General features: G+C 44.8%; 1 protein-coding gene and 1 long non-coding RNA gene across 2 annotated transcripts; both read left to right on the top strand.

Moving 5' to 3' along the window:
* Positions 1-65,470: 65,470 nt before the first annotated feature.
* ca10a (carbonic anhydrase Xa) lies at positions 65,471-274,049 on the top strand. The gene is made up of 9 exons (XM_030097378.1): positions 65,471-66,115; positions 97,501-97,575; positions 156,874-157,016; positions 252,013-252,198; positions 263,364-263,459; positions 266,942-267,014; positions 270,415-270,569; positions 270,813-270,987; positions 273,858-274,049. Exons 1-9 carry the CDS (start codon positions 66,055-66,057, stop codon positions 273,878-273,880), a joined length of 987 nt encoding a protein of 328 aa, XP_029953238.1. The 5' UTR covers positions 65,471-66,054; the 3' UTR covers positions 273,881-274,049.
* Positions 163,905-171,404, top strand: LOC115392788 (uncharacterized). The gene is made up of 3 exons (XR_003931900.1): positions 163,905-163,917; positions 170,682-170,687; positions 171,265-171,404. It is a non-coding gene; the product is annotated as an uncharacterized LOC115392788 (long non-coding RNA).
* Positions 274,050-288,358: the final 14,309 nt, after the last annotated feature.

Genomic DNA, 288,358 nt, shown 5'->3' with positions numbered 1-288,358 from the left:
CAGCGAGTTGGAATCATACTGTACTCCACCTGGCTCGCTGCCTGCTAATGAGAATCCAATACGGCCGTCGATACAGTGATAATTGTTCTCCCCGGGCCTTTGCTTTGGGAAGAGGTGAGAGGTGTCCGGTACACAGTTTGGCTCTTAAACAATTACAAAGCCGCAATATAAAGTGTGTAAGTGTGTGTGTGTGTGTGTGCAGGGTAAATGAAGAAAGAATACCTCATTTTGAAAGTGAACCTGATGAGTATGCTTCTGGTTTTAATCAGTTCCATTTGCAGCAGGATGCTGGAGACACTCCCAGCTGACTCCGAGTGAAGACACACTCCAGACGGTCCATCGGAGGGAAAACACACACCATCAAACACACTCCCACTCACCCCAAGTGTTGTCAGAGACCGGTAAACCACAGAGATTGATCAGACACAGCCAGGAAAGGTTGCGCTGATCCGCCAGACCTGTCCGCTCAGCTGTGTGTGACGTCTGGAGGAGATCGCTGTCAGGGCCCAGATGTTTGGAAAAGTGCATCGTTTGGTATTTTGCTTTGGTTTCGCCGTATGGCTCTACAATCGTTAAGATAAAGAAGAAAGTGCAGAATAATGAGCACACAGTGTTTTGCTAGTAAAAATGGATCTGATTGTTCTTGGAACTCCAAGACTTTTCATGACTTTTCATCAGATTTATTGGTCCAGTGTGAAACGGAGAAATGTATTTTATTCACTAAACTGTTCTCGATTCTGTCTGCAGGATCACCAACTTCTAGCAATTGAAAAACTAATCTTGTTCCCCTGTCCGGCGGGTCAGTTACCCGGCTATCAGAGGCTGGTTTGATGCTAATATTTCTATATCGTCCATATGGATGCAGAGGAAGACTGCGGCAGTGTGGCAGGCTGAGTGATGAACCAGGAAGGAGTGGAGGTGTAAGCAACGTTTCCTTTCATTAAAACAAGGTGTCAGAAGAGCATTGGCACCAGAAAGTAGGTCTGCAGCGCACCGTCGCTCAGCGCACTATCACATCTGATGAGTCAGGAGCAGACGCTCAGCCAGTGCATGCTGATGCATGGAATCCTCACTTTTTTGAGCTTCTTCTAGCAAGTGAAGCTGCATATTTTCACATTGGAATGTGAATTAGGTGGAGTGCAGTCAGCACCAGAAATGGTTTATAGTGCTGTACCTTTTTAATCTATATTCCTGTGTTTTCATTTTTTTTTTCTTTTATCACTTAATTGTTACGCTCTACTGGTCCTCAGAAACAAATTTCATTTACATCTGAAAGCATGAAAATTGCAGCGAAGACCTTGAACCTTGAACCCCTGGAGGGTAGTTTCATCCATCTTGCGATCAGAACACCTTGTCTGAGGTCCAGCGTTATATTTCATGATATGAGTGAAGCTCTTCAGGAGTGTAAGGGCACCTGGCTATCTGTCGGTGCTTCCTGTTGCTGAGTGGTTTCCTGAAATCGTCTCACCTGGAGGCATCGTCCTTCCATCAGTCTCAAGCAGCTCTGCGGGTCAAAATGAGCTCATTTTAACTCTGACCTGTTCATTTACATGAGCGCCTCTTGGGAATAATCCTGTCCCGGGGCTGAAAGGTTCAGTTTGCTTCAAAAGGTATAGTGAGCAGTGCGGTGGATCCAGAGACAGCAAAAAGGCTGCTGGGATTACAAACATTAATGGTAACTGTAGAGCTTCAACAGGTTTATGTTGTTTTTTGTTTTAATCTATTAATTTATTCCAGACGTGTTCACATATAAAATTATTGATGAAAGCTCTCAGGGCCGTCTCCCTGCTACTGGTCCTGCTTTCTGCGCCTGCTGAGCGAATCTCCACCCAACCAGCACTTCTCTCCTCACATGCAGGGTTTAGTGGTTTTGTTTATCTATTTGCCCACCAGCTATTTGCAATTACAGCCTGAGTTAGTCTGTTTATAGCCCATGGTACACCCCCAGGATGTTTTAAAAAAATTATTTAGGTTAATTAGATCCTTGGTAAGGACTGCGCTACACTATGCTTCAAATATTCTGCACAGGGATGGGAAATGTGCACCTTTATCTTCAGCATGTTCCCACAAAAACCTTGAAAAGAACTGCATTAGGAGGTCAAACACACCCACGGGCACTTTTTGTCGAAATGCATAATAAATGCATTTGTCATGAACGTGGATCAGCTGTGGTCGACTGAACACTTTGTGATCTGAAGTTCCGGCGGTGTTTCACAGAGAACGACCTGCAGAATGTTACATCCAGTTAATCACAAAATTGTATGCTTGAAAACTGCATGAACGCATGTGGTGGAGTCATTTCACGCTACCTCCTCTCAGTCTAAATGAAGACAAGACTTCCTGTTACTTGAACAACAACACCAGAGCTCGATACCCAGAGGCAGGATGAAGACAGAGCCGAGTGTACCGACCATTCTACTGTCAGAATACCTTAAAAAGTTCAATTAACTGTTATTGCTCGCATGCAGAGACATGTTGAAAAGGGAGCTTGGGGCTGAAATTTCTCAGATTATTCAGAAAGGCCCTCTGGACGTCTGTAGGTTTCCCTGTTTTCAATAAGATGCTGCATGTTAGCAGAAAGTCTTCGGGGCTGGTTTGCATGGATTCTGTGTAAAGTGTGCTCGTGTGCATGCTCACCCAGATCGATTTCATGGCTGATCGACTGAGAACAACACAGACAGAGAAATCGCCAGCTGTTTACACGACGACAAGCTAATGAAATCTATCATTTGCAATTTCATTTGATTGCCTCTGCCATGCAGTGATTGGATGGAGTTCTGAGCCCTGCACTAAATGAGGTGTGATACCATGAAGCTGGACTTGATGGCTCATCAGTGATGCAGCAGAATCACAGATAACGGAAAAATGCAACAGACGAGCTGCAGAAAGGAAAGAAAAAAAAATCTGAGCTAAGAAGTTTGAAAGTGTACAAATAAAAGTTGTGGGGGAGCAGTTGGTTGAGTGCTTCTCCTTTAAAAATGATTTGTAAAAAGATGCAGTTATAAAGAAACTTTTTCCGATGTTGTAAATCATACCTGGAAGACACACTCAGTTTTATATGTATTTTATATTTCAAGTGAAAACGCAGCATTTTCGCAGAAACACTGAAAATAGTGTAGCTAGTGTGGCAGGTCTGTAGTAGGTGTTGTTTGGTTGTTTTTGTAATGAAACCACACACACACACACACACACACACACACACACACACACACACCAGTACAGAGCAAAATACACTCTAAAGATCAACAATGTGAGAACACAGACACTTGCATGGACACACAATTTTATTACGGTATACTGCCAACTGTGAAACTACAACATGGACTGGGAGTCATGACACGTGGAGGCAGCCATGTTTCTTATTGTCCATCTACTCGTGCATGTGAAGAATACCTATTTACCACGGCCATGGCGGTGGAGCACAGCAGCAGCGTTTCCACCATCTAATCAGTGTCTCCAAGCATCATTTTCGTGTAAACAGACACAAAAAAATGCAGCAAAAGTTTTGTGTTTTCACCTGAATTTTAAAACGCCGCCTCCATGCCGCCCGTCGGTATTTCAGCAGCGTTACTGTGAATAAAATGCGCAGCGATGTTTTCATCTGTATTCAGAGCGAGGCCGTGCATCAGCTCCCCTGGATGTGTCCATATTGTTCTGGAGCGTGTAATACTGGGTATTGGGTGACCTCTTGCATGTCCGCCATGTGAATGTGACGGATTTTATACGAACTTTCACGACAGCTGAGGCAGAAAAATAATTCCAAGGGATCCGTTTTTATTACTTGTGCATGTAAAGCCAGACGTGTTGTACGGGCATGATGGACGGTGTGGACATGCTCATGCTTTCTGCTTCCTGGTGTTACATATTTCTTTGCAGCATGGATTGTAAAAGTACATGCAAAGAAGCAAAGAAAGGATGGAGATGACTGTTCGACCACAGAGGTGCAGGCTGTAAAATGCAGTAAGCACAGATTCCGTTTTTGAGAGCTGACAGAATCAGATCTTTCTCTGCTTTTCCTTCTGGTTAAGATGGTAGATGTTGCTGTAAAAGGGTGCAGTAAAAGGCTAAAAAGGGTGCATGATTGTGTTCTAGACAGCTGCGAATTTCTAAAGGAACATGACAGGCCGGGCATTCAGGCACCACGGTTAGCATTCCCTTTCATCTCCGCAGCTTCTCTCCTGAGCGTAAGAAAAGGCCCTTTGCCAGTAACTTATGCCATCATGACCGTTATAAGTGAGGCACAAAGAGAGTCCGGCGATCGCCGCAATGCGTTTGGGAGAGCGGCATAAACAGACATCAGGGAAAGCAGCCGGGGAAAAGTGGCACAGGGAAATTACCTCGTTCAGTCTGCTGATATCAAAGGACTGCTGTAGTTTCAAATGACAACACTGGAGGGGGGAAAAAATGACACCGGAGGAAAGAAAAAAAGGGAATTTACAACATTCTTCATGTCGGTGGAGTGAGCTTTATAAAAGTAAACAGCCGATCCTTTTCGAAGTGATTTGAGCCAATTTCATTCTCCCAGCTGAATATTAGTGTAGGGTTTTCTTTCTCCACTGCCTGTGTCTAATTTCCAAAGCGTAATCATGGCATATCCCCTCACTGCGCTAATGAGCCATGATCAAAGCGCTGTAATTACGGGCCGCGGCGCCGGGGCGGGCGGGACAACCAGCAGGATTAATATGTGCCAACAGTCCAGCCCTGTGTTCAGCCGCGACGCCACTGAACACAACGAGGGTCACGTAATGGGATTACCGGGGCCGCGCTGTCATCCCCTCCTCGTGGCTCTGTGCCATGTGCAATTTGGGAGCCTGTTCCGAACAGTACAGAAGAACACACTGTCATCCATTAAGAAACGTTTATTTGTGTTTTTTATTTTGAACAAGTGTGAACATTTAAATTGGAATGGCTGACTGGTAAAGTCAAGGAGGTTGTTTGTTTCTTTACCACTTTATGAAGCACTGATAGAAAGATGATGATGATGATGATGATGATGATGATGATGATGATAACAAAACACAAGCGTCCATTCAAGGCTGAGCTGCTTAATGGAAGTCATATTTCTTGCAAGTCAGTCACACACTGAATCCTCATGTCAGGTCTCGGGATGGTCTCCAGTAAATGACAGTAACACGCGTGATAACCTCAGTGAAAAGACCCACAATGCCTGCGGCGCTCTGGATCACACTTAATCCACATTTCTTCTCAGCTGAGCCCCTGATTTGACGGCCACACTTCACATCCCCCTCCCACTGGGATTCTGACACACCTGCAGAACAATATGCAGGAGAAATGCCATTAATCACCGGCAGAGCACGGCGGAAGATTCCTGACACCTTTTAGGGCAAAGTTTGCATAATGAGAGTTGGCTTACCTTAACAGGCCTCTCAGATGAAGTGCCGGGAAAGACTGATTAATGTGCATGACACCATGGAAGCAGCAGATTCTCTTCTGGACGGAGTTCTGCGGCAACACTGCGCCTTCCGCTGACGTTCATTAATGGCGTGTTGGCACAAACAGAGTCGTGTCGACAGTTCGTCAAGGTTTCATTGGTGTTTTTGTTGCATTTGTCATCTTGTATTTTGCCTGCATGGCCTGAACGAGAGCACAACACACAACTCCTCTCCGCCGAACGCGACCTTTACTCGCATTCCAACTTTCTCTCAATTACAGCTAAGTGGTCCAATCAGCACTTGGCTGTCAGTTAATTGGAAGCATTTCCAAACTGAGCGTCGGTTGAAAACTATTTACTGGTCTTTTAAGGCCAATTAGCTGCTCGGAGCTGCAGAGGAACCCTGCAAAAACCGGAGTAAATGGTTTGAGGAGCGAGAGAGAACATGCTGTTTTTAGCCTCAGTGGGGTGTGTGTGTGTGTATGTGTGTGTGTGTGCTGAATGGCCTGATAACCTCTCAGAGAAGTTAAGAGCTTGCATAATAATCGCTGAAACAGAACTCAGGGTGTGATGTTAGCAGGCAGGTCAAGCAGTCCACCAATCACAAGCTTCTGTATTGACTTTATTCAGAACTGAACTGATTCTCAGTTTTAGTTCTGAGGTACTTTGGTCTGATCAGCAAAATCACAAGTTTGAATGGGTGTTCGTGTGACTGTGTCTCTGTTTGCTGTGCGATTGGCTGACGACTTTAAACTGAAAGCTGTCTTCACACTGGGACCAGGTCCATCAACAAGCAGCAAGACCCTACAAAAACTGAGAATGTAAAAATATGAACACATAAGATCCATCCTCCAAAAGCTCCACTGGCTCCCCATCTCATCATGGAAATGCCTCCTCCTACCTGAACAGCTGCTCACACACGCTGCATACACACTTCACACCCTTCACACCTACACACCCTTCTCCGCCCCCTTCAGGACTAAATCACCGGGAGTGAACGGGCTTTGCAAAGGCCTCCCTGCACACCTGAGAGATCCTCAAACCCTGCAGAGCTTTAAGAAAGAGCTGCAAACTTTTCAATTTGCAGAGACCTTTAACTCTTTTCCTCCTTTTAATGGTTTTAGCCAACCTTGCTGATGCCTGCTTTTAGCTTCCATTTTTATTAGTATATTTTGACGCTTCTATTTCCTAATCCTCTTTTTTCAAATGTAAAGTGCTTTACAAATAAAATGCATTATAATTATTATTACAAATCCAAGTACAAAAAAATGACAACCTTGAGAGCCACAGAAGATTCATCTTCTTCTCTTCTCTCTCTCTCTCTCTCTTTAACTTTCGGTGCTGATGTGAGTGGGGTTCTCTTCACCACCTCCATCCAAGTTACAGTTGTGTTTTTTTTTAGGAATTTCCCTTGGGATTAATAAAGTATCTATCTATCTATCTATCTATCTATCTATCTATCTATCTATCTATGACAGTGTGTGAGAGGCTTTAAACTATTTCATACTTAATCATTTAACACTCTGGACTCCTAATTGCTTGTTAAATGTATTTCTTTGTGAAGCTTTGATGTATTTCTTTTGTGAAGCTTGATTGCACTTCTTTTATGCCTTTGTAAGACACTGTGAATTGCCTCGTGTCTGAATGGCGCCCTATAAATAAATTTGCATTGCCTTGGCTTGCCTTCAAAAGGCATTACTCCACACCTGCAAGTATTTCAAAGATGGAAGCAGCTTTTGATTATAAAGGTATGAAAATCAAAAGAATGGAATTATTTGAGAAAGCTGCTGAATGTTTCACAAGTGGACAGCTTATATTTCTGCATTTTAAATGAGACAGTGTGTTACTTTTTACCAAAGACTGCTGTAACCTTTGATTGTGGCAGATTTCATGGAAAAACCTGAATACATGTAACTGTGTGCTCACTTGTTGAGTCAGCCGCACCATTTCGAAGTTCATCTAGCAACTCCTAATGTCTGAAGTATCTTTTAGAGATCTCATTTGTACTATCTCACTCAAGTGCTGGCAGCTATTACCCTGCTGAAGACTCTATCGGGCACTCAGACTCTATTTACCATGAATATGATAGTAAGAGAAAGGTAATCAGAAATCAGGGTATGACTGCTGGTGCGGACTGAGGCTGAGCAGAAAGTCAATTTGACTTGAACAGATAAGATTCTGACTTACTTTAGAGAGGGGTTGTGGCGTTAATCTGGCGCAGCTCTTTATCACTTTGCACTCGGAGGAGACGTTCTCACGTCATTACCCCCTCCGCTTTTTGTCCCGTGTTTCTCAAAAAGCTGAGAGCATCACTTGTCTTTGAGTCCTTTTAATTTGCCATCTCTGCATAAAAGAAGTGAGAACAGTTGGGGCTGAGGCACCATCGCATCAGCCCGAATCACAGAATGGAGCTTTTTCTAAACTGGGCATGCAGCGAGATTGATTTTGTCAGTGTAGTGTGCGGTAATTATTTTTCACTCCTTTGAGACTTTCTTGCTGGGTATTACTATGTAAATGAAGGAATAAACATAAGTTTCAGCATTCTTCTGCTCCAGTAATGAGAACATACAGATATTTCATTTAAAATTCAAACCATCTCTGGCACCGCTGCTGCTGAAGAAATCGATATGAGGTGAAGACCCCATTAATTGAATTGGTTACAGAATTCTCTCAAGGGACACTGACAACTGTAAATGAAGGGATGAAAAAAGTGAGTGATGTGTGTGTGGCTTCCTCTGGCTGGGATCCACACAGAGAAACAAAGCAGCACTTTTACATCATTTTAACTTGAAATATCTGCAAAGTATTAAGATAGAGTTTCTAACATATTACTTGTGTGGTTTGCACTAAATTTTCATTTTCATTCTTCAGTGTTAGACTTCCAGTAGACTTCCTTCATCTCATAGAGTCTTCCTGTTGCTGCACCTCCTCAGGAGAAGAGTTTGTCTTGTTTGATCAAAATTTCCACTTGGATTTGACCCACCCAACCATCTATCCATCCATCTCAGTGTTATTTTTATTATAAGTATGATGGCTGATATCAGGGCAGTAACATTGTGGAGGACAGTACTTGAGGTAGTGATGTTCTTTGAGGATGTTATTTTATTCATGTTCATGTACAGAACATGGGTAAAATAATGTCAAGTTGCTTTGTTTGTATCCATTCTCACTTGGAAACAGATGTAATCAAGCAGTGTGTTGGTTCTTCAAGGCCATATCTATTCCGAAACTTCTCCCATAAAGCTGCACTCTGTATCGTACCTGTGTAAGAAACAGCATCTCCATTTATGCAGATGATGGTGTAGAAAACGGCTGTGAACGTACACTGTGTTGGAAATCATTCCATGAACCAAAACGTGAACAGCAGCTTCAGGAATCCTTCATTGTTACTGTCATAAAAGTTTACACTACTCAAGATTCATCTGTGTCTCATCTCTTAGCGTCTATCCCGTGTGGCAGCATCATGGACCGAACTCCTCAGACTGAAAGGAGCTGATTGCCGTTGTGTTTCCACTGAGAGGCGCTGCCATGTGGGACTTCAGGAGGGGATTGTTGCTGCAGAGCCTCAACTTGCCAAAGTGCCTCCCACTCACAGCACATCAGAGGTTGGTTTGGATAATGTGGGAGTTTCCATGAATTAGCTTCCACCGCAGTGATCCCATTTAGCTTCTCTTACCGTTTAATGAGATTAAAGGGGGTTTAATCACCTTTTAATCTGCTCCTGTTATTTTTCTCTTCCTCGGCTGCTGGGTGGCACTCACAGTCTTCGTGTGATTCCAGTCCATTACAGGTTTTACCTCAATTCCAAGGGAAATTACCTGCAGTGTGTTTATCCGCCGGGTTTCATTCATTACAGAGGGTTTTGGCACATGTGTAATTAGTCTTTGCTGTGCTGCTGGCTAAAAAGAAACATGCTCATATTCAGATCTTGCGCAGTTGGCGTGCAGAGTTGAAACGAATGCGGTGAGAGTGGAGGAGATGAAAGGAGTGGCTCAGCCATCACACTAATGGTCCTGTGTTTGTTGTGTCTGAATAACAGCAGACATTAATAAAGCTGCGTGGGCGGCCCGCCTGAAGGGCTTCATCCTTTGGGCAAGGCATCGTTGCCCCATGGCAAGGATTGAATAGCACAACCGCATTTAGCCAAGAGAGGAGTCAGAAAATGAAACGCCGTGTCTAACAACTTGTGACAGATAAGAATAAATTTAGGTTTTTCCCACATTAAAGTGATTAAAGGATGGTCATTCTTTTTTCAGCCTGAAGAGGTTTTGCCACTGGAACTACTGGGCTCATGAAGCATTAATAGCATTTATCTCTGAATATCCAGGGTAATCTGAAGATCAAGCGGTCTGAATCGCAGCTTTCACACGTGCATTTTTTTGCAGTGCTTCAAACGCATAACAGTTGTCATGCTGATCATTTCCCCTTGATAACATAATCACAGGCACCAGCACTTGTTTTTTTTATCTGGACTACCAAATTGCTGAGAAATGTTGTTGTCTAGCTGACAAATTGGATTCAGTTGAACCATCAAACACTTCATGCAAAATGAAAACTCCGTTGATTTCAGGATCAGTGAAGTTTGTTTCAGGTGAAGTACAGACTCTTTTTGTGTCAGATGGAGAACTATTGAACCACGAGCAGTAATTGGAATTCATCATTCAGTTGCCAGCTTGCCTGCTCTCGTCTGCGTCGTCTCTTGTCTAAATAAACAAAAATGAGTTACAGATTTGGCTGAAATTTAAAAAAAAAAAGCGCACGTGCACAGGAACCACTGAAATTCTACTGTGACTGAAAGTGGTCCCATGTTGATTCAACCAAGCACCGTTCCCATTTATCCAAAAGCCTTGAATATTACGTTCCAATTTGAATCAAATTGTTCTTCAGCGTCTGTTGGTTTCTGTCTTTTATAGTCCATCTCATTTCAGGAGAAGAGTGACTATAAAAAGACTGAAAGTGTTTGAAAAGTCTTGAGTCGAGAATAGGATTCTGAAATTTCTCCAAATAACCTGAAATTGAATTGAATAGTTTTGTTTAGAGTGCTGAAGGGCCAAATCACACACCAACCATTTCAACTGCAAACACAAAGCGCTGAGAGTTCTGAATCCGTTGACACGACGACGGCGCTTGGAGCCACTGAAAACACACATTGTGAGATTGACTCCAATGAACTTTTCAAAAACACTCGGGCTTTGTCGTCATGTAGACAGATGAAAAAGACACTTTTTGATCACACTTTGGCTCCGTCCTGAGCAGATGGTGAAAACGCTGCGTGTGAAACATGGCCGTAGTGAAAAGTGCCTGTGCATACAGAGCAGATGGACGATAGCAACAACAGTGACTCTCAGTCCAGATTCTCCTGGTCCTGGTCCCGGTCCATATTCTCCTGGATTTGGTAGTTTTAGAGTTCACTGCAAAAACAATGCATCTTGGTTTCAGTCCATTGTTCTCTGCATGCATGTGTTTGCGGTTTTATAGCAATAATAACCAAAAAGCACCAACGACTGACTCGGCACGCTGGCCACATTGTTTTCAGTGTCTTCCGTTGCTGTGTCGACAGACTTCATTTCCATCCGTTAACATGTAAACCTTTTTTAAAAACAAAAAGACAGAAATCGTGTTTTCACTGTGCGTTGTGCTGGCAGGGTCTAAAACTGGATTTTTTAATCTACAGAAAGCTGCTTCAACAGTTGTTTTGTTGGGTCCGCCAGCAGAGGGAGGCGACACTGAGTCAATGTACAGACGCTCAAAAGAAACATCAGACCAGCTATTAAATAAGAGACTGGATGACCAGCTCAGGCTTTACTGTTAGAAAGTTCCTGGGATTCTTTCACTGTGTGGACAGGAGCAGTCTGAACATATTACAGTTATACATCATGTGGCGGGGATCCGCTTCCCAGAAGCCCTTTGTGAGCCTGAGGCAGACTTTTCAAAGGGATTTTAAGGTCACAACTCACGGAGCAGAATAACAAAATGGATAAACGACGCTCCGAGAAACCAAACAGCAAAAGTTTGAAGTCCAGTGAAATGCAGACCTACGACTCTTTTATGGAGGTTAAGGTTTCTTGCGTGCGGTGGTTTCACTTTCCATTCAGTTCCAGTCAGTGAGCATGGCGGTCTGTACCTGCCGGTCAAGAACTCTCCAGTTGTGGCTGGTCGTTTCAACCTCACATGCTGATTTGAACTCGTTTTCACATCTGTTGCTTTTAGCCTGTTTTTCACACTCAGAGTGAATAAGGTGCATCAAACAGCGTCGCTCATGAAAAGGAACCAACGATCACTTTGACCTAATCATCCAATTAGAGACGCTTTTTCAAGCTCCTCAGGATGACTCATTTACTCCTAATTAACCACGAGCATAAGGGAACCGTCCTCAGCCTCTTCAATAGACCCGCCTGGGTTACATCCTCTGCACACATTGTGCTCATTGGCCTCTTTACGTTCTATTTATATACTCCTCCTCTCTGTCCTCAGGCTCACACTAGTGTTTTTCATTGTTTCTTTGGTAAATAAATGATAGTTGTTCAGTCTGCTTTCATGTTTTTTGGGCATTTCGTCCTCTGACGTTTCTGTTTCGATTTATTTTTTTAAAGATTAATGCTCACTGATTACATCAAATCAAAAAGCTTTAAGACAAGTGCAAACTAATGATTATAATCAAGAGGAAATATTGCCAGAGAAATGTGGCAATTATGAATGAAGCGAGAACATAAGGCTGAAATGAAACAGGAGTGGCTTATTTAGGGACTATTTTAGATACGCTGAGCTCTTCAGATTGTTTTTATTTTCTATTTTTAAATCTTGCTGTCTCCCCATTCTGCCGTTGGTCTATTAGCTAACATGACCTTAGTCCAGTATACCCATGTGGTAAAGACTGTAAAGTTAAATTAGGTTCTGAAAGGTTTTCTAACTTCAGCAGGACGTGGAGTGACGAAGCGGATGTCTGAGCGGCTCTGCTGAACAGAGTTTTAAACTGCTGTGAAGCAGACGGTAGCAGGATCCTGAAGGTGAAATACAAGGCAAATACAAAACAGAAGTTGTAGCGGCACTTAAAAGTTGGAGCGAATAAATAATAAAGGAGGGACGAAAACACGTTGCATCCGGTCCCGGTGCGGCAATCGCATCGTGAGGAAGGAGGCTGTGAAGAAGAATGCGAAGCAGATTTTTCAGACACATGCTCCTCTTCATTTGAGGATCTCCCTGAAAGGTCGGCCGCTTTAATTAAATAAACTTGTCTTCCGTCGTCCTCAGAGGGAAATCCATCATGTTGGGAGAAGTTCACCTTTCAAAAACACTTGTTCTCTGAAATGTATGATGACGAGCGGACATATCGACCGTCTTGAAGTCTGCTGGACAGAGATAGTCAAACCCTCTGTGGATCTGGGTTTGACAGCACCATGGAAAAAGACTTGAACCAGTCGGTGAGCAGTGCGGAACAACAATCCCAAAGTTGAGCTTATATATTTAGAAAATAGTCTTACAGTCACTGGCTGCAGTTTAATGCACACAGATTTATTTTCCTCGTGTCATAATAATCTTTTGGGATTCATATTTTCATAACAGCGTCTCTCAGGGGCTCTGAGATTACTTGAAAAGATAAGGCCTGTCTCCATGAAGAAGGAAAAGCCTCTCAACACTTTTTATATCAGTTTTTACTATCTCAGCGTTCTGGTTGAACATTTCAAAGTATTTTGACAAATCCTTAAAATTTCAAACTATTAATTAACTCTATTAATGCCAGACTTCACAAAGTCATCCATCGTCTCCACTTTTCTCAGACCAAACTGAACAGCATACTCAAAATAAGAGTATTGGTATGTTTCTTTATCTCTATTGATTGATTGACTGATGTTTGATAGGATTGTGACTTCTTTGGCCGAATGAATCTGTTGGTAGAGAAGAATTCTGACTGGTTGTCAAAGTGAAAAGAAAATTCAAGCTCGTCTGCTGGATTCTCGTATTTGTAAATCCGACAGTGAAAAAGTCAGAGGCTCACAGAACGTCACTGATCTACAGTGACAGGAGCGATGTGAAGAGTCTGGGATGAGCAGACATCAGAGGAGGAGAGAGCTTCAGCTGCCACAGTGTGTCGTTTGCAAAGAAATGCCAGTTACATAATTTCATGGAAGCTAAAGGAGCTGCAGTCAAAAAAACGATCGTTCAGACTCAGGATGCAATGATACCGACACCAATACCGGGTTTGATACTGCACAGAGCACTCAGAGAAGGATTCCCCATACAACACAGTGAGCACTACTGACATATTCATACTATTTTCAACTAATTTAGGGAAAGATTCTTTTGTTTTCTATTTTTCTCCAACATAGACCCATCCCAGGATGTGAAGGTGCAGCCACATTGGGGAGCTCTGGCAACCTGGAGGCTGCTGGAGTTGACAGACAGACACATCAACACACATGGACACAGTATGGAGTCGGTTTGCCTCGACGCTTCGCCTCAGGATACTGCTTCCTATGGAGTATGGATTAGGCTTAAAGGCATTTAATGTATACTTGCATTGCTACTCGGTATTTGCAGGTAGCCCAAGGTTAATACTCTTGCTTGTACTCGTCCTTTAATAAAAATAAAATCTGTGCATCCCTGATACAAAGAAAATCTAATGGCAAGTATTGATGAAGTGAAAAAAAGGGGGAAGGGACTTGTCCTACACTTTGAGGGCCATGAATATTAATGTTCACGTCATTTCTCTCTGCTGCTTTAGATCTGAGGGATTTATATTTCCAACGCTCTCTTTTTTTAGTTGTGCCAATTATGTTTGTTCTTTTGACTTGTGTAGCGTGGAAACTCTGAAATCATCCAATATGGGGTTATTACTCAACAAAGCTAATTAAACCGGCTGCCTCTTTGCTGCTTGGTGACCTTGTTCCTCCTAATTTGAATAAGTATAAAGCGCCCCACTCAACAGACAACATCCGAGGAGTAAAGAGACAGAGAAACTGTCTCTTTTTGTCGGAAACATGATCACACATTATCTGTTCTGCGCTTTCTTTCCCTGCCAGGTTGGACAGGAGTGAAGCTAACGTTGAATTCTTAATGAGGAAGGAGCGAAACCTCCATAAAACAGACCCGTCCCTTCCGTTTGACAGCCGGGGGACCTCGGCACCTCTCTTTTATGGTGGCAGGAAGTGGTTTGGCCCTGCAGGTCTGCAGGTAACAAAGCCACTCTGTGTCAGTGTCAGATGGAGAGGTCACCGTTTATGGAGCGTCGGCCGGCCGGGCCGGCTCTGACAGGAACAAGGCTCGCGGTTTGGGGCTCCATAATTCAGGCGGATCTGCCCTACAACACACCTGCACTCCAGTCACACTCAGACGAGCCACTGTCGAGGCCCCGGGTGCCTCTCCCGCACGCTTTCCACCAGCGTGATTACAAGGAGTATGCATCCTATGAAATTGCAGTTTAGCATTGCAAGTACGAGCGAGACGGCACGGGCCAAGTGTCTGTGCTCAGAGTCGCAGCCGCCAGGCAATCTGTTTTCATCAGCATGAAGTGGGGGGTCAATTTACAGAGGCAAGAAATCACAAGCAAGCCCTGAAACAATTGCTTCACTCTTTGTTGGCAGTCTGACTCTGCATGAGGCAAATATCCGGTGGCTTCTGTTTTCTGACAATCTTTTCATTTTTTTTTTTTATTAGTATTAGTATTGCACATGATATTGATCAAATTCTATGCAAAGCAGCATTAGACGTGTTTCTGAATTGACTTTGTCAGAGTAAATTGAAATGAAAAACACAGATATTTGCTGATGATTAAAAAAATAATAATATTTCGAGTGAGTTCAAAACAGGAAGTAAATGTATGTTTTGCTGAAACTTGTGCATCCAGTCCAGAAGCATGTCTCTGAGGTTCACTGGTGGTGATCCTAGTTTCTCTACTCGTGTCTGAGGGATGACGGTGTTGAAGGCTGAGGTAGGGGGGTGGTGGGGATCAACAGAGACCAGCCTTCGTGACTTTCAGGTTGGGGACTACCGGCCGAAAGTCTTTCAGGCCAGTCCCTCTGGAGCTCCTGGGGACGGGACGATGGCGGCAGACTTGAGGCAGGTTGGAAGAGTTGCTTGTGAGAGGGAGGTGTTGTAGATATCTGTCAACACCTCAGACAGCCGGTGAGCGCAGTCCTTCAGCACCTACCCAGGGATGTTATGAGGGCCTGCAGGTCCTCTGGAGAGTCCTCCTCCCTTCTGCTGGGGTCACGCTGAGAGGCATCTCCTCTGATCTGCAACCACTGAGGCTGCTGAACCAACACTACCCCTCATTGATCGGGGTTGGATGTGGATGCCAGGTATTCGGGACAGACCCCCCCCCCCCCCCTCTGGGGGGGCTGGCTCCAGTGCCTGCTATCTTCACGGAGTTTGGCTGCCTGGGGTGTCTCTGTGACCCCGGACTGACCAGCTCCATGATGGCAGCACCCACCATGTGTATGCTTCACTGGGCTTGACCGGGACAGGCGTCCCAGGAACAGATGAATCAGACCAGAGGAAAGTACATCCATCAACCCAAGTCTTTGGTTTGAGAATTGCACACATCAGAGGACTCAGTCCACACCTGCGAGGTGTTTAGTTTGAATTTTTTTTTAATCAAGTACACTCTGTTCTGCCAACCTGTAATGACATTTCCTTTGTCCTTCTGTTGCACTATTCACCACACGTTTGTCATATTTGTATTAAAAAAGAAGGACAGGACAGAGGATCACTTATGAAACTAAAACACCATATAGCAGCGTGCCACTCAGTGAATAAACTGTAAAGGCAGGACTGCCACGCGATTATTGGATATATCTGGATGATAGATAAGGCTTTCTCAAACTAGTCAAGGAAATTGATGAAAAAACAAAAATAAACACAGAATGTCAACATACCAAGAACTGAAATCCTCCCACAGGGTTTATCTTTCCAGAGCTGTATTAGTCTTTCAAGCAACACTTTTTTGGTAGAAATGCTTAAATTATTTGAACAGGAAGTCTTGCGGTGATGGTGTCCAGGTTCATTCATGGAGGTTAGTTCTCGCACGGAAGTGTAAAACTTGGCGAGCCAGCCGAGGCCTCGAAGGTAATGGAGCTGTTCTCAGGCACCTTTTCTTCCATGGTTTGTTTTTCTTTTTATAATGTGCAAATTGTGAGGACACTGTTCAATTCTTGGCATGTAGGAGGATTTGGTTGTTGCTTTGGTGAAAATCAACAGTGAAACCATGAAGAAACTAACAGCAGGGTGGAAGATAGAAAACTTTTTATCGGTTTGGTGCAGAATTTGTCTTACATAACTGACACTAGTGAGAAGTGTGTTTATTGTGGCTCTCTGCAGGCAGAGGCTTCTTCTTTTGCTTGGTTTCCTCCGTCAGTGCGTGGCTCGGAGGCCTGTCAATCCGCTCTATGATAAAGCTCAGGTTGCTTTGATAGCGGCCTTCAGCTCTTCGTGATTGTGGCGTCTTGACAAGAGCTCACATATTCAGGTCAGATTCAGTCACCCGGCCAATCATAGCTCAGTAAAACCTCTGAGCCTTTCAAAGCATGCCTTCTTTCTCCAACAGAAAAGCATCAAGAGATTCATCATGAAGGTAAAGCAGGAGGGAAAATGGTCGTTACAAGTACAAAAGTTTCTATTAAATCACTTTTTTAACAGACTGAATGTCAGTTCAGTCTAATTAAGACCGTGTGAAATGATAAAATGAGTCACTGTTACAGTCAAGTCAGCTTCTTTTTCTACTGTAGCCTGTTCTGTTCTGTTTATTTGCTTCTGATTGTTGAATATTCAGAAACCAAAAGAGAAAAATACAGAAAATTATATTAATATTAAAATATAATGGCATCATTTTCAAAGTGTTCCTGTGTAAATGCCAAACTGTTCTCAAATAAAAGCACAAAAACAACGCGTTTTCACTCGAGACGTGAAATTTGCTAAAAATTAGAAAACTGAGTTTGAAAACACCTGTGGCTGGAAATGTTTAATTTTCATGTACTTAAATGAGTGGTGTGTAAAGTCTGGAATGCAAAAATATCACTGTACAGTGTAATAATTTCGAAAATCCAATTATTTGTGCTGATTTATAAGATGTTAGGATACAGTATAAAACTAATTTAATCTTATCTCCCTATAAGTCTGAGAAGATATCAGTGTAGACACTTAATATGTTTGCATGGCAACTAGGGGTGTAACGATATACAAAAATCTGGGTTCGATACGTACCTCGGTTCTGAGGTCACGGTTCGGTTCGGTTTCGATACAGTAGGGAACAAAATACAAAACCTAAATGTTCTTGTTGTTGTCCATGCTTCCCATGTCCACCTGTCTGTCGGCTTTGCAGCACATCACCGATGCCAGCGCTCTTCTCTCCTGCTACATTTGGGCTCAGCTGTGTACGTTCCATGCAGGCGCACTGATCCACGCATCCTCCAGAAGCTTTTCCGGCTCTCTAGACTGTTTATCTGCTCCTTTATTTCAGATTATTTATAGGAAATGAGGCTCAGACATTGTCAGGACGTTATCATTTAGTATCAGAGTTTATTTAGCCTTTTTTTTCTGTTTCTGAATCTCGGGGCGGCGCCCGAGCGATTAGATACTTTCATTCAGGGTGCGAACTATGGGGGGCCAGGGGGGTCTCAGCCCCCCTTGATGAGACATGAACCCCCCTGAAAACATGATTTGTGAAATTTTTGGGGGTGGGGGGCTAAATATCGGGAAAAATGCTGTTTCCCCCATGTATTTCCTTTATTTATTATTATTGATTTTGTATGATCATAATCATGGATTATATGCAGAATTAGGCCAATTTTAATGGATGATTTGCGCATCACTATTTCACTGTAATAAAAATGCCGACCTGCATGCAGTACTTGTCCTCACCATTGAAGCGTGGGGGCGCTATGCCTTAAAGCAGACATGTTCCCTCCGAGGTACGCGCATCCCCCCCCAATAAGTGAGCCCCCCGACAGCCGCGGTATAGTTCGCACACTGCTTCACTTCTGTGACAGACCTTCTCCTCCTCCTGACAGAATCTGCTCTCTCCGTCCTCCAGCTTTTCTCTGAGTTTCTTCAGACGGAGTTGCAGCCTGTTCGCTTCACAGACTCACTTTTCAAAGTTAGCGTCTGTCATGGTTTGTTTGCTGTAGCGCTCTGGCGCATGCGTGTATCGGCGTGACGTGCGCATACCCGCAACGCGGTCACAAAATCTGTCCTGTGCGCGGACGTCCGTGGACAGAAATTCATGACATGACGTCCCAGGGACCAATGCGCCACGCGGACATGTGAAGCATGGACGAAGCTGCTAGCAGTAGCAACAATCATGGCTGCAGGTGTAGCTGCACATGCTAGCGGCAGAACGTAAACACACACACCATCCGGCCCGTGAGCCGGGGGAAAAAAACCAAACTTTGGCCCGTGAACTCACCCGTGCACAGTCCTGTACCGAACCGAACGGCCCGTACCGAAACGGTTCAATACAAATACATGTATTGTTACACCCCTAATGGCAACAGTGTCAAGTGAAAACGTTTGGTTTGGAGGCACTGAAAACCAGAGGTGTGGACTCGAGTCACATGACTTGGAGTCGAGTCTGACTGGACTCATGAATTTGATGACTTTTTAAAGACTTGCTCTCTCCCTCTAAATATCCCAAGATGGCGGCCTGTGGCAAGCCTTTGACTCGTCAGGAGACAATTGATTTAATGGGAGCCTCAGTAGAAAAATATGAAAAAAGAGCGGATGGATTGAAGCATATCTATGCAGACATTTTTAAAGCTGTAGCATCAAAGTTAAGGATCTGTTTACTTTCAGTAGATGTAAATACGTCACATCCGCCCACCGTCCAATCAGAACGCTTCAACCCCCAGCATGCAAGTGGATTTAATCCTTTGTCTTTCATATGTAAACATCAAGCTAATAAATGTAATATGGAATTAATTTGGAATGAACTAATTGCAAATTAAAAACCCCAGGTAACCATGTTCACTCACACAGGTTGTGCTCTATGCTGCGGTGCAGTTCATTGTTTTTCCCCTTGTGGGCGCTGTATGCTGGAGGACAACATAGAGTGAACCTGCCTATACAGCTGGACCTGGTTGAAAAGTTTCATTAAACTTAGTATTTACGTTAAATAACAGAAAATACACAACCCTGTTCATGTAGTTATGTTTCACTCTCTCAAACACACACACACACACACACACACACACACACACACACACACACACACACACACACACACACACACACACACACACACACACACAATGAGCTTGTTTTAATGAATATAGATTTGCAAACTGTGTAAATTCAATCTGTCATTACTTTGTTGTTAAAACAACTTGAAAAGACTCGAAACTGAAAGTGTAGGACTTGAGACTTGACTCAAGACTTGAGGGAAAAGACTTGAGACTTAGTTGGGACTTGCGAATGTGACTTGGTCCCACCTCTGCTGAAACCACAACGTCTTGAAAACGGTTTCCAAGGTTGAACTTTTGGGGCCTTCAGTACAGATATACTATCGCACAAACAGGGAAAAAGTCTCAGCCTTTAACTCGTGTTCGACTCACAAAAACACCCCGGCTTGTCGATCGGAGTGGAAGCGGGGTTTGACTGCTGTCATTCATGCTCTCCTCCGCTGATCATCACCTCCAGGGTGGGATCTGTTTCCTGCTGTGGCACCACCGCCAGGGAATGGTCCAGCCTTCCTCACTGACGCTGCTGTTTAGTGGCACTTTAGCCGCTACACCTCCACCTTTAAATCCAGGGGACGTGAATGTGGTTCTGCCTGTTTTCAGGTGTCTGCGCGTAATAAAAAAGCTTTTATGCAAACAGCCAAACTCAGGAACACTAATTCACAGCAAGTACAATCCGCCTCAGCATCGAAGTCTATTACCGCTCTCAGTTTACTGCACAGAGGTGTTGGAAGTGATGATGTGTTCAAGGTCTTATTGAAAAACCTCAGCTGACATTCAGTCGGGCTGTAATTCACCCACTTAGGCCTGAAAGCTTTCCAGCATTATCCTAATTATTTTGGTCCAGATTCTTCTGGATAGCCTGATAATATCTTTGAGGCGCATGTTTTCTGGGGGAAACAAATAAGCGCCACTCTATGGCGTGACGATAAAAGCAGTTTCAGTGATAGCTGATTGTTGCCCCGACTTTGTTCAATATGCATAATGTATTTACAACCGAGACCCTGTGAGGCGAGCGAGGCGAGGCACCGATGTAGAGCTGTAATGAGATGTATGTTTGATCAGCGGACAGCATGGAGGACCTCTGGGACGAAGCTTCCCTCTGCTCAGCCAACGACTCCTTTTTGCTTCTTTTTTAATCTGTTTGTTCCGTATCAGAGTGGGTGGACAAACATGCGGTCTCTTAATGCTCACTACACCATGTACCACAGACGGTGTGTTTGGTGAATTAGCTTCGGTCAGCAGTCAGAGGTTCACGGGCGCGTGGGCTGGTTCTCCCAAGCTAAACACAAATGAGCCGAGCAGGTAAACTCAAAGAGGATCCCGGCTCCAGCTCCGGCTCCGGCTTCACTCAGAGTTCAGGGGTTGACAGTGAAGCTTCGGGAAACACACACTTTGCGCCCGTGGCGTGCTTTTAGACATGTTCGCTCATGGTGTGCAGCCCACTGGGAATTAATTACAAAGAATGGTTTGAGATGTTCTCCACTCTCTCCGCCATTATTCCGACGCTCTCCATGATAGGAGCCTTGACAACACAACGAGTATCTGTCAGTCAGCTGCTGGCAGCGCACTCCCACACACAAGCAGGGCTGAGATTCACTGAGAGACCGTCAAAGACCCTGAACTTTCACCCTCTTCCAATCTTCCAACCACCTAAAACCCGACGCCATGACGAACAACTGGAAGTAAAACTGCTCAGCGTTGAAAGCAGCCGCGGTGTTCTCGATGGCGGAGCAGGAAGATTTAGAGAGAGAGGAGTCGAGCAGAGGAGACTGAAGGAGCTCATACATTTTTACGATGTTCCTCCATCATCAGCAGACTGCTGGAGCTTCAGGAAGCCAGTGAGCAGCTCCTGATCGCCGGAACGTTCCAGTGCACAGACTGTGAGAGCGACGACTGAACACTGTTTAAGATGAGTGACAGAAACAAGAGAGTCATCAGCAAAAGAAAAACTCCCATTCTCATTTCTGCCGCTCATGGCACAAATTCATTTTCCCTTTGAATGTGGCAGAATTTACAAAGAAACACGAACAGGCGTCCCAATACGACGAGGTTTATTGCAGAGAAGCATTTCTCCAACAAATAAATAATTCACCAACAAACATTTCCTCACTTTTTACTTTAAGAAAAGGAAGAAACTTCTTTTTGAAACAACTTCACTACATTTTACAGAGGTAACAGGAACATGTTTGCTTATTTACAGCAGGAAATGAAATCTAGGTGTTTCCATGTCTCACCTGATGTGTCGGAGGAGCTGGTTCAAAGCCCAACATGCGTCTCAGTGACTGAAACTCCATGAGTCTGTTTTTGTCTAATTATAACATAATTTCCTGTTTCTAACAGATAAGTTGGAAATGAATATTTTCTTGCCTGAAGCCAAACAAAGCTTATTTTCAGTAACATTAGATGAATGCTCTCAGTTTCAGGTATGAAGCTCATTTTCACATTTGTATAGACATGTCAAGCTTCTCAGGAGAGTAAATAAAAGTATGTTGAGTGTTTGTATTCATGCACATCGTTGGGCTGTTTCCCACCTGTCAGCTGGAGAAACAACTTGACGACAGCAATGAATCAATAAGAATACATGAAAGGAGACGAGTCCATAATGCATCATTATGGATGGAGAGAGGAGAAGGTAGATGTGCCATGTTTTCTAACAAGTTTCACAATGCGTAGTAGTAACGGCAGGCGCCGCGTTTGTGTTGACAAAGACGCTTCCTGCTCTTAATTCATCATCTCCTCCTGATGCTAAAAATCCCATTAGTTTTCCTGATGCAAATGTCAACTCAATCTCTCAGAGCGTGACTTCCTTTAATAAAAATCCATGTTTTTACTCACTCGTGAACACTAACATCATTTCTAACTGGCTGACTGCTTAAACACACACACACACACACACACACAAAATAAATACATTTTCAGCTTTAAACTAAAGTCACAGAGTATCACTTTTCATTTAAACCGTTTTTTTCCAGTTTGTTGGCTTTTTATTTGTCATTTTGAAAGTTGATCTGAATTTTAACTCGGCCTCCCAGCCTTCTGTGTCAATCGGTGAAAAATGAGGGCTTTCGGCATATTCCGACACGCAGGTCAAGGGCCTTTTTAATTCCAACTTTATGAATAAATAACGAGCAGAGCTGGAAGAAACACTCCATGTGATATTCTACACATATACTGTAGGCTCTGAGGGAGGAAAGATGGGTAATAATAGAAGAAAAGAAAAGCAGGTTCTGAGGTTTCTAGCAGAAATACACTTTGAGCACAACAACCATTCATATGATGGGGACATTAACACTAAATACAATGCAATGAAAATAAAAGTAATTGAACTGTTGACACCCTAAGTTGAACCAGGGAACACTTACTTGTTTTTTTTTTAAGAGTTAAGACCTTGACACTGAACTCCAAGACGCTCCCGGTGGAAGGTTGAGTGCTTCAGATGGCAGCCATCACCATCGGTGTGTAAATATGTGCTTGAATGTTTGACAGTGACTAAATATAAAACGCTCTGGGAAATCCATTTACCAATTCAAAATCATACAAATATCTCCACAGTGGATGTGAAGGTGGAACGTGAAGCCCTGATCTCTGATTGACTGTATGTATGAAGAAGAAGAAGAAGCAGGAACTTAAAGTATTTCAACTGTCTCAAGTGCTGAAGGGGTGTGTAGTGGTTTCTTTCTCTCCAGGTATTCCTGTCTGTGTTTCCAGCAAGAACAATGGCAGGAAGAATTGTCACCTCTGTCTTTATGATTGGAAAAGAAGCTTTATATGTAGCTACCAGACTCGAGTCGTGACTGCATTAACAGTGTGTTTTTACCCTTTATCCTGCAGAACAGGGCACCAGAGGGCCTCTATTCTCTGACCGGAAGACCAGTTCAGCACCCACTCCTGCTTCCAAGAGAAGATCCAGTTACTAAATGTCGTTGCAAAGCATGTCAGTCTCAACATCAGTGTCAGGAAGTATTATGGCACCAACCGGTCCAGTCCAGGCTGAGAATGGACAGGTATACAGAGAGGTTCACCTACAGAGGTGGCAGCATCATCAGCAGTGAGCGACGTGCAGACCTGGACATCCAGAGCTGTTAAACAAGGCCAGAAACTCTCAACCTGGTGAGCAAGATAAAAACTCTACTGTCCTCACAACTCCCTCCACCTTCACAGTTAAATAAAAAAATCTTGTGTCCTTGTGTTTTTCACACAGCCGCTCGTGCAGCTCTCTGGGTTGTCATGCAGAACCAATCAACCAAACACAAGTTAATCAGTGTGGGGGTGAAAATAATGCTAATGTTACAGTACCTGTAGTGTTCTCCGGAGCGCTGCGACTTGGCCCCATCTGATTACAGTAAGCCCCAGCAGCTAATTTTAGCCTGTCGGTTCAGGTAAGATCAAAACAGCCTGTAGCGGAGCAGCAATGCCAGCGCACACGCGATCAAAGCGTTCAGCCATGTGGATCAAAACGTGTAATCAAGCTGTGTTTCCTTCATAAACTGAGCACAGACCTTTTACTTTTCCAATCGCCCTGCTTTTGTTTGGGCCTTGTGCCTTTTTGACAGCCTGTAACTTAACACACCCTGACATAACATGTTGTCAGACGTGCGTGAAAAGTTGAACAGGACTCCTGAATGTTGTTTTCTTTATTTATGTTGTTTACTAGGCAGTTTTCTACCACAGCGCCATGGAAACAAGATTATGTCTTAAGCCTGAGCAGCGACATTCAAGGACGAGGCTGCTTGTTGTTTGGAAAGCCTGTAGTTGTACTTGTCTTGAATAAAAAACATCTTATAATCAGTAGAGATGCAGGGAACAAATAGATCCGGGTAAAGATTTGTCATTTAGAAGTTTTTCTGGATGGAGGATCAACTCCAAAAGTCATGTTTTTACCAAAAACTTCATATGACCATGTGCATGTGCAAAGTTATTGGAAAGGTTTTCAAAACAGCCACGAAAAGAGCTTTTTCTGCCGTTTACAGGAACTCTCGTCATCAGTGGAGTGATTCCACAAACTGGCCTTTAAGTCTTTAATCTACAAGTTTGCTGAAAGGTAAAAACAGGGAAAAAGGCAAAACGCTCTCCGTGGCTCTGATTGATTTGTAATTACGCAGCGTGGTGCTTAATCTTTACTGACAGAAAGTCTTTGTTTACCCAAGTTTCGGCCCACCAATGCATCATGTGGCGAATGATTGGTAACTCAGTCTAAGTGGCTTTAGCGTCTGTACACTCCTTTGTTTTGAAGGAATACAATGCCTCATCCATTTCTATTTTACCCTTTGTTGACTTGTAATTGAAATACTTGCCTGGTCAATACATCCACTTGAAGCCTGGCTCCCTTCGGCATTTATATTTTAGAAGGAGGCTTTAGTGGATTCAATTAACATGATTACTCATTAATTTGAGCTTTAAAACCTGTCTGTCCTCTCAGCCTCATTTTGGGATTAACAGTCAGTTCAACTATAAATGTGACAATAACATGCAAAACGGCTTCAAATGAAATAATGTGAAAAGACAGTGATGCAGTGGACTGTGCTGAAGGGCCATGCTTTTCAGAGGCGTGACTGAGTCCATGTAAAGGTTCCTGCCACAAAGCCACGTGTTGCCTTGGGCCTAAAGATCCGACCGCTCAATATTGTCTTTTGTCTCTGTGCTTTTGTGATTCCTGTGAATATGTTAAGTTCACCTGGAAAGGTCTATTTATTCACATCCATTGATTAGACATACTCAAGCAATCAGGTTCCAGTATTGCCAAGGTCGTGTCATCCTTTTCTTTTCCGTTTTTTCATCCAATGATCTTTGTTGCTTTTAAGAGTTTGTGCCATGCAGCCCCCCTTCTTCTCATCATCGCCATCATCTCTGACTATGGTGAAAAACTGGATCCAGTATTTAGCACCTGTCACCTCTCTGATGTTAAGGGGGGGCATGTTGTATTCGAGGCAGCCTTGTCTGGATCAACATGATATGAATGATTTTCTGTGTCGAACCTCTTCTCAATCTTTTCTGAATGTCAGATCCTCTCATCACGTTTCATTTTGTGCTTGTGGGAGCCCAACATTCTCTCCTGTCACTCCACTGGGAATACATGCAAATGAACATGAAAACAACCCCATCAGTGTCACTCATAGAATGATTCTTCTGTTTGTGTGGGTGAACAGTGTCGCACACTTCATGCAGGATCTCAGTTAATCAGAAATCGCTCATAAACCTTGATGTTGATTCATCAGGAATGGGTTTCTTTCTTTCCTGCAACTCTACATCAATCCATCCAAACTCAGAAAACAATATTTCTAATGTCATATTTCTAGGCCCGGCTTTCATTTGTGGGAATAGCAGGATCATTTTTATTGAGTTGACCTGATTTTTATGGCATTATCGCAAATATACAGCATCTCACCTGTAGATGAGACATTTCTCAGAGTATCTTGGGTAATCCTGTCAAGTTGGACGTTAGAGGAGGAAGATGCTCTATAATCTGAAAGTTGAAGGAGGAAGATGCTCTTTACCAGTGCTACCAAACCTCTCATGGACCACAGTCCAGTCCTGGATGCTGCAACTGGGGGGCATAACGGGATCTGGACCCCCCCCCGACCAACACACTCCTCCCAGACGAAGCACTGGAGACGATTAGCGGCTGATTAAATACGCAACAAAGATTTTTATGCTGCTTTTGTCTCACAGCTAAAACACCACTCAGCGTTTTTAAATTCACAGTGAAGGATGAAGTTAATGCTGTCCTAAAATACAAACCATGTTAATTCCGGCGGAAAAATACAAGAACAAATTAGCCATCATGTGTCAGCTCCCCGGGAAAGTTTTTAAGGTTTTAATTACTGCCGCTGCATCAGGAGTAACCAGAGGAACGTCTTCTGAAAAGGGCTTTTAATAACACAGTCAGTCTCACTGATGTGCTGCGTCCATCAGGAGTCTGCAGTGTTACCTGTTCTCCACACTGACCCGTACATGCGCTCCTCACCCACTCAGTCCCACAGCAGCGTCCAGCCACGCCAACGGCTGCATTCCTTCACATTTCGGCACAAACTGCAGATGCTCTGACGATGATAACTGCAGAAAACAGGATTATTTCTGGTTGATGCGTGAGACGCGGTTCTGATAGTGATGACAGAAAGTTTTGACCCTTTCCCAAGGAAAACACGCTGCGTCTGTCCCTCACAGCCGAGCGTTTCCACCGTGATGTTTTCACCTGTCAACCTGACAACGGAGCCGCAGTGTTTCAGAAAGTGTCATTTCGTTCCTTTTACATGGCGATGGAGCCCGAGTGCTCTCAAAAAGTTGCATTTTCAGTGGTTTGTAACCACTGAGTCAGTTTCACTTTACGTTTTAAGACAAATAAAATGCGTAAAGGTGGGTTTAATCATGAAACCTGTTCATGGGTGGAATATATCAGACAAGTTTTGAGATTATTAAGACTCCCTCCTCCCCAGAATATTTCAGTTTGAGAGTAAATCATGGTTCAGGCCTCAGTGTGGCACAAATGTAACCAGGAGGTATTAATGTTATGGCTGAGAATGCAGTACAGTAGAAGTATATTCTGGGTGTGTGTTCATGCTCCTCAGTATTCCCTGGAGAAGATCTCGTGTCCCCCTGTCCAGCGCTGTCTTCGCCCTGCCGGATGTCTTGTGGGTGGCGTTCCGTCACCACGCTGCTCCTGTTCTCCGGCAGAACGGTGGCATCATTACCCCCAACAGCCCGCCTCCCACGGGGCTGTTAAACCTGTTAAATTGTCTAAAGCTTGTCATGGAGCTCCGAACGGTTTCGCTATAAATGCCGTGTTAATGCTGGTGATTATTAACAGTCCAATAAAAGTCTCATGGAAAGACGGCACAGTTAATAATCATTTTATGAATCAGTGCCACTTCGGATGAATCAGACAGATTTTGTCTCACTAATGCACAGCTTTGGTCCAAATTAAAATTATTATGTTCCATAAATGAAAAATTAAGCGGGTTTTCGTTCTATGCGGAGCAGAGAACTCAAGCTGTTCCTGATAATCTGCTTCACATAAATAAGAGACGTTAAAGGACGATTTAAACTCATTAACCAGCATCAGTTTCCTGTTTAATGGGGCGTAAATACAAAGTACCGAGTCAAAGAGCCGCTCTCGGTTTTTTTCCTCCCCTCTCTTGTCTCCTCCAGCGGCGCCGTCTTTCCGTGCACATGGCGGCTGAGGGACCCCGCTGAGAGCTCCGCCACCGAGGGTTACAACAGGCAGCGGGGAGGGCTGGCACGGCGCTCCCAGCCCGGGATGACGTGGGGGGGCTCCGTGCGTCACAAGACGGATGAGAGAGCGAGTAAAGCGCTCGGCTTGCTGCCGTCTCCCGCCTCTGGTTGGACATGGTTCCGCCTCTGATCAGGCGGAGACGGGTGACAGGCTGCGAGCGAGTTAACCGCACCGCCACGCCAACAGCCCAGGACGTACCCTCCTGCACAGGAAATGCTGCATCCATCACGTAATTACCTTCCAGAGTGACTGATCCAGGGCTGTCCAGCGTGGGGACACAGGCTGTAGCTACAATCACACATCCGCTGCACACGGTGGAAGGATTTTCCTCTAATATGGGTGAAAACCTTCAAGGAGTATGAACCAAAATCTGGTTAATTTCTTGACTTTACTGTGTCCTTGATGGGAATAAACAGAATACAAATTAACGTGATTACAGTACGGTGAACAGAGTGAATTTGATGAAAAGGACTGATGGTGAAACCTGGAGAAGTTAAAGGTGCTGTAGGCAGGATTTTGCTAGTCAATGCTAATTTTTCTGTGTTTTCTTTGGATTAAATGTTAGAGTATCCATTGATAATCCTTTAGGAGTGTAGCATAACTGCACTACCGAGAGGGCGCAGCGTTTCCATCTGTCTCTGTTCTGAGCTGAAAAGGAATCTCAACCGCTCCAGGTATCTTTGACCAATCAGAAGAGCCCCTGAGGCCCTATCCTGATTGGTCGAGGGGGCGCCGCTTTAAAGCTTTGTTTCTCGTGAACGCACACGAGGAAGTCCAGACCCGCATATTTACCTGCTTCATCGGACATAACATCATCAAAACTCCCCGGAGGACACTGTCGGTTTCTACTGTCGTTCTTTAAAAAAGGCTTTGACCCCAGGCTCGCCGTGAAAAGGTCACAGGTGAATCAACCCGCCGGCGCAGGCGGCCGTGACACTGCCGGCCCCGACTCCGGGTTTCAAATCGCCATCTTGGATGGGTCAAATCGCCATCTTGCAAAGGTAATCCTCCCTACGGCACAAATTCTTTAAAAAAAGGCTTTGACCCCGGGCCCGCCGTGAAAAGGTCACAGGTGAATCAACCCGCCGGCACAGGCGGCAGGGACACGAGCGGGCCCCGCTCGGCACCCCAAGGTGGGCACGACTCCGGGTTTCAAATCGCCATCTTGGATGGGTCAAATCACCATCTTGCAAAGGTAATCCTGCCTACAGCACCTTTAAGAAGCATTTTGTCTAATTTACACCAAAACTTCCACCCCATTAGAACATCCCACTTTTTGCTTTTCACTCATCCTGAATACTGTGGCTCGAAAGATCAGCATATTTACATACAAACAGCTTTGCAGTGCCTGTTTCCAAATTATTTGAGCTTATTTTGAAATTAGAATGTGGCTGAAGATTTAGTCTGATGAGAGCACTTCTGCAAAGGCATTCATTCAGCATATGGTAACATTAGAAATGATGTATTGAAACAAATATTCACAATTCATTACTGAACATTTTATTGATCCAGGAGGAAACTTTACTTTTCAGATGAAAATCAAAGAGACAAAAACCCGTAATAATGGACAAAACACACAAACATACAGAGAAGTTAGACTGATAAGATCCAAGAATCCGTGTGTTGACGGCTTTACCATAAGTTCAGGAGACGTGTGTAAGTGTGTGTGTGTGTGAGCTGCTGACTCTAAAAGTCAGCTTTAACACTCTGTGTGAGATTTATGAGCAGCATGCAGACACACAGCTCTCTGGAAGCTAAGCTTGAGTTGAGGCTGCTGTCTCATCACTGCGCTAATCAGACTGTTAATTACAGTGTGTGACTTCCATGTTACTGTCAGGAGGATTGAGTTCGCTCAGAATAAATGAGGAGCCCTTCATAGGCGACAACAGATGATTCTAAGCTAAATGTTAGCTCAGGGAGAAAACTCTCAAGCAGTTTCATTATCAGGAAACACAACAAGACTTTAATGAGTATATCTATGAAATCATATTATACAGACGACTTCATATTGTGACACGTCGTTCTTAAAACTGTTTGACTGTGTGATCAATTGTTGTGATCAACAAATGTGCTTTTGATTTTGTAATTTTTTGTATCGCCTGGTTTTAAAAAGGTTCCTTAATGTTTGATGTTTGATCTTCAGTTGGAAGAAAACCATGAAAGTTATTAAAATTCAAATGCTGAGAATCCAGAATCAGAGAAACAAACTCATGTCCTGTTGGTTCAAAACAGCGATGGTGGACTAAACGAGGGTCTCGAAGTTCTTCTTAGTAGCTAAATCTGTTTGGAGTCTTTATACTGTGGCGACAGAAGTCATCCAGGACACAAGAAGTCAAAGGTAAAGTTAAACTAAAGAGTAGAAAACCAACCTTGATCTGGACCGATCTGGTGATCCTGACCTGGTGGGGACTTTTTATCTGACATCAAACAAGAAAAAGAATTTATTTTCTTCCTGAGACTTGAACTGTACTGCAGAGAGTAAAGAAACGGACAAGGTAATCAAGCTGATGGATCCTCCGGTAAATTGTGACTAGTAACCATAATCATGATGCTTCAACATGAAAGTATTTTTTCTCATCCCCCTGCTGCACATTAGAGAGATGTCAGAAAACAATTTCCCTTTGACAAAGCCTGGATTAACTCATTTTTCATCCGTGAATTGAAATGATGAATTGTTTGCTTTAGTTTTACTCGCTGAAAGCTCTGAAATCCCGTCGGCAGCAGGATTTCTCTCCAGGCTAATGTTAAAAAAAGCCTGTTGCTTCTGAGGGCACATCCTTTCTTCAGCCTTTATCATGCATGTTTTTAGAAACACATTCACAGTCAGACTTATTCTGCCAGCAGGAAGAGAACCGACTTTTACCTGTATGTGTTGTTGCTTTCCCACCTCAGGACTCAACCTTTTAAGTTGAAAACATTGTTTCTTCATTTTTGTTTTGGAAAACCTGTGTTTTCTCGACAGTGTTATGAAAACTATGTCTGTTCACACAGCAGCAACAGAAACACTGAAAATGATGAAGTTAGCGCTCAGTCTTTGGCATTCTAATGCTGCGGATTTAGACTTTCTTATTTTAGACTACAGAAAGCCCATTTTGTATTCTTGGTTGTGTAATACTGTGTCAAAGTTAACTCATAAACATAATTCAAAAGGAATAATATGTCGAAAGAGGTTTGACTTTTGAAAAACAACTGAACCATTATGGGAGTCGATTTGTCAGAAGGTCTGAAAGCATCTTTGAAAATCCGACACTTCAGCGGCCCGTTACATAACCCGAGTGTCTCTGCTCTGTATTTGCTGCACGTTGTGTTTCTCAGTGTTCTCTGTGACGGATTTCTTCGGCTCGCGCCGTACTGTACTTGCACTGCGCCCAAACCCCAGCGCAGCCACAGTGAGAACGAGCGCTCTGGGGCGAGGCGGCAGGGTCGCGAGGCTGTAATTTCATTCCAGCCACTGAGGACCATTGCCTCAGCTAATCCCGGAGTACAGGAAGATCATTAGTATTTGGAAGAAAGACGTTGAGAAGCATGACTGAAAGTCTGCACAGTAATGGTGAGGAGAAAGAGGGGAAGCCGGGAAGGAATGGGGACAGACTGTTAATGAGCCCGGCTGGAAACAAGAGCGCCGGCTGATGTAACTTCTGGAATCCACAGTTTGGGGGCTCGGGGTTTTAAGGTAGCGAGCTACAAAGCCTGGGCGCTTCCACTCCGGCATTAGCATTAGGGTGTCCTCCAGCTCACTCCGTTCCTTGAGGAGACATTTAACAATGAGGGGACCGGAAAGGCAGCTGAAGGCAGTGTTTTTCAGAGCTGTTGAATTAAGAATCCCAGCGGTGAAGCAGGAGGATGTACAGCTGTATCTGTGGATATAAGTTAATTGGAATGAGTGCAGGTTTGAACTGTTGGTAATGAAAAACTTTCCTCCTGTTTTACTCAGAGTCTGTTCACAATACTTGAATCATAGCGAAGCATCCATTCCCTCGAAGTATTTTCTCTTTTATAGCTTTAAATCAAATCACAGTGAAAACTGAGGATGTACTGGTATCAGTGTTTGACATCTTTTATTAAACATACACAATACCTCACTCTCATGTTTATTCCATCTAGAGCATGATGTGTTAAAACCTTTTAAGATGCACCAATATTAGTTCATTTTAATAAAGGCGTTTTCTGAGCAGTTTACTTGCTTGAATTCAAGTTCAAGATGAAAATCTGTTTCTTTGGACTGTATACATTTTCCAATGGCAATAAAGTTTAATCTAATCTCATCTGATACATTATAAGGAGTGTTTTGATCTTTTTATTTTACCTCATAACACCACAAGTACGGGCAAATAATTTCCATAAGAGTTTGCTAATAACAGTTAAAAAAAAAAAAAAAAGAGAGATAAAAACACAACTTATCAAGAATAAAATACATTTTTGTGTGAAAGGTAGATGTTGAAACTGTTACTTTAAACTCTGTGTAAAACTCTTTAATGTTAGTAAGTAGCATCACATTTTCTGGCAAATCATAATTTGACTCAGTCTAATGAATTGCATGTTTCCCCTGCTGTAAAGCACATCACCGCTCTGGCTACTGGCTGGAAGCCATACGATACACACTAATAAACATTAAGAAGTTCTAACAAATTCACATTTTATTACATTTTTTTCTCCATAATGTGGTCAACAGCGATTCACCGTATGACAACAACAGACGAGAACAGAAACACTTTCACAGCAGTAAATCACTGACATTTTAAGCGCTGTCCTTGGTGCTGAAAATGCAGAAAAACAGTCAGGTTTTGTCCTCTGAGGAGACGGGTTGTGCTAAGCTTCTAGCTGACATGACTTCGGTTTCAGCTGCCACAATGTAGTTATTTTTATCTTTGTCATCTTCGGGAACATTCGATTTTGATTTTTTGGGAATATTGCCTGTGAAAATATCCAATATTCTCCTCTGCTTGCTGTCTGCCATCGTTGTTGTTTGATTGCGAAGAAGCTGCTTCCAGGTGAGGGAGGAGTCTCCTCATCAAACAATTTGAATTATTAAATTTAATTTCTTGTAAAATAGATTTTTCTACATATCCGGTGCCGATGCAGAGGTGAGTACGAATCAGGCTTAATGTCATTTAATGAGTACTCCTATCTGTACTCAGAATCTGGAAGTAGCTGGACGTTAGCACTCGTCCTCATGTTATTGATGCATCCCTACTGAAAACAAAATTGAATTTTTGCAAGAATTGACCCTAAAAATCAAAAGAGATTAGTTGTGTTAATAATTAAAAGAATTCAATCTGAAAAGCTGAGCCCGGCCTTGACTTGTTCCACGAGTGTTCTTCAGTCTCGATAATGAGACTCACATGTCAAGTAGAGCCGTCTTCCTTTCTGCTCATCCACATGAGGTGATCTCAGGGTTTAGATACTGGAAGACCAACAAAAGACAGCAGGAAGATAAAAGGAAACTCCGAGCTACTCTGTAAATAGGTGACTCACAAGAGCCAGTCAACAGATTGATTCAAAGGAAGCTCCAAATCCCTGAATGTCCCTGAAGTTCAATTTAATCTTTCATTAGGAAATTGAAGAACTGTGGTCAATAAGAGGAATGTGCCCGGAGCAGGCTGTCCTCATAAAGTGAGTTACAGAGATGAGCGAGCGAGGCCACTCTGACTCCTCTGAACAGGTTTAAGGCTTCTGCAGCTCCCGTCGCAGACGTTAGGGTTATTCACCACTCAGAGACTTATGGGAAAAAGCCAGCGAATTGGCCACTTCTGAAGAAAGCTCTGCTTAAATTTGGAATCGACTGATAGTTAAAGAATATGGAGAGATTTTAAGACAGGGTCTGAAACCTTTAAAAAGCCTTTTTTTTTGTCCACTTTCTACAAAATAAATTGGTATGAAGCTGCAAAAGACATTTAACGTTTAAAATAAAGATGGTGAAGCTTCTAAACCTGCATTGTTGTTACCACTTTATTTTACTTTATTTTTTTCCTCCATTTGAACTGTTTTCAAATTCTCAGTCTCTTTTCTGGTTTTAGGGTCTTTTGGCCATTAACAGGAAATCAGGCCATTTCATCTGTCGTACAGCCACTTCACAGGTTTTCCCATTTTAAGTGGTTTAGTGGTCTTAACATTGCAGTTATTTTGGCTGTTTTATCATTTGAGTCCACTTTTTTCAATGTTTAAATTTATTAAACCATTTTAACAACCTATAGCCATTTGGTTATCATTTTAATAAAGTATGTGCACGCTTCCTCCCACATAGTTCTTAGCTGTAGAAAGCATTTTTACATTGTAAAAGAATAATAAAACACAATAGATGTAAATCAATAAATGTCTGGATTTCCTATTAAAAGTCGACTGAACGATCAGGGCTCTCTGGCTGTATCTCTGCTGTAATGACCAGGGCTCTGTAACTATCACTGCCCCAGTAGGTTCCTTCTTGATGACGTCATTTAGAACTTTACTGTTGCAGAGTTGCAACAATGTATCACTTTTATATGATGTCACCATCTAAGTTGACCAAGATATGCAAATGAGCAGCTATGCAAATTAGATGATGACATCATTTAGAACTTTGGTGACTGAGGAGCAACAATGTATCAGTTTTAAAGCAACATTGTTTTTTTTCACAAAACAGAATAAAGTGCATCATATTTAATTTCATTATTAAGCATTTAATGTAAATATCATTTTTTCACATGAAGCACTTTCATTCAAATTATTGTCGTAGTTTGGCCGTCACGTCACGTAATTTGCATCAATTTCTTCTTTCTGGACACAAGCTTGATGCTGCTCCTGCTCAGCTGGACGCTGGTGGAGGAAAAACCAGCTGAAAGTGGTGAATTCTAGCAACGTTTGTTGTTTATCGAGGCTCATTTCACTCCCGTGCGCCTCACAGCCCAGAAACTGCGTCTTTACCTTTACACCGAGTGCCATTTCGGCGCATTGCCATGGCAACCTATGTCACATGGCTTTCTTTGCATGTGGTTTAAGAGTCCATGCCTCTGATTCACAGCTCTGTTTGATCCTTTCTGCTACATCAAATGATTTGCACAGTGAATTGAATATATTCATACGTATAGAAGCAAGGGGCTCCGCTCAGATGGACTGTAGGTGTCTTGAAAGAGAGAAATAAACATGCACTCGCCTTTCAAGACCTGAAGAATGACTTCCTGGTGGTCATGAACACGAACAGCTATACATTCAATAAGGGAAAACTCCATTTTCTTCTTGGAGTTCGGGACTTGAACCCAAAACCTTGGACAGAATGTCCTCATGGCTTGAGGTTTACCGCGCCCTGATTTGACCATACTGTCCCCAAAATGTGGCTCTTTTCAGAGGTGGACGGATTAAAACCAACAGTTTCTCATTTTTCTTTTGGTTTCCCGTGAACTGAAAAAGATCTTTGTGGGACTGAGAATCTCAAACACTTCTGTAAACGTAAACCTTTGAAGAAACGTCTCTATTTTTAAATTAGAGGGTGAGAAGAGAGAAGGGAAAGGACCCGGATCAATATTAGGTTCATTGTGTGTATTTAAACATGTGATCAATGGATTTCAGTGAAGCTATAGAATAAACACTTCAGCTTCATGTTGAATGTAAAAACCAGCCAGACTCTCATCATTAGAGGTTCAGATTTGGATTCATTCAGATCTTCAGATTCCAGTAGATGAACTGATCATCTTGCAGAGTGTGTGCAGGGTGTGTTGTTACTGGAAAAGAGACGGATGGACAGTCGAACCTCAGATGCAGGAGGTTCCTGCTCTTCACCCTCTCACTGATTATTCAAGGAGCTCGCCATGTTCTGTAGACCTGGAGCTTTATGACCGAAGAGCCTTCTAAAGGAAAGAAATGAGCAGTTCTACATCCTACAAAGTGTCTTGTTGTGGTATTTTTTTTTTTGTGTTTTCAATCTGAGCTGTTAAGGCCTGAAGCCACGTCTTTGACCTCCTTTCTACCTGGGAAGAAAGACAAGCGTCTCAACTGTGTGTTTGAACATCCAGCATATTGAAATACACTCCCTGCCGTTGGTTTTTCTTTTTTGTTTTTTATTAATTTTACATATCTGACCCTTGCTCATTGTCCATGTGTTTTGAATTGCAAATGAATCTGCTTCCCTGTCAGCACCGCTGGATGAGTTGGGCCTAAAGCATGTCATGAAGCAGCTGAAGCCAAAACTGTACAACTTCATGAATGGTCGTGAAAAAGGACATTTAGAGGAATCGTTTGAATATTTCTTTTCACCATTTGAGTTTGGGGTCGTTCTGACCTCTCGTCAGTCTCTTCCCTCGTCTTCCTCACCACTGCCTCTCTCTCCCACTCAGTTATCTCCACCTATAAAACTCTGACCACCGTCCATTTGTTTCCCAGTGTGATCTGTTTTCACTGATCGCTTTTCATAACCTTGAGTTTTTTAAGAGGACAGTGTGTTCCAGTCTTAATCACACTTTTTGTGTTCAGACAACAGTACTTTTTATTTATTTTTTTTTTTGTGTGTGTTGCTTACAACTTTGTTGTGGAAGTTACTTTCTACTTTTAAGATAATTGAGTTCAGTTGAAGGCACAGCGTGGGAAACCGAGGGGAAGATTTCACTCCCAGATACGGTGGAGGTTTTCCCATCTTTACAGGAAACAACTCATGTGGGAGAACTTCTGTTCCTGAAGAGATCACACTCCCGGGGACACTTTCCAGCTGTTTGATACTCATGCTACAGTTGCATTCATTGCCACACTGTCGCTGCATCGCTCCACCGAGACTTTTGCATTTTGTCCTGAGGTTGAGTCCTGAAGCAGGACCGTCAGGTTAAAGACTCGTGTCTTTCTAAAACAATGATTTTCAGCAGGACTCAGAGCGCCGTCGTCACATGAAGGAGAAATCCTGTTTAAAGTGCACATACCAGCAAAAAGAGCAAGGCTTTTGGTTTTGCAGCGTAACGTGCAAAAACTATTCAAATGAGTGTTTTGCATGCGCCAGGCACTGGGGCCTGTTTACACAGGAACAAACCCTGAGTGACTGGAAGGAGCACCGAGGCCTCACAAGCCCCAAATCCAATCGGATTCCATGGAGCTGGAGAGTTTCCCAAATGCAAACAAATCCGAATTCAGCCAATAAAGAAGAAAAGGAAAACACCACACTGGAGATCATCTGTCGAAAAAGTGAAAGGAAGATCAACACAAACGCTTCGGAAAAGATTTCAAGATGTAAGACACTCTGTGTGATTGTACAAATATCCCGCGTGTCAGGAAGCAAAACACACATGATGTGCGCCGACACGGCGGCGAAATGAAGCTGTCACGGCGGGACAGGTGCTCAGAGTATCGTCACTAATGAACAATTAAAGCGGGACTCCAACAAGACGCCTCAGCCGGGAGGAAAGTCATCTGAAATGGGGCGGAACAGATGCCTGGCGCGGAAATGGGCGGCTAAAAAGTTGGCCTTTAATGCAATATTAATGAACTCTGATGGGGAGAAAAGGGTCTGAATTACACCTTGCAGCATGTTCTGTAACACGTTGAATTTAAGAGGGGCCATTTGAACGTCTCAGAAGGTTCTGCTTTCTGAGCTTCAAACCTAAATGATTTATTCAGAACCATCACTGAATTACAACCACAGTTATCCAGGTTACTTAATTCCAGTTTCTAGTGACAACTAAATGAAGTCGCAGCGTTACTGACTGGCTTCTGGGAAATTCTAATTACTATTTAAATGAAAATGTGTGTATTTTTTTAATGAATATTATAAAAATATTGTTCCTCAGCTCGTTCTCGAGCGGCGGCGCAGAGCGGGATGTCGACGCCACCTTTGGCTGCTTTTCTCCGTCACATTTCATTTTAAGCTCAGAGTTTCTGCGCGATCCTTCATCAGCGTGGAGAGGCTCACTCTGCTCTGCCACTTTCCATTGGAAATGAAGTCAAATATGTGACTTTAATCTCGCCTCCATAAACCAAACCATTTACTGTCTTTGTTTTCGTAATTGACTGATCTGAATGTGTGTGTAAATAATTGCTGGGTTTTTTTTTTTTTTTTTTTTTACAGCCCTTCAAGTCTCCTAATGCTGCACAGAAACACAATCATGCCATTATTTTAGGATAATAGCCTGAAGAGGCTGGTAGAGGGGCTGTGAGGAGTGGAAACCAGCCTCTTGGATTGCTGTTATTTTCTCTGTACAGTCTGTCGTCCATAAGGTAACCAGAGGAGGTGTTCAGACAGCAGCTATGCTAACGGTACATCTGCGTGATCATAAATCACAATGCGATTACAGCGGCGTTCGGCCTCAGGCCTCAAGAAACGAGTCTGAGTCCAGGTTTTGAGAGAGACTGAGTCAACACTGACAAAAGTATGGCTACAAGATAAAATGAGCAGCTTCTGTTTGAAATGATTAGTCAAACCGGAGAGGGTAGAACCCAAAATCGAAGAAAGTATCAAACAAAAACCGGCAAGTCGACTCACACCTGAGAACGGAGTCCAAAAAGTCCAGATACCAATCATTTTGAAAACATCAGTTTTTGAAAATGGCATTTTCTCAAACTTTCAGTGTTAATTTCATATAATTAATTACATACATGAAGACTATGATGAAAAATGTTCATCAGCAAACCTTTTTCTCAGATGAAAACTTAATAAAAACTAAAAGTGTTTTTTTGTCATTTTCTTTGGGACGAATGAGGAAAATAATCTTGTCATAACATTTTCGTCTTGTTTCGATCTGTTGACCTAAGCATTAGTTATATTTCGTCACGGTCTCCATCTTCATGTCTGATTTTTATTTAGTTTTTATTGAAGTTTTTATTATTATCGATTTCACTAAGCCACGCCTTTCCCTGTAACCCTGGAACCTGCATAACAGCATGTTCATGACGACCATGGATATACAATACATAGACCCCGGTGGAGAGACGCACCATTTGTGGCTCTAGTGCGTGAAGGTCTATGCTACCATGTTGTATTTAACGCTTCATGATTGGCTTCTGAGCAGCGGTCAGTCAGTCGTTTGGAGGGAGCTCCAGCTCCAGCTATACAGAATTCTCAGATATACATGAATAAAGAGAGAAGGGAGTTTTTATGAGGTAATCACACAATAACAATGTTAAAAACTCATAAAAGTCCATTTTTCATGATCATCCTTTACATTTTCGTCCAACAGAATTAACACTGGACCAAAGATTGAAGCTGGGTGAATGTAAACGGACATTCGTTTCCAGTGACTCTGACCACGGTTGTGGTGTAAACGGCGCCTTTAACAGAGCTCCAACATTTACTAAAATTCTGTTCAAGTCGTCTTGAAAATGTGTTTTTATGAGTGAGTCACACAAATCCAATGCTGGTTCTTTTCAGTCTCATCACTGCGTCTAATCAACTCTTCTCCATGAAGCAGGTCTGGAGGGCCGTCGGTGGAAAACTGGAACATGGAGGCAGATCCTGGGTCAGACTGAAGCGCAGTGAGGCTTCCAGAGAGTTCTGCGTTTATCTTCCAGGCTGTGCTGCTGCTTCAGCTCCTGGTCTCATCTGTCACCTTCTGCAGGTTTTGGCAGCCATTCAGGGTTGTTTCTCAGCTGCTGCTTTTTAATGCTGACTTCCCCTCCGAGGCTCTGGAAGCTTCCCAGAGTTTCAAACTTGCCTGGTAACGGTGGGAACTTGAAGTGTTTTGTGATTTAGAGCATCTGACTGACCAAATGCCAAAAGACGGCGAACCAGTCGAGGTTTCACAGCGTTAGAAGCTCATGGATGTGTTTACATCGAGCGTGAATGAGCCCAAGGCTGTTGAAGCGCCGCAGCTCCTCTGGATGCGGGTAATGGGAATGTTGCTCACAATGAAATCATTTCTCACGTTGCTGTCAGGAGAGCCGAATTAATTCAGGATTAACGAGGTAAACAAAAGTTGAGTGAAACATTATTCGTTGGGAGAGCACTTAATGCTAGCGCTAATGCAAACAGTTTGCTCATGAGCATCATATGGAGCCCACAGTTCTGACTCCAATAAGCAGTCACCGCCAAAACTTTACATCAAGGAGGGACTGAATGTGTCTCTCAACACAAAACCAGTCAGATAAAACTCGTTTGAGCCGTGTTGTATACCTGTATGACCTGATATCTCAGCAGCGGAGGACGGGTCGTCAGACAGTAGGAAGAAGGCTGCTCAGCAAACGAGCGGCTGGAGATATGATGCTGTTTCACATTAACCTACTTCTCCCAACATGCTGATTTCCTTCCAGAGTTGTAGCCATGTGATGGCCTGGCGTTGCTCACACACTGGTTTTATTCGTCCTGTTTCCCCGCCGTCGAGGTCCACTGTTAATTTTTAACCACCGATTCAGCTGCAGCGATTTTGATGAAACTGTATTTCCTTTTTCATCACATTTTAATCTTTTGATATCGCTCACATTCATATCCCCCCCCCTTGTCATGCATTTTTAATGTGTGTGTCTCCAAAGCATTTGGAGGCTGTACTTGTTGAGCGCGGTTGCCATGGTTACAAGTGTTCCTGTGTATTGAAAGGATAGTGGATGGTGTTTGTTTGCTCTGGCAGCGCTCGTGTACCTCTGCTCTGCAGCGATACCGCCGGCCGCCGGACTCCCCGGCTCCCGCTTCATTTCCCGGCTGGGTTTTTTTGAGGGGAACCAGAGATGGAACACGTAGATCGTTCTACCGCGCTCCACCGTGATTTCATTTCTGTTGCATCAGATTCGATAAAGTTACACCGGGGACTTTTATTTAAGATGCTTTTTTTTTTTTTTTTTTTTTTCTTTACACATAACATCCGTGTCAACGAGTTGTAAAATTCTCTTTGAGTCAGTGATTTTACACACACGTGTTCCCTGGTTAACCTATGTTGTCCGTTTAACACTGATTCATCCTCAGCAGGAATTTTCACTCTATTCCATTTTTTTTTCCAGCCAAACTGCAGAAACTGCGTCGTATCTCGCGCGGCGTTGAGCCTCAGAGTGACAGAACCCGCCTCCACACTGATCAGTTAACGCAGCGAGGGACCAGGATTCTTGGATAACGGCAGTTTTTCTCACACACGTTTGACAACAATCAGAGAAACGTCAGTCAAACGCGCACATCGGCGAGTGCGGGAGACTCAGTCGGAGTTATTTAACATAAACCTGGGAAACGAGGCTCAGTGGAACCGGCCCGGGTCCGTCACACACAGGTGACTGTCGCTCACCAGCAGCTCGGTTTTTTTCTGCTCCCGGCAAACCGTTCAGTCATACTGATTTTCCATGCTGGAGAGAGAAACACACCAAAAAAAGTTGGCGGCAGCAGCAATCCCAGTGAAATCGCTCCGCGGCTTGCATCATCCTTTGTTTGGTGAACCTTCAAATTTTCTCTAAGTGAGTTTACTGTGTTGGTGGTGCTGAGTCAATACTCATCTGTGTCAATAAAACTCAAAACCACAAGAGTTACAAACCAAACTCTGACAGGTTTTTTACTCCACCAGACACTGGGGTTCTGTCTGCAGAACGCTGTCTATTTGATGCTTTCCCAGTTTGAAATGTCAAAGAAGACATGTTGTGATGTGTTAAAAACCAAACAATACAAGCAGCATTGTTATTCTGGCATGCAGTGTCCCTGTCGTTTCCTGAATCAGAATCAGAATCCAAAAAACAGCACATCTGGAATCAGTGGAAATGTTCTGCAGGAGTCCAATGACAGGATTAGTCTGGAACTCAGAGTTCATTTGAGTCCACACACAACAGGACAGCAGAGTCTCTGCTGACGTTCTGACCCCCCATGTCTTCTGCTCAGACCTCAGCTGTTATTTCTGAACGTTTCTATCACTGCTAAGGTTACCTGTCTCCTATTGTGCTCCTCTTCCCTGTTCTCTCTCTCTCGCTCTCTCTCTCTCTCTCTCTCTCTCTCTCTCTCTCTCTCTCTCTCTCTCTCACCGCCTTTGACAGCCAGTTTTCAGTAAAGACAGCTACGGCAGAAGAATTCCTGTCTCCTCCACTGCAAAGCAAAACTGTTGTGACACTAAAAACCGCTCAATCAAGCGCTGCTGTTTGCCTCGGCTGCCAAACAGAACTGAAAGAACAGAACAGAAATAACTAAGGGGAACGCTTCCGCCGCTGTGATCGGGGGCAAACATGCAGCAGATATGGAACATATGAACTGTCAGACTGATCGACTGGAAACACCTGATCTGACGACAGGAGCTGAAGGTCCAGGAGGTCTGCAGGCTCAGCTCCTCCACCCATCCAGCGCTGCGCCACCTGCTGGCTGGAGACTGCGTCTTCTCCTCTGTTGTCTGTTTTCAGCCCGTTTACACGCTGATGATTTAAACAGAAAATGCTAAACCTTCCTTACGTTTTGTGAGTCTGTTTACAGAACAGTGAACGGAAGCACAGCTTTTAGAAAACGCTCTGGCTGAGTCCAGAGTAGACGACGAACATGCTGCTACTGCACACACACCGTGGACGAAGTGCGTCACAGCGCCCCCTCATGGCCTGACATGAGAACGTTGCTGTGTAAAAGTGAACTTTTTCTGAAACCAAAACACACAAACGATACGTTTTCACTTGACACATGGTTCCGTCTTGGATGGATTCCAATCACTGTTTTTTCTCTTCTTTCTAACGACTTGCACAAAACACCTTATTTTCTTTCCACAGAGAACTAATTGATTATGACTCAAAGATATACAGAAGTTGTTCTGATAAATTCAAGGAGTTTTGTCATCGGGGATTTTGTGTCTAATGCCTGAAAACAAAGACACTGCAACTAAATGCTGACAATTATGCTGTATGTATACATTTCAAATTGTGTAATTGCCAAATATCTGGATGACAATGAGTTCCACACATGGGGGTGAAGCATGTTAAGAGCCAAACCATCTGCTCCGTGCCTTTTGAACAGCGTAGTTGTGTTTGTCAGTAATTCCCTCTGGAAAACCATTGTCACTTTATCAAATGTTCCTGCTTTAATAGATTATTACATAGAGCTTCAAATGTGGGGAAACTACACTGTTGTGGGTGAAACAGCACAGTGGACAAAATGAGAAAAAGCCAAGAAACTTCCAAACGCTGCAGCTATTTCCACACATCGGCCAAGTAACAGCCTGAATAATGTCCTTCCTGAACTCCCATTGTGGATCCAATTTCACTGCAGAGTATGGCAGTGCCATTAAAGGAGAGAAAGTCATGAAAATACAACACGCACACACACACGTCACGTCACACACAGGGGTATTACGTGGTGAATTCTCCTGGGAGGGGAGGCAGTTCCACCTCAGGGAGCTGTGAAGGCCGACGCTCGGCAGAGCCGACTGGAGCGGAGCCGCGGAGGCCGGGCTGCATACAGATGACCGGCCGGGCTCCTATAGGAGCGAGACGGGGAGACGGCGCGAGAGCACGCCGCCGTGGCGCCGCATGTATGGGAAAGGGCAGAACATGCGACTGGAGGGCTGCAGAAACAGATGGTGTTCCAGCCGGGGGCGGAACCGTGAGCGATGGAGGGAAGAAAGAGGCGCAGGGCGGGAAGCAGCCGCGATATCAACAATCAGAGCACAGCCAGACGGGCGTTTGGGTCTGGTCTGGACCCGTTCAGGGTTTGACATGCAGGGAAGACGTTGACCTCCAGCAGCCTGGTGCTCCAGACTTTATTCACCCAAACTTCCTCTGATACTTTATACTTTATCATCTTTTTCCTTTGGAATGGTTAGCAAAGTTTGCATCATCAGTGTCTTTTTTTAAAGCGGTGTCAAACTGCCTTCTGGGAAATGGTTTTTCAGTGATCTGCACATGTGGACACTTCACAAAAACGTAGCATCTTGGATTCAGAGACTAATCCGAGTCCTGATTCCAAACAGAACATTCTTTATTGTGAGCATCATTTAGATTCATGTCGAGGTTTGGGGTCACGGTTCTAAAAGTTCGTGGCATTCAGGAATGAATCAGCAGAAATGAGCTTTACTGAAAGGCTGGAGCTGGAGGCAACACCGATACGTTACTGTTAAAGGGGAAATCAGTCATAGAATTAAAAACAACTCACATAATGTTAAGAGACAAAAACAAATGATACCTTAAATTGTTTGTTCCTTTTGTGATGCAGGTGAGGACTAGAAACCGAAAAGGGAAAATCTTACTTTGAAATCCACACTGAAAACCGTAATTCTTCCCTTTTGTGGCATAAAAAATGATCCAATCTTACATTTTTAAGACATCTATAAAATATGATTATTTTTTAATTGAAGGGTCACAATAACGTGCTGTTTTCAACTATTATGTAATGTTCCACTGTTTTTAATCCCATCTTCTGCACTTCTTTTTCTTCTGAACACTGAACAAGAATTTAAACATGCAGTGCACAAATGCAGTTATATCTAATATACAAAAAAAGACATTTGTTTCTGTGTAACATGGGAGGAAAGTATATTGCTTCACAATAACTGATGTAGAATGGATGAGATTCCATAGGTTTGTGCTTCCTTCTTCTCTTTGTTGTTATGGAATGGAATTCAATTGAGTACAATTATCTAAAAGTTGACTTTCCGGGGAAGTGGGTGTGGAGGAGGTGTCTGCCTGCCTGTGAACGGGGGGGTCCAGTCTCTGGTTCATCAGTATTCCTGCAGCAATAGCACCACCAAGACAGAAGGAGCGCTCCGAGCAGCTCAGTGAAAAGGTTATGGAAGCTCCAGTCACACACATTCCAAGTCCGTGAACGTACCCTGGAGCTCAATTAACTCTGTCAACGACAAAAAAAACAAAAAAAAAGATATTGGTTAATCTGAAAATGCACTCAGGCTCTGAGCAGGATGCAGACGAGTGAAGGAGGCCAACAAAAATCCATCTCACCACTTCTCCAGAGCTCACTGCTTCACCGGCCGGGGAGGAAGAGACTCTGCATACAAAACGTCCTGCAGAGACAAAGACACTGCGGACCAAAAGATGGACCAGACTCTGTCCAAAAGCTCAGCAGCGACTCCAGGGTCAGCCAGGACGAGCTTCCTCCTCCTGCAACAACACGGTCGAAGCATGGGGGCGGCAGCATCATGCCTCAGTGATGCATCAGGCCACATGTATCACTAACAGCTCAGTGGTCACACAGCGACGCCTCCCACCCTGCAACATGTTTGTGCATTAAAGTCACCACAGAGTTTAACTCAAAGAGCAGTTCAACCCAAACAGCAGCATCAGCACTGCCTGCCCCGGCCTTCCCCGACTCGCGTTTCATTCTGCTTCTGATGTAAATTCCTTTGTTCAAACCAGACAATGGAGGCTGCGGAACGTGCGAATGCAAATGCAGGTCCAGCCGTCTGGACTTATGCAAATGACGTTTGGTTTTCTTCATACGAGGCAAGTTTTTTTTTTTAATTTATTTATTTATTTCTAAAACTGCAGTGTTTGAGTAAATAAAGCTAATACATCTCATTTGTATCCTCCCTCCAGATTCTTCCCGATACACAACCCAGGTGAAGTTTAGTTTAGTTTATTGGTTTATTTCACAGGGACAATGTGTGAAAAACATTATTTAAAGATGCTTCACACCAGATTTAGCCTAGGCTAATTTCCATCCGTAGTCCCTGACTAGCCATGAAGACAGTGTAGTGGTCCAATAGAGAGAGGAAGGTGACAACAACAACATTTATTTCTTGGTTTCCCTGTGGCCTTTGTCTTTATTTGCATGTCTGAGCTCACAGTGAGCAACGATTAGCGATCCAAAAAGAACAGTGTGGTGCATGCATTCGCTTCAATTCAATTCAATTCAATTCAATTCAATTCAGCTTTATTTCTATGCAACACAGTCATTTCAAGGCACTTTTACAGAGAAAAACCAAACAATTCCACCTGAGTGAGTGTAGGAGACAGAGGTGGAAGCAGGAAGGAAGCAGCATTCAGTCAAAGTCTCATTGAAAAGTCTTTCAAAGTGGAACAATGCTGCATCAATGAAAATCAAACCAAGCAGTGAAAAGCAGGGACAGGCTCATGTCTGACACGCTGTACTGCGGAGATCAGGGATTTGAACCCACTGCTCAAATTCCAAACAATCCAGATTCTTCCAGTTTACACTTTTCTACAGTTAGGACATCAGCTTTGAGTCTCGGCTCGCCGCCGTGTCCCCCCCTCAGGACAGATGATCAGTGTGTCTGGCTTCACCTGCCGGTTCTCACACTGTTCCAGACGATCGCTGCACAACGGAAATAAAGAAAAGCAAACCCGCGTGATTCATTACAATCAGAGCCGTCTCTAAACGATCAGCCGAGCTCGGAGCCCCGAGGGGCCGCCACGAGCCGGGTTAATGGCGTGCTGATTGTAATTTTATTAAAGCAGCTCATCTTGAGATATGGGAATGCAATGAATTAATCCCAGATAGCTGGACGAGGACCTTCACCTGGGCGCCGCTTCATCACTCGACCTCACGGCTCTGCATTAAGGAGAAGTGCTCCGGTTGGCCTTTAGCTCCTGGTGCTCTCATTCATCGCTGCGCAACAGATAAGAAAGACTTGAATGCAACTTTCTGAGGTTTATCCAGGGAGTCAGAGAGGATGTTGGTTTGAATTGGCATCGTTTCCAGATCCACCTCTCGCTTATTGCATTGATTCCAAGGCCACCGTGATTCACCCCTGGCTGTGCATCAAAGCTGCTGCCAGCAGATGCTATTAGTCACGTCACCGGCAGCGAGACGAGTCGGCCATTTGTCTTCTCAAACTAAAGAAAGATGTTGCATTCATCACAAAGAACTCACTATTGTTTACTTGTTTTTCCTCAAGGTTGCAAACAACTCTGCAAAAGCAAGAATCTGCAAACGGCTGCCAGCAGTGCACTCCGAAAGTCATTCTCCCTGCAGGGTGAGGAATAGGGTTTCAGACGGTATTTAGTTAATTGCTGTTGAGTTAGAAGGAGCTAAATTATCCCCCGGGTTAATTGAATTAGCAAGAAGCCCGAGGAGAAGCGAGGCGAGAGGCTGGCAAATGTTCCTTTGAGAGTGAACTTCAGAGCCGGAGTGACAGTTCAGCAGGTGGCTCCGGCAGAGCGGCCGGCCCGCTTCATGGACCCCCGTCTTCACTGCAGGCCCACGCCTCAACACTTCTGACCACATTTCTAGAAGAAAAACATGTTTTTCACTCATTTTCAGACTGAATTTAATGTTCCAAACATACAGAGTTTTCTCATAATCAACACATGATACATGGAACATTAAAAATATTTTTCCAAATTCTGAAAAATTTTGATTTTTTATGATGTCAGTTCAGCTGCAGCAGCTGAAGACAACCCTCCATGTAGGATTCTACAGCCTGTAGCTGTGACTGAGACCGGTGCAGCAGGTTTATCAGAACGGCAGGATGTGTGTTCAGATTCAGCCTCTTCCTCTTCTCTGCCAGGAAACATGTTCCTGTAGTTCCTCCAGCAGAACACACACTTCCTGTGCCGATCCTCAGAATGTGGAGCGGGGTGGAGGAGGAGGAAGGGGGGGGGGGGGGCTTTTCTCCGTCCGCATGTTTGCCAGCTGCTCCGTCCACGTTATCAGAGGTTAAGTGTCCAGACGAACACGGCGCCCGGCTCCGGATTCGCCGCGCAGCAGGAACACTAAACACTCAATATGTGCTCCGCACTGCAATAACCGCCTCACACTAGGGGATGAGTGTGTGTGTGTGCCTGTGTGTGTGTGTGTGAGGAGCATGTCAATGGGTAGATGGCTCCCGGTAAGGCAGGTGACTGTTTCTGAAAGGTTCGGTGTATTTCTGCTAACCCTGAGCGCGCTCTGGACGCATCAGGCATTCCTGTCCGCTCTCGCACTCCCGGAGCCGAGCATCAAACGAAGCGCCGCCCGTTGCATAAGCTCCTATTGATTGTGGGTAAAGAGGGATAAGCACATTGACTTGCGTTATGTTGTGTGTAAGCTTCATCCGTGCTCGGCTCGTATCGCCTCTGACCTGAACATGCAGCCGTGTTCACTCATACCGATGAAGCTTCTGGAAACACTCGGAGCAGGATTCAGACTTTCTGCAGCTTTAGAGACTCGCGACACATCCCGGCTGGGATGTAAAGCAGGGTGGCCGGCTGCAGTGAAACTCTGCACCAAAATGACTTCATTTCTTCAACATAAAGTCTACTTTGAAACCTTTTCTCTTCTGCTTTTGATGTTTTTGTCTTCTCTCTGAAGCCCCATTATTTGGCTTTATTTCTCTGATTTGTCTGTATTTGTTTTTATGTTGTCTGATTTGTATTTCGTGTGACCTCTGACCTCTCTGTTCCACTACTCCAAACTGAATGAGTTAAGCGGCTGTCTTGGCCGGGCTTCCCTCGGAAAACAGATCATGAGTCTCGACGGGCCTGACCTGCTTAAATAAAGGCTAAAAGAAACAAATAACTCAAATTGAGCATCGAATGTGAAAAAAAAGACCTGACAGTGAAGGCAGAACAGATGATGTGTGTGCATGTGCCTAATGGTGCATGATTTTATGATTTTTTTTATGATTTACCTTCTACTCCTGACTGGTCAGTGTGGAAACACACATTTCCAGAAGTGTTGCGTTTGAGCGCCTCCGGCCTGCGGGAGTTTGCAGAAGCGTCCGGTCTGTCTTGGGTCCAGCTCTCAGGGCTTTGGCAGACGGGCTGTGACGACTCGGAGACACGAACTTGCAGGAAAAAAATGCAAATTCTCAAAAACGAATAAACTCCGTGTAAGTCAGGCAAATGTTGCACAAATTCCCTGCAAACTGTGGATCAATATTTGACTGGAGTTGGCATGCAAGCTGCAGGCCTCTGCGATCGCAGACGACAGAAAACATGTTTCAACGTGTGTCTGTGGATTTATTTTAACTGTTTTAACATCTGATTTTTATATTCTCTCCACGACTGTGCTGAAAAACTGTGTTGTTCGATTTCGCTGCTTCAAATCTGACAGTCTGGAGACGACGGAATCCAGTGGAGCTCATCATTAGTTCATATTCTGACTGCTTTACTTATTATGGTCTGTCTGCAAGAAAGATGGACGTATTATCATGAGTGAAAAATCTCTCTTAACCTCTGAGATCAGGTTTTATTCATCTTTCATCTGCTGCTTTATGTAACAATAAAAGACGGTGGAAACGAGTCAAAGCTTAAACCGGTCTCTCCTGCAGTTTACGCTCCTCCAGACGTCTCCGGCGACCTGAAGTGATCTGCAGCGGCGCTTCGTGTCGCAGCCTTTTATCCCAGATTATACCTTTTAGTGTCTGGATGGCAGACAAAGAGGTAATCTGCTTGCAGTCTTTAATCAGGTGAAATGTGGGGTATTAGAGGAGGCGTTTCCATTTTTACAACTCAATGTGACACAATGTCACCTGAAAGGAATCGCTCTCCGTCGTCTCAAACGGAGGACTTGTTTATTCGTAGTTCGCCGTCCATGTGAGATCCCACACCTTGGGAAATTCTCACAGCATCTGAAACGTTTCTCAGAAATAAACCCGCCAGTGATCTTTTCAAGCCGCTGCGCTCTGGTCCCACAATCGCCAAATGGTGAGTGGGTGGGAAGTGTTTTCAAATATGCGTTCGCAGAAACCCACCTCTCCTGCAGCGCTGCCCACGTGGAGAGATTATTTATGGCAGCCGCTCTCTTCCCTTTGTTTCCCGGGAGCAGCGCTCGTCTTTAGAGGCAGTGGAATGTATAGAAAGCTGTTTAAGCAAGGGAGCGTCCCGAGCAAGTGGGCGAATAGAAGAATATCAAACTTTAGATAAAGCTCATGATAGCACATTTTGGAATTCCGGTTTTGTTAAGTGGTGCAGATAGGAAAGGATGAATACTGTCTTGTATACAGTATGTCGAGGAGGTTGTCGCATGCAGCTTTGGAGGAAAGTCAACCTGAGGTCAGCTGACCTTGTCTAAACTTGGGAAAAAGTGGCAGTCGGCCAGGTGAGTGAGGGCCGGTCCACCACCTTCACCGGCTCATCATTTCCCGTTTTAATTTGACCCTGACCTCATTGATCACTCTGCTGAACCTTCCCTCACAGGTCAGACGATGCTCCCCCACCTGTCTGCCACAGCAGCCGCCTTAATTATACACAGAATATGTTACCGAGGAGGTAACAATATGTGGAAGAGGTGCTTGCTTTGCTTTTAAAAATCCCCCGTATGGTAGCTGTGAGCTCCAGCTGCTGCTGCTTCCCTGATGCTGTTGTCACATACAACTAGAAAGTCAGCAGAAGCTAAAATACCTAAGAAGACTCTGGTAATGATCTGATGAACTGGACAGAATGTCTTGGCTGTCTTGTCTCAGGAATATCATGTTGTACCATATTGACTCGTAATATTTCTTCTTCCGTCAGTCCAACAAAGAAGAAGTTTTCAGAGCCCATTATCAGTAGAAGGACATTTATTCACAATGTTGTCTCTGGAAATCACAATAGAAGATGTATATTTCTGTAACATAAAGCTGGTATTGATAGAAGTTCCTATGAATACACTGAGCAGCCGACCTGAGTGGCTCCGTCTGGTTTGCTCTCAAACCAGCTCTGATCACTGAACACATGGACTCCCGGTCCTGAGATGTTTCCAGCAGAAACCTCCTCTAAATTACCTCTAAACGTATCCCATCAACCAACCGGACATGACTCAGCCGTCTTTATGGTCCATGGGTGTATTCTACGTTGAGCATGGCAGAATACCTGAACACACAGGCTCTGTGAAAAACTGACGTTCCGTCATGTTCTGTTCCGAATGGTGGAAAACAGAGACGCTCAGGTCCAGGTGACCCGCTGAGCTGCAGTCGTCTCACCGCACGCTCACTCGTCTGATAAAGATAGGAATCATTTCCTCGCTATCGGTTGTAAAACACACTGATTATAAATAGCACTGATGACAGATAACCTCCGAATGGAAATCAGGTGTTTGCTGGCGTTGGAGCTTGATAATATGTGTTTCCAGGCCATTTGGCTAAAGATATTTCTACTCTGAAATTAATCTCATAGATTGAAAAGAGAAACTCTCCTGAAAGGCAAAACAACGGTCGGAGAAGGGGGGAAATAATACATTTGTGCTGAAGCTGTGATTTTGGATGGCAGATAAATTTATTTTCATTTCACACTACAATTCTCTGTTATGAGATAAAAAGCAATATGCTACTGCGGCCAAACAGTCGGGAGCAACCATCTCTGAGCCTCTTTCTTTACAAGTGAGGATAAAAAAAACTCAACCTTTGTGGGTTTACATGGAAATTCACAGGAAACACCCTGAATGTCTCCATTCAGCCTGTTAACACAATAATTAGTCTCCATCAAAATGTAGGTGGGAAACGTCACAGAGGATCCCGGAACCTAGAACCTGGAGCCTAGAGCCTAGAGACTAGAGCCGAGAGCCTGGAGCCTGGAGCCTGGAGCCCGGAGCCTGGAGCCTGGAGCCCGGAGCCCGGAGCCTGGAGCCTGGAGTCTAGAGCCCGGAGCCCGGAGCCTGGAGCCTGGAGCCCGGAGCCCGGAGCCCCTAGCCTGGAGCCTGGAGCCTGGAGCCAAGAGCCTGGAGCCTGGAGCCTGGAGCCCGGAGCCCGGAGCCCGGAGCCCGGAGCCCGGAGCCCGGAGCCGGGAGCCTGGAGCCTGGAGCCCGGAGCCCGGAGCCCGGAGCCCGGAGCCCGGAGCCCGGAGCCCGGAGCCCGGAGCCCCTAGCCTGGAGCCTGGAGCCTGGAGCCAAGAGCCTGGAGCCTGGAGCCTGGAGCCTGGAGCCTGGAGCCTAGATCCTAGAGACTAGAGCCCGGAGCCCGGAGCCCGGAGCCCGGATCCTGGAGCCTGGAGCCTGGAGCCCGGAGCCCGGAGCCCGGAGCCCGGAGCCGGGAGCCTGGAGCCTGGAGCCCGGAGCCCGGAGCCCGGAGCCCGGAGCCCGGAGCCCGGAGCCCGGAGCCCGGAGCCCCGAGCCTGGAGCCTGGAGCCTGGAGCCAAGAGCCTGGAGCCTGGAGCCTGGAGCCTGGAGCCTAGATCCTAGAGACTAGAGCCCGGAGCCCGGAGCCCGGAGCCCGGATCCTGGAGCCTGGAGCCCGGAGCCCGGAGCCCGGAGCCCGGAGCCCGGAGCCCGGAGCCCGGAGCCCGGAGCCTAGAGCTTGGAGCCTGGAGCCTAGAGCTTGGAGCCTGGAGCCTGGAGCCTGGAGTCTAGAGCCTGGAGCCTGGAGCCTAGAGCTTGGAGCCCAGAGCCTGGAGTCTAGAGCCTGGAGCCTAGATCCTAGAGCCTGGAGTCTAGAGCCTGGAGCCTGGAGCCTGGAGCCTGGAGTCTAGAGCCTGGAGCCTGGAGCCTGGAGTCTAGAGCCTGGAGCCTAGATCCTAGAGCCTGGAGCCTAGAGCTTGGAGCCTGGAGCCTGGAACTTGGAGCCTGGAGCCTAGAACATGAACAGGTTAACTCAAAATCCCCATTTTACAGGTTTACAGGCCCACAGAGGGTATTGTGAGGGGGGGGGGGGGGGGGGGGAACTTAGATACACCCAGACAACCTGATCCCTTCGCTCATGTCTACATGAGGAGCTGCAGCTCAAACTGAGCGTGAGAACGACGCACGGCTGTTTCGCACACCGCTAATCGACTGAGATGTTCACCAACACAGTGCGCTGACAAAGAGCTGCATCGATGTCGGGGATCAGTCGAGGATTGTCAGGCTGCTTGTACATTAGAACAGAACAAGAGCAAGTGGGTTAACCACTGATTACAGTCAGAGGAATCGGCAGAGGAGCTTCAGGTTTGGAGAAAACCTCGTCCTTAACGATGAGTTTGATTCCTGCTGCCACATCCAGATGGAGACATGTGGCAGAACGGATTCATCCTGCATGACCGGTCCAGGGACCAGCTGACCCACTTTTAAACTCCCTTTGTCTCTGGGTAGCACCGTGTGGCAGAGACCCCGTTGTGTCCGATCGGACTTTAAAGAGCTTCGACAGCCACTAAACCTGGACCGGCGCCGGACAACAGCTGGACATGTTTTGACTCCTTTAAAAAGGAATGTAAATCAGCACAGCCTTCAGAAGAGATAATGACTTTATTGTGACTCAAATTATAGAGCATCTTCCTCCTCTAACATCAGATTATAGAGCCTCTAGACCAGAGGTGTCAAACGTACGGCCCGCGGGCCAGATCAGGCCCGCAAGAGGATTTATTCCGGCCCGAGAGATGATTATGTCAAGTATATGAGCTGCAATTTTTCAATAAACTGCTCTTCTAAATGTGTCCACTGGACGGCGCAATAGCAATTGTGTTAGATAAGCAAACTGTTTATACAGGGCAGAGCAAGTAGGTCGAGCAAGAGCCAATCAGATGAGCTCCTTTGTATTTTGCCCGCGCGATTTGTTACGGCTTCTACCTTTACCATCATATGCTGTCTTGCTCTCATTGCTGTCAAAAAAGAGAGAAGTGGTAGCCTGGCATGCCAGACTGACTTCATGTGTTACACACATATAAACACATGTTTCCCCATGTATCCCTGAGCATGGAGAGACAGTCTGGCATGTCAGGCTCAAGACGTGGATGAGTGCAGAGTTTTTCAAGAAAAATGGTCATCCTCCTATAAGCAGTGTGTTTGTTGTGTTCACAACATGTTGCAGTGCTGAAAGAATATAACCTTCGTCGCCACTATTTAAGTTTTCATGCTGACAAATATGATCACTTTCAAGGACAGCGGAGAAAAGAGAAGGTGGATGAACTGTTGTCAGGTCTGAAGAAACAGCAGTCTGTTTTTACTCACAGCCGAGACGTCAGTGACGCTGCGGTCAAAGCTCGTTACCTCGTTGCTAACGAAATCGCGGTGGCCTCAAAACCATTCAGTGAGGGCGAATTCATAAAAACGTGCATGGTGAAGGCAGCGGAGATCGTGTGCCCTGAAAAGCGACAGGCTTTTGCAAATATCAGCCTGACAAGAAACACCATCGCAGACAGGATTTCTGATCTCTCAGTGGATTTGGACAGCCAGTTAAGGAACAAAGTAAAGGCATTTATTGCTTTTTCAGTTGCAATTGTTGAAAGCACGGACATTGCAGATGTTGCACAGCTGGCCATTTTCATCCGAGGAGTTGATGACACATTGACCGTCACCAAGTTTGTGGAGATGGTGCCAATGTCAGGTTCAGTGACATCCAATGATATTTTCACCACACTCGTCGACGCCCTGGACAGGGTCGGAGTTGATTGGTCCCGCCCTCAATGATCGGGAGAAAAGCAGGTGTTGTGACAAGATCAAAGAGAAAGTGCAATCTGCAAATGGAAGACGTGATTTTTGGACTTTTCACTGTATTTTGCACGTCATGAAGGTGGTCATCCAAACGGTGAATTTCATCCGATCCAGAAGCCTGAATCACCGTCAGTTTGACAGCCTTCTCAAAGAGAAAGACCACATCTATGGCTTGCCATACCACACTGAGGTAAGGTGGTAAAGCCGAGGTGCTGTGCTGAGGCATTTCTATGACTTACGAGAAGAAATTGAACAGTTCATGGAAGGAAAGGGCAAACCGGTGTTAGAATTTCATTCTGAAGAATGGATGCAGGACCTTGCATTTATGGTGGATGTTACCGAGCACCTGAATAACTTGAACAAACAGCCACAAGGGGGCAACAAAGTTGTCACACAGTATTACGACAGCATCCGCGCGTTTAAGTTGAAGCTGTCACTGTGGGAGACGCAACTCTCCGGTGGCGATGCGGCGCACTTCCCCTGTCTGAAACGTGTGCGCGCGAGCCAACGTGTCGCGGACATGAAGCGGTTCAAAGATAAAATAACGGGACTGTTACGGGAGTTTGAGCAATGCTTTCAGTGACCTGGAGAAACACTTCAAAGTTTTTTGCTCGCCATTCACCGTGAATCCCTCTGAACTGCCCGTCAACATCCAACTTGAAATAATTGACTCGTGTGACTCAGATTTGAAGGGCGAATTTGCCACAGTGAGCTTGGACACATTTTATCAGAACCTCTTGCCAGGTTACCCCAACTTGACATCCCTCGCTGCAAAGCTGCTGTCCATGTTTGGAACCACATATCTTTGTGAGCAGGTTTTCTCTGTAATGAGCATTAATGAAACAAAGCTGCGCTCAAGGCTCACGCACAGCCTCTTGAATCACATCCTGAAGCTGGCTGTCACTCAGAATGAGACGCCTGATATTGATGCGCTGGTGAAAGCTAAAAGATGAGGTATCAGGAGTCAAATAAACAATGCAACCCCACTTAAAGTGCTGCATGAGACACCTTTATATAGCTATGTGATCTGTGAACCAGTTCTGTGAATCACTGAGGCATTGTGTGTTTGTGTGTTACTTGTCCTCAGAATATTTCAATAACTTGATGGGATCCATGCTGAGTAGTGATGTTGTGTTTGCACTATTGTGGATGCACTGACCCCAGGCTCCAGCTTCATGTTCATATGATTTTTATGTTATGCAATTGTTTTTATTGTATTTTATTATTTTGTATATTTAACCTATGTATGATTTGTGACTGTGGTTCTTGCACTTGTTTGGGCAAGAGAGTTTGATCATTTTTATCAACATTTCTGCCTGAGAAATAACACCCTGATCTAGTTCTGTGGTCTGTGGTACTGTTTTGGTTCTGTGAATCGCTGAGGCATTGTGTGTTTGTGTGTTCTTTGTCCTCAGAATTTTCAAGTAACTTGAAGTTTTTATGATTAATACTAATGTTGTGTTTGTCCTATTTTGGGCAGTATTAAAACAAAGAAAATAATCTGAAGTTGTTGTTTTTAAGTTATATTACCATGATTTTGCCGGTCCGGCCGGCTTGGGAATAGATTTTACTCCACGTGTCCCCTGAGCTAAAATGAGTTTGACACCCCTGTTCTAGACTATTACAAGCTTTTTATGTGAAGATAGTCAAATGAGTTGAGCACTCTGTTAGAAGTATTTTGTGTTCGTCTTTAATCCCCAGTGCCGCACTGGCATGATGCTGTTAGCAGCTAATGGTAAAGTCATCCAATTTTTATGGTGTTTTTAAGAGTTTGTTGTTCTACTGAAAAAAAATAGTCATGCACACATTTAAATAAATCATTGAAACTTCAGAACCAAGCGTAAACATCATTTCCTACTCTGTCCTTGTCTGTCTGCCAGAAGTTATCTTTCCACTTCAACGAATAAAACTGACAATTGTAACCTTCCAAATATTTGCACGGCCTCGCGCATTTGCAAATAAAAACAGCCTATTAGCCGGGACAAGAAGTCGTCCTTTCCATCTTTTTTATCCAGACAAATGCAGAGTTGTCTCTGAGGTCAGGAGCTGAAATAAATAAATTTCAAAGAACAATGCATGTTGACTGAATGTGTTCTCACGCCACTGTTACTGGCGAACACAAATAATGCACCTTTAAACATTATTCAGTTAAGCAGACCTTGAACAGAGATTTTAAAAAAAGATGCTTTTAGCACCACTAACCAGGACTTTTGGAGGGAAAGTGTAATTTTGCTTGTTTATAAAGAGATTTTCATTGTTTTTGCCTTCATTGACCATCGAGACAACGTGAGAAGAGTGGCTGGTCGTGTTGCAGACAGGTGCCGTTTTCTAATATTTGAACGCCGTATTTATATTATTAAATATCTTGAACTCTACCGTTAACTTTGCAGCTTCATCCAGCACGTTTCAGAGCTGCGGGGCTTTTTTCACAGGAGACCCAGGATTTGTTCATTCTGCTGAGTCGGACTCAGACCCGCCGACAGTCTTTAAAAGTCATTTCTGGCGTCTGAAGTTAAATTTAAACTCGGCCATCGCATCTGCACCAAGAAATGAGGGCTTGAGAAAAGCAAAGAGTGTTGAAATCTGGAACAAAGGGAAGCACTTGATGCTTTCAGCCACGTTTCCAAAGCTGCATTTCTGTGGGAGAAACGACCTGCTCCCTTTGTCCTGCGGCTCTTTTTACAGTCGTCAAAAAATGTTAAATCTGCAGAGTCAGGAGGCTTTTACCTGTTGATGGCAGCATTCAAGTGGCTTAAAAGAAAAGAAAAATCCCTCTGAACGGCAGATAAGAAATTACAGCTGTGCCTAATAGAAATGCACGTTGTAATTTTAATTACTGACAAGTGATAAAACACTCCCATCAAATGGCCGAGCCTCTTGCGTGCAACATGAAACAATTCCCATTAGTGGCACTAAGCTGATAAGTATTACCCGCAAGGTGGATATTTTTAAACTCCTCCGTCATTTGCTGATGGAGAGATGAGGTTTTTAAGGTTATCAGGTAATCTCTCTCCAGCCAACGCTCTGATTTGCATGACTGACGCCGGAGCATTTGAAGCATGGAGACGGTTTGAAGGGCTCAGTTCTGACTCAGTCAGAGGACCGGATGTAATGAACCGATAGCGAGACGGCCGTGAGAGGCCGGAACGCCGGGACCATAGGATCCGCTTGGTCCGTCCTGAATCTGGAGGAATCTCCTGCTCAGGCTGTTCCACCTCCGTACTGAAATATCGACAGGATTCAGGAATTCAGAGTGTTTGGCTGAGTTTAACAGCAATTCTCCAAGGAAGTCCAGCAGAGACCAAGTGGGTGAAATATGACAAAGGAAGACATTTAACGGAGTTCAGTGTGTGTGTGTGTGTGTGTGTGTGTGTGTGTGTGTGTGTGTTCTTGTATTTCTATCCTTGTCGGGGCCAAATGTCCCCACAAGGATAGCAAAACGTGGAACGACGTGCCTTGTGGGGACCTTTTTCCGGTCCTAAGTAGGAGAAACAGTGTTTTCTTGACCATGTTGTTGTTACTGAAAAAAGTAAAAGTGCAAAAACATTTCTTTAGGGTTAGGCTTTGTTGTGGTGTGGGTTAGGGTTAGGGTAAGGGTCAGGGTTAGGGGCTAGACATGAATGGGAGTCAATGGAAGGTCCCCACAAGGATAGAAATACAAGACTGTGTGTGTGTGTGTGTGTGTGTGTGTGTGTGTGTGTGTGTGTGTGTGTGATTTGACCATGTCAGATCCGGGCCAAGTAGAGCCCAGATCCGCTCAGAGGAGGCGATCCTGCTCTTGGCAGACTGGAGTAAACCAATGTGAACTTTGAAGAGCAGCTTCGGTTTAATCCAAATCCAATTAAGCTGACTAATTAATGACGGGATATGAATATTCAGCCGCCTATTGAAAGCCCGATATGTCAGATTTCACATTGACTATTCAAACAGATCATGTGAGTTAAAATTTGGGTTCTCCCAGGGCCGCAGAGAGGCTGCCTGTTTACAGCACAGCCGTCACTTCCAGGAGGGAAAACAAAACCCGGGCGGAATAATAATGAGACCTGGCCGTCTTTGAACAGATACGTTCAGAATTAATCATAATTAACCCAAATGAAATTTTCCAACATGTTGCGTTGAGTCTCCTCTCTCCCCCCGCCTCCCATCCTCCATCTGTTTCTGAGAAGGCGAAGTCACTGAAGAAAAATAAAATCATTTGGCTGTCCTTAATGTGTTTTGATTTTCCCATTAGCAACCCAGTCATTCTTCCTCACGCGGCCACGAGCGTAATTAGTGTCTTTCATCTGCATAAATTTGGCCTCTGAACCGAGAGAATATCGATCAGGCCGGCGAGTTCAGTCCTACCTGCACATGATGAAGTCTGCGGCGGCGGCGGCGGCGGGTCCGGGAGGGGGTTGTGTCCTTTGGTTTGGTTCTTCAGAAACACATTAATGGAGTCGGGTCGGGCCGCCCGAACGTCCTCCGATCCCGAGCTTCCTCTGACTGACGCCTGCTCATCCCAGACTCTCTGTTTCTTCCTTCAAGCCGAGTCACAATTAGCATTAAAAATTCAGTTTTCATCGTCGGTTTGGTTCTCACAGACCCATCAGCAGCTCTCTGCTCTCTCTCTCTTCTCACACAGGAGACCGAGCATTTCAGATGCAGGAAGACATGGCGGCTAAACTAATCCTGTTCCAAAGATTACATCTGTAAAATAATGAATTTGAACATTGAAACATTTACTCTGTCGGTAACTTCAAATATTTCCAAAAAAAAAAAAACAAAAAAAAACAGTTGGTTTTGATTGAATTGTTAATGATGAAAGCATGAAATCTATTTAGTCCGATTGAGAAACTTACATTGATCTTTTAGTTTCAAGTGTTTTAACCACTAGAAATCTCTGGATGAGTTGAGAAAGACCACAGTTTGGGTTGAAATGAATGTGTATAATGCAGAAGACTTGGCTTCTTCAAGAGCCTTTTGTGAGTCGTACAGTATGAACACTTTTCATCATAAACTATCTCCGCTGGGCTCTGCCAGAGGGTTTTCCTGTTTTTTTCAGTTTGGATCAAGATAGTTCCCAACAGGGCCATCGGTTGGTTTACAGTCCTGAACACACACTTCTTTCCTTCTGCCTGCTTTGACTCAAGCTAAAATAAAAATGGTCATTTTAAAAGAACAACCAAAGTTGTGATTGTTACTCAGAAGTGCTTCCAGCAGAGCACCAAAGTTTTGTTCTGAAAATTCAATTTAAAAATGTCAGAAATCGAGATGTTAGAGTTGGGATCTTGCATTGAATCTGGAATGAGGTGTCTTGTTAACTTTCTTCATTTTGATCTGGGATAAAACAAAATGGTTTCAATGGTCAGCTTGAAAGAGTGACTGATTTGTGCAAAACCCACCGAAAAACATCCAGAGCAGGAACTGAAGGTCACTGAGTCAAATCAGCCACTTCCTGTGTGGATAATGAAGCCATAGTTCTAATGAAACTGTGGAGTTATTATAGATGAATGACAGTAGAAAAATGAACGTTAGATTGAATATCTCTACAGACGGATCCTCCTGGAATCCTCGCTCTGACAGGGTTGAGGAGTCAGATGAAGTGCAGCTGCTGAAAGGAGTTATTCTATCAGTCGGAGTCAAAGTTGTGAAAGGCGCTGCGGGCAAAGTTGTAGATAACACAAAATGTCAGTGTGCCAGTATCCTTCAAACAGGATGTTCATTCAATATTTCATGAGGCATTTTATCCGTTATGGACTTTTTCTATCTGTGTTTGCGGCAGCAAAGCCAGTTTTTCCCGTCTGTCTATGTGGCGTTTCTCTGCCATTGGAAAATCCGAGCTAATTAGAAGGCATAAAGCACAACCGTAAAGTGTATGTTACACATCTCCCACCAACAAGCTGCAAATGGAGTTTAATAGACTCCTGCTCGAGAGGCGCAACAGACACAAAGCAACTGGCGGGGATATTGGAAAACCTGAGTGCTGAGCAGCAGACTTTTGAAAAGCTTCCAGACAGCGGAGCAACCGATGCGTCCAGTGGACATCCGGGGTGATTATACCTCCCACAATCAATATGATTTAAGCACAACCCTCGGATGCAGCCGGGCTCCATCCCGCTGATTCCTCGGCGCTGCTGCTGCTGCAGTGTGTGGCTGGAACCGTGCGACCTGCAAGGCATGACTGCACGTTTCCAGGAGTTTAAAGAGATCATATTAATTGCTTCATTTCGAGGCGCGATGCGCTCTTGATCATGTTGGACTCCATCCTAGCATCTGCCTGCCCTCTAGTATCTGGAACCAAGTCCACAAAAGGAATTAGGGAACTTTTGAAACTTTTAATTGCGAGTAGAGAGGAGTGCACCGAGAGGGTGCCACTTAACGTATTAGTGAAATATGTTTCTTGCACCCGTCTTAACCTTCTGCATTGTGGAATGACTGTGTGAGTCTTGTTTCTTCCCGTGCGCCTTGTTAGACGAGGAAGTGGGAGAATCATCAGGGGTTGTGAACCGCTTCTAAAAAAAATCTACGGTACAGAAGGTGACGTAGACATCAGGTGGAGAGATACGACCTCCAGTGAAGTCAATTAAGTCCATTCAGTTTCATTCGGCCCGGGTCGAGGCTCCTCCAGCTTCTCCCAGCAGGTCTCCAGTCCGTCACGGAGAGACCGGCAGCTCATATTCACACGTGAATCTTCCAAGAACGTGTTTGGAAATCTCTTTTGAAAGACCTCCTGGATGTAAAGAGATTGATTCATCTCACTACAGAATAGCTTCTCTTTTCTCGATTTCCATTAACACTCAAAAAAACTGAATCTGCTCTGATCCATTCCACGAAGCAGCATCCACGATGAAGAAAAGCTTCAGTTCAGTAAAAACCTTCAGTCCTGCAAACAGAGCTGGATCAGAGCAGCAGCAGGTTTCGTTTTATTTTAGGGTTTTAATACGACGATGCTCAGATCGCCACAAACTAACAGTTTTATCAGGGAAGGGATGTTCTCTAAATTCAGCTCATTTATAAATATCGATTAACCCCTTCATCTACCAATCCATTAATCAATCCATCCAACCATTCAGTCATTCATCCAACCATCCATCATCCATCAATTCATCCATCCACCAATTCATTCATCCACGTGTCCATCCATCCACCCATCCAACTATTCATTCATTTATTCATCCATCCATCCATCTATTCAGCATTCAATCATTCATTCTTTCATCCTTCCAGCCAGCCATCCATCCAAACAACTATTCATTCATTCATTCATTCATTCATCCATCCATCCATCCATCCATCCATGCAGCCATCCGTCCATCCACAGCGATAAGTCATGTCACCATAAGAAGCTACATCTATAGTAACTTTTCATCACTTTCACCATCAACCTTCTTTCTTTAAGTCCTGAAGGATCAAACCACTGAGTCGATGTTAAACGTCTTCATCCGTCTCCCGTTCTTCCACCGCACGCCGCTTACGCTCTGCCAGCTGAAACGTTATCTCTCGCTCAAATACCTGGTGGAGGATTCATCATCAACATGCAGCCTTGTTCTACAACAACGACTCCCCCTCCCTCAGGAGCTGAAGGACACCGTCTCGTTTCCTCCTTACCAGGTAGAATAGTTACCTGTGCAGGGACGTTCCTTCCGTTCTCATGAAGACATCTATATAAACTCCAGGATCACTCGGTGGAGCTCAAGCACATCAAAGAAAACATGATCTTCTACATTTGGTTTCCAGTAACGACGTGTTCCTTTATTAATAATTCTCACTTTGTTGAGAAGAAAACTTGTTCAAGCTCCACTTTGGGTTGAGATTCAAAAGGCTGTAATGATAAAAACGTGCACAGTATCACTGATGAGCTGGTCCAAGGAAGAGTATTTTAACACAATCAGCTCAATGCAAAGTGGACAAAACCACCCTTTCACTAAAAAAGAGTATATTTATCAATTTATTCCTGTTCAGTACTGTAAATACCAAAGTTTTAGAGTTTAGATTTGTTATTTGTTCTTGAAATGAAGCTGTAAATGTATATAATCATAATATAAAGAAGAAATGTGAAGGTTAACAAGAAAAAAATCCCATTAATGATAAAGAAATGAGCTCTGTTGAAGAATCTCACGTTCAGAGTCACGATGTTTCAGTCATCATCCTGCCAGAGACCAAAGTATTTCATTCTAAAGTTCCCGGCTCTCTGCAGGTCTGCTGTTTATTCTGGTATATCGTTTAAAGTCTGAAGCTGAGACGTGAATGGATTGATACCTCCAATCCCAAAGAGCACTTGAATCAGAATCACTGAGTGGCTGCAGTGAAACAGAGCAGGACTGAAGACGATGGAATAATACAGAGACTTTATTAATCCCAGAGGAAACTCCCTGTATCGTGAGACGGCCGTCTTTTGAAAACCAAACAAAGCATCGGTGACGGAGAATCATGGGACGATTAAAGAACCTGACAGAAGACCGGGCCGGCGAGCAAACGGCCTGAATAAAGATATTATTCAGCGGTGAAATCAGACTGCGCTGTGGATTTTCAGGAGAAAGGGACTCAAAAGAGGGCAGCTTCACACCAGGCCGGACTGAGCTGGGTTTAATTCTTCCCTATCAGAGAATCAGACTGCTGTGTTTACATGAACACTGCATAAAGTAATCGGATACCTCTGATTTCACACTAATTTCTGGATGTTTTCTTTCCTTTCTGTTGTGAACTTATAATGAAAGAGTTTAACCCAAACACATTTATTAGAACAATTGAGCCTTTCTCTACTTTATGCAATTTCTATTGACGAATTCCTGAAGTGAAATAAAACCTAAACTCCTGGAATCTGCTCACTGCTCAGGTTTTACATGAACTGAATAAATTACATTAAATGTGTTTGTAGTTTCTTGCTATTGAACGCCGGCTGTTGTTGAAATGATGAAGTTTCAGCTCGTTGGAAGCAGACCTCACGGAACAAAAGTTCCTCCTAAAATAGAAAGAGAGCAGCAGTTTTTTACAGGCAGCACTTCAAAAAAAAAGTCGAGAGGCTGATTAATCGGCGTCTGGCGCCGCGGCGTTCCTGACGGAGGCGTCCGTGGGTTTGAGTCAAACTGAACGTATCGAGTCTTCGCGGTGACGGAGGCTCAGGTTCAGCGTCTCTAATCCAGCAGAGGTGTGTTTACACAAAAAAACTGAACTTACATTGTGTCTGGCATGTTTTGCATTTCAATAAACACTCAGCTGACTGTTGTGATGGACGCAGCTTCATAATGACTGTAATTCTCTACTTAACTCAGAAATGTTGGCGTCGTGTTCATCATTCATCCCACTTTATGTGTTTTTCTGAAGTTATACGTGAGAGCAGAGCAGGTTGTTCAATCAGAAAACCAGAGATTCTAAACATGTACAGGACTTTACTGCAATAAGCTCCATCATCCATCCATTTTCATCCAACCATCCATTATCCGTCTGTCTGCCAGTACATCAAATAACCACTTCACAGTTGTATTGCTTTCATATTTACACGTCAAGACAAAAATAATAAATAAATAAATCAAACTTTCCTTTTGAATGATAGCTGTTATTTATTTGTTTATTTATTTTGGTTTCTCCATTTTCTTTTTAAATCCAAGTTTCGTATCATGTCATTGATATTTCTTTATTTGCATTTTATCTTTTATTTATTTTATGTCATCATCGTCTCTCCTTTTGTGCTGATATTTTATCTAATCATCCTGATTTTTCTGTAAAACACATTTTCTTACATTCTTGTCTTATCTGAAGTGAATTCTTAATTTTTGGGGGGCTTACTGACTGAAAATCTGATTAAAATATATATATATATATATATATATATATATATATATATATTTTTATACTTTATTCTCTTCATTTTGTTCACTCCACATTTCAGTTTAAAGCAGAATTTAGCCTCATACTGACACATTCTCTCCATTTTGAAGACGCTTTCATCATCCAGTGGTTATTTTCATTTAGTTTTCTTTTGTTTTTAAAGAGACACTAGATGACCTGAATAGATTATTTTAGTGGATCGTAGCATTCAGTCACATCTTACTCGATAAAACTTGGTGGATTTTAACCTGAAAGAGAAGCTTTTGGTTTGAAATGTGCAGGGATTTATGTTTCTGACTTCATTCTGTGAGAAAGTGAGTTAAAGATGTTAAAGTGGGATACAGATGGACGAACAGGAACACATGAAGGCAGAGGCGGGGCGTGCCAACAGGCAAACCAGGCATTTTCTTTGGGCCCTGGCTTTTACCCCCCCACCCCACCCCTACTAGGTGCAAATTGTGTGCAAAAAACCTATTTTTTTCGGTGTGCACGGATGCGGTGGGGGCCCGATAAATTTCTTGCTTGGAGCCCCCAAGGACCCTCTCCCCACCACTGCATGAAGGGCAGAAATGGTTAAAAAGATTTTAATTCATCAAGCAGCACTTTCAAATAGTTTAACTCATTAGATTGAAAAAAACAAACTGTGATATATTCACTTATTTTTGGGGATTTTCTGAAATGTTATGGATGACATTCTAAAGGAAATCTAACAGGTTGTGAACACTGGTTTTATTTTGAAGTAGATTTTATTAACCTCATGGTGGACAAACGTGCTCACTTTCAGTCTGCTCTTTTTTCTTTTTTCTTTTAATCAATCAATGAATTAATGTGTAATTTGTCATATTCCGACTGAAGGTTCATCCCTCGGACCGCCCCTGCACTGCACCACCTGTTAAAAAAAAAAAAAAAAAAAAATTCTCAGCACATCTCCTTAATGGTCCAACAGTCCGCAGGACCCGGCTCTGCCCCGCTTTCCACTCCAGCTCCACGTTTCACTGCGCCTCGTGCGTCTTCACATGCAACCGCCTGTGGATGGCCCCCTTGTGCACGCGGCTCCTCTGGATGGTGACACCGTGCGCGTGACACACAGGATCGTGCACATATAACCTTCCTCCTCGCGCCTGGATGCAGATTCTGTCTCTAGTTGAAGCAGTTGACTTCACGCACTTTCAGTTTCGTCTGAGATTTATTTGTTTGTTTGTTTGTTTGTTTGTTTGCTTGTTTGTTTCCTAAACTCCCCTCCCCACCTCCCTGAATCTGCTCTGACTCGGGATGAAAGTGAAATCATCCGGATCCAGGTCGTGTGGGATGGAGACGGAGAGCGGAGAAGCCCGTGCGTCAAGCTGAACGTCTTTACGCACGGCGCGAGCGGACGCGGTTCAGTAACGCGCTCAAAGTAAAAGCAGAGCTCGAAAAGAAAAAGGAAAAAACATAAAGAACGAATGAAAGAATGGAAATATAGACTCTCAGGAAGGAATAATACCTGAGTTCTAGATTCTAAAGCAGAAGCAGAAGCTGCAGCTGCTTCACGAGTCGAATCTCATCATTTTCAAGCTCCAGTTTTTGCGCAATTTAAATGTAGTTTTTTATAAGGATAAAACCGTGTTTTTAAATAATGTTTTGGGTATGAATTTCAAAAACGGGACAGTTTTCATCCGGTCTCCGTTAAACACGCGCAGCATCTCCTCTCGCCGGCCTCCGGCTTTATTGTGACACCTCCCTCCCGGAGCCGCCGGTGTGACTCCGCCGCTCTTGCCGGTTGGTCCTGTCGGTAAGTGAAGAGAGGGGAGAAGTGTCGGTCGGAGCCTCGCCACCTGGCGATGCCAGTTTACTGAGTTGTGAGGCGTCTCCAGGTGTTAGACGGCTCCTGCAGCTGTCCCGCCTTCTCTCTCTTTTATCCCCACACGCACGGATTTGTAATTTTTTTTCGGTGTGTGTGACTTTCCGGTGCGGGGAGGACGGAGGGGATGCGTGTCCGCTGCGCGGCTGGATAGATGGATGGATGGACGGACGTGTCCGCTCCGGGACGCGCTGGAATAACGCGGTGAACTAACGGGAACGGGATCGCGCTTCTCTTCTTTTCGCTCTGGAGTTCCTCTCCCTCTTTCAGTCTCTGGAATAGTGTGGGAACGGGGTCTTTTTTTCCATGTTGTTGTTCTTCATCAACCCTCCGGGCTCTGATCACCTGCTATGTGTGTGATGTGGAAAATACCTGGTGGAAGGTGTACAGAGGGATCCAGCCTGGGAGGACAGGACATCTGATATCCACAGAAAGAAGCTCCGCTCCTCATTCTGATTTCTCTCATCTCTGTTTCTTTCTCCAATCCCGTGCGTGATGTGCGTGGAATGAACACAGAGGATGGATATAATTTGGGAAATATTGATCATTCTCCACGCTAATCTCATCGTCTGCATATCAGGTGAGTTTTTCGGGGCGTCGTTTGGCGTCTTTTCGGGGCTGCAGGTGCGTCACGCGCATCCATAAATGAATGATGTTGAACTTTTCTTTCCTCTCCCGCTTTTAAATTCTGCGGGTTTTTCATTATTTCATGCTGCGTTCATTTGGTGTTCTGGAACAAACGGACGCGCTGCTGCAGGACGCGCTCCCGTCCGTGCGCCCCGCGCGAAGCATCCCCGCTGTGGGCAGGACGCGCGTCCTTCTGCGTGTGTGTGTGTGTGTGTGTGTGTGTGTGTGTGTGTGTGTGTGTGTGTGTGTGTGTGTGTGTGTGTGTGTGTGTGTGTGTGTGTGTGGGCGCGTGTGACAGTTTCGGTGTGACTGTAAAGAGGCACGGTGCTCTGACGCACGGCGGACACAGGGTGGCCTGTTTACACCGAGACGTTGTCGGGGTGTGAAGGCTCCGCGGCGGACATGATTTCTGTCCGGTTTTATTTCCGCACGCTGAGACCCAGCTGCCGCTCGCGCCATGCACGTCCGTCCCGTCGTTTTGTAAAAAGTCTCCGGGCTCCAGAAACAATTCGGTGGGAGTTGTGATGGAATAAAGCAGCTGTGCGCACCGCTGGCTGCGCCGCGCTCTGCGGACGCGGCGCTGTAGGTCACGCGCTGTTGGAACGGCAGATGCGCCCGAGTTGTGGAGCGCGTGGAAACGGAGCAGGGGGGGTTGGGAGGGACCGGGACTCGCCCAGTTAAACCTGCACCTGTTAGTTAAGATCATTTCCAGACCGAGGGGAGTGATATCAGCCCCATTTTTATGTGAAGTATGCAAATTTCTGCAGATATTTCCGAATCTGAGCCAAATCCACTTTTCAAAATCTCCGTGCGCCTCTGACGGGAGAAGCAGCTCTTTTATGGACACGATCCGTCTTTACAGAATCTATATTCCCACGTTGCCACCCCGTAATCGTAATCTGTGCAATCTGCGCCTCCATGTGACGTAAATGTTGGACTTCATTGTGAAAACTTGTGCGCAATCTTCCGTGGCGTTTTTTTTTTTTTTTTTTGCGCATTACGCACGCCGATCAAGCTTCTCTCCCTCCCTCTGCTCAGTACCTGGGGCCCAGCAGGTTGGTGCTGAGGAGAGGAGGAGGAGGAGGAAGAGGAGGAAGAGGAGGGCTTCATGTGACTATCAGCACCACGTCAGTGGAGCCGTCGTGGCCCCGCCCTCAGCCGCAGATTGCGCTTAGTGGTTTTAATTGAGGTCAGATTGCTGTGAGGACAAAATCGGATTCTCTTCCAGCTTTGTCAGATTAAACTTGCCTGCAGAATGATAAAAGCAGAGCATCCGACTCCGTTTCCAGGTGGTTTGGAAGTTTACTCAAGCTTCTGACTGGTGCTTACTGCAGTGCTCTACTTAGTTACTCAAATCAAACATCTCTGCCATCAGTCCATTAATCACTGCCATCATCAATCAGTCACTTCAATCCGGTCATGTCCCCCCACCTCTCAAAACTGCTGTCATACGCCCCCATTTAAAAAAGCCAACTCTCGACCCAAGCATTTTAGTCCATTATAGACCGGTATCAACCCTCCCGTTTATATCGAAGGTCCTGGAAAAAGTTGTTCATACCCAACTCCATACTCATCTTCACTCTCATAATCTGTATGAAAAATTTCAGTCTGGATTCCGCCCATTTCACAGTACAGAGACGGCCCTGGTCCGCGTCATCAATGATTTACTGGTGACTGCTGACCGTGGCTCACCATCCCTCCTCCTTCTGTTAGATTTGTCGGCCGCTTTTGACACTGTTGATCACACCATCCTGCTCCATCGGCTCCGGACCACGGTCGGACTCTCTGGTACAGCACTAAGCTGGTTCAAGTCATATCTCATGGATAGAACAGAGTATGTTGCCCTTGGACAATCAACATCATCACCACACACTGTCACCTGTGGAGTACCACAAGGGTCTGTCCTTGGTCCAACCCTGTTCACCATCTACATGCTCCCCCTAGGTCAGATAATTAACAAACACAAGGTTTCTTTTCACTGCTACGCTGATGACACACAGTTATATATGAAAATGGACTCCACACTTCCTTCAGCTCTGCCAGCTACATTTCAAGCCTGCCTGGAGGAGATTAAGGCATGGATGGCAACCAACTTTCTCCAACTCAACAGCAATAAAACTGAAGCCATTATCATAGGCACTCCACATCAGACCCAGTCTCTCTCCCTCAATAGCATCCCCATTTTGGATCACAACATTCCCCTGTCCACCTCTGTTACCAACCTAGGAATTAGGTTGGACTCTCATCTCTCATTTGACGCCCACGTCCGCCACCTCTGCAAGGTCTCTTTCTTCCATCTCAAAAACATCTCCAAACTCCGTGCCTCCCTCTCCAAACCGGATGCTGAGAGGTTGGTCCATGCCTTTGTCTCCTCCAGGTTGGACTACTGCAATGCCCTCCTCGTCGGGATCCCGGGCAAAAGCCTCCAAAAACTCCAGTACATTCAGAACTGTGCTGCCCGGATCCTGACAAGGAGGCGCAAATACGATCACATCACTCCCGTCCTCAAATCACTCCACTGGTTACCCATACAATACAGAATACAATATAAACTCTGTCTCCTCACCCACCAGTGCATCCATGGAAATGCCCCTGCCTACCTCAGCGAATTACTCACCATCCACACCACCACGCGAAGCCTGCGCTCCTCCTCCTCCACCTACTGCCTTCACCAACCAAGAACGAAACTCTCCACCATGGGAGACAGGGCCTTTCAGGCAGTTGCCCCACGGCTCTGGAATGCCCTCCCAGAGACCCTGAGGGCTCCACAAAGGGTTGAGGTCTTTAAAAAAGGCCTTAAGACCTTCTCTACTTCATCCCGATGACACCAGACACGCCAGCGTTATAATTCAACCAGACTGTGCTTCCCAACACGTGGTCCGGGTCACCCCTGAAGGCTCCAGAACTCACTGAGGGGACAGAGGCCTCCGTTGCTCTGAGGGGTTGAGACGTAGATTTGTACATGTGAGAAAACTAAGGAGAGGCGTTCGGATGAGAGGCTTATGTGACTCAACTAATGGAAAATGTTCGCGTGAGCTGGTGTGGTGGATAACACAGTGAGAACACCATGGACTTTAGGCCCCGTTTACACACATATTTCAAGTGAAAATGAAAAACATTCTTTGTGTTTTTGTGTCTCTGCTGCTCGCAGAACGCAGCTTTTCTCCTGAGGTGGACCTTTTGGAAAACGCTTCGTCTCGTTGGGTTTTGTTCCGTTCGTGCGGCGACTCTCAGACCTTTCAGACTGTTCTCTTTGACCAGCTGCTGTTGGTCACATCCTCAGTGGGATACCGTGGTCTATAGTGGATTACTGGACGAGCTGAGGGACTAAAAGGCTCCAGGTGCTTAAATAAGACCACATCTGAGTTTCTGATCACCTTCCAGGTGATTTTTGAGCTTGGAGAAGCATCCGCTGCTGATAAAGCTTCATTTTTGTTGTGTTGCTGCAGCTTTTAATGCGACTCACATTCCTGTTCTTGTTCCCACTGTTGGCTTGTTTAAAATGAAAAAGTCCCAGAAAGAAAAATATAAAATCTGAATGTTAATGCAGTGAGAAAGTCACCTCTGTTAAATCATAACTCCGTGAGAGCAAAACCACTTTTAATGCAAAAATAATGATTATGTAAGCTTCGTAGCTGTGTGGCTTCCAGGGCTGCACCGCATTCTGCAAATGTATCATTATTTTGTTCGCATGATGTAAATTGTTCATAATGCAAAAAGTGTAAAATAACGGGACTATGTAAGATTGCAGAAAATGTTGGTCACATTCCTCCATGAAAGACTTACTCTGACCACAGCTCTGTGATAACAGTCCTGCAGCAGGTTCCTCTCATCAGCTTCAGTGAAGCTCTCCATGAAATATGAAACGCTGAGGTTTTGTCAGCTGTTCTGGACTCGTCTTTGAAAAGAAGAGCCATCTCGCACTTTGAAGGAACAAATCTGACACTAAGAAATGAGCAACTCAAGAGCGCGTTAATTAAAGCATGAGTCACTTCACAACATGCGGCCCGCTCTTCACCTTTTCTTGAGTTTTTTAACCGCATTCTGACGGAGTTTCAGAGGAATTCAGCTTCACTCTCAGATAATGCAGATTGATCACCCCCAGTTCCCAGGACTTTTCCTCCACAGACATCAGGTTTTCTTTTCCCGGAGGAGCAGATCACCGCGGAGGAGACTGAAGTGTGATCCTGTTTGTTTCGGGTTTGAGTCCCAGCTTCATGCAGGATGTGTCTCCAGCAGTTTCCAGCAGCAGAGAAAAGCCTCGTTTCCACCGAGGCTCGCTCCTTTTGTCACACCGTCATGGACAATAGCAGGTGCTTTATCTCAGCCGTGGACATCGGGGGCCTCGCTGCCGTTGTTTTCTAAATTTTCGTTCTGTTTTGAATACGACACAGGCTTGGATTCACTCATCCGTTCAATGATTTATTTTCTCATTGCAGAAAAATAACAAATAAAATGTTAATAATAAAATGAATCATTGAATCGTTTCTTGTTCCATTAAAGCAGACTAACCTGCATGGAAATAAAATAGCATTAATATCTCAAAATATTCTACTGCGTCTGTGAAATGAACATTTTTAAGCAAAAATTCTCCATTTTGTCGACACAACGAAGTAAAAGACATGAAGAAATGTTCTACATTTTCTCTAGTGGATGGTAAAAGGTTAATAAAAAGCCTTATTTTCAAATTTTATCATTCTTATAGCTTATTCAGTTCCACAGTCCTCTCAAAATTTGATGATTTCATTCTCGTTTTGTGCGTTTCAAAGGAAGTCCTTGAGCGCAGGAGGGAGAAGCTGGAGGCTTTTGGCATTTCTCCGAACAACAGGTGCTCCTTCCGCCTCCGGGGAGCGTTTTAGGGCCACACACGTTTAACCGTCCTGATTCTGGTGAAGGAAATACAATCCCCGTCGCCCTGGAGGTCCGGCAGGTGTTTCCACTGGAGCTGAGAGCTTTTCAGGGTCTGCAGGACTCCAGAACAGCAGTCAGAGGATTCAGATACTTCAGAGGAAAGTACTGCAAAATGCTAATGTGATGAAGACTTTAACAAACGGCAGCCTTGTCCTTTCTGTTTGGTGGGATGGGAATGTGTTGAAGCTGTACGAATAAGAGACGATTTCTGCTGATCTGTTGACGACATGCTTCTACCTCAGTGGTGAAGCCACGAGAGAGCGTTTAAATATTCTGCTTTTAGTTTAATATTACATCAGTGAAGAAGATATTGGAAAAACGCTCCGAGCCCCGTGAAAGGATATGATCTGATACAGCGTTTGTTGCTTTTCACTTGATTTATTTGTCTTTTCCGATCGTCTTACAGTTTGTCCCTTTCAGTCAGGCTTCAGGTGTGACGTTGGTCGTGTTTCTCAGTTTGAGAACGTGCAGCTTGAAGTAAGAGGAATCACTGATTCGTAGAACGGTGACCTTGATCGGTGGTCAACAGGAAATCCTACGACCTGCTCTGCTCCCTCGTTCCTTGGCCATGTGGTCGCGGAGACTTCGCCACTGCTCGCTAACCTTTAGGCTCGTGTGTCATCTGTACTTGTTGCATTAGTCACCGCCAACAGTCGGAGTCGCCGCATCGTAACGGGCGTCGGCGCCATGGAGCAGTCATCAGTCAGCTGTACATACATGGACCGGAGCCGGGCTTCAAAGGAAGCTCATTATCGTGCACAGTTGAGCCTGGATCGCCGACGTGAAAGTCTCCTCGCTGCCAAGACTTTAATCTGTGATGTAATCAAGAGGCAAAGCTTTGGTTTGGCTCCAGCGACGGCGAGCAGGAGGCTGAGGCTGTGGGCGCCGTGACAGCACCCCCAGGAGATTTTCTCAAGTCAAGGAGCCGCAATCAGGCTCCGAACGGAGAAGTTTGACTCGACACTTCCACCTGCTCTCCTGCACAGCTTCCACTTGTAGCTTACGAGACGTTTGCGATAATTTAATTACAAAATGTGGCGGGGAAAGGTTTGAAGGTTGGCTCGAGTGAGATGTTGGGGCGCGTCATTCAGAGCAGGACGCAGCGGAAACAGCTTTCCAAGCACTTTGGTTTCAGCCGTTTCTCTACAGCAGTGTTCCAGTGGAGCTGAACAGACCTTGAATGTGCTTATGTAGCCTCTGATTGTGTTGTGGACTCAATGTGAGCCAGTTTTCCCCTTTTTTTAATGAAGCTGCATCTGTTTTTAGGACATTCAAAGCCTGATCATGTATTTACAGTCCATGGCTTTGGCATTTAAAGAAAGGATCTTCTCTCAACACGATGTGATGAGTCTAAAGAGATGTCTATTAAGTCAGTGTGTTCATATTTCCCTCAGAAATATGACAGCTTTCAATGCAAATTATAGCAATCAGACACAATGTGATTTCAGTGGCGTTTAACAGTTAGTGTGAACTGAGTCACCGGTAATTCTTCTAACACGTCTCCCTTTCAGCTGAGAATCAGCAGCGAGCTGGGGAGTTTTTCTGCTCCATCCAGAAGGGACTGGATGTGGAGTGTTACCCAGCAGGCCTCTGCAGTGTCCAGCCTGTTCAGTGGTGGGAAAGACACCAGCCCCACTGCTTCCTCCTTCGTTGTTATAAAGATAACAGGCTACAGGGATGGGTATGAATTCGGTACTTTTACCGGTTCTGATATTCCATCAGTACTACAGAGTACCGATTCACGTAAAATCAAACGGTGCCATGTTTCGGTAGCTGAATGCATCCTTGTGACTGTGAGGGAGTGGATGAGTAGGGAATTTTCTGAGCCGGACATGAACGCAGCATTGCAGGCACGCTAGTGTTGTGGGGTCAGTAGCTAGCATGTCAACAAAGCAAGCGAGACCAAAAAGCTTTCCAGCATGGCTCCACTTTTCAGAATAGGACAGATTATGCTTGCTGCTTCGGGAATACTTCTAGTCTTAGAAAGTTCCTGGCTAAACCCTGGATTTTTCTCAAGGCTGAGGAGAGCAGCTTTTTAAACAGCCACAGATCTACGGCTACAACTCCTGCATTCGGCCCTGTTAGCACGCTAGCTTTGGTTAGCATGTTAGCGAGCATTAGCGACTTGTCTGCTGCTAGCTACAAATTAACCTTTATCACTACATAAACACAGTACAGTACCGAAAACTTGTACCATTAAGCACCGGTACCGATTCCCAGGTACCAGGTATCGGTACCGTATCGGGTCAGATGTGAACGGTAGCATTCCCAACAGGCTACATATCAAGGGATTTAATGCAGCATATTGGGGTTAAAATTAGGGCTAACGATAATTTCTGTTGTAGACTAATCTATTTATTTTTTGGATCAGTCACGATTGTCTTTCTTATTTTTGAGCACTTGTTCTCTGTGGTGCCTGATGACCCAGCAGCTCTGAGGGGTCAGCGCTGCATGGAAATGGAACGAGAGCCGAGCTTCACAGATTGCATTTATCGTGTTTGGCTGGTCTATTTTCAGTGAAATGTTCCCAAACCTTGGAGACTCTTTTCCAGCCTCGTCCCTCCATGTTCCACTGAATGTGTAGCAGCAGCACCGTGCTGCGTCCTCCACAGCGATCGTGTGTTTTCAGCATCTTCCTCCTCGTCCCTCTGCGTTGGCTTTGGCTTTGTTGACAGCATGAAGCGGTGATTTTATCATACAACAATTTACATTTCTAGACACACGTCAAACGCAGTCTTTACAGTACCGTTACTCATTTCCACATGTCGTGCTTCAAGGTGCTGTTAGAACCAGCTGCGATTGTTTGACGCTGCGAATGTTTTAGTTTCCTGAGAGCAGACTGGATGGCAGAGAGATTCAGTGATGCTGTTACTCCGCAGAACATGGTGGGAGCTACTTCTGCTTTCTCCACTGCACAGTGCAGATCCAGAGAAAAGACGAATGGCTCCATGGTTAATGCGGAGGGCTGCTCCAAACGCGGGATCAACTGCTGCTAGATCATTAACTTGCTGATTTCACCAGCCTGCGCTACAATGTCTTTATGAGGCGGAATGAGCTGGAGATATTTTATGGGCTAGTGGGGGATTTTGCCTAATTTAGCAGCCATTCCTACATCTCAGCATATATATTTCTCCTGAGCAGAATTCATTTACATCCTGTTAATTCTATCCTGCATCTTTACATCTCTGCCCATAAATTATCTCAAAATGACACGAAACATAAGATCATTATGCTAAATAATAAAAGTCACCATTGTTTGTGTGCAGCCTGTGACAGACGAGGTGAAATGTGTTTATTTTTGTCTCCAGCTTCAAAGAATCATAATTGTGTGTATCGTCACCTCGCCTGGAGCCGGCGATCCAGTCCGAGCTGCCCGTCACACCAAAACAGTAATTTGGTAGAAACTGGAACGTTTAGTAGAACTGAAAGAAAGATGATTGTATATAATTATGTAATGTTGTGTGATTTGTCATCACAGACAAGACTTCTCTGAGCTCGAGCAGTAATTTTATCCACGGGAAAATGTTAAATATTAAAAAAAAAAAAAAAACAGTAAAAGTAAAAGCAGTTACTGAAACAATTCAACAGGACGGATGAATTCAGCTCGTTTCAGTGCATCTTTTATTTTATGGACATTGCTGTAAACTCACCCGAACATCCAGACCGAGGACGAGGCAGAGACTTCCTGAGTGGCCATTTTTGGAGAAGTTTTCCTTCTAGAAAAGTTTCCGCTCTAGTTCTTTCTACTGAAGGATTCTGCAACCTGCACACTAAAACACCTGCAAGCGTGAATGACTCAACACACCACCTTGTGACACAAAGTGGTATCACAAGACCGGACATGTTAGGACAAGGCCTGTTATGGGCTTTGGATCAAAAACCTGAAAATGAGAAATATTGTGAGGACAGCTGAAATTAGTTAATAATCTAGCAAACACAACTTTTTTCGTCTTCCTCTTTCTCCAGTGCGTTGTGTATGACTTTTCTTTTGTCCCGCTTCTTCTCGATTGGTCTAAAAGTAGCTCATTTTACTCAGACTTCAGGCGCGATCCGTGCAGGACTAATCGCAGCGGTTATCCTGTCATTTCAGTGTGGATTGATAATTATAGACCGTGGCTTCATGGTTATTCGCCAGCTGGGGCTTTGATGTTCTTCACGTAGCTCGCCGGTTCATCCGCTCCACGCTGACTCCAGATCAGCTGAGGTCCACGCTGGAGGAACGCTCAGGGATTCCTGAACGCCGGCCACGGCACTTCGCTTTCCTCTCTCCGCTCCTTTGTTCAGACAATGTTGATACGCAGCTAATAATAGCCGCTGTGGAAGAACAAAAAAAAAACAGAAGAGAAGCCTGGTATGTAATGCATACTGATGGTTTTCCACATACATCAGCCCACATGAGGCACCAACTCACATGGATGATAAATATATACCCATCCCACGGCTTTACAGCAGGGGAGGATTAATCCTGTAAACGGTCCAATGGTGGAAAATAAACATGGAGATCTGATTGGCCTGATTTTTCTTTTTTTTTTTCTTTTGTGTGATATTCTTCTACACTAACCCACCGTTTACAACAAGGCATTTTTTTTTGTTAATTATTTATTTCTGTTGTTTTTGAGTCCTTTTGACTTTTTTTTGTGGAGTTTGCATGTTCTGTTAGTGGTTGAGTGAATTTTCAGTTGTTCTGCTGCAGCCCAGAGACTCATGTTGTGTTAGTTTGGTGGGAAAACGTCTCTTTGTGTTTAAACAAAAATGTGTAACCTTAAAAATAAGGCTGGAAATATAGTCCAGATATGTTTATAGAATATTTCTTATGTTGCTCTTATGAAGTTTCAATTAAAAGTTAGGATTAGGGGAAACGTTTTCAGCTGTGTCTTAAAGCTAGGGTTGGCGATCTGAATGAGATACATTTTTTTAAATACTGGTTAAAATGATCTTTATGACCCGATGGGAAGCAATTCATAGCGTGTTTTTAAAGTAGTTTGGAAAATATCCGCTATCTACAGCAGGAGTAAAACCGGAAAAACAGCAACCAGTCGTCTTGACGGGACACCTTTTTTTAAACCAATCAAATCCCTTCGCCGTTCGACCTGCCCCCTGTGCGTACAGGTCAGTGGCGTGCACTGACCCTGGTTCAGTGCGCGTAGAAGGACGGAGCGTCGTTGCAGAATGGCGGAGAAGAATGTTTGGGGCTTTAATTACCGGTGAGTGCGCCATAACTTGGCGTAGTGCAAATAAAGAAAAACGAAGAAACAAAGCGCTGAGGACAGGTTACGCCAGGAACGCACTGGACGCGGAAGCGCCGCACGTGCCGCGAACGTCTCCCGACGGGAGCTCCTCCAATGGGGTGGGAGCTGGGCGGAGCTGGGCGGAGCTGGGCGGAGCCTTGGGAAGATGCTACATTCGTGCTACATGCTAGTTTTCCAAGATCGCCAACCCGAGCTTTAACCTGATTTTAGCAGTTTCACCCAATGTTGACATTTTATGATCTTTTTTCAAATATCTTTAGGGAGACCGGGGACAGTTGTAACACTCTCAGTTTGACCAATCAGGAAGGAGCTGTGGTGCTGTCCTCAATATAGCCCATACCCACTTCTAAAGTGAGCTCACAGGTGAATTTGCATGTCCCTATTGTAAAAGCTGTCTGTTTCAGAGAAGAAAAACTATTTTTCGAGCAAGAAAGTAAAAATTTTCTCCCTAAATATTTTTTCCATAGTGTCCTTTGCGCTGCAGATACAGTTCTTTCACTTACATAAGTGCAATTATTAGTTTCTTTAGTTTAATTTGATGTGTTACAGCAGTGCCAGCTTTGAAGCTAAATGCTAGAAATGGTTCACTTTTTAATGGCTGCCTGGGTCGGGGATGGTTGTAACAATTTTCAAGAAGAAAGTGGCATTATCCTCGTCACATTTCCACCACACTGCAGACACAAATTGCAACCCCTAGATGGTAGTGTGCATGATCTGTTTCAAAAATGTATCAACACAGCATGGATGAGGATGAATCCTGCTAAAGCCGTGAGCATCTACAACATCCTGAATCTGCTTAACACTGCGATCCCACTTGTGACACCAACTAACATACGAGCTAGATTTCAAAGTACACGAATATGGCCTTTTGATCTCAGATGATTGACTCCTCAGATGATAAAAAACATCTGCATTGTCTGCTTGGAGCACTTTGGTAATTCATGGCCAAAGGAAGCGTGGATCAGATATCAGCAATGTAGATGTTGGGCCCATGAAGCCTGCATCCCAGGCAAGGACAGGTACATTTGCCACAATTGCCTGTCTGATTAAACAAAATGGCAGTTTACATGGTTAATAGGTTCAAGAGCGGTTTGTTGATTGTTCCACAGATCTCTATTTTATTTATTTTTGGATTTCGCTGTTGATTTATTTCATATTATATGTTAGTATTGTATTAAACTTGCATTTTTTTGTTATTTTTATCATTATTTTTGTGTTCTTGGATTAATATTGTTCCTTCTTCAAAATTCATGAAAGTTCTTGCATATAAATATTAGTGTGGATCTTTGTCAAGCATAAAAATTTTAGTGTTACAACGATCCCCAAGTAGTGTTACAACCTACCCCAGTGCCGGGGTAGGTTGTAACAACATACCACTTTGTATTTGACAATAATTTACATAAATTGTCATGGTGTCTTAAAAAGTACAACTGAATATACTTTATAGAAGACAAATGTGGGCACTACATGTCAAAATCTGAGATCTCCAGCACAAACAACAACCGAGTTACACTTCTCGAACAAAAAGTGTTACAACTGTCCCCGGTCTCCCCTACATGTTTCTTTGTTTGTTGTATTTTTATGCCATTTTTTTTTCTTTTACAAATTCTAGTCTAGGTTTTTGGTTTTTAAGCTTTTTTGGGGGGGATTTTGCCTTTTGTTAAAGCTAATTTAGCCAAGATATTGGAGTCATTTTGAAAATGTCTTGGTTGTGCAAATAAAATAGAAATGAGATCAAATGCTTAGTTGCCTGGGATTGAGTGAAAGCTTCATGGATCCATCCAGAGGGCTGAGGTGTGGCTCTACAGCTGCAGACTGATGCGGTCCTCTTCAGGATGGCTGACCGGAGGAGACGTCTGGCTGATAACCAGGACGCAGTTCCCTGTTTTCCCTGCTGGTTGATTCAGCCTGGAGAGAACGGAGGACCAAGTGAAGTGGAGAGTAACAGCCTGTGTTATTTATGAGTTGAGATTCGGTCCTTTAATGGTCTGCGGCTGGAGAACATGTATCTTTAGAACACCTAACAGTCTAACTACCCTCCTCACAAAACGCAATCATGCTGCCTTTGGGCTGCATTCTGGCTTTAATGACCAAATCACAGCTGAGAAATTCAGACGGCGCAGATCCCCACAAGACTCTGCCTCTTTCAAATATTCCAAAGAAGCAACAAAAAAATGAGAGTATTGATTTTTGTTTGGACTCCAGTTGTGGCGGGATCCATAAAGACTCGTGTGTGCTTTTACACAGTTATTTTCTTTCATGGCAAAAGGCCAGAGCAGAAATGTGTTATTGTGGCTGTTTCAGCGCCTACCTGCAATATGCGCTCGCCTCGGCTACCTGGATGTGCTTAAAAAAGCTCCGCTTGAACAGGATTTGACACCATGTGCCGAGCGAACACTTTCATCTGCTGTTCTCCATCTATTCAGACACTGAAAAGCGTTGTTTCCTTCACGGTTTCACTCCTCAGCCTGTTCCAAGGAGAAATCTTCTGACTCCGTCAATGTCACCCATGACTAGAATAGGACAACTTTTCCCTTTTTTTTAAACACTCACTTGTTTTATTTAACGCGTCTCTAACTGTCGTCTGAAAAACATCCAGACAAGTGAATTTTATGTGTAAAATAAAACTGTGCTGGTGTTTGTGGGCAGAGGCAGGAGGTGTGAAGCCTCTGCAGCTGCATGTGGCTCTTCAGCTCCTCTGCAGCGGCTCCTGGCAGCTTTTATTCACAGTAAATGGCTCTTTCTTTAATCTGAATTGTGTTGTTCAAACAACTGCAGTCAAATCACAGCTAAAACGGATAAAAATTGATACAACTACTTAAAGACCCCATATTATATGAAAATTAACAGAAACTATAGTTTGGACTACTATTGCATTTTCAAGTTTCTTCACCTCCGAAAAGATCTGGATTTGCTCTGTCTTCCTCTTTCCAACCATCGGACACACCTACTGCAAAGCTACTGGCCTCCTTCCTCATACCAGTCGTCAATCTAAAATTTTTTGTGTGTGCACACCTGGAACACTAGTCTGTCAATATCTAACTTGATCGCCCACGACTGAGGAAATGACATGTGGTTCGAAAAATGGATCTAAGACCGAGTATGACTGTATGAAGCTGCTAAAAGTCAGAAAAATAAGTGACTTAAAATAATGAAAGAAAACATTTCAAACAATACTAGCATTTCCTGATTTTAGATCTTCAATCTAGGTTTTATTGAAAGTGGAAATAAAATGTTTTAAAGTGTTGAATACATTTTAAATTTAACAGTATTCACATCTATCAATCAAATTATGAATAAATGTATAAATATATCATCCCTTTGTTGCCATTTATTGCAGATAAAATTTTGTGGTTTTATAGAAGGAGTCTAAGGCTTTTTTCCACTGTTAATATTTGTTACAGGCTGTTTTGGGGTTATTAATATATAATACAGACATAAAACAGATGACTGAATTAGAAAATCTCTCATAATGAAGAAGAATATTAATTAATACAGATCGTTCTACTTGATGAAAAATTATTATTGAAACATTTAACAGTGTTTTCACTCCACTGTTCTTCAGAGAACAGCAGGTTAGCATCACAGCGGGTTAGCATCACAGTGAGTTAGCATCACAGCGGGTTAGCATCACAGCGGGTTAGCATCACAGCGGGTTAGCATCACAGTGAGTTAGCATCACAGTGAGTTAGCATCACAGTGAGTTAGCATCACAGTGAGTTAGCATCACAGTTAGCAATTAGCTACTAAACTCAAGCAAAACACTAGGAGGCAATAAAATAAGAACATAAGGAAAGGAAGGGGAAGTAAATCACTTCTAATTTTGCAGGGAATTAATAAATTTCTTTTTTAGCTTATACCATTAAAAAGCCAACTTTTATTATCCCCGGTTTTAAGTACTGTTGTAAATCTCCAAAGGATTAACCATTTATATGATTACTATGATCAGAGTTGGGGTCCGTTACTCAAAAAAGTAAAGAGTTACCCGTTACTAGTTACTTTTGAAAAAAGTAGTGCCTTACACTACTTGATTACTCCATGGAAATAGTAACGAAGTCACACTACTCGTTACTGCATAGTGCTCCGCGGAGCTGTGCTCCCTTATATCCTCCGCGGAGCGCTGCCATGCGCAGGTCTGTGTATCAAAACGCTTTTTTTAACGGATTGAAAAGAAAACACGTCTTTTAAAATGTTTTATAACCATTCGGATTGACTTCACGTGCTAATACGCCGTCCCCTGGACCACTGGAAGGAGGATTTTGTCCATTTGCGTCCATTTGATTGACTTCCAGCTAAGCTTCAAGCTAAGCTACTACGATGCTAACAGCTGGGAACCAGAGACACAGGGATTTCTGAGCTTGTCTAACTTTGTCAATGATAGGGAAAGGGCGTGGGTCCCTGATCTTCAGAGTATTCATTTAAAAGGGGCATTTACAGTAGGAGGGAGTGCAGTGTTGTCAGTGGGGCACAAATTTATATAAGGCAACCAATTTTACGTTCAAGGTTCCATCAGCCCTGACCCGGAAGAGATAGCGAGTAGCTGCTCGTGTGGCCACCGTTCATCTACTGGTGGTAATAAAAAAACTCTGCTTAAATAATAATATTTTGGTTGCTCTATTTGCAGTCATTGTAAAAGTAACGATCGCAGCGTTTCATTTGTAACGCTAGTTTAACTACCAATCTAGAAGGAGTAGTGCCGTTACACTACTCGTTCCCATCAAAAATAATTTAACTACTTGTAACGCTCGTTACTTGTCGTTACATACCCAACTCTGACTATGATCATCAGCAGTTTGTATTTTGTTCATCAGTGACCAAAAAAACAATCATTGTTTTCTTTCAAAGGCTTGAATTTATCCAACACACCACCTGGTGGTACACTTTGGAATTACTACATTATACAGTAGTGCTCGGAAGTTTGCTTTTTCATTTGAATACATTAAAAGTGATCAATTATAAACAATGAAAAAAATACTTAATTAGTATTAGTTTTATTTTTCAAATTTTAATACCAATCAAATGAATACTTCACTCAAAGATGTTCGTTACCTGTAAAAAACTGATTTTCACCGTTTCTGAAGGTTTGGTTCTCTGTTTTCTTCCTTAGCTGGCTGGAGGTAGAAGAAGTAAAGAATGAGACTTTAAATTTGGCTTTAGCTTACACACACACACACCACCTTGTGGCTTGTGGAATTATATGCAAACTTCAAATGATATTTAATTAATTTGTTTTCACGTTTTTTTTATTCAGAGGTCACAGTTTTACATGTTCAAATAAGGGATTAAGTTTAAAATATCATTATTAAATTCATATTTCTATATTAGCGTTGTTTGTTACGTTAAATTCTCCTGACTCAAACAAGATTTCATTCAAATAAAGCAATACTAGAGATTTTAAGTTTTCCTGTTGACTTCAGCCTCTCTAAGCATTGACCTGCAGCTCCTGTCGATTTATCATGCAGAGATGAAATTCACAGCAGCTCATTTAATTGGTTTTCTTCCTGTTTGGTGCTCTGAACAGAATCTTTGAACTAACCTCAGCATGTTAAAACTTTCCTGCTGTTGAGGTTCTTGGCTTGAACACAGGATACAGTCGTTAATTTAACCCTCGCTTGCTTTTCTCTCTTCTTTTTCCTTTCTTCTTTTGCCCTTTGGAGACATTTCTGGAAAAGGAGTTTCAAGTTTAATGGAAGTTTATAAAAAATCCAATGGCGAATTATTCAAGCAGCAGCCACAAAGAAAGACTTGATGAGCTGCGACGCCACCTGAAGTCTGTAAAAAGACAAGCTGTGCGAGCGGAGCGCTGCCTGTGAGGCAGCTGAGCTCTGTCAGCAGCATCAGCAGCGCCGCCGCCCGTCTCCCTCGCTTCACCCGCCGAGAAACACGCTTTTTTGCGACAAACTGTGACCGGCAGAGATAATCGCACATTAACTGTGGGAGGGGGTGACGATCACAGCCTGGGGGGGTTTGGGGATTGAAATAGGGAAGATGAAATTGCAGAGTTTAGTGGCCTGTGGGGTATTGGTGACGATAACACGCGTGTCCGGCCGCCGAGCGGCGGCGGCGGCGCAGCCTCGTCCTCGCCGGCGGAGCGAACCGCTGCTCTCCGACGACACCTGTCGAGTTTCTGCTCGAATCTGCTCCCGTCCACTTGTCTGCTGACCTTCTGCTGCGAAACACCTGCAGGACGGATCCCGTCACATCTGAATTCTTTATTTTCTGCTCCACTCTGCTGCTCTCAGTACAAAAAAAAAAATGGATTTTTCCCCGTTAATGCTAAAATCCAATAGTTACAACCTGTAAATGAGATGAGGAGTGTTGAACATTTGTTAAAAATCAATCACACTTTCAGATTTAATCCACTCTGCAATTCTTAAAAGGGTGCTGCTGACATTAAGCTGATTAAATTAGAATATTGAACAGACTTGAAGGAAAGTACATTGTGAGACTCTATAGGACACGTTTGTGCTGACAGAGTCGTTACTGACCATACGGGCCAATTTCACCAATCATGTCACCTAAACCGGTGGAAAAGTGTCAAAAACACAGTCCGAAAGCAACTTTACTGAAGTCAATGGAGAAAATAACAGTTTTACCTGCATTGAAATGTGGACAATCCTGCAAATACCAACAGAGAGTCAAACAGCTCAACATGGTGCGTTAGATAAAAACAATGTGTAATTTGAAGAACATGAGTACCATCGACTTGTCAACGAGATGGTTTCACTCATGCAGCGACAATATTTCCACTCAAGGCTGGTCCATGCTTCCCATGTTTTCATTGGTCTCTGCGATGGAAAAATCATCATGAATTCCTGTCCGCTAGGAATTCCAAATTTTGTTTGCGCTGGTACACGTATGCGCCGGAGCGACACAGCAAACAAACCATGATGGACGCTGACTTTGAAAAGTGACTGTACGAAGCCATCAGGCTGTTGCTACGTCTGCAAAGACATCCAGAGAGTGAAAAACTTATAGACGGAGAGAGCAGACTCTGTCTGGAGGGAGGAGAAGGTCTGCCAACAGAAATTAAAGTGTCTAATTGCTTCTGAATCCCCGCGATTCAGAAAGAGAAAAAAAGACTAAATAAACTCTAATACCAAATGATAATGCACTAACAATGTATGTGCTTCATTTTTTTTTTTTTTAATAATCCTTAGTAATCTGATTTTTCTAAAGGAGCCTATTTGGTTTTATGGGATCTTAAAAGATTTAATAATGATACACTGATAAGTTTATTTTGGGTTTCATTCATTGACAGTAAATACAATGGATAGCTCTTTCGTGACATCACCCGTGGCGTTGTGAAATCCCGTTCTGAAGATTTAAGCGAGTTCAGCAGGATGTCTTCATATTGAAGCTGGATGTAAATGTGATTGGTCCAGCCTGTCACATGACCGCATCACGTGGACAGAGGAGGTGCTGTGATAGGGCGATTTATGCAAAACTTTAACTCGTAATATAAAATCAAAAGATGATTTATGTGAAAACCAGAGTCTGGTGAAGCTAGTGAAGTTATAGAAACTAGTGACAGAGACCAGAACTGTTCTGAAACCAGGCGCTTTATATGTTTATTCGCACTCTAAAAAACGGCATTTTTGATTGGGTTCCAATGAGACCTGGGCTCATTTTGAAACCAACATCATCGCCCCCTGCTGGAATTTCCCTGGAATTACAGCTTTTTTGCACTTCTGCATTATCTTAATTTTTTAAGAGCGGAGGTTGGCACTTGGTTTCATTATATGACAAAGAAAAATAAGAATTATATTATTTCATGAGTTTTGAATTAAAATATGGAATTTGCATCATGTTAAATAAAAGATTAATTGTTAAGAGGGTTATCGTTTTGTGAGGAGCTGAATCTATTTAGTTACTTGTGACGGGGCTGAGCGTCAGCCCAGAAGTGTTACTGGTCTATGAGAACCGTGTGGAGTCAGCGTCTCTGAGCGTCTCATGCTGCAGAACCAGGAGACTGGTGAAAGACCGCAAAAGGCAAAAATGTGAGCAGAGCCTGGTTTCCTGATGGGCTGGACAGTGACTCCTTGTTTCCTGTGGGCTGCTGAAGAGTTTGACAAATAATGAAATAGCAAATAAAGACACTGGAGCACCAGAAAAGCTCCCAGAGGATGTGTGGATCATGGCACACCATGTGAGCCCAAAATGTAGCATGAGAGAAAGCGCATGTGCTTCGGTGGTGGAGCTGACGTGAACACACGGACAGGGAAAGCATGATCCAGGCTTAAAACAGCAACATTATGCATCTAAGAAATGACACTCGGAGGCAGATAATCTTAAAACAGGCTTACGAAAGGACAGCCAGTCAAATGTATCTCCATTAAAGGGTGGTATGTGATATTTCAGTAGATAGAAATCAAAAATAGCCTAACGTCCAACCTGTGATGCCAGTTCTTACCACAAGGTGGTGTTTTGAGTCATTCTAAGGAGCAGCTGTGCCCAGTGGCCTCTGTTTGACTTAAGCAGGTTCAGTTTTTTACTCTGAAGATACATGTCTGGAGACGGTGGACCACTGTCAAAGAAAAGCTTTCAGGTTGCAGGTTTCAGGCTGATTCGATCAAAAAGTCATCATGATCTCCTCCTTGTAAAATGACAGCAAACTTCTTGTGATCCCCTTTCATGATCATGGTACGTCCACTGAATTCCGCTGTTTTGGAGCAGGAGCGTATTGACGCCATGCAGGACTGTGTTCCTCCAGGACCAGAAGTGCCCAGGTCTGGTCTCAGCCCTCAAACAGCCAGGCCTCTCGTTAGAGGTAGGACATATGGTTTAAAGTATTAAAGCGAGCAGTCAGACTCAGTTTAGTTCAATAAAAACAGTTAATGGGCCACAGTTGTCTGGACACCTGTGTATTTACCAAACTCAGCAGCCACTTCCTCTTTGTAGCTTTCGATTCTATTCAATGTTTTACATTTTCCTGTTGTCAGCAGGTAACAAACAACATGAACGAGAACCGAGAACCTGAACCGAGACACGAAGGCGCATTCAGTCAGGAAACAGTGTTTTTCAAAGATGAAGTGCAGTGGAGTGAGAATTTGGATGTTTTAATTTGTCTGTGAAGTTCAACCTTTCACTTTCCACTTAATCTTTTGAGCCGTGAGTGATAGGAAGCCATCGATTAGCGCCGCTACTCAATCGGCTACAAAACGAGGAGCTCGATGCGCGAATGTTTTGTTCTGTACATAAAGCAGGAAACACGGATAAAACATCCTGTATCAGATTAGTTCTCACCCGGGAAATTGAAGTTCAACCTGAAACTAAATCTTAAATGAAGGCAGTCATCAGGAAAAGGTTCTGGATTAAGATCGCAATTAAGATTTCCCCTGAGAGGTGGCGGGATTGGTGGAAGGTTAAAAGCTGGGTGGAAGCCGGATCGAGGTTTTTAAAAAGAGAAGCCATGTTGTTGATGAACGCTTGGAGATGTGCTCGTTTGGCCCTTCCTCCGAGCTCCGTGTCTCTGCTGACGGGAATAAACGCAGGTGGCGCCTCGTAAAGAGAGGGGCTCAGCAATTTTTCCAGCAGATGAAGAAGTGCTTGACGTTTGGTCCACGCACACAGTAAATATGTCTGCAGAGCTGAAACGCTCGCCTCTTCCCTGCTCCCACTAAACATCCTCAAGGACGGAGCTGGAGCGCTGTCCGAATGCAGACCTCACTGAAAATCACAGTCTGTGAACCGTTTTTCTTTCTTTCGTTTAAATCCACTGGGTTTTTCTGCTGCTGTTCTGTTGTTCCAGCCCTGCATGCGGTCCCGACATGATAATAGTGTCTCCTGTTAAATGTTTAAAATAAGTGATGCTGAGCAGCATGAACCCAGAGCAGGAGTGTGTTGGAGTTCAGGAGTGTGTTGGAGTTCATGAGTGTGTTGGAGTTCAGGAGTGTGTTGGAGTTCAGGAGTGTGGAGCGGTGAGTCACGTCCAGCCTGTCTTCAGTCTGCCTCTCGGTGTTTTTAAGGACACGGTCACTCAGAGCTTCAGTTTCTCGTCAGATCTCTGGGATCTCTCTCCACCTCATCTTTGTTTGAACAGAGTGGTTTGATACCGTCATAGACTGTTGGATGAGCTGCACTAAGCGGTGACTTCAAAACTTCAATATGTTTGATGTTTGACGTTTTTTCACTGTTTGTTGGTATCAGGTAAATAATTCCACTTCAGTAGATTTGTTGGTGGTTGGAACAGGTTTTGGACTCATAGCTATTGAAGAAGATCTGAAACATGTTAATGTAACGATGTGAACATCCCCGAACTGGATACTAATGTCCAAAGAGTGTTTTTTTTCCAGTCACAACAACGTGAGATTATTTTACCCCAGTGACCCAAGTTTGACATACAAAGTGACGGTAATGGGTGAAAAATGTCGGGAACTATCTCGTCCCTTAAGAAGAAGACGAGAACTGAACTCCGGTGTTGAGATGATCATTTGGCTTCATCACAGCTTTCATTTTAGTACGAGACACGATCTCACACCACGGCGTCATTGGGAATTATGTTTATTGTGTTGGGAGGAAACTATTGATCCACACAACAACATCAAGTGAATAAATGTCTTATCTGCACTTTTTGAACATTGAGAGAAAATAAGTTCTTCCTGGAAATTTGATTATCACAATAAAAGATAAAACTGAATGATCGTGAAAAAAGATATATCAAAATGTGCAAGAAGTGAAATCTGCATCTTATGGACATCCTCGTGATGCTTTCCTTCTCCCTGCACCACCTTGTGGCTGAAACTGGTATTGCAAAGTAGATGAGAGTGCGAGAAATGTTGATAAATTCTTGCTTTTCTGGCTTTAAAAGTGCAATAAATCAAAACAGAAAATTCTGCAGAAGTTACCGTCTCACCAGCTAACCTGGTTATCCTCGTGATACGGCTTTATGCCACAAGGTGGAGCAGTGACACCAGCAGGTTTTGGCAACATTCGGCAGCAACTAGCCTAAAAACACTGAACAGGTACGTTGTGGCTGCTCGAGTGCAACGTGAGACAGAAATGTGAGCGTCGGAGCCGGCGGCCACCTCGCCCGTCCCCGAGCAGCCACAGCTCATCACATCTGCTGCTTAGGAATGTGAAGTCTATCAGCCAGCTGGAGTGAGACGACCTCCACGCCAGCTGTAATTTACCACCGGGAGAAGAGATGGGGGAGTGAGTGTGTGGCTGCCAGTGTGTATTTGTGAGGGATTGACACAGTCAGAGAGAGCCAGATAAGTAAGTCGGAGAAAGAGAGGAGGAAGGACGGAAGGAAGACGGCAGCGGAGGCAGTGTTTTCGGCCCTGGCACCGCCGTTGAGAGCGTTTTTTTTTTTTTTTTTTTTTTTTTTTCCAAAATTAAGCACCAATCAGAAAGCCGCTGCAGCTCTGCACGAGGGCACCAGCCAAGCGCCCCCAATTCACTCTCCGGCGAACACGCAGGCCCCGTTAGCGGAGCCAAATCTCCAGCTGCTAATCTGATAATCCTGCGCAGATGTGTGTCCTGCAGCAGGAGTAGGGATCCTGAGCCGTGAGAGTCAGTGGGCGACCGATACAGACGCACTCGCCGCCAGCCGCTCCCCTCTCCACCCGTCACGCTCGCGCTCGCCGCCGCCGCTGTATCTCGTTAGTTTTCCCCCCCTGAAGGCGGCCCTAATTTTGAATATGTATGGTCACGAGCGAGTGGCAGTGTGAGATTCTTGCTGTTTCAACCCGAGTGAATCAATTTGTGTCAGTCTTGAGTTTCTCTTTCAGCGATTGAAAAATCCCCTTTTTCCACAGAGATTCACAAAAAATGCAGACTAACCGTTTATATCTGAGAAACCTGAAGCCTGCACCTTCAGACCAAAGTTATGTGACTGAGTCATGTGGTTTTTTAGCAGTTTGACACTGAGCCGTGTTAGCTTTATCGTTAGCTGTAGCATCATCAAATTGAATAACAAACCTGGATTTCATGTTTTTGTTTGTCTCTTTTACAGAAATACTTGATGTGTCACAAAATATTATAAATACCATTTCCCATAAATAACTAGAACTATATCTATCCGGTAATGAGACCCGGCTTCCTCTATGAGACGATACGAGCGTTTTTTTTTTTTTTTAATAGTTTTTGTCAAATGCTGACGTGTGATGGTCGAAGAGACAGAGATAAGTAGGAAAATCTTTTGGAAGAACTTTTGGCTAACTGTGAGGAGGAACCGAACCCTGAAATCGTTGGCGTTCTAAATGGACTACACTTGTATAGCGCTTTACCCTGCACTGACAGAGCCCAAAGCGCTTCACACGACACTATCACAATTCACCCATTCACTCCATACTGGGTGGTGGTAAGCTACTATTGTAGCCACAGCTGCCCTGGGGCAGAGTGACGGAGGCGAGGCTGCCAGTCTACGCCATCGGCCCCTCCGACCACCACCAACCAACCGCCAATACTATACTTTATACATCATTTAAAGCTAGGGTCGGCGATCTTGGAAAACTAGCATGTATTCGAAAGTAGCATCACCCCAAGGCTCCGCCCAGCTCCCACCCCATTGGAGGAGCTCCCGTTGGGAGCGAACGCACTGGACGCGAAAGCGCCACGCGTGCGCGGAAGCGCCACACGCACGGAGTTTGTGATCGCCTCCAGTGTTATTAACCTTTCTGACTGCCTGCACACAACGAGCATAGGAGCGCAGCGCACCGCTCCGCTTCCTTCTATTTTTCACGCGAGCGCCGAGAGCGCCTTGGTAACGTGCGCGCGCACTGAACCAGGGCCAGTGCACGCCATTGAAATGTACGCGCAGGGGGCTGGTAGAACGGCGAAGAGATTTGATTGGTCTCTTAAGAGCGGTCCGCGCCTTACGATTGGTCGGAGTTTTTACTGTCCTGTGGCCGCTACAGTGGTCAGATTTTTCCTGCACCTTTTTCTGTCCACATAATGTATTGACTTCTCCCAGGGGGCAAGGAGCATTTCACTCAGTATGACAGGAAGTGCTTTTGGACAACATCGCCTGCCGTAGCTTTAAACATATAATTTGTCTTTTTTACAATTAAAGTAGACATAATAGAAAGACAGAACTTTAAATATCAAGGAAACATGGAAATATTTTGGATTAATTTACAAAGAAATGCTCTTTTACATGTAGGAGGCTGCTGTCAAATTTTGATCCAGCGAAAAAATGGGATTAGACAGCCAGTGAACAGTCGTTAACCTCTATCCGAGCACAACATTTTTAGAAGTGTGATTCATAGAGTTACTCGCTCGTAAATCTGAAATGTGTTTGTTTGGCTGAAGCGCTGTTCAATGCAAATCAGCCCGATCCAGGAGTCCAACACGACAGATGCACGTGTTCCATAGCGAGCTGCGAGCCATAAACTAATTCCTGTTTTATAATAGGAAATGTGTCAAAAGCCATTGATTTAACAGCGCCGCCTTGTTTTATTCATGGCGTTTAAGCCATGTTGCTTTGCAGACTTCCTACGAAAGGCGCGCCTGAAGTGGCACTGCGTCCCCGCGCCGCCATAAACAATGCTTGAGTGACTCAGTGTGTTTAACGGTGAGGGCCCCGCACTTGACCCTCGTCGCCGGAGCTATTCCTGCCGGTTTGTGTGTGTGTGTGTGTGTGTGTGTGTGCGCCTGAGCTGGCCGGGCTGAGCCGTGAGGCTCAGAGCCGGAGTACAGCGCCTCGTGTGGCTTTGGGCTCGGCGGGCTCCCCGGGCCCAGCCGGGACCGACGCACTCACCTTCTTTAAACTCCCTCAATTATTGATGGTCGCTTCCTCATTCTCCAGCTGTCCGCCCGCTGCCTGCGCAAACAAAATAATGGATTTCTTCTTTTTTCGGCCTGGAGATGAGACACTGCGCTGGGCGAGGCAAGGAGGGCAAACACGGAGGGAGAGAGAGTGTGTGTGTGTGTGTATGTGTGTGTGTGTGTGTTCCTGATGAGGGCGGATTCGATGCCATCAGCCACTTCTACCTCTGAACGCACTTCTTCACACAGTTCCTGATAAGATATGTAAAAGAAAGCTTCCCTCCTCTGCCAGGTTTGGCTGCTCGTGGTCAGACCACACAGGCTTCCTATCAGACCCTTCACCACACGGTCAAAACGACAGCTGGAGTCAGACAAGAAAATGCAAAACCCTGAAACCTGCCATTGAAAAACAACACGAACTGTAGATCCACAACACCCATGGAGACACCCGGAAACACAGACGCTGCAGCAACACTGCAAAAGCTGCAAGTCATTTGCAAGAGAGGGAAAGCTGCAACAGTCACCTGATACCTGGAACAGCAAGACGAGAACAGGAGGGTATCCGCAACGGCAAGACGATATCTTCAACACCAACGTGTGTACGACAGCAGGAACACAAACACGATACCTACAACTGCAAAAGTCGCACAACAGTCATCCTCACGGAAGGACTCCCATTAGTCCGCAGCGTTAAAGCAACATTCACTGACAGAAGAGTTTGACTTTCTCAATAAGAACATGACCTCTGACCCCAGCCATGTCCTCAACTCTGAATATGTGCTGCTACCATCAGGGCGTCGGCACTTGGTGCCACGCTTCAGCAGGGTCAGACTGAGGGACTCCTTTGTCCATCAGTCTGTTCTGAAACTAAATGAGGAACTTAATTCATAAATCATTACGTACGAGTGGACAATTGTTTTAAAAGTCTTTCGTGTCCTGTATTTGTGTAATGTGTTTGTGTCTGTGCAACAGAGCCGCTGGAACATGTAAAACAAATTTCAGATCCTATAATCTGACAATAAAGTATTTAACTAACTAACTAACTAACTAACTAATAAATCTTAACCTTGCTTCACCATTGTGTCACATCTGATGTCTACAAGACGTGATTCAGAAGCATAAAAGCTCCAAAAAAAACCCAACAAATGAAAGAAGGTCTGCTTCTAAAACTGGTGAAATGTGGAATAAAACTTCACCTGTGTCTGTTTAGAAAAGAAACAACACTTATTTAGATCCCAACGTAGAGAGAAATCGGCATCACACTCCAGTTATAACTTGTTTTTCTGTTGCCGTCCCTCATTCATACATGTAGAAACAACCAGAAGGCTGAACCACAAAAACCAGAACCACTCCAGATGCTGGAGGCTGCCACCACATCCTGCCTTCACTCTTTAAAAAAAAAAACAAAAAAACGAAAACAAAAAACAAATGCAGCGTAACTATTTTATTTTTTTATTTTTTCTACTGTCTTGTAACTGGAACCTCTAATGGAGCACATCAGGCTGCTCTCTGAAAGCTGCATCTCAGATAGGAAACCAATTAGTTTTGGTTTGATTCAGTCTTCAAGGCCCCAGATCTTTCACTCTGTGACAGACACACACACACACACACACACACACACACACACACACACACACACACACACACACACACACACACACACACAGTCCGGGCTATTAAAAGGAGGCAGCAGCAGGAGCTGCTGAGAGATAATTGTCTCATAAGTCAGTAAGCACAGCTGTTGGCAAGGTCAAGTTTCGTTTATGCTCGTACGTCGCCGCTCTTTATTTCATCTCTTTGTCTTGTTCAATCTGTCTTTCTCTTGCTTTCTTCCCTTCTCGCTGTCTCTGCCGGAGCCGGTGCCCACCTGTCCCCCTCCCCTCCGTCCCCTCCGTCCCCTCGTCCCCTCCGTCCTCTGTCTTTCTGCATGGCCGGGCTCCTGGCCGGCTCCTGGCCCTCCATGAATATTAACACAGGAGTCTGAATGTTATATGAAAATGAGGTGTTTATCTACTGAGAGCTCACGGAGAGGGGTTTGGTGTTTGGTGTTTGGTTTTTGTTTTTTGGTGGCGGGGGCGGGCCGAACGCTGCCACATTCCACAAGTCTGAGGCTGAAATCGGCCGTAGCTGCTTATAGGATTCGGGTCAGTGAGAGGCCGATCCGTCACACGGCTTTACGAGGCCGAGCCGGCAGGAACCGGAGCCATGACGGCTCGGCTCAGCTCCACATCCTCCTTCTGCATCCACTACATCTTCTACAGTCCACAACACGTAGGACACCAGGTCACACGGAAACAAACCCTGAAATGTTCCTTTCTCAACTCAGCCTTCACCCTCTGCCTATTTTTTTTTATTCCTCAGTCATTCTGGAATATGCACAGACTCAACATGTCTGGAAACGTGGAAATCTCTCCACGGATCACCTGCAGACGTACTGAGCTGAAGTCATGAAGCGTCCTGCGGTCTGATGCATCAGAATGTGAAATCCTGTTATCAGTGCACAGTTTGAAAGTGGTCGTCTGTGATGGATGGACGGCTCGACCTCGGGCAGGAAGACGGCGTACTAGCGCCGGAGCGGCGCATGCTGCCGTCCAAGACGGTGTCAGAGAGAATTCTGCACTTTTTCAGGCTCAGCAGGTCATTTTCAGCTGACTGCATTTTAATGCTCCTCTTTCATGTATCTGCATTAAAATCCAGATGTTTTCAGAAGTGATTGCCTGCAGCCTCCCACAAAGAAAGGAGAGAGAAAACAAATAGATACGAAGAAAAAGGAGGTGAAGAGGAAAGAAGAAGACAGAACTCAGCCTGGATTAACAGTGTCAGGAAGTAAAGGGAAATATAAAGAAGAAAAACTAAGATAAACGAGGAAAACACAAGTGAAGGAAGATCAATGGATTATAAGGGCGAAGAGGAAGAAAAGAGCAGATGAGAACAATGATGGGAAAAGTAATAGCATGGCAAACGTGATCTATGGAAGAATGTCGATTGATATGAAATGAAGCAATAAGGCAGGAAACAACCGGGCCGGAAAAAATAGAGAGAAAGGAGATGAGCAAGTATTTTAGTTTATAAGGAAGACATCAAGTGAGAAAAACATGCAGCAGAAGATGAATGTTGGACTGAAAATGAAAGGTAAGGGCGTGCCGTGGTACGAGGAGAGCAGGAAGCAGCAGAACGGCGAAGGTTAAAGGTTTGAAGGAGGAGCAGAATGAGAGTTCAGGAGAGAACAGATCACATCTGGAGATGATTGAGCCTCATATTTCAATATTGACACTCATACTTTACATTTGTGTCCAGCTCTGAGAAATTGAACGAGAAACAGGAAGTCGTTAAATCAGGACACTGGTCTGATCCAGGGTTCCAAGGAAACAGGTGAGAGTTTTCGTTGTCTCTCACCAGCAGATCTGTTCCTCAACCACAAGGGAAAAAAAGAACAGCCCAGTTCCAGCTGGAGTGTTTAGGTTTTCAGGAGAGGTATTGGATTCTCCTCATTGATCCTGGGATTGCCACCCCGCCGGTCTTCTGTGGGAAACTCGATAGCCTGACATTTCTGTGCTTGATTGGATCATTTTACATTAGCGGGTGGGAGAAGTTCGGTCCGGGTGAGGAGAACTTCCCTCTCTGGTTTCTTTCCTCTCTGTGGATCTTTGTGAGCTTCTGCGTCGTCCGGCTGGACAAAGTCCATGTTTCTACCAGATTCTGAGGCAGGAGGAGTTTTTCCAAACTGTTTCTGCCCTTTTTGGTGTATCTGTTAATTAATTCCATTTTCACCAGGCGCTGGCTTCAGTCCTTCATTTCATTTCTTCTGCATGTATTACAGTAATTCTGAGTGTTGGTGTTTTCATAAAATTCATCACTTTCAGCCCCTCCCCTTGGAAAATGATGATGAAGCCACCCTGGGTGTGTTCGGTTAAGAATTTAGACAACTCAGTCGTTACAGATCAGTCATCAGTGACTCTTTACAGCAGCAGCAGAAACCTGAGTGAGAAGATCTGAGGTCTGAACATGAGAATGTCCTGACACGCCCACACCTCGTCTTCCTCTCCTCCCCCTCCTCTTCACCCCCCCCCCCCCCCCCCCCCCCCCACCCCGCAGCAGCTCCTCTGTGTTTCCTCTTATAGATCGAAGGCTTTTCCTTTCTGCTGATGTCAGGCAGGTTGATGTGGAGCTGAAGCCAGACGCTGCGAGAAACGAGGGCAAGGCTCTCTCTCTCTCTCTCCCCTCTCTCTCTCCCTCTCTCTCTCTCTCGCTCTCTCTCTCTCTCTCCCTCTCTCTCCCCCTCTCTCTCTCTCTCTCTCTCTCTCTCAGTGATTACGTCTCATCTATTGCAGAGACGACAGCATTCAGTGAGATTATATGGCGCTCTGAGTTTGCCAACACACACTTTTTCAGGATATTTTATTGCGTTGCGATCGTGCTCCACACACAACGATACAATTCGATAATTGCAGAATGAATCATGACGCTGCCTAACGAGTTTAGACCTGTAACATGACTGGCTTTCAGTTTATTTCCAGCGCATTTGCTTCCTGTTAGCAGTTCTAATAGAACTCGCAGCTCTCCGCTCAGATTAAACCGACACTTTTTAAGGCGTCTGAATTGAGAACAGCAGAAAAATTCATTCAGTCGAACTGGGAGCTTCTCACTTCTTCATGTTCCCGGGTTACTCTTGCATGGTGTTTGCAATGCAAACTGGGAAATAGGATCTTCTTGATCGGTAACTTTAAGCAGATCGTCCCTTTTATAAAAACTTTGAGAGGACTGCCCCAAACAGCCTGCTGACATAAAGCAGTTACCCAGGGTGCACTTCGGTGCTTGGGTCCGGATCGCCTCCCATCTGGCCGCACGTCGGCGTCGGGGCCGAACACGTTGAAATGAACCACCGGGGGCCGATCGGGACGCTTGCCTCCCTCGAAGCAGCTGTCGCGGTTTTATAGACGCTGCTGCGCGATAAAAATAATGTTTCATAAAGAATATTTAGCTTTTTATTGGAAACATCTCATAAAGCTTCATATGCAGCCTCCGGCTGTCAGAGCACTTGTGGATTCATCCTGAAGCTTAAATAATAATTAAAATTGAAAAAAAAATTTCAAAAACCCTCCTGATTCACTGTATTTTTTTTATTAAGTTGAATTAAACTGATTTGATAATTGACAATGTTTGTAAAAAGTGAAGTTTGATCGACTTGTGAGCCTCCTAGCTAACGGCCGACCAGCTCATTACCCGAACTCAGACTCTGTGAGTCAAGCTGCCGTGGTTGGTTCCTCCAGAGCAGGAGTGAAGAATTTACCTCAGGATTGATCGTTGTGGCGTCTCAGCAGCCCGTTCGAGTCTGATGCAGATAAAAATGTTTCCTATCTGCTCTAATTAGACTGGAAGAAGAGGAGCTGAGGGGGAGGAGAGGAAGAAAACAACTGTTTTATTCTCTTTTTTCTGTGTTATCAGCTGTGTTAGTGCAGAATCCATTACAGTGCACATGTGCAGGGTGTGTGTGTGTGTGTGTGTGTGTGTGTGTGTGTGTGTGTGTGTGTGTGTGTGTGCGCACACCAGCAGAAAGCTGCATCTGTATTGTTTGACGGCAGCTTGTAAGAGGATCATGTCCACAGGCACCAAATCTCCTTTATATTATTACTTACAGTAGCCTGAATCCCAGAGGCTCTCACTACCGCACCCCAGTACACACACACACACACACACACACACACACACACACACACACACACACACACACACACACACACATACACACACACACACACACACACACACACACACACACACACATACACACACACACACACACACACACACTCACACTACATGAGATACTGCTGTTCCTCCTTTTCATTATTTTTTCAGTCTTTACACAGAAAACATGTTGTTCAGGAATGTGTCACTGATTCAGACGGATTACCTGAGTGGTTCTCAAAGTGTGGGGCGGGCCCACTTCGGGGACGCTAGGGCGGTTTAGAGGGGCACAGCAGCAGGAAATGTCTGAGGATGTTTCCTGTGTTTTCTGTCAGAAATCCAGATATACAGAACATACTGGGTAACAGCTTATTATTCTATTAAAAGACATTATTATTCCAGAATGTGTTATGGAGACAAACTAAAATGACAACATAAGTTGCAGCCTACACAGAAATTCTTCTAATTAAGATGTTGTTGCTGATGGATCTGAGTTGTAACGGTTTGGTTGTTTGATTTAAACATTACCGTGAGTTGTGGGTGGGGTCATTTTCTCCAGAACCTCGATCTTTCCAGTCTTTTTAAAAGCACAGGACCATTTTCAGTCCTAAAAAAACAATAAAAAGATCATTGAGCAGCTCCTCACAATTAATATGGATAATATTCTAGAACATTGACAGCTTTGTTGATTGTCAGGAAAAAATAAAATCCTGGAGTTAATGACCAGAAAATGACTCGAAACATTACAGTTTTTAAGATTAAGGCCCTGGTTTAAGTTGCGACAGGAGAAAATGCACATTTGTGCGTTTTGTTGTTCATTGTTCATTCATTCATCTCGGATCACCTTGTCTTTTGCACCAGGCTGCTTTAGTTTTCCTCAAACCGCCGCAGTCAGCAGTTTAACGGTGTTTCAACTCTTCATGCGGTTCACAACAGCGAGGAGAGTCGACATTTGTTTTCCTCCTTTGTTTTTTGGGAAAAATAAATAAAGAAGAGGTAAATTGATGTTGTGTTTCAGTTTAAGCTGACATTTTTGCCCGGCTCCTGCGGCGCCGGGCTGCAGTCCAGCGCTCCCCCAGCGCTTTGGAAAAGACCAATACGCCGCCGCCGCCCCCAATCAGGGGCGGCTCGCACTTCCAAGTTAATTTACCATTCAACAGAGAGGGAGAAACAATTTATCACACTGACAAACAAGTCAACAAGCGGGATCCGTGATTATTTTCGCGCCCCGGACACCTTTGGGCCTGCGGCGGTGGAGATTGCCCTCTGAGAAAATAGCCTTCCTGGAAGTTCGCCCCCGCCCCACGCCTCAAATTGAACCTGCTGCCCAGAATTACTGCGGCACAGATTGGAGGTTCAGGCTGGCGGTGGGGGAGGTCTGCAGAGGTGACGGCAACTTTCTATTAAAGACAAGCAAGCGGGGCCGACCCCTGCACCCTCCATTAAGCTGCGCTTTTTGCGTTCGGTAGGGAAGGAAAAAAAAAAAAAAGTGGGCGGTGTAAAAAAGCAATATCCTAAAGCCCCGGTGGGTAATTCCCAGTCACAGCTCTCCGTACACTCAGACCTTTTCTCCGTCACCTCAATTATACTGTAGCGGGCCGCCGCGACCCGGGGCTTTCTGAACGCCGCGGAGAGCATTTCCATGCTAACGCCCGGGGAGGCGGGGAGTCCGGTTCCCTCCCCGTCTCCGGAGAACCCGCCGGTCTTTGCTGAGGTCCGCAGGAAAAGACGAGGCTGTGTCGATTGAGTGACTGACGTCTCTTCTCTCTTCACCCCACAGCACAGCCGAACCCGCCCAAAATTCACGAGGGATGGTGGGCGTACAAGGAGGTGGTGCAGGGCAGCTTCGTTCCAGGTAAGACTCCCGAATGCCGCCCGGTTTCCAGCGGAATACTGATTCTCCCCGGCGTTCGCGACTCGACACACTCGGCTTGATGCCGGAGTTGCTGGAGAAAACGCCACCGTGCCGCCCCCACGCCGCCGCCGCGCCGCCGCCACTCTGCCGCCACGCTGCCGTGGTTTGATGCTCCCATCCTGACAAGACCTTCCAACAACGGATGCTCCAACCCTGAGTGATTGACGGCACTTCTCCCAGAGTGTGTGTGTGTGTGTGTGTGTGTGTGTGTGTGTGTGTGTGTGTGTGTGTGTGTGTGTGTGTGTGTGTGTGTGTCAGGACAGTGCTTGTTCTGAAATGGTGTTTTTCTGCTGAGCTTTTGATGGAACCTGTTTCTGACTTGGTATGAAGGTTTGACATCAGCAGCTAAACTCGGGGTGTTTCTCTAAGCGAAGGCCTGGTTTTGCTCCGGCGTTGAAGAATCTGTTCCGGAATCAGTTTGCTCGCTAATGGAAGTCCACATTCTGGCCTTGCTGCACATATTTACTCATTTCACAAATACCGTCTCACAAGAATGGTTGAAAAAAACAAGCCGGTGGTTCAAGGCGAGGTCAGTGGAGCATTTATTCTCGGCACCACTTAGCAAATCCCCGCAGCCCATAATCTGGACGTTTATCGATGACAGCGACCGGAGAGCAGGAGATCGATAGCTCTCATGCCTAATGACATCGGGATTTGACCTGAAGGAACGTTATTTATCAAGTTGTGGTCATTAGTGGAAATCCAAGATGGCTTCCCAGGATGCTTTCACTCACCGTCGTGTTCCCGCAGATAGAACCGGTGCTTCAGGCCGATGGGTCTGCCGAGAGGCGTTCAGGGACGTCACGCTCCGAATGGACTGCAGCCAGGATTCTCTGAAAACTACCAGTGTGGAGAAATATGAAGAAAGATAGAAATACTGTGTTCATCCCAGAGGGAAACCGAATATTCTTTAATTATTCAAAAAGACATTGGAATTTGGCCTGTTGAGCATTTTTCTGTATTTACAGTCAGGATGGACTGATCTGAATGTTTTCTGATAGATATAAATAACCAGACAGAGTGAATTAAAAGAAGACATAATGGCTCCACGTTGGGATGGGTTTGGAAATGAAAAACACTGGATTTATTTTCCAGATGAGCTCTCAACATTCATGCACGATCTGAATCATTTTAAAAACGATGGTTGAACGATTTAAAACCTGGACTATATAAATGTTGTTTTTCTTATGGATGCACGATATATCGGCATTGGTCCCAGTATCGGCTCATTTTTTACCATATCGGTATCGGTCCAATAAGTACAACTAGTCTGATATTAATAGCAGACTTTCATTCCCATCCAGTTACGGCTGTGTGTGTGTTCAGGTTGGTTTAAGGTGAGGAATTTGTGAAAATAACTTACAGTTCTGAAATTTGGATGTAGAAATTTCCTAGATGTGAATTTACAGACTTATATTGGTTTGAAAAAAACAAAAAACCAGTACAGAAGTGGGTTTATTTTTCTGGTTCTCAAATCATAGTTTCAATTTCTGGACATTTACATTTCTAATGACTGCAGTGTTTGTTATCAATAAGTTCATCGACCTTAACTGCAATATAAATATTAATATTGGTCACAGTCTTCCTTTCGGTGCATCCGTACTTCTTCCCAATCCCGGGAGCTGATCACTGATCTGTGCCTCGTTGACGGTCTCGGCTCAACGCAGACCATTTGTGGTGTCCACATTAAGTTGATGTGAGCTGTTTGTTGCGACGTCCCGGGATGTCCGCCGCCGCGCTCTGACGGCGGTCCAGGCCGCCGGCTGCTGGGAGCCTTTTATCGGGTGAACGTGGTCAAACGGAGACACGGGGAGGGTTAATGGACGCTGAGTGCTGAAGCTGCAGCCTGTCAGCTCTCTGCAGCACCGCCTCGGGACGGGCCGTCATGAGGGGCGCCTCAGTAGATTCACTGATATCCACGTTTCCCAGGGTGCAGGCTGGTGGTTCGGTTTGAAACCGGTGAGGATCCCAGCTGAGGTTTTGGAATGAGTCACAGGTAGCTGAGCCGCTGTCTCAACACTGAGGCTTCACACACACACACACACACACACACACACACACACACACACACACACACATACATAAATAAGCACTTGTTCGCCCTTCCCTCCGGCAGCGTGGCCGCTCCGTTTGGAGCTCGCCACTTTACTAAACCGCCGAACAGCAGCTGGAGCAGTTAAACATCTTTCTGAAGCTCCTGCGGCTGAATCCTCTGCCCGAGTTACCTTCTTCTGCCTCGCAGCCGGCGCGTCACAGAGGAAGGAGAGGCCTTCGGTTTCATGACGGAGAATCTTCCTGCTGCAGCTGAAAGGGTTTGTGTGGAGGAAGCCGGGATCCGTCTGATGTGCACACTGGGGGCGCGTCACAGCCATGATACACTCCCTCAAAGCCCTAATCTATTACAGGCAGGGTTATATAACATTTCCTTCTGCCGCCTACACTTCAGCTATTCCATGAGAGATTATCAGCTCGGGAGACATCTGTACAATCTGCTTTTTGAATATTTTACAGGTGGAGCGGGAGTGGAGGGGGTTCTATACAAAAGTTGCGTTTGATTGACAGCCGAAATAATATTGTGGAAATTGAAATGGAAATGATTCTCCTCCGTCTGTCTGGAGCGTTGCTGTGAGAGCCGGAGCTGCTCTCCTGCTGCAGAGGTCTGGACCTCTCCAGGCCTTCTCACCTGTTAATGGCCCATTTAGCCGCTCCGACCCGCCTCCCCACAGAGGTCAACGACCTGCAGTGACACCGCCCCCCCCCTTCCCCCTACTCCCCCCCTCAAGGTTAGCAAAGCTTCACTTTCCTCCATCGCGCGTCGCCGGCTCTGACCTTTGGAATATTGCTTATCCTTTCCGAGTGCTCGCAATTAGCTTTAAATTTGTTAAAGGTCACGTATAACTCTTCGGCTTCCCCCTCCGCTCTCACCTTTCGTTTGCCGACGTTTGACTTTTTCAGGTTGGGGGTTAAAAGCGGCGCCGTCGGCCATCAATCCGCGGCGTCCGCTCGGCCTCCCGTCTCGCAGCCGCCGCCGATCTGAATGTGATTAATGGGAGCGCGCCGGCGACACGCATCTTAATTAACACGCTCGTTAGATTCTTCTGCTCGACACCAACCGGCGTCTCAGACGGAGGAATTAACGGCGCGGCGTGCGGCCGACTTGTAGGTTTAAGAAAACTTTCACTCCATAAAGCGCATTAATTGTCTCTGTTCGGATGTCAAAGGAGCAAAAGATAGTCATTTAACTCAGCTAATAACCTGCCCCAGCAATGTCTGAGCACTTTCATTTTACAATAGTACAAATAGTAAAAGTGACTCTAATAAGCTGTGAATGATTAATGAGCCGCAGCAGGAGGAAAAAAAACTTTGGTTAAAGCAGTGATTAGTGTAAGTCTGCCAGGGGACGGCTCATGGAGCTGGATTTAGTCTGGATCACAAAGGATTACTGCCGATCAAATGCAATAAGAAATATGCTGCTGCAAATCAAATCTTTCTTTTGTGGGTAAGTGACACATTTCCTTAGACGACAAATTGATATCAGACAATATCCATCTATCCATCGATCCATCTATCCATCCATCCATCCATCCATCCATCTATCCATCCATCCATCCATCCATCCTGTTTTTTGCGATATACTCACTGATATACTTACAGTTTTCCAGTTCATAAAATCTTCTGCTATGATTTTTTTTTCACATGAAATTAAACTGCTGTAAAAAGTTAAAATGGAGAAAAATGTAAATGTAGAAAAAAGTGAAAAGGGAGAATAAATCAAAATCAGGTAGAATATAAACATAAGGAGTTGATTTCAAACCGCATGAATCCGTGGCCGTTCATTGGTCGATTCCTGCAGTGTTTCACCACAAAGTGCCTCCCAGGAGGGAAAGTTTCCTCCACTGCTGTGGCTGCAGATGAAAACTCCAGGACGAGTTCGTCCCGCTCTCTCAGTTCATCCTGCAGTCGAGAGAAGTCGCTTCCCCAGGTGGGTGAAGGTGTGTTTATTCTCAACACATGCACGGAGTCGCTGCAAACTCAGCTCCGAGCTGAAACCTGGTCCAGTGAGGAGGTTAAAGAACCAACCAGAGCTTAACTCTTCTTTCTCCAAACGGAGAAAATGTTTTTTGCTGAAGCTACAGCCTCATTTTTCAGGTGAGGAAGGCACCGTCTCCCTTCCAGTCGGAGTAACTCCTTAGCAGCATCACACCAGCTGACAGCCTCTTAACAGCAGGACTGGAAATCAAACGGCCTCCTTTGAAAATTCTCGGCAGGATGTGGCTCAGATCGGCCTCCCAAATTTATCATTCATTTAGCTGGATTTAACTCCTCAGGTTCAGTCGGTGTTCAGTCAAATGGATTTAAAGGTGATTTATGGATAAAGAGCTGGTTTAAGATCAAGTCTGTGCCTGAATGGGAAAAACTTGAAAAAGAGCAGCGTTTTCACGTAATAAATATTTAAATTGGTTTTGGAAACAATTGATTATTTCAGAATCAGTGTGGAGACATTAAAGTGGAGGGCTCAAAACAAAGTAGGAAGAAGTGAATAATCCCACCTCTTTACATCTTTGTCATTACCTTAATCTGCCATTCAAATAACATATTCTCATAACTAACACCAATTCCAGTGCATTAATGTACCCAAAAGTCAACAGATAAAACACGTCTTTCACTCAATGCAGCACCAGAAACAAACGACCCTCCTGCCATCACCGAACCCTGAACCGAGGAACACAATCAACTCTGTATTTCTCTTTTTCTATTGACAATCGTCTCGTCTCCAGACATAATCTATTACATATTTTCACTCCACACATGCTGAAGCAAAAATTTGCAGATTTTATGTTTTAAACAAGAATTTCTCCTTCTCTTTCACAGAACAATTTCTGAGTATTACCTATGAAAAAGTTATTCCTATTCGTTTATTTAACAAAAAAGAAAAAAAAAAAGATTGACAGGAATACAAGCATCTTCTCTAACTTGGAACTTCCCAACTGGAAAATGCTTATTATTAGTTACATCCACAGCCACATGGGAACTTTTATAGTTATAACTGGTGTTCAGGCGATTTTATCTCAGTAAAAGTTAAATTATCTCAGGATTATAAACCTAGCATACATGATTTATTTGAAACAAAACATGTGTGAGGACGATCTGTAGCAGAGTCAAAGCGGTGGGAAAAACAAGATCAAAAGAAAAGAAAAAGATTCACAAGAGGTTACAGGACAAAGAGAACACATAAAATACCTTATAACAGAGTTTACAGATAAACGCCGTGGAGAGCCAGGTGAGGAAATGTCTCTCTGCACAGTTACAGTTTGCTAAATGCTGAATTCATTTTATGTGAGTTGAGTTAATCGCGACACTTTATTCCATCAGCATGAACTCTCAGAGCCAATACCCTGATATCAAAATAAAGCCTCTGTTGTTATTGAGAGGAGCCTTTAGTGGAGGTTTTTGAAATACTGACCACACATCATATAACTTGCTGTGTTAGTTCAGTCTTCCACTACCAGGGAGTGCAAAACCCTTCTATAAGAGACAAAGAGCATAATGTGCCTGAAATGAGGCCCTCCTGGTGTCCACCGCATCCGTCTTGCTCTGAAAATCTTCATCTCCTGCCTTTTTGTCAGCCATAAAGAGATTATCCTAATGGTGGCGGTTTGGTGGAAGTTATGAATCCGGAGACTTATGAAGTCTCCCTGGGTGATGTTATTTACGGTATCCGGCTGCTGTGTGATTGCTTTTCTGGAATGTGTAGCGGGGGTCTCGCGGGATGGAGAGATAGAAGGAGTGATTTACAGACCGGAGCCCCCTGCGAGCCCCGGGCTGCCTGCACACATTTCTCTCCCCGAAAAAGATATTGTCATATTCATGAAGGTGTGGAGATGGTTATGTGTGCTGCGGGAGAGGGCGGTGTTTAGATGAGTGTTCCTCGGAGGGGTCTCAGCTCCGTTAATGCCATTTGCGTCCCTCCTTTTTTTTTTTCTAATCTCGTTAAAGACTGTGTTAAAGTCAAGACTGGATCAGACGATATGCACAGTGAGTGTAATGAAGACAGACTGCAGCCACTCCTGGAACGTTACGGGAGCTTCAACTCTTCTGCAGTTCGCTCTATTTAAAGCGTTATTCTAGGTAATCCAGTGATCAGTGTTTTTTTTTTTGTGAGTTACACCGATTTGTGCTGGTGAGACATAACCGCACCTCTAAAGGGGAAATCTTTATCTTATGCACATTTCTTGTGCAGAGGTGTTAAACTCATTTTATTTTGACAGCCACAGAGAGCAAATTATCCATCTGAAAGGAGTGAAAAAAAAAAATACTATAATAAAATCTGAAGAGAGAACGCTCCACGTATTTTCTGAACATGTTGACGTTTCTAATGCAATTCAAAAAATATTTTGTGAAGATGCCTTTGCATGGAAAGTCTGTTTGTTTGTAAAGGCCTTGGTTGGCTTGAGGTGTTGTCCGAGGCAGAGGTTTGTCTCTCGCTGTAGCTCCTGATGGGAGGAGATTTAAAGCTCTTGATGCTCAGACGGCCTGGTGCTGTTGATGGAGGAACGGTGGCTCAGCATTAGCGGTGAAATCACTCAGTACTGATAGATCAGGAATGGAAGACGCAGCCAATATCTACTGAAACACACCCGGTGGAGATAAACTCTGCTTCCTTCTCCACTTTCAATCCATACCTCCGTTCTTAATCAGGCCTGGATCCTGCTCTAAACTTTCCTTTAGACTAAGATTCTCCTTTTACTGTGTACATTGTATTTGAGACTAAAATCCTTAAAGGGTCTTATAGTTCTGACGTACCACCATCAGAAGTGTGTTCGTCTCCCTTCAGTTTCCTGACGCATCAGATTGTGAGGACTGTGTTGTGACTCGGCGTGGCGTCCTGCTGCTCCCCTCCCTGCTGGAGTCGTGTCGGAGGGCAGCGCTGCCACATTTAGAGCAGTGGGGCAGCGGTAGCTGGTGCCCAAAGGCAGAGGCAACGCCAGAGAGGCAGAATGCGGGGAAGCAGCGAGTCGTCAGCTCTCCGCTAGCGAACGTTCTCCCCACAGATCCACATTCGGCCACTTTGTTGTTGTTGATTCAGGATTAAACTGTTTAACTGCCTGCTGATACTGTATTTGTGGAAATAATCAGGATGAGTGTTGCCGCTAATTTGCTTCATCGTTGTTGTGTGTCCAGTAATTATATGAGTTCTGGTAAATTAGATCTCCCTCGCAGAACTCGAGATGCTTTTGGAGACGATTCACGAAAAAAGCTGCGAATGTCTGTAAATGTCAAGGTTTGATGAGAGGAACTGGAGAAAGTGCTTCAAAATCAAACCAGTCGTGTTTCAGTCTCAGTCTGTTGCTTGTTTTGGGGGTTTTTCTTGAGGCCTGCCTCAGGACGGGGGAGCGTGTCCAGCTGTGGAGACGTGTCCAGCTGTGGAGACGTGTGCAGCGGTCTGTGGCCCATCAGGTGCAGGAGGAATTCATCACGCCGCTACAAACCATTTATATGAAGTTGGCGCCGGCAGTCCAGCTTGTTGAATCAGTCTTGGAGGCCGATGAATTACTCAGAGTGACGAGAATAGTGGTTTCCTGCGCTCCTGTAAAACGCTGTGAATCTCCCACAAAAACACCATTTACCCCAGACGCCCCAAAGCCTGCTGGGTGAGACAAACACCGAAACTTTACCCACTTCTAAAGCTGCTCTGATTGAAGCCATCGTGTTTTTTTTCCACCCACATCATGGAGGACGTCATGCCGATCGGGCCTCCACCTGTATTTCCCATGTTTTGGGAGGTGTCGGTTGTTTAATTCCCCCGCTGACATTCGTGTTCGACGCCGATGAAAACAAACAGCTGCGCCGTTTCTCGTGGGCTGGTGAGCTGATTAACTATTTTATTTTTCACGCCCCGCTGATGGAAGAGCCAGCCACCAATTACAGAGTAGCAGCAGCCAAAAGGCAGCATTGAGAGAACCCAGTCCAAGGTTTGTCTTTTTTTATTCGTCTCTCCTTTAACCACTCCCGTTCAGCCCGGTGAATCGATGGAGGATGCTAATTGGCAGGTACTTGGCGGATGTCTGGCAGGTAGCGAGCTTCTCTTCCAGTGGCGATCCCTGATCGAAAACCAATTAAAGCAGCCCGTTGGCCGGCGGCGGCGGCGGCGGTGGGGCTACGCACGATTTGCCATCAGGCTGGTATATGCGAGGAAAATGGATATTCAATAGCTTGTCTTTGATGGTGCCCCAGTCGGCCACTGAGCTGGAGATGTTTGAATCTGCGGCGCTGTAGCATAAATAGGAGTGTGATGAAGCAGCGGTGGGACGGCGGCCTGCGGAGGCCGGGAGGCGGCTTCTGACAGCCGGCACGGCACACCGGAGGCGCTTTGACGGGCAGCCCGCATCCAAGCTAAACAGATTGAGCCCCAGTGGAAATTTCTCCCTTCCTATCAGGCTGAAATATTACCTGTAGTGCTGATGTGCTCCCACACTATTTTTCCACTTTGGTGCACATCCCGGCGATTTTTCTCCCTCGCAGTTTAGCGCTCAGGTGTCTACAAATGGAAGCGATACCGCCGCGGATCAGTTCAGCTTGACGAGTTTTTAAAAACGCAGGAGGGAAGAAAAGGTTTCCGAGCTTCTTTGTGAGCCGGGAGCCTGGCTCCTGAGCGAGCGCCAGCGTTTACTACAAAGACCTCACGAGGCCCGTTGCAGCTCGGCGCTGGTGTTTACTGCCTCGCTGTTCTTCACACAGGATGTAAAACCTGTCTGGGCTTTAGAAGATCATGCAACTCAAACTGACCTTGAGGTAAATCAGTGATTTGGATATATCCGGTATCCTTTATACAAACTCTCCTGTCACTTCCAGGCCTGACCTTTGGCTGACTGTGATAGGAAGTAATTACGTTGATAATTTGTCGAATTCGCAGAGACATTTGCGCGCTCGTGTTGGGGCGATCCATTAACACGGTGGTCCGGACTGGAGACCCTTCAGCAGCTCCTAATGACAAACCCTGACATCAATCAGGAAAACGAGCTTACAGGACGAGTGTAACGACAACATGATGAGGAAACGGCAGTGGAGAGAGGGAAATATTAGCATTTATGCTCGATTAGCTCCTCACATTGGCAAGTTCAGCATTTTTGTAGTACAGACAGCCATGTTTTCGTCCACATTATTGAACAAAGTGTGTCTATTCAGATGGAGTTTGAAATGAGAGTTCATTCTCTTCATTTTTTTAACACAAGCTTATAATCAGAATTGAAAAGCGAACCTGGATCCAGACTGATCCTATCAGCGTTATCAGTGTTCTGAATGTTATTGTGGGTGAGAAGTGTCAGCTGGAGAGCAGGGAGCTGTGAAACAGGAACTCTCTGGTCTGTGGTTGGATTGATTTCAGCCTGGAAGAGCCGACGCTCCTCCTGGACGCCCTCTGATCCCACTTCCTGAAGGCTGCTCGTGTCTCTGAACGTGAGCGAAGTTCACATACAGAGAGAATCTCTGGCAGAAAGCAGCCTGCGTGCTGCTGCAGCTCACTGTCACACACACACACACACACACACACACACACACACACACACACACACACACACACACACACACACGCAGGAGGGAGATAATTCCCTTCCAGCGCAGAGCGGGCAGAGCGAAGCATGCTGGGCTGATGTTAGGGCAGTATTTACATTTTCACTAACCTTCTGTCAATTACTAATGTGATATTCCGAAAATCCTCCATACACACACACACACACACACTCACACACACATGCAGAGAGAGACACACAGTGACAGCTGTGGGTATTAAGTGGCAGTGTGATGGATGGGGTTCAGACATGATGGCTCTCATAACCTCCCCTTTATTTACCCTCGGCTGACTGACAGCAGGGAGAGGAGGGAGGAGTTACAACCTCCATCCCCGAGTGAAACACACGTTACAACCACATCCACCGATGTTCATGTCAATTCAAGGCTTTCAATTCAAACTGCATGACTGTAACGCTAAAGGGTCGCTTCAGTGCGTCAGCATTTAATGTCACAAAACCACTGCTTTATTCTTCATTCTTCCTTCTGCTCCTTTTCATTTATAACTTTGGAAACTTCAGTTTAGTGTTGAACTAATGGAGGGTTGTCAACAATTATTTTTTTAAAATTAGGGGTTAAAAATTGGCTCAAAGAAAAGGAATAGGAGCGAAAATTCATTTTACTGTCAAATTTAAATATTGGATGGTTTAAATTCCACACTGATGAGTGTTTTCTGGTGTGAAACTGCTCCGCTGAAGGTAAAAGATTTAGATAAAGTCATTTTTGCACATTCAGTTGGTGATTTTGTGTGTTGATTGCAAGTTCTCAAATGATGTTATTAATCACAATTAGTTGTGATGAATTATTTACTTTTATTAATCAATTGACAGCGCTAATAAAAAGGTAATCATTAATGGAATATGTGAAAACAATTTTATTTTAATTACAACACACACACACACACACATATATATATATATATATATATATATATATATATATATATACATATATATATATATATACATATAGCAATGAGTCAGGGTGAAGCGAAAGATGAATTGATCCAAAAGGAGAAGAAGCAGAGTGAACCGCAAGACTGATAGAGAATATTTCTACATGATGCTCGATAGCAGGAAGTGCAGGTGGATGAAACAGGAAGTGGGAAGAGAGGACAGATGTGAAGAGGGGAGGAAGGGAAAGGTGGAGCAGATGTGGGTGTTGGTGGAGGAAATGATGCCATGAGGGAAGGGAGGAGGAGGACGAGATGAGATGGAGAGAGACGGGAACGAAAGGACGAGCGAATAGGGTTCGAGACGGACGAGAGAAGATGAAAGGAAATCAGATGGAGGACAGGAAGCGTTGACGGGCGGGAGGAGAGTCCAGTCCGGGAGATGAAAGCAGCGGCAGCGGCAGCCGGGTGGAGGTGGAGGCTGAATGAAGAGGTTGGAGTAGAGGAAGACTGAAAGAGTCGAAGGGGAAAAAAAAGATGATGGAATGGAGGGAGAAATGTGAGGACGGGTGCAGTCGCTTCTCCTCACCTCATTTCAGTCCCTCAATTCCACAGGTGAGTGAGAGCGTGTCCATCACCGTGCGCTGCCTCCTCTCCGCCGCTGATTGCCTCACATGCTTCAGTCCAAGGTGAATCAGCGTCCGGCTGAGCGCTCGCCGCTCGCCGCTCGCCGCTCTCCGTCCTCCTGGAGGAGCCCATCCCCCCCTCCGCCGCCCCCTCTCTGAACCTTCACCCTGTCAGGGAGGAAGACTTTCTGGGCTTCGTTCATTAGAAGAACGTCTTCATTCACTTTTATCTTCACCTGTTTGACAGTACCTGGCCCAATCTTTGCAGGTTTTCAGATTGATTTTCATATTTAATGATCATTTTCAGCAGAACCAATATATTTTCTCTCATCTCAGAGATCTCAGTTCGTCAGGATACAGTGGAAGAGTTCGCTCTTCCTATGATTTGAGTCAAACTGCAAAACTTTCAGATATTTGGGGTTAATTGGACAGAAATCTTTGAAACCCTTCTTCTTTTCATTCTTCAACACACATCATTACCCTTTTTCATTTTACTTGTTTTTGAGATGTTTCAGATTATGTCCTCAGTATAGAAATAACTGACAAAAAAAATTATATATATATATATATATATATATATATATATATATATATATATATATATATATATATATTGTAAAAAATATTCTCAGTTTCTGAACGATTGTTATCTGGTTTGTTTTTTTTCCTTATTATCAGTGGCATCATCTCGATGTGTCGCTTCATGCACACTGCGGAAATAACCGAAATGTTCAGCTGTTTTAAAAAACTGATAGGCCGTGGAAATGGTTGGAATGGCCTCCAGGAGCACTTTAGTCTAATTTCTGCTTTCCTCCATGTTTGGAAACATGAAAACGTCAGTGTTTGGTTGATGCTTGAGCGTCTGTTTCCACGACGACGGTGCCCGGAGCCGCTGCAGGCACAACTTTATGGAAACCGAGCTTCCTGTCTCCTTCTATGTTGATGACCTCTTCATTTCCAGGCGTGCCTGTGGTCGCGGCTCGTATTAGAAGGATTGAATCCCTGCTACTTGTTATTCAACACAAGTGTGAATCCATTCTGCCAATCAACAACAACAACAACAACAACAGAAAGGGGCTTCGCTGCAGCTCGTTAGCAGCTAGCGGTGATTCAGCTCGCCGTCCAGGCTGCAACATGAAACCTTCAGATGACAATATCATCCTCCAAACGTCTGGAAAACACACTTCCTGTCTTTGACACTTATTATCGGCAGCTTTGGGACCCTATAAGCGAAATATTACCAGCATAGTAATATGGGGCATTTCTGATCTGTCGTAGGCATTGTGTTTGCCAGATCTGCTCATTTTCTATATTTCCTATAATGTTAGAATAAAACCAAAATCAACATTTGATAATTAGGACAAAATACAATCGATCAAAATGTAATTCCCATGTCTGATAATAACTTGAATTTATTTGAACTAAGCAAACTGCTGTCCTGGAATTTGAAGATGCAGACCTGGGATCTGATGTTTGCTGGTTTGATTCCCACTGCTGTGGGCCCCTGAGCACGAACGATTAATCCAGTATGATTAACTTAAGTAGATTATTAACTAATTTTTGTGCTGATTTCTTATTTTTCTGTGGATATTTCTCTTAAAATTGACCCTATATGTATATATATGTATGTAAGTTTCAATCTGGAACATAAAAGTCCTGAAAACACGTGTTCGGACTGTCCTTCAGCCACACTCGCGGTCCCCGGTTTGAATCCGTGGCTAATAAAAGCGCGGCCAGCCGTCATGGAGGCGCGTCCGGCGGCCGGCGGAGGATCGCTGCCAAACTGCGTTTCCTCTCTGATACTGATAATGTGTACCGCCGGGATTACAAACTGTGATATAAGTCAAATAATCTGCCGCCGTCTGAGCCCGGTGCAGGACAAAGAAGATTACTGAGCAAAAATACCCGATTACATGTGCCCCCCCGCGCCGCCGCCCCCCCGGCCCTGTTTGTTTTAGACTCCGCCGGCTGTGTGTTTAACGGCTCCGGGTGGCATTTAGGAAGCAGCTGCAGATCCACGGCGAGCCGCCGCCGCTTGTGCTCCAGTCAGATTTACATCAGGCTGGTTTAAAGTCCTTACCGACGCCCCCGCCGGGAAACAAATGGCTGCCGAGACAGATTGCTCGCAGACGCCACGAGGCGCCGTGTGATTTATCTGTTTTCCTTCATGTATCCGCTTCTAAAAGCAAAGAAAAAGAAATAAATAACAGGGATAAAATGCGTGTCACATTCCCTCCATTGATGCGGGGCTGCTTCTTCTCCTCTGTTGGCGTCCGGAGCCGGAGGCAGGTGAATAAAGCCATCGCCGCCGAGTGGCCGGGTGTTGATAAAACTTCTTTTTTTTGTCTTGGAGGATCTGCAGAGGAATGTCAGCGGAATGCAAAAGAGCCCGGTGTTATATCACCGCCGCGCTCGGTGAGAGATGTAAAGATTAAGCTGCGTCCCGGGGCTCCACGCCGCACGCCGTTTTGCTTATGGAGGCAGAACCGAGCCGGGGTGGCGGCGGCGGCGGCGGCGGGGGGGTGAATGAAGACATTATGCAGAGTGCACAGGGTGAGGCTGATGTCTTCCAATGCAGACGGATCAGCCACACATCCCGGACCGGGTCTGCTGGACGCCGTGCAGACCGAGGAACGTTCTGGATCCCCGTCGTCAGACTGCAGAGCGATTTCATCTTGTTTTTTCTCCCATTAAAATAAATAATCCGCCGATGCACCCGAGGCGCTGACTTATGAAGCTTGTTTCAAGGTCTGGATTTCTCTCAGGGAGATATTCAATCCTTTTTTTTCAGCTCCGTTTGACAAGAAGCAAGTATGACTGGTGTAATAATTCAGCTCCACGCTGCAAGAACTTGAAGTTTCACACAAGTTGAGATCAGATCAGTGTTTTTTTTTTCTTTTAAATGTTCTATTCTTTTTCAAATGAGCTTTTGTTTTCAGGTCAGCCTCATGTGAAAAAGGGCCGTTGATGCAGAATTTCAAACTGTTGAAACAAAGTTTTGATGGAAAAAGCGCCAGTCAAGGCTGAACTCGGTTTGGATTTTCAACATTTTTAATCATTTGAGCCTCAGAGGTAGATTTGTGCAGGCTGCATGTCAATAACCAGGAAAAAGATATTCTAGCAGTGTTCTGAACAGCCGAAAAGACCAAGTATGGAAACTTAGGAAGCTGAAGATGGTCTATTTTAAAAATTACAGTGAATTTTGGTCTTATTGTTCTACGGTTAGCATTAGCGCTTCACTAGCTGTTAGCCAGTCCTGCCCTGCTGGGTGTTTCTGTAACGGAGCCGAGGGAGTCCAGCGAGGAGACCCTCTTGAACAGGGACCTCTGTCGAGGCCTCCTGGTCCGGGCGGTGCAGGGGAAACGGGTCACTCTGGAAACACGGCGTTAGCAGCTAGCCTGTCGTCGATCGCAGACTTCCTGATTCCTTTATTGCTGTTGGACTTTTCCCCTCATGGAGGCATTATGTGTAATTTTAAGCTCTCCTCCAGCCAGCCGGAGTCGGTGCTGTGTGCTTTTCTCCACATGTGGCCTGTTCCAGTAACAGCAGCTAACCAGTTCAAGCATTAACAGCAGAAACCCTGCTGATCGAAGTGCTGCGGAGTGTAACATGTACAGCGACATGACACTCCTTTAAAAGCAATCCTCTGTGTGTCTCCTCCTGTTGTTCGGTAGAAGGTGGCATTTGAAAGCCTTTCTTCTCTTCGGCAGCACCGTGAACTGAGCCAACGTGCAGAAACGCGAGCTTTAATCCAGGTGCAGGTTTCTGCTTCCTGTTGCAGTGGCGTTCAGGGTGCAGGACGGCGGCTCCGTTTAAACAAAGCTTCCCAGCGGGGACGGGGGCTCCAGGATTTCCTCGCCGGACGGAGCTCAGACCCCCGTCGATCGCCAAATCTGCTCCTCGGATCCGAGCAAGGACACAAAGACGAATTACCGACGCGGGACTGTCAGCGGGAAGCGGCCGATAATGACATGAGCGCTGATTTGGCCTCTCTTTGCCTTTCCTTTCATCAGCTGCGCCCAGCAGTGGGTTTCATACAGTACGCGGCGCCGTGTGCGGAATGACATTGTGTTCCATCTCCTGGAGACCGCGGGAAGACGGTGATGAAAGAGAGGTGTAAAGTGTGTGTCACGGCAGGATGAGGTGTGTGTGTGTGTGTGTGTGCGCGGCGGCCTTCTACTCAGTCTGCTCCGTCTGCTGGAGAAATTGCATCAACTACACTCACGCATAATCAAATCCGCTCAGATTTCAAGGATGTTTCGCTCTACTTTTTAAAAACTCGGCGTTCTTCTCAGCAGTTTAACAGTTATGACTCAGAAAACGACCATCCAGTTGAATTCTGTCCTCATGGACGTCCGTTATACGGGGAGAAACCGCTTGGAGAGGCATTTTCGGTAGAAATATATAGTGGAATTTGACACACCTGCCCAATACAGTCAGATGTTCAAATACATTGTTTTCAGTGGGACTCGCGTCTGCTTGGTTCCATTACTCATTTCAGTCTGCTTATTTTAAATATTGACACTTAGTGAGGGAACTCACAGTGAGTTCTGTGCACAAATCGTGCTTCATCTGAACATAAAATAAAAGAGTATTGCTATTAACTTTGTAGACTTAGCACATTTTTGTTTCATTAGCATTTCAAATATCCATTTTCAGGAATAAAATGACCATATTTGTTTGTTTTTACCGCTATAAAAATGACTCATGTCTCGAGGTGTTTGTGCCCATTATCACATTTTAGTCTCATTTAAACATTTCACACATTTGGTGCACACGATTTCACATCAGACATTATCATTTAGATAGATTTCCAAAGCTGAAACGCTGAAATTATTGTGAATTATGAATTTGGCAAAAGAAAGGTTATTTTGCTCATTTCACAACATCAGTAGTTTTCTTTTGAAAATGCTAGGGTAGTATTTTCAATCTTATTTTGCGTTTTGAGCTTTTCATCTTGGGTGAAGCGATTACAGAAATAAAAAGTAAAATTCTTGTCTGATTTGTTCATTTGAATTTTTCTTTGTAAATTAAAAACAGGACGGTTTTGCAAACTGAGAAAAAGCTAGAATTCCATAATTTTTTTCTTACAAATCTTTCAGTTAGGTCTCTTGCCCATGCAGATCCGTCCACGAGCAGGAAACGTGAAACTGTGGGACAGTTTGGGATCCGAGGCAACAGAAACAACTCGACAGAACACCAAAACAACAACACTGCACTGCTGTGTCTCTCTGAATGACAGCAAAGTTCAGTGGATTGAATTGAATTCATGAGGACCGGTGGAGTTTTTGCTTGAACTTTGAATAGTTCTCTGCAACAATGTCTCATAGAGCCAAAAAATACGAAAAAGAAACCCAATTGATGAAGTTTTCAAGGGACATTTTCATTCGGTTTAAAACAACTTCATTTATTTTTCATGAAGAAATATTGAAACGTCTGCAGAGGTCACACTGAGAAATAACTGAGGCCAACGAGTAAACGGAAAGAAAGTCAGAAAGACTGAATATTCTGGGATTATTTCATTCAGGTGTTTTCAGAGGCACGTTACAGACGCTCTTTCATTCGTACCCACAGGCTTGTTGATGTTCCTGCTCTGTACCGGAGCTCATGTCAAAAACCTGAGCAGATTAGCAGTTTTCTGATTCTTGGTAAGACGAATTCGAGCTTTAACCCGACCACGCTCTCACAACATCTTTCATACGCTTTCAATAGCGCTCCTAATCCCGGCGAGCCGCCTGCATGGCGATGAGCGTGCGGATCAATGGCGGCCGCGGGAGGCTGAGATTATGATATTACCTACAAACGGAAGATTGTACCAATCTGAATCAATCCATCATGGAGCGGCTTCCGGAAGGAAACGACTCAATTACTGCACCTGTCAAACCCGCCGCAGTCCCACAAAAGCCCGCTCGCTGTGTGGAGTGTCGGCGGCGAGCGCTGCGCTCAATTAGAACGGCTCGCCATCCGCCCCCATTTTCAGCCTGACAGGTAATTTCGTCTCATGATGCCTTGTTTGTATTCTTCAGAAAACACGACGACCTGAGAAGTTCTTCTCAAAACGATGACAGAGACAAAAGCGGTGGGGGGGGGGGAGGTTTGAGATTAACACAAACAGGAGTTTTGAAATGAGGGTGTTTCCGAGACATGAGGATGTTTCTGAGCTGGACGCGGTGCGGATTGTTTCTGGGGAGTCGGACCAGGACCCTCAGTTCCAGAACTCAGAAAGCTTCAGCAAACCAAGACATTCAGACCATTTCATGCTCCCAACTCTGCGGGGTCAGTTTGGAGACAGTTCCTCCCGGTTCTAACATGACTGCTCCAGAGCACAAAACAGGCCCATGCAGACCTGGAGGATCCAGTTTGACTGACCGGTACAGAGTCCAGACCTCGCCCGACACCTGTGAGCCAGGTGGAATGGTCCAACATTCCCATCAACACTCCTAAAGCCTTCCTGGAAGAGACGAGGCTGTTATAGATGCATTTGTTGATTGAATCCTCTGGTTTGAGACTAGAGGGTCACTCAGGGTCATATGTGACCCCAGACAGTGTCCGGCACAGGAAGTGTCTCATAAAAAGTCGTTGAGGGCCAGGTGACTCAATGAATCCACAATAAGAGCAGCAGATAATATGATTTCCAACCAGTTTTCAAAGCTGATTCAGGTCATTCCTTTCTTTATTAATCTATTACTTTAAACTCTGTCCAGTATTCTGACACAAACCTGAGGTTATGTTTGTTCTGCATTGTCAAACCACAAACTGATAAACCTACACCAGGTTGTTTCTGTTTGACCTTGTTTTCCCAGCATGGTTTGAGTTTGTTCGACAGATACGTGACAAACTCGCTAAAACCCTTCATATCATGCTGGTAAGATGTGGAAGTGTTGTAATTAGCAAACGGTGGCCTTGCGACCTAATCACAGATGACAGAGCATTTCTTCAAAACCGTCTTCATTCATCACACTGTCACTTTGTTCGTGGTCTAATTTTACCTCCAAAGAAAATCTAGACTTGAAAAGAATCACTCCGACAAGACAGCATGTTGTTCCGTCTGTTTTCCTCTTTAAAAGAAGAAGAAGAAGAAGAAAGTATCAGAACATAACAAACAGAAGGTTCTGGTGCCGTTCAGGTAGTTTGCCTCCTGAATGGAATCCTCCAGCTGGTGGGCTTCGTCTCAGCGTCGCATTATTCAGTCCGGATGCTCAGAGCTCACCTCCTGCCCTCGGATATGCAGCCCGATAACTTGGTGGAGATTTAACCGTTTCCGCGAGCTGCGGGAGGCGCCCGCGGGGTGCCGCTCGTTCCGAAAGGTTAATCACGCTAGCGCGGCGCTCATCATCGCCCTGGCTTCGTTTGACTCGGCCCGGGAGCGTGACGGCGTCTCGTGTCCGCCTGCCAGGCTTGCGGACCTGGCCGGGGAATTTACGCGGCGGGGCGGCTCGATGTAAATTCAGCCGGCGTTTTTATGAGCTGGTGGAGAGGCGCCCCGAGCAGACAAATGGATCCGCTTGACCAGTATCTGCAAACAAATCACATTCAGGCCTGGCGCAGCGTGATTTGTTTATGGATGTGTGTGCTGGTGGGTGTTGGGCATACAGACGGACTGGTGAATATTTTATTCATTAGAATAAAGCAGATTGAGAGGAATGTGAGCGTGGTCGCGCTAATTAAAAAAAAAAGAACTTTGTGGACATCTTAAAATTCTTGGAAAAATAGAGACGTCGGATCAATAAAGATGTAAAAGTCAGGTTAGGCTGGAAATGGATGGAGATCTGGTTCCTGGTTGTTTTGAAGGCGTTATGATTATTTCATGTTGACTCTGCTCGAACAAGCCCAATCTGGGAAATTGCATAAATCTGACAGTAATCGTTGCCTTTCCGGCGCTCAGAGCGGCCATGTTTCTTAAAACCCGGGTTCCAGGTTACCTCGGGCTGACCTCTTCCTCCGCAGCTGCTCGGCGCTCTCAGAGCTTCCTCACCGCGCTCGCTCCTGTCGGGAAGTGGCACAAGCGAATAAAAACAAACGATGAGATGCTGGAATGAGAGGCAGATGAAAGACTTGGCTCTAATATCAGAGAAACTGGAGCGCTGCACTCGAAGCACCACTACCAGCAGGCCTCATTAGCTCTTTTTGGCATTGTTGTTGAGAAGGTTGGAAAGTTTGGAGTTTTCAGGTCGCACACATGGGGCCGGACTTCATTTTCAGAAGCATTTCCATTATAAACAAAACTGAGTTATATATTTATTTAATATTCCGTTTATTTATTATTTATTATCATTATTATGAAATTAAACTCGGTCTGTTTGACTGAATGTCTCATATCAGTAATGCTGGAAAAACATGTGTTCGCGTCATAATATCAGTGTCAAAAATGACATGAAAGCGCGTGTTAGTTAAGCTTTAAAAGATGTGAAATGCAGCGCATTAACCACATGTGAGGTTAGTTCAGCGTATCCTGTCACAAATACATATGATTCCCATAATCCCCTCTCGCTGGGATTGAGGCTCGGTTAATGAACTGGTTTCCATTGACTGAGGGGTTAAATATTCTGGCCTTTCATTCAGCTGCTGTCTCATCGGCGTCAGTCACGATTAAACCAACTGCACGGCTGCAAACAACCCCAGAGAAGCTCCCAGTAAAAACAGGATGCTGATGTGTTCTTAATGTAAAGCTTTCATGACGCGCAGAAATCCTCAGAAGGAGAGTACAGGCTCTTGTGTTTAATGCTAACAGAGCATTTCAGAAAGTTGGATCCAGCAGCAATACAGTGAAAAATCTTTATAATATTGACTAAAATGCAGGAATACATCTGAGATAATAAGCTTAACTGACAAGGGACCCGATATTTCCTTAAATGGGAATAAAAAGAGCATTTTAGAGCGGTGAAAGAAATCTTTCTCTGGTTGTATCAGGAATCCATGCATGTGATCTGTGCAGCGTCAGACTCAATGTTCTCCGCTTGTTAATGTTAATCTTTTTAGAAGAAAAGCCTGATTTCCTTTAGTATCCCTTCATGTTTCCTTTGATTTTGGGGCTTTTAAACGACATGCAGGACTTCAAAAAGAGGCTCCTCTGTAACTGATCCGAAGTGAAATCTGGTGTTTTATGAAATAAACCTTCACAACATGCTACTTTCTGTTTGTTACTCAGTAAAGGAAAACATAATTAAATTAACACTGCGGGCTGAAAAGGGATGTGCCGGCGCGCGTGCATCTGTGTAGCTGAAGTTGTATGTACACACTCCCATGATTCAGTGCGTGAGCTCATCCGGTGTTTGTCTTACAAATACCTCGATTTGCTAATAAGAACATATGGCAGCGCCGAGCCGACGTGGAGGAAGTGCACCATCAGCCAGCCACCCCTGCTTTTCGCAGCCTCTGCAGCTGTCGGGCCCGCCGTGCAGGGTTCCCGCCGCTGCACGCCGCCGCCGCCGCCGCAGAAACCCGCCTAATATTAGCTTCTCTCTCTGCTGCTTATACTGTTTGGAAAGATTCATTACGCTGGTGTTTACCTTTGTTTCAGCTGGTAGACGGGCTCATCTGACGGCGCTGATTTATTTCCAGCGCTCTGCAGTCGTGTTTGTCTCGGCGCCGAAACACGTTCCTCACAAGTGCAGTTTGAGTTTCCTTTGATAGTTTTATTGATCGCTGTTGGAGGAATCTGTATTTTACCCATCTTATCCATGCTTCCAGTGGTGTCCAGAGAGCCGCGGGGGTCTCGAGTCTTGATCTTTACATCTGTGCGGGCTCCATGGTGGGTAACCTGAATGGATGAGCGGATCCATCCATCGGATACATCCGACATGCGTTGGATCCAGTACAGATTCCAGTGTGGTTTAATTTTTATGGACGGTCGACGGAGAGATAATAAAACTCACAATTTCACAGATTTTCATCTGAAATTGCTCCACAATATTTATTTTTTTTCAGAACCTCTTCTCACAATGACACATGAGAAACTTCTGCCTCAGTGAAACGTTCTTCTAAAGAGGCTGTGGGAGTGTAATCCATGTAAATGACAGGGATTACAGCTCGGCGCTGATACGGACGGTGTGAAGGCTGACTGTGAACCGGCGGAGCTTTTCCCCGCGAGTCTTCCTGCTCCAGGACGACTCGGAGGAGTTTATCTTTGGCGTGCCGAGCGCAGCCCCCGGCACTGCAGCGGGCTGCCGGTGTCCGACATGTCGCCCGGCAGCGGGGCGGTAATGCATTCTGACGTAGACGGGATGAAATCGAAGTGTCACACCCCGACCGGGGAACCAAATCACTATCGATCAGCGGCACCATAAACGTGCACTCAAACTAACTGCGGCCGCGTCCGCACTGTCAAACAAGATGTAGCCCAACACCCCGTGTGACACGTTTAATAAAACTCCGATACCAGGCCCATAAATCAATGTTAACTCGGGCTGGAAGGGAAGCGGCTCCTCAGTGCGGGTCAAGAAAAATGACCCTGGACAGAGCGCCGTTATTGGCATTCCAGAGCGATCGCGTCTGGACCGGGCTGGAAGTCAGAGTCTCATTTAATCAGTCCGGTGTGAAGAAGCCCCCCGCCCCCCTTTCAGTTTCTGATACCGACATGATTCGTGACCATTTGAACTACTTCCCATGCCCCTGTTTTAGATAACAGTGCCCTTTCTCTTGGCCCTTATTTCTTGTAAACATTACAATATTTTGTCATGGAAACCTGTCATTTGTCATTATTTGTAATGAATTGCCACTTTGGAAGTCTTTTTGCTGTGTGCTCGTTTGTATTCAAATCACCCGGCCGATGCATTCAGATTCACCTATTGCATGTTGGATCTCATTTTCCAGCGGGCCTGGGGGGCCTCGCTTCCCTTCCAGATTTCATTTTTGCTGCATGAATGCAACACGAGGCGTTCAGGCTCCCTTCCTCCCGGTGGAAACATGAGCGTGAGGCAGGTTGATTCAGGGACGGAGCGAGGAGGAAGCACAGCAGCTGTTTGAGACGGGAGGCAAAGGTTGCAGTGTGTGTCCTCCTGCTCTTTTTACGACAGTGTGTCGTGGTACAGTAAAGTGTGTGTGTGTGTGTGTGTGTGTGTGTGTGTGTGTGTGTGTAAAATAAGTGTAACCAAGAGTGTGTCTCTGAACATTTTTGTGTGTGTCCGTCCGGGTTTCTGTTGGTGGAAGTGATGAATCACCTCGAGCCCCGGTGTGCAGCACCACAGACTGAAACTGCAAAGGGTGTGTGTGTGTGTGTGTGTGTGTGTGTGTGTGTGTGTGTGTGTGTGTCGGGTGTTTTAATAAGGTGATCCAGGGGCTGCTGAGGTGAGACTCATCTCCCCTGAGAGACAGACACACATGACAAACAGAACCTGTGTGTGTGTGTGTGTGTGTGTGTGTGTGTGTGTGTGTGTGTGTGTGTGTGTGTGTGTGTGTGTGTGTGTGTGTGTGTGTGTGTGTGTGTGTGTGAGACTGGGAGGATTTTTCCCCTCTTACCTCCTGCCCTTTCTTCTCGTCAAGAGGCAGTTTTTAATCAGCAATGCAGAGAGAGAGGGAGAGAGGATGATAGAGAGAGAGAGAGAGAGAGAGAGAGAGAGGTAGAGAGAGAGAGAGCGTACTCCACATCATCGCCTATCAGATTTGATCTCGCAGGAGGAACTGGTGTCTGCGGATGATTCCGACCTTCTGCTGAGTCGACTTTAATGCGATGAAAGCAAAAACCTCCGTCAGGTACTAAAGGAAGCGCGGAGTGAGGAATGGAGTCCTAAAACCCAGGACCGAGGGGGTTTTATGGACTTTGGACTCTCTTTTTCAAAGTTATTATTTGGACTGTGGTCACACAGCAGCTCTTTATTTGAATATATTCACCACTAAGTTCTCTGACTTGTTTCAAACATTCAGACATACGGTAACTCTCTAGTGACGCTGTTTTTAATTTCTCCATTCTGTCGAGAGTGTGTTCAAAACTGACATATATCATTGGAACAAATACAGCAAAAAAAAAAGCCATACTGAGACCATATTAGTGCCGATTTGGTGACGACTTTAGCTCACAGAGTGAGAGGATGTGAACATGAGAACATGCACAATGAGCAGAGTGCACTCATCACCCATGTTTTCTGAGTAAAAACATCCTATTGTAGAAGCGCAGCCCTCCATGGTGAAAGGATCGCGATAAGAGGACAGCAAATTACTTCATCTGAGTAATGGAGGAATAATTTTCTATATGTTGAGTACTACAAATGCCACATAATTGACTTGACGAATCATAAAAGAAAAGATAATACTAAGTCTTTAAGCGGCCTTTTGTACCAGGCTTCATTAGAAGTGGTCGGCTCATGCGCCCGATTGAGATTTAATGAATTTCCACAATCTGACAAAACAGTAAGCAAGTAAATTGCTGACTTGACTTTTATTAAGATATCAAAATATATAGGTAGCATCTAAAACTGCTACATGGTAACATAATGATTAGAGGAACACAGAAAAATATTTGTTTATGACCAAGAATGAAGAGAAGAAATAGGAAAAAAAACTGAAAATGTGCAGAAAAAAGCAAAAAGTAAACTGTGAGTGTAGTTATGTTTTTAGTTTTATGCGATTTTGTCCAAAGATTCTCGTCTCGCCAGCTGGCCTCAGTCCCTCCGATCTTGCAGTACCAGTTTCCACCACTAGATGGTGTTTTGAGTTGAGACGTTTGAGGCAGGTCGTGGCACTGCTAGAAAACCAGAGCTTTGAGGTGACGAACAAGAGTCAGAATGAGAGAATTAACTCGTCCTTTAACAGAAGTGTCACAGTTTCGACTGCATCTCCTGCCGGAGTTTGATACTTTCAGAGCGTCCTCCGTCCATCCAGCTGGAACCCTGCTGTCGCCGCCGCATTGAGACGCAGCACGGTCATTTCAATGTGCGCCGCCACACATAAAACCCGGCTGCCTCCACACAGCTCTCATCCGAGTTCAAAACAAGAAAGAGAAGTGAGACCTGCTGATAATCCAGATAATGACCGTCTAATGCGAAGATGCTTCGAAGCTAATGCGCTCGAAGCATGCCATGATCACTTTGTTGACACGGGTCAGTGGCATGAGGAAGTGGATTTAGCAGAAGGCTCCGAAGCCCACGTGTGTCAGAGGGTGGCGATCATCAGCATCGACCTCGCGGAGGCGTCAGTGCTGCTCTGCCATTAGCGATGTGAGGATAGCACACAGACACTTCAGTTTCAGAACTTTCCAACAGACTGGGACCGTGTTGGAGGAGTGGAAATCACTCATCAATAAGTCTGCACATTGTCAGTTAGAGATGCGATTTGGGATGAGATCGGTGAGGCTCGTCATACATGATATTAAATGAAATACGTTAGACTTAAGTGTATTATAGCTGTGTGATTTGGGATTTCTACTATCCTAACAATAACCCTGCTCCTTCTCTCTCTGGAACCAGTTTTAATTACTGTGATTACATTTGGTATCCCGCTACATGGAGACTTTGGTGGTTTTTGACAGATTTCTGTGTGGAGCTCCGTTGTTGTTGACATGCAGAGAAGCTGTTCTGCTGATTCACACTAAGAGCTCCAGCTTCCACTCTGACTTGAGCCCTTTATGGATTTCAGTTTTTTCTACACTGAGAGGAAACAGTAAAATAAGATCTTGACTGGAACGAGTCTGTTGTAGTTTCAGCTTTTTACATCAGTCTGTTGAACCTGATGGCCAATGCCACTTTTCTTTTCTTTTTTTTGTGTTTGCATGAGTTTATGCTGGGTTACCCAGAATCCATCTCACAATTCAAAGACTGGGATTGATCCACCAAATAACAGAAGGAAAAGTCTTTTTAAGTCTTTTCTGTGAAGCGGGTCTGTTGTGGGAGGGAACTGGAGCTTGAGGAGCGCCGTCCTGAAGGGTCAGGGTGACGTTCGCCCGCCAGCCTGGTGAACTCCGGGAGAAAACACTTCCTCGTGTTTCACAGTCACCGTATCCAGTCTGGGCCGTCGTGGAAGAGTCATTTACAGTCGATCCAGTCGTGGCACCAGGCAGTTGGACTCATTAAACATTAATCGAGTGAGCCCAGAGTGTAAAGCTCGCTTTCTGAGCCTCACACGGACTCCGACTGCAACACTTCTAGTAATGTGGTAGTTTCCAACTCAAAGCTCGGGGACTAACTCTGATCTCTGGCCATGCTCAGTCACATCTCCTGAACGTGCTTCATCATTATCTGGATTCATACGTTCTGAATCAATTCCTGGTTTTTATCCGAGTTCCGCAGTCTGCCACCTGAACAGCCCACTCGTGGATCACGCCAGATTACCTAATGCTATTCAACATAATCCTGTGACTGATATATTTATAGATTATGTGCGAGGATTTGAACGCAGCAGTGGAGAATATTTCTGTAGCTCTGCCACATGCGCCGGGAACATTTCTCTCGATTCTCAGAGGTGCCAGATGGCAGTAACTCAGCCTCATCATACTGTAATTGGGTGAAAACCACAAGGAAAGCAATGCACTCTCGCTTTCTAAGACCTTGACAGGCATTTTAAAAGGAGAATTGTTTTTCTAATCGCCACTTCATGAAGTGACTTAAAGATAGAAAAAAAAAATGGTGACAAAAGCTGGGATGTTTAAACCTTGTGCTATTAGAGGCGTCGTTTACCCCGGCTTTTATTGCAAACACAAAGTCGCGCGGTGGCGTTGTCTCACTCCACCCAAATCCTAATCCTCATTAAGATACTGCGACTCTGCTTGCTGAGTTTTCCTTGCGTTCCACTTATCTGCCTTTAAGCTGTAATTGGCTTGGTGTTTGCGCGGCTCTCCCCAGGAATCATATCTCCAGATTGACAGCAACACCCACACCTCCAAACAAACCAGCGTGTGCAGCTCCCCGCTCGGCGCCGAGGAGTCGCATGTCTGCAAGGACAGGACGTCTCCACGCTGCTCAAGCACGGCTTCACCACCCTGAGGGCCGAGAAGCGCTATTTAATGTGGATTTCATCACCAGCGCCATCCGATATATAGGAATTTTAGCTTTATTTAAAAGGAAAAATATTAAAAAAACAGAGATAATGTCATATTTTAACAACCTGGAGGCCAAAAGGAGGACCTTAAAACCAGCGGCGCCAGGGCTGCACGACTCATGACACATCCATCATCATCACAATACCGATATTTGCAGTAAACACACTGTTTAATTAAAGGTGCTGCAGGCAGGATTTGGCATCTCCGCCATCTTGCTTAGGGTTACCTAAGCAAGATGGCGATTTGACCCATCTGAGATGGCGATTTGAAACCCAGCACAGCCAATCCTGTCCTGTTTTCTCTGACATCACGCCCTTACGCAAGTTAAGCCCCTCCCACAAGAACGTGCGACGAACGCCCCTCGACCAATCACGGTTCGAGCCTCATGGGCTCTTCTGATTGGTCAAAGATACCTGGAGCTGTCGAGATTCCTTTTCAGCTCAGAACAGAGACAGGTGGAAACGCTGCGCCCTCACAGTAGTGCAGTTATGCTACACTCCTAAAGGATTATCAATGGATACTCTAACATTTAATCCAAAGGAAACACAGAAAAATTAGCATTGACTAGCAAAATCCTGCCTACAGCACCTTTAAGTTGCATTCAAACTCAGGATGTCAGCATGTCTGGCCAATGAGGTGGAGCCTTGCTGCACCAGATGGTTGTGGGATCATACCTGGCCAAATTCAGAAAAAGCAGAAAAATCAAGGAAAAATAATTAAGCATCAGTAAAGTGAAGTGCTGCTGGAGGCAACTGCAGATGCACCTATTAAAAAATGAAATAAATGAATAGATAGATAGATAGATAGATAGATAGATAGATAGATAGATAGATAGATAGATAGATAGATAGATAGATAGATAGATAGTCAAAGTGGCAGAGTTGCATCGAGTTATCATTTATAAATTAAAAAAAAAAAAGTTACTTTTATTTGTTGGGGAAAACATCAACATCATTACCGTAACTTAAAGCTCATCGATCACATTATGAATCCATGTTTAATTTACTTTCAGTGTGTTAACATGGGACTTTTTATTCCTATTTAAATCCAATTAAAACTGAATTCCACTCTATAACGACCACGTGAACACCTGAAATCTTTATTCTGAATTAAACTTAATTCCGAATTAAACCAGCAGGTTTATTCTCCTTCAGGAGTGGATTTATATGTAAATTAGGTTTTATTCTGGTCATTCTGCTCGTCCACCACGATGACGCAATATTCCAAGATGGCGGCCGACTCGTATGATTTATTTAATGGAGCTTCAGAGGAAATGGATATAATGAAAAGAGCATAACGAAGCGGACATTTTCATAACTGTAGCATCAAAGTTAATCGGGAAAGAATGAAGATAAAAATAGCCGTGAACAGGCTTAGTTTACTTCCAGTGGATGTAAGGTATGGCATGGCCTCCCCCCCGTCCAATCAGAACGCTTCACAGCCCCCAGCGTTACAGAGGATTTAATCCTTCGTTTTTCCCCTGTAAACATGAAGCTCAGGAATATAATTTAGAATTACTGAATTCAGAATAAAACAGTTCTGAATTAAAACACCATGGAGCCACACTCGCTGTGCAGCAGGCAGATCTTCCTTCTGCAGTCGCAGAAATGGGATGTGCTGCTATTTATTTAGACTTTTCAAGCGTATTAAAATGTTGTCTTTGTCTTGCAATAGTGCGATCTGTCATCACAGAAATCCCAACCTCAGTGGTGAAGCATGTATCATACAGTCAGTACTCTGTGTTGAACGATGATCAGACTCTCTCTTTGCCAAATAAGAATCGTTTCCCTTCCTTTTTGTCTTGAACAAAGCTTTTTATGGCCGATCAACGATGGACAAAACACTCATCCTACAGGGAATGTTCGTCTCGCTGTTTTGCCAGACAGCGTTCACCCAAATTCTTCACACAACGGATACAGACGCCCACAGCCGGCGAGAACTGACAGTCTGCTCTCAGGTTTGGAATCACATGTGATCAAGACAGGAGATACAACTGCGTCAAATTTCCTGTCTCCTCAATCCCAGATAATATGAATCAAAACACAGATCCTGCAGGGGGTTCGACACCTCTAGACGGGAAAATAAATACTTTACTGGCTGTAGATCGCAGACGTGGCATGTCGGGCTCATTAGATAACGCTCGTCTTGCGTGTATTAAAAGATGTTTAAAGTGAAGCAGTTCAACAGGAAACTGTTGTCATGACATAACAAGGCGAAGCGGCTGTGGAGCAATAGTTTGTGTTCCGATTCCCCCCGTGTCGGCTCGCCCCACGTCCCGGGAAGGCCGCCGCCGTGCTCGCTGTAGCGTCCCCCTTTAGCATGCCTGTCTTCCTCTGACTGATTAATCTGATTGTTTTTCTTTGGGTTTGGCGTTCTTTGTCTCTCCGAGCAGAGCGGCTCCGGCGGCTCGGCCGTCTCTCTCCGCTCCTCAATTAAGTGCAGACAGAATACAACAAACAGAGAAATGTCTGTTTCTTTCTCATTCCGGGACGGAAAAAAACAACAACAACAACAACAATGGGAGCTCCAGGATAGCAGACAGAAAAGCCCGACACTCCTGAGTAATGGACTCTTCATTTCCAATCTTCCTGCAATTTGAATCTTGTGATCCACTTTGGTGGTGATTGCAGGTTTGCGGCCGTCCTCGGATGCGGGGCTCTAATGTGCATTCGGCGCTATGCACGGAAACAAAAGCTCAGGAGAGGAGGCACAAACAGCTTGAGCTCAAACCGCCGTCTCGAGCTGCACAGTCGACTCTGCTGGTCATCGAAGGCTAAACTCCGCTCTCCCTGCAAGAGCCGAAGCAGAAAAACACCGAACGGCATTTCTGGGCAAAACTGAAATTATCCCCACTTTGTAAAGCCCACTGCTGTGAGAGTGAAACAGCATCTCCTCTGGTAAATCACAATCCTTTTCACTTACTCTGATCTTCCAGGCAACAAAAAATGAGTCGGAACTTGAAAGAGCATTTTTTTTTTCTTTTTTTTTTTTTTTTTTTTGCAGAGAACAGCCAGAAACAAGAATAAAAATGCGGCACTCAGAGGAGGTAACAAATGAGCTCTCAGCAAGCAAGAAAAAAGAGAAAACAACCTTCTCGGCCTTGATGGGAAGTTAAGATGGTGCCGGGGCGTTGCATCAGCTTTTTAATTACAGAGCCGCAGTTTGTTGAAGACGGACAAGATTAGGAGAAGAAAACGCCGCGAGTGCAGCCTTCAAAAAACACAAAGTGGACAAGGGAAGGGAAGGTGTTGGGGGGGGGGGGGGGGGGGCATGGCGCCACACGGGGGGCAACAGCAGTGACCTGTGGCACAATCACCCACCTAACCGGCTCCTTCACTGCAATAAACTGATTTTCTGCCCTCTGTCAGCGTCAGCCAGACCGTTTGTCTGGGTGAAGCTTTACGTTTTCCTGACGTTAACTACATTTGCCACTAGTGGGAGCTGTTGTTTGTTTTGTACAGAGTCTTACAATAAAGGTTCCCTCCACTCAAAATGGAAAATGCAATGAATGTTTTCTGTTTTCAGTTGAAACAGCCGTTTTAGTTTTCAGCTTCATTCACTCTTTACGAACATGCTTATTAGTTTCCATCACATTTTAATCACTTCTACATGCGATAGTTTTACTCCAGTCAGCTTCAGGAAGTGAGGAGTCGCTTGGATCTGCTTTGGGAGATTGAAAGAAAGTTTTTACCCCTTGTGTTTGGAATTTCATTAGATTCAGTTAGATTTTTCTGTCCAGTTCTTCATGGAGTTTCAGCCACAACATCATATAGATACCATGTCGTGTCATTTAGATCATGAATTTATTTTACAATTTTATTTTGTGAAGGTAGGACAGCTGCAGCCAAATGTCCTCAGTCACGTTGTCCTTTGTTGGATCAGTGTCCTCTCAGAGTATTTCATCCATGTTGACATGTGTTGCACTTGTACAAAACGTCTATTGCGTCTCCCGTCCACTCGCTCTTCACCTTATTTCAGACTTTTTGACAGATCTCTTTCAAGTCTTTGGGCTTTTCATTCGCCGGGAGCTCACGCTGTGCTCGGCCTCGGAGCCGTGATTGTGGAGCTCGGCTAAAAGACACGGTTCAATCTGCGGCGGACAGATTCAGTCCTCCTTCACTGCAACACCTCTGACACGCCAAGCATTGCGCAAATGATGAAAGGGGAAGGCTCGGCGTCTCGTTTCGGCCGGCTGTTGTTTGCCAGAACGCGTTTTCTGATGAAAATCTCTGCGGTTTGTCGTCTCAGAGAACTGGTGCTGTGACTCACAGATGAACCCTCGGTTAACCCACACTCACAGGCTAAAGTACAAGTCAGGGAGAGAACCCAAACACAGCCGTGACTAATCAGAGAATTACTACTGCGGCTCATGCCGGGCTTGTTTTGGCTTCCATATGAGCACCTCTGTCCATTAGAGAGAACATTTCTCACTCAGCACCTTCACGTGTACGCATGCATGTGAAATGTCACCACTCGGAACAAATAAACACACTGATTTATTAATTCGTATATGAAGTTTTCCATTTGTTATTTACTTTGAGAGATGTTTTCCCTGTTAAACAGATCGTACTCTGAGCAACAGGATCAAGTTTAAGGCAACCAGCATTTTTCAAAATTCACACCAGAAGTAACTCCGAGATGAATATTCTTTTAAGATAGAACATTAAAAAAAGACAAAAAACTTAAACTCACATTATTTCCCATGAAACATGCAGATAGTGTCATATGTATGATATTTCCTCATCTAAATGGATGAATGCTGGATGGATTTCTCCTATCCGAACACCGACTCTGGACTTTTTCCATTGACATTCAATACAAAAACACTAAAAAGGTGTGAATTTTTACTTAATGAGCTATTAAGCTCAACTTCTTTGTTCTCACGGTAAACAGCTGCTTCAGTAGTTTCATGGATCTTTACCGGTTAACATCAACGTTGTTGTGAAGGAGGTCGTTCAGATTTGTTTGTTTGTTTGTGTTTTCTCTCCGTCCACGTCAGACGTTCTGCTGAGATTTCCATCAACGGCCAAGTGTCCCACGTCTCTTTCAGCAGAGCACTTTCCCCGGGCCGCCTTTTCTGCACACGCTCACCCTTTAGCTTTTTTTTTTTTAACCCTCCTTTGTCAGATTTAAATAGCTTGTTCACAACATGCTGCTGATAGGAAATAATACGGCGAGTACTTTGAGAAAAGCGGAGGAATTACTTCTCCAACAAGCGGAGGATTACCATGCAGCTTCCTGCAGTCAGCAATCCCTCATCCGCCCGCCGCACCGCTCCACCTCCCCCCCTCCGTCTTGAACTGTGAGCCCGGCTCCCGCATTGATAAAGGTAAATACGCGGTGACTGATAGGGAGAAAGCGCGGGGCTAAGTATAGCCGCGGCCCTTTGTGCTCGCACCTTTTCCAGGTCACCAAGGCTCGGGAGATTACAAAAGCAATTGTGCGCCTTACAGCCCGACATCCAGCGATACGTGCACGCTCCTCCAGGCCATTAGCCCCCGGTGTGTCGGTGTAATAATCGGCAAACACACTCCACACCTCCACACACTCTGCCTTAACCTCTGCGCTCAGCAACTTAACTACACTCGCCTTGTATTTAAAAAAAAAAAAAACAGAGGCGGGGTAATGAAGCGGAGATGTACAGCATTAGGAATCAACTCTCTCTCTCTCTCTCTCTCTCTCTCTCTCTCGCTCTCTTTTTTTTTTGGTCTGCCTTCATATGTTTGAAACAGAAATTCCCCAGGTGCTTTTACCAGCTGTTACACCCCCTAACACTCCAGCAGCACAATGCTAATTGCTAACACTAATGGCTTTAATAGCTTTGCTTCCAGTTGGTTTGGAGCCGTCAGGAGCCCTTGATTGTAGGTGAATGGAGAACTTCAACAACAGGGAAGGCACCTCGAATCACGCCGTTCCCCGCTCGTTACGGCGCTGCAGCAGACATCCGAGGAATATTATGGCAGTTTTTGATCAAAACAAGCTCAAGTTTAACGTTTGAAAAAAAAAAAAGTGTGATGACTATCTGTGGAGCTAATTACATGGAGTTAGATTGGAAATCATCTCATTGAAGTCAGTCAGAAAGGAGCATATGTGTGCTTGTGAGGGTTATTTTAATACCTTCTAATCTGCTAGCAGTAATTAAATTAGGCAGTTAATATGCTCCAGTCTTTTTTTTTTCCTCAACCAACAGTTTAAAAGCCAATAAAAATACTCTCATTACAGCCTTATGAATCCGAGCAAATGTTTACATCTGAGGCTCTGGAACCAACACCTGTCTCTTTCTTACTCATTTCTGTGATTGTCTCATTAACTGAATTAGCTATTAGCACATGGCAATATGCCCGTTTAGCTGTTTTACCCTTTTATATTATAGTAAACTACGTTTACTATTTTTACCTTTGAGAGCTGGTTTCTAAATTTTCCAGCAGAAAGTGTTTTGTCACCCGGCCTGGCCGAGGATTTAAGGACGTCACTCCATAGTGATTGGCGCTTCACATCAAGCAGTGAAATACGTTGTTGTACCGAGGATTATAGAATCGATGCGTCTGGTAATGAACTTAAACAACAACTGAAATGTAGAGGCATTAAAGAAATCGGCTGATAAACCAGGTTAGGGTTGGATTCAGACACAACCTTCACTATTGATAGATAATAATCATCCTTCACACTAGCACGAGTTCCTAGTCAGGAAAATCTGAAAGCAGGTTTGTTGAAAGTGTTTGAGCAAATGAGGAGCGCTGTCATTTCCCCCCGTTAGCTGCTGCGCCGCCGACGCCCTGGAAGCTGGAGCCTCGCTGCTCTTTCATGCCAAATAAAACTAAAGAGCTGAGCCCCCTGCTCAACACTGGGAGCTTGTAACTGGCAGTGATTTAGAGGCCCCTCTTCTGGGCCTTCTTCTTTATTCCTCTGTCATCTCCTTTCTTTCTCTCCCGTTCTCCCACAATTCCTCTCATCTGCCGCTCCTGCCAGGAGTGGTGGCTGCTCTCAGCAGGGCATCCATTTTGTAAGTGCTGCAGGAGTTTTGCCGAGTGTCAGTTGTGCTCGCGGAGCTCGCAGGGGGAAGACGCTGGAGCGGGGAAGGGAAGGGAAGAGGCGATGATGAAAAGGCGGCGAGGGAAGGATTCTGTGCCAGGAGTGGTCGGGAGGAAGGAGTAAAGACGAGCGTCCAGTGTGACGGGAAGGGAAGCGTGGAGCGATACATCAAATCGGAAAGGAGGGAATGAAGTGGAAGAAGTGAAGAAAGCCGACTGTCACATTGCGAGCTGATCAAAGCCTCCATGTCCCCTTTAAGAAGATGAGCTTACTCACAATACCAGAAAGCAGGAATCTAATTTTGCCTCTCAGATCAACTGTATCACGATCTTTGATTCATCTCCAGGATGCAGACTCCAGCGTGATCTGGAAAAGCCAGCGAGGGAGGAGGGAGGGAGCAGGCCACGGCTCCCACCTTACGCCTCATTTCTTATTCATGCACAAGCACCAGCTCCTCTCGCCTCAATCGCATCGCACTTCAGATGATTTGGCAATCAGGCCAAGCCGCGGCAGGAGAAATAATGCCGCGCTTTTCGGCTGTTCTGTAATTATTTTTCTCAGGACGGAGACGTCTTCCCAGAGGCGGAGGGAAAACGGGGGCGTGGGATTCGTCCTCCGGGAGCCCCGCCGTTTCACCAGAAGAGGCGCATTAGCTTCAGCGCCGAGGGAAATCTGAGATCCGGACAGCCGCTCCTCTGTGGATCCTCTCAGTCTGCAGCGTCTGACGTTGTTTTAGTGAATAGTAATCACACTTCAGGATTTAGCCTGATTTCCCTGCTTCCTTTTCATCAGCCTGTTATTGATTGTCATGTGAAGATTGTTTTGCCCATGGAGACCTTGACATGTTTTCCTTTACAGGCAGCCAGCAAATGAAAGATAAGCACTACAGTATGGAGAGTTGTTTTCTTGATATTTGCAGTCTGAATGGTACCAGATGCCACGGATAGCTTGTTGGTGTCACTGTGTGGATGGAAAATTTCATACTATTAATCATAATTTTCACTGAGGTGTTAACAGAACTCGAGTCTCACTGCTGAGTCTTTTATCCTGAAATTAAATGGATTTTGAAGGTGTTTGGTTAAAACTAAAATAAACTCTGTGGTCAACATAAGAAATGAGAGCAAATAGCAGTTAGCCTAACGGCTAAACGTCCCCCCACAAGATAATCCACACCTGCTCCACCCACATGGAGCAACACTTCAACCACACTGCTAGCTACTAGATGCTAGCTGTCAGCTGCTGGCTAATAGGTGCTAGCTGCTAGTCGTGGGCTGCTAGCTGCTAGCTAGCCACACTCAGACTAATCTGACATGTTGAAGGTCTCTGATTATAGCAATTCATCACTAAAATCAATTCAAAGATCAGCTTCAGTTCACTTATTGAAGCTTTAAGGGATTCAGGATGGTAATACCTGCACGTGGTTGAATGTAAAATAAAATGTTTCTCTGAACATTTTTTTCCTGAAATAAATCAAGCATCTTGTAAATAGTGAGTGTAGACATAGTTTATATTCTGTTAAGTCAACGGCTGTGTCTACTTTGCCTTCAAAAAAGGTTTTATTGCCAGACAGAATGTCCAAAAGTCCAACAGATTTTATTCCCAATTCCAAACAGAAACGTCCAGTTGTCTGGGGAAACAGAAAGAAGCCCCCTTCTGGTTTGGCCTGCATTATTACGGCACTCTGTCATGCTATTCTGCACACTTGTATCTTCTGAATACCCCGAGAAAATAATTCCCTGAGAGAGAAATTTCCCTGGAACACTTGTCGTGACCTAGATGCAGGTATTTGTGAGCAGCACCCTGCTGAAGCGCCGCTGTCTGTGCATGCACACAATGCAGGGAAGATTATCAGAACTGCTTAAAATGTCAGGTTAACCGGTGCTATGATGCAGCCCGTTCTCCGCAGAGCGCCGCGTCTTCTCTTGGGAGGCTGCAGTTTAATTCTCATTTTCACCTAACACTCTCTGTTAGCGCCGGGCCAAAGCGCGGCGCCGTGCTGATCGGTGTAATCATGTCAGCTGACGCCCTCCGACCTTCTAGCTGCTTCAGCCTGGAGCTACGTCTTCACTTAATAACACCTCCATGATCAGAAGGCCTGGATCGAAATAGTAGGGCTTTGCTTGGAAGAGACAGAAACTATTTTAAAAATGTACAGATATAAAAGAAACACTGTGCTTCAGTGCACTTAAAAAATGACCAAATTGTTGTTGAAGCTTTATTTAAAATCTTTAAATGTCACTTTTTGGGTAGAAAAATTAATAATTCATGCAGCCATTTTGGAAAACAGTTAATGAATGAATGGAGGACTGCACCTCTTAGTTTGATCCTCTCAGGAAGTTAACGAAGGGAAGGTAGCTGATAAAAAACCAGTGTCAGAGAAGCTTTATTCGTGCTTTATTTCCATCGTGTTGTTGTGGACACATGAAACCAAGGCAGAGCTCTTTTGGGGAATGCAGTCTGTTTATTGGACACCTGATGAAGTCCAGGAAGAAAATTCCAGACGACATATTAAAGCAAGGAGGCGGCGCATCAACGGACATTGTTCATATTAACAGAATGATGACTTTTTAAAATGACGGAGACATTTCAGACACAATTTAGCAGTTTTTTGATTCTGAGATTTTCCCTTCATGGGATCATGAGGGGAAATAACCCCACCCGGTTGGGTTTGGCTGTTTGGTGGCGGAGGTTTCGCCGAACACTGTGTCTGCTGGAGAAACTCTCCAACTCTGTCTTCTGCTCTTTGTTTCATCGTGTTTGAACTACTCAACAACTCTCACATCTACCAGCACAAAGGGAATAATTTTCCTTTTCCAATGAGCAGCAATGAGTTCTGGAATAAATCTAAATGGAAATCTAAATTCATCCGATGCAGAACAGACCTGAACGCATCAGAGTGGGAAAGTGTCACAACTAGCAGTCAGCAGGATGCTAAAAAGGAACTTTTCGCTGCCGTTCCTGCCAAAAATATCCATAAAGGGTACAGATAATTGTTCCCAGGGCAGGCTTTATGTTTGTGTTATTTTGCGATCATCGTGTTTTGTTCTATTTGCTTGTGCTCCTGTTTTGCTGTGTAACCTTGGACCTTTTGTTAAAACATTCCAGTTATACAAAATTGATTCATTTGCATCTGTTTGAAATTCAAAGGTACCAATTTGAACGGTTAGACAACCCTGAAATAGAAAACATTGAATGGGTTTTTTTGTAGTATTTGGTTAAACTAAGTCTTTGAAAAAAATTATTGCAGCTGAAATTTTTTTGTGCTCGCCGTTTTTCTGTGAAAATCTCTGCTTATTTTCAGACTCAGAAATGCAGAATCCGCCTTGTCCGTCCTCTACAGACGTGACTCTGGCAATCAAAACATCTCAAACCCGACGCGACATAAACCGTCAGAAGCACGGCTTCCCTGCTTTTGACTAAGATCTTAAGACCTCACACGCAGCGGTTGAATGCATCGGCCTCCACCAATCCCCACTTCCTTGTTAATGCTTGCCGGATTACCGCGCGCACGATTGAATTTCATCAACATATAACATACTAATGAGTGAATATTAACAAGCTGTGTTTTGTAGCACCGGCGCTCACACAGGCGCACCGACTGAATCCTGGATTTAACAGGAAAATAAAGCGATTGCAGCACGACAAGGAATCCGTGTAATTAGAGAGGAACGGAGAATGAAGGGGGGGGGTGTGAGATATGTGAGAGGGGCGTACAGTATGGGGGGATTAGTCAGGATTAAGGCAGTGGTAAAGGGCTCGGCTCACTAACACTCTTCCCTCATTTTCCACAGAGGACTGAGCGCAGCGTGGTCGAAGGCACAGGAATCGCACTATTTTTATTCTTCCATTGGCAACCTGGAGAAAATCGCCTCTCTCTTTATTTTCTCTCGCCACCACGAACGAAAAGGATCCCTCCTGCCAATGTGTATCACTAAGGCACTTTAAATAGACTGCGGAGATGCCAGGCACATTACTGCAGGTTTAGTGTATTTTTGGTTTAGTTCAAGAAGAGTTCTTCTTCTTCTTCTTCTTCTTCTTTTTTCCCTGCTGTCTTGGCTGTGCTTTGCTCCCGGCTGGAGCACCACGTTTATGCGCCGCCTGTGATGACAGAGGAGATCCTCGTCTGAGGCTGACGAGTAAAAGCAGTCCGACTGGCAAAAACTAAAGCGTACTGTCAACGTCTTTGTGTGAAATATTACGTGAGAAACATGTCAAGTCAATAATGCAGCATAATCATTCGTCCCAACAAGAATTACAGAACAAAATGGGAAATCACATCAAACTCCCTCAGATCTCTACTGCATGCATGCACAATAGAATACAATAGAAACACTGTAATCCTCGTTGTCTGGAGACAAATAATTCTGATTTGCCATAAATTTCTGCGTTATTTGAATTTCATTAGTCATACAAATAAATGTTTCTTTCCAAACAGGGTGTGCTGTCAAGAGCACTTCAATAAAAACCAGGTCAAACAAAAAACCATGCAGGTTAATCGTGGACGCTACAAAAACAACGAGCTCTAGAAGTTAAAACAGGAGGGAGAAAGAAGCTCCATGCAAATTTTCAGCAAGCTAAACAAAGTGACGCTGCCTATCATGCTAGCAACATTTGATTCATGTCAATCCTGCCGTTGCTCGCTGTTAACAGTGAATGAAATCTAATTGTTAGGGATCAAATAATGCAGTGTAGATCTACATATCAATAAACCTTTTCTTTTTTTCTGGTATACTTGTCACATTGGTGTTCACTGTGCATCACTGGACATGACTGTAGACATAACCTCAGCACAGTGCCTGATTGATACCTGCAGTTTGTTTTTGTTGTTTTTTGACGGGTGAAATATGCCTGCTGTTTGTCTCTCAGGACAGCCACACAGGCTCGAGATGGGACCGAACATAGGTGAGACGTTACATTTCTATTTGGATTTAGTTTTCAAATGTATAAAATACTTCCAGATTTATCTTTCAACAGCATTCATCCACTTACTGCCAGACTTACAGTATGAGAGTCACTCAGCTCCCTGTAGATTAGTCAGATTTCTAATACCAGAGGTCGACCGCAGCGTCTGGTTTGCTGTATCAGCTTGTGGCAGTAAGGGGATTTCCACTCTGACTCTTATGACAAATATAATGTCAGAGTGTCACCATGTTTTATTAAGAATTACATTACAGAGACTGCAGTGCAGGCGCAGTACTCAGGGTTGGCTCCTGTCTCTGCTTTCTCCATAAGTGTCTCCAGGTTGGAGATGATCGGGAATCACTGTAGTTTAATCCTTCCTGTATATATGCTGTATGTGAACTCCGTTTGGTCATATTGTACAGAACTTCCTCGTCAGATTTCCTCCATTTACTGAGTTCACACCTGAAACTTCGAGCCTTTGTGGCTCGGAGCAGGTTAGTTAAAATCAGTGATGAGCACCTCTGTAGACGGTGACACACCCAGACAGAAACCCTTTTCCTGACCTTTGGTCTCAGTATTTCAGTCAATCCCCACAATGTACGATTGATCACGTGAACAACTTTAACAGAATGATGAGTCTCAGCATTTTGTTTCCAACAACTGACCAGAAGTTGAACATTGACTGTCAATCAAAAACCAGATTGAGATCTGTTTGTCACCAACAGGAGGCAGTTCACCATTTCCAGCCATGCAAACATGTCAGCTTTCAGGAGGAGTTTAAATGAAGAGGTGAAAGCAGCAGAAAGCAGTACTCCAACATGAGTGAGCGCTCCGTGTTCGCAGATTCTTGTGGGTGTGTTTGCAAAGCTCTGCTTGTCATGTGCTTGTTCACAATCACAGTGACAGACTTCACATTGTAGATAAATACAGAAATAATCCCAGAGCAAATAGGACCTCATTTGACCTTTTCCAGAGATGGCAGGCGACAGAAAAGATGACATTCACCTTCAGCTGAGGGCTTTGTAGAGCGCTGCCGTGTGTAATACTTGCTGAGAGGAGCAGACGGAGTCGTCGCCTGTGTCTGCGCTGTATTCCCCGTGTAATCTGGCTGCCAGGATCAGCCTCAAGGCTCGCCCCTGGCCCGAGACGCTCGGCACGCCGATGCCGCTTTAAGCTGTGCTCGGGACTCGGAAAGGAAAACACAAGCCCGCCCCGGATGCCTTGAAAACCCTGAGCTCTGACTCATCGACTCCACTCCATGTCACACCGGAGTCCCATCTCATCGGGATTTTAAGCTGTCTTTAGTTTGTGGAGATGCGGCGTGTACAGTATCAGCCCCGCAGATACACGGGGAGCCGGCGAGATTGAGTTGGAAGGAGGCAAAGCCTGATCATGCAAATGCTCTCTGGGTAGGAGCAAATCAGATTAGGGTTTCATTGACGTGCCCGTCTGCGCCGCGGCAGTGGGAACAAATGACACCACAGATAATCTCCTCAAATAGCTCACAATAATTAAAAACATTCAGACACGCAACAGCCCTCAGCCTTCATTTTCTTTAAGCGTCAGCGTGACACCGTGGACGAAGCGCGTACACACACCCCTGGCGATCACACGTTCCTCCCTCTCTTCTTTAAAGCTGAGTCAGTTCCAGTGTTTTCGTTCTTTATTTTGGCCGTGCTACCTCGCACCGCTTCCACTGAGGCCAGACGGAGTCCTACGAAAGCTCCGGGAGGCAGAGCAATTGGAATCCTCAGTGAGGAACAGACGTCTTTCAACTCACTTCAAAACAAATGTGTTCCAGTCGTGTTTTAACAGAGCAGGCGACGCCGCCTTTTCATCCCCAGCAGCAGAAAGCCTTACACACCCCTGGCTGTTAGAACCGTCCTTTGGTTCAGGCTCAGCCTGGTCAGTGAGGTTCTGGTTCCCTCATCTGAGGAAGTGATGGTCGGGGACTGAATTTTAGTGACGTGGAGTGAAAAGCAGGCCTCGACTGGGTCGTCCGTTCATTCCCGTGTTTCGTTAGTCGGGTTTATTCGCGTTTGTGTCAACCTGAACTGCGATCCAGTGAGCTAAGAGAAGGTTTCCAATGCTTGAATCAAGTCGGCAGTCCCCTGTCTCAACTCCTAATCCGGACCAGGTTGGACATTTCATTTGAACGGATGGTGTTCTTGTGCGGATCCAGTGAATTCCAGTCAATGGACGGTGCTTTCAGCGTACCCAGGAGTAGAGTTTTCTCTGTCTGTCTCTACGTTTGGACATTTTTTTCCACATCCTCTTTGTTACTGCAGTATCTCCAAGACAACGCGAAGGAATGGCATGAGTTAGAGGGAACATGTTTACAATCATTTGAAGATAAATCGCCATGAATTATTGAGTTGTGGCACTTTGTGTTCTTGTTGTTTCTCCATACTCCAGATTTTAATGCTTAAAGATCTGCAGCACCCCATCTCCAATAGACACCAATAACAGTCCTAAATAACCTGAACCGCATCCTGCATATTTGATTTATCATTGATGTTCAGACAGACGATGTCAACCTCTGCTGTGCAGGTTTGTCAAAGACAAGCAGCTGTGATACTGTGATTCCAGTGGAGTGACAAACATTAAATTAACAGGTTTTTTTCCCACCATTACCACCTTTTCTTAATAACGGTGCATGCCTCATTAAGTTGTTGGATGAGCTGGGTCATCGTGACTGATTTATTTGAGAACATCTCAAGGCCAAACTGTGTCTTTTTGCTTTTGAGGGTCCCAGTCGAGGGAGTTGTGCAAGGAAATCAGCAAGATTTTTGATGATTTGATGTATTTGTGACATCTCAAGACAATGGCTTGTCTCTGCACAGATGAACCTGGAAAATTACAGATTAGACATCTACAACTTGAAGCAACACGCTTTAAATGCCTTGTCAAAATGTCTTTCTTGTGCACTAATTCAAAAACTACAAAAAAATAAAAATAAATAAATAAATCTGTGCTTTTTTAAATATATTTTATGTTTTTTGTTGCATATATCTGACTGGTCTGATTCCATGAGCTGACAGTGCTAACCACTGCACCACCGTGCGCGCTGCTGCTTGTTGCTGTCACAGTTTAGCCATCAGAGTTTTTTTTGGTCCTACGACATTCAGCAGTGTGAAGCGAGTTGGACTGTTTCCTGGTTTAACTTAATAATCTGACTTCTTTGAGGAGATGTAATAACATTATGTTCCCTTTTCTCCATAAAATGAACTGAGCGATCACATTCATTTCCAGTTCAGAAGCAAAAACTCTCCCTGGTGAATGACTTGGTATTTCTCGCTCTCTGTCTTGTCGGAGCTTGAATGTGAATTTAGTTAAGGTGTCTCTGGTACTTTACAAAATCATCCAGCGTTTCTCTCTTTTTTCTTTTTTTTTTCGTGTGTGTGTGTGTGTGTGTGAGAAATGGAAGAGCGTTTCTTAATTTCCTGAATTCAACGCTACAGTCAAACACCAGAAGCAAACAGAGCCTGTTGTGCACACACTCGGAGTGTACCCTGTCAGGCTTTGGTGTCAGTCAGGCGACTTAAGCATTAAAGTCTCTCAGGATTGGATCCACAAGTAAAAGCTGCACATCTGCTGCTGTCGCGTCTCCACACTCCAGCATGCGAGCTGATGAGGGTTTTCTCTCCTCCTCCTCCTCCTCCTCCTCTTCCTCTCCTCTTCCTGGACTCTTTAGCGCCACGCTCCACGTCACTCCCGAGGATGTGTGTGTTCATGTGCCTCGTTCACACCCATCACTGAGCATGTGAACCCCGGTACGGCGATGACCTTTACACGCTAGGAATAAAAAAAAAAAAAGAAAGAAAGAAAGATCTATGGAGGCATTTGAGTTTATTGTCAGTTTATCTCCTGCGCGGCCTCCCGGGTATCCGGACGGGCACGCACGCCGGCTATTTGTATGATAATGTAAAGCGCACGGCGGGACGGGCGGCGCCGTGTGATGCCATGCAGGAGACAGCTGACATCAGCGCTTATTGAATCTTTCCAGGCATTCAATAGAAATGTGAGTAATGCAGGAGGGGATAGAAGGAGGAAAAATAGCCAACGCCGGCGCTCCGGCCTGTAAATGTCAGCTGCACCGGGGCCTCCCTCCCACTCTTTTTTTTTGGCTTTTTTTTTTTTTTTTTTTTTTTTTAAAGAGGAAGACTCACAATCACGTACGTAACGCGGGTCTCTCGTGCTCGTTTCAGCTCTGAGAGCCGCCTGCGATGGCCAGATTAATGAGCTAGCCAAGTTTCTTTTCCACCCACTCCGACTCCCACGCCATCTTTAAAAGAGGCTTCCAGCACGCCGCTGTGATGTGACATGATATAACACACTTTCCCACCTCAATTCAGATCCCTTTTGTTGAGGTGCCTTTGAATAATGGGAATGTACATTAGTATACTCAGGGCTCCCGAAGCCTGTCTGGAAACATTACACACAGAATGTTTCATCCGGAGATAAAACAGGAGTGTGCGGCGAGGGCTGGCGAGAGCAGAATACGAGGCATTGATTAGTGATAAATCTGCTGGAGCTGGTGGGAATAAAGTCTAGTAAAAGTGATATTGCGCTTTATGTGTGAATTTACTCTAACGTGGACGGTTTCTGGAACAGCATTATATGGAAATGTCTCTTCACGCCTGAGGCCACGCTCCTGAATTCAGTCAGCGCTCGCCACACAACTCAGAGGCCACGACGATCGGGAGGAGTCTCTGTGGACGAGAGGACGTTCTGATTCCTGTCAGAATTCAGTCTCTTCCTGTGGTTGTAGCAGGTAACCTCAGGGTCCACCCCGGTTTTCTCTAAACAGATTCTCTCCTTCTGGTTAAATCACCATGGGAACTTCAGCTGAACAGCTAACCTGATCTGGAGCAGACTATGTTCTGGATCAGAAGCTCCGCCTCCTGACCAGTGAAATGGCCTACCCATTCTTAGAAGATCCTGATTGGTGGAAAAGAAAGAGTTTTTAGGGAGATATGTATTTATAAGTATCAGCTTGATCCAAAGGAGTGCTGGTTCAAACCCTGAATGGGATTTTTCTTACCTGAGTCACAGTATTTGAAATCCTCAAGCAGGCAAACAGGAAGTTCAGGGTTCACTCTTTTCATGGCCTCCTGCACCGACTCTGCAAATGATGTAGACGTACACAAACACTTTCACCTTCAGAGATTCAGTTCAGAGGGTGGAATAACTGAAATGCTGCGTTGCTTTGTGCAGCCGAGCCTTGCTCAAGCGGTAAGTTCACCAGGAAGGATGGTGTTTGAACAGGTCGCTGAAGGGCGCTCGACTACAGGAGACATGATGACGGATTGGATCGACAAATAAAAAAGCTCATTTTTAAATGTAGCAAGCAGAAGTGAAATGATAAACATGTACATTTTGTTTCCCGTCAATAGAAATCTTCTCTTTCAGTGGGTGCACATGGCATTGAAAGCCCTTCAGTCTGGTTCCATGGAACCTTGAGAAGGCTTGAAGCAGGAGTCCTTGGATGAGAAAAGACAGACTCGGGGACGGAAGGTAGCAAACATGAAGTCTTTCGCCGTCCTTGGAGGAGAGACTGAATCCCATATATCCCCTATAGCCGCCGCTGACCCGTGACCTACCTTTCAGAGAGAAAAGCCTTGCAGCGATCTTGAGCAAATCACATTATTATTAGGTGCAGGTCGCATGGCAGCCTGCTCGGCGCCACGAGAGGGTGGGTGACACTTTCATGTCACCAGTGGGAGAGAAGAGGTTTTTAATACCGGGCCGACAACAGCAAGCAGCCTGGGCTTTCAGCTCTAATACTCCCTATCGCTTCATTAGCAGGGACAGCGCGTCTGTGTGCCCGAGTGGGTGTGGGAAAGAGAGGGACGAGCGAGCATCCGCGCTGTCACTCAGCTGCCATTATGCTTAAAACAACCCACGCCGTGGCAGCCGGAGTCAAAGAAGAGCCATTATTAATATTATTTCCCCTCTGAAATGAGCCCGAGAAGAAGACGCGGCATGCTGTATGGGCTCTCATTGTCTGTCGGCATTGAAGTCTGCTTTTCGGATACATGAATGCACGACACAATGATTTCTATTACCGGACCTTATCAGGCGTTTAGCCAAGAGATTAGCATGGGTAATTCTCTCTTTTCTGTGTGAAGGTCTTCTCCTTTTTTTTAAATTCTGAGCTTATGACAGAAAGGGAGGGGGTAAAAACAGAAAAGATGAATAAAGGGATGGATTCATTAGCCTAGAACAGGTTCGTCAGTCAAAAGGCAGATTTTAAAGATGTCCCATTCTTTGAAAAAACTGACTTTGTCGATGGAGAATCTGCCTGGATTGGGTTTTGTACAGGTGAAAATGTGAGTTATACAATCACAATTACAGGAGCTCTTGTTTGTCCTTGATGAAGATATGACTGAGCGTGGAAAGCCCTATAGTGGAAAATAAAGTTACAAAGACTTCATTTTGCTTCTCTGGTTTTGTGGTGTCATAAAGTGAGCGCGCCCTTTTACACCGCTGTGCTTTCACTGCTGCCTTAAAGCCCAAACTCAGATGAGCATAAAAAACTGTTTAGTAAAGGTTTTTCTTTCTGAAGTCAAAGAATAATCACATTATTGGCCAAAGTCTGCCTTCTCCTCACGTGCTGGTCGGGAGATGTTTGGACCGGTGTGGAAGCTGAAGGTATAACGTATCACTGCAGACGTTGACTTTCTCTGCACGGTTTGGTGCTGAGACGAGATGTATTCAGCTCCTCGCCATCAGCCATTAATCAAGCCTCCAGCTACGTTTTAATAGTTCTGTTCCAGCTTTATATTTAACATTTGTCAAGTTCATGGAGGTGGCTGCTTTTACTCATTTTGTATTGTTGTTAATTAATGCAGCCCCTTTAAAAAACACATTTAATTTTGGGTTAATGGTGATCAAAGGAGGAAAGGACTGGCTTGCCCTAAAGTTTGGTCAGAGTGTTTTATATGAGTGAACTCAGAGCAGTGAACCACCAGAGAACAGACAGAGTGCTGCAAATTGTATCTTCAAACTCTGAACAGGACTCAGCTGCTCTCTGTGTTCCAGCTCAGGGTCAACGGTTCGAGTCTGATCAGAAACAAGGGCCGTAACTCAGCCGACTGGACCCAGAACTGGATTTCTCTGTGACCCTTTTCACCCAGTGCTTCTTTGTCCGGTGTGCTTTGTGGAGGCAGCATTTGGGGAAGGACTTTAAGGCATCTTCGGTTATATATTGTCCCAAAAACTGGCCGGAATTAGTCCCTGTTAAGGAAAAACAAGACATATTTGTAGTTCTGATTGGGAAGTCTGTGTATTTATCTTTTGACCAGCATGTTTGTTGCTGGTAGCAGGTTTGGATAAGATCCTGATCAGTCTTGATTGGAATGGTCAGCAGCCCCGGTGTTGAGTCAAATCAGTTTGGCCTGGAATCTCAAGGCCTGGATTAGGTGTGGGCGATATGGCCTAAAATTTATATCACGGTACAATTTGAAACTTATACGGTAGAAGGTATATATCACGGTATAATTTGATATATAAATGTCAGCATAAAAGTCTTTTAAAGGTTACCATAGCCCATGGTGAAAGCATAGCAGGAAATAGTTTTTACACTATTAAATAACAGAAGTCAAGTTACTTTGAATCCAAACTATGTCCAGATTATAGATCAAGGGTCGGCAACTTGATTTGGCGTTGAGCCAATTTTTTTTGACTGATCCCCTTTTGTAGGTGGCTAACAGCTAAGCTAACAGCTGACTGAGGCACCGCCATCAGCAGCTACTTTTACGAAGCGTCCCTGAAGGCAGCAGGAGCTGCAGGTTGTTCTCTGAATCAGAGGGTTTCAGGTGTTTCACAGGCAATGAAGGAGGTTCAGGAGGAGCTGGATGCTGACAGGTTGGTGGGCGGAGTTACTGCCTCCGTGAAGCAGCTGCCTTAGATTCTCTAAATCATCTGGCGGCCAGGTATTATTGTTCGGCCGGCGGGCCGCCAGTTACAGATCGCTGCTATAGATTTTACACCAATCGCCATCGCTGTTGTTGTGTATTTCTTCCTCGGGGAACCGGGCATCTAAAAAGCTGCATTACTGCCACCTAGTGGACGTAATGTGCTACTGCGGTTGGGCGGTTTGACCAAAATCCCTACCGTGGGCCAAATTTATATCGCATATGGTTTATACCTTGTATACCCCCCCCCCCCCCCCCCCCCCCCCCCGTAGCCTGGATTTAGTGACAAAACCAAGCCAAAAGCCCATAGCTAGCTGATTTTGCGGCTACTTTAGCTCTCTTCCAGAGATGCTTCATTTTCCCCCCCTGAGGGTTGCATTCTTCGCCACTCCGAGTTTTAATCATGTTCCTCTTTCATCCACGTGAACTCAGGAGTCCGAGTCTCGGCTAGACTAAGAACAGACCTGAGAGGAACGAAGCAGAGATTATAGACCCCCTCACACTCTCGCAGGGGTTTGAAACCCACGTACACGCCTGCTCGGACATGCTCGCCACGTAGCCCGGCGGACCGCAATAAAATGTAATGACATGGACTGTCGAGGAGCGCCGGCACCCTGTCGTGATTGAAATGGAGACACAAAACTGTGGGAAATTGGAGAGAAAGCTGGAGCTCAGTCTCATTCTGCTGCATGCAGGCTGTTTCTGTAGTTTCTGCTGTGTAAACCCCCCTCGCAGCGCATTAAGCCAATATCGCCAAGTCTTTTTTTTTTCTTTCTATTTTTTTTTTTTTTTTTTCAAAAGTGGATCATTACACATTTCAGCCATTTTTTGCTTGCTTCCCAAACAAGATGTTCACCTGTTTGGCTGTCTGCAAGAGACAGATTATCTCCAGGACAGATTGGCAGAGCTGTGTATCTCTTAGCTGAAGGTAATTATTACTGCAGTTGTTTTTCTGCTCGTACCTGTCGGAGGAAGCTCCAGGGGATGAAAGCAGGTTGGCCACAAGTCGCAAGGTGTCTATCAATCTGCGGTTGGCCTTCTAAACGCAGTCCGACGCCTGCCCTCACAGATCTACCTGTAATTAATAGAGCAAATGACTGGCACGCTCTCTGTGCCTCTGCATGGCTCTGAGGGGGAAGACTGTTAAGGACAAGTTGCTAATGCGCCGCCAGAATGCTACTGTGGGTTTGTTTAACCGCAGGTGTCATTAGCTATGTTTCCATCAGAAAGCCAGGCCAAGGCAAATGCAAGAAAATGGTAATGATGTTTCCATCAGCTTCATTAATATTCACAGGAGTGCACGGAGATTATCAGATCGGAGCACTGTCTCTTTTTTCTATCTCAAAACCAAGGAGCAAAGTAATTCTGCAGCAGGTTCCCAGCAGTCCTGCCATTTATTTTACCTTCTGGCTTTAGATTAATGCCGTTTGAGGACACATTAAGTCCCAGTGCTTAGACTTTTTACAACCTTATCCTGTTCAAGGTAAACGGGTCTAAACGCTTGTCCCAACAAGACCCGGGCAGGAGTTCATACCTGGAAAGTTACAGGTCCAACAAAGAGAGCCTGAGATGTTCCAGCAGAGTTATACATCTGTCTACAAATACTTTGACCACATTGGAGTTACCTGACAATGGGCAAATTTAATCTGTCCATCACAAATCAGATGCAGAAAGATGATTCATGTCACCAGTTCATGTACCACAGAGCTTCGTCCGTTCGTCCATCCATCCATTGTACCTCTGTCTTCACATTAAAAACAGTCATAGCAAAAGAACAGAGCGATTCAAAATATAGAGTCAATTCAAAGTGTTCCATCAGAAAGCATTTCGGCCTCAGTGTTTGGAAAATTGCTGTTGTCATATTCGTAAAATCTAGGGAGTTCTGTATTTGATAGATTTTCCTTTTGTGCTGGGTTTACCTTTGCTGTCAGTTCAGTGGCAGCAGTCTGAAGGGGCTTGAAGAGATGCATTTGCCATTGTCCACCCTGGAAAGCTCACTTCTCCGTCACAGAGTCACACTTCCTGTGCAATCTACCTAAATTACTCAAGAGCTCAGACAATATTTATGAAGCCAGCTTGGTGTCCTTAATGTCATTGACTAACATGTTACTGATTATCAAGTAAGTTGGTGGTTGGCATTGTGTGAGAAGAGATGAGTAATCAGCGAGTAATCAAGCTGCTGGTTTGCTGATGAAGCTCTGGCCTTTTGAGACAACAACAGTCTGTTCCAGCGGACTGATTTACTGCTGTTTATCTGAGAGCGTATGTAAATGCCAATCAAACGCTTCCGCCTGGTATTGGACATCTGCATTTCATAGCTTTGTGGTAGTGACGGGTCTGAACCCATCCTGATCATTCAGTCAGTCATTTTAAAGAGGATACAAAGCCTGTTTGCTCAAGTTCCTTTGTAGTTTTCATACTTTATACAGTAAAATATATTTTTATTTATTTATTTTGAAGGGTGTGAAATTGCAACGACCAGTAGCCTCTACATTTTTAAGTCTGTGAACGCAGACATCAGGAGGACGTGTGTGACTGTTAAAGACATTTGATAGAGCGCTCTGTTTTCACGTCCACTTGTCTTCATCTGACCACTGAGATATTTCGTCTTCTCACAGAGAACTGATTTCCATTCGACCACTGGGGAATCTGACGTGACATCTTGCTTCCTCTGAACTCCCTAAAAACAAGCAGTGTCCCACAGAAAACACCTGAGTGTCTCCAGAGCAGAGCTGTGCTCCCCTTCCCACCTCCGGGGGACTCGGTGTTTGTTATTCCGCCCCCAAGCGCCCCGAGAGTCTGCCGGCCGCCAGCTTGTATATCCCCGACCATTAACAACATGACAGGAGGAGTTAGCTTGACTGGCATGTTTATTGTTCTGTCGACCGGCCGCCGCTAATGAGGCCTTTGTGCCGTGCTGGGCCAGCAGGATTAGCCCGGCGTCACAGGACAAGCACAAACAAGACCCACTGTCGCCCGCCAATGGCGCTCCGCGGATCCGTGCTGCCTTCAGGTGCTCCTGCCCCCACGTTCAAGTGCAAATTCCCTGACGCGTTTGGCTGTGACAAATGCAAAGTGTTCCAAAGTCATTTTGTAGCGGCTTTCATATTAGAGGTCAAGCAGCGCTGGAAAATTAAGAAAGAAGAAAGAAAATTACACATAATAATTGATGTTTTAATAATTTATTAACTTGAAAGCGGTTTGAGCTGAAAGAAGCTGTGAGAAGCAGCAGAGCTTCAGGAGCGAGAAGCGAGACGTGCCTGCTGCCGTTCCAGAGCAGGAAGTTGGGCTTTCTTTCCTTCACTCGGGCTGTAATGTTGCTCCGACTGAGGAGGGAATTCGATTTGATTGCCCGACTCTGCCGGCATGGATTCCCTGGAGGAACCGCAGCACCGTGTGGAGCTGCAGAAGACTGTCCTTTTCATTTACTGGGTTCCAAGCAGGACTAAATACCACTTCAGTCTGAATCAAGCTCGTACACAGTGCCGACGTTACAAGGGGTAGAAATTATAAAGAAGATAGAACCTGGACATTTTCAGTCAAAATACCAGCTGTTTTTATTTTGTTCACAGTTTTGGAAATGTTGATTCCACACATGAACACTTCGGCTGGAGTGAACAGTTTTTCTGCTCATTTCTCTGTCATTCCCATGTTTTGAAAGGGGTGTGTTAATGTGATCATTATCTGGAACAAAAACAAAGACGATGAAACACTGTGTCACGATGTGCCGAGTTTGTAAAAACATTCATGCTAAAAGTTTCACAAATCCTGTTTATTTCTGCAGCGATAGGCTTTTTGCCCAGATCTGTCAGATTTCACCTTTCATAAGTAAATCTCATGCTTCTGATACATTTCCTCAAATATGATAAGATGTGATTTTTTTCTATACTTTTTTGCTCGGTCAGTGAATTTTCCAAACTCTCTCCCACGGCCTAATTCACTGATAAAATTGGATGTACTTTCTGTAAAATGTCTTGCAGCAGCGGCAGCAGCCAGGAGGCGTTGTGCTCTCGGTTTTCTCTTCATCCCATCCATGCTAATGCCACATCTCCAGAACACCTTCAGGGAGTTCCTTTAAATTTGGCACAGATGTTCCCCGTCACAGGAAGACAAATTTGATTAGGCTTGTACCCAGTCGAGAAAGCCTCGGGGGAACGTCACAAATACTCACAGGGACTTCATAAGGAAGTCGTAGGATTTTTGGCAACGGACTTCCAAATGTCAATCTCATTGTCGCTTCATGTGAAGATATGAGCAGGAAGCCTGGGAGGAAGTTCTCCCAGTCTGGTTCACAGACCTGAGGTAGGACTGCTTCAGGGTCTGTCCTAATTTTGAGGAATTTATATGGAAGCCTGATAGGCTCTGTTTCATTTCTTTACTGCTTAAACTTCATAAAGAATACAAATCTCTTTATATTAGCTGATGTGGTTGATAGTTTGATGATTATTTCTCTCTCATACTTGTATACTCTCATACTCTGTGATCATACGAACGTTAGCTAACGCCGCTGTGGATGTTTCCTCTCCCCGCCTCTCCGTCTTGCTGGAGCTGAAGTGCCGCTCCCTCTTCACTCGATGCGAGCATCTTGAAAGACGTGGGAGTTTCCGGCAGCATCCTGCCTGTAATAGCCGCCCGGTGATTTACGGTCAGTTCAGCTAATCGACAGCAGCGCCGGTGTTAGCCCCATTAGCGCTAATGCCACAGCTGATAAAAAGAGGGCTATTGATGAAGTGTGGTAATGAGACTGCTGCGGACCGGGTGATAAAAGTCTCCAGCAGGACACGGAGCGCCTCACCTGCAGCAGCCGCTGCTGCTCCACAGAGAACGACGACTTTTGCTCAAAGGTTTGAGGATTGTGAAAAGTGGGGATGTCTCCATCACAAGTAACAAGCAACAAAAGAAGGATCAGCTGACTCAGATCTGCATTTTACTGGGTGCAAACGCCGCCGCTCTCTTCTCCTATCAGTAATATGACAGAAAGTGAAGACAGTTTGCTTGGACTTTCTTATGACTTTCTTTTAGCCATTTATTTTTTCAGTTTGTTAGCTTCAGCGAGGTAAACCTTTCTCAGCTTTTAACAAGGAACCTTGTGCATTCCTGTCACACGCACTGATAACATCATTTCTGAGCGTCACCGGTGTTTCAAAAAGCTTTGAGGCCCGTGCACAGCGACTCATAAATGACTGATGAAAACAATTAAAGAAAGCTTTAGATTGTGGCTCAGGTCTGTAAAAAACTGAGGAATCCGCCGCATTATGAAAACAACAACATCCAAATAACAGCTGAGAGGAACATCTGGTCCACTTGAAATAATCTATCCCCTCATTTTTACTAAATGCAAATGATCTTCTTTGTTGAATTGTTGAAATTGAATTCGTGCATTTATTATAAGATCCGAGGCGCTTAATGATGAATGTTGCAGAGCAGCAGATACCAGACTTCTCCCTCCCCTCAGAGACTTTTGCTGGAGTAATCTAAAGCAGTGACACCAAACATGAAGAGTCTATTTCAGCTCTCACCAAGGTCCCGCTGCCTAAAGACAAACAGCCGCGACAACTTTCTAATAAATGTTCTTCACCAGATCCCCGTCCAGAGGTTTGGCGTGAAGCGTACCTTCTTGTGTTCGCTGTTAAGATGCCCCCCGAGTGGAGAAACAAGATGGACCCCGCGGCGCCTGGCACCATCCCTCAAATTGAGAGCTCGCGGAAGATGACAGCTCCTTTAATGCTGCTCTTAGACATTCATTATCATTAAGATGTTGGTTTACATACTTGCTTGAGTAAGCGTTTATCCCCCAAGCTGTTCAGCCTCCTTCGGTGCGGCATCCATCCCCACCGCCGCACGCCGTTGCATCAGCATTTACAAAGGGAGGCTTTTTCTTGATGCTCGTCCAAGAAGCTGCGTGTGTGTGTGTGTGTGTGTGTGTGTGTGTGTGTGTGTGTGTGTGTGTCTTTGCATTTTGCCAATTCCCTCCAGTTTCCTAGAGACTATTACTCTAACTTTTCATCCATATCCAGTTGACAGAATAAAGACATTTCATTAAGGCTATCTCTGTTCCTGGACCCGTTTAATGAAATGCACACCTCTGCAGCCTCCGACCCGGCTTTCTACCGCTGTGTCTTCATGCGTGTAGGTGTGTGTGTGCGTACGTGTGTTCACCGGCATTCATCTCATTGAGTGTCCTTTTGGGGATCGGCGGTTGTCTTTGACTTTTATCGTTGTGCTGTAATTTTAGACGCCTTTCTGATCGTGGATGCAGCTTCTGCCCTGGTTCGGTTCTGCCTGCGAAGAGTCAATTAGCGCTCTTCTGGAGAGGCTGTGGCGCTCCCCAGGCCTCGGATTTACCATCGTGTGGCTAACTGTGAGATACTTGTCCGTGGAAGTAATTATCGAAAGGCTTAATAGTTGGTCGAGGTTCTCGTCGGGCTTCGGCTCCCACCTCCAGCACAGGCCTGAACTGTAATAAGCCCGCAGGGGCGACCCGGCGAGCACCTCGGACCCGGCGAGCACCTCGGACCCGGCGAGCACCTCAGACCCGGCTGAGGCAGCCGCGTAATTAGTCTGCAAACAGCGCGTCCCACGCCACGCTCTGGCTTCCGGCTGCTGCGGGATTTATCTGTGCAGAAACACCCATTCCATTAAACTCAACAATGACCTGCGACTGCGGAGAACAAGTGCCACTGGAGTCTTACTGTTCTCCAAAATAACAAGCATTTCTGCACAACGTGGTTACATTTTTGCCACTTCGAAAAGCCAAATTCTCTAAGCTTGTAGTGAATAGTAGAGATTCCCCGATACGAGAATACTTTTTCTATTGGAAGAACAGAAATGGAATAAACTCAAGGAGGAACAGAAGGAACATATGCACAGGCTTCACAATAGGAAAATAAAGCATGAATCAGGTATTTAGTGCTCAATACATTGCACTTTTCATTGTCTAAATATATCTCACCACTGTATTGCATCATGTGAAATCAAACAATTTTTTATTCGAAAAAAAATAAGACCTGAAACACAAGTACCCTCCCCTCAGTCGCCCTTTTCGATTGCACATCTACTCAGTCTGGCATCTGCAAAAGGCCACACCATCTATCCCTGTCCACTTTTACCGCCAGCCAATAAGGAATGAAAGTGGTCGTGAGTGGCCACCGAGTGAAATATAGGCGTGTGTGTGTTTGTGTGTGTGCGTATGTGTGTGTTATTGACAGCGCTGCTCGTGCCTCTGTCAGCAGTGAGTGATGTCCCTTGCCGTCGCAGTTACATTCAGGAATCTATCAGCGTCTAATAATTATGTGTACATTTACGACAAGGGGCAGCGGCTTAATGGATCGATCGGCCCGTACTCCAATCCCCATTCCGCTCATGGATTTCCTGTCATTTTCTTGAAGGATTCTGCATCAGAAGAGGTCTTTCTTTCCCGCTCCGTCCTTCTCGAACGACCCGACCCGGATGAAAGATGTAACTCTTTAATTCACCGCTGCCTTTTAACAAATGACGACTCCGGTCGTCCCGACGGCTCCGTCTGGATTCCCCTGCCTCAGAGAGACAGATAGTGATTGTACGTTTCTGGCAAAAGCCCCACGCTTGTTTGTCAGGCGGCTGTCGTGCGGCGTCTCATTAGTGGCTCGCATTCATGGCGTTTGGCTGCGAACTCACAAGGCTGATTTACAGGAAGGAGAAGACGAAGAGCCCAGTCAGTACTTCTGCTTCTGGAGCTTTGTTGATAACGACCAAAACCATTTAGTGCTGCCCAGAGATAAACTTCTAGCCGGAAATGTACATTGGAAAGAATAATATTGAGATAAAAACTATTGATCTCAAGGGAGGATTTAACATATTTTGGACTTTGTAGATGGAAGCTAAACAGCTGGGAGTGATAACTCATCACCAACGTCTCTGTGTCAATGGAGGCGAGAGATTGTTCCCCTCATGAAGAACTTCACTTCCTGTGTGTTTTTTTAAATCAATTACAGATTGAGGAAGCTTCATCGTCTCAGGGTCTGCTCAGAGCTGCATGTATAACTTAGAAAAACAGCTGTAAATCTAAGAAAAATTAAAATTGCTCTCAGTAACTGACAGGATTGACTAATTAGAGTCTGTGGAGTTGATCTGATTTGCAGTCAGTTGTTTCCTGTTGAGACCTTTTGGGAAGAGGCGCAGACGGGTTGTATTTGTGTCAGGCTCACACCTGTGCATGAAGTGTCATGATCCATCGTGGAAGTGAGGAGGAAAACAAAGCCAAACAGACCCGGCAACTCTCAGAGGATGAAGCTGCTCAGAGGCACGGATCAGGGCATCGGTGCAAAACCATTTTTAAAGCTCAGAGAATTCCCAGGAGCGCAGTGGCCTCCAGAACTGCAAACAGTAAAAAAGAAAACAGTTTGAAAGCTCCAGGACTCCCACAGTTCACTCTCCCGAGCCAAAGCGAGGAGCAGGCCAGAAAGATGAGGGTCAGTAAAAAATGCAGAGGAAGAACAGGCCTGTCATTAGGTTTTAATGACGGAGAGTCCACATGTAATCCACCAGCTACAGCCTCTTTAGAGTTAACAGGAACTGTGTTCGACTCCGAGACGTCTCTGTGGCAAAGCATGGTGGTGGCAGCATCATGTAATGGTGGTCCTCCATTTAAAGTATGTAAAGTAGTTTTTATCTTGTCCTTCATTGTGATCGACTGTTCTGATTGTTTAGAAAACTGCTTCCTAAAGCAGTCCTCACACTTTTACAAACACATTCAATCAGCAGAACTAATGTTAACTTGTTTAGGAGTTTATATTGATGATAATGAAATAAGAAAAAAGTTACAAGAAAGTTTTATCCGAAATCCAATTTAAAGCCATTTGAGAAAGCAAGTCGTATAAAAGGATGGAGAGTGTGTGACGAGAGTGTGTGCTTGATTCTCGCTGCTGTAGGTCCATTAGTGAGGCCTTTTATGAAGGAACTGTTACTGTGAGCTCATATCAAAGTCTCTTTGATGAAAGTTTGATGAATCTTCCACCCAATGTTTTAAAAGTAATTCATCATTACACAATGTCTTACAGCTGCAGAGGTCACAGTATACCGGAACGTCTTACTGTCGCAGTAACTGCCTTTTCTTTTTCTTTTTTTTTTTTTACTTTTGCTTGACACATAAACAACTTTTGGTCTGATATTCTTCAGTCTGGGACTGTCGCTCAGTTTCTACCTCAGTTTTCACCAAATGCTGAGTTCACTGTTCACGGTATTGATATGAATCACCATATAAAACAAATCACTGCTATTCGTCCATTCAAATTATCCCTCTTATTTGAAGATAGAATGTTGATATTTATTTGAAGATCTTTTCTGTCGAAGTTAAAAGTTTGTTTTTTTTATTCGAGGTTAAGTTTAATTGAATCATTTTAAAGTGTCTCCGTCCTGCTGGCCAGGATTAGCGTCCTGCCTGATTCCTCTTCTCGCTCCAAACTGCCTGCTGCTCCAGCTGCCACCAGCACCGCTCTCAACCTCGCTCGGAGCCCCCGGGGACTCCGTCTGCATCTCGGTCAAACGTCACGGTTCACGGAGCGGCTTTCTGACGAGCGCCGCGCAGACCCTGAGCGGCCGCCGTACCGAATGTCCAGATCCGGCGCGATGGGCTGAAACGTTGAGGTGCTTGCCGGAGCTGGCTGGCTCGCGACGGTTCCAGAGCTGACTGTGCTCGCTGCCGCTGACTCCACCACGTTTCGCTGACACACATAAAAGCAGCAACTCACCCCCTGGTGTGCGAGGACTCTGCGAAAGTCGGCGTCAACACGACGCTCGAGGTCAGCTTTTCAGGCATATTGCATAAAGCACAGATCTGCTTTGCGATAAAGTCAACGTATTGACAGCTCGGAGAAATCCCGCCTGCAGAACGAGCTTTTTATTGCAACGTGACTCAGTGTTGTGTGATTACGGTCTGACTGTAGCACGGCCACCACACTGGAGCTACAGTCTGACAGCCAGGTATTCAGAGAGCGATCTGAAACATGGCGATGGTCACACTGACTTTTAAAGGGCATTCGAGAGGGGAGAGGGGAGCCAATTTATCTGTATAGCTTCTATAAATAATACATAAGCTGCAGGTGAGGCTTAAATGCATGTGGAGGGTCGTGGATGAACTGCTGGCTGAAAGTACCGTCGTCTTCTGAGCCAATATTTGATTTGAATGTTCCTGATGGCCAAAAGTGAAAAAGAACAGATGAATTGGATTAGCGAGCTCTGCACTCAGTGGAGCTCTTCTCTTTGCATTATGCATAAGTATGAACGGTACAGAAACACTTGGTTTGGAAATTATTATTAATCAGTAATATGTTCATGATAAACTGTCACCCAAAACCAAAACCACAATGTGGGCTGGATCCCTCCAGCAAGGCATCTTAAAAACCCAGGAATAATACATATTCTGCTTCAGTAAAATGCATTACTGCTCGTAATTGTTTCATAAAGCTGAGGGGGCTTTGCACTCCTAACGGAATGCAGAGTAAAAGCATTATAAAAGTAGAATAGAATAACAAATAAGCTAATTTGATTTCTTGGCCACTGAGGGGCGACAGAGCAGACTGTGGACACAGTGAAGTGTTTCCAGCAGAGAGGAGTTTATCATGACAGACAGTCATTTCATTCAGTTAAAATCTTTTTTTAAATCTGGCGGGATCATTTTTCAAAGAGAAAACTTATTTAAAGTAATAAAATTAAGAGAAAAATGTATATACTCTGAAAAAAACAGTTTTAAATCAATTTAAAAACAAATCACCAGGCAGGACAGATTTAATTTTTCAGCAACGAGGCCGCTGGACGCGCTAAACATCTTGATCTTTTAGTCTCTCCTAAAGCTTCAGCTTTACCTTTGGAAAGAAGATTTTGGAGATTTGTATCTTCCGCATAGTTATGATGACTTATGTTGAAATGCCAGTGGAGGAAGGTGGAGTCTGAGTGGGCCCAGAATTGACTTGACTTGAAGTTAACCCCTGAGACAAAAACCTGGTCTGGATGAGACGTCTACCCAGTGTTTAAGTTCTGAGTGATAAACCATGATCAGCCATATCAATATGTCATTGAAGATAAAGTGTAATGTGCTTCAAGGTTCGTTTACCTATCAGGGTCAGCAAGAAGAATCCATCATCTATAACTTACAGCACAGCAGTCTGGATTCTCCAGTTCTGCTAATTTTAGCGCTGAAAGCATCTGTCAGTAGAGTGGAGGTGGAAGGGAGACGGTAAGAGCTCCCGAAGCTGTTCTGGTGTCGTCCATATGGCTCCTCCTGATGCCGTGCACATCAACAAAGCCGGGGTTTGAGGGCCTGGAGCGCTGCTCCTCCGCTGGGATGCTCGCGTCCACGTACACGGCTGGGATGGAAATCTCTCCCAGAACAATCAGGAGCATGATTCTCAGCTCTGACCAGCTTACCTGTGTTTTCTCAAGGACTTGCAAAAAAGCTTTCAGTTGATATTCATTCCTTGTGGGAAACACCATGAAATCTGCACACCCTCCTCATCTGACGCTGTGTTTACTCTAGAAAGGGTGATAATTACGCCGCCACCTGTTTGGCTTGACGGAGACTTTAAACGTAGAGCCGGTCCGCCGCTCTTCTAGGACCCGCCGACTTGCCAAGCCTTTAAGCTTTGACTCCACGCTGCCTGTTTCTCCCTCTGATTCACCAGGAATTTGCATATTTTCAAATTATTTCCACTTTTGTTTGAAATCTCACTTGAATTTGCATAGCAAAAAAACTGTCCGAGTGAGTCATCTCTGTGTAAACGCTCTCTGCTAAATGGAAGACGCTGCTTGAGGGACGCGGCAGATTTCACTGCTAAAAGCTGAGAGTCGATAATGACGGGACTGTGATTTGTGGTGATTGTGGCCGCCTCTTGATGTCGAGCCGAGATCCTCTTACCGAACCGCTGTGTCTGTACGACCGGGCTGCACCTGCCGGATGATAACAGGAGAAACTGACCGATTCTGAACAAATCACACTGATCAATTTGGTCATTCAAGATCCAGCAAGCCCTGGTCCTTCTGTCCATGATCCTCGGTTAGGCTCGGATTGTCTCCAAACTCCGACATTCCTGAAGTTTTATAGAAGATGGATGGATTTGTAAAAAGTAGCCCTTCGTTTTTCCTGCGACACTTGAAGTAGTTACAATAGATTTATTCACTGAAGTCTTTGTTTCGGTGTTTGAAAATGTGTTGTTTGCATCAAACAGACAGATAAACCGGCTTTGTTGGCAGTGGGAAGTCTGGCAGCGCTCAGACTCACTCAGGCTATCGTCTTGGGATTTATTCATAGCTGGCTTCCTGGGAAGTGAAAGACACACTCATCAGGTGACATGCTAGGATGTGATACATTCTTTTTATTTCAGTGTGACATTTATCACCTCAAACTACAAAAAAAAAAAAAAAAAACACCTTTCCACACAAAAAACCCACTGCAGATGATCTTCAGAGCCGCTGCTGTCAGAGCCGCAATGCTTTGACTGTGAATCATATCCAGACGTAAGATCAGTGAGACGGAAGACGAATTCTTTCTGGATTGAAGCGGAGCGAAATGTCAGCAGCCTCTTTGTCCTCTCCTGCATCGATCTCCGATTCACCTTTAGGTCCCGTTTACACCGCCGTGACTCGGAGCAAAGACAGAACTTTAATCGTGTTTCGGGGTTCTGTTTACATGACAACGCTCCTTGAAAACACAACTTTTTCAAAACAACTGGAAATCTGTAGATGAAGCACTTGGAAGAAACAACCGTCACCTCATGGCCCGGCATGCTAACGACAGCATCTTCAGTGTGTCGTCCACCACTGTGTAAACAAACGTCATTTCATTCGAATCTTTGTCTGAATAGAGCCTCGGTGGCGTCACGCACTGAGACTTCAAATAATTTTCCTGCATCATCTCCCGTTTTAGAACGAACGTCGAGTGGGTCTAAATTTTATATCTCAATGAATTGTGATTTGTTCTCCTTTCTTCCTGCATGCATTGAGATGAGATTGTGTGTCATGCTGTATGTTCTCAGAGCGTCCTTTCAGTCATGATCAGACGACACACGGCAGTAATGGAGAACATATCATCCCGAGACTTGAAAAAAACATGAAAAGCCCTTTAGGAGTGCATGATTTCTCGTAAAATGAAGCCATTGTGGAGCATTCAGTTATGCTGCATAAAATTGAATGCACACATCAGTGAAACCTGCTAATTACATCCACCTCGCTATACGTTTGCTGGGTCTGAATGTAAAAAAAGAGAGAAAAGAACGAGAACTGAGACTCATTGAGTGAGCTGCTATCTCTCGGATGCAGATGTTCGCCTCTAAGCAGCCGCTCTGTCCTTCTGTCCTGCAGTGCCGTCCTTCTGGGGGCTGGTGAACTCGGCCTGGAACCTGTGCTCGGTGGGGAAGAGGCAGTCGCCCGTCAACATTGAGACCAGCCACATGATTTTTGACCCCTTCCTCACGCCCATCAAGCTGAACACGGGCGGACGCAAGGTAAGTCGCACACTCTGCCGGTGCCTGACTGATGCGAGCGTTTTGCTTTGCTGCTCGAAGGTCGCACCTCTGGACTTGTTCTGCCAAGCGACTCTTGTGCGATTGTGTTGGCCGCTCCTCCAGCGGTATTGTGCTTTGATAAGGTGTGCATATCCCTGATCGATTGCTCCTAACTACTGTTTGTGTTGGCGGACAATGCGAGCTATTTGTCTAACGAAGGCTCTCCTGGAGATAAAACACAGCACAATTCACCCATTCAAGGATGCACAATGCTCGTGCTCTGCGTCCAAAATAGAAGCCCAACTTTATCTTAAGGGCTTTATAGATGAGATCCGGCCGCCTAACAGCGGATTAGTCCCGCATATTGTTTATTTTCTTCTGCTGTACAGTGGTGTACCAAGGACAGAAGTCTGTTCGTGCTGTGCCATATGACAGCAGCTAATTGGGAAGCCTTCACAGATGGGCTGCTTTCAAAAGTGCACACTTGCATGGTGAGATTAATGTTATGATTAGTTTATGTTTATATTCCGGCAGCGAGAACAGGGTTAGCCTTGGGCAATGATAGAGCGTATAGGACGCATTGCAGATTACCACCCATGCTACACTGCTACAGTGGATGTCTTCATCTAACAGATAGACCCCTTGTGATGAATTGTTTGATAAGGTTTTGGTCCGGGAGTCTCTTATCTGGGAGTTTAATCTTTCAGAATTGAATCGCAGATCCGTCTACATGCTGAGAATACAATAAAAGAACTGTTAAGGAAACATGTGAGCACACTCCCTGGCTCGTTCCCTCACTCTGTTGGCAGGGCTTGAAATTAAAGTGGAATTTAACAATCCCTCCCTGTGCCGGGGCCGCCCGCCGCACCCCGAGAGCGGCCGCCCCGCCGAGCGTCCGGAGAGAGGACATCGCTCACAATGGCACCATTTTACTGCTATTAGGATAAATCTCTCAGAATGAGGGAGGGAGGGCGGAGGGGGAGGATGTGATATTTAGGTTTACATCTCAATGTCAGCGCCGGAGACAAATGAGTCTGGGTGGGATTCGCCACCTTGAGACTGTCCTCCGCCAGCAAAACAGACACGGCGTTTGCAGAAAAGCTCACAAAGACTGACGATATGTGGATGTTTTCCCTCGAAGCGACATAGCAGGCAAAAAGAACAGCTTCTGTGAGGAGAAACTATTGCAGTAATGTGTCAGTTTGGAGGATTCTCTTGTCCGCATTTTATTGTCTGTATTCTCCAGAATCAGCGCTCGCACTCGTGCTTGTGAAAGTGATATCAGCAGGTTCATGATGCGTTCTGATTCTAACATGTAAGAGATTTTTCTGGGAAATTTCATTGGCTGTTTTCAGTTTTCCACATATTTACGTTGTGTTTCAGTAATGTTAAGGTGCTACCTTGCCAAATTTGGTGAAACACCAAATATTTTTGGATAGAAGTTTTTTTTTAAAGAGTGTGAAAAGTATTGTACAAGTGTTTCACAGGAAGTCCGTCTGAGAGATCCCTGGCTCGGCCTCGGATAGTTTTATTGATGTTCTGCTGCAAACAGAAGCAGAAAAATAACCAAATGTTCCTGAGTGTACCTGACCCTGAACATCGCCATAGGAATACTGTAAAGCTTTAATTCATATGTTTCAACAAGTACAGACAGAATTATTTTGGTGAAATTAAGGCACAAAATAGGACGACCACCTTTAAAAATAAAGTACTTTTGTTGCCATGGTTACCCAGGTTTGTATGCTTGTATGGTTTAGTAGGTGATAATACAAGTCCTTCAATCTGAATAGTCATTTCAATCCTTTTTTAAGTACCCACTTAGTATGAAAACAGAAATATTTTCATTCCACAATGTGGCTCAGAATGCTCCAGAAATCTGCTGGGTCAGGCTGCGTTTGAGGGTTTGGGCTAAAATGCGAAGCCTTTGCTGTCGTGAACACTTTAATTCAAGGCTTCTGAACACCCTGTGTTGAACTCTATTGTGGTGCACTGTGGATCCATCCATCGACCCCAGAACCACCTCCTCCTTCGCTCCGATCACGATCACCCCTCCTCGTTCATCCCAGATCAGCTGACTTCCTCCTCTTCTCCTGTCATGATTCCTCCGGCCACCAGAGGGAGGCGGCCCGATTTAACAGCATGTTAAACAGCATCTGTCTCCAGTTAAATGTTGCACTTTATGAGTCAATGTCACCACAGTCACGCTTCGGGTGACTTTCAGGAGGCTCTGATCGTCCCATTCACCCGTCCGAAGATGTTTCCCAGTAAAACTTAACCGTGGCTCGTAATCAGCCGCCTGCGCAAACAATCTTTTGGGCCGTGTTTTACAAGGGGACGGTCTCAGTGTCCGAGGTAACAAAGCCGAACAAGACCATCAAGGCGACCCATAATTGGTCCACATTTAATTTGGAACACTTGTATTTACTGCTCGCCTTCGGAGTCTCATTTTCGGAGAGTTTTAGGAGCTGCCACACGCCAGCAGCTCCCAGAAACACCCACTCAACTGCAGCTTCCGCTCCTCTATCTGCAAGAAAAGTTTCCACACTCCAAAAGCCATTTCAGACTCTCTCTTCCTTTTTCCCTTTATCTCTTCCTTTCTCCGTCCCTCCCCTTCCATTTCCAGTGGCCTAAATGTAATCTGTTGTGTCTCCATCTCTCTGAGCACCTGAGCTGTCAGCCGGCGAACATGAAGCCGGCTTCACCTTGTCAGTGCTGATTCATCCCCGCTCCGTCTCTGGCTGTTTGGCAGCCAGTCAGCCTTGGCCAAACACGCCACGGAGACCGGTAAAGAGCTTCCGCCCGGCCTCGGCTCGCCACCTCCACAACCCGGGGAGAGCCCGAGCCCCAGCGTTCCGCCCGGGAGGGGGGCAGATTAAGCCCCCCCGCCGTGCCGCGGTGCATGAAAAATATATGAGGGGGGAGATGAACTGGTCTTTTAATAGATTCTCATGCTGCCCTGCATGATAGCTAATGAACAGTTAAAGGAAGTTTAATTGACCTCCAAAGAAAATTTTTAATTAACGATGAGGAGACATGCAAGGCTATGTGCAGCGGGTTGAAGAAATCACAGTTATTAAAAAGGCTCTATTAATTGAATATTTACTCTGCCATAGATGAGCTGCAATTACTTGAAGAGATTTTAATGAATTTAATCACTTTGGAGCTTGGGAGGTGGAAAAGAGTGATTTTGGAGCCCTCCCCAGCGCCATGATCCTCATCCCTCACATTCATGAATAGCACTTACACAACAGGATTAAATGCTTTTGTCCTTTTTTTCCCGTCCTTGCTTTGTCACACTAAAACGCAGAGGGAAACCGGCACTGTTCCTCACTTTCGGGGTACATGGAGCTCTCTAATTGCTTTTGTTCATTCAGCACTGGCTTCAAGTGAAGTAAAATAAGTGTTTTTAAAGTGTTGAAACTGAAATTTGTCACCAAGTTCGGTCCTCTGACTTCTCCCAACACTGCAGGGACTTAATATACAATTACTTTGTTTTTGTACCACTTTTACTATTTCTACTTCTTTGGATGTGGGTGATTTCTCTGCCAATATCTGCACTTTCCACTCTTTTGATTGTCACAACTGTCTGGTTGCTTCTTGATGTGAGGGAGGCGTAGCAGCCGAGAGAAAAGAACCAGCCGCAGAGGGATTTTTAGAGTACAGAGAAGAACATCAGTGAAATGGACGAGCGTCCTCTTTTCCACAAACGAGTGCGGGTTAGGGAGTCCAGATCTCCAGATGTTCGAGGACTTAAGACATTAACCTGTTTGGTTAATTGTTGATGAAAAGCAAATTTCCAGACTATGGTTACTTTTTGTGTGCACATATATTTGGTTGAAGAACTCTGGTGAATCTGCAGAACTTCTGCTAAAGTATCTGAGTTTTACTGAATCAATCAAAGCTATGTGGAGATCCTGTTCCGATGGCTGCTGATCGACTAGATGACAGAGTCTGAAGAGTTCGGGATTTTTTTGTGCACCACTGTGAACCCTGGATCAGTCTAACTGCAGAGACTGGGAGGTAGAACAGCAAACAGCAGGCTCTTGGATGGCGGCTGTGCTTTTCCCACTGGAGAGAGGAACCGCATCCTCCGGTTTTGCCCGGCCAGCCAATCAGTTATCGGTGGGAGAAAGAGCCAGCCAACCAGCCAGTGAAGCTGTTCCTCCACTCGGCCTTAATATCCCGCGTTGCACGGCAGGTGTTTGATATCAGCCGGAGTGTTGTACCTGTGTGACGGCTGTACAGCGGCCAGCGCTGCTGCTGCTGCTGCTCTTGGCTTCGCTCCAGGTTGGGTGACTGCAGACATTTGCAGGTAGCTGCAGGATCCATATGTACGTCCGGACCTGCAGATACTGTGGGTTATTTTTTCCCCCCCAGATGATTTATTGATGCAGATGCAGTTATCGTGTCTTAACCTCAAGAATCCTGCCACAACACAGATCATTTACAGTCCTAAAAGTCTGGCCTGCTTCCATTTTGAAACCCAATCAAAGAGAGAAGGAACAGTATGAATATTTTTACATTCCAACTCATCATCAGCGACTGTTGATCAGGAAATTGTATTTCTGATGATTTTAGAGCTCGAGGTTCTGGCTGCTCCCAGATAATGAGAATTGGATTTGCATATGCGAACAATTTAGGACACTTTCTAGAATCTAGAGCGTCCAGTGATGATGCTTTTGGAAATCAGACTGTTGAGGGGGGGTTCCCATCTGTCTCCGAGGCGTGGTGCTCTGGCTCCACTAAACACACTTTGTGGAACAATTGCTTTAGTTTTGGGGAAAGTCTTGTCTTGGTTTCTGGGCCTTCAGCAGATCCTGTTCAAGGTCTTGTCAGGTGTTGTCACACACAGCATGTTGTGTTTTGTGTTCAGAGGTTAGTTGCTGGTCTAAACCGTCATGTTGAACATCTTGAGGTCTCATCCTGCCCGTGCTGTCAACTCCTCTGCTGCTCATTATTATCACACTTGTCAGAAAAGTTCTGCTGTGCACAGGTGTCTTCGACTTTGTCTGTTTCCACTTCGTGTTAGTTTCCCTCGTTGTGTTCAACCTGTTCTAGCCCTTATGCTTGCATATCATCCTTTAGATGTTTGATCTCCATCTGCTTCTTGTGTCTCCTTTGGTCTGAATCCTATCGAACGTCTTCGCCTTCAATTGCGTGTTGGTTTCAAATCTTCCTGTATTTGTACAATCAGACCCTATCTTCCGAACTCGGAGCCTGAAACAGCAGAGTACGGTCAGCATGCTTGAATGAACGGTTTTCATCCGCTCGTCTCTTCATTTCATTGTTTCAGGTGTTCAGTTCAGCTCATTCCCTCCTGTTAGTAATCCGGCTCAAACAGTCAACACATCTGCTGCGTTTCCACGATAACGGCCTTCACAGTAAAAAGTTCCATTTTGAAACAGATGTGGCAGGATACTGTGTCCCCATTGAGCCTCGCGGTGTTCAGGAGCTGACTGAAGGTACTTTTAGCTTCCACGTGTCTTTCAATCCTCACTATTAGCATCGCATATATACGGCTGCGCCGAGCCAGAACACCACCACGGTTCAGTTATTCTTGCCACGTTGCAGGAGTCTGCTGCTGTACACGTCTCAGTCAATTGGCCTGATGAGTGTGAGCCGCAAACACGAGCTGAAGTAAACTAGAGACGCATGAATTACAATAATGTTTGTCCTCAAATATGCTAATTGTGTTTCATATTAACAAGACTGAAGTTTGGGTTGACTGAACTTGCACAATAATGTCATTCAACTGAGGGAGGAGGCACTGGAACGTTGGAGGAAAGGAAAGGATGGATGGATGGATGGATGGATGGATGGATGGATGGGAGGAATCCAGATGGGAGGTTTGAGGTCTCGAGACCCAAATGGTAAAAACTACATCCTGAACAGAAGACAAAGCCAAACTGAGACAAATCGAAGCCACACATCAAGCACTGAAGAAGCATCTGTTTGAAGACAGATGGAGGTTTTAATGCAGTGGCCTCTTTTATGAGGATTCCAAAAACAGATAGATGAGAAAGGTAATTACTCAGATTGATGAGAGTCTGTTTTTTTTTTTTTTTCTCCAGCATTTACAAAAAGAAGCAGCAGCTGTGATGGTTGAACACAATTTATAAAGACTGACCACCTCTCTCAGCAACTCTCACAGTCAGGCATGTCGATGGCGGCGGTTCGGATCGGCTGAAAGCCTGATGGAGACCTCCGAAGATTAAACTTTTCTCTAAGATCTCTTTTTGTCATGATTGCTTGAAATGATGAAATGGGAGTGCTGTCAGGATGAAAAGGCTGTAGATCAATAGAAAACAACGCAAATGGAAAATTAAAACATTTCATATATTGTCATCAAAATGAAACAAAGATTTTGTAAAACGTGTATTTTTCTGGCTGCATTTCAAATGAAAACAAAAGCCAGCACTCAACACCTGAGGTGTCATATTTTTCAGCTTCTATGAGCATTTTTCATGTTTATTTATGCAAATGGGCGCCAAAAGCACAACACAAGGTTTGCATTTCTACGTGGAGCCGTGGTAAACGGGCCTCCATAGGAGGCTGGGCTCGCTGCTCCTGTTTGTTTGCAGATATATGAGTGCGTGCACAACTGCATTGGTAGGGAAGTGGGTCAGAGCTGGCGGGGTTACAGCAGTCCTGCACAGACATGCAGGCGGAGGCAGGACGCCGCGCGACCCACATCTCTTCCTCCGCCGCCCTTCATCTGCTTTTCAAACAGCGCTAATGAACGCTGGAGCAAGACCGGCGCTATCACAGCTGAAGGCCGGTCGGAGGGCCTCATGCGACCGGGTTTAGATCGGGTCCCGTTTGCAGGCCTTCCAACTTTTTTTTTTTTTTTCTGAAGCGGCGGCGGTGTCTTCTCCCCCTGATGGATCACTTCTCAGAGCTGGTAATGACGTCTCCGGGGACGGAGCTCGGCAGTCTGCAGCGCCGTCTGGTTCTCGGGCTGACGTGACGGAGGAGTTTTCACCACCAAGCTGTGGCTGATGGACACATCATAGAGGAAACATATGAAATATAGAGATTAGCTCTTTCTTAAATAAATAAATCCACAAAAAACTTTTGAAACTCCAGAAGAAACCCAACCCCACATTATTTTGTTCAAATCTAGCCTACGTGTAATCATAAATCCAGCTATCTGTAGCTCCAGGAAGTTTTTTTTTTTTTTTTTTTCAATTATTTTTTGGGAAAACATGACTTGAGAATCACTTCTGCAAAAGTTTCCCACACAGAATTCATAAAATATGCAGCAATTAGACAATAAATATGTAATCAGATCAAGTCGGACGACGGATGAAGAACTTACAAGTGCCGGAAAAGTAATTAGATCATGTAACACTAATCACAAAATCAAGTTGTGAGTAATGGACAGATTATTTTCTGCAGCATCATTACCGGCGTGCGGGGAAGCAGGCCGATGGCCGCGGCCTCAGAGGACTCCCTCCGCTCTAACTGGGTCACAGGCTCGGTAACAGCACGGCTAAACGCTACCTGTGTGAGATATATGGCTGTAATCTAACCAAATCGGGGTATTTCTAATTGATGAAGTGAAGCCGCGGCCCGTCGGGACTCACCGCGAGTCTCTGCTGCTGATGAAGACGAATCATTTCACCTAACAAGGTTACGAGACTTTCCGGGAACTTAGACATGCGAGTCAGTAATTAGAGCGCAGTAACTGTCGGACCCATGAAGCCCGACAATGGCTCACATTGATCAGGGTTAGATCCACAACGCAGAACTCAGGGGAGCTTAATAATGACTAAAAGAAAGTGTTTCTGAATTAAAAATCACAGATAGGGTTGAAAAGTTGAATATATTCTCTTATAATTCAATATAATGCAAACAATAGTAACTTCACTCAAAGTTTTTATTCCGTTTGTACAGCTTGATTGAACAGGCGACTATTGTAATTACTTCTGACACAATAAATAAATAAGTCTATTTTGAAGTTAAGAAAAATACAGATGTGTTTAAAATGTTAGACATACAGTTCCTTCTCTTCATGGCATTAGCTGTTAATTCTCATAGTTCCTCATGGTATCAGTGCTAAGGCACGTTTTGCTTGTCTGGTACAGAAGACGGGTGTGTTGCAGGCGTCACATTGATAAAAGCTGCTAAACTGAATTAGAACGTGTTGAATAAACGACTCCAGATACTTTTGTCACCAGGGCTACAATGGAGCTGCTTTTTAAACAGTAAATTTCCTTTCAAATGGCACAAACGCCTGTGATGAGTCTGTTTAATTATACCATGTGCTACAGAAGCAGATCCTCACAGAGACGCCAAAAGCCAGACTGTTTTCTGTCTCCTTGTCAACAGTTTAAGGTGTAGCCAAACGTAACGCTGCAGCGAACGTGGAAAATAAGTCAAGAAGCTTCACGTGTAGTGAAAAGTAGAACACAGTCAGTGTGTCATTCCAAGTATTCAAACCACTTGAGGTATGTTATTACTGACCTATGACCAATGTTTTATATTCATTTGATGGCGTGCGATTTGGGCCCAAATCCAAAGATTTGTGCAGCTTCTTGATTGAAAGAAGATAATCCGCTGAATAAAGGTCTCACTCCAGCATTAAAGAGCATTTCAATCCAGAGTCTCCACCTCCAGTTCAACGTGAGCGAATCTCACAGATTTGGAGATTCTCACCTTTTCATTGGTGAACGGTCGGGGAGAGACGGATGACTTCTCGCACCGTAGCGAGTTTTCTCATTTTCAGCTCGTCTGACTTGCATATCTTGGGAATGTGGGAAGAAAAAAGAAGCAGGAAATGAATGCAGCTGTGGGTCAGATCTCCACCGAGAACCTGCTGAGAAGCAGTCGCTCTCAATCTCCGTCCCGCCTTTAAACGTATTTGCTGAAGTGTTTGCAATTTAACCCAGAAGAAAGCAGCGATGGCAGGCTCACCTCAGCAAAAAAAAAAAACAAAAAAAAAAGACGCCTGAATTCTCCAAATAGGCAGCGATAGAGGCCGAAGAACGATGACTTCCCCTGACGCGCAACCAATTTTCCAATATGTGTAGACCAGCGACATGAGCGTGTTTACACTGATGCGTTCTGACAGTTCATACACTGATCCGTATCTCCGCCCTGACAACGCTCGCCGAGTCATATTCCCTCCAGTAAACTGCCGGGTAATTGTGTGCATTGGGTGTCGTATTAATTCAGCGCTCGTCCAGCTGCTGTTCACCAGCGGCGTCCTTGTTATTGTTGCGGCTCCGCCAATCTGACACATTTCTGCGGCCGGCCCGGCCCGTGAAAGCGGCGTAATTGCGGCCGCGGCCGGCGACGCGCTATTAATTTGTCAGCGCACCTCCACAACGCTGTTAAAGCCATCGCAGGCGATTACAAACGGATGGGAGGAAATCACAAAGTTGACATTTATCTTTTTGTGAAATCCAGTGCCTCTGAAAAACACGGATCCTGTGAGGGAAAACGAGCTCCTGAAATAACGCCCAAAATAATCAACTTTCTCTAGAAACTGAGTGAGAAATGACATGACAGCTAAATTAATCAAATTGTTAAATACATAAATGAAGAATGGACCTGCTGAGGTTGATAAAACATTAAAACGGTGAACAGCATCAACGTCAACATCACAGAACTTTTAAGAAACACCGGATTCCACCAGAATATGGACTGAGACTTGTGCCACTCTGCAGTCCGCCATGTTTGCTAACATCCATCCACTCATGCATGAGCAGAACTATTCACTAGGAGTGTGAACGTTTACACGTGTAAACTGTTACTGAATAACAAAATCATAACCGTTCAGAAAATTCAATAACTGTTTCCATGTCATTTTTCCCTCCTTCTCCTCCTCACTCATCAATATATACAGTATATTGAGACGTGAAAGCTTCAGATTCACTCGCTATACACTTATATATATAAAAACCCACAGCCACCACTACACCACTAGTAGCTAGGTAGCTACTAGCAGCTCACAGGCTAGCATGAGGGATTTTACGTACAACAAATAGAAGAAATATGATAAACACATAGTGAACATATCAGCGACTTAACAGCTGAAGTGGTGGAACTCGACATGCAGCCTGTGTTAACTTTTGAGGATGGAATGAAGGTTTTTGTCTGATAGCTACTGATATGAGGTATTTCAAGAGAGACAGAGCCCTCTAGTGGTTATTTAGTGCAACTGCAGTACAAAAAGATCACATTTTTCTGACGTTTAAAACCGGTTACAAGTCGGTTAGAAGTCCTGGTTACACGTGCAGAAAAAATGTAAATGTTGCCTCTGCTACTATTAACCATGGTGTTCTTCCACAGCAGCAGTTTCTACCACCATCCATCAATGCAGTCGTTGTCGTGGTTACCTATGTCGATGCCAGATGGTCAAGATTAGCTTACCTCTGAGTTCAAACACTGATTTCTTCATCAAGCCCCATTTTTATTATTCTTTTCTCCTGACTTGTTGTCCGCTCACAGTGGGACTCCTTCACGTGCCTCTGGTTGGAATCGCCATGTTTCCCCTCAGTTATCGCTCTTCCATCAGGCAGCTGACGGCCGGCTCCAGGCTCCCCTCTTTCCTTCCCTCCTTCGTTTTCCCCCAACATCCCATATTGTCATTTCGCTCCACCTCTCCGGAGTGCTCTCTGATGGCGGGGTGATGCTAATCCTGTTTCTACGGCCCGCTCTTTCAGAGGAGAGATACATAATAGGGGAGTCATTTTCCCCAATGGCAGCTGTTTTTGTTTGAATCCGGCTCTCGGTGTTTGTAAGATAGCCAGCATTACAAACAGATATGAGCCGACACTTAGTCTCGCTCCCCAGACACATGACTATCTTTTGTCAGGAAGGTGAAACGCTGTAAAGAAAGAAAAAAACAACACACGCCTGCCTTCTGGCAGCGCTTCCTCTACCTGTCTTTTACTTCTTTTGCACAGCTGTGCTTAAGCAACAAGTTAATCTCCAGCTCGAATCCAAACATTTAATACACTGATTTAATTGCTTTGCCAGAATCGTTTTAACGAGACGCTGTGGTTGAACATACTGTACGACTGAGTTCTCTTCCAGCCAGGAGGACAACGGTTTCCTTCGCGCTGCAGGGGCGATCTGGAGGACGTCCCCTCCTCTGGTCTCACTTTACAACGATCACATTTCCGCTTTGTGTCTTAATTAATAAAATATGACAATGCAATTCTGAGAATGTTTGTTTTTCGTGTGGATTGTTCCCGTCTTTCCCACTGATCCCTCTCCCCCGGCCTCATAAATCCTTCCTGTTTTAGCGGCGAGCAGCTCCGAGACAATCTGTCGAATGGCTGCCGGGGCCAACTTCTAAATTGATCAGCTGAGGAACAACCTCATCTGCTTTTGTAACTTATTACATTTTGATTACTTTAGCTTGATTCTGCCAAAATGCATCTAGCTTACTGGACCCAGGAGAAGTGGAAACTTCCCAGAATGCAGTGCAGGATGTGATTCATTCAGCAGAGCGGCAGCCTCGGTGATATTCACAGCCACTTACAGGAGACGATATTGGGAAGATGCTGCCTTTTCTGATGAGAATCACATCCGTATGGGTTGAATCTGAACAACACTGAGATCAATCAGCTGTTGATCATTTAAATCTAAATCTGGCTGATTAGAGAGATGAGGATTACCCTGTCTTCTGCCAGCGTTGAAAGCTTTAGACTATTTCCTTTGTGACGTGATTCCATTGCCGTTCGGGGATGTACCGATATCGATGAGCTAGCAGTTAGCTTCCTGGTGGAGAAGGCTCGATTCCTAAAAGCCCCACACAGTGTGAGACAGAGGAAAGTGAGGAGTTGCGCCCCCTTGTGGAGCCACATGACACAGCGGCACATTAGCGCTCTGACTGGAGGTCAGGTTTCTGCGTTACACTGTGTACTCGCCTCCCGACACATAAATTATCAACAGCAAGTACTTTTATTAGTTTCCCCATTTGGAACTAATGAATTATGATCAGTTTAGTTTCACAGAAAAACGGTCATTTTCAAACTTTACCAGCGTTTGAAACCTCAGCCTTTGGCCCTTTTGGCCATTCTGAGAGGAGAACGTACTTTCCAGACATTTGCTGGATTCTCTTCTCACCTCTCTTCACCCGATCGTTTGTGGCATTTATTATTGAGTGACACGGCCTCCGGACTCCAGGGGGCCTCGGCGAGAACATTTCCAGACATTACATGAGAGCCGAGGTGGCCACCTCTCCTCCCACGGTCCTCCGACCCGCCCCGACCCGGAGGGCCGGGTTCAGCCATACGGATGTCATAATGATGCATTTGGCTACGCCATCGCCGCTGTAGGGATGCACTTAAGGGACTGACACAGTGGCGAGAGGGTATTAAATATGAACGTCGCTGTATTGCTAAAAATAATGACGTCCCCATTCGGAATGTATGTACAGGAGCGGAGGCCTGCGGGCACACGCAGCGCTAACGGGCTAACGGGGCAGCGCTAACGGGGCAGCGCCGCACATGAAGACACCGCTGCAAAACATTTTGTCCAACATGCTCTGCATGAAGACGTAGAGACGCCGCCTCACCTCATCGCCTCCTCTTTCTGTTATCGCTCCTTATTGTCTCAGGAATTACTTTCCGATGTTCCTCCATCATCTCCTCCTCGCTCCACCTCGCCCTCCACTTTCCCGTTTTATAAGGTTAAGGCTGACACAGGCTGAAACGCACTGCGTATCCGTCTCCCGCCGCCGTTCAGAATGCCTCCTGCTCTTATCCCTGCATGTTTTTTTTTCTTCCCACCTCTGAAATGCTGCGTGCTCCAATTAGCCGAGCGCCTGTCCTCTTCATTTGCTCTCCTCTTCGCCTCACGATGTGACCCGAGCTCATCTGGGAACAAAGAAGGTCTGTCATTCACTGCGGCCCTAACAAGCTCGTTTTTCCGTCGCTATCAAAGTTTCTCCAGCATGCATGTCAACTCTAATATTTACTTGAAAAAAGGAGCAAACAATGAAGTGTGACAGCTGCCTGGATGGCTCTGGAGTGGGAGGACTGTCGCTCCGAATGCGGCTGTTTTTTTTGTCTTTTTTGGCCTTTTCAGGCCGAGGGAGCGAATCTCAGCTTGATTAAGACGTAGATAACCGCCAGACTAATCAGGGCTCGTTCCCAGCTCCCCGTCCTATTCTTCCTCTGTCCAATTCTCTCTAATGATGCACAACCTGGACCTTCTTCCTCCTCCCTCCCCTTTCATTTAAAGCGGGGCCATTATGGCAGACAGTGAGTTAATGAACAGCAAATGGGAGAAGAGAATGGTATTCATCATCTGGGCTCTATTATCAGTCCACCTCTTTCACGGAGGACTAACCTCTCCGTTTACCGCCGCCTCCCGCTCGCCGCCTCCCGCTCGCCGCCTCCCGCCTTTCAGGTTCCCACCGGTGGTGCGTTTCATTCCGGGATGTCTCGGGTAAAACCGAGACTTTTTGTCGTGTTTTTGAAGTGCATATTGATTAGAAATAACAGGTATTCATGATGTGAGCCCTTCTCTCTGAGTTGTAGCTAAATGGCGTCAGAACCGAGACGTCAGCTGCGATGAGCAGCTCCCGGTCCGTCTCATATCACATTACGTTACGTTACAGCGGCGCCTGACAGGTGTGCAGAGCCGCGGCTCACTTCAGCACACACACTCCGTCACTCCAGCGGCAAGCTGTTGGGTTCCACGCAGAACGTGGTTTTACATGATGAGATGAACAAGACGTTCCCTGAAACAGACGCGGCGCGAGCGGCAGCTCGCGCTGCTCAAACACCTGGAAATAATCGTTTGCATTAATTAAAGTGTTGTGATTGATTGAGGCAAAGTGAAAAATGGACTTTTTCATTGTGTGGAGATGCACTAATAAACCAGGCCACACACTCTCTAATCTGATTATTGATATGTTTTTTAAATGGTGCGTTTTCATCAACGAATCCAGCTAAAAACATGTGATTTGATGACATTATTATAGTTTCAGCTGGAGATGCACCGATACAGATACCATATCTTCAACATTTCTTGTTTCCTTTTTGTATTTTTTGCCGCATATTTTTCACAGGGCCCCATTTTTTGCTTTGGAATTGAGGCTGCAGACAGAACCAGGCTTCAAGAGTCTCCCCGAGGGTTTCCCGCAATGAAGCCACACAGTGTACAATCCTAATGTAAAAATACGGCCGAGAGGAGAAGTGGGCCTCGACAAAGAGAAGAGCGGCTCCTCCTCCCAGCTCTCTAAATTACAAGCTGCCGCCGGGTCATTTACCGTCGCTTCTGTGAGACAAATTGAAAGCGACGACTGAAATCTAAACCTGTTTTCACATCCTGCGTGCTTTAATTTAAAGGAGCGGACGCTGTTTGCCCTGATTCACGTTGAGGGATAACAGTGTGCGTGATGCTCAGATGTGGAATTAAGAGTTGTTATTCCTGCCGCCATGTTAGAAAACTTTCTGGTTTTCTCACTGAGGCTGCTCTTTTACACACACACAGACATTAGCAGCTTGAAACGGAGCTGATGCTCGCTCCCCTCAGAGCAAATCTCATCTAATAATCAATTTGAAGTGTTTTCTGGAGTGTTTAGTTGATGCATTTACCTTCAAGACCTCCTCTGTGAGAGCTGCAGCTCGTTTGTCAGTGGTGCGGAGGGGAAATCCATTTATGATCACCCGTTAATTTATTTTTACGCCTTAACACGGGTACGGTCAGAGACGGAGAGCAGAATGTTTTCAGGTGCTTCATCTTTACATTCTGTTCTCCCACATCGGCTTGGACAGAGAATTAAACACAAAACTGTCAGAGTTGCTGTAATTTCCTGTGATTGAGCTGAAATCTTCACTTCTGGACCAAACAGAGTTTGGTGGTTGAAGCAGTTGAAACGGTGGAGCAGTGGTTAGCACTGTCGCTAACCACTCGAGGAAAGTTCAAAGGTTATTGAGGCGTGGCGTCAGTTGTTGACTTGATGTATTCAGTGCTTTCATTTTGGTTCAATCCAAAGAAATTTTCAAGGTTGAAGCTGTCGTGAATGTGAAACTTCTGGAGATTTGGCACAAGCTCAGTCACACATGAAATGACCAAACTAATGATTCTGCGGAGACCCAGCTTTAATTTGTGGAAGTCGGTGTGAAAAGACTTTAGCTTTCTGCATCGTGTTGTGGTTAGCTGCACAGAACGCTGATCAGTGGATACAGCTTTCTGTTCCACAGGAGAGTGGAGCAGACTCTCAATCGATAGCCAAGGATCTGGCCTGTCTGCGAGCGCCGCTCTCTCTTCCGTCTACAAGGTCTTTTCGGGACTGAATTTAATGCTGGCTGCTCGGTGTGTGTCTGCACCGCCGGATCCAGCCCGTGCGTCTGGATGAGGGCCGGCAGCGCTCCGTCTCCGGGCCGGAGAGGTGAAGGACGGGGTCAGAGCGGGGGGGGGGGGGGGGGGGCGAGGGGGGGCGAGGGCCTCGGGGTGGACGTGAGTCCACTGCTAATGACGGCGCCTGCACTCCTGCTGGTCTGAGATCTATAGTCCTGTCCGGCGCCGGCTCCTGTCCTTGGTTGGCCGCAGTCCCGTGGTCCGCCGTGACGACTCCCGCCATCTATTCCACACCAGACTCCCAGTCGTGAAGAATCACGACGCTCAGAGGTGGTTCTTCCCATTAGGATAACATAAAACTGCCACACTGTCTTTAAACGCTGAAGCATGTATGGAGGGGAACCGATGGGAGTTTTTAATGGCAGGTATCAAGAAAATGTATTTATGTAGGTCAACTTGTGGACTCATCTGTCTACAATTTTCAAAGTAAGAGCTTCCAGCAACCACATGACCTGCGCTTACCTGCTTCCAGGAGCTGTTTACAGTATTTTATGGTAATTTAAGATGTGTTACGACACAAGACAAAAGCTACAGAGGATATCTGTGGTTCCGTCGTAAAGCTGAAAGCGTTCTCACCGAATCCTTGCTGCCCTCTCTGTCTTTAGCTCCCATAAATAAGATAATGATCGACTTGTTCCTATGCAGCGTTTCACTCTCCCAATTACTGCTGTCGTGCTGTTTGTGGCTAAATTATGCTAATGCTACCTGGCGAAGATAAACAGTGCTGCAGGGTGGTAATTCCACCAACACCTTCCTGCCAATCAATCACTGTCACCACAGTTTCTCTGCTTTATGTGTCGATGTGGGAGGTTTTATCTTCACCCTGGCTATCCATATATGTCGATAAAGTTTACTTTTTTATAAGTAAAGCCTTCAAAATGGTTGCACACTAATGAATGGAATATGAGGTTTCACTTTTCACCAAAAGAAACTTCATATACACTTCTTTAAATATGTTGTTTCTTCGTATTAAAGGCTTGGGTGTAAATCACCATGTTCTTGGATAATCTCCAGTAACCAGCAGCCGCGGCGCCGTCACCCCGTTCCGGTCATTCAGGAGACAAACACATGGCCAGCGGGTGGTCTGGTCTGGTCTCCACTCAAAGGCACTTTCTGTTTAACAGGCACACACACATGCACACACACTCAGAAAACACATGTTGTGAAACATGCCACGGCGTTAAGTCCGCCACCAGCTGAGACTGAAACGCCGTCATCTTCCCCCGCCGAGACGGCCGGCGCAGACGTGCATCAGTCGTGACAAACGAAGGACACGAGGCTGTTTATTCCGCCCGTTCCTCCCTCAGTCAACTCCGGTCTTCCACGGCAGAATCAAGGTTATCTTCCACTTGTTTCCATTGTTACGGCCCTCTGGATAGAACCAAAACACCAACGCTACTGGTCGAGCTCGATACACAGTACGGAGAAGTTCTTCTCTGCACAGATGAGCAACAGAAACATTCTTCTTTTTTTTTTTTCAATCGTCAAATAAAGACTGTTTTCAGGACTGTATCAAGAAGGTCAAATACTTGCATTCAATTAGTATTTTGTGCAGAAACTAGAAACGTTTGCAACCCTGGGATTAACGCAAATGGAGATCTTACAATGGGGATAACATCGACCACAAAGGATGGAAACGTTGAAAACAAGGAGTCAAAACCGAAGAACTGAACTCCCAGGAGGAAAAGAAACACCGATCAGGGCGACACACTGCGCAGGGAGAGGAATGCTAAAGGAAACCAGTAATGGACTGAGGACCACAAAGTCATCCGAGATTCATGGGGGCGGCCATTTTGAACAATGTCATAAATCTCCCATGATCCTCGGTTCATTTTGGTTATTATTTTGGAGTATTATGGTGCTCTTTTGCAGAGTCTTGACCTGAAAAAACTATTGTCTTATTTCACTTTGTCCTGGTGAAACTTCCTGGTTACTCGTGCAAACATTCCGATCTGGACAAGTTGAATTCTGAGTGCTGTGATGTATTATTGGTTTGAAAATGTTTGGTTCACGGTGAAGTAATTATTTACTGTTGGTTCGGTTACAAAGGCCTTGAGTTAGGTGAGGACAGCTCGGTGTCGGTTGTGTCTGAGAAGTCGTTGTGGGTAAAGTGTTGACATTAGCTTCCTTTCTCTGGCTGCTTCCAGCGCCGTGCTGGATGCACCGGGAGCTTCCCCCTCCCTGCACCGTGCACGGAGCATGTGGAGTGTCAGCAGTTTCCAGAGTATACAGTCCCCCTCTATAAAGCAAAGGCTTGAAGATCACAGGGATGTGCACAGCTCCTTGATGTTTGCTCACTTCTGCTCCTCTTTTTCTTCTTCTTTTTTCTGCCCACTTCTGCTGCTTCTCCACAGCGAGAGTCGGCCATGGCTCGTCCACTTCCCTGCAGTCTCATCCCACTCTGCTCGTTAGACTCCGCTTCAAATAGGAATGTGCACTTCTGTCATAAAATGCAGCGTTTAATATCCGGACCCGACTTACGGAGCCTTACTGGCTGTAATTACCCTCAGATCATATAAGGAGAGCGATGGACCTCTCTGATCTTTTTATCCGCTGCGGAGGATCTTCATTGCCCTCGTATTACGTTTGAGATGTCAAGTCATACGATCTAATTCCAGATTGGTTTCAGTGCGTTGTTTTTATTCGCACAAGACGTACGGTAAACGGCTGGGCCAGATGTGAAGCGTTCCCGCGCGGGGCTTTATGGGAGCTATGTTTAGCTGTGGACTTCACAGCATCCACGTGCACCAGCCGATACATTAGGCAGGATGCTGGGAGAGAGCGCCTGACAGCTGCACTCTCCCGTGATGTATTTGTGATCGCTGTGATTCCTCTGGAAGGCACCGTGGGTCAGCTTTCATTTTACAGGTTCCCATTCCTCAAACTCAGGTGGTATTTAGAGTTAAATTAGGACGCTGTTTCCAAGAAAGCCCCAGGCAATTTTCTCCGGATTAAAACGGAGACAGAGTTAAGGTACAGCAATAAGGCTTTTGTCTGCCGGATGTTGGATATTACTTCGGGAAGTGTTCCGACTTGATACAAGTCTTGTACAGCATGACATTAAGCAAGTTCCCCAGTCAGTAACAGACTCTTTACGATGCGGAAAGACGGTTTGTCTTTCGTTCAGTCCTGTTTGATTCGGACCGGAGATCAGCTCAGGGACTTTCTGGGAAAGTCCACTTTGTTTCTTCATGTGTGAACGTTCCCCTGAACTCCGGCCACTGCATTGTATTTTCAAGCCTCTACTCGTGTCTCTTATCCATCGATCCTTGAATTGTCCATTTTTCCTATGAAGGCTGCCGCCGCCGACTGCATTTGGGGAGTTTTTTTCTGGCTGGAGGGAGAGATTTCAGAAGTAGCCCTGGGGTTAAGAGCTTCAAAGAAACACTAAGTCACAGCTACTCTGTCAAAGTGTGGGTTCTGATGTCTACATCGGCTCTCGCTGTTCCATCTTGGCAGTGATGTGCTCTTCTGAAGGAAGCCTCATTTTTCACGGGGTTGCAGAGGATTTCTCTTCATGCTCGGTGATTTGTGCATGTGCTCTTTGTGCACGGCTCGTCCGCTGGCGTCACGCGTCCTCCTGCTCTCAGCGCCGGTGCCTGGGAGTCCATATTCATGTTGAAATGTCTGCTGAAATTGCGGCTTTGATGTTGTGGAAATGAAAGCGAGGCTGGGCGTGTCGTGGAGTGCGAGCACATCATAACATTTTTTTTTTTTGCTTACATTAGTGGACAGCAGCCTAGCGAGAGTCGGCGAGGAGCGTTGGACGTGGTGCTAGCTCGGCACAGACAAGCAAAACAAAGAGTGTGTCATGCAGTCACACTTGTCGGGGGTGGGGGGGAGGGGGTGGGGGGGATTATCAAGAGAGAGGCAGGTTGATAAGGAGTGCTGCCGGTCGGCCCTGTACAGCCCCGTGGCTTACACTGGAGCCAGTGTCAGCTGTGAAGCATTCTGCTCCGTCCATAATTAGATCAAACTCAAGGCGTGAAGTGCAGTGTGTGTGTGTGTGTGTGTGTGTGTGTGTGTGTGTGTGTGTGTGTGTGTCAGCCAAACGGAGAAAAGCAGCCCCATTCACACGTTTTTTTTCCCGCATCTGCAGAGCTGCGGTGGTCCACTCCTGCTCTGACTGCACGTCCAGCAGGACGACCGTCCCGACCGCACATTCAGTTTGCACAGCAACGAGTTTTCAAAACCCCCAAGGTGGGACCTTTTGACGGCGCTCAGGCTCTGTTGTCATGGTAACGGGCGACAACACTTGCTCCGTCCTGAGTTGAGTCCGTCCAAAAACAATATTCTGCTTCTTCTGTTGATATTTATCCGTCAGGTCAAATGTTTGTTGCTTAGCTTCAGTTTTTCCTCTCCTGACTCTGGACTTGACACGAAGCGACTGTGTGTCCAGTGCCGTGACCCCGTGATGCTGCACCGCCTTCTGATGGAATGTTTCCTGGACATGCTTCCTTTGTGTCACACACAGTCAGCAGACTGTGATAAAGCCGGGAGGATGTGGCGGTGGAGGAAAGGCAATGCTTGGTTGCATGGATTGTAACAGGCGGTGTTACATGAATAATAGAGCACCGCTTTGAGACTCTCATAAAAACTACATTTCTATAAAGTTTTCTTTTAATTTCCTAACTGTGCTTGTCACTTTTTGAATTTGCTTTTACTGGGCATGAAGGACGCCGCTCAGCCAGGTCTCCGATGTATATGAACTCACTTTTCAAAGAGTGGAAACGGCCAGCAGCAGAATGACTCATTAACGTTCAGGAGAGAGGGAAATGTCAGAAGTCCAGTCATTTGGCCTCTCCTGCTTCTGATAAGGATTTATAAAACTCTTGATAAAGTAAGCAGGAACCATCTGATCGGGCTAATTTGTTGCTCTCGTTCTGTTCTGGGTTGTCGTATCAATGGCGTTGGTTGGCGAGGCGTCTTCTTTCGGGGAGCTGTTTATCTGCTCCTCCCCGCTCTCTCTCTCTCTCTGCCTCTCAGGAATAATGAGCGAGGGAAACAGCGGGGAGGCAGGCAATCGCGACCTTTAGCGGTTTACCACCTTCTCTCTCTGCCTCCCGATCCGTCCCCCGTGCGTCTCTGTAACCTTCCCTTCCCACAGCCTTCCCGGTGGCGCTCCTCGTAGGGGGTCGGGAGCCACGGGTTGGGGGCTAAAGACGTGGGAGGTTGTAGAGAGATGGCATGCAAAAGGTCACGGATACCTCCGCAGCCGGCAAGGTTATGTAACGCTGAACATTATCCGCTGAATAAGAGGAAATAAACGGAGTTTGGAGAGAGAAACCTGGAGAAGAGGCCAAAGAAGCCCTCCTGGCATCTCATCGATCCGCCCCATTAGCACTCCGGCTTCCTGGGTTCAACCCCAGCTTTTGACCTCCCGCCCCCTCAGCTGACCACTCCTCGCCCTCCCAGTAACCCTCAGCCGCTCGTCCCGGCACTAACAAGCTCACACAGCAGCAGTAACGGCGGGCTGGACGCCCGCTCATCAGCAGAGGGCAGAGGCAGCGGTAGCCGGGGGCGACTCCGAGACATCTTCCCCGCTCTTTACTTTTTAATTACTTCAACTCACCGGGCAGCGCCAGCACCGTCCCCATTCACCACTTCTTCTGACAAGGTTAAAATCTTTGCCTCTTTATCGTGGACAATTTAAGGTTTCGTGGACTATTTACGTTCTAAGCTAATCACCCGAGCTACAAAGATTTCAGCCTTCCTCAAATCTGAATTCCCTTCAAGGGAGAAAAAGGCTTCTTGAGATTCTCCTGGACTATCCATCACTGAAATCCTCCTCTGAATTCTGAATGTTTCATTGGATGAGCAGCTCCTTCAGGCAGGCTGAAGACAGGTTATGTTGTGGGTTTTACAGATCTGACCCCCCCTGGAGCTGCAGAGTAAACATACTCGGCTCTGGAATGACTTATTTGTTGGAATCAAGGATGAACCCTTTGACAGGGAAAATGTATTATTGACATGAAAAAAACAGATTTCTGTCTCAAGCAGCAGCAGCAGGCTTTCGGGGGTGTTTGTGTGGTGTAGTGACTGATAAGTAGAGGAGAGGATTGACTCGGGCCTATTCTCCCAAACCAGGGATTTCATCCAATAAATCTTATCAGGGAAATTTCAATGAAACCTTTTAACATGTCAGCTTCAAGGTGAAAATGGTACAAATGACCCGTTAGATTTTATTCCTGATGAATACAAAGCAGTTTATATCTTCTTTTATTCGGATTTACGGATAAACAGTGTAATTTCCTGCTTAGCGGCTCACAGTCCAGCTAACGGACTGCAGCAGAACACTACTTGTTTGCGCACCACTTCACTTCGAATGAATTCAACTAAATAGACATTCGGTTTTTCTGCGACTCTCCAAACTGTCTCGAAAATCACGGCAAAATGAAAAACATTCAAGAAAACTGCATCTAGTTACACTTAATCCACAAAATATGTCTGATTAGCCAATTGATGAATTTAAGATGACTGACAGCAGAAGTCAATAAAAGACGCGTCGACTCCTCAAGGTTTTAACGCTGATGCTTTTCTTGAAATACGTGATTCTCAAAATGATGAGCCGTTGTGGCATTGCCATGTATACCAGCATCCGCTGCCTCACTCAGCTCCTGGACAGGGCAGAAATATCCGACAACTGCATATGAAGTGCAGCCGAAGTTAACGCAGCTTGGATATGCAAAGCACGGCGAGCTGGAGGGCTTCTTCAGGGTTTATCTAATGAACGTGATCGATCAGCATCCTCGGCCTCTTTTCATCTCCCCGATCCCAACCTTGTCCATCTTCCACTTCACTTATCATTTTCTGCTCTCAGAGTATATCTCTCATACCCGATTCTTTACAGCGCTGGAGTGTCTTTCATCCTCGCCGAAGGTGTCGGACAACCGGCGCCGTCTGTCCTCGGCTCACAGCAGGACAGCAGCCTGAGTGGACCTCGCTCTGTCCTGAAATTTAACTGTTTATACTGCCGGATAAAACTGTCTCGGGCTACTGTGGTGAGGTCCAAACCTTCCGAAATTATAAAGAGAGACCTGACAATTTGTGCTTTGAGGAGCACTTATTGACAGTCGGGAGAAAACTGCTCCGACCAAACCGAACTGAGAAGTGGGCGGATATTTGCCCAGACTGGCTCGAATTGAGAGGAGAGCAGGGATGGGAAAGATAAGCTCTGATGGTAAACACCGGGGCAGGGCTGAGGGAAAACAGCAGAGATGAATGCAGAGACGAGAGACAAAACCACAGACTGTGAAGAGAGTCGATGTGGAAAGAAAAGGAAAGAAAATGCAAATGGAAGAGAGGCAGCTGAACCCTGCTCCACCAGGAAGAGGAGCCACATCAGAGTATTGACTTAATAAATACTGTGCAGAATTAGTGGATAATGTGCTCACATTAGAAAAAAAGAATTTTTTTTAATAATATGACTGACCTCATTTGTTTTTTATGCATTAGCCAAAATATTATTCATATTATATCGAAGTATTTCTGCGCTATAGCTCATTTTATGAGTTTGCTTGCTCTCCATTATAAAAGTTGACTATTCTTATATCTCAGAAAAAAAACAAAAATCAAAATCACTGTTGATCTTTCGGAACTGAACGTATTGAAATATGTTGGGAAGAAGTCTTGGTGTTGATGTCCTGTAGAGCGGCGTCAGCCTGTCAGCTCAAGATCACATCAGTACTCAAATCTTGAGTTAATCAGACTCTGTTCATTTAAACAGACATGTTATAAACCAAAGCCGGGGACGAAGCGATGCCTCTGAGGCTGTGGAGGTGTGGAGGTATAGCCTTTGAATTTCATTTGTGAATTTGGTTTTATCCATAAGTACTTAAACAGTGTTCAGTATCAGCTTGTATCTGGGGTTAGGTCTCAAAAAAAGAATTATCGGTCCATCTCTGTTAAATACTTTTATTTTTAATGACATTAATTCATGGAACTGGGACAGGAAGTGTCTGTTGGGACGGCCGTGGAGCCAGGTCTATCCGTCGTCCGAGACGTTAAGCAGATCGTCTGTAACCTCCGCCTCGGCGGCGTCTGAGCCTCGCTGAGAATCCCCAAACAAACCACCACCCTGGAGCTGATCACATAATTAATGTCAAACATGTTTGACAAGGATTGTTGAGATGGAGGGGAGGTTGGATCCGGGCTGTAGTCGGCTAAATCACCTGGATCAGGAGTAGGCTTTTAAAGGAGAGGCTTAATTACAGCAACCTTGAAAGCCTGCGGTACGGGGCCCGCTACTGAAGATGGAGTGATTAAACTCAATATGGAAGTGTTAATTGAGGGTAAAACATCCTGGAGCGGTGCAGTTCACAAAGACTGGAGAAACACAAGGCTCAACGGGGCTGCGAGGGAGTCCGCCCGGCGCCGAGTTCCCAACAAAGCCGAGCTCGCCTTGTTTCTCACTTTAATTAAAAAATAACATCTGCCTCTGGCCTTTTCTGTTCACGTCGGAGTTATCTTTCCAGGCTGTTTTCTCAAATTTAGTAACACAACCTGGGTTCCTCTGGTTCCTGGCTGCCGCTCCCTGAGGGGAGCGGTGTTGTGGTGTACGTACTGTAACAAACACAATCAACCTGTGTCGGGCGGCACAGCGTCCTGCGGCTGCTCTTTACTCAGCATTTTATTTTTCCTGACCTTTGCCGTAAACAAGTAGCAAACATCCGGCCAAAGGGAGACGACGGCGGCCGCAGGACTTTCTGAAGTGTAAAGACAACAAAGACAATATTGACTTCAATTGTTTCAATAAGAGGAAAAGCTGTTTGTTAACTTATGTAGTTGGGATTTTGTTGTTTTCAGCAGATCTGAGAGCGGAACTGAGACCTAAATGAATAAATATTTGGTTGCCAGATTAGAAAAACTGGATGAATTAAAATGAATTATTGTCAAATAACTTCAATGGTCTGATTGTGCTTTTCTTGAGGGAATATGACAGAAATGTTTTTGATGTATAACTGTCGGTTCTGGGAAATGTTCTCCGCTGTCTACCTGGTGATGCATCCTGAGAATCTTCACAACTGTTCACCTTGGAAGGGGTTTCCAAAAAGCTGCATTTCCCGTGTTTCTGAACACCATCATCATGTAAATAGACACTCAAAATGCATTGAAGGTTTTGTGTTTTCTCGTGGAATCGTCGCGTGACGGGACCTGAACACACCCTGGTTTCCCAGCTCCCGCCGCCGTCCTGCTGGTTCCCAGCACTCCGGTCCGCTGTCCCGCTCTTCATTTGTCACAATAAAAGACTGAAACCTTGAGAGCACGGCGGGGCAGAAACCGCCCCGACTGCACTTCGCCTCGCATTAAAAGATTGATGACTGGAGCCGGGAGAAAATGAGCGAAACATAAGATTTCCATTTGACTCCATAAGATTCTGTTTGACTTTGGCACAAAGCCCGGACAATTACAAGTGGCGCTCCGTCTTCCCGGCCCTGCTGGAGTTTTTTAAGGGCTTGGTTCATTATGGAAAAGAGGGAAGCGAAGATTGCAAAGCCGTCGGCCCGTCCCGGGGCGGTGATGAAGTCCTCCACAGGTCCCGGGAATCCTCTGCCGAGCTGGAGCTCGGGTTCTTTTAAGGCTGCGTGTAAACAAGGTCGCTTTCCCCCAATCAGGACAGAATAGCGTTAATCCTCTTTCCTTCAGCTTTGACCACTTTCCATAATTTCAGGACCATCAAATTTCGTGTTGAGCCTAAATCAGTGCCCCCAAAGGAAAGTCCCCGAAAATCTGGTTGAAAGTTTTTGGAGTGTTGATGTTTTGGTGAAGGTGACCAGCAGCCTCCGCCTCCGCCTCCGCCTCCGCCCTCCTGCGGCCGCTCGTCCGCCTCCCCTCTTCTCTCTCTCTTTGCACTGTTAATTGCTTCCCGTTCAACCTGCTTGCTCTTGATTTCCACCTGTCTCATTGTGTGATGTGATTAAAATGTAAAACGCTGCGGCGGGCGCCGCCGGGCCTCCTCCATCACTCCTTACTGCCCCGCGCTGTTGTGCAGGCAGAATGGGTGGGGGTGGGGGTGAGGGTGGCTCGAGCATGCCAGGGGAAGATTGAATGGGTCTGTGGCTTAGCGCGCTATTTCCTCTAATGCACGGCAGGCGTGAAGGCTATCGGGGAGATTAATTCGGGTTTGGGCTGTTTGTAACACTGGCATTTATTCTCTCCAAAGTCTCCTCGGCTGGAGGGCACTTCTTCATCCCACCCGGTGCCAGGGCCCATTTACCTATCAGCTATCTGCCTCCGTCCTGCCCTCCTCCCTCCGCTCGGCTCCATACGTCTGTTCTCAAACCTTTTCAGGCTCCGGGCAGGAATACAGCACAGTTTGGCTCAAACGGCCCGTAAATGGACGAAAATGGCTATTAGAATATATGTCTAGTCATTATTACTTGATGAAAACTGAGCTAAGTGGTTTATTTCTGTTGTAATTTGCTGTTTTTCAATCACTGACCTTGATTGAATTAAAGAATTGGTTGTATTTCTGTGATGGTTCTCCTGTTTGTGTCATGATGGAAACACAGAGATATTGTTCCGAATCACCCGGGTTGTGCAGGATCATACGATCGGGGATGATAATATTGATTATTCTTCAACACAATCACAGAGATACTGTGAATGTTCATTTTTTTAAATACATACACTAGAAGAGAAAAATGAAGCACTGATTTCATGGATTTTTGGGTCTTGGCAGTAGATTCCATTCAGCTGTGTTTAGGTGTGAAACGGTTAACAGGAGGTCACAAAGAGCTGAAGTTAGACCGCATTTGGTATTTGGCTCCAAAGAGTTTCCACCATGTCTGTTAGCTCTGTCCCAGCTGAGGTCCAGATGGAGCCACATCGTTGGACAACAGTAAAAAACTTTAAGAGGTGGACGAACCAACTAACGTCAGACAAAAGATCAAGACCTTGGTTTACACCTTGGCATGGCATCCTTTACGACTACCAGTGAAAACGCTGATATTTCGATGCATTTGGGCCTTTTGTTTACAAGTAAACGAAGCTAGAAGTCACTGTGTCTTCCAGGATTCGAATTGGCTTCATGATTCTCGCTGTACTGCCCCTTTAAGGTCTGGTATGTCCATCACAGCTCTCTGTGACGATGTGTAAATGAACATATTCACTAAAAATGTAAAATGGGAAATATCGATTTTTAGTGAATATGTAAACGCGGCTTCCTGAAAAGTAAACTCACACAACTCAACTGACTGTCAGATTCCTTCTTTGACGGCTCCAACAGGCTAAACTCCAAAATAACTTCCACTTATACAATGAGGTTTTCTTTCTTACTATAGCAGCGATACTCCGGTACTGGGCGTGAAAACTCGTACTTGTTCTGGTGAAAGCTCCAGATACTTCCTGCCCAGCGTTACATGACGTCCTGCGTCAGCAGCGTCTCCCGCAGGCCTGCTGAGAGGACGAGCGATGTTCCCGGTTTGTCGATTCTTTAGTATTAAAGGGAATAAAAACAGTAAAAGAGACTGTAGATGATGTTCTGAAGCTGTGAAGGGGAGGAGAAGACGGGCTGGTGGAGAGAGAAGCTTTGGACATGGACGTCTTTGACTTCAGCTCAGTGGAACGTTTGTAGTTTCTTGGTGATTTCTCTTCTATTGATTAGTCGGCAGAGTTGACGTGTGGACCAGGACTTAAAAGCGGGATTTATTAAAAACAAAACCAGCTCCCGGAGGCCCTGATGCAGATCTGCACATCATCCTGAGTGTAAAATAGGGAGAAATATAATATAGTGGAAAAATAGTGTCGAAACAACTGCAGGCAACGGTTACATAACCGAATGCTGCGGAAAAGTCAATGAAACAACTTAAAAGAAGGAGAGATTATCGACAGTGTTTTTGTTTCTTTCATCCTCACTCATTCTTTCTCTTTTTTTTCCTGTTGAAAGAATTTAGTGAGTTTGACTCGGGGAGTATCGTTTTGTTGCATTGATTCTGTTTTCAATAATCTTCAACAGTGCAGCAATAGTCATAACAATACACCAATGTGCTTTTTTTCCCCTTTAAAAATATAATAACCACTGTTTTATTCTGTTCTTTTGTTCACAAATTTTATTGCCTATTTGCCCCTTTTTTAATGACAATGGAATCAAAACTCCTTCTTCCTCTTCCTCCTCGTCTTCCTCTCCCTTCCTTCGCTCAGCTGAGTTTTAATTCCAACCGCTGAGCTAAATAAACTTGTCTGAATGGGTGTCAGCCACATCATAGAGCCTCACACACACACACACACACACACACACACACACACACACACACACACACACACACACACCCTCCAGGTCTCTCCATTCATTTCCATCCCCCACCCCCACCCCTCCCTCCAGGACCTTTTCCTTTCTGCAGACCAAGCATCCTGCAAATCGTGTTCCGTCCTCACGAGAATGAATTTGGGGAAAGTTCAAGGCACATTTTTTTCCTTCTCATGGTTTCAGTTTAGGGTCGTATTTTCCCCGGCGCTGACACGTGGGGCGAGGCATTAAATCCCCCTCCTGTCGTCCCCCATCGGCCGGAGAGCCGGGTCCTGCCGAGGAGCCCTGCACTGACACATTTCACGGCGTCCCATCGAGCGTCCAATATTACCTAAAGCTACTGGGCTGCATGATCCCTACAAACATGTCAAGAGTTTCCATGCACGCTCTGGATTCAACATGTTTCGATGTATTGCTCGTAATGTCACACTGGATGGCAAAAGACAAGAAATCCAGGAAAAAATGGGCAAAAACCAACAAACAAGTCAACAAAACGCTGAGCTTCTGAAGGGTGGAACTGCAGGCAATCGATCAAATAAATGCATACGTATATTATCCAGTGAGATTCCGACAAACTGCAGATGTTGACGGTTCCTCGGTCTGGAGGTGAGTGGCGACCTCTAGTGGTAATGGCAGACCACTAGCCGTGTCTTATCTCCTCTAATTTCGATGTTTTACCCACTTTATTTGCCCTTCAAATTAAAAAAATGTAGAAAATGAGGAGGATTTAAAACAAGATGGGAATAGAAAAGCTGATTTTTGCTGGACTTCATGAGCACGTTCCTGAGCTGCTGCCTGCTCTCTACACACATCTGAGTTTGTTATTCATGTTTCAGGCTCTCAATATTCACAACACACATCATTGTCTGATTGTCTGAGTTTGTGTGAATTGCATAAAACTCAACATTTACTGCATCACTAATGGTCTTCAGATGCAGAATATTTCTTTATCCTGTCACAGCCGCTCTGCTAAAACGACTGTTATGTTCCTTCAACAAACATTCGCTTGCGTCTGTTCATTGTTTCCAACATTTGCAGCTTTCTCTACGTGTGCTGAATGGACACAGGACTTCCAAGGGAAAACACAGTTTGAAATGCACTCACATCATTTCAGTCCAGAGGAAGTAGTAAGAAAATCTGAGTTTGAGTCTTAATAGGTCAAAACCTCAATCTACTCCTGCTGAAGCTGTTCTCCCTCTGAGCAAATTTGAGTGGTTGAAAAAAGAAAGTGACATACCTTTAGTCGAATTCTTTTCTCTTCAGAGAAAAAAAGGGAGAGCGTCTTGCTGCCAGAGGTTTGAGGTTATCTATTTTATTTTTTACCCAAACAACTCTTTTCATTCAAGTGGAAAAAAAAAAAAAAAAAGAAAAGTACTTTTAGTGTTTGGACCTGACCTATTCTGAAGCCGAAACATAATCAGTCTGGAGGGCAACGCTGTCAAGTTTCCTCCCAAACCGGTGTATCCGCAAAAACAAATAGTTTGCTTCTAGATAGCAGTGTAATTAGCATGCCGGGGCCACAAGTTGGCGCTGTTGTTTTGAAACCAAACTCAGCATCAGTTTCATAGATGTTTCCATCGCGAAGTGTCTCAGGCTCAAGGTTCTCAACAAACCTTGAGCCGACATGAACATAAACTCACCGAAACACTGAGATTTGGGTGAAACTCAATCCAAAAGACATGCAGAAAGAGCCATCCACACATGTTGCAGTTAATATAAATTCTGTCCAGAAACACCTCTGGCATCAAGATGTGCTCATATTTCACCTCTGAAGCCTAATGAACGGAACGCTGCCTCGCATAGTCTGTTCTCTTCAGATAATCTCTGAGGGCAGCAGGGAGATCTGTGATTTCCAGACATCCTAGTGAAATATCAGCCTAAAAAAGTGTAAAAGAGAGAAAGCAGAATCCTCCCGACTGCTTGAGCGCGCTATCAGGCAGAGGGAAACAGTGAAGGCTATGGGGTGATTAGTAATGAAAAAAGCAGATGCTCCGCCGCTCCTCCATTTGAAGGTTACCCACAGGATCTTTCAACGTCTATTGATGCGCCTTGTCGGGTTTTTCTGTCTTCCTTTTACGTATTCCACCCACTTCTTGCGATTGATTCAAGCTAATTGTGTGGAGGCATACATGCGGAGCGCGTAGCGCTACAAGGATTTCTTCCCATTCTCTCCATAGAGCAGCCAGTCTGAGTCACATCTCTCCAGCGCTGCCCTCTCCGACCCCTCGTGGTTGTAGCGTCTGCGTCTCTTTCTGTTTCCTTCCCCCGGGACGAGGCTACGCCACTTCTCTTATTCAGCTTCTGCCTGATGTGCTCATTCGTTATGTTCTTTCCGTTTGCGTCTCTGCGACGTGGAGGCCGAGGCTCTAAACAGCACGGTGATAATTGATGACTGTGATTGAGATGCAGGCCTGACTCCAGCGTCAGCCGTCACGACAGGACGCGTCTGTTCTCTCCGGTGTTTGATGCCAGGCGGCGGAGGCCTCCTCCACGGCGTCATCTCGCATCACCTCGGTTGTTAGCGGCAATTATCCTGACTCCCCGAGCGGATTTCAGCATTTCTTTTCTGACATGTTCGCATTTCTCTGCTTTTCATGAGATTTGGTAACCCCTGAAGTTCCGTTTGTTACTACCTGAACAGAACAAAGTTGTCTTCAAACTGAAACACAAATCAGACCAGACAGAAATGACTGACTTCAGAAACCCGTCTGTACGATCGAATGTTCTCGTTTACATAAATCTGGAAACCATTTCACTTTTTCACTTTGCTTTGAAAATTCATTTTAAACAGAATTTAACAAGCATTTAAAATTCTGCAGTGTATCTACCCGGCCACTAGTAGGTGCTGTTTATCTAATGGAGTGTGATGTAAACATTCAGGCTCCTTTCAGCTGTTTTCTTGATCTTATAGATCCTCTTGTTGTGTTTTGTGTGTCAGAAATGTCTCCACCGATGCAGATGATGTTGTAGTAAACCTCGATAAATGTGCTCTGAGAGAAAAGCTGTTAAAGTGGAAAAGATGCTGTTAGTGGAGACGAGCCTCAGCAGTGCAGTGAAAGTTTACTGTTTTCACTTCAACACATTGTTTATGTGTCTGGAACCCAGTCCAGGTCCTTTAAATCAACATATTGGCCAAATTCCCCAAAAACAAGAGCAGACCTCTTTTAGTCAGTGTGATGATGACAACAGGAAGTAACGCTGACACTGACCGGATGTGTGAAACACCTCGAGGCATCACACAGCTGATTTTTAAGAAATCCATCCTAAAAGAGCCTTCAGAGGTCGAAGAACCCGCCGCTGGAGGCTGACTGCAGATATACAGGGCAACATTTCAGGATTTTCAGTGTTCATGATACAAATAAATATATATAAATGAATGAACTAATTAATGAATGAATAATCGATGGCAGGTAAAAGGAAACGATGAAGGAGGAGAGAGTTTGTCCTTCACCTTCCTCAGCAGGGCGAGTCTCCACCGCCAGAGGCCATGGCTGCGCTTGCCTTTGATCATCCCTCCCTTTTAAACTCGCTGCTCAGCGACAGCGATAATGATGTTGGACATATATAAATATATATTAAAAAAAAAAAAACTCCTTTCCATTTTTCAGCCTCGGAGTCCAAACAACAAGCAGTCCCGGCAGTGCAGAGGAACCTGACCCTCCTCTGTACACGTGTTGGGTTCTGGGTCATTATTACTCCTACTACCATCCAGGGATTACTGCAGGTCTGCAGACGCCACGTCCATCTTCACAAAATTGCTTCTTGCCTGTGCGGATGGTGCCGGCGGTCCTCGGCCAGACGGGAGCGACGGCAGCGAACCGAGGCGTCTGTTTTCCCTCTGAGGTTGCAGCGGAGTGTGGAGGGGGGCGAGGCGGCCCGAGGTAAGGCAGCACTTAACATGACAGTGAGAACGGAAATGTCAGAGTCGTACCACTTGTTATTCCGCGCACAGTACCTACATTTACCCTGCAGAGGAGCCGGAGCCTTTCGTCTTAATGGGTTTGTAGTGTAAGTGTGTGTGAGGCGAGGGAGCGGTCGTAATCAAGCAATCACTGCAATTAGAATTAAACTTATATAACTCATACGTGGAGAGCAGAGCAAATTGAAGCTTTCGGTTCGGCGTGCTATCTTCAGGATCACCTCAGCCCTCTGTTTAATTAAAAGACAAACGCATTGGCTTCAGTCATTTGCTTTCAGCAAACAGAGACGATGGACTGCAAAAGGTTTTTCATAAAATGAAAACACAACAACAAAACGGGCTTCTAATGAGGAATCGGTGCGGCTTTATTTATCGCCGCTCTGGACAAGGGACCTGTTATTTTTAGAAGGTCGTGAAGCGACAGTCACTGAGAGGCTGCCGGGTACTGCTGCGACTAAAATAGGTGTCGAGTTTTTGTGCTCCGTTTCTATTTTTGAGAACAGGTTCAGTATCATGGATGCGTGCTGAGTCACTGTGGCGAGGCTGTTATTTACTCACAGATTGTAAAGTAAGAATTCAATTGTGGGCCTCGCGTTGGGGATGGGAAGTTAATCCCACCGCTTCACTGCCTCTTGATCTGTTCATGTTAGCAAAGAAAGTCATTTATACTCTTTATATCTCTTACACAGAAGCACTGGCATCTACTGTACTCTAGTACAGCATAATAAGCTGGAACAGTTAAGATCTTTCATGTAAAAAGAAAAGGTCATTTATTTCACTGTAATGTTCAGAGAAAGCTTTCAGCTGGAGGGAGGCTGTAGATAGCAGTTCAGATTTTCTCTCTATGGGGTCGATAATAACACCACGTTGGTTTTTTTTTTTTTTTTTTCAGAAGGTGTGGAGACGATCTGTAGAAGAGTTTTGGGAAGAGTTATGAAAAGACAATTAGCCTGAAAAAAAAAGCCATGAAGGCAGGAAAGATGCCATTAGGAACCTCTAGAACAGGTGGAGATACATGTTCATATTCCTCTGGATGGATGGATGGATGGATGGATGGATGGAGGATGGATGGGTTGATGGACAGATGGACGGATTAAGTTTCTGAAGAATGTATTGTTGTTTCACTGCCTCAGGTAACAATATTCAGGTAAAATGAAGTTACGAAGGGACGATGCTTCTGCCACCAAAACTCTGCAGGTTTTCCTGCTTCCTTCAGAATCCAAACTGTTCATTGTTCATCCCGCCTCCGTTACAGTCTTCCAGTGTGTCCGGTTGTTCTGCTGGTGTTGTGTCGATCGTTTGTCATGTTCTGCTGTGTCTGGATTGGCTGCTGAGTGGCTGTTGGTGGTTGTTGAGACGAATTGTGAGTCAGTCACGTTTCAGTTGTGGAAGTCATCTTATTTTACGAAACATGACCACAGATTCTAAGCTATGACAACGGATATCGTCACAATTGCCCGTCTTTCATCTAAGACTGTTGAAATGTCTGCTTTTTCGGTATATTCAGCCTCTGATGTTTTTGGTTTGGTGAGGTACAGGTATCCTAACTGCATCTTCAGCTTCAAAAAAGGTCCTAATTTGGGGAACAGGGGCATAAACTTGAACAAATCCATTCAATTGATCTGAAGCCTTCAGTGGGAACCTCCTGGGTGAGCCTGCTTTGGTTCGGATTTGGAATCAGAGCGATTTATTTATTTGAGGAAAAAGACAATGTTGAGTTTTTCGGTGAGGAAATAACAGAACAATACAATTAAATTAGGCTGACTAGTGAGAAGAAACCTTGTAGTTAAATATAACTATCCTCCCTCAGAAGGAAGGCCGATGGCTTATGAAGTCTCATTTGATCATTTTTCTGGGGTTCATTACAAGTTCAGAACATTAGAAAGAAACTCACTTCCACAGAGGTATAGTTTCACTGTTTTTATGCATCAGGAACAACTTAATGAAGATCAAATGAGTCTTAAAGAGTTGCCAAGTGCTTTCACCCAAACATGAGGAGCAGTTTGCTTCCATTATGGTCGCAGGTTGGCTCGCCTGAGGCACCAAAACTGTTTAGTTAAACTAAAGTGATCCATCCATCGATCCAGCAATTCCAGCCAGTTGGGATCAATGAAATTAGTGACTTCAACATTAGAAGACACTTCTACCTTTGAAATTGACATCCGTTTCCTGTGTGACAGTCAGTCTTTTTCTATTCGTCCCACTAAAGGCTGCACGTCACACCGTTTAGAGGATCACAACCATCACCACAGAGGAACACTCGGTGAAAGATCTGAACAAGAACAATGTCCAGCGCTCAAGGTCTCTGCAGTTTTCACACACGTGTTGAACGCCGCTCTTCTCTTTCCAGGGAGCATGCTGTACCAGCGCTCGCTGGGTTCAGGCTTTTCAATCTGTCAGCAGACAGGATGTTGGTCATTCATTCACCACTGAAGTGTGGCCTTTGAAAGGTGAAGTGAATGCAGGTGAAGAGAGTTTGATCACCAAGGGCGACACGTGTGTTTTTCACATCGCCGCTCCTGGTGACCTTGCTGCAAGAGGGGTGAAAAAAAAAAAAAAAAAGATGATAACACAGCAGTGGAGTCATATGGCTCGCCACAGGATGGAGCGCCTCAGCGCCACGAGCTACACAATGCAAAGGATCCAGTCCTCCATCCTCTCTTTGACTTTTTAAAACAAAGCGTTACAAAACATGAGCGCTGACCCGTTGTCGTCCCGAGCGCCACTCGCCTGGAGAACGTCTATTGTGTTTGCTGTTTATTGTCAGTTGTAAAGTGTCGGTAAGTCAAACTGGAGCCTCACAACAGTGGGAGGATGATAGACTGTGGAAATACGAGCCAGCGAATGCCTCCTTGTTGATCCTTTTAAAGCTTTTATCTCTGATTTGGCATGAGTGCGCGCTCGATAATCAGGCGGACCGTGAAAGCATGTTTTTTACCGGACGCACGCCCGATACCTGGCGGACGCCTCATTGAACGAAATGCTGGATAAATTTATGGACCTCTCGAGAGCGTGTATGAAAAGACGGCGCTGAATCATGAAGCATTCGGTGGAACTCTTTAATTTCCAGCCTCAGATTCCCGTTTCCTCCTTCTTGCTATGAAAGAGTGAAGATAAAAAACCGTCTTCAACTTGGATGGAGGGGTTTTTCAGGCTGTATGTCTTGAGGGGAATAGGTGTGTGTGTGTGTGTGTGTGTGTGTGTGTGTGTGGCTGGGGGAGGGCAGACAGATAAATGGATGGTCTTTCCGGCAGTCAGGCCCGGGCATGGACGGCTCAGTCTATGGATGACATTTTGAGCTCTGATTGCCTGGCAGGTTGTCTGACACTTGGATGGGCTGCAGTCCCACAGGGAATGTGACAAAGATGGAGTGGAGCTATCACACACACACACACACACACACACACACACACACACACACACACACACACACACACACACACACACACTTGCACATCAGCGCCGGCGTCCAGGGCAGAGTGTGTGTGGCGGGTGACCTGGGTGCTGCATCCATGACCAATCTGGGGTGTGATTGAGGGCAGATGCAGCCAGTGAGCATGTCTGGGCTGTTTTATCCCCGCTGCCTTAACACCTGCCTAACCTTGTGAACCCACAATCCCACCGCAGCCCCGGGGGAATTACGGCTCCTCGCCACACAAATCTGAGTAATGCAATATACTGCAGCACCGGGGTCAAAGCTGCACAAAAACCATCTGAGGAAGACAAAAAAACAACAACATCACGAGAAGCAGACCTGCAGGAGACTGTCTAACAGCCGATGCTACAATTCATACTCAAAAACCATCATTTCTACAGAGGCGTTGGCATTATGAGCTGTAAATCCCAGTGCTGACCGAGGCAAAAGGCTGATGAGAATCTGATGGCGGTCATTGACTTCCTATCACTTTGTTATTACTGTTAAAAAGGCCTCGCCTCGTGAGATGCTAATGGGGAGCCGGTCGGTCAAAACACAGCCAGAGCCCAACGTCTGGATCTGCTCTCCTCAGCCGTCTCCATCAGAAGCTCTCTGTCTGTCTGTCCTCACCAGCTGACCTGTGACTCTTTAATTCACTCTCAGTGCACATCTTTACGTCCTCTTGCTTTACGTCGTGATGAGGTTTTCTTTTAACGCCGAGTATCTGAGACAGACGCTCCTGTCCGCTGGGTGAGAGTGGCAGGTAACAGACACTCAATAGTCTACATTCATCTTCAGTGTTAGGTGTATCTCCAGCTCTTTAAATATTCCAGCACGCACTTATGGAGCAGCGTGGATCTGCTGGCTCCGTTCCTTCATTGCGAATCATTCAGGAAAAAAACCCACTGAGATCAAGTTTTCTTCAAGAAGGGTGACTGACCCAACAAACCCAACAAAGACCAATATGCTATTGTTTGTTTGTTTTGTTTTGTTTTGTTCCTAACTGGTGACTAAAATAAAGTGCATACGAAGCACTGGGCTCTAATTGCATCTGTTAGGATGTTTGAAGACCTGCTTCATCCCTCTTCACACACTGGTCTTTTCACTGAATCCTCACTGAAAAGGAAACAGTTGAGAGACAGAAATGTCTGAAATAATAAAGCAGATAACTATATTTTAGACATTTTCCTCAAAATGAGTCATTGCTCAAAAAAACAAAGAGGAAAAAAAAAAGCATTAATTAGTCTAACTGGTGTAAAAGAAGTATTTCTTGTCCCTGTCTGGATGTAACAGTTGTTAATTCTGGTCCATCAGCTGCTGTTCCCGAACCTTCAGCCTCCTTAGTTTTCCCTGCTCTAAAAATGAGATTTTCACATTTGGTTGAGTTGTTTCAGGTGCAAGAAAATAGAGTAACTCAAAGCATGTTGAAAAGTGCTGTCTTTACATACTTTTCCAGCCTTTTGTTGGTGAAGGTCATGATTTATCCTCCTTTTGTTTCAGATTCCTTGTTGAGAGAACTCAGCAGGTTGTAAAGTTCAAACAGCAAAGGTTTGACTGCCGCCCGTCACGTGCGTGTTGAAAACATGGACGGCCGCCGTGGCCTTCAGCTGCTCCCGCCCGTCTGCTGTATGTTTCAACACGGTGTTTTGCAGACCTTGGCGGTAACCAGGCCATTTAGAGTCCCGTCTCCGCGTCGTCTGCAACCTGTAAATGCCGTCAGATGATCTACTGCTTTATGTTAAAATGCCAGCAGACGAGCAGGCGTGAAGCTCCGTGCTGCATTCAAGTCCTTTAAATCAACTTTCTTCTTCGTTCTGATGCTCAGTTTGAGATTCAGCACCTTATATTCCCAGTGTCTCTGTGAATAAAAACACCTTTCATTAAGTGAGTGATTAAATATTTGTGGGAGCTGTTATTTTTAAACACTTGTCTTTCAAGCTAATGCTAATTCAAGCTAGTGCTAACTGTGGAGTTCGCAGCCGGCTGGGCCAGTGCGATTGGTCCCAGATGTAGAGGTGTTTCTGAAACAACCTTGAACTCAAGACGTGTGATAAACTGATAAACAGGTCATTTCCAGTGTTGATTATTAATCGGTGTGATTATTTTCCCTCAGTGTGTCTCCTGCTCCCTTCAGGAGCGAATCATCCGCCTGCATGTCGTCCTGTCCTGCCTCATATCCTGGTAAACCAACCACATCCATGTCCTCCTCCTTCACTACATCCTGGTCTCCTCTAGCCTCCTTCGTTTTAGAGTTTCCACCTCCTTTCCTCACCTCATCCACCCGACTTTACTCCGACCTGCACCTTCATTCCCTTCAGTCCATACAGCTTCATTCTTCCACCTGCTCTACACTCTCACTACAAGTAACAGTGTCATCTGCAAACATCAAACACCATCATCCTGATCTCATTCTGATCCAGGAAGCTGAATAAGTGTGATAGCTTTTCCAAAATTGTGAATATTTTTCAATTTCATTGAACAAAATTCTTTGAACTTTGGTTGCTTTAAAGAGTTTTCTTGCAAATGTTTCCGGTGTGCCTGTTGTTTAGAAGAAGACCCAAACGTGTCGTAGTCTCATGGCCAGTTTAGCATTATTGCTTTCAATAAATTAAAGAAATTAGTAAATATATTTTACACAGTTTTGTATTCTAAACTGTTGCATAGCACAGTACTTTGTCCAAATCAGCTGAATATATCATTTAATTTGCAGGCTGCATGTTATATTTATGACCAGTCAGAACATTGCTGGGAAAGTAAGCAGTCCTGACTTGAATACAGGAGACGTTCATGGCCATGAAGGAACATATTTGACATTTTATATATTAAAGGAAGGATTTGTACTTTGCTTTTCATGCTACATACGGGAGTCTCAAGGTTTACGTCGGAGCAGAAATGGCTGAATTACTGCAGAGGAGGCAGCAGAGCGCCGGCGTGTTCAATAGCAATTCAGCACAACTCGGTTATTCTTCCAGTGCAAAAGAAGCCTCACGGCATTAGATACAAATGAGAAACTAATTAGCAGAGCATATCCACTTGGACCTGGCAAGGAGAAGACACGGTCTTTGTGCTGCTGCCTGAACGCCCGTGTGGGTTGTTGTGCGAGCGTGCGCGCACGTACGCGAGCGCTCGCGGTACAAGGCCACCCACAACAGGCGAGAGCTTGATTGACAACCGAGGAATCCAGAAAGGATGAAACACAGAAGCACACTCATGCAAACAGCGTCGTGAGAGAAGGCTTCCTCCCAGCTCCCCCGACTATCAACGAATAATCAAAACCAGCGAAAATATTGATGTTCAACAGCGTTTCTCTGTTGTTTTGACTTGATTTCATGCTCTGCATTTCCCACTTAGGCGATCTAATAAATAAACGTCTTTGGAGAGCTCACTCTTTTATTGCCTTCAAATCCAGCCAGAGTGAAATGATTACGGTTTTCTCACATTCCCTGTTCGCTGCAGAACAAGCCCGTTGCTCCGCCGCTCCGTCGAACTGCTCGCGTATTCAGGACGACGCGCGGCGTGATGCAAACTCCACAGCCTGCGGTGCCGGCGAGGCAAAAGGTCGCCGAGCGAGCACGCTCGGGTCAAATAGTGCTGGCAAATCATTCTCAGTGCAGGATTTAGTTTCACCCTCCTTAACCAAAGGGTTTTTTTTCACACCTTTTGATTTGAGATCAATGGCTGCCACATCCTTCTGTCATCTGTGGCTGTCAGGCTGCTCAGAGTCCATTAAACATGCATGAAAGCAGTGGTATCATTGCTTCAGTGGCTCGGCTTGGCCAAGTCTGGCAGCGCGTGCACGGGCTTTTATGGCTTCAGATCTGATCTCAGGATGCAATTATCGATGCAAGTTGCGTCAATCTCCTTCTGGGAAGGAGTCAGAAGAAATGCGGGGGAATAAAAAGGGGCGTGCAGATATTTCCTGCAAAGGCAGGCGAGGATAAGGACGGACTCCCGCTGGAGTTTTGGGTGAGAGGTGAGAGGTGTTAGAAATATTGCATCACGCTGGAAAGTTATCAGAGTGAAGCTGTGGACACTCCCATCTGATTAACAATGAGGAAGACACTTCAGGGAGAGGTCGGCATTTCCAAAAGTTGTGCTGCTGTCGTGAAAACTTCAAATCGTTGTCGTGTAAACGGGCCCTCGATAAAGAACCAGCACTTAACCGCCACAAGAACGAATAAACTTCGCATGAGATAGAAGACGGCGTCAGAAAACGTGCAGAAGAGTTGTTTGTTTGACAGATTAGCTTTGTTTTTCTCAATGTCGTCATCGCTCACCGCGCAGCACTCATACTGTATATTGTCTGAAGTTGCGAGCGGCGGCGCGGTGTTATTGCACGCCACTGGGGCCTCTCGGCTCTGATTGATGGCTAAACGCTTCTCATACGTCTCAGCTCCCATCTCGGAGGGGACAGCGAGGGCGGCTGGCGGCGTCAGCCTCACACAGAGAGATGAGACGGCGAACGGGACCAAACGGGGCTGACGGATGGTTTGGCGGGGAAATAACCGCAGAGGTCACACTGAAGAGTTTTTTTACATATGAGAGAGGGTTAATCTTTTACGCTTTAATCTTTGTGTCTTTTTTGTTCTTGCCTGCTCATTTTTTTTGACAATTTTCCTTTCTTTGGCTCTGTCTGTTTTTTTCATTTTACTTCTTAATCCCACCTGGCCTTTCCACCCAGCCACGTCTGATAATAAGGTCATTTATCACCGCTACCGGGACGTCTTACCGCTGCCGGGACGGCTTCCTCTCTTTTTTTAAATGCGTGTGTTTTCACCTCCCTGGGAAGAAGACATGATGTTTTCCAACAAAATTGCTTTTCTTGAGTCCTGATAGTGTTAATCCCCCAGAACAGCCGTTTTAGAGCACCAGACGCCTCTCCAGCGCCTTTCCCAGAGTGCAAAAGCCATTAAAAGTTGAGAGTTTTCTTATAATGGCATTAAGAGTGAATCCCAGAATATGCTCACATTATGGCCGCTAGCAGCTCTTCATCTGTATGAAGTCTTCATCACTGATCTTTTTAACCACACGGGCTTCGTTTCCAGATCTTGGACCTCATAGACTTTAAGCCTGCACTGGTTCATAGCTCCAGGATAGATGAAATACATTTTACAGTCCTCTCGTGTGTGATTTTATAATGCCAAACTATTTGCACATTTGTTGGGAACATTCTGTCATAAAGGGAAATTGGTGGCACCTGGCGCTCCATAAATACTCTTCATCACGGAGCCACATCCAGAAACTAGCTGTTGTTCTGTGTCAGGAGCACAAAAGATAATAATGCCGGCTTACTTGGTTATTTTGTGAGTGATTTTCTGTTCTGAGAAGATGACATTACAGCCTCTCCAGAGGGGCTGAGTGAAATTCATGAGGAGCCAAAGTGATTTCATTAATACGGGATGAAAAATGATCATTATCCAAATTACAATCTGTCACTTTTCCCACCACATCGGGGGCAAATGCCACCGCACGACTCAGCGAGGCAGCCTTTTCCTAGAGCTGCGTGAGCGTAAGTCTAGAAAACTGAAGCCCAGACGACCGAATGCAGGCATGGCCATTCTCAGGGGGTCCAGCACGTCCCACTGAGGACCACATGCAGAAATATAGAACCAGAAACCTTTACAGAAACATCACACACACTGCAGGGGGGTCCAGCACTCGGCTGTTCTCTTGTGTCCTTTTTCACCCCGAGCAGTAACACAATACTGGAATCATCCTTGTTTTGATGTGAAGCTACGGACCAATTACAAAGGTAAAAACTGATGGAACAACCAAAAACGGGATAATGGTGATTAACAGGGGAATTTTCTCTCTTTTAAATGTTGTAAATGCAGAATAGATTTACATTAATATAATTCAATAGTCAAAGGGAAGAAGAATGCTGCCTAATATGAATGAAAATGTTCCTGAAACCTTCCACTACAGCTGTTCTAAAATACACAAAACCTGCAGAGAAGCTGCCGAGGCCCTTCAGCCTTCAAAACCAGCTCCCTCAGGAAAGACCTGCTACTGAACATGAGCACCACCAACAAACACGGCGGCCTCCAACAGCGCCAACATGTGGCAGAGCATGGTAACTGCAGAGTTTGCTGTGTTTCCTCTGCTGTCGTGTAAATGGACATCAGTTCCAAACCCTTGAAAATGCAAATATGATGCCTTTTCAGTTGAAAGACAGTAGAGATAAACAGACTCAGCCCAACACTGGAAACAGGAAGAAGTGTGTGAATAACCAGATTTGGTCTCGAACTCAGTGAAGGGTCAATAATGTGTAAAATTTAATCAGATCAAAAGATCCTGACCGAGGCTAACATCCTAAAAGAGAAAAAAATCAGGCTGCAGAGATGTTTCGGTGTCGCTTTAACCTGCAGTCCGACTGTTTTCGCTTCAGTCTGAATCACTCATGACCTCGGCTCTGCTTGGAGAGTAATTTAAAATGAACAAACACCGAGAGGAAGGAAGGCGTCACCTTTGGCTGGCGAGATACATTTCTTTGTTTTGTGCATTTCTATGATACAGAAAGCTGAAGCCATTATCTATTATGTTTGGGTTTCTTTTCTTGCAGCCAAGGATCTGCAGCGCTCTGCAGCAGGAGACGACGGTTGGTTTTTTTTGCAATTTTGATGATGCAAGTTGCTGAAAAAACCCATGCGTATGTATAATGTGGCCTCCAGTGTCCACAAACAAGTGAAGTACTGCGCCATATAGCAGCGAGACAGTCTGTGTTGAGAGGAGGACGGATCAAACTATCCAGCTGACATTTTGGGCCCAAACAGAAAACCTTCTGGTGTTGTTTACTTCAGGAGCGTCTTCTGACACCAGTAATGATGTTTCAACTGGAGTAAAAACTGGGTGTTAAACCATTTAAGAAGTGTTGGCTCATTTTCAGGGGCGGCTCTCCGCTGCACTGAGATGTGAAAATCATCCGAGTACTGACATGAAGCAGAGCGGAAGAGGTATGAATGATCTTTATGGCTGAGCGATGCGTCGCTTACTGTATGCCTTAAAAAGGAAGGGTGGTGAGATAGTATAGCTTAGCTTTAAAAACACAGATGGAGTAGAGACATTTTGTAGAACTTTCACCTTTGGTGTCAATTTCAGAAGTTGCATTTTCAGTTACTCAGCACCCCGTATGGTAACAGGACAAAGTCACTTGGAGGCGCTTCCTGAGAATTCCATAACCATCAGCAAGACAAAACAAAATGAAACTACAGTAAAATAAAACATTAAAAAGAATAAACTTCATAAATCTGAAACAGAACCCAACCACCCACCTTTGAGGAGCCTTTAAATCTGAAATTCCTTTCAGTTCCTGAAAAACCAGAGCAGTCAACAGATCAGTATGAGTCAACTCCTTATTGACTGTCTCCATGTTACAGTCACATCTACAGAGGAAGCGGTGGAGCAGCCAGTGATGTGACAATATGTTATTGTTTTCAACGAAATGAAGCCAGTGTTATCATTTATTTCCAATAATGCAAGTGTATGTTCAGCCTTGGAATATTCAGCCAGTAGTAATGAAATTATTGCCAAAATGTTATTCCAGTGATTAGTGTTTGGTTTAAAATGGTCTAAATGATGAAGTTATTGGCAGGTTTTACATTGTTGGCCATATTATATTTTTGGTTGCTACAAGGAGGTCGTTACCTTGATTATCTCTGAAGATAACGAAGACTCTGACTTTTGACTCGGAACATATTTTTATGTAGGATACATGAGTCCAAATGAGAGATGGTACCGTGGAAGAGATGGTACTTTATGCTTTGGATTAGAGTATGAGACTGAAAAGGATGGATTGGTCATACAGGACACTTAAAGTCAAGACACTGAAATTGGGTCCAGTGAGGAGCCAACCTGGTGTCCAGTTTAAGACATTTTCTCAACTTTGACTCGATCAGACTGCTGCTCTCAGAATGACTGGTTGATCAAAAGTTTTAGTACCAACCAAAACTCTGGAAACCTCAAATATTGATCAGATTCATCCCAAAACTTCCACCCGGTTTTGGCGTCTCCTGTTTCAGGCATAAGCAGTCCTTGACATCTACTGTAGCTCCAGACTCAGGAACACGAGTGCTTCTTCCTCCCGCTGACCGGAATCAGCAAAGAGGCCCGAGACACGTAAAGAGTTTCACAACTCACTTACAGCCGGGCTGAGTGATGGCCGGCGGGGAGGAAATCAATAGCGGGTGGGGAGACACCATCAAAGCTGTCCACGGACCAACATCCCCGTGACTGTCGACAGGTTTTAATCCATAAATCTGGTGTCTCCCCCGGAACAAAGGGAGAGGCAGGAGGCCGCTCTCTTATCTCTATCGGGGCTTTGAATTACAAAGGCCTATCGCTGCCGAGTTGGACGGGAACGACGCGGAATTAGACTGAGGATCAGTCTCTTGTTTCCCTCTTGTCTGGTTGTTGCATAGTAGATGAAAGCTTTTTATGTGAAACATTAGTAAATTCAGGAAATATTTGGTTTAGAAAACACATAGTTTAACTTCCGTGAAGCCATTCCACGGCAGGTTTTGTGGTGTTGACATCAGCCAAAGAGAGGGAATGACATGTTTTCTGTTCTGCCTGCATCCAGTTCAAGAAGTGCGGAGAATTCGTTTACAGCCTGAACTTGAAGAACGGTACTGTACCGCCCACGCCGGGTGTCTGACAGCTGATCTCTGGCAGTAAGGCGAAGCGGGGAGTCTGTTTTCAGAGATCCAGCGGGTGATTGACAGCCGTGGTTCCTCAGAATTATGTGATGGATTGAGAAGGAGTTCAGGAAGCCGCTGAATCAAACGCACCTCTGATCAATGGGACAAGACAACGACTGGCAGGAAGCACTTTGCTCCTCAACAACAACAAATAAAAATAACTTGACTTTTAAATTTGATAACAAACTGTTTTACAGATGTCTCCATGTCACATCACATTCACCACTGACAGGAATCTTTGAAACTCTACATTCTTTAAAGGGGTTTATTCACGTATCAACCGGCTCTGATTACACGATTCATGTTGAACAAAGAAGAATGAAGAGTTCTTAGGAAAAAAAAAAAAACTTGAATAAAGGTGTGCGACTCAGGTCATCAAGTAGGTACAAACAGTACAACAGTACGGTACAAACAAAAAGAGTATTGATCCCCTGAATCTTGAAGTGATACCAGTGAATCGGGCAGTTTTAATTTTACTGACAAAGAACTTAAATGGTATCAATTTTCATTAAAATAGCTTTAAATGTCAATTTTCATTTATAGTTTTTCCTCAAGACCATCAGACTTGATCCACAAATTAAAGGAAAAAGATTTTTTTGTTTTTATATGTCTTATGTGATGTGGTCAATAGCATATTTTACAGAAATGGATCAGTCGGATCTTTTTATTGTGTTTGAACTCTTAGCATCGAGCTAACAACCTTGGTGAAACTGAAGTGTGAGGAATATAATATTTATGCCACTTAAAAAGAACGCCTACGATTGACGCAGCAATGCTAATCTACCCCGACTGAAACATAATGCTGGCCTCTTTCTGCTCTTATAGCAGTTGCGTAATAAAACTCAACATCCAAAGAACGTTTCTCATTTCTCAGTTTTTATTTTTGAGCCTGTGGCTTTTAGTCTTTTCTCTATTTGCCTGAAAATCAACATGTCTTTGAACATTAGTAACTCTTTCAGCAGTTGACTTCGTTCTGAACTCTAGAAAATCTTTTAAAGTGCTCTTCTTTTTTTTTTTTTTTGTTGGGTAGGACCTTTCTTTTGGAGCAGTCCAAGGTGGAGATATATTAAAAAATAAATTTGGCTGCTTTTGTCAAGATGCTTGAAGTGAGAGAAATTTGAAGCCGCTTTAAAAGTCAGACAGGATGTGTCAGAGTCAAAAGAGAACCGACCTCAAACATTCAGAGACAAATGAAGAGGAAGCGGCGGCAGGCTGTTGGGACGAATCCAATCTGCGGCGCCTCCAACTCGATATCAACAAGACCCGGTGCCAGATACCACCGGGCCGCCTCCCGAGCGCCGTGCAGTCCGTGTCCGGGAGAGTCTGAGCACGCAGCGTAACCAGAGCTTATCCTGCAGGGGGCGCTCATCACGCCATGAGCAGCAGACAAAATGTTGATGATACTTCTTTGGCAACCGCGTGAGCACAGTTCAGGAGGAAAGACACTGTTACTTTAAAAAAGAAGAAGTAAAAGGTGAAAGGAAACACAGCTAAAGTTGTGACTAATTCAGAATAGTCCAGAAACCTCTCTTATTTAAAACACACACACACAAAAAAAAGCTTAAATAGCTAAAATGGATAAAATTGTTCAAATTGAATCAAAGAAATGAAAATGTTATGGTGGTTCAACAGTGTAAACGCAGAAAAACAGAACCACTAAAAGGGTCAAACTGCTGAAGTACGTAGCTACTACTATAGTAGTATAGTACTACTATAATTTCTAAAACAGCTCAATCTCTAAAACATTGCAAAAAAGTAGTGATACCACCTAAAAATATATTCAGATGGCTTCTCTTCTGAATCATAGCTGTGAATCTTAATAAACAGACTCAGTTATTGCTTGTTTATACATCGCTGAACACATTTTGTTGCTCCAGACGAAATGTGTTTGCTTGAAAGTGGCACTAGCGGCTCTTCTTTAAATTATTGCGATTGTCAGAGGTTGAATATACATACAGATTGATTTCCACGTTTCCTTTTGAACATGAGCATTTGATCAGAATCTCGATGGAATTAAATCAAAGATGAAAAACAATCCTGAGCCTTGTTGGTTATGGAAGTTGTGGAATTTAATTTAACCACACTGACACTGTTACCACTTTATGACTGAACGTCTTCCTGTACCACTCCTAGAATATCACTGATGGAGTCTCAGAGCTGCAGCAAGTCAGTGAAATAAGGTATAATTGAACATTTATGAAAAAAGTGTCCCGTAATAAATGAATAATGGGTTGAGATTGAGTTTGGATTAAATGGAGCATTTTCTATTGGGCAAGTTTTGAATGAGCAAATATTGATGAACTCCAGACACCAAACCAAACTCAGGAGAGCAAATTAGAAACCCATTTCCAAACTAGTTATTCAAAGAATTCAGTTTCGTTATTTAAAATCCCAAAATTGATTGATCCATCCATTTTCGACTGCTTATCCAGGACTGGGTCATGGGGGCAGCAGTCTAAGCAGAGATGTCCAGACTTTCTGTCTCTGTCAGCTCCTTCTTCACCACAATGGACGATACAACGACCGCATCACTGCAGCCGCTGCACCGATCCGGCTGAATGTCTCACCTCCATCCTTCCTCCACTTGTGAACAAAACCCAGAGATACTTGAACTCCTCCACTTGAGCCGGGGTGTCTCCACTGACCTGGAGAGGGCAGACCACTTTCTTCTTGTCCTGGACCATGGCCTTGGATTTAGAGGTGCTGATCCTCATCTCCGTCGCTTCAAACTCAACTGCAACAACATGGGACAAAAAGCAGAGACAAAATCCTGTGGTCCCCAAACCAGACCCCCTCCGGCCCCTGGCTGCACCTAGACATTCTGTCCACAAAAATTATGAACAGAACCGGTGACAAAGGGCAGCCCTGCCGGAGTCCAACATGCACCGGAAACAGGTCCGACTTTTCCGGGGAGGTCGGGAAGTGTGATCCCCCTGTAGCTGGACCACACCCTTCAGTCCTACCTTTTAAAAAGAGGAACCACCACCCTGGACACCTGTCCCTGACCTGAAGGCCAGGGGCTGCGACCCTCTTGTCCACTGGGGTGAACTCCGGCACATGGCAGCTGAGCTGTGGGGGCTAGAAGCAGACCCTCACCAGACCCTCACCAGACCACCACCCCTCACCATGAGCAACTCCAAACAAGAGCCCTTCTCGAGGGATTTTGTTCCAGAGCCCAGGCTGTGTGTGGAGGTGAACCTGACTACATCTAGCCGGTGCCTCTCAACCTCCCTCACAAGCTCAGGCTCCTCCCCCCCAACGAGGAGACATTCCATGACCCGAGAGCCAGTCTCCGTGTCCGGGGATCGGGTTGCCAGGCACCCTGCCGTCGGCTGCCACCCAATCCACTCTGCACCCGGCCCCCATGGTTCTGCTGGGTGGTGAGCCCACCAGAGGCTGGACCCACGTTATCCAACCACCAGGAATTCGCATGCAAGCCCCAACCCGGAGCCTGGCTCCTGGGTGGGGCCCCGACAGCGCCATCCTGGTCAACATCTCAAACCTTGATTTAACCAAAGAAAAATAAATAAAAATTGATTCAGTGGGGGGAAATCAAAAGATTGCCTTTTCTTTGTTTTTTTCGTTTGTTTTTTTAAAGAAAACACATTAAATTCACGTTTAAAGAGCAGTCCATGGGTGTCTTTGCTGGGATCAATAAATAGCTACATTTACTGGAGTCTTTTCTGAAACCTGCACATGTGACTGGAGGCGCCTGATGTAAAAACAGGAGTTCAGAATTTTCTTCACATCCGCTGGAGCGGCTCGGAGCAGCAGAATCTCGCTGCAGTCCCCTGTCGATGCAGGCCTTCGGCCACGCCGCTCACGTATGTGCATGCATTATGAATGAGAATAAAGCCGAGTCAGCGGAGAGGAATGTTCATTGATCCGGTGAAGATTCATCCCGACAGAGGCCGGCATCCCGTCCCGCCTCCAGGAGTGCGATCCCGATGCTCCGTTTCCCTCTGGGGGGGGGGGGGGGGGGGGGGGGGGTCGCCTTAAAGCCTCCGCTGAACCGATTGGCCTCATTGGCTTCATCCCACCTCTTCAATATGAGCATCGGCTCGCAGGCTCACCTTCAGACAGCCACAGGAGCGAGTGTTTGTGTGTGTGTGTGTGTGTGTGTGTGTGTGTGTGTGTGTGTGTGTGTGTGTGTGTGTGTGTGTGTGTGTGTGTGCGTGTGTGTGTGTGTGTGTGTTTTCATAGACAGACAGGCTCATGTAATATTCAGCAGACCCCTGGAGCCCCGGGTGCCACTGGTGTGTCCTGTGCTGGAATGGAGGCGTCTGCCTTCATCCCACCTGGTGGCACACCTCCTCCTCATCATCCTCTTCCTCCTCCACCACATCCTCCTCCCCCCCCTCCTTCTATCCTCATCTTCTTCCTTCATTTCCTCTGTCATCTCTCTATATTTGTATACATTGTGTAAACCTACATATAATAACATATAGCCTCCCTGTGTCTCTGTCGACCCTCACCTTCCTCACCTTCCTCACCTTCCTCATCTTCCTCACCTTCCTCCCCTCCTTCTGTCCTCCTGCTGTTTCCTGATTCCTCTCATTCCTGGCCCTCCAGCTCCTCCTCTCAGGCCTCCGCAGTTCGTCTCCCTCCATGTTTCCACCCCATCCTGCAGGGAAATGACAACGTCGCAGTCTGCCGGCGCTCTTACGTGGATCAAAAGCGTTGAAATTGAACTCCAGCTCGGCCAAAAGAAAAAAAAACTGATATGGAAATATGTCATTCACCTGGTGCCGTCACTGTGGGTGTGGGCTGTTTGTATGGAGACTGGGTGTGGGTGCCTCGGCCCACTGAGGGCTGTTTCTCAGTACCAACACTCCCCCTGGTGGCAGTGAAGGAATGAAAACACTCTGCCGCAGCTCCTTCAGCTGTGCAACAAGTGGCTTGTTTGGTTTTCATTTGCAAGGATATCAGGAGATAATTCACCAACTTGGAGGAATACTGCAGCTAAAACAATACCACAATTTACTAGTCTGGATTTATAAGTCTTTATATTTGTGTTTTCTACATCTGCTGTAATGCTGCTTTTCCAGTTTGGAGCCAGAGCCTGATTTAGCAGCAGTTCAGGGCGGGGTTATCAAGACCAGAGAGACTGGTGGAAAAGCAGAACCACCTTTTTTTAAAACAACCATCTAGTGAGTGGAGATATTTTTGACTGTCTCAGCAGTGGAGTGAGGCTGAGAAGCAGTGCTTCCTGGCACTGTGATCTACAGTGGAGGTGCAACACAAGCTGGAGGAGCCTCTCGAACCGAGGGTGTGTTTGAAGGAATCTGGCGGGAGGCGGCTGCAGCAGGATAGCAGCGGCGCCTCCAACACCTCCTCAACTAAACTAACAAGTTATAAGGATGTGAAGACCTAAAAACAAGGGTTGACGTGGACAGCGGGGAAAAATTGGAATGCCTCTAGAAAACCAAGACATACACAGGTAGAACATGCAACCTTCACACACAAAGCTCCAGCCTGGAGTTGAAACACCCGCTTGATATTATGATTTCTGATATTTCAGGTTGACTGTGGCTCAGTGTATCTTTCAGTAATAAGGTCACAAGTTCTATTACCCTTCATGTTCAGTCCAGGCCACATGTGTTTTTGGATTGTTTCAGAAAACGCAAGAGAAAATAGATGAAAAACTAAATTTTTCAATGTCTTAAAATTAAATCAAAACCAGTTACTGGTTCTAAATCTGTATCAATCTAAAATGAAAAAATTTGTCATTTGCAAAGTTTAACAACCAAACTTATTTGTTAAAAGGTCAAAATTTAATTAATTTAGGTTGAACTAGGAAAGGAAAAAAATGTTTCTCTATCTCAAGGTCACTCATTCCAGGAGAATTTCTGTGCAAAGGGACAACTTGCAAACTTCCCGTGAATCTCAGGCCTGGGGCTGAATCCTTAGTGTTCTTGCTATGAAGAATAATTACCAGCAAATCATGTTGTCCTTTAAAAAACTAACACAATGCTAGTGCCCATTTGCCAAAACAAAATAAGATTAAATCAAATTAAAAAAAAAAAAAAAAACTTGGAAGAAATTCAGAAAAAGGTCCAAGAAGTGGTCTTGGATTCTAGTCCCATCATCATCATCATAATATCTCAGACATTTGTCTTTCTGACAGATATTCTACAGAAACGGGTACGCCGGGGAGCTTCCTGAGCGAACAGTGAGCAATCGCCTCCACACTTCCAAAACTGTTTAAAAGTTCCTTTGAAAAAACTCGGCCAACAAATTCCAAAGAAGAGAAGTAGTTCTTCCTGTTCTCTGTTTATCTGCCGGGTAAAAGTGCTACTTGAGCTCGCTCCTGTGAACCGAGCGTACCGCCGGGTGATGCAGGTTGGGGAGTTTCGGAGGTGATAAGGAGCAGCTTGTAATCTGACCTGAATGAAGGCGGTGATGTGAGGAGACAGCCAGCGCTCAGATATGGTGGTCTCTCTGTGAAACCTCCAGCAGCAGGGCTATCAACGCTCTGCTAGCACTGCCGCTGGATGAACTGCTTTCTCCTTTTTAACTTTGTTCTTTCACCACTTATGTTAAAACTTTCTCGTCTTCTGAAGGAAACGGGATTCCCCCTCACATTTAATTTGTAAGCTCTCTATACACTCCATTGACAAGTGTCCATGTGATTAGCCAAGTATGTCAACATGTAGAGCATGAATGCACAGTGTATGAAATTTGTGATATATCATGAATTCATCCATCCATCTTAAATCATTCATCCATTTTATGGAACTGGAGTCCGTCGTGAGGTGAAGGCAGCTTCCGCCTGCTGAATGTTGGGTTTGATCCTGAACTGTTCTTGAACTGCTGTATCTGAAAAGCTGCAGTGAATCTGCCACATGTGGATCGTTGGCTTCCCTGGAAAGTGTTTTAAAGGCACGTTCAGCTCTCGTATCTACTGTACCGGCCAAAGACTCAAAGCCCTACGAGGATGTCGGTGGTTTTTCTTCCTGATTATGCACATTCACACACCCTGGAATGTACACGAGCGGATGATGCCACCATTGTGATGATGCTACCATTATAGTCCAATCAGCAGAGCCATCTGGATGCCTGTTAAACAGCAAATTGCGGCCACCTACAGAGCCTCATGCTGACATTGTCTCTGCAGTGCCGCTCATTGCCTCTGGTTCTATAAAGACCCAAAATTGTGGAAAGGAGTTCAGGCTGGGTGCACTCTGTTGTGTGTGTGTGTGTGTGTGTGTGTGTGTGTGTGTGTGTTATTTTTTTCTTTTTTCCCATCACACTCCAATGACAACAATAACAACAAAAAAAACAACAGCAAATTATGTGTGATGTCCCAACAGCTGCAGTTGTCAGTGGAGTATGGGAGCAGACAGGGATGGGCGGGACGTGTCAAGTGCAATGGGAGTTTCAAGTCAAGTGGGTAATGTTCTCACCAGCCGGCTGTGTGTTTATGTGCGCGTGGAGGCGCCGAGGCTGGATCTGGTGGAGGCGCGGCGCGAGCTTCCGCCGGTGTCGAACATCTGGGCGTCTTTTTGAAGTACCCAGGTGGATAGCTTAGCGACAGCTGCGCCGCTCCCCGTCTTGTTTCTTGGAAAAAGACGAAGGGAGCTTGACAAGTAAAAAAAAAAAAAAAATCCCCCCCTGATCTACAACCCCTCCCTCCCTCGCCACCGAAAATCTGTCATTCCTTCGCATCGCTCTTGCCTCAAACAACCAACGGCACCATCTTACCCTGGAGTCGCTGGGAATGGCAGCAGATGGACGCTCTATGCAGGTAGATAAATGCCGACACGCTCCCCAAAGGAAGATCTTTCCCCATCAACACGGGCGAGATAGAAGGAGCAGAAACAGGATGTTGCCTGCATGAGGCTGGTCCGGCATGTCAATGAGTCCAGAGGAAGCATTGTCCAAAGTTCAGGCGCTGATAAATGGGGAAAAAAGGCAAAACAACAAAAGACGAAACAGAAGTCAGACTTTCAATTTGTTTGGCCGTTCGATGAAATAGCTTAAGATATTCTGTCAACACTCATCTCAACAAGCATGGTCCCAAATGCAGAAGTAAAGTCTGAAGTAAACATTCTGGCTATCTGAAAGGGTTCCTTCTTGATCTTTGCTCTCAATTATAATGATAAAGCCATTTTCTCCAATATGATGAAACTGGTGCTGCAGTGTGGCTGCAGATAAAAAAGAGCCGAACAGTTTCTTCAGTGAGGTATGAACTCAAACATAACCTCATTTACCTCACTTTTTATGTACGTTTTTCTTTGAACTGCTGATTTCAGCTGCATTGTGTTTTTGTGTAAAATCTGCAGCTTTATGTTTAAACTCGGTGGCTTCTGTTCCGTGTAATTTATCAGTCTTATTTGTATCGCGTCTTTGGAAGGTATTTCTAATGTAAATGTGCTAATTACTTCGAGAAGCAGTAGGTTTTTTTCTTCTTCTTCTCATAATTGTGTCTGAGGGTTAATGAAATGATTTTAAATTTGATTCTATGTCGTGAGATTAAACAGTGACTGTAGAAACCAACAACTGCAGGTAATGTTTACCATATGATGTTGTCGAGTGTCTAGCTACTAGAAGGAGAACTCACAAACAAATATAACATTCTATAAATATAAATAGCGGATGCATGTGTTACGCATCTCTTAAGACATAGCAGCAGTTGCACCTTTCAAGCCCTGCGGTCCCGCGAGAGTCCCGGAGCATTTCTTTTCCATCTCCACCACGGCGTGAACTTCCAAACTCTAATCTAATTTACCAATCAGCCGGCGTAATTACACCCTAAGATCTGCTCCACTGGGCAAAATGGCTTCTGTCTCCTGCTTGAGCGCCGCAAATAAAACCACTGCCCCGTCGCTCCCGATCAAGAGCAAGGAAGGAGAAGGACGCGGCGGAGAGCGGCGGCGTTACAAATGAAAGTCTTTGCAGATCAATCTGAAAAAAAACTTTGCTAGCGTGCCTTTGGTAATTAAGTGGGAGATTTATGACGTTAATGTGGGTTTGTTGCAGCTTATGAAATGCTATGAATGGTGATGAGAAACCTAATTTGGGTTTATGGGTACACCAGGGCGATTCGTGAGACCTTGCTCTCTGAATGCAGGTGGAGCTGAGCTCCTCTCTGGCTGGAGCTGTTATTTCTTTCACCTTTTAAAGCCTCTGCCTTGGTTCTCTGTATCTTTTCAGCAACTTTCTAATGAGATGATGAGTGGCGAGCTTTGTACCAGGCCCTGTGGTGGAAACTCTTGAAGTGGAACGCAGTGGCATCAGGCCCTCTTTCTCCCCATCTCACATTCACAGCAGGCTGCAGAGCGCCCGTGCACGCTGATTCAGTTTTTAATTAGACAGTGGTCCCTGATCGTGACTGTCCTCAGTACCCTCCTGTTTACCTTCCAGTGAAAGAGCAGAGAGAGAAAAGGGTGTCATTCACACACAGGCAGGCCGGGGTTGATCTCGGAGGTGGGGGGGCAACCGTACCTGGCGCTAGCGTCAAGCCCAGTCCAGACAGATCCGGGGAGAAACTGTTACTGCCCTTAAAATAGATAATCCTGTTTGCGAGTCGGGGTGTGCAGCAGCACGGTGCAGCTTTTATCAGATGTGGAGGCGAGCAGACTGCCCCCGGAGCGCCGCCCTCCATATAACCTCCAAGCAGCGAACATAAGAGCGATTAGAAAGAGGCATGTAAGACTTAGTCTGAGGTCACAAAGCAACAAAGATGAGATTAGAGAAGGTTGTAGAATCTCCCAATGAGGAGATATTGTTTCTCCTTTAGTGAATCGACATTGAAGCGTCACGTCTTCTGGTCGTTTCTCAAGCAGCTTTGCTACCAACAGAACTTTCAGCATGCCGTCCGAAGGGAAGAAGCATCGAGTTTAATTCACTCTCTGGAGTTTCAAAGAGGCCTCTACAAAATGAAGTTACTCTGGACTGTGGAAAAGTTCCTGCTAATTAATTCCTTTGGGTTTTTCCTTTCTGGTGGAGTTGAGCACATTAATGGCCATCAGTTCTGAACATTAATCATCAACCATTTCACAGTCAATCAATCCTTTTTGGGTCTGTGTTGTCCAAGTTTGGCCATTCCAGTTTCTCTCAAACTAAAATATTCTGTTGAGGATTTGAAGCCATTGATTCATCTAAACTTGGCAAATCAATCCAAGATATTGTTGTACTGAAATGATTGTTAGAGTTTCCATCTCATTAATACATGGAACAATTTCCAATCTTGTCTTTTGCTGTAACATGTGACAGAAAGAAAACTTCTCTGACTTTCATTGTTACATGCTCTAAAATCTATTTTGATGGCCTGAATTATTGGGTCAAAGTAACCATTTAAAAAGCTGGTGAACCAATACTGAAGATATTCAATAAAGATAGTGAACAGGAACCAAACACTGACAAGAAGACAGAAAAAAGACACAAGAGGAAACGAAAACAAGTGAAGACAAAGTGATGAAAGCAGCTTTTCTGAGTCCGTTCCGGAGGGCTTGCTGTCTCACGATGCATCCATGGGTTGAAATGCAATTGGAAGTAACACAATAGTCATCGATGTGTGGGTCCGGCAGCCTTAGACATGACTAATCTGGAGGAACCTTTTTCTTCTCTGAGCGCTGTCCTTTTACACTGCGATTAGACAAGTGGCATTTTCGTGAGCCACTCTGGTAACGAAACCTAAGTGGGAGAGATTGGAATATTACAGAGTGCTTTCAGCAACAAAAAAAGAAAGAGAGAGAGATTTGGAGCCCAAAGATCATCCCAAGAGCTGAGTCATGCTTCAGCTCAAATCGACCGTGGAAATTGGGTACATTTCTTCCACCTTCAGGTTGGATAATTTATCTAAGTGCAGGCTGAATATGGAGGGAGGCTTATTGTTTCTACCTGCGAGCATTCGTTCACTCTCTGACAGGATGGATCATGCAGGGAGGTGCATTCTTTAACTTTTGATTTGCACATAGGTAACAAAAACACACTATTTTCTACAATATAGAGCAAACAAAGCATCTTATACATTCACTTTGAAGACCCCTTGTTTTACTTGTAGGTAATAATAATTATAGCAGGCTTCATTTAGAAGTGTCTTTCAGGACTCTAAAATTCACTTTATATTGTGATATAAGTTAGAGAGGCAGAGCTGGGTGTCATCCCAAAAAAGTACCCTTTTCTCTATATGACCAATGATGAGAAAACAGATGATGAACGGACCCAGAACAGAGTCCTGAGGAACTCCATGGAAGAGATTAATTGGCTGTGACGTGATATGAAGCAGTCCAGATGTGTGATCAATAATAATATGGCTGCCAGTGTGTCGAGAAGGACGGAATGAGAGGGAAGCATATACTCTAATCGGGTCGGATGAGGATGGATTAAAAGCTGGAGCAAGCTGCAAAACTGAGCCGGTAACGGTTAATCTAGATGCGGCACTTTATTTTGGATCAGATACAGGTTATTTTGAATCAACGTTAAGTTAAGCAGTTGTTGCCTTTGTGTACCTAGTGGATGTTGGAAGTGCTTCTTCTGCACATGTGCTCCACCGCCACATCAAACATGGCGGCTTCAGGAGGGAGTCCATGTTCTGTCTCTGTATTCCATATTACTGGTTTTATAGTTGATGGTCTCCTGTTATAACATCATCGTCTGCTCATAGGAAAGTCCCTGTTTCCTCCATTGTTAATGTTTCTAACTTATTGAATCTGCATGTGTTTGTGTGTGTGTGTGTGTGTGTGTGTGTGTGTGTGTGGTTTCATTACAGAAGCGTAGCCTAGCATGCTAGCTATGTCAGATATCATTTTCAAGGCATATGATCCATTCTCACTGTTTCTCTCCTTCCACTCAGCTTCTTTTACACACTGAATACTTGGTAGTCATGTAACGGCTGTATCAATAAAGCTGAATTGAATTAACACTGTGGAGCTCTTCTCCACAATAAAAGAGAGATGAATAAACTCGGCGGATTAGCAAAGGAATATCCTCCGGCTTTTACTGATGAACCCACCTCAAAACAAAGCAAGTTAATACACATATTGTGTGACCGTCTCTGAAAGACCAAGCTCCTGTTCTGTAAGAGGTTTCTGTGAGAAGCCGCGATTGCCTTTGTTGGTAATGAAAAATCTCACGGAATCAGATAATGTAGTCGTCGTATTCATCTCACTGCAGCTCTGAGTTGAGTGTAACCGGATTTTCTCAGAGCAAGTGAAAAAAAATACATTTGTGCTTTTTGAAATAATAAACCCGAGTACATCTCTCAGCTTCTTCATAGCGCTGTCTCCGATAAATTATTTTTATATACAACTAATTTGCAGCACAAATTGCATTTTCAGAGATCTAAAGTGTTGTTTGGATCCAAATAAGGTTTATGAGACTTCAGCTTTTTGTGGCCCTGTCTGCTCTAACAAGTGTTTAGAAACTCTCAGTCTGAAATCAGCCTGTTTAAACATGTGTGTTCAACAAACTGCGGCTGTGAACTGTGGATGTGCTGGATATGCTATCCTGAGTGTGGCTAGCTAGCAGCAGCAGCATGCGTGGAGCAGGAGGTGGTGGAGCATGGCTCCAGTGGATTACACAATGACTACGTTTACATGCAGCTAAAATTCGGGTTCAGGTCAATATCTGGGTTTCTGAAACATTAGGAAAACCCCGTTTACATGCTTTATCAGACAGAGAGTTACCCCGTTTACAAGTCAGCGCATTCAATCGGGATCTCCCTTTCCAGACCACGTCGCACGTCATGCTGTTCTCAAAACAAAACAGCTCTGACCTGAGCGGCTTTGTGTTGCCAGATTGGATGGGGTTTCCGCCAAAGAAAGCTTCTTTTTTGAACATGTTGGATGGGTTGATTAAATGATTATGTGTTTATGACGCTTTTTTTTTTTTATCATACAAATACGGTTTTAATTTGCATTTTCAACTGAGATGGGGGTTTGGGCTGCTTTCTACGAGTTTCAGATGTTTTTTACGGCCTAGTTCGACAGATCTGGCAACCTCCTCCACTGGCCTGCAGAGGCAGACGCTGCGGTGACTCCGTTCTGGAGACGGAACGCAGACAGAACGGTTGTTCTGTTGTTCATGATTTTTCTGCAGGCCGTACAAATCGCCGGCTTTCAGAAGGAAGCATGTGCGACGTGCGCGCTCAGAATAACAGTTTGTATCGTGCGTTACGGAAGCTTCACACGGACAAAAGTGTGGTGAGTTTCACGCCTACTCGTTGCTGGACTCAAAAGACCATGATTCATTGCGGATGGGAGCTGCGCAGAACCAAAAACAATGTCCCTTAACTCGATATCTGTTTACAAGGTGGCACTTTCAAGTTTGAAAAGAAGTAACCCAGCCGTCTTTATCGGGTTTTACAAATCTCAAAAATGAGCTTTTCTGGATTTTGGCGGGTGTTTACATGGCCACGCGCTACTGGGTTATTGCCAACATTAGAGTTTGAAAATGGTTTGAAAAGGGTTATTGGCTGCATGTAAACGTACTGCATGACAGAGAATTCCAGCTTTTCTCTGTTCCTGGGTGGAAAGTGTTTGTTTTGTTTTTGTTTTTTTTCCTGGTTTCTTTTCCTTAAAGGTGCATTAAGGAGTTTTTCAACTTTAAAAATACTTATTTTCCACCATAAATATGTTACACATTTTTAATGATGTGTACAATGTTTCCTGACATATTCATTACCAGTACCTCTAACAGCGCTAAATTGTCATCGGAAAGTTGCAGTGCCGGTCCGGCACCAGAATTTTTTGGGGAGAATTTGAAAGGAATGTCATAATGCCCGCTCTGGGTGGCCTGATTTAGTTAGGTTTCGTTTTGTCCGCCATTACTCCGCCAGATGCTTAGTGAGCAACAACTGAGCAGGATCTTCCAGAAAGTCAGAACAGACTGGCTTCTAGCACTGCCACAGCTCCACACAGACTCCACCAGGGAGAAGAAACTTACATTTTACTCGAGCGCTACTAAAAGAGCGAGGAAGGAGTTCCCCTCTTCCGTGCACACAAGGCACAGGCACGAGTTTTTCACTAAGCTGCATTACGCCCAAGGCCTGCAGGGGGCGCTGTTTAAAACGTGCAAACTCCTTAAGGCACCTTTAAAGTTACTGGAAAACACTGTTTAGTTTTTTTTTCTCTCTCTTTAAAGCTTGCTTTTAACACCAGGGCCATGAAACCTTTCATTTTCCGCAGTATTTCAGGACAGCAAGCCTCGTCTGCCTCATCTTCCTCTGCCATGATCTGGTCCAACGTCACCAGAGTTATAATAACGCCTCTTTACGTCATGAGTAAATTCAGTGCTTTTGGGTTACGGCAGTTGGTCATGGTCAGGGTTAATCCTAATCCTACATATCTATATGTATGTTGCAATGCAACAGTTTTTATGAACAATGCCTTTCAAAATAAAAACTAATTTCTGTCATGTATTTCATGTAATTCACCTAATTAGTAAACTGAGAGCTGTGAGAAAGGTGATTTTTACCTAAAAATCTGTTATTTAATCACCAAAGACACAAAGACAAGCTTGAACATCATAATGACAAAATCTTTGATTCATATAGATCTGTACTTTCCACCCTTTCCGCATCTCTGACATACTTCCTGTTTTTCGTTTTCGACAATATTCAAACAATTTGAGAAAACGAACAGTAACCATGATGTGGTTCACTGTCTTGGTGTTTGTGTTTGTGAATCAGCTCCAACTGTTAGATTGATCATTTATTTTGGAGGGAAGTCAGTGAAGACAGCTCGCAGTCGGGTTGGCTGGACATCAGATGGGTGCAGTAGCTCCTCTGAGACGGCGGGTCTTTCATTATGATCCGTCCTCCTGGTGAGCTGTCCTTTAATGGTTGTGATTCAGGTCAGACTCTATGACCAGGAGATCTCCTGTCAGGCTTTTCTATTTATCCCAGATGTGTTGTGAAGCGAATGGTTCCCACCCATCAGAGGCAGCGGGCGCACTGACAGGAGACCTGCTATCTTGACAAAGTCTCACTTTGACTGTGAAAACCAATATCCTCGGCATTCGCCCGACGCACTTCCTCATTTAAGGTCAGAATCACATTACAGCGCGGCGTGGGGAAAACCAGCCGGATAGGTGTACATCATCTTCTGCCCCCCCGCGGGTGAAGCTGTCAGGCGGACGTACGGACTCGGGAGGCGGTTTTGGGAAATGTCTCTGTCCATCAGCACAGCCGCCGGGCTGCCGGAGTCTCGGGAGACGTCGCTGCGTCCAAATCGGCCTCTCCCTCTCCGCTCCCTCTCCCCGTGTCATTCGTCCTGACAGGTGTGATAGTTTTTCTAATAGAGTGGCAGGCAGTGGCGCTGCTGCTCACATGGCGGGGGGGTGGAGGGGGGCGCAACGCCCTTGAACAGATCAGATTAGCACCGCTGCCTGGAGTAAAGAAGCCTTTTCCTCACAATCTGACACCAAAGACAGGCGATTAGAGTCGGGTGAAAGGAAGACCTACATTGTTTATACATTCAGCTGGATGTGATATTAATACGGGGACACTTTCCGCTGACGCCATGTGCTGAAGTAAGATAAGAAGCCCTCATTCTTATTGAGATCGTACCATGAATTTGACAGGCAAGTGATGAATCCGAACAACAACGCTGAGGTCGACAATACACGCATATTAAAGTTTTACACAATAGACGCCAAAAAGTGTATACATCATGGAAGAAAGACAAAGCAGAGTGGAAGGAGCAGTTCTTCCTGATGGATTCTGGGGGGGGTCGGTGTTTGTCTTCACTCCTCCGTCACCGTGTGGCTCCGAGCGCCGGAGGACGACCCAACAACATCAACAACCTGTCGTACAAATGCATTTTCTTTACGGTATGTTTCTGTACAAGGCAGACAATCTCTCAGAGGGATCTCCCAGACACTTCATTCTCTCATCAGCTGAAATATGTGTCACCAGTCTGCTGCCTTTTACTGCAGGTGATAAATGTTGCGTTCGCTAACCTTCAGTTAAATGAATACAAAAAAAAACAAATGTCTCTGAAAAACAACAGATTTGATTCAGTGAGGGAAGAGGATATAAAAATGTAAATGACAATAAGTTATAGTAGAAGTAGAAAGACAGCTGGAATAATGAAAGAAAAGCACGACTTATAGAAACTGTATTGAACACGTCTTTCTTAAATGTTCTTTCAACGGCAGCTACAGTTTTGGTGAATTTATCAAAATCTGATAAACCGACTGATAAACCTGCAGGACTTATGGCTCTGCGCAGTTTAACAGTAAAGCTGCAACATAACAAACATACAAGAGGAAAAAAAAGTAACCTAACAGAGTTAATTTTATGATTCAGTGGTGGAGGGCAGGGGGGAGGGTGTGGTCAGAGCTCGCCTCACCCCAACTCCGGGCAGGAGAAAGAGCTGCTGCACGGAAAAGCAGAGCGCTGCGGTGTGAGTAAATCCTTCACGGCGTCTCGTGCGGCGCTCCCGTTCAGGATGTGAAACATTAATTAGTGATGAATTGTTGAATTACGCAGCAGCGAACGGTTCACTGAATTATTGAGTCTGGAAAAGGGAAACATGTACTCATGTGCAAAACATTATGACCATTCGGAGATGAGGTGAGTATTAATTATGGATCTTCAGGCGTGGTGTGAAATATGGTGGGATCTCGAGGATCTCCGGAGCACACGGTGAATATTCTTTCATATGGCTTTTGGCTGTTGCTTCCATTTGTTTTGTTGAACAGGTCCACTTACTCCTGTCAGGCATATATTCTCAGTAAAATGTGTGCAGAAGGTTTTTTTTCCCACACATGCAGCAGGTTACAGCCATATTTCACATTTTTATGAAAATGCCACAGCCTAACAGATGTCCCTGACTCTGCTCGCCGCCGCCGCCGCCGCCGCCTGCACATCCCACAGCCGGTGGATTTTCAAGCCACTCAAGGAGATATTGTCTCTCTCCGTCCAGCCGGCCTGCTGACCGTTAGTCAGGTTCAGATCCGCCGTCCGGGTCCACGGTCTGCTTCCATAAGAGCCAGAAACGCTCAGAGCTCATTCTCATCATTCTCAGGATTGGATGCTGTCTCATTGCTGATTTGTGTAAACGTCCACATCCAGCCTCCTTCCCCCGGTCCGGGCGGCGTTGCTGTGCCGCCGTCTCCGTCGGGAGGAAGATAAGGAGGAAGAGAGCTCGACCTTCAGATGCTGCCGTAATCCCTGCCGGCTCATTCTTCAGCTCTAATTATGTATCAGAAACAGCAGCAGCAGCAGCAGCGCCGCGTCCCGGCTCGGAACATGCCACAAGTCCTTCTTTTTCACCGAATTTCAGAAACACCGAGAATTTTTCTTTTAAATTTATTTTGCAAAACATATTTGAGAAGAATGGAGGTGGAATGAAAGCTTCTTCACAGTCTGGAAAGGAGTTCTCGTCTAAAGTCCCCAAAAGGAGTTTTGGGCAGAGAGTTAAAAAAGCACATCCAGCTCCTGTTTCAACCTGACTTTTATATTTGAGACTGAAATCTTGTGTCTAATCTCTCAGCTGCCTCCTTTTCAGTTCTTTCAAGCTCCATTTCTGCCACAGAGGATGTTTTCAGTATTGCTCCAATTCACTGCAGCTTCTTTTCTGATTTGCCAAATGAATATATTCCCTCCAAATGTTTCTTGTTCTTAGAAAATGCTGGAAGTGAAATAATTACTCTTAAGTTCTGCTGCGTATTGGTCCTGTTCTGCAGGTCACACCGTTTTAATCAGCTGTTTGCATTCAGCTTGTTGGGATGTGATGATAACTTCAGAAAACTTTTGCTCCGATGTGTGAAAACGCACGTCATTTTCAGGCTGTTGTTGTTAAGGTGTGGAAGTTTTCCTGACAGAAAAAAGCCAAAAAGATGCCTTTTCACTTGGAACGTCATGTAAACGTAGCCTGAGAACATTAAAAGTAACTTCTCACCACCATGAAACATACAAAAGAGTAAAACTAGAACTAAAATATGAAGATTTTCTTTGGAAGTTTTACCCGGAAACAAATAGAGGAGTCTGACTATTTTCCTTTTTTAAGGAAAATAATCATTTTTGGAAAGAGCAGCAGAGTTTAGTTTCATTGATACAGGATTATACTTTAATTAGAGGAGCAAAACCTTGAGATTGGTGGAGTTTTAGAGGTGAAGCTGCAGTTTTAAAATAAACACTCTATACTGTACAACCATCCCCAGCAGGTTATTTACTGCATAATTCTGCTCCACAGAACTTTAACTTCCATCGTCCTACTTCCTGCAGCGTTCGTCTTTGGGGAAGGCTGCTGTCTGCGGTTCTTATTCTCATGTTGATCCAAACATCTCGGCTCATATTTCACTTTGTTCCCGGCTTCTCTGCTGGTGGAGGTTTGAAAAACCGGGTCTGGGACATAAACTCAATGGCCGCTGCCGACGTTCTCCCTCCGTCTCGTCTTTAACTTCCTTGGATCCTGTAAGGTCTCTAAATGTCATGAGCACTCACTGTGAAATTGCAATTAACGGCGTAATGCGTAAGTGATTGAGAAACGCCGCTGCAGGCCCGGACGGGCGGAGGGACACTCGGCTAATTAAGATTTTATGATCAATTTGAAGCGTTGGAGGTGGACGGGAGGCATCTTTCCACAGAAAACAATACGAGCAGGTAATGAAGCTGATGAGAGTCCCGTCCTCCTCCTCCTCCTGCTCCTCCTGCCAGGCTGGCGTGGGAAAGGGCTCAGGGGTTGGCTGGGCAGGTTTAAAGTGGCTAAAATGTTCCCCCGGAGCGCCACGGCCGAGCCTTTCATGAAGACGGAGAGAAAGCCGAGCTGGAATTATTTCCTCCGTTTCGCAGAGAGTGGCAGAATAAAGAGAAAGGATGGAGGAGGCGAGAGGGAGCGGTCCTCCGAGGCCCGGCAGACTGTAATGCATTTCAGGTTGAAACCAGATCATGGACAATTAGAGGAGAAATGGCTGACTTGGTAAACAGCGGTCCTCCACGGGCCCATCTCAGACGGAGACTAATTCCTTTCTCGGTGTCTGAGAGGAAGCGTTGTCTCTCGCTGTCATTAGCGGCGGCAACAAATTCCTCCGTGATCGTTTAAATCATAAAAAAAGAGCTAATTAGATAGCTCTACCTTTTACCTTCTGCGTTTGTGCAGCTCTCCTCTCTGCAGCGCCGAGCGCTCCGTCGGCTCCAGAAAGCACAGTGGAAGTGGGAAAACGAGGAGATAAAAGACAGAAAAGGCAAAACGTGAGGGAGTGTCAGCTGACTGTAATGAGCGTGACAGATTGGCCTCTAAACAGGCTAATTGTAATAAGGCATATTCCCCTTTAAAAATAGATGAGAAGTAATGAGGCGAGGACACAGAGGACAATCCGGAGTGTAATGATGTGTGTGAGGCCGGGATGAGCGTCTCCGGCAGGCGGGGTGTGTCTCTGCGCCGCGGCCACATGTGGTCCTCGGGGCGGCCTTGGGGCCGGCGCACCGGAGCGGCTCGGGCACAGCCGGAGCGGGGCGGCGTCGAACCGACGTCACGATGAGCACAAACAGACGAGGGCAATCCTCCAGACACGATGAGCTTGATTATCGAAGGACGCCATCACTTCCTGGTCAAATGAGACTGGATCCCGTGATTCAGAATTCTCTCTCAATAAGATCAAGTAAAAGTGAAACAGCAGTTCCTGTTTGCATGAAGAGTCCAAACATCAAGGTGATTTTTCTGAATGAAAAACCTGTTTTTATTTGAAAGCAGTTTGAGGAAATCAAACCGACCAGCGTGAGGCGTGTCAGATCAATGAAGCCAATCGGCTCGGTGATGGATGGAGCAGACAGGAAGCTGGTTTTACGTCCAGGTGCTACTGGTCTGTCAGGAAGGCTTGATGCTCAGAGACACAAACACACACACACACCAACAGGATTCTCTTCCTACACACACACACATACACACACACACATCAGAGTGTTGAAGAGCCCAGATTAAACCTTCCTGACAAGTTAAACTTTGTTCAGGTTCCGCTGCGGCCTGACGTTGACGTCCAATCCAGAGACTAATGCAGCGTCTGTACAGCTGCTGTCGGAGCCGGAGACAGTAAACACCACCAAATAATGGCTGGAGCTCATGAAAACTGTCTGAGCGCTGAGGAGAAAACCTCCATTTAACCTGTAAAGTGGCAGTAACTAAATCAGACTTCTAAAAAAAAAGTCTCTGGGCCTCATTTCAGAAAAAGTTTTGAGAACAGATCCGTCTCCACTCCTCCTTCCTGCTCTCGCTCACTTCTTCCTCAATCCCTCAATGCCAATGGGATCATGATTATGTTATATAATCCCAACAGCTGAGCCAAGATAGTCTAATATTGCTGTTTACATAACTTCAGACTTCACAAAGCACATTAAAAAGGTCTGTCCTGGGGCTTTTATTAACTTTCTGACTGTGGCAAAACAGCCAAGATGGAAAATCTTCAGCTTGTATCTTTGAGACTGAAACATGTCTGGAACTTTCACTGATAATCAAACTCCTGTGGAGTCATGGGAAGCGTGTATTTAGCTTTCCAGAGATGCTGAGCATTATTTCCACCTGTATTCTGGTTCATTCCAGCGGTTCACCGGACGAGGGTGAAAGGTCGTATCAGTCGTCAGTGTTTGTTTCCCACATGTTCAGCCCGCGGAGGCCGGATTATCTCCTCCGTTAAAGATCACTATACGTGTGAGAAATAGGCTTAATGAGGCGTCAGCCCGGAGGAGGCGGGTGTCACAACTCGTGTCACGCTGCATCGTGTGTTTTCCCCTCGTGTCGCTCGCCGTGCGCCGAGCGGCCGCCTCCGAGGAAAACGCTGCCGTCATGACGGAGCAATCCCTGGACGGTGTCACAGATGAAACCCGCTCTGTGGATTTCCACCGACTCACAGGATGATTCCTGAACATGGTGGCAGATTGTCTGAACTGTATAAAACATCACTCTTTCTTCACAATGCAGCCGCCATCTTTCCAATATTTGATTGGACCAATATCTGAGGATATCATGGATCCATCGATGGGAACCACGCAGGTTACAAAAAAAAAAAAAAAAAAACAGCGGTGCTTTAACAATAAGTGAAGAACTTGAGACTTGGAAACATGACAGCGTTGTAAAAATCGGTAAATTCAACAAGAAAACACGTCTCGTCTGAAGGCAGCCACGGAAAGCCCCGGAGCCTTCAGACTGAGTTCCAAAGTGAACGCTGACCTAATTTGAAGCTGACTATTTGTTGGCGAAGTATCACAGAGGCGTCTTCTCCTGGAGGACACGTGGCAGCTGGAGGGACAGGCGCAGAAAATGCAGGTAGCTTTCAGTGTTTTGAGCATTTATCAAAGAGAGGCTGACCTTGAAGCAGCCGCTCCGCCTGTGATTGCCATCAGAGGAGAATAAAACTGCGCCGGAGTTTGTGGCCGGCCCCGGCCCCGGCCCCGGCCCCGGCGCCGGCGGGATAACTCGCTGTCACTGCGCGCTTGTAGAGAATGAATGTAAATCCAAGCCGAAACCTTTTGCCAAGGCCAATTACCCAGCCCTGCATCCAACTGCCTAATTATCCCAAATTAGCTGACTCAGTGGATTATGAGATGAATTAGTTGTTATCAAAATCATGCAGCACTGCTGAATATTAACAGTGCAATTTAAAGCCCGTGATTTCCGAGCTAATTCCGACGTGCAGAAGGACGACAGAGCAGAAAACACTGGCGCTCTGGGTGGAAGGCAGCCTCATAAAAAACCACAAGCTATATCAATATTAATTAAGAATTCATCAACAACAGCAGTGGAGTTTTTGGCATACTTAACGCTTTACGACGCGCTGGCAGGGTGATTTGAAAGACTTATGAGTCGGAGGAGCAAAACCATCCCAGCAGGGTTGAAACTACAAAAACTTTATTGTAAAAACTGTCGAGAAGACACACATTACACAATATTTAGAGGGTTTCCTTTTTTATAAAAAGAATATATGATGACAAAACTGGACAATCAATATGGAGAAATGTCTTCTTTGGCAGTGAAGTCGTCTTTAAATATGTAAAATAAGGAAATATCCATGAGTGAGAATTAGTGAACAGGAGCTCACATTTCAGATTTGCAGAAAATCCCACCAATCCACTCAGAAATGTTCCTGTTATATGGAACAACCAGCATGGAGACCTAATTTCAGTTATTTCCACTGAAAGAGGAGCTGACCAGCGTTTGTTCAGCGCTGCTGACGCTAATGGGGCCACTGAGCGTCCCGGCTCGCTGACAGTGGGGACTTCTCTTCGCTCCAGCAGCAACAAGCGGAGATGAAGAGGATGAAGAGCAGCGCTTGAAAACAACAGCTTGGGATGATTCTGCTGCTAACAGTGTTTAACAGGAGGCTCCATCACGAGCTGGACACATGCGGCTAATTAAAGGCCATTGTGTCTGAGCACAGCGCTCTTTTTAGTCGAGCAGAGTGTAAATAACATTTAATCTCTTGTGGTTTTTTTCTTTTTTTTTTTTGTCTTTGCCAACAAATTACTAATTATAACCCACATTGATTCAGTAATATGCAGACAAGCCCTTCAGCTCATGGCCACTCAGATAAAAACTACCACGACCAAACAAAGGCAGCATCTTTACTGCGTCGGACCAACGACAGCCACAGTTGTTATTTTCCATCTGCTCTCACATGAAGTCTCTGCAAACGGGCCGTCAGCCTCAGTGCGACCAGCAGCTTCCATCAGCCGGAGGAACGGCGGCGACTCGGCTGCTCGTCAGCGTTCTAATGGCCCCTTCACATTAAAAGCACCGTCAACAGCGCGGTTGTCTGGATCAAGGTTGTTGATCTAAGCCGGCAATTTTCCTCTCAAAACTAAAGAGGAGTGAAATGATTGTGAGCCGACGGGAGGGGGGGAGGAAGAAAAAAACACACTGGTGCTGCTTCGCATACACACATAACACACACTGCTGGACACACTCAAGGAAGCCAGATATACTTGTTCTAATCTCTCATTTACTCATGAGTCACCCGATCTTACCTGTGAGAGTCCAGTCCTCTTCTTTAAGGCAGATGTGAGACGTGCAGAGCGTCACTTGTTGAAGGCAACATCACAGCAGTTATTACTATTCTGTGTGAGACAGTCGGCGCGAGGGGGGAGGGAGGGGGGAGCAAAAGGCCACATCTCCCTCTGCTAAAATCAATCTTGCGGGGAACTCTGAGTGCCGCATACTGATGAGCCTTCATTCACATATATCCTGGCTTTGTTGTTCTTCTGGCCTCCCGCTCACCGAAACTGAAATTAATGTCTGATTTGTAGAGACCTTTGGAGATCATGATATGCATCCAAATCGGGACTCCGGCTGATGCTCACTGTAAAATGTATCATGTTGAATTATTAACATCAAAACAGTGCTTGGAAGATATCTGGTAATGTATTGTTAAAAAGCCAGACGTAACTATTTTGAGCCATTTATTTCAACTGTATAATCAATACCCTTCACTTTCCACATATCAAGCAACATCAAACCATCAGAAGTTTTAGATTTTCCCTGTTGGGACTCAGAATCCAGCCTGACGAATGACAGCAAACAACCATGGATGGTTTGGTTGCATCTATTCTGTACGACCATTCTCAGGTCTCCAGACAAAAACAGAAAAACAGAGGTGAAAACCTTATATAAAGTTCCAGCTTTGAGGAGATAATATGCAGGTTATGGTAAAAAACTCTATTTTAAAAGTCTTAATAGAAGTTTGCGTGTTTTGAGTACAGGTGCAGCCCTGGAGCTGATGTGCTGCTTTCTTTTTATCATAGAATATTTTCATTCCACTCAAGAAAATTCACATCTACACAGCAGATCATGACCCAGGATGCTCAGCATCACGAGATCAAACACAGTAACTCAGTATTTACACTGCCTGGTCTCTCCACAAGGTGGCGTCACAATGGAGGTTCGTGATGGTTTATAGTTGGACCTGATGGTCTGCTTCAGACAGTTTGAGGCAATGCACTCCAAACATTACAAAAAAACAAAACACACACACACACACTCACACACACACATACACACACACAATAAATAATAAGTACAATTAGCTACTGGCTAAGGGTTTAGTTTTCATGTTGGACCACTAGCCGGTGCTGTTGTGTTTTATTTATTTATTTTTTTTGTACTAAAACCTCTCATACACGCTGCAGAGAACAATGAACTCTCAATATTAACAATGGAGAACACAGACATTCATATGGACAGACCACCAGGATGGACTGTTATTAACCTGGACGGCGGCCCTCCAGGACCAGAGTGTGACCCTCCTGGTCTGCAGTCGTGTGTGTTTGGTGAAGTGGTGAGTCTAATTTGACGGTATTGGTGCGACGATTCGGGGTCTTTTCTTGCCGTTTGTTCATCGTCAGCTGGGATCACTTCCAGCTCTTTGTGACTCCAATTTGGACAAATGATAGCAGGAATGCACCTGGGAGTGCTTGAACCAAAGGTTAACAAATGTTAAAAGCCGTGGAAAAGCCTCTGTGTTCGAACATAAAACATACAAAAAGAAAAAAGATGACAAAACAAAAGATCCACATAAATTCCTGCAAATAACCTATTGACAGGAGGTAAATGCCGCTCATCGGTTCCCCACAAAGACACATCTTCCCAACGGGATCGGTCTTTACAGTTCAACAAGCTCGCTTTGTGAGAGACATACATGTGGCTTCCATGTGGTCAGAGAATTTCAATAGGAGAGGCATGTGTGATCATATCATTCCTTTCTTCTGGATGGGTTTAGCTTAATCCTCTTTCACCCAATTTAACACGCTTCCTGCAGGAGCGACTGCCGCGTTGCTCCGCGAATATCGCCCGCTCTGTCCTGAAATGACTTCATCCCGGGCAAAAACAAAAGGAAGCATAACATAACAAAAATCCCAGAACATGTTGCTAAATCCACGATCAAGTCTCCGAGCCTTTACTGAGTTGAGTCAGAAAAGAGCTGCCAGCACGGAGAGATAACACAATACAAGTCAGCTTGAATTACCCCGCATGCACAGTATTTTCTTGATGGTGTTGCCAGCGATGGCTGTGTGCACTGATGGGCCCCGATTCAAGATGTTTGCAGTGGGCTCTCATTCACCCTGAGACATGCAAACAAACACTCCACATTTGGCTGCTGGCATAAGCAGCGTGGAGAAATATGAGGGGGCTCCTGGGTACAGCAACAATGCAACGATACGTACAGGTTGCAAAAGGGAAAAGAAAAAAATGGTGATTTTCTTTTTTGGGTTTCCTCATTTTGTTGCTTGCTTTCCCAGTCCGCTCAGACCGACTCATAAAGAGGGTTTCGAGGTGCAAACTGACCCCCCGCTGACCCTCTCGCTTATAGAGCAGTGCACCTCGCATTCAGATGGGGGTGAACACTACGGGCAGAAGCAGGGAATAAAATATTCATTGCACTTTGCAGGATTTTAATTCATCGTCGCGGTCGGCGTGTTATCAGTGTCAAAACGACAGAATGTGGACAGTAATAGACAAGGACGCTCAAACAGAGGCAGCGAGAGGTTTTCCCATCGGGGCCAATGTGCGATGGAAAAGAAGGCAAAGGTGCACAAGACGAGGGGTTCAGAGTCAGGTGACGGGGTAAAATACTGCGCCTCCTCTGCAGTATTCCAGTTTATTAACTGGACTGAGTTACACTGATGCGCAAGAGCATTATAACCACTGTCAGGTAAAATACATTCCACTACCACTCAAACTCTCTTTAATGTGGCACTTTTTAGTGGGAGGGATATTTTAGACTGCAAGTGTGATGTGTTAGGAGCCGAGGAATGAAGTAGTGTGAGGATTTTAGCTAATCTGACAACGACTGGGGCAGACGAGCGTCAAAACTTCAAAAGCGTTGATGGGCTCTCAAGACAAAAATAAAGCCGAAATGCTTGGAAGAAGAAAAACAACTTTTTGGAGGTTTAATGGATCTGGTGCAAACTTCTGGGTTCCAGACACCACATGCTTCACAGCGTCATGTCAGACCGGTGGTCATAATGTTATGGCTGGTCACTTTATAACTGACAGCTGCAGAATATTGTCTGAACATGAGGCCGAACATTTAGATTTGCAGCAATGTAGGGTAACTGCTGCAGAACTTAACTGTCGAAGGGCGGCTAAAAAAAAAAAAGAGGAATCTATCAAGACAGTGAACAATAGTTTTTGCGTTCCATTGGAAAACTTGTTGCTGAAATCAGTTTTTGCTGAATTGTGTTTATTTGCTTGGCTGATAGAGATCTGAATTGTCCAGCACGGTCCCCAACGTGGGCTCTGGTCGATACAATGGATCAGCTCGGGGCTTTCAGCAGTTTGGAAGAGTCTGCTGAAACTACGATAACGGCCGAACGATGGCTTCACTCCATGTGTCATAATGAAAAGACGTGAATGAAGGTTGGAACGGGTGATAAAACCCTGCTGAAAGGTTCTCAGGTTGATTTCCTTTTGAGTCTGTTGCCTTTTGAGAGTAGAGAACTTCAACCTCAACCTGTGATTGTTCTGGCACCAGCGTGCAGCCGCATGTCTCAGAAAGCATCACGATTTGAACAGACAACAACCAATCGTATAGAATAGCAAAGACTCACGTTCTACAATCGGTACTGCTTAATGCTGGACGTGGTTTTGGGTTGTACAGAGCCACAGTCTTTAGATAATAGAGAACTGAAAATATTCTCTCACAGTAAGTACAATCGATTTAGTGATTAATCAGACAAATGCAGTTAGTAACAGAGTAAAGAAGAGCGAGGCCCCCTGCTGAGTTTGCTCATGGTGTTGATATTGTTCAAGGGTGCATGTTGGTGCAAAGCAACGATAAAGAAGCTCCATGGAAATGTGTTTGGGTTATTCGCCCTGATTTACACTCCCAGAGCCGGTGGCAGTCGCAAACACAAACGACTGAGAGGTAGACTTTGAAATATCTCCTGTCTGTGTGTGCTTTCTATCTCACACACTCTCCCTGCCTCGCTCTCCCTTTCTCGCCGTTTGTCCCCCAAAGGCAGAATATTGGAGGAGTCTTTAATCATCTTTACTGCCCACTCTATAATCCCTGCTAAGAGACTAATCCATGATGTGCCACAATGGAGACCGACCACGGCGAGTGGTGGCGAGCGAGGAGAGAGAGAGCGGAGGGAAATATACGTCCTGGGTGGTAACGTTTATGATTTCGGATTTCCCATGTGGGATGAGATCCGTATTCATTTGTCAGAGGGTAGGAAATGTGGTCTGGTGACATTTATAGAAGGGAGGATTTACAGGAATTTCTTTTACTACTCTGGCTGTTTTGTCTTGCTGGGTAATGTTGGCGTGTCAGGGTAAAAGGTCAACTCAGTCTCTGACTTTTGGAAAAATCATTAGAGGCCATTGGGCAGACGTTTAACCTGGACCTGGTCCTTTATCTGAGGGCGGGTCCTGGAGGGTTTACCCGACCTGCCATCCCATCCAGCTGATTCTACACAGAAGTGTCTCCTCAGGCTGCTTCCTCTGGATTTAAGACCCAACGATTCAGTCTAAACTCTGGACGACTTTGAGGAACCCAGTTTGATTGTGGACATGGCTTAATGCAGTCTGATGTCAGGAAAAGCTAAAACTGCAATACTGGATGCTCCCACATGTTTGTGTCATTTGTAATATTGTGACCAACTGGAAAGCGTCTGAACGGAGATACTGTCATTCTAATTTAGGATCCAGAACACCGAATCAGCTGAAGAGAAAATGCTGATAAGTGAGACACTTTATTTGTTATTCTTCCAAACACTGTTCTGAGCCCATATATTGGATTTGTGTGATGTGGGAACAGTAATCCAGCCACAGGTTGTCACAAGAGATACTCTGGTTGTTGTCATCTTTTATTGATTGCGCGATAAGAGCTGGTGAGTGGCTGTGAAAATTGAGCAGCGCTTATTTCCACTTCAGTCCCGTTTGGCTGATACAAGGTTATCGCTGACGGAGCGAGGTCAGAGAGTTTGATCAACCACCACAACAGAGACAATTATTTGTTATGTGATGCAATGGACAGCGGCACCGGGATGGATTCATACCTCGCCCAGACGACGTACTCCCACGAAGAGGATCACTTTAAAGGAATGTCGAGTTTGAAACTCCACATTGTAACCTCAGTGTCAGAGTTCTGAAGACAAGGAGAGCTTCAAAATGGTGATCTTTCACTGCAGCTCTTTCTGAGAAATGTCCTTTTCTGTCAGTCGGGTACATCAACTGAGCTAAATACTTCACTGCCCATGAGACTCATTATCTGCTGAAATGGAAAAGACACCTGCTTCCAGAGCTCTTTATTATTTCAATCAGTCACAAAACTCTGCACTGTATCCACAGAATTGATTCATAATTGATCCCAAATTCAAAAGTGGATGTCTCTCTTTATCCGGCCTCCTTTTATCCCCCGTGTTTAAAGAAAAAAAACGCCTTGGTTTCAGATCGATAAGGAACAGATTGCTCTTGCTGTCGGCCTCGTTATTCAGTTTGTCATTGACATAATGGCTACCCAAAGTGGAGCTGATGGATTTTAGAGCAATCTTTTCATACACTGGCTATACTTCCATCAGATGACTGACACCAGCACTGGATTCTGCCACCATGACTTCTCTTGTGGTTTCATTTTACTGGAGATAAGCAGTCAAAATGTTTTGAAATTGAAGTGTGAGTGTGTGATGGATGACTGAACCCATCGCACATTGGATGCTAGCATAGAGGAATTTCATTTAACCCAATTTCTTTCTTTTGTTGTTTTGTTTCTTGTTACGAAATGATCTTTCCTACACTGAAATTGCATTTATTTCATTATCTATCCATCCTTACTCATTCAACTTCCATTCATACTCATGTTAACATCCACCATGATTTTTGGGATCCATCCATCCATCCTGATAAATACTGCAACCATCCATCCGTTCCCACCAGTGCTCCATCCACCCCTCTCTAATGGCACCACATCTGTCCACCTACTCTTACTATCATCCTTTATCCACTAATATTGATATGTCTTTTAATATGTTTCAGCTGTCCATCCTTATCAAGGACATATCTGTCATTCAGTGTCAATTCCACATGATCTAATTTAGCATTCCTCCATGAAACTGAAACTGTCTATCTCCACCAAAACCACACTCATCTATCCAATCATCCCTAATAGTTCCTCATCATGTCCATCTATTGCAGTCATTTAAAAATCAATCCGTCTGTCAATGCCCGTCAATGACACACCTACGACCGAGTCCACCCCCGCCAATTCCACGTTGATTAATTCATCCACGGTGCCACATCCATTCATCTGTCCATTCCTGCCAATTACACTTCCACTCATAGACTCATCTCTACTAAATCTTATCCGTTGAACAGAAACCAACAACCACAAAGCATAAAATTGAAGCTGCATCGCATGTGTTTCTAATTACAGGCAGATATGACAGATTACTCAATACGAGAAAGCCCATAAAACATTAAGTTGATTGAGTTAAAGAAAAAAAAAACAAATGTCAGGGTTTTAATCACTAACCATGTTGTCTGACACATGCTCACTGTTTTTGATCAGTTTGGTTTAATTAGTTGTTTTGGTCCAATAAACACGGTGTGGATTTCTGATTGACAGCCAGTTTTGATGTCCTGCAGGTTTGGATGGCGTGCGGGAATCTGCTTTCATTTTAGAGCAGTGTTTGGTTCCAAATAATTTCACTAAAAACTGTTAAAATACCTCAGCATGTCTGGATGAGCCTGTTTAGCTTCATGTTACAGTTCGGGCAGTAAATGGGGCAGATCTCTTTGGTGCATCAGGAAGCAGTTTTGACTTGAACTCCGTCCAGTCTTTTGCACGCTACTCCTTACCTCGTACATGTTTTTAACATTCTGCTTACCGGTATTATTAACTTTTTATCATTGTGTGGCAAATGAGACTCAACGCTTTAATAATTCCCTCCACCTTTACACAAGACTTAGCCTGTCAAGCTGAGTTGGTTAGCTCGTGATTTTCAGGAGCTGCGGCGTTCGTTCCATCCACAGTGGGAGCAGGTTAGGGTTCAGTGCCTTGCTGATTCCTGATTCGCCAAGAAGGCAGCAGGTCCTCTGCTGTAGTTTTTAATACATGAGTTGTGCTGTGTGTCCTTTCTTTGTCATCCCGCAGTGTGTTTCCTCTCCGTTTCTCCTTGGTGAAAACATGCTAGAGTGACAATCATTAGGCGAAAACACCATGAGGTACGAGCTGCTGTTAAAACTCAAGGTGGATTGAGCTTTTCTGCAGCTGTTGCAGATTTAGTCCCTCATATGAGGAGGAATCCAGATACTGCAGTGACTTCCTCTAGGATGAGGTGGATCCATCAGCGTGGAGAATTCCTTTTTTTTTTTTTTGTTTTTTTTTTTTGTTTCGGCTTGAATTTTACCAGACTCGAAAGTGGCTCGTCGCTTAACCTGATGGTACCAGGGTGGTTTGGAGAACTCGAACAACTTGTAGCTTCCAGTCGACGAACACGCTGTTTCTTCAAATTACGTTCCTCATTCATGCTTGTTATAAGTTTTTTCTGTTTTTTTTGTTTTGTTTTTTTTAATTAAAAAACAAAGCAAGGACACTGGATCTTGAAAATTAAAACTACATTTGGCTCAAAGTCCCAGATTGCCACAGCTCTGCCCATGCATATCATCTGTGTTGCCCTGGAGAGCAATCGAGCGCACATCTGGTGAGCGAGAGGGTCGGCGTATGTTTCTGCTGCATGTGTGTGTGTGTGTGTGTGTGTGTGTGTGTGTGTGTGTGCGTGTGGGGACTTGATAGCGACAGCTGGCTGGTGGAAGGATAAGTGCCTCGGCAGTGAACAGTCACACATAAGCACACAGACACATACATTTAAGTAGAGCATCCATAATGCTCGCTGCCACATGGCGCCACAAACAAAGCCACAGAGACGGAGGTGATAATGCGGCTGGGAAGAATGGGAGGACGTGTGTTCGTACGCGTCCTATTTACAACCTGCAACAAGCTTGCGGTTGCTGCAACAGAAGCGAGGGTGCAGAATGCATTTGTAGCACACATGGCGCGCCGTTAAAGCCCGGCTTGGGGGGCGGCGGCGGTCCAGAGGTTCGAGAGGCCGACTCTGGATGTGACAAAAACAGGAATTAATAAAGAATGATTATGTGAAAGGTTTGATGGCGTCGTACAGAGGTGGCAACGGCCCGTCCTGTGTTGACGTGTGTGTGTGTGTGTGTGTGTGTTCAGCCATGCATGTGTGATCAGGAGCTGTACTTTTGAACCCCGTCTCTTCCCGCCGGTGCACGCAGGTCTGCTGCAGAGTGGAAGTTGGGAGATAATGACGGGGCTGTGCAGAAGCAGATTCCCCTCAGGCCTCTGTGTGTTTGACTCACTCTCCTCCCACTTGCACCTTTTTTCCTTCGCTCCCAGCTGTTTGTGTTTGTTCTGTCTCTCAGCCTCAAATCGGCTTTACGCTGCACCATGACTTGTTTTGCCTATTTTAATTATTTTTTCATGAGTTGTTTCTACTTTGCGAGTACACTCCAAGGAAAAGCTGGCTTTTTGGACTTTTTTCTTTAAAACTGAACTTGAAAGAAGCGGTAGAAAGATGACAAACGTGCTTTAAAGGGAACAACACCGGAACAGCAGTTCACGTTCATGAAGTGATTGTATGGCAGATGTTTAACTTCAAGGCTTTACAAACCTTTTGTGTGAGTTGTTTTCCTTTTTTCAGTAGGACTGATCTTCTCGTGACTCACAGGAAGGTTTTAAGTTTTTCTGATTTTCACTCTCATGCTCGATCTGCTCTCCCCCAAAAGACGAGACGTCAGAGTTTCACTTTCCAATGATCTCTGTGGGCAGATGTGTTTTAAAACAGCATGTAAGCCATCGGAGAGCCAATTCAGCGGCGGAGAGCTTCACCTAAATGGGTGTGAGAGGATGGAGAGAGACGCTCAGTCCTCTCTCTCTCCCGGCGCTGAATGAATTTCACAGCACGAGTTGGAGGCGAATCATTTTTTTCTCCACGGCCGTGCGCTGACAGCGACACCCTGCATCGTGATGTCACCGCTATCTAAATAAGTTTCGGCACAGACGGCGGCGGATGCAGCCGGATGAAGAATGTGCTGTCAGACGAGCCGGAGCTATCTTATCTTTTTGGACAACCCAGTTTTGTTTTTTGGTTTTTTCTTCTTTTTTTTTTCTTCTCATTTGAATGCAGCAGGGTGGGACTGCGTTACGTCACGTCTGTCATTCTCACATCACAGACTTTCTAGAAGTGATTACCAGGATGCAGCGCCCCGCCCTGTAATCCCCCCACCGACTGACATCGACGCTGCTGGTCAACGCAGCTCAATGGCAGCGATCGATCTGCCGCCGCTAAAAGAAGCTACAGATACCGCCCGGCATCGATTCGGCGTTAGCATGTCCATTAGTAAATATTGACCCCGGCCGCCTCGGTGTGCCCCGCCGATCAGCCGCCGGTGGCTTCGGGGTCCCGGGGAGGCAGAGCGGCTGGCGAGGTGACGTCTCAGTCACTTAGCAACAGCAGGAGGAATCAGGACCAAAGAACCAGGCCCTGTGAGCACTGCCGTGGTGAAGCTGTTGTGAATGAATATCCAGTAACTGAATTCATTTCTATTATTTTGAGTGAATTTCTTTGACATTGGGGTTTGCATTAAAAGTTACTCTTCAAATCAGTAAACGTGTGTTTTCTGTGTTCTTTTTGTTTGCAGTCCAGAGGTAACGTGTGTGACGGGAAGACAGGGATCTGAGTGTGTGTGTGCTTGATAACGCGTTATCTCATCTCTGTTTCATCTGAAGCTTTGATTAATTTTATTGAATGGCGGCACGGCTTCAAACGGAACGTCACATACGTCTGACATGCTCTCCGGAGATAACAATCTGGAGAAACACATTTCTTCATCAGGCCTCTCAGTGTGACGCGCCGAGTGTTTGCATGTACTGCTGAGAGATCTGGGCGCGATCGTATCAGTGCTGGAGAGGCTCTGACCTATTTCAAGCAGGCTCTGCATCCCAGATTACCGCTCCAGCAGTCAGTGGGATTTTTTTTTTTTTTTTTTTGGGTTACACCTACACACCTTTACAAATCCAGGATGTCATTATATTTTAGTGGAACAGCGAGGTTTTGGTGTAATAACTAGAAATAAAAGCTTGCTACGTGGAAATCCAGGAATTCATGGGGTGATTGCTCCCATCTTCCTTTCACTAGTCTTTTTTAAAATACTTTTTTTTTTTTTAGCAGTGCTGATTCTGGCACTATATTACTCACACTGTTCTTGGCTGCTACAGAAAATCCCAGGTAGTGTCGGGATGCCAGTCCGCGAGGGGCTGTGTTGAAAAGGAATAGCTAATCAGGGGCTGGCAAAGAGGCCGGCTGAACACTGCAGCAGCAGCGCAGTCAGGACTGTTTCATCATCCACTGTTTCGAATCTCTCTCCGTGTGTGGTGTCCGGAAAACTTTCTCCGCTGATGAACCCCCCCCAGGGGAGTAATTACAGACCCCTCCACTGCCTGTGTGGGCATCAGGTGACTCTTTGTACCAACAGGTCTTGATTTTCCCTGGACTGAGGAAGTGGATAACGATTTGACTTCTTGCTTTCAATTAGGGTTGATATTGAATAAATTGGTTGAAAATTTAAGCTGCTCTGGACTGAAGCCCTTTGGTTTTGACTAGTGAAGACTTGGCCTTGCAGCAGGCTGCGCTTGGAGCTGTTCGGTTCTGATCCCCGTCTGTCAAAGTGTCCTTGGGTTGAGCTTCAGGCTGGATCTGAAGTTGGCCTGAGAGTAACTGACGAGGATTAATGGTGTAAAACACTAACTGGAATCCATTCCCATTCATGTCGATGATGAGTGACACTTCCCACAATGCCTTTTGAAAACAGAAGTTACATATGACATTCATCAAACACAGAAAGATCCTAACCCAGAGCAGATTCATCAACTGAGGAAAAAATGACCCCAAGCCAATAAAACTACAGATTAAAGGACTCAGTTATTTAAGAAAAAACATTCAGAAACATTCTGTATGTATATCAGAATGGAGTGTCAGTGTATGATTACAATTGGAATAAAACCAACACTAATGTTTATAGGAGGCAGGTTTCAATTTAAAAACAGAGATGAAGTAAGACAGATCAATTTATGTGTTGCTGTTGCTGATTAAACTGATCAAGAACTCTGCAAACTGGTCTTTTCAACATGGCCTGGATCACAGTTGGGTTTTTTGGTTTGTTTTTTTGTTTTTTTCTTGAAAATAGGTTTAAAATGACCAATAAGACCAATAAGCAAAACCATCAATGAACCATAGTAAACCTGAATGACGGAGCTGGGTGTCAAAACACAACCAGTTTTATAGAAGCAAACATTTTCAGGGCGTAGTTGTCAGTTATGAGAAATCTAACAGTTGGAGGTTGTTATAGAATATTTGTCTTATTGTTTTGGTAAAATTGAGCTCAAACTGACCAGACTGGATCTGGTTTTCACTGGATCGACATTCCATGATCACCAGGCCTCCTTACATGATGAACCATCAACATCAAACTGGCAATAACATACAAACCAATGCAGAGAAGCTTCTTCCCCCCGGCTCTCTTCATTTGACTTCAAGTTTCCTCCTGCCATGATTTCAAGGACTTCTTGCTCAGAGGAATCAGGCCTGCGATTGCCCCATCGAGTGTGGAGAGCATGAATGTTTTATCGTCCGACGCTGGCAAAACACACGAGCTCGGCGTGATAATAGGACTCCGACACACATCTGCAGAATTACCAATGAAACGGCTGAGAGAACCCACCTGGCTCTTTGCCACAGTTACTTGTTTCTGGAGTTAATGAGTCAAGGACTCCATAACAAGCCCTTCAACTTCTGTGTCCCGTCATCAAACGGCAGTGGTTAAAGCGAAAGAGCTTTCTAACGAGAGAAAGCCTCTGCTTTCCTGCCTCGCCTCGCTTTTTCTCCCTGCCTTTTGTTTCAGCGCTTCATTTTGAAGCCTTTGATTCTGCCGTGTTTTGAGCCGTGCATCCAGCGAGATGAGCAGCATCCCTCAACCTCATCTTTCATCTCTTCCCCACTTAGCACACAGCCATCTCAGAGGCTATTTTGCTCGCTTTTTCTCTTGTTCTCCTCTTGTCAATAGTCCTAACCTCGCCAGCCCGCTTGTCTCTCTCCGCCGTAGCCCCGAGATGCGAGCGCTAACCGTGAATCAGATACGAATCACGCTGGAACCTATTGTCCACAGTCTTTACTCCTGTCGAACTGCGGTCCAGAGAGCCGAAAATCTGTCCACAGGCTGTTCCCGTCCTCACATCTGAGAGGATTTCTGTGTTATTCTGTAGTTTTAGAAAAGCACTGCAGCCTTCTCAGAAGCCGGGCCTGTATCTGCTCTCCGTTCTCCGTGTAGAGAAGAAGCAACACCCTGAAAACTATTTGAAAATCTGTGTTTAAATTTAGAGTCCGTGCAGCCTTGGCCACAGAGAGAGCGCCGCAGGGCCAGGCATCGGGCTTTCCCCTTATACAATCCCCAGCGGATCGCTCCTCACCACAAACAAAATAAATAAATGAGAGCCAAGTACCCAGGAGCAAAGTGTCTGTGTGGGCGACCTCCCTCTATTTTAAGACACATTATGAGGACAGGTTCTCTTTGATTCTTTCCATCTCTTTCTCAATTCCCTCCATGTTCTATTTTCTTCCTGAATTGCAGAAAAGGCTATCATAGCTTTTTGTAATTTGTGATAAGTTCCTGCTGCTGTGTATCAAGTTAAATCCCTGAAAGCGTAATGTTGCAGTGTGTTGGTGTCATAATCTGTTTGGGGTTTAATGTTCCTCGCTTTTGAATGTGTTTTCTGAGGTTTGCCAAAGTGATTTTTAAATTAAACCTTCCCCAGTTGAGTGATGACACTGGTTGCTCCTGGGTTTTTGTTCTGCTTAAGTGCTTTCTAAACCACTTGGCGCTAAACGCGGCGAGCACAGCCGAGCACAACGTAAATACGGAGCTTTCCACTTGAGAAATGGCCTTGGCGTTTCCGCCGCAGCCCTGTGCTGTCGGAGCAGCTGGAAGTGCCGCGTGAATCCAGATCTTTGCTCAGAGATAAGATACAGTACTTCATGCAGGCTGACGCGTGCATATGGCTCTGTTTTTTAACAACCCCGCGATGATAAGTAGGCCGACAGCAGCTTTGCGGTGGCGCACCCTGCATGAATGCTAATGAGGACGCCGCTACGCTATCGGATGCCGCTTCCTGGGCTCCAGCAGAGACGCTGAGGAGCGGGCCGCTGTTGTGGCGCTAATTTAATCTGAATCGCGACCTCCTTTTCCTCCTCCGCCCAGTGAGTGGCGGCGTGGGTTTGAAAGTTCAAGACCCCCGTGTGAACGTCCCACTGGTGGTGCGCGCTGGATAACCGAGCCACAGCTCCGTCCGGGAACCGGAGTGCATGCTGAGCGAAATCAGAAACTCCTCAACTCTCAGCAAAAAAAAAAAAACATGCACTCAGTGGAAAATATACATATGGCAGCCTGGTCTGAAGGAAGAAAACACTAGAGCGTGCTTTCTTGTAAGCTGTAGATCTGTGTGAAGCTGCGCTTCATTGATCTCAGCCGTAGTGAGAAGATGGCAAAGTAACAGTGACGACTTCAACATAATTGATGCTCACGAGAGTCTGAAAGAGTCACTTCGGTGTCAGATTGACGACAGTACGGTTCAGGTGCAGCACGGACTCGTTACCCAACTAACAAAAATATCTGTTCAAATTTTGTTGAATATTTAGGTTTTGTAGTCTGTGGTGTGTTGTTGAAGTTGCGACGCCGCCTCACCTTCAGTTTGTGGACCAGTCTTATTTTGTTGTTTTAGAATCACAATGACAATAAATTTCTTTTTAGGTCTAGATCAATAAAGATGAAGGTTACAGGTCAGAACATAGCTTTGGGTTTGTTGTAAATCTCTTAATGCAGAAATTTGAGAAAAACAAATTGCTCCGGCTGTGAACGATTGAATTTCATAACTTTACATGTTCAGGATTCAAGATGTTTATTGTCGTTTTCACAGCAGATAAACAGAAGTTCACAGTCTGCAGTCAAATTATATTGTATTTTTCCAGCAGATATAAAGAACAAACGATTCAAGGGTAATACAATCACATGCTCAAGTGAAGAAGCCAAACCTCTAAAACAGATAATATTAATACAAGAATAAAGTCAATGAAGCCGTACAAAGACAAAAACGAGGCAAATAGAGGTGGATCTGATTATTGTAAACATGTTGTTTTGTTGATGTACATCTTTGCCATGCTGTGAGTTCAGTGTTATTTAGGAGGAAGAAACATTTCTGGGCAGTTTTGGGTTTGGTTTTTTGTTTTTTTTATTATTTACTAAAGGCTGTTCTTCTGTACGATCAGTATGAATATGTTATTTACCATTCATAGGACATACCAGAAAAGAAGACTCCAGAACTGCTTAGATCTATTATTTATAGCAACTTGAAGGCAACAGTTACTGTTATGTCAGGTTAAAATTTAGCACCAAAGTTAGTGCAATACCAGCTGGTGAAGCAAATATTTGAAGGCTGTTGGTGGTCTGGGCACACCGGCGGCATCAGGGCTCATTTGGATCTGCTTTCTGGCCCCCCGAATGACAAAAGTCCAATAATAGCCCAACATGTTGGGGGAAGTCTCTCGACTTGTACCTCCCGCAGTCATGGAGCGATATTAGCATTCAATCAGCATCATGTTTCTGTTAACTGAACAAATGCAAGCCCCACAGTCGCCCCAAGGTTCTGGCTCCTCACCCCACATCTCTGGCTTCCTCAGCAGGCAGCTGCCGTTTCCTGGAACTGATATCAGAGAACTTCCCCTGGAACTGGAGGGCCCCTCATCGTCTTCTACTGGCACCAGAGCTGACAGACTCAAGAATGTAAAACACTGATTTGGTATTTATAGATAGACCAAAGTTGGTGGTTTTTCTGAAAGTGCCTCATGCCTCATAACAGGCTTTTGACCGTCTACTCTAGTTTTTCCTGACCAGAAATACAATTCACATCAGCCTACCCAGCTGGAATAACAAGGTCACTATTGTCATGGTGCATTTATGAAAAGATTGTCAACATCAACATAAATGCCTGGTTGCAGTTTGTTGGATTCAGAGATAGAAATATCATTCATCATTTTGTGAAGCAGTTCTTCTTGCAGTTTGTTTTTTAGGCATGTAGTTTACTTAAACATACAAAATCCCTCGTAATTCTACTTGTACTTACACTCTGACCCTTTGTGACGACCACTGTCCTAATTGAAAGACTGGTGGCCCACCGTTCTGGCAGATTGCTGGTGAGTGCTTCAAGATGCGTCGCTCTGCCTCGAAGCTGCTGTGCAGTTTTTTTACTGTCATGACAGGAACCATCAGTCTTTAAGATGAGTTCCTGCTTGTTGTTGTGTGCGCAGACATCTGTGTGTTTGTGTTTCCACTCCTTGTGCACCTCACTGAAAGATTCACTCCCTGGACCCTTGGTGACAGGCCTCATGAGGGAGCAGATGGCTTTGTGGGAAGCCTTCCAGAGTGTCTGATTCTCCCAGGCTTCAGCCACCTTGTCATCTTGCTGGCGTGGCCTCAGTCTTAATCAGGGGCTAGACTAATGGCAGCGTACTCCTGCAGTCTGTCATCCGGTCGGATTAATAGAGAAGTTGGGTCAATCGGGCTATCACAGTGGCAGATTTTCACGTCACGATTAAATTAGTTGAAAAACAAAAATCACAATAAAAACATAACAGTGTCAACAGAAACACTGAACCCACATCAAGCTCATCTTTAGCTTGCTCTAAAATCAACCTAATGAGTCTAGAAGGTTGATGGTAAAATATGTTTTGGGGAAGGTGGAGTCGATAAATCACTGCTAGTTGTTGTGCACTGTGTTTATTCACAGAGTCGTGTTGAACAGACTATCCTGTTGGCCAGGGTGCAACAGAGCAGATCATTCAGCCGACGCGCAGAACTTTAAAGACAAATCCCAGACATTTCTGTGCTGTGACACAATCCTCGAGGGTGGGAGGGGGATGAGTGGCGAGCAGGTTCAAGCATTTCCAACAAAATGAAATGAAGGCGACTTCTCATAGCCTGACAGCTGCAGCAAAGTGTTGGGCCGACTCCTCCCGCGTCAGAGTGGTGGAGGACTGGCTTTAGAGGTGAAACAGATGGATGTATTGGCAGGCTCATAAGCAGGCATGAAGGCCAGTAGACACATGAGAAGATAGTTGAATTTTAAAGTTGATTTTTAGTGGATAGATGGATGGATGGATGCATCCTGGTGGGTAGACCAATGGAAAGACGCATCACTAAGAAGAAAGGCTGAATTGTAAATGTTCAGGAAGGTACAGCGCTGTGAATGAGAGCTCCACTGTCTCCCATTTCGTCCCACGGTGAGATCAAACTGGAGCCTACAAAGTCACTAATTATCAACTCACAAAGGCAAACAAAGTTGATGGGAGGAGCAGAAGGCAATGCCTCATCTCGTTCCTGCCGTCCCCTCTCTTGTTTTCCTTTTCCTTTCCTACCATTGGCAGTTTGAGCTTGTAGAAGAGAAACTGCATCCAAGAGTCTGTGGGAAAAGACTCCAACTGGAGAAAAGATGACCAGATGGTTTCTGACTCTTTTGGGGCAATAGCCCTAGAATTTCTCTCCAAATTTGTAATACTTGAAGGTTAAATAGCAGTTCCTGACTTTCACTTTATCCTTCGCCCTATTTCAACGATGAGGAGCGTTTTATGTGAATTCTACAGCTTGGACTATTTTAGACTCTCATTTTCATTTTGTCCTAATAAATGGCTCACCTCCAACTGTTAAAAGTCTTTCCCTGACGTTCACGGCTCGTAACATCTCGACTCCGCTCGTTAGGCAATTCAACAACTTGTTATCAGTATTTCTGGACAAAAATATTGAGTGAATATCTTTAACTCTTGACACCAGCTCTCCCGACAATCACTGAACACAGAGACGCAGAGTTTTATTTTCAGGCGAGAATCTACCTTTTATTATGTTAGGGTGTAGTAGTTCCACAACTCTCATTCTGAGCACAGCCCATCAATAGCATCAAATATTTATCGCCGTACCTGTCTTCCATCAAAGCTATTGGCTTCCTTTGCCTGTCTTTGCCCTGAGGTAAGCGCTGCGATGTCAGAAAAGTCGGAGTGAAGAAAAAGTCTATTATTTTTGTTCGCCCTCTCAATACTTGTACTCTTCATGCGTATACATGACCTTGGCAGCACTGGGAGAACTTTTAAATTCAAGAGCACGATGAACTCACTTGTACCCTTATTGAATTCCAAAACAGAGCCCTTGTCCAGTATTTTGATTGCAATCAACCGCTTCGACAGCGAGGCTATGACATTATGGCGCGCGTTTTTCATCTCCCCCTCCTTTTTCCTGCCTTATCAGCTGTTATTTGATTTCCTGCCTTGGTTACAGGCAGCTAATCTGGCCGGCCGGCTCCGTGCTGAAAGCCGGCAACGTGGCATGAATGACCAACACGGCGACAAACTCAAGAGGAGAGTTCGACCCGGTGGAGGGTTTGAGAGGCGGAGGGTCAAAATCAGCGGCCACTCATAATCAATTAGGTTTGGAGAGAGGAGACGACATCTGCTGAGGAACCCAGCAGTGATGAATCCTGTAACCTCTGAGCTGTGTGTTCCCTGAGAGAGCGAGGAAGGACAGTGAACCAGTGTGTTTGCTTTGGTCTGACCTTGATGTGTATAGTTGGCTTTATACAGGCACAGAACAACAAGAAGAAATAATCAACCACATAAATTAAATGCTTCTGGATTGGATGATGTTTCCCAGTAATGTTACATTTATAGTTTGGCCTATATTAGGCTTTTTGCAGAAAGACAGCATTGAAGGGATATTTGTGCAGCATTTGTACTCATAGTTAACCAACTGGGACCAGTGTGGTCCACAGCGGTAACCTCGCAAACGTCTGCCCCACGGACAGCTGTGTGATATTTCACTGTCATGTGAATGTTACTGGTTCACTTTGAGGGGATACGCTTCCTTTAGGCCCGTGTCTCTTTAAATAACCTCCAGATCCTTTTGAAAAGTGAGCAGAAAAGATAAATAGTAGATACTATGTGAGTAGATTCCCATCAAATCCCAGAGCCACGTCGCAGATACTTTATGTTCATGTGGACCAATGATTTGTGGGAGCAAGCATTAGTAACACAATTTCACACCACAGCTGTTACTGAATTTAAAAATGAAGTGATGATCAGAGTATAAACTAAAACCCACCGTCTTAAACCATGTAGCTAGCATGTGTTTTGGCAGCTCTGCCATTTGGATTACTAATGACTGGATCGTGAGCGGAACTGCATCTCTTTCTGAATAAGCACAGAAACGTGCATTTCTTTAGCAGACTCAATGCTACGCTCTTTGAAAGGCAGTGTTGTGTTGTAATTGTTAAACTTTTGAAGGAGTTTGTAGCTTTAGACAGAATTAGGTCAAGAAGTCTGCTCACGGACGTGAGACTGCTGTTGATTGTATTGTGCTCTCTCAGAAAGAAAACACGTCGCTCTGTTAGTATAAAGTTTTGGGATCTCAATAATTCCAAAGTCGATTGAAACTCTTTTCAGTACAAATAACATTTTCTGAAGGAAAGTCTTGGTATTATTAGAGATCTGAGCCTGAGCCCCATCCAAACCTTGACCCCCACAGCCTTGCTTCTCCTGCCAGATTTATCAGAATCTCCACTGTGAAGCACAAGTTTTGTGCTCAGAAAAATTCCTCTGTACTTCTAGGCTTTCATGCAATTTAACAAGATTGTCTAAGAAAGGTTTTGTCACGATGCTGTTATGTTCAGGCCAACAATGAGTTTGTTCCAGTAAGAGTCGATGTGTAAACGATTACTCTGGTTTCATTTGCACCTGCCTGTGACTTCTGTGGGATTTACAGCCTCAAGGTTCATAATTACTCCAAGAAATGTATTGAGTTTGAACAAAGGTACTGTCTCGTTCTTGTCCGATCCTAAATGGTTCGGTTTCTGCCTTACTGTTGATCCTCTGATAAATCTGGATAGAGCTCAGTGTTGGACTACTGATCATCCGTCCCTGATCTTTATACTTTGGTGACACGGGATGTTATCCTAAGACCACATTTACATTTTGAGTGAAAAAATATGATTTTTGTTGTGGAAAGGTTTCATGTTTATATGGCAACACTCTGAAACTGATGTCTGTTTCCCTGGTAGAAACACTGTTTTTTAACAAAAACAATGTCCTGCTGGAGCTAAAAGCTGCCATAACTCATCCAAAACAATTCATCTGGACAAGTTATGTCTAAATCTCAGTTAAAACTAAAAATAACTGAGATGAGCAGTGATTCTTCCTAGATTTATGGGGGCCGCCATTTTGAAGTACATGAACCTCCCATGATTCTCACTTCACCTCAATTTTTATTATGGGCTATTCAGGTACATATTCATGATTGTGATTCATTTATTTGTAAAAACTTCCCCAATAAATGTTCTCTTGTCTATTGCCTTATTACTGAAAAATTACAACTAAAAAGTTAAAATAATTAAGGAATTCCAAGAGATTACGTTTGGGCAAGTGGAGTTCATTTGGGACAGGTAACACTTTTTGATAAATAGTCAAAAGATTCTGATTTGGGCAACTTGTCTTTTTCCGGATTTTGAGCTGTTAGCATTCCAGGCCACAAGGTTGTTGGTTGTTTTTGTAATGAAACCACACTCATGTACAGTACATGCAGACTGTGAGATGCCTTCATCTTGGTGCTCAGATTTGAAAGAAGCTGCTGCATCTCTTGAATTCTTCCATTCTGTCAAATCCGATATCTGCAGGTCATTGTGGAATCTAGACATATGCTCCCAGCTGGAGAAAAACAACAGCTTGCTCAACATTTTGCCATCTAGGAGAGATACTCACATTAAAAATGTAGTACTATAATTGCTTTGTAAAACAAGGTATGTTCCCCTGAACACAATCTTCTAATGTGATTAAAGGTGGAAGGATGGTCTTATAATAGCAAAGAGGCTGTTAGGCTGTCACATTAACGGAGCCCATTGTCTTTGCAAACATTGCTACCTCTGCCTTTCACACTTTAGCCAATTACTGCAGGTTGGAGAACATGTTCTGGATGCTTTGCAGCTCCTCTGGTGGTTGTAGTCAAAGTGCTGGTTTTGACACTAGCCAATGATACGTGCTACATATTTTTAGAGTCCACATCATTAGGGAAACACCCCACACTTTCCCACAGCCAGTGTGAAGAAGAACCAACTACTTATGATTGATTTGTGCTGATATTCGCAGTTTTGTCTGCATTAGTCTTCTAATTCTCTCAATTCCGCTTTGAGTTTACATGATACTTATTGAGATTTTCACTTGTAAATTGCAGCTGCTGCACGGCACTGTTTGAGTCTTAAAAAAAAAAAAAAAAAAAGCACCATTGTTTTTTTTGTTAGTTATAAATGGAGTCCCAGTACAATGTTTCTTTTTTTTAAATGAGGTCCCTGAGGTGCTGCAGCCTGATTGGATTCCTAATGCTTTACAGGCTCTAATTAATTGCAGCTCTCTACCCATCGACTGTAAAGAGGCCATTCCGCCTGTTCAGAGACCTGCAGATAACCAGTTCAGCTGCAATGTGCAGTCTGGTTTGTACGTAAGCTCACCAGTTATCTTGTAATGTCAGTTGTCCTGTAAACTTTCCTCGTCACAGATCTATTACACAAACACAAGCTCTGCAGAAGAAGATGTGTTTGTGTTTGGTCAAAATCTGTCGATCTGAACAGAAGTACTTCTGTCTATATTGAACCTATGACCGTTTGGAGCAAGTCATCATATTTAACAGGTCTGTATTAAAACACAAAGTATTACTTCCAGGCTGACTGATGGGATGGCAACTGTGACAGAAGACTAAAGTTTTACTTGCTGTATTCTTTTCTGCCTTGATTTTGCAATCCCAGGTAATGAAAGTACTAAAAACTAATGTAATAAATACATTAATAATGATATTATGATTAATAATGATATTTTTATTATGGCACGAAACAAGATAGCTTATGTTGCTGCTGATGTTCTTTATATGATGGGTTAGAATTAATACCCTGGTAGGGTGGTAAGTGGTGGATGGATGGAGAGATGGATGGATGGATGGATGGATGGGTGGATGGGTGGATTGTCCTTCTGCTGTTTCTTCTCTTTTGTCAGTTCATCCTCCTTAAAGGTTGAAATTTACAGCAAGTTTTGTGAATGTGAGTGAATTGCAGATATTTGTGTGCCAGTGCACACAAATATGTGCACTGGTGAATATGTTGAAAGATATTGTAATCCATTACTTCCTGCCTCTACCATTCAATGGGTTTTTGGGCAAAGGCCCTGATGTCGTAATATCCTCACACAATAATGTGATAATCTCACAAAGTGAAAGCCGTACAAAAACGATTAAAAAAAATTCAGAAAGGATGACGAGACCAAAGAACAAACACTGACAAAAACTTAAAAAGTCAAAAAATGAAAGTCATGGTGGGCCAGCTGAGGAAATGTCTCAGCAGCATCTCTGCTACATTTATATTATAAAAACAATCACAACCACACTCAAATGTACTCAGACAGACATTCAGCAATGAGCATGAACTGATCCAAGTATCTTGTGTGACCTGGAACACGCCCTTGATCCTCCTAATTCACGAAGGTATATGAATCGTGCTAACTGGATAGCACGTGTTCATTTGTCGGACTGGATCTCTGGAGTGTGTGGTTGTGCACAATAATAACTGAACATGCATTTTTTTTAAACCTTTACCAAATAAGACCTGAGCTGTTTGTTTCCACCGGTGACTCAGACTGACAGATCAAATGTTATCGATTCACACAGAAGACATTTCAAAGGTTTCACATACGTCTCCCGTTCGCTGCAGCTTCAAAAACTCGGCCAGTGAAGAGGAAGCAGGGTTCTGCTGAGTCGCTCCACTCTCGTCTGGAAACGCAATCGATTCCAGCGTTTTCTCTCTGATCGCACGGCTACAGTCTGTGGAAATCTTCCTCCTAATGCCTCAGATCTGTGCTGAATCTTTCTCATCATGTAGCATTACCGGAGCTGCCGCGCTGAAATGTGAGTCCATAACTTTGCGGAGCGGCGGCCCACACAGGCCCGCCCGCCCGCCTGTATTTAATTCATCGCGGGCCGTCTCTTCTCTCCCCCGTCGCTTTGTCTCTTTAATCCCCTGCATCTCCATCCATTCACTCTCTGCACCTTCACGAAATAGAAGCAGTCGTCTGCTGTCTCCGTCAAATACGGCTTGATTCACTGCAGCATTCTCTGCATTTCACGCTAACTGTCCAACGCCGCCGATCGCCGTTTCTTCTCCCTCTTCTGTTCATGAGAAACACATTTTTCTGCATTATTTTCATCTGTCCACATCCTGTTTGTGTTGAAATGGCTCTACGAACGTGGGAAGACTGCAGCTTTAACAGCAGAACATATACAGTAGTTAGTGCGGTCTTCTTCTTGTAACAAGGTAATTCACTCTATTGATCTGTGTCCTGGGATAATGATGATGTTCCTCGCGTTTTCTCATTACCAGAACGCCACCGATGCTTTCTATTACCGTACCTGCCCGTTACTGCGGCGGCCGCCCCAGACACTCAACTTTCTCCTTTATGGCTTGTTTACGTTGGCCAGGCTATTAGCTCTAATGTGGCTGCGCGTCGTGATCGTTGCTATCTGTTCAAGGGGGAGGAAGACCAGCCGACCGCCGCCGCCGCCGCCGCCACGGTGCAATTGTCCTTTTCAGCTCCATCACTCCCAGAAGCTTTCTGGAGGCAAATTAAAAGCAAGTGCTGCGAGCCGCTCCAGCAAAATGAGGTGTGTGCGAACGGTTAGACGAGACGCACGGCAGCAGATGTACGATACGACGAGCTGTGGTGAAGGGTCGGACTTTGTCGATTACACTAATGAACCTAGAAATCATCACTACATATTTAATCACGCACGTATGCCGGCGAGGAATTGTTTTTGCTTGTTCATTACTGATGCGCGCGATGCCTCCTGGGCCAGCGTGCATCTATTAATATGGAGCGGCGCGCGAGCAACGTGCATGATTGTGTGTTTGTGTGTGTGCGTGTGTGTGCTTGTGTGTGAAGTGTTGTGTCAGCTGTCAGGCTCAGCCCTGACGCTATTTGCTTGATTTCAGTTTCAATCTAAATCAAACCGCGTTGGCAGCTTCCTCTGTCTTTTTGATGTGTTTTTTGATACAACGATTGTTAGGGGTGCAAGAAACCGACTATGTGTGTGTGTGTGTGGGTGTGGGTCTGTCACTCTGAAAACCTGCATTTTTTGTGGGGGTTTCAACCAAAACAGCCTGAAAAGTGAGAAGTGACAGTAAATTTGCAGATTTCCATCATGAATGACTATTTTGAATCTGGAGGTTCGGGCCGTACAACCCAAGACTGTGAAAGCCATAATACACAACAAATACTTATAATTAAAAATCCCCCAAAAAGCCTTAAACCACTTTTAGATTTGACACACACTGACAGTTTAGTGTGTGTTCTTTGGAGGGATGCGTTTGGCAGCCACCAGCCGCCATCGGGACAGATCAAACTCACACAGTGATAAGATTTATGACTTTAGCACTGCTCATTTGGAGAGATTGGAGGTTTTTTTAGGTTGATGATGAAGCTGCTGTGGCCGCTTTTAGCTGTCTTTGATCGTTGACATACTTTGAATTGATACCGTCATTTTCCTGATGCTTTATTGACATATGCTGAATCAGCAGTCTTTAGTCTTTCCAGTCATGTTAAGCTGTTCACAGCATTTCCAGCAGTTTTTGCCCATTTTGGCCATTTTTAAGTTCTCGTATGGTTTTGTGCTTTACAGCTGTTATTGTGATCCCACAGAATCACACTTCCTTTGTGTAACCGATGCGTTTGGTGACTTGCTCCACCAACACGTCCAGCCGAATGACCACGCTTCAGTTTGTGTTCGGAGTGGTTTATTGTTCCAGCAGATCTCTCCATGGTGAATCCAAGCACACCCAGACAAAAGCCAGACCTTTTCCAGAAGATTGTTTTGAACTGGGCAGAATTTCCACTGGATCTTAGTCAACGTGGCCCCTTGGTGCTAATAAGGCGTCTGTGAAACGGAGTTGAAACAAACTCACAACATGTCGTCCCGTGCTGTCCACCGAAGCCTTTAAATACTTCTCAGACCACAGTGGAGGTCTGTGGTCACAACTTGAAAAGGCTGGTTTCAATTTCAGGCCCTACAATGACTCTGATGTGAATTACTTACTGTTTATGGTAAATATCCCCAACAAAAGGCGGCGCAGGGAGCGCGGCAGAGCGCTGTTTGGAGGCCATTAGCATGAAAGCAGAGACTGTATAATCAGTCTAATAGAATAATGCTGAGACATGAGACGAGCTGGACGGCTCCGAGTGTTTTTGTTGATTTCCACAGAGCCGGCGACACCAGTCCTCCGCTTATCTGACAGGCTGGATTTGTTGGGTTTTCTTTATGAACAGAGCAACAAAAGCAGGCGATTAGCACAAATACATTCAGCACCCAGAATAAAAATATGAGCTCCACAAGCCGCCTGTAATAATTACTTCACTACTGGCAGAAGTGTCGGGACTCCAAAGAATAATGAGCAGGCAGATTGGAATACAGTGCCTTTGCTTTGTTTGCAACCTTTCCACCACACTGACTCTGTCTGGTAATTGTTGCGACAGAAACATGACAAAATGAAGTAAGCAAGTTTTATCCGAGTGTGTATTCATTTGTTCTTCAAGTGTGGCTCCCAGCAGCTGGCTAACTGTAGTTAAATGTGATCTCTTTCAAGCCCCCCGTCTCGCAGCGTTTACAGTTTGGAGGATCGTGAATGATTTTGATGTTTTCTTTCTTCTTCCAGAAATTGCTTTTTGTGCTCCAACAGAGTTTTTTATTTCTGTTTGTTTCATTTAATGACATTATTTATATTCAGCATAGCATCTGCAGATGTTCCACTTCCGTATTAGAGTAATGGCGGCCATCAGAAGAGGAGGGAGCTATTGATCCACCGGGAAATGACAGGCAATGCCGTGCTTTCCAGTTTCACCACGATCCCAGCCGTCAGCCGCCCCTCTACCATCCGCAATCAGCTGAGCTTTATTGATCAGCGAATGAGGAAACATCTACAGTCATTAAACACGATCACTCTGTACTGTAAGATTTTCAGGATTGCATCATTACTGGAATACGTGGACTCTTGGTTCTCGGTTGTTATGATCTATTGCCCGGTTGTTTCATCATAAACACACCCGCTCGCTGAAAATATACGATAACTTGAAATTTATGCGCTGCAAAGTAAAACATCATCTACAAAGTGAGCGTGCCTCTCTCAGAAGGATTTCGTTGATTCAGAGATTTACATTTACAAGTACAACTGATAGAAAGAGCGAAATCGCACAAAAAGTCCAAATGGCCGAAGCACTGAAACTGCTGGAATATGGAAAGCGGCTGAAGTGGCTAACACTGATAAAAATAGATTTTTAAAAAAATTACACTGCTAAAATAAGAAAAACCAACCGGTAAAAAGTATAAAACAACAAAAAACAATTAAAGATGTTAGTGGCTTTGAATAAACAGCCAAAATATTTCCAATACAGACAAAACTGAAGTGGTTTCAATGCGTTCTGTGGCTGTTTTAAAAGACTGAAAATGGCCAAACTAACTAGAAACAGTAAAACTGCTGAAAATGAAAGAAAATATACTCTAATGAATGAAAAGTTGAATATCTAAATCTACAAAAGTAAGTGATACAGCTCGTAAGATTAGGAAAATTTAAGATGAATAAAGTTAAACATGCTAAAAATGACAGAAGAATGCAAAAAATAAAAATTTGTTCAGGTTTCAGATTCATTAAAATTCCGTAAAAATGTCAAAACTGCTAAAAATGCATCAAAAATCAACTAAATTCAGGAAATTGATCTGGGGAATAAGAAAAGCATCGTTCTTGAAAATGAGGACAGTATTTTAAAGGTTTAAGCTATTCTGCAGCTCTCTATATGAAATACTGTAGTTGTTAGTTGGATGTTGCAAACCCCTGATTATAGAACAAGTTACATTTTTTTAATGCTGTGTTTTCTAAAACTAATGTTTTCCTGCAAGTTCCAGAGGAGAGTTAATGTGAATTTGATGTGCTGATTTATTTGGCCGCCTCTGAACCAAATGGTGGTTCAGGCTCTGATCAGGCTCTGGAAGTGAAGCAGTGCATGCTGCCGTGCTTCAATGCCCAACTCTCAGACGCTCTTCTGCTCTGATGTTTTAAGAACCTCGGGCCACCTGGAACTCATGAATAAGATGGAAAAAAGATGGTCTTGAGGGAGGCAAGGTTTTTTTTTTTTTTTTTTTTTTTTTTTCCCAGGCCTTTTCTTGAAGGGTCTGGCCTCAAACTGGGTCGTCCCACAGGGGAACCTGAGAAGATTCATTCTTTACCTTTCTCTCTCTCTTCGGGGCTCTAAATCCAACACACACCTCTGTGTCCTCCTCTTACTTATCTCCTCTTTGCATTGCTCCCCCTCCCTCTCTCCTACCTCCTTTCAAATCATCGATTTTTCAGAGCATCTATAAAATATTTACAATGTGTGGGCAGACTTCTTTCTCCTGGAGTTCAGGCGAGGGAGGGGCTGCTCAATTTGAAAGCTGGTGGGTAAGAGCGAGCGAAGGAGTGAGGAGAGGGGGGGAAGAAAGAGGTAGATAAGAGCAAAGGAAGTCCACTCCGAGTCGTGACGGGAATAGCAAGGCTCCCCTTTGAAACTGCTGCTGATTGTAAATATATAGTAGCAGCAACAGATAAATACCCAGTTCCTCTGCTGGGTGATGTGAACGGATTAGCTCAGCCTTTTTCATCTCTACCTGTCTTTTACTTCTCCATGGGTTTGGATCGACGCCTAATTAAAGCACGGTGAAAACTCTGATCATATGATCATTGACGGAAGACATCAAGAAATAAAACAAGGCGGCAGGTTCTTCAGAACATTCAGAGCCAAAGCTTATGTGTGTGAAAAAGACCTCAAGAGAACGTGAGGGAGAGTCTAAGAGAACCTGAAGAAGACCAGAACAAGACCTAGAAAAGCCTTAAAGGGGACATGAACAAGACCTGAACAAAACCCAAGAAAGTCTTCCGAATAATCGTAAAAAGTCAAATAACCATAAAGAGAAAGATTTCAAGACAACCTGAAATCTCTTGCTTGTTTTTCTTTAAAGTTTTCTCTAAGCAAACGAGGCGCAGCTCCTGTCAAAACACTTTCCTCCCTACCCACCAGTAGCCTTCAGTCATAACTGTTCCAAAAGTGCAGCTTCAAAATGATTCCTTTCAAATGCCCTCCTCTAATATCTGATGGATGAGAATTCTTATATAAATCTGTTTTCTTCTCCCCACTGCTCATCATCAGAAGGTTCTTTATTCTTGGTGCTTATACATTCAATAAGGGCACAAAAATGTTCCACAGAAGTCTTCTTCTACTATTTCAAATGTGTTTCAACTGAACTGTGGTTCAAGGTACGTTAAATCCCTGAAGTCAAGTTCAAAACAAGACTTTTTGAGATGGTTTGATGTTTGTGAGCGGGAAGTCTCCATCAACAGATGGTCCACTGTGGTCATGAAGGGATGGACGTCCTCAGGTTGGCTGTGGAGTTTCAACCTGCTCAGTTGATACTAAGAAGAAAATCTCCAAAATGTTCCTCCAGCAACGAGCGCAGATAATCCATAATTCTTTGTCTCTCCGAGCAAAGTTTGGAATCACAGTTTTTAAAATAATGTCTTTGAAACAAACTGAAAGAAGGTAAAGTTACTTTCCTTCTCCTGACAGGATGCACGGTATAAAGAACTGTCATTCTTTGAATAAAGATGTTTTGGTTTGTTTTTTTAAGGCTGAGAATATTGACAGGATAATCTGAAGGAGCTCCAGGAAAAAAAAAAGAAAAAAAAACTAAATCATAATGTCCCTGTTGAGGAAGCTGAGCCCTGATCAGGCTGTCACTCAGAGGCAGCCGCCTCACATCGCAGATCATCGGACTCCGTGCGATTTCAAAACAGAAAATCTACCGGGAACGCGTTTCATCGTAGAAGTAAGATCTTCTGATCTGCATAAACAATGTAAATATTCATGCAAGATAATGTGGTAACCATGGCAACACTGCTTCGCTCTTCAGCGCAGGTTTTATTTTTTTCTATCTTTCTCTGAACGCATTGGAAAATAAAATGTTGCTAAAACCGAGCTGCCGTGTTTGAATCAGGAAGGAATGTTTGACAAGTCCAGATTTTTCTGTTAATGTCAAATTATGGCACATGCTTGGCTTTTCGTTTGCGGCCCCACAGTTCAGTGGTGTGATGGATCGTCACCTCAGAGAGCTTAGAGAGGTGGACTTGGGATGTTGTTCGATTCCCACCCCTGACAGGTCATGACTGTGTGCCCCTGAGCCTGAGCCTTGCTGTTGTGCTGGTGTGTGACGACTCCGCCGGTTTCCCCGCAGGTCGGTGGGACGATGTACAACACGGGCCGCCACGTCTCTCTGCGACTGGACAAGGAGCATCTGGTGAACATCTCCGGCGGGCCGATGACCTACAGCCACCGTCTGGAGGAGATCCGGCTACACTTCGGCAGCGAGGACAGCCAGGGGTCCGAACACCTGCTCAACGGCCAGGCCTTCTCCGGAGAGGTACGCTACATCCACAATGTACAGATATTAACAAGAACCGGGATTCCCTCAAAAATCACACATGATTTCATCAAACTTCAATCCAACAAACAGCAGGAAATGCGTGTTCTCTGAGCCATTCAACACGTTCTCCGTCCATTTTAAGGTCTCTAAAACTAACAGAATGAAGCGTGCCTATTAACATGGGAGTTCATCTGTTTCCAGGTGGCAGTGTGTTCCTGTGAAATCCTGATTGAACGAGCACAAATCCTTGGTAGAAGCCGACTTTAGGGTCATTAGACGGGCCAGACATGCTGTACTCGTCCATTTCAGGAACAGGAAAGAGCTGGGTCATAATGAGGCGGTCCACTTCAAGGTGGAATCTGAAGGGCTCCTGGTGTTGGTGCTAATTGCACACCTCTATGGTGGGAGGCATGAAAGTGTTTTTTTTTTTTTTTTTCCTTCTTCTTCTCCACTGCAATCCCAGGTGGCAGCTGATAAAAGTTGCATTATGCCTCATAATGGCTAATGGGGTTATGGTAAAGCAGCAAGCTTGAAAATATGAGTCTTACTTTGACAACTACGTGGGACATTCTTCCAAGAAAGCGTGTAACCTCATTACCAGAGGGGTGCAGAGAGATCTGAAAGGAGATAAAATGCTGCACGTACAAAGGAAAGGCTTTTGTAGTAAAGTTTATTCTGCTGCCGCTTTCTTTGGCTGCAAGTTAAGACCATAACAGGTTCGCTCAACAAATGCAAAGGATGAAGTTTATTTTTGTTTTACTGGACTTTTTTTTTTTTTTTTTACCTGTGCTGTCCATCATGGAAGCAGCAGAATGGATTACAAAGATCTGATAGTCTTTAATCAACATCAACACTCCAGACGACCGGCTACTGCACCTACATAAAGATATGACAGAGGGCATCCTACGGACTTTTGTTGAAGATTCTAGCTGGTAGTGAACTGGGGCGTGCAAATTGAGGATCCAGGTATCAAATTACAGCAGAGCATCAGGAGCGACCCATTACAGATAACCATCAGTCAAACACTCCACAAGACAAGGTAACTGAGTCCACCTGCAGAATATGAAGAGTGATTAAAGATCAGTGTGATCATGCAAATCTGACAGTGATCATGCATATATGACCTCTGACCTCTGAAAAGACCAGAAGCAGGCCATTTTTACCCAAATTGAAAACGAAGGTAACAGTTGCTAAAAAAAAGAATTTTTTTTCTTCTGTTATTATTTAGTATTAAATTCAAAGAACAACAAAGTGAGATTTATTTAAAGAGGACCTCAAATTTATTTTCCCTTGAAAGGTTTTGATTTGAAAAGACTGAAGGTTTACTTTTCTACATTTATTCTCTGTGTAAATTGAAAAGGCTTTAAAAACCTCTTTAAGGACATAAATGATGTCTGAAATGATGGCAGCAGCTCACGTCAGCCCTGTTGACGGGGACAAACTTATCTTAAACTCCACACACACACCCACACACACACTCCCGGTTTGCACACGGCCTGAGACTTCACGGGTTGGCATTTCACTTTTCTGACGAGTGAAACAATTAGCTTCGCAGGCTTTGATTGTTCAACAAAATCATGAGTCACTCGCACCGTCGCTCTCCACCGCAGCCATTATACCAACAACCAATTTGTGGAGCAACAAAATAATTGCAGTTTTGACAGGCAAATTTATTATAATTAATGATAATCATTTATCGTCCCCCAGTGTGTGAGAGCCAATATTGAAATCATAATAAAACAAGTATTTACTGCGTCCTCTGGGGGAAAGCTCGGCCTTAAAGGACATGCTTCAGAAAGGCCTCCTCCTGGCTTCTTCTTCTCTTCAGACTTCTGTCAAACGTTTCAGGACAAACATTGTCAGATGAGTAAGAAACAGAAAAATAAGCTATGGAACGATGTTTTAATGACTTCATGTTGTCTGTATATTGCAAATATATTAATATTTAATTCGTAACAGCTGCTGCATAGCTGACCCTGTTACAAATGGAAACCAATAGTTAAATAAACAAACTGAATCACAGCTTAAAAAGACTCGTGGGGTGTCCCACTAGGTTCAGTACTGGGGCCGAACTTTTTTGTCTTTTAAAATCCTGCAGATGACGCAAATCTAATGTGTTCAAGTATTAATGATTGAAAATGGTAGAGAAATGATAGATTAGAACAAAGCTGTGTGGAGTAACACATGAAGTGGCACATGGCTGTAGGTCCTGCAGTGTTCCACATTTCCACATCACACACACACACACACACACACACTGCGTTGTGTTCCATATTTTCATGTTTGTGATTCTCGTACAAAACAGTATTATCTATTTGTGTTCTTCTGTTTGTTTGTTTTTCTTTTGTATTCCATATATTTTTTCCTACATCGGCATGTTTCGTGTTTGTGGAGCCTGAAGGACAGTCACTGCATTTCACTGCCATTCTTGTATGTGACAAATAAAAAGCAAAATCCAATCCAATATCATCTAAACAGATGAAATTAGGACCTTGTTGACAAGGCAGCAATTTCAAATGGAAACATAAAGCAATCGTTGTATTCAGCATCCAAGGTAGAACTGTCTGGAAAGGACTGCAATAGCTCCTCTGCACATACAGTAGACGGACAATACCAGTGAGTTAATGTTTTTTCATTGGAAACATTGTCGTGTGTACGAGGCCTAAAACTGGTCCTTTTTTCTTGGCTTTCTGCAGGAAAGGCAGCCTTTTCCTTTCATGGTTTCTGATTTGAATTTGAATGGATGTGATTGTTTGGTTCGGCGTCGCTCATGCAGATCGGAAAGTAGCTTTTCAGGCTGTTTGTTAATGAACTTGTTTCTCTCTCAGTAATGTTGACGTACATTTCCTCCATAGGAATGCAACCCTTTGGTAACCAGGACCACCACTACCAGAGTAAATTCTAATATCGATATCCGATCATCTATACATGTAAAACAGACAACAGTGAAAACAAGGCCGAGAGAGCTGCAGCCACCCCCACTAATGTGACCGCTTTAAATGTAATAATGTGAATAATTCAAAGGAAAAATAAAGCAGAACTCAAAGATGCATAATATCCAGTGAATCAATATTTCATCCACTGTACCTGCTTTTGATGATAAAACAAAAAAGAATTTTCTTTCAAGAAATGCAGTTCTATTAATGTATTTTTACATTATTGGCTGCAGGTAATAATACTTCTTCAAAGGATTTTCTCTCCTTCAATAATGTAATATTCCATTAGATTATTGGCAAAATGTTATGAAGAAATTGGCTTGTTTTTTTTTTTCTCCAAGACATTATCCTATAGTCTTTATTGTATTTGAAATGGATTGTTACGTTATTGGCAATATTAGACATTACAACAACAGGAGATTTATTTTCTCACCTCTGCCATGTTGTCCTCACTCAAACGACTGTTCCACAGTGAAAGTCTCATGAGAAAACATCCCCCTCTTCCTTCACTCGCCTTTTTCCCAAACCATGACTTCAAGGTCCGATAGCATATTTCATAATAAAGAAACACAGAGCGAGTTGAGAGAAAACTCGACAGGCTCTCACCCCATCTGCAGATTGAGTGGCTGAGCGTGTCCTTGAAACGTGAACAAAGAGGCGAATATTCAAAGTTTTTAAAGCAGAGCGTTGCTCTGAAAAGTGTGTGTGTATGAGAGAGTGTGTGTTTGTATGAGTGGGGGGTGTTCTGTCGTGTGTGTGTGTGTGTGTGTGTGTGTGTGGGTGTTTCAACACTTTAAATCTCCTTTCTCATCAGGCTTTTTTCTCTGTCTTCTGTTTTTTTCATGTGTGTGGGTGTGTGTGTGTGTGTGTGTGTGTGTGTGTGTGTGTGTGTGTGTGGGTGTGTGTGTGTGTCCTGTTGTTTCATCCCAATCACCATATTTTATGAGTGCTTGGAAATAAAAAAGTGTGTTTTTATTACAAAATGGAATTGTTGTGTAAGTTTTCCCAAAGCGGGGAAACACTCTGGTTTCTATGAAACAGGTAACATGTTGTTCTGGTGCCAAAGAGACTTGTGGCCCATTTACACGGCAACAGCGTCTAGTGAATGTTTTCATGCATGTTGGGTGTCTGTTTCCATCACAACAGTGATCGGAGTTGACATTCTGTCATGCTAACTACACCGTTTTCAGAATTTCCACTGCTGACATGTAAACAGCTATCGCAAATAAGGATATGTACCGTTCACATTCGAACCGATACCGTACCAATGCCCAGTACCTGGGAATCAGTCCCGGTACTCAATGGTACTAATTTTCAGTACTTTTGTGTGTTTATTTGGTAATAATTTTAATTTGCTGCTGCTGATTGGACAATGCTGCGTTCATGTCCAGCTCAGAAAATTGCATGCTCTTCCACTCCCTCACAGTCAGAAGAGATGCATTCAGGTGCCGAAACATGGTATGGTTTGATTCTACATGAATCTTTTCTCGGTAGTGATGAGCAGATGAGGCCTCATGAAACGCTGTCTCTATTTTCTGAAGCCACTAGATGGCACTCTTGGTTTTAAAAATAGAGGCTGAAGGACTGACAATGAAGTGTGTTTTCAAACATCTCTTGAACAGATACCGCCATCTAGTGGATTCAGAAAAGACAGACAGTGCTTCATGAGGCCTCATTCATCCATCTTTAGCACTTGATAGTTGGTACGGAATTCAGTCGGTACCTATAAAAGCACCGAGTTCAGTATTTATCCCAAATCGTAAACTTGAAACTTCTCTGAAATGAAAGGGCAGAAATGATGCGTTTTCACTTGAAATGTACTGTAAACATGACCTTACATCTGCAATGGCCAAGGATGTCAGCAAGTATGTCTTGAATTAACATATTTTGTGTGTGTGTGTGTGTGTGTGTGTGTGTGTGTGTGTGTGTGTGTGTGTGCATTAATGCTACAGTTCCAATTAAAGTGAGATTAGGTTTGTAGCTGTGATGACTAAGGTAAAGTGTATTCTATGTGTGTGTGTGTGTGTGTGTGTGTTCTTGTATTTCTATCCTTGTCGGGGCCAAATGTCCCCACAAGGATAGCAAAACGTGGAACGACGTGCCTTGTGGGGACCTTTTTCCGGTCCTAAGTAGGAGAAACAGTGTTTTCTTGACCATGTTGTTGTTACTGAGAAAAGTAAAAGTGCAAAAACATTTCTTTAGGGTTAGGCTTTGTTGTGGTGTGGGTTAGGGTTAGGGTAAGGGTCAGGGTTAGGGGCTAGACATGAATGGGAGTCAATGGACGGTCCCCACAAGGATAGAAATACAAGACTGGGCGTGTGTGTGTGTGTGTGTGTGTGTGTGTGTGCATGCATGCGCTCATGTGTGTGTTGAGCTCCACAGGCTAATCTGAAAATGAAACACCTTCCTCTTTCTAATAAGTGCTAAGATATTCCAATTATTCCCTCACTGCTCAGTCTTCTGTTCTTATGTAGGCTTTTTCATCTTCTGGTATTAAACCAACAAAAAGACTATTACAGTTGAAATAATTCAAGTGACAGCATTTTTTTTTCACTATTTGTTCGATTTTTAAACAGGAGCACCTTAGCTGGGCAGAGAAAACCAAAGTCAACATTTCTATACAAGACGATTGTTTGTCATGAAAAGCATCATGAGATGTCCCATCTTAGTATATCTGTAAAGAGCCATTCTTCTAAATGTTAGCTTTTAAAGTTTGTTGTTTCCAAACTGTTTCCTGATTTGTGCCATAAGTTTGTGGATTGAGTTCCTTCCTAAATTACAAGATGTGTTTTCCAGGACTTCATTATTTGTGTTTTGCTTCTCAGGCTGCACCACCACCAAAAAGAAATGCTTGAAAGTTTAACTTTAGAGCGTTTCAGTGGCCTGTAAAAGATAAATTTAAATAAATTCACTCATATATTGATTTACACTCATCAAAAAGCCCCTGTCTCATTCACCCATTCACACACCAATGGAGATCTTTCTGTTCATCCGCTGGGAGCAGTTTGGGTTTCAAGGCCTTGATCAAGGACACTTTGGACAGGTAGGAGATTGAATCTGTATTTTTTTTCAATTGGAAAACAACCTACTCTATCAACTGAGTCATAGCCACCTAATAAAGGCGATAACCAGTGGCTGTACTTCTAACCTTCCTGAAGGTCACCCCTAAAGACACGTTCAGCGAAAAGCACGGGACGGATCAGCTTCGTTGCTGGATTATTTCCTCCCATTCCAGTGGGTTGGTCCTGTGTCGTGTGGTTTGATTTCCTGCACCTTTCTGCTGCCTTCAGCATTGAGTGAAATTGGTGTCCAATATATTTGCAAACCTTTTAAATGGACCATTTGGTTTGATATAAAAGCAAAAACATAAGTACGCTTTGTCTTTATGGTTTATAGTTAGGCTTAAAAAGAGTTCCTCCTGATATGGGTGGCAGATTGTCTTTAAATATCTTATTTGAAGGTTCTGCCTCACCAAGGGTCCAAGATGTCATTGAGTGATTCATCAAACCCCACGTTGACTTCAGTGAAAGACTATCTTTCCCAGTTTGTCTGAAAATGCCTCATTGAGTTGAGTGGTGGCATCACACTTTATGCAGATGATGTTGTCCTTTTGGCATTATTGAACGCTGATTAACAAGCTAACTAGTCTCGCAATACCACTTCGTACCGCATTTTTTTGACATGAGACTAGTAGTGAAGACCGTCTAAATCGAGACCAAGACCAAAGAGTACCAAGACCAAGACTTGCACACTGGGACACATTCAGTTCAGCATTCAGTTCAACATTCAGTCAGAACCTTCAAGCATGTTTATGTTGGGATTCTGATGCATTCAATCTGTGGAATTCCATCTCTGTGTTTGTATCGATAGTTTAATACACTCATTCATATGAAGAATATTGAGGTAACAGAATGAAGGTAATAGTTGGAGTATTTTCTAAAGAAAAAAAATCCTTTTCACATTGAAATATAGAAGTCTGAGTGTCATCAACTTTAAAGGGGCTATCATCTTCCAGCAGGAGTACACCAGGAGAGAAGAAAAAAGTCTCTATTACAAACCATTACACTTGTTCCACACCGTACCGGAGAACACTCCTCTTTCTCCTCTTCCATTTCCCTCCTCTTTCCGTGGAGACCCAGTGAGATGGCTCTCTGGAAAAGTGCTGAAGCAGCTCATCTCAGCTTGACCTTTCATGCTCACTCCTTCGATCGCCTGATGAAGCTATGTAACGGCGGTCAGGCTATTTGGAAAAAAAGAAAAAAAGGTACCATTCAGATAATATTAGTGTAACCATATTAAATGAGGATTACGGTTAATAAATTCATCAGATCTCTCCCCTGAAGCCTGGAGGAGGCGCTGCTGTTGCTAAAGAGAGGCCTCGGCTATATTTAATTCAAATCTTGTCAAGTGTTTGAGAAGGATTCGCCACAGGCAGCTGTTCACAACATTTTAAGCTGCCATCAATCACCGGAAACCTCGTATGTCCCCTTTCAAACGCAGTCACAGACATGGAAAATCATGTTGAGCTCAGATTATCGGTCACACGGCTCCTCATTCTGTTTTATTTTCTCCTTAATTATCATTGCTCATTGTTAAAGAGTACATTTCGCCCATAGTCTGCACCATGGCGTACTAAATGTGGGAGATTTTGCGATTGAAGCAGCATTGGATACAGCGCTTTAACGGCCCGTTCTGAAGGGAAACAGACACACAGGATTGAATATTCAAAAAACTAGACTAAATTTGGGATTATGTTCAGTTACAAGTGCAGTGTGACAGGTATTAGTGCAGCTGATGGATAGAGGAGGTGGTGATTTCTGGTTCTGTCACGGCAGAAAAACACCAAAGTCAGAATGGGACACACATGCATAATCAGAGTGTGACCGGTGTGTGTTGCAGCGGCTCTTGTGCTTTTGTTAGTTTTATGGATGTATGCTTCACTTAATCTGAAGGAGGGAGGACAGATGGATGAAAGCTGAGATGGAGAGCGTCATTTCCAGCCCAGCGCTTTTAAACCGTTAGCGCTGAACACCTCTCTTCTGCCATCGACTTGCTGTCTTCATATTTCCCTCTTGGTGCCCCTCTTCCCCCCTCCAGAGGCCATGCCGGCCGTCACGCCATAAAGAGGCTGTCACGTCCTCTGAACCCTCACTTCCACACTCCAGGGCTCCGAGTAACCAAGTGTACTCACCGAAATTTAGACAAGTTAGATCATCGAAAAATTCTGGAAGTCTGTTGAAAATTCACTCGTGTCGTGTTTCATGGTGATTTGTTAAGAACTAGAGAAAAGGTTTGTCTTTTGGTACAAAGGTACATTTATCTTGATGTTGTCAGAGCTTATTGCATTAATCGCAATTAATTAATGTGTCTCCATACGGGTGGCGTTCCACACGCCGCGCAAAGTAGTAGCCAAGGCTAAAGGTTTTGGGCAACCATATGAGCATATTCAGTAGCAATGCCAAATGCAACTGGCGACCGCCCGTTTCGATGGCTGCAGTTGACAGGCAGTTCTGTCCTTACAGCAGTGGTCTGAGCTGGTCTCACAGTAAATACCCAAATCCTCTGTGTCCGAGACCAAGAAAAGACCGAGTAAAAATTCCGTCAAGCCCGAGACAAGACTGCGACCTGAAAAAATGACCCTGAGACCAGTATCTCTGAAGGGCTCTCACTTGATAAGCGGATGTTCACTAAAATCCAGCTGAAGCGCACAAACTGAATAATGTAGATCGTCCATAAAGTCTTGGAAAGTCAGGAGTCGGATGTTTCGATATGTTGATCCAGATGAGGCTTGAGGATCATCTGTGAATTGATGAGGTATCACAGGATAAGAGTGAACTTTTCCTCCACTGAGTTGTTAGTTGCTGGACTGCACTGGAAAAACCATGAAGTGGTGACAGATTCATGGACCGCAGAGGTTAGTTGAGGCCTGTGTGGTTGTGTGGTCCCATCCAGCGATGACTTATTGGAGCTGTGGCTGGTTCTGGTAGAGGGAGAGCAGAGTTTGGCTGGTTTGGAGGCAGAAAACACATGAGGGGGCTGATATGTTCTTTTACAGGTTGTGTTTCCAGTGGTTCTGTCATGGCTGACTCTGAAGGGACAGATGAGTCCAGCTGCTGAGATGAGTCTCTGAACAGATTCTCTGGATTTTCTCTTCTGTCTTCAGTTGTTTCAGCATCTAACTAAACTGCTTTTTTTCATTCTTTTCCTCCCAATCTCCTATTGGCAAACGTTTTCACTTTGTTATGGCCCATGCCGGCTCTTTATTGCTCACCAGCAGCAAACTTTGAGCAGTTTGTCAGTGGAGCAAGCGGGGCTGACTTCTCTTGGCTGCCTCCGAAGCTCTCACCTCAAAATCTAATCAGATCAGCTCAAGGGCCCACCTAATCACTTCCTCCTTTGGCTTGATTGCATTTATAGACGTTCTGTCATCACCCCCACCCGCCCCCTCATACACCCTTCCTCCAATTGAGCATTTCATAATTACTCAGCTCATCCATTTGTTTATTTATATCCTCCTGTACAGTATGTGCCAGGCATGAGGAGGACTGAGCACCGAGTTTATGGAGGTGTGGAGAGAAAGCCTGCTCGCCTCTGGGATGGATCTGAAAATCATTATCGCCCCTTTGTGCTTGAAATAAGTGCTTTATGGCCTTTATATTCATAGAAGCTCATTGTGTGTTTTTACAGTGGAAATATTAAAGCACCGCGGCGCCAAGAGCAATAAACTTGAGGCTTTAGGTTGCTGGTTTAGGTAATGAGGAGAGGCTGCTCTCCATTTTTTTTAATAACAGCACCGCAGTTACACCAAATTAAATTGTTTTGTTCTTTTGTTGGTTCAGAAACAGAAGGAATAATACTTAGAATAAAAGAACATTAGCATTGCATGAACAGTCTCCCTGTTTTTGATGGGTCATACTTATTACTGAAGAACAGGGCGTCTATTAATAATGTCTCCACAGTAACAGGAAGATAAATCAACCCCGGATCCATTCAAGGTTTTAACAAAGACTCAGAAGTTACAAGTGAGCATTTGAGACATTGCCTGTCTATATCTGACGTTCCCCATACTTATGATTAATCATAGTTAAGGTTGGGATCAGTCTGTTGTAGAAGCAGTAAGGTCAGAAATGAACTTTCAGTCTTGAGGCTAGAGAGGCAGACTTCACACTGGAAGTTCGCAGGTTCGATCCCCACAGTGGACAGGTCTTGACCCGTGACCCTGCAGTGCCACAATGTGGCAGCTCAGCATTAGTTTACAGTTTTTAAAAGACTCCAGCAGGTCACTTTAAAAAATGTGGCAAATCATTTATCTGTAAAATCTCCACGTACATGAAGAAACATGCAAAAAATCATGATGCAAAAGAGCCTGTACTCCACTGTACCACCTGTAGGGTAATTGCCCTCCATTGCACTGCGTGTGTGTAAGTGTGTGTGCGCTTGGTGCTGCTCCCGACTCTACTTTTATGTCATCTACAGAACTTCGCCTCTCTCGACACCGGCTTCACAATCAAGTCATAAAGCGCACTCGCATATACTTTATGTGATACATATTCATAATACGCTGTACATTTTCCAGATGGGTTCCTCTCCGCCGGCTCGGAGCTGCCTATTCATGCGGCCTTTGTCGGAACAAGCTTTAAAAACCCGTGGCCCTCCTCTTTCTGCTCTTTCCACTTTTACGAGTTTGGAAGTCGCGCGTCGCCGCCTGCCCACCTCCAAACATCGTTAAAAGGCAGGAATATTGAACAGCTGGAGTGCATGAAGCATCTGTGTCAGTGAGGCATTAACCTCATGCTGGTGGAGGCTTTCCGCTGCTCTCACCTCCGCCTGTGAGCGGCGGCTGGCCTTGGATGAAGTGATGACGTGAAATCCTTGGCTCTTTATGTCCTTCTTATTGCTTGGTTTCGCACCTACACCACGTATAAAAATGTTACCGACGTCAGCTCCTTCCAGTGCTTTAACTATCTGCTGGGGGAAGCCATGGGAGACATCTGATCCCATATTGATTTTCCCTTTAAAATCGCCTGACACGATGTAGCTGAGGGGAAGGATTAAAGTGAGTTTTAATACAAGGCAGGCTGTAAGAGGGAAGCGGGTTCGATTTAAAGATTTCAGCTTTGCTGCCACTATTGAGCTTCAGCCAGTTCTCGGCATTCGAAATGATCATCCTGGAATGTTACATTGATAGATTGGCTTTCAACAACAGGTTTTCTCTTTCTGTTCCAGGTTCAGCTGATCCACTACAATCATGAGCTGTACACAAATTATACAGAAGCTGCTAAGAGCCCCAATGGACTGGTCATAGTGTCCATATTCATGAAGGTAAGTCAAATGCACGGTTTTAGCAATACTGTATGTCTTCTGTCGTGAATCTGAAAATGTCTGATGGATCAGGTGCTGATCAGCACGATGCGGGGGGGATCATCAATCAACAATTCTGCCCATCGTTCTTCAAAATGGAGGCTTTCCTGTCTTCATTCGCTGAAGTGAAGGCAGCAGCTGCAGTGGCAGTTAAAGGAACTTGACCGGGTTTAATCAGCACTCGAACATTACAAGACAGCTGCAATATGCAATACAGTATTGGACATGTCGAGCAAAATGGAACAGGATACGACACCGTGTTCGGGTCAATCCAGACTCAATTAAAGGCGGATCGAGTGGTTGTTCGACTGCAGCAGTGCTGACATGGTCACAAACATAAAGGAACAGTTTTGGTGGTAATTTTATTATTTTTCAGGCTTTAAAAAAAAGTAATTCTTCTTTCTTCCCACAGCCCAAAATGAATGCTGCTGAATTTGTCTTTGTCTTGGTCGCTGAGCATTTTAGGGTGTATGTTACTCCACATTGCTGAAGCTGCATGGAGATCAGCCACATCTGTAACCCGAAGTCTCCAAGCACAGTTTTCCTGGTTTGTCGAATGCAAAGCAGCAGGCCATCAGATGTCACATTCCACAAATTAATTTACTGTTGCAAAACATTTAAAAGCTTATCTGTGGGCCAAAGAATGGCACCCTGAAATGTCTGACCAAGCTAATAGCTGAACTGACGGAGAGGACTCACACCAGTGACCCAGCCTTGTTAATAAATGTATTGGAGATGAAGGGGTGAAGGAAGTAGTGGCCAGGGTGGATGTGATTACGGTGACACCACTGCCCTGTTTACTCCGCTTTATATTAGAAGCTCATGCACCTTTGAGACTCAACAGAAGCTAATTTGCGGTGTTTGTATTTAACAGCCCCGTGCAGTAGAAGCTTACAGCGCGTCAGGAGTTAAATTATCCTTCAGTATAATTGGAGCGGCGCTCCCTGATCTGCTCTCCCCTGCTCTCTCTTCGCGTTTTACCCTGAAATCTTGTAAATGCTGAAGTCCAGATTTTCACAAACAATTAGAAAGCTAATTATCTGGTGGATGGAGACGCTGTGCAGCTTGGATTGGTGTCAGTCCCCTCGCCGTCTCTTTACCGTGGATGAGAGGGTCTACATCTTAAACGAGAGGCGGCGAGATCAGAGAGGCAGCCGACGTCCTCGCCGCCGCGCACGCCCAGGGATCACAAAGTTCAGCTGTTAACTGCTAATTAGCTCCCCAATGTCAATGGGACCATCCGCCAGTCTTAAAGCAACCGAGGAAACTGTGACCGAGGTCGGCCCTCCTCCTCCTCCTCCTCCTCCTCCTCCTCCTCCTCCTCCTCCTCCCCCGCTCTTCCTCCCCTTCTTTTTTCCACCTGGCAGGAGAGTGAGTGGGCGGAGATGTGAGCTGAGTTCTGGATGTGGAGTGCTGCAGGTGGAGTTGGGATGTATGATGGCCTGATGGAGTGACCCCCATCAGGAAGTAACTCAGCTCTGCGTCAATATCCAGCGTCGACATTTCCCTCCAAAAAATCCTTCGAGGTTCGGTTTTTATTAGGGATGTACAAAAATGCCAGTTTTTTAAAGTGTGTTCACAGCAACTTGGAAAAGAATAAAATGATTAAAAAAAATAAAAATTTCCAAGAAGTAGAACATTGAAAAATTAGCATCTAACACCTTGCACCTGCTCCTCCCAGCCTCTACCTTCAGCCCAACTGTTATCTGTGCAGAATGACTCTCCACTCCCACTGCCTCCACCATGTTTCAGCCGGTCGGCCTCTTTCAGTAGTAGCACGAAGCCGTTAAGTGGTGATTACCCACATCTTTCTCAGAGCAGAAGCTCATTTCTCCCACTTTTGCATGACTCACGCTTTCTAAAGCCTTGTCAGATTTCCGATCTCGAACGCCGTGACTCAGATTGGAGGGACGAGCCCCCGATCGAGGCGTGAAGCCATGAGGCTCGGCAGTGGGTGACTGCGGCTCCATGGGGTGGAAAACAAGCTCACAATAGAGAGATGCTGGCACAGTGGTTTTACAGTCAATGCGAAGCTATTTCACCCGCTGATTCATTGTCCGTTGATGTAACAGCGAGAAATGTCGGAGACTTCGTGATGTGTTTGCTTGTTATCTTGTGTGGAGTCGACACTCGGCCATATGGCACCGAGGCTGCACTTCTCTCGCGTCTAATGTGAGAAAATTCCTGGAATAGAAGGGACCGAATCCGCTCAGGTGCTTTTTGAGGGAAAGACAATGAAATCTAGCGAGAAGCATGAGTGCCTGCTAAAGACATAATGCCTGCCTGAAGAGCACGGGGAAAAGGTCAGAGACTGAATAATTCCAGTCGCAGTGACGGGTGGACGAGGAGGAGGAGGAGCACATCTCTTTTTAATCACTTTGCCCAAAGACATCTCCTCAATTAGAGGTGTGAAGTCTGCGGAGCATGATTGAAGATGGATTGAACAGAGAGGAAGGGACAGAGGACGGCGGGCGCTTCCTCCGACCATCCGCAAGGCAGCTTCTCACCACGCTTCACTCTTTGCACACTTTAAATAATTAGGAAATCAGTATTAAATGTGACTCAGTGTTTGGAGGCAAGGAGAATTTTTTATAGTTAAATAATTTTCCAGATTTGAATGAACAATACACAGAATTATGGAATTTTATTGAACAAGCATATTATTAGACATTTATGTTGGATAAAAGAGCCAAAATGTTTTCTATACAAAAATATACACTGTTTACTCATGTGGTCCTTCACTGATCTAATAATAGAAAAACACACGACGACGGTTTTCTGAAGATTGTTTCTGATCAAATCCTCAAAAATACAAGCAGGTGTGACACTCAGCGTGTGCATCCTCTAGTGGTCTGAAGTGGTATAACGAGACTTCACAGCCCACTGCGACTTGCTTTACTCGCTCAGATCATGAGATGCACCTGCTGCTGGATTGTTTTATCACTTAAAATTAATTTATTTCCCGACACTTCAAACAGCTAATGTTGGCCCCTGAAGGCGGGGAGGACAGTGAGACGCTGCAGGGTCGCCGAACGCGATCCCTCATTTCTGATGCGACACAACTGGTTTTGATCTGTTATGAAGTCGCATCAGGACGAAAACAGGATGCATTCGCTGTTTAAAAAGACGGATTGTGTTCGGGGATCAAAGCAGTGTGTGTCTGTGAGTTGTTTTAATGGTTTTCTTGAAAACAGTGGGAGTCTTTGTTTTCCAGAAGGCAAAGCAGCAGCAGAACAGAGAGTGGGAGCTTCTGACTGCGCAAAATACATCAGTGGGTTTTGACATTTCACGGGCATTAAAGGTGATAGATTAAAAAATACACTGGCATTATTCTTAGGAGTGGTGTCCTGAATAGATTAAACGTAGCTTCATTCCAGAGAGGCTCACAATTTATGACTAACCCCACCTTTTCCCTGGTCCTTCTCCTTTTCTCTTCCATCCAGATTGCTGAGGCGTCAAACTCCTTCCTGAATCGGATGTTGAACAGAGACACCATCACAAGAATAACGTATAAAAGTGAGTATTTCTGTGAAATAACCTTGACAAATTAGTGTGAACCTATTTTTTTTTTAAAAAAGGAAGAAGTGCTTACTGAAGTTGTCTGACTCAGTGAAATCAATGAAAGTGGTCGATTCACGGTCCTACTGGAATTTCCAAAACATTTCACCGACTTGTCTTTAAGTTCTGACAGAAACGGAGGAAAGAAGCTTCATGGGTGCAGCGCGAAAAATATAGTTATTAATCAGTGTGAGCCAGCGCAGCAGAATCCGGCGGCACAGGGTGATTAAAAACAGAATGTTTAGACGCTCGAACCGACTGAAGGAGTCTTCGTCTAAAACTTTTGTACGCTTGAATACTGCAGTCAAAGCATCGACTTCACTTTTAACACAGAGGAGGTTTAATATGTGAAAACAAGGACTTGGCTTTGGATGTTCAGGAAATAATTTAAGGACAAATTCAGCCTCAATGTTTGAATTGTATCCATGGTTTTAACCACCAACCAATGTCAAAAAGGTCAAAGTGCATATCTGTCCATGAGGTGATTCGCATTTGGCTTAATGGCATTTAATAAGTACTCGGTGAGCCTCTGAATGTTCGTACTTGTACTTGTGCTCATCCTTTTAAAAATGAGTGCCTCCTGATTTTAATTTGTTGGTTGTATAAACCAGCGCGGCCCGGAACTTCTTTCTAGGTCTGCACAAATGACTCTTTTCTCACTGCTCCTTCCAGGATGAATAATGTATGTGTTCTGAGTTTCATGTGTTTGCTTCGTGTCTCCTTCTGTATTCTCGGTGTATTTCTGTGGTGGGATTACAGCGCTACTGCCTCCCTGGTATAAATACAACTATATTTCCAGTGGTTTTGGGTGAACATACTTTATTTTTTCCATTGCATATACAGGATCCCACAACTTTCACACTTTCCTCGGTTTCTCCTCCTCATCGGTCTGAATTTACCAGCTACTCTGGAATGTGCTTCAAATCTCATCTTGCTCCAGAATGTATTGATTTGAAAGGGAGGCAGTGCTGAGCTGTCCTTTATTGTTTTTCTGTGTGCAGCTCGCTCCCTCTGACCTGGTTGTAGTTGCAGTGGGATGAGGGGAGGAGGGCTGCAGAATGGAGTTGGCTGTTTATTAGTCAAATTGAGTCTACCACCACTTTTTTCTGCATTCTTTTGAGCAGCGGCATTTGGATTGAAATTGCTAACTGGATGCCTGGCATGAAGAGATGCCTGCATGGGAACGCTTGATAGCTGCTGCCGAGGCACGAGTCGACAGCTCCTCTCCAGAGGTTTCCCTCTGCCAGCACAGAGATCGCCCGGGGCGAGCGTGAAAAAAGAGACAAATAATTGGATTAATGGATGTGGTGGTGGTGGAAGGGCTAAGCAGCCGGGTAAACACACTGACCCCTGGTGGCCGGGAGCCTCACAGGCATCGTGAGGAGCCGGCCGCCGGGTGGGGTGGTTCCTCTGGGTCCGGCTGGAGGAGTCTGACAGCTGTCAGGACTCCATCACACACACACACACACACATGCACACACACACACCCAAACACACACCACCCACTCATGCGTGAGTCCTGAGGCATCTCGTGCTCGCAGCCAATAATACTGCCAGGCAAATGCTTTTTTTAACAGCACATATGTGCACCCATGCAAACACAGAGACGTATACACACCATCCAGAGTGAGGCATTTATGATTTACTCCAGCCGCACCGCCGCATATCGATCGCAGAGCTGCTCATCAGTTTTTGCACGCTCCGTCGAGATAATCAAGCATTTGTAACGAGCCCCATCATGCTTATTATATTTGCATTAAGTGGTGGTTATTTTACATGCCGCCTCGAGAGTCTTGGTTGTTTCTTAATCGCGTTGCATTTGAATTAGCATTAGCGCGGTGTTGCTGACCGTGTTGACCTCTTCACAACAGGCAGTCCATTTGTCAGCGGAGGCCCGTCGGATGACAAGTTAGTGGGAGCGTTGCACCAGAGTGTGAAGAGAGAGAGAGAGAATCACAGTCTGTCCAATTAGCGTCCTGACAGTGGAGACAGTTTCCATGAAAGAGGTTTTGTGCTGCAACACCAACAGCCTGTCATTCACAGCACAGTAAATGATATGTGAAAGAAGAAGTGAGAAAAATTAGTTATGAAAGATGAGCCGAGTCTGTTGATGAATAGTGAAGAGGAGGAGGAGGAGGATGCATTCAGTAAACTTCCAAAGATTATTATTATACCCAGTCCTCAGGATGATGAGACAGAGTCCATTTTCTCCCTTTTCCCAGTGTATCTCAGGATTCCGGTGTACAGTTTGATTGGAGCTGCTGTTTTGTTGGGCCAGAAAACTGTGGCAGCACTTAAGATGTCAGGGATCCGTGAGGGTGGCGAGAAGTCCGCCATCGTAATAGTCCTCTGACATTCCGTCTTACACTGAGACACACAGCGGCGAGTGCAAAGCAAGCATCTCTGCAGCCTGACAGAAACCCACCAACAAGGAATCAGACCACACCTCAGTACTTGATGCACAGTTCCAGGATCACACACCTGTTTCTGCTATTCTGAACCTGGTTTGCACCAACATGTGTTTCCCCTGTATGTCTTCTGACCATGTTTGTCTGTTTTTACTGATAGTTAGTCTGACTTATGATGCCAGCTGTAAATATTTCCTGATTAATAATCAGGTCACTCTCACAAAGAAACACTTCTATTTCCTAATAGTTATTTTCTATTTTGCTTGTCATAACTGATACTAGTTTATTCTTTTCTTTCTCTCCTTCAAAAATGACATTCTCCACCTTGTGGCAGGAAGTGGTATTACATGTCTGAAGGCCTTGCTAGCTATGAGCCAGCTAAACAGATGGTTGGTCAGGCAGCTTCAGTGGCTCGACAGACCTTCACAGTGAAAAGACTTTCACTGTATTCTGATTGTTACTTCTTTTTTTCCCCCCCAATAACATTTTTAAAGTATGATCAATCCACCAATCTTTTGAACAAATCACCTTCATCAACACTGTGTGGTGGTGATTACATAGAGCAACTATTTTCTAAGCTGACTGTGTATCATTTGGCTGTAAAGACTGGCTGGAAATGTTTTATTTTGAAAGTGTACATTTAAAATTCCGCTATTCTGCATTGAATTTCATTTTGACAAATGCCTCACTTCCTTCAGCCCTTCATTTCTCGTGCTTAACTCTGTTTCCATAGACTGTCCTGCTGGGAAAATGATGTTATATAGAACTGGTCTGAGGTGAAGCAAAGGTTGAGGAGCGCTGTTCTAAAGTACCGTTAAAAGAACCGTTACCGCAACAGCTTATCGATCCTCCGGTGTTTAAAAATTAGCCCCGGGGTTCGTTCAGTACCGGGGTCACTGAGTCGCTCAGTGTCTACCAGACTGAAAATCTTTCTGTTTCCGTCTCTGCAGATGACGCTTACCTCCTGACCGGCCTGAACATCGAGGAAATTTACCCAGAGACCAACAGTTTCATCACATACGACGGATCGATGACCATCCCGCCGTGCTTTGAGACTGCCACGTGGATCCTGATGAACAAGCCGGTGTACCTCACACGTATGCAGGTACGCCGCAGCCAGAGCCAACCGAGCATCAAACTCCAGCCAGGATACTTCTGACTAGAGTTCCTCTCATCAGACTTGCTAGCTAGAGACTTGGGCCTCTCCCCACTCTGCCTCGGTGTAATCCTCCCCACAGCCGTCTCTGGAAAACAACACAGTGGATCAAACATCCTGGCTCTCATTTTCGTTATGTTTTTGCCAAATTATCTCTCCCTCTCTCTCTCTTTCTCTCCGGCTTTACCTCAGATGCACTCGTTGCGGCTGCTGAGTCAAAACCAGCCGTCTCAGATCTTCATGAGCATGAGCGACAACGTTCGCCCGGTCCAGCCGTTGAACAACCGCTGCATCCGCACCAACATCAACTTCAGCATGCAGGGGAAGGACTGCCCCAACAACAGGGCTCAGAAGCTCCAGTACCGAGGTACCGGACCGCCGCGCTCGTTCTCGCCGTCACGTCATTTAAACTCATCTGTTGGGAGATATGCCATCAACAGACGAGCAAACCCTGACAGGAGGCCTGTCTTCATGTCAGCGGTATTAATGGCGTTTGACCTGAATCGATGTGGCCCTCGACGATATTATTAAGTCCACAAACTACCGCAGAAAGAATTTCCACCAGTACCTACTCAGCTTTTCAGCTTTTCCATGAGAGGTAGATTCTCAGGCATCTATAATAGACATGTAGACGTATATAAGTAGATGTTTCATTGGCTTACGATATCTTTTATGGATAAATTGAAGACAAGAGGTCTTCACACTTTTAACAAATGACAACTTATTGAATTTACAACACATCTTCCTGCCGTTCGGTTTGGGATGAGATGGTCCTTGATGGTTTTGTAAATAAAATGGACCCTTCATGTGGAAGAAACTGATTAAGGAAGTAACCATAACTGTTAGTTAAGCTCCCCTGGTCTTTAAGAGACGTTTCTTCATCTGTGTGTGTAAAATTAAATGCATGAGAGCTGGCAGCTCTCATTTAAGTGAAAGATTTAAAGATTATGCGATTGGCTCCAGTTTCTCCATGAAGCGGAAACACCAGTGGAATGTTAGTTTGATCTGTGCTCGTCAATAAATTCAGTCGGCGCCATGCTGAATGTCGGGGAAGTGGAGGGCTGTGTTTGAAGAGCTAAAGAGAGGCAGGTGACTGCTGGAGTCAGATGGCTGGACCGTCACAGCTCCTGTTTGGCCCTGACTGACAGATCTGGCTGGAAACCGGCTCGTCACAGCCCGTTGCAACCTGGGAAGGTGTTGCCGTGCCGCGTTTTGTCATCTCTTCTCCAGTGTTTCTGCCAATATTTCCCGGCAACGGCTGCACGAAATGCCGAATTTCACCCCTGAAGTGGAAAACGTGTTAAGAGCGGAAGGTAGCGCCCGGCGCCGGCTATTCACGGCGGGATTTACTGTACTGTGGCCCACACACACAAACCGTGACTGTTTTCCACCCTGTAGCTCCTTCTCTCATTCTCTCCGTGGCGTTGCACGCCCCCGCCTCCCCCTCCCGCTCCCTCTTGAACAGATGAAATTCTTATTCTGTGCAGCGGCGCCCGCTGACTCGGACCCTCCTGATTGTCAAACAAACACACTCTCTCCGGAGACTCTCCGACAGGCACCTGCAAATACACAAAAGCAGGCCTGCCTGTTTAATTGTTTGGAGATTTAAAGGCCTTGGAGGCGAAGTGGAAGCCGGGAGGGGGGGCTCATTAAGAGGAGGGTGATGTCCCTCCTGGTGATTTGTGTAAGGTCAGACTGCAAAGCAGCGAGGCTCTCCGCCCCTCCCCCAGAGAGGGGATGATCACTGCTACTCAACATGAAATCAGGAACCTGCAGGAGCTAATTATGCTGTTTGCTAAGCCTGACCCTTATAATTACAAATTTGAACAAAACAAAGAAATAGTCCAGCTCGCTTTGAGAGGATCAACAGCTAAATAAAGCATGAAATCAGCTCGGAATTGACAAAAACAAAAGATTTACCTGCCAGGCCTCATTTAACTTGATATATTTCACAGTAAACAATGCTAATTTCACTCCTCTGCAGAACAGTTCTTCATAAAACCATCACCACGATTGAAATCAGTGTTATGTCTTCACATGCCCTGAGGGTGCAGCTCATTTAATGACAATGAATAATTTCAACCACTGTGAATGCAGGTGACCGTTTGAATTAAATGTAATTTGAAGTCATTTTAGCTGATCCTGCTCAGATTCGACACCAGAATCAATATCGGTGTGTTCCAGTGTGAAACTAAAAGAATCAAACAGTTCCTGCATTCTTAAAAAGAGCAATATATTCAAAATTTAAAAACAAACATTAAATGCTGTTAAAAACTTCTAAAATAATTTCACCTTTTACAGCCGAATTAGATGTTTTTCATCATTTCAAGTAAAGGCTGCATGGAGATTGGATGTGAAATATAATCACTGTTCGCAGCTCTAGGAATAGACGCTGTGCAGTACACTTTCCTTGGATGAGGCATCGTCAGTGACGTATCCAGAGCTCATGCTGTGTTTAGACCTTCAAGCCTCACACACACACACACACACACACACACACACACACACACACACACACACACACACACACTCATCCTGGTGACCCAGCAGCAATATATACGGATAAGCCCTCTAAATCCTCGACACATAAATAAAGATAGATTCCAGACAAAAGCCTTCATGTTCTCACATCCTGAGGTATCAGTTCAGGTTTGCTGCTTTCAGTCGCTGGTGGATTCATGCACCCGTCCACTGCAACACATCTTATCGTTAACTCACACGTGATTTCCCTGGTGGGAATCTAACTGGGTGAATCAAGGATGTGTTCATTCTTTTTCAAAGCGATTCAATTTGTGGAGCATCAGGCCTTTTTGTTATGCTCATAAGAAATGTTTCAACTGTTAGAATACTTCATATATTTTGTTGGTACTTTAATCGTAGCACGCTCCGGTACACCCATTCCTTTCTCCGATGATACCGGGCTGTTCGTTATCACACGGCGCCGTCTCATGAACGTCACGCTCCAGCTTCCCTCGTCATCTGTGACACCCTCCCAGTCCGCCGCCCCACCCTCACATCCACAGCCCGACGCCATCCGCTTTAAATCCCATAGCATCACTGGAGATGGAATGAGGGGAGCGGGTGAGGCGGGGGGAAGGGGGGGGGGGGGGGGGGGGGGGGGGGGGGAGGAGGAGGTGGGGCTTAGCATGCCAGCAGAAGGGAATGTCATCAAACAGCTGAACTGTGCAGATGAATATAAATCAGGACTCTCACTGCCGCCTTCTTTCTCTGTTCCAGTGAACGAGTGGTTGCTAAAGTAGCCTCCCTTGGATGAGCGTGGAAGACGACTGTCAGCAGCGGAGGAGGAGGAAGAGGAGGAAAAGGGGAAAAAGATTTGAAAACTGGTCTTCAGGCTGCATCTCATCCAAGATTCTCTCATGGCATTGTATAAAGACACAGGACATTGCGCGAATGAAGGAACTTTGCGAGCAAAAAAGACTCTTCTTTTCATACATTGAAAAACAGTTTGGACCCTCAGTCTTACACATGCTAACAGGCCCTCCCCCCTCCCCCACTGTACAACTATATCTATACCAACATTTTGATACCAATGCTTTTTTTCGGAGAAAAATGAGGAAAACGAGACACTTGGAAACCGACCAATAAAAGAGAAACCCAACGTGGAAGCGTTTCTTTGATAGACTCCCAACAAACAGGACAGCGTTGGGACTTGAGAGCCTTTGTATATAAAGATGTTGCGACCACCGGGGAGTTTCCAAGGACTACAAATGTCACTGCCCACTCCCACCACTCCCAACCCCGCCTCCACCCGCCGGTCAGGTCGACCACGAACCCCCACCCCCGCCGGACTCCTCATTACCGCCACCGCCCGGGCATGCGATCAGCAGAAACCAAGCCAGAGGGAGCACAGCCTTACCCTGTCATCCTCCCAACCTGGAGTCACGTCACGGGAGATGAGCGAGCGCCCGCCTCGCAGGAACCAGTGTCTTGGCCTCGTTTGTACATATTATAATTATCAATATTGCAGAAAAATGAATATGTAAAGAAAAAGTAATGAGATACATAATTCAAAAGATATATTAAGAGGATTTAAAAAAAAAAAGACAAGAAGTTAAGAATTTTAAAAAGCTTGGCGCACTTTGAATTCTGGAGCAGTTCTCAGTCTGAGCTGATGCCTTTTTTTTCTGTTTTCTTGTTTACAATGGTCATACACTGTGTTTGAGTAATGTTATCAGCCCAATAAATGTGTCTGGAAAGTTCACTTTGGAAAATGCTTCACTACTATGTGGATCTGATTTACTGTACCTGTACCTGTTTTGTACCGTTCCGTATTAAATGTGTTGATATGTCAATATCCCGCCTTAGAGGCATGCTCAATAATGCTGTATCGCCGGGAGGACAATCCTCACTACTTTTTATTAAAACAAAAACAGGAGCTTTTACAATATCAGTTTGGATAAAAGGTTTTGAAGAAGGTTCTCCATCCACCACTCCTGAGGATTTTATGATATTGGAAAATCTTTTGCTTCTGAGAAAATTTTGTTCAAGTTGCGACTTGAATCCAAAAGGATCAGGGATCATCTCGAAGATATGTTCTTATGTTGCTGCAGCTTTATCTCCAAAAATCTGCAAGCAAAGCAACAAAACTCCACTAGTCCGGTTAAGCTAGTTTAGCTCGCTAGATTTGGTTTATCTCTTGAAGGAGACGAGTGGGCACCATAAATCTCTTTAGCATCTATGTTGTTAGAAGAAGGGACAGTGCGTTGATTGTCGTTTGCTGAACGATAAAGTTCTCTTAAAGCCATCATTCAAAATCCATTATTCCGGTAAGATGTGCTACTTTTTAGGAGTTACGTTGAAAAAGAACCAGAAAACATGATGACTTCACTCATAGAACCTTTTATTTTGATGCTAACTTTAGCACATGCTAAACCTCCGTCGTTCTGAAAGTCAGAATCAATTCGTCAAAGATGTTTAAGGTGGTGGGAGAGTCTGGAAACAACTCTTTGTCCAGAAGTGGAACTCTGGCAAAGTTTTTTGGAGTCAAATAGCAGCTATTCTTCAGCCAAGTCAAAGTAAGTACCGAACAATTCACAGGTCGAAAATTCAGACAGCGTCTAGTGTAAAATATGAAGAAAATGAAAATCCAGAAGGAGTCGGTCATTTTCAGCCTAAACTCACCGAACAGTTGAGCTGAAATCGACTCACTCGCCGACTGCATCAGACTTCATGAAACACTCAGAAAAGCTCCGTCCTGAGAGTTTTTTAAAGATTTAAACTTTAGAAAGTTTTCAAAACTGGACTTTTTTTAAAAGTCTGTCTGAATTGTCTCCTGAATTGAATGTAAGCATTCAGGCGTTTCTCTCGGTCACCTTCGGACTGATGATTTTAAAGCATGGCTGTCAAACGTAAGGCCCGTGGGCCAAAAGCAGCACACAAGAGGCTCCAGTCCAGCCTGCTGAACCACCAGGCAAACTGTGAAGATGTCAAAGAAAACACTGATTTCTTTTTCTTGTCTGTTGTTGTTGAGGTATCGATGGTGCTGCCATGAAAGAAGCTCGCGGCAGCAGCTGTAGAGGAGGCTTTTTGGACATTTCACTTTTCTTTTCCATCATTAAAATTCACTTTATGTTGAGATTGCAGTCATTTTCTGTAGTGTCTGTGAGAATATAGACATTTTCATCACGAATACTCTTCTACTCTTCTACCCCGATAAAGAAAACTTTCAGGCTGTTGTGGCACGAATCAATACAAAACTGTACAGTATATGAGGCCCCTGAAGTAAAATGAGCTTGACACCAGTGATTTAAGGGGTAAAACTTTTTTTTTTTAATTAGTTGATTCAGTGTTTACATTAGGAGGCGAATGAATCAGAAAAAAAGAAGTGTATAGAATATGTAATCATAGAAACAATGAACAAAATTAGAGCTGAATTCATCTTTGTGGTGAAAAACCGGGTGAATGAGTGTGAAACTGCAAGCTGAAGCGGCTCCTGCTCACCAAGGTCACTGGTCTAGAGCAACATATCTATAGTGTCAAGCCCCTGGCTTTTCTTACTCGTGCCAGTGACAGTAGATGTATTCTCCAGCATTTAGATTCAGCGTCAGTAAAAAACCGGTTAATCCTGACACCACTGCGACCCACCGCGGTCAGTCAGAGGTTACGGGTGGTGTTCGTACTTTCACCCTCTGAGTGGACGTCCCAGAGACGATCTTCTGAGGCTGGGAGGGTGTCCCGACCGGTCAGAGGCCAGTGGATCACTGCAGGGACTGTGGGAGTCCACGTCAGAGACAAAGCCATCCATCGATTGAGTTCCTGAGCGTGGAAACAAAAAACTGCTGGTCTTTCTGTGTTTCATTCCTGTTGTTTTCAGCGAACGATCCCTGACATGAGGTAGTGAAATGCGAGCTGCTGTTGCTCCTCTGGATTTGATTTGTGAGGCACTCAAACATGTTGTGGCCATTATCTGAAAGTGCACTGCGCCTGTACGGAGGGCTGCGTGGGAATTAACCTTGACGCTCTGATTCCGGTGTGAGGGAACCGGAGGAGCTGAAATGTAAACTTATGTCAATGTTTTTCAGGTTTTAGAGAAGGACTGAAATGGTCCATGGCGAACATGAGCGCAGCAGACACAACACGGCACGCCAAGACATAAATATTGTCAGTAAATGCTTTGAACGTGGTATTTTAAGCTTTTAGATGGTGTTTTTTTAAGTGATGCCTCAGGGCAGCTAAATACGATTACAGACTGACACAAATACGTGCAAAATGTCACTCACTTCTTATTTGATTCCCCCCGGAATAACGTCCACACAATGGAGGTGTGTGAGCATGTAATTTATCACACTTTAAGGAGATTCCTTTTAAATCAGGTCCTCCAAATAGAAAAGAGTAAAAGAAGTTAAAAATGTGGTTCAGAAAAGCTGGTTGTTCATTGATTTTTGGACAAATCACAGAAAATGATCCCAATTTTTAATTCCTGCATGTGTATCATAAGATGATTTTGATTCTGACCTTTTTTTTTTTCCCAAGAGCCCGATTCAGTCGATGATCCCTGAAATGAAATAGAGAGGAGTATCTAATAGAGTATCTCAGTTAGAAATGCCAGCTTTTGATAGTAAAGACGTTATCGATTGATGCTACAATAGATCACAGAGCAAACACGCCAAAAGAGGTGACTTTAGTCATTTCCTTGTGTAATATAATGTGGTAGAATCTGGAGAGGGAAGCGCAGGGACATTACTCAGAGAGACTGAGAGCAGATTCGAACAGCAGTTCGCCCAGACCTGACATCTGGACGTCTGGCACTCGTCCCGGTCTGGTGTGAAAGATCCTGACAGAACTTGCCCTAACCTCAGCGCCATCAAATACCTTCGGGATGAACACTGACTCACTGGCTGAGCGAGGCTGCAACCTTTTAATCCTTTAAAGTGTTCGGCATTGGTGTATTTAAGCCAAAAAAAAATTTCGAGGAAGCTTTAGTGTTCTTGTCAAACTTAAAAAGGCAACAGTGGTTTGTGGTGTCGCCAAACAAGCCAGGCTTATTTTCAAGAGAAGGTCATCCATTCATCCATCCATCCGTCCTTTGTCCAGCTGATCACTGTGGAGCGCTGCAGGCTGAACAGGTTGACAACCCACCTGTAGTGGACCCAGTGCTGAGCAGCATTCTGAAAACCCTTTAAAAAGAGGACTTAGAGAGAATGTGGAGATAAAGTGAATGAATCAAACCAATGCTCAGGTTTTGCCACTGTGTAGATGGGAGAAGGTGAGCCTTGTAGATGTTGGGAAAGCTGCGTCCGTGCATGTGCACGAGTTAGAACTTAGAGCAGAGGGTTCTCCTGCACATGCTCTGTTGCTGTGCAATAACAGTATCCACACTCTCCTGGACCTGGTCCTGGTCCTGGTCCTGGTCCAGATTCTCCTGGTTTGGTAGTTCTAGAGTTGATAGTCCAGCTTGGTGCTCTGTCCATATGAATGTCTGTTTTTCCCACTGTTAATGTTTAATGTTGAAAAAAAAAAAAAAACTACTCTATATAATGATTTCTGAGCGTAATTCATATGGAAACAGGTCTGGCCTGCAGAAAACTGAGGGTTATAACTGTTAGGCCTCATTTCTGAAGGCTGCAACATGTAAACCTCCTCCAAATGGCTGCACTGAAAGAGAGCTTTCATCGACATGGTAATGCAGTGATTCATCCAAATGGCAATAGCCAAACACTTCTGGAGGGGATGTCTTCGGAAAATGCTGCTGCACTTTCCTTTCCCCGTGAAAAGTTCAGGACGGAGTAGCTTTAGAGCAGAGGCAGACCAATAACGTGGTTTTTCTGTCAAAAAGCTCTGAACAGTCAGTGGACTGAAAACAGTCAGGGGACATCTGAGCGGCTTCCAGGCCGACTGGCCGGCAGCTGCTGGCCTGAATACTAATCAGACCAGGCATTTCTACTGATATTACCTTTTCCTGTGTAATGGCTCACTATGCTAAACTGCTCAGAGCTTATATGCCTTATGAGACGCGGCGCCGCCGCCAAATGCTGCATTTTGGAACCATTATGACCACCTGCCTGATATGCTGTTGGTCCATTAAGAGGAGCCAGAACAGCTCCAGGCTCACTGAGACATGAACTCTACAAGAACTCTGAGGGTGGTCCTAATATAGGTCCTCCGACCTCTGCGACGGAGCGGCCACACTTCAGTCAGACTCTGCTGTTAAGTCCTCCGACAGCCTGATGGGAGCCTCAGCTCCCCGTCTTCAGCGTGAGGCGCCTGCCACTGATACAACACTTTTCAGAGACATGATACTATCTGCAGTATCTCATCTTTAAGGTCAAACACAAAATCCTCCAGTTCAGCTCACATTTGATAACTCATTCATGGTATTTTTATGGGATTATCATTTGAGAGAGTAATGCGATTCAGACCAGTTTACACAGATTCTTAAAAAAACAGATAGACCGACACACACTTTATGAATATGTGTGTGTTATGGTCGTGTCTTCATCATTAAATCAGTCTGAAATATTCATGAATTTCTTGTTGCGCTGGCCAAACATCACAACCGCGTTTGTCTTTAAAAAACAGAGTGAACTTGAAGTACAGGTGGAATAATTGTTGAGTTTCTTCCTCTTTGTTCTGCGTTTTACTTTACCGTCTGCATATGAAGAACTTTTAGAAGGCTGGAGTACGTCCTTGAGAACAACATATTTATCAAATTGTAGAGAGATTCAACGCTGTTCAGAGATAATTGCTCTGGAAATCCTCTTAGAATCATCATGTAATATATGCTTTTGTTTGAAGGAGCATAACGTCCCTGGAAAGACCGGTGATTTCAACTTCCTATAGTCACAAACACATAACATATAATGAACGTAGCACACAGCCATGGAACTTTTGATCACTCTTATTACAATCACAGACATAAGCGAGATTGTTCTCCCTCAAGTCGGTACCTGGTAACTCAAGGACACGGGCGGAGACAATAGACGGAAACTCATTGAAGTCAGGAGACGAAGGCAGGGAGTCGAGACAGACACTCAGAAGATACGCTGCAACGTGCAAGACTCACACACACACTACAGACACACTTCCTGTTCACTGATACACACACCATACACCAGAGAACGCCGGGGGCTCAGATTGCGGTCCTGCCTTCACCTGGACACCCGTAGGACCGACGGCTCCGGACCACGAGGACCAGATGTTAGAAGAGGCCTCGCCTCAAAAAACGCTACACGCACGCTACACTGGTAATCCAAATATTTTACCATGTTTAGTCCTCAAAATGCCCTGCTGTAATGATTATTTCATGTTCCACATTTATAATAAAGACAGACATACTCAATCAGTAATGTTATGAAATCATTTCATGCAGATGTCCGAATGACGACCAAAAGCTTTGCTTAGTTTGGAAAAACCTCATCAATTCATGAGACTCAGAAAACCAGAAGAAGAAGCTTTCTAGAATCTTGGACAGGACTGGGAATTCACCACACGCTGTTATTGTGAACGTTCCTGTTTTTGAATGTTTGTGAAAGCAGGTGTGCCTGAAACTTTCTGGCAGATGACAATGTTTGGATACGAGCGGTGGGTCTGCAGTCGTCCTCGGAGGTAAACCCAGTTAAAGTACAGGGACGACGACTTCAGATTAATCTGGGACGCATTCCAACATTTTTTCTGAAGTTACCCGCTGAAGCGTCGCAGTCGTCGGGACTCCAGAGAAGCCCGTCTGTCTTCTACCTGGATGGAGTTCATTGCTCTGTGATATTGCTTCTCATCACCGGAGTCTAGTTGCCAATTCTTCGACAATTTAGCATTTTCTCCAAATAATATCCACCTGTTAAACTAAAGTTAGGAGAAAACCTTGAGAGACGGGGAAGAAGAAGGAGCTGTCGACTCAACGCTGTTAAATTGAGGAGACTCAACGCCACAGCAGATGCTTCTGCAACGTTCATGTGTTCAGCGGCTCCTGGTCACAGTGTGGATGAATGTTAATGTAACTTTGTGGAAATCTTATTAAAAAACTGACTAAACTCTGGACCTGCTGTTGGTTTTGGCATGTGGGTCACATGTTTAACAGACTGGAAGCCATGGGGACTTGTAATTACACCAAAGCAGCATCTGGACTGTTTCACCCAAACTGGTCGTATTTATAGAATCCAGACTTTACAGGGCCACCTGCGGATGGATTTCCTTTATAATGTGCTGCTGTGTTCCAGAGCGTCATCCAGGTCCGCGTTCTGCGTTTCCTTCCGCAGGGACCCCGCTGCATTGATCCGCCTCTCTCTCCCAGCACTCCTTCATTATCTCACAATCAATGGAGGATGCCTCCGCTCGCAGCCCTGATGCTGGGAGAAATACTGCCGGGGAGCATGTGGGAGTGCTCCAGAGTGAGTGCACTCGCACACGTGTCCTCCACTTTCTATCTGATCTGTGCCGCTTCTGGTTTTTTTTTCTTTTTTCTTACCTGTAATGAAAAGATAGCGGTGGGGGAGGCGTAGGAGAGAGTTCTCAGAGGCCACAAATGCCCAAGGTTATGGAGGCCATTATTCTACCTGATCTAGGATTGAGCCAGCGCCGGAGGAGGGATAATAAATACATCCAATGATTCAATGCCTCTAAACCATGTGCTGTAACCCAGCCCCGCTCCGCTGCCTTCCCAGCAAATAATCACCCCCCCCTCGTGGCTCGGCAGTAGATCTCGGCGGACCGGGCCGCCAAAAGATGGCGGGTGTTCGGAGGTGTGTAGAAATGGCCGCTCTCGGACATTTAATGACGTTATATTAATAAGGAGCCGGCGTGGAGCGGAACAGCTGTTGAGCCAAATCGAAAAAGTGCCGATCTGCGGACGAGTGTTGACTCGGGAGGCACACCTGTCCAGATGCGCTCGCAGCACCGAGGCTTTCAATCAGCTCCTCGTGCAGCAGAGTCAAACTTTTTCCCCCTTTATTAAATTAGGCTTTTATGCTGCCTGCTGGATCGAGGGGTTTGGAAATAATAACCAAGAAATATTTCCTCTAAAATCAGTTGGACGTGTGTTTTTACTCCCTCACTGATTCCTGACGTCTGCAGACAAACACTCAGACGCTGCACTGCTGCGCTTTGTTTTAGGAGTCTGTGCTTTGAGGACTAATTTTCCTGGAATTCTTTGACTGTCTCCATTTAAAGATCCTTCAGGTTATTCAAACCGTCTCATTCCCGGTTGGAACCTTTATCAGATGAGCAGGCGGCCACTGTTCGCACCATGAGGGCCTCTTTGGTGATTAAAACAAGCACATTATGTTAAAATATGGATTCTTCTCTTTCAAACAAATCATAAAATGAAACCCTCCAATTCAACATCTGATTAAATCCTTTCAATAAAGTAAAATAAAGACATGTCAGACATGTGGCTGCACTCATGCTCAAGTTTTCTTCATAATCTACTAAATACACACATTAATTTGTACAGTTTTGGAAAGTTTAACTTATGGTGCAATTCCTCCTTTGTCTGGATTGACGTTAAATATTAGCATATATTAATGCAGAATGCGCAAAAATGTTGTACTGTAGACACAGAATGACCGTACCGGTGTGACTGAATGCATTTTAAGGCTGAAATATTGAGATATGTATTGTATATTGTGATGTGGCCCGGCCCTGCCTCCAGAGCTTCCTTTAAACATTGTATTGATTGTTCATTCTCCTCGTACCACCATGTGTTTGGGAAATTATGAAGCTGCTAGACAAAACTCCTGAGGGTGCCAGCCAGCCAAGAATGAATAAAGACACGCTTAGTGTGAATCAAATGTTCATCTATACATAATTCATGAGTGCAACTTAACAAAAACAAGATAAATACTCTATATTTAGATGTTTGCTTTACAGCATCGCAGTGTTTACTCCTTTAAGTCTGCCTTCATCGGGCTGGGAGAGATGACTTACCAGTGAAGCACACTGCTTGTTTAGAGACAATTAACAAGAAGATGATGTTTCCGTTTTGATTGTCTGAAAAAAAAAGGGAAAAAAAAAGCTCCACACAGAGTGATGAGTGAGGATGAGCTGCATAATCTACTTAGCCCATAATCACCAGTCTCTTCGGAGGCCTCCAAATCTCAGAGAGCCCCATAACTCACCCCAGACTGACGTCGCGCTGTCTCCAAGGAGGCTAATTAATTTCACCATTCATGTGCTGTGGGTGTTTTTCACCCCCTCTTTATCCTGCGCGGCGGCTTCATTACATACATGGTTAGCTGGATGTGTTCCCCCGGCGCCACTCGGTCGCAGCGTGAGGGACCGGGATCTTTTGTCTCGCCTGAATCAAACATTCAAAGAAAAAGCGGGATATTGATCATCCTTCAGAACTGACTTGTATTTATTTATCCATCCATCTTCTCCCTATCTGACTCACTCTCAGGGCTTTTCATTGATATTTCACTATAAAACATTACTTTGTTTTGCATGTTTGATGTTTTTCATTTAGTTAAATGATTTTAGTGTTTCACCTTTTGACCTTGATGGTTTTCTTTTCTTTAATTCTTTCCTTTTCCATTCCATTGCAGGTTGATCTGAGCTGGAAACTCCTGGGTTCGATTCCCAGAATGCTTCAAAGGAACTTCCCTCAGGGATCAATAAAGTTTTTTATTCTCTATTAGGATGTTATTAATCCTCCCTTATTTTCAGTAATTTGACTTTTATTTTAATTTTTCTGTTTCTGACCTTCCAGATACAAAGCAACTGGCTCTGCTAATTCACACAAAATGTGCAATTAAATGATTAATGATGTTTTTGTTTAACTCAAAACTTTGTCATTTTGAATTTGCTGAGCATGAATAGTAATTTATTGTAGTTCAGTCTTTTGCAGTCTGTATTAATATAAATATATGTTGATATCGTAATTACAATAAAGATTTTAATACATTGTGGAGTCCTAGTTTTTACCCTACAGGAAAATGATCAGTCTACATTCAAAAGGAATCTGGAAGAAAGGAACGAAGCGTGTTTTTCTCTGAAATAAAATGGAGGCAGATGAGAAGTAATAACAGTTTTGTCTTGAAAGTTATTTTGCTGGAGTTTGAGGAAAATGGACACGGATATGAGAGGCTGTAACTTTTCTCCAGAACGCCGTGCCTGCCAGGCTGCAGAGGAGAGCGCTGACATTTTAAATCTTCATTCCTGTTTGTTTCAATTTGGGTTTTGATATTGAAGAATGAAAACATGTGAATGCTTCGTGCTTTGGAGGGACAAGCTCTCATTTGGTTCCCAGACACTGAGGAACTCCAGCAATGACTCGGAGCAACGACAAGAGGAACTAATGATCAGGAACCAATGATGCCAAAATCTCAGTCTGCATTCAGCCACACAGAGAAACAACCAGAAACTAAAGTTACCGAGTGAAACCAAGCAGAAACAAAGTCCGTGAGGACAGAAAAATCCCGGTCTCAATGAATCTGGTCGGAATGGAGGCAAAAGAGACGTCAACAAAGCAGAACGGCTTTAAACAGGCTGTTTCCCCCGTCAGGCTGGAGGACAGAAGCAGCTCACAGAAAACTGTTTAAAGCCAGTTTAATGTTTTACCACCGCATGAGATGAGGGCGTGGTGGGAGGGAGCACGCTGCTTCATTCAGAAAGGCTGAAAAAACTTGGAGAATCTCTCTCTCTTTCAGTCGGCCACGTCTGCTTTTCATCAGCTGGAGTATCTGCCTGGATGGATCACAACTCCGAGAACCACTTGACATTTGTCCAGCGGTGCTGTTGGATCATTAACTTTGATGCTTTTAGTCTTTTGTGAGAATCTGTGTTAAAGACGAGGTCTGCGATAAGTGATGAGGAGGGAACTTGCCTCGAATGTGCAAGTATTGTAAAGGAAGTGTGGATCTGATTTCTTACAAAACCAAAATTGTTTTTTATTTCTGCAGCTCCGAATACGAAACAGTCATCTGAAAGTTCTTTTACAGAGGAGAAAACCAACAAATCTACATAATCAAGTGGAGGACATGGTGGAATAGAAAGACTTCCTTTAGCCAGGAAGAAACCTGCAGAACCAGACTCAGAGGAGCCTTTTTTTAGACACATCATGTGAGAGATTCAGATCCTGATGAAGACGTTGCAGCACAACCATTTCAAACTGTATGCAGGACTTTGCAGATTAAACAAGCAAAAGTAGATTCATTGACACTGAAATGCACAATCCTGGGCTTTTTGCGGTGCGTTTGAGATTACATCTAGAGGAGCATAAGCTGAAGCCCAGACCCCAGTAAGTCAAGAGAATGTCATACGAAGTTCAGTGATTTCTTAAAGTTAATTAATTAAGACGAAGTGATTAAGCTACAAAGCCGTTTGCTTGTTCTGGAGCGTCTCCAGGGCAGAACACCTATTCAAACAGCTTGAGCTCCGCCGAAAAGACGATCTGAACAGTCTTTAACACAAGCGATAAGACGTGACTGCTTGTTATCTGGAGCTGCAGTCTCACACAGAGGCGATCCTGTCCCACCGCTCCATGAGGGCCCTGAAGCCAGAAGGCTTTCAGACAGCAGCAGATCTTCACATGCATGGACTTCTTCTTTTCTTTGATCAACTCTCTCAGAAGCCTCACTTCAAACATTAGCACTTAGAAAACTGCCGATTAGCGTGAACTACCTCTGACACTTGGAAACATGTTTCAGAATGATCAATATTACAGATTAATTAAAAGTGTGGAGGTCAGATCCACAAGGAGACATAGATAGAGAAAACTGGTGTGCTAATAAACTAAAGTTTGGCTCACTGCCATGCCAATGAAAGTGAGAGGAGGACGTGAGGCGTCGCAGCCACATCAGACCCGCAGTGAATCCACAAAGCATCTGGTGTAAAATGGGGGTAAGACTTTATTCACACAGCAAAGGTTCAAGAGAAAAATGCATCAGTTTCCTGGTTACACGGCGATGTTGTGAAAACGATGTCCATTTGAATTTGGACGCTTCATTATCACCAACAGCAGGTTCTTAAAAACAAAGAAACAAACCTCAGAGGAATTACACAGCAAGCACTGATCTAACCATGAGTGTCACTGCATGTGACCATTTTCATGATATAGCAACTCATTTGGACGGCAGCTGATGTAAAAACATTGATTGGAAGCGAGCGACGCCACACGCATGATGAGTCTAACCTTATAAACTCACATCAGTATGAGGAGGCCCTGGAATCCACTGGACCGTGTGACCTTATCAAGCACCAGTAATGTCTTGTGAGTGTTATACGGCGACACCAGGCTATTCTCATAATGCCTTCCACATTACCGGCGTGTTGTATGGCGTCATTTGCAGTTGGCGCTGGATGTTTTCACAGTGTACACCAGCAAGCGCCATCAGCTGTAATGAAAACACTGCATCATGTCACCGGCCCACACTAATGGCACATCTGAGCTTTTTCCTTCAAAACTTTGTGTTAAAAAAACAGGTAATGGGTTATTGAGCTGTACAGTGTGGCTGATAACCCACACGGAGTTTCCAGGTTACAGCCTGTAGATGTCTTCTTTTGCTGCGTGCTATAAATTCCCTCTGATGTGTGTTTCTGTTTTAACAGCTCGGCCAGCGTCGCTGGCCTGCTAGTAACCGAAGGAATAAAAGGTTGCAGTGGGGCAGTGAAACATGAAGGACTGCTACCTATATTATGACCTTTTCTCTCTCTCTCTCTCCACCTCTGCGACTTGCTTTAACAGGGTTTTATTAGCCGACAGATGGGGCTGCCCTCTCTCTGCCGTTTAAATGTCCACAGCCTGCAGCTACGTGGAAAATGCACATCTCCCGTGTGCTGTTTGAGTTTTAACACCTCTGCTGAGACGAGTTCATGGAGCCAGCAGGTCTCTCACATCGAGCCCTGTTGCATATCTCAAGGTGTGTGTTTTTTCTTTCTTTACACACATTCCTTGGCATCCACGTTTGTCTGATATAATCTATTTTGCCTGTGTGCAGAAAAATATCACGATAAGCAGGGGGAGGTGTTTGGATATCAAGCAGAGTTACATTTATACTTTGTTAAAATCTGTCAAGTGTCTCAATAGAATTCATGCTCTAAGTGACTGAATATAGTTAATTTAATATGAAGGAAAAGTGTGAAAAATCATCAAAACCTGTGTGAATAACAACTTTAAAAAAAAAAAAAATACAAATGTCGAAAGAAACGAAATGTACAAATGATAGCTATTGCATCAACAACAGGGCCCACATGTATGTTTGTAGGACATGTATGTCCTATGGCATCCATCATGGCTGAATGTCACTGACCTTCTATCCTTCGTTTCCACGCCGTTGGTTTTTTCTGCTTTACTTTTTAACCTTTATCTGACCCAGGTTTGAGCAAATCATCGGTGAAGTCCGTGGAGCTGTCCATGGTGCTGAAATACCCATTCAGCAGTAGTGGTGCTGGATCATCAGCAGGTTGCTGTTTAATAATAAATCCAGGGCGCTGTCCAGGGTGCTGAAATAGCGCAACCTGCTGTAACTAGTCGTAATCCACACTCTCTCCGTTTTGCCCTTCTGTCTCGATTTCCCAATATTAACACTAACTGGTCAGCTGTGTCGTACAGGCTGCCACTGCTCAGGGTCTAATGTTGAATTTACTTTGTTTTACATAATATCTGGCTGTTTACAAAGCAAATTGAGTCTCTTTGTTGATCTGTGATTTTATTCCATATTTTGATGGTTCAAAGTGAGAGATTTTCTTTTTATTTTTGAAGCCAAAGCCTTTTATTTTGTCCCTTTTAGGCAGCGGCCAAACACAGCTTAGATCAAGATCAGATCAGTAATGTGAAACGTTAGCAAGTGAAACTGCCATTAGTCAGACAAGTCCCCGCCCCCTCTGCAATGTGACCCTGGCTGCTTGAGACAGATTTGTTGATTTTGGAATTAAGACACTGTGATGAACGTGAAGCCGGCGCTGCTTCTTTCATAGAAAATCACTTCACAACACAAAAATAGAAAAGACTTATTTCAAACGATGCCATCAGAGTCACAGCTGAACAAATCGTGATATTATTGAAAAACTTTTTTGACCCAATCCTGTAGAATTCAAGAAGTCACAGTCTGTGTGTTTATGGGCCAGAACTGTTTCCTGTTTCTTTTTAAATTTCAGTTTTGATTTTGTTCAGGTTACCTGGTCGTCAGAGTCAATGTACTGTTTTACTTCAGGCAGGTTCTCTTCACAGTGTAGGATTTAAGTCACATAAGGTCATCTATGTATTCTATGATATGATATTGTTTTTATTACAATACTGTATTTATGTTACGAGAATGGGGTAGGGGTTAAATAAGACACTGTTCTTC

The sequence above is a fragment of the Salarias fasciatus genome, chromosome 8 (genome assembly GCF_902148845.1).
Source record: "Salarias fasciatus chromosome 8, fSalaFa1.1, whole genome shotgun sequence".
In the NCBI taxonomy this organism is placed as follows: domain Eukaryota; kingdom Metazoa; phylum Chordata; class Actinopteri; order Blenniiformes; family Blenniidae; genus Salarias; species Salarias fasciatus.
Note: the sequence above shows the minus strand (reverse complement) of the source record. Positions and strands in the feature narration are given on the sequence as shown.

What these genes read in the sequence shown, in the direction of transcription:
- ca10a (XM_030097378.1), top strand. Translation starts at nt 66,055, where the DNA reads ATGGATATAATTTGGGAAATATTGATCATTCTCCACGCTAATCTCATC. An exon ending in TGAACACGGGCGGACGCAAG is followed by an intron (nt 157,017 to 252,012) that starts GTAAGTCGCACA and finishes GTTTCCCCGCAG; the next exon opens with GTCGGTGGGACGATGTACAA. An exon ending in TGTACCTCACACGTATGCAG is followed by an intron (nt 270,570 to 270,812) that starts GTACGCCGCAGC and finishes GCTTTACCTCAG; the next exon opens with ATGCACTCGTTGCGGCTGCT.